Source organism: Phasianus colchicus, chromosome 6, assembly GCF_987193195.1.
Source record: "Phasianus colchicus chromosome 6, bPhaCol1.hap1.1, whole genome shotgun sequence".
In the NCBI taxonomy this organism is placed as follows: Eukaryota; Metazoa; Chordata; class Aves; order Galliformes; family Phasianidae; genus Phasianus; species Phasianus colchicus.
In genome coordinates this window covers 27,472,455-27,760,812 of record NC_143441.1, presented here as the reverse complement: position 1 = coordinate 27,760,812, position 288,358 = coordinate 27,472,455, and the positions used below count along the sequence as shown (strand labels likewise).

Genomic DNA, 288,358 nt, shown 5'->3' with positions numbered 1-288,358 from the left:
AAGACTGATGGTTAATGAGAGTAAGAGAGAGAATACAAAAATAATAAGAATAATAAAAGGTGAATCTGAGTTCAGAGAAAACATAGGTAGCTCTTTGTAGTATTTTTGAGGAGACTCATTCAGAGGCTTAACAGGAGTAGCTTGCTAACAAAAGCCACTATTTTAGTGCAGTACACTTTTGTGAGATATTCTCAGAACCAGCACTTCAGGTGCTATAGTTGATGACCTGTTCCTGAATACATAGAAGTATTCTTGCTCTGGTCTCTCTCACAGGAATGACCCACAGCCTCTTTATAGTTACAATTTTAACTTCTGAAATTATTGCACAATTTGAATTTAGACAAAAATATTGTAAGCATGCCATCCAAATAGTCTTTCATAGGCTTTGTGGATGCTATGTGGCGCATGCACACAAGAATTGAATGTTATTTCCAGAAAAAGGCTAGGCGGAAAGGAAGAATTGAGCAAGTAGGTGACACTGGGTAGGCAGAAAATGAAGAATTCTTTAGCTAGAAATAATAACTTCTGTATTTTTCCTTTATCTGTTTATTCATAATCTTGTATCTATAAGCAAGTATATAAATGCATATATCTATATTTTTTCTCCTTTAGTTCATAATCACTGAACTACTATATGGAGTAGTGTCTTCTATTCCAATGCCTTCTTTTCCTTTGTTTCTAACTTTAGATCCTTCGAGTGGGTATACAATTTCCTTTGCTATATTAAAACCATCTTTTTTTTTTCCCTTTAGTGCAGCACAACTAAACAAAGGACAGTAAAGGACATAGAAACCATCAGAAAATGTCTTTTATTTCACAGCTCCTTTCATCTGCTCAACAAATAACAGAAAACATGGTTGATCATTGCATACTTCTGGTTCCCTGGGCACTAGTGGAGCTGTCCATATAGTCTGTTCAAAATGGAGGCACTGGCACACATCAGATCTAAATTACACAAAGAAATATGATCATGTAGTGCAACAGAGCAATAATAGAAGTGATACCTGCTCAACAAAAACAGTAACCTAGCTAATAATCATTCCACATTTCCAACTCCCAGAGTAGAAGAATATTGTAATAAATACATAAATCTCCATTCTGACATTAATTTCATAATCTCTAGAACATATTCATTCCTGAGATTTAAGTATTGTTCCTTCATGCAAGAAATCCAATAGCACAATAAATAATTATTCTTTTCTTCATTATTCTCATTTTTATCATTATTTTCACTTTGCTCTTAACATGACCAGGCTCTTCCAAATCCTTTTCTTGACTGTTCATTATGTTTCCCATTCATCTTATTATTTTCTTCATCCTCAACTATTTTACTGCTTTTACTAATTTAATTAGCAACCCCTCTGTTAAGTTTCTAAGTAAATATAGAATATGATCATTTTCTACATAAAACAGATTAAAAAAAAAAAACAACATTTATTCAGCTATTATAAGTATCACATTGAGCTTCCTGTGGAGGAGGTTACAGGTACATGTTGTGAGCAAGTAGCAGAGGAACATGGGCAAAAGTGTTTTTGATTAAATTATTGTTTCAGAGGGTTTTGAGATGGTACATTAGTATGATGAACCAGGGGTACTATTAAGCAAAGGAAGGCCAGAGTAAATAAATCTGTCCATTCCTAATTAGTAGTAGTGGGCCAGATTCTTAGCTGGTGTAAATTGGCATCAGTAAAGTGATATCAAATCACTCTCTATGCAAATATGCACCTGGGAACCAGGTATTGTTATCAAAAGCAGCTAATAATGCAACAGCTGCAGCAGATCAGTCCATTCATATGGAAGGATACTGTTCAAAAGGAAGTTATAATAAAGATAAAAGAATATTCAGACTGCAAATTCAGGAATCAAAAAATGCCAAAGATAAGTTTCCCTGTTAATTCAGCCCCTACATATTCTAAGCTTATTAGACTTATTAGTCTCAGCATCTACCTCAGGTGGAAGGCACTTAGCAGGCTAAGATGTGCAGAAAAGCTATATGTACCTAAGTTTGAAAAGCAGAATCCATGGTATTTTGTGTCTCTCAAAGAGTAAATAAGGAAATGAACAGTAAGCTTTCTCTCTCTTACTTAGGTTCAGAGTTTGATAGTTGCCACTTGTAACTGGCACATTAGTCACATATTTGTACACTTAAGTTAAACAGATCAGATGAAAAATACTGGAAAGAAAACTTGGAATGATGACCTAATTAGCAATAAGCACTTTGGGTAACTATGGGAGAAGAATAGATTATTACAAAAATTCATGTACAATCAAAGAGAGTATTTGGAACACAGCAAGAGATCCCTGATCAGCCACCCAATTATCATTTAAGTAATAAATTTGATAGATCTCTCTTCTCTACTAAAGTTTTTCTGTGACAATAATGCTGAAGTATAGCATTTCTCAAAGTCAAATGCATTTTTCTATATAGTTTAGAGGTAGGAAAGAACTGAGAAACTATAGGAAACATTGTTTCCCATGGGATTTAAATATTACTCAGCACATAAGATAGGCAGTTACCTGCACACAAACCAGAGCTGTGCAGTAAGAAGAAGAAAAAGTAAATGAAAACAGCTAAGCCCTGGTCCAACTCCAGCAGGTCAGATGGTGCTTAGAGGTTTAAAGGTGTAGAACAAGCATAGAGAAAAATAGTAGTAGTGTAACTACATACTTTACAGTTCAATAGCTACTTTACACCAATAAAGTGAATGCTGCCAATGTTATATCTTCTGACACTTTTTGAAGATTTTGAATACAATTTTCAGGAGGGTAGAAACTGCTATTATACCTGAATCACCAAGGTTAGCCCAAGCCACCTTCATTAGTGGGTTAGGCCAGCTTTGTACAACAGCAGACAAGGAGTACCTGTTGCTAAGTTCCTGCTGTGCAATAATAATACTTTATACTGCTCTACTCAATTCCTAGGAAGCATCTGAGACATCTCCTAATTTGTTTTAATGCTGCTTTAATGGAAAAATATAATATTACATACATTTTTGAAACATTCATAAAGTTGCTTTTGTTTTAATATCTGTATGTTTAAGAGGTAGGTATAAGTTTTTTAAAAACCTGGTTTCAGACTTGAAGTTCTAAATAATAGTGCAAATTTATTTTTAACCAAGACATTTTTCTTCTCATTAATGGAAAATATCAACTACCACACTTTGGGTTATGTACTTTTAAATATGCAGAAGATCTGAGCCCTTATTTCAACACCATTCAGCTTTTTTTTTTTTTTTTTTTTTTTTTTTGAAACAGCTCTACAACTATTCTTGGCATTGCCAGATAAAAAAATTGCCTAATTTTATGCTTAAACGTATTGGACCATATACTGATGGGGACTGGTGATCTCCAAAGAGATAGACTCAGTTCTAAGACCTTACCCTCACACTATTCCCTTTTCTACTAGGGAATGAACGCCAGATCCATCCTTCTTCTGTTTTGAAAACATATTGTAGTTCAGGATGTTACTCAAAAACTGTACAGCCTTGAAATGCAGATTCAAAGAAAAAGCCCATCTACTTGTACTTCTAGTTCTACTAATTATACAATTAGGAGAGTTTTGTGAAGGCAGTTATTTCTCTAGAACAATGCACTGTCATTTAGCTTAGTCCTTTGCATTAAGAAATGCCTAATTCAACAGTATTTGGTGGTTTGGCAGTTTTTATGCCCTTCCATTTTACTTATGTATAACTAGCGCTGTTTGGTCAGCAGACATAGGGACTATGTTCACATGGATGTGCACACACACTTTATAATACCAGTAAGAATTTACAAAAAGTGGGTGATCATGCTACTCCACAGTCCTTCCTCACCTTCTGTTGCTGATTAGAGCTGCAGCCCTCTTCCAACTTCGTCATTCTCCTCATCTTCTTCTTTCCCGCCTGCAGTCCCACCTGTAAGTGCCTAATTGCTTCTCTGCCATTTTAGGAAATTTCGATATTTTATTCAAAAACTTCCTACATTAAGTTAGTTTATACCTTTTTTTAAATGTCTTTCTGCCCTGTTGTGATTAACAAGTGTACATTGTCTTCCACATGCTTTTAAGCTCATAACTCTTTTAGAGCACCAACTGTTTCTTTGCATGAAAATAGTCACAGGAGCTTGCTGACTTCTTAGTTTTTCTGTGTATTTTATTTCAAAAATAATTCTGGACTGGACACGGCAATACTCAAGAATCCTCATGGAGTGGAATTTATTAGAGATATGCTGATGTACGCTAACTCAGACTGCAAATTACTGCAAAATGACTGAGCGTGTACTTTTACCACAAATTTATTTAGACAGTATTTTAATGAAGATCATTTTTAATAGCACATAGAAGAGAAGTCTATAGTCCTCAGAATTTAAAATATGAGTTTTAAGAAAGGCTAAGTGTAGATTGGTAGAAAATACAAAGAACCAATTCAAGATGAAAAAACTCTGGTTATGTGGACACATATGTAGGATGGCCTAGACAAGAACAAGAGAAAAATTTGAAGCAATTAGTTGTGAAGCTTTGGGAGGAAAGCATAGATGTTAATTTATGAATGTTTCTTGCCTAGGGTCTCTATTTGGATTCTGTTTATCCCTTATCCCCTTCTCTTCTTAGTTGTTTTAGTAGTGCAGAATAATAAAAGAAATAAATCTTCCTACTCTTTTTCTAGTTTGAATAGGAATTAATCAAATCAGTTGGTTGTTCTGCATAATACATTTTTTTGTGTCTGTATTTTTGCCAACACATGCAAATTTGATGCACTGTTTGATTACTATTTCTGCAAGCCTCAGATATCTAATCATTTCTTTTTTAAAAGTATATTGAGAACAGACAAGACTCAAGAAGATTCCAAAGAGAAGTGTGTGAACTTATGTATATTTGGCACAATAAGCATACACATCCATCATATATATACATATTGAATTACTTCACTAAAAAAAGGAACCTGACACTTCTTATACTGTTAATTCGTATCAGTGAAAGTTTTGGTTGAGCTGAATTTGCATGAAATGTCAAAACTTGCCTACAGATTACCAAAACACTGTACTGGAATTACTGTATGACTGAAGGAGATTGCAATTTTTTCTGTTGGCTTAACAAACCCAACATTGACTGAAAAGAAGAAAATCTATGCAGATTTGCACTGCATCCAATCAGTTTGGATTCCTGATTTTCAAAACTTCCATCAGAGTTTTGACAGGCTCTGAATTTATCCATAACAAAAGCCAGGAGAAAGAAAGTATAATAGTGAGAAGAACATTACAAGTTGAATTTCCAGGTGGTCTATATGTCACACAAAATTATACAGTATTTGCTTGATCAGTCCTCTGCTAGCACAGGCAGTTCTGTCATACAATGCCTCTGGCAGACTAGGTAATAATTTCTTCTTGTAATATTACCTTTTTATAAATCTGAATAGCAACACCTACAAACATATTAAAAGGTTTTAAAAGTATTTTAAAATGTTCTGAGATCCACAGATTACAAATGCTTAGGAATTCCAGAACATTTAGTGGTTGTAATAGTGTTGTATTTATCAGTTTTTCTCTTGTTCTTTGGTCTTCAGAGTCACTTTTCATTTCAAAGCAATAAAATACTGAACAATTCCCTCAGATGTGGTTTTTGCATAAGAATTCACAGTTCTTTTTGAATTGCCTGTCATGACAGTATTGCAATAACAAATAGGATATGACTGAAATATGAATAATCAGAATGTTATAAATTCAATTAAAAATATGATATGTGATTTTCCTATTTGGTCTGGATAAAAGTTACAAATAAGAAAATAGCTCACATCTCTGCTTATCCAAAACGTGATTTGACCAGGGGCGTAAAGCTTAACTGCTTAGCTAATCAATGCTTATGTCCATACCACATAAAAACAGTACAGCTGTATGACAATATGCCTCCATTTTCCCTTGTATTTGTTAGCTATCATATGAACTTGCAACCGCAGGAATTGACTGAAAGACCAGTTGTGGCTTGCAGTTAATACCTGTGGCTTCATTCATTTGAAAAGTCCATTTACATATGTGAGGTGAAAAGCATTTGAACAGCAAAAAGCATACCTTTAATCATATAACTTCCTAATTTTTCAGGAGTGGCTTCACTAACCCTCAAAAAAAAAAAAAAAAAAAAAGAATGACTGTATTCAGATCTAGTGATCACATGGCAGGTCATGTATTTGGATATGCTCATTCATAACTACATAGATAGCAAGAAAAAAAAAAAAGATGCATGTTGTTATAACAGAGCAAGTATTGGGATGCTTCTCCAGCCCTCTCCAACATCTATATTAAAATGCAGAGGAGAAATGTCATAAGTACACTTCTTGAAATAGAATAACACATCAGTAACAGTGTTTAAAGAGACTCTGTTCCAGAAATGAAGTATTCATTTCATTTATACTGAGCCTGTTTTCCCTTCTTTTTTTTTTTTTTTCTAGGGGTTGTGGGGAGGGGTGAAAGAGGGAACGTTGCCAAGAGAGCAAAGATGGAGATGGTTGCAAAGAAACATTTAGTCAGTAAAACACCATGCTTTCTCATAATGTCATGCATCTCACTCACAATAATTCTTTCTTATTAACTGCTTGGAAACAATTTATTTTCCTCTCAGGCTAGGAAGGCAAGTGCAAGTGTAGCAGACTCTGGTTGGAGCTGATAAGGCATCCTATAGAAGCAACACTGCTGGCACGATGAGATTTGTTAAGAAGACAATATCCCATTGGCTCAGACAAACCATGTTGTATATCAAACCTATCAACAATAATATCTGCAAAATAATGCCTTTATGTATCTGCCAACTGCCACAGACAGCTCTCTGGCGTTCCTTTGGAAATGTGGTTTGATTTTTTTCTTTTTTTTTCTTGGACTGACATATACAACAGTTGAAGGCTCACCTAGTCTCACTTTTATTCAACAGTCTTTTAAAACCCAGTTTCCAAAAGCACTAAGCAGTAAATTGTGCACTAAATAGAAGATGAGCTGATAAGTCATTGCTATAAGTGAAAAATCATCCTTTTCATAATAAAGAAATTATACACAAAATTAACACATTTGCATTGCTAAATTGTTGCTGTATCATTGTTTATAATTTATCAACTGAGCTGTATTATCTTAAAAAAGCATAAATAAAGTAAAAAATCTCCATCTCATGATTAAAATTGCATTTTCTTCACCCTCCTCATTACTTTTTGACATACTATTTCTTTCTTTTCAAGAAGTGATGTGGTCTACCGTTTATAAAAATATTTCAGATGTCATACACTCAAACACCAAGGGACAAATCCTGCTTAGTTTTTTTACACTCAGTTGTCTCTAATAAAAATTTATGTTGTCAAGGTCAGCAGAGTTTGATTTATTTTAGGAAAACTAGTTTAAAAAAATGATCATAGGAAGTAAATTTACATCTCAAAGAGTTATAAAAGACAAAAAGAATAAATGTGAAAGTTATTTAAATCTTCAGGCTGGAGCTTACATTTGTGTATTTAATATTCACATTCTGGCAGGAAGAATGAAAATCTCATAAAATTTCAGGGCAAGTATTTCCCGTCAAATGTTTTGGTAAGTCTCAAGTTGAACAGTTCAATAATAGTTTGAGTGAAAATATCACAGACAATTTAGACAGAAATTCCATTTCTCTCTGAACTCATTTCATTACAAGTATTTCTGGGAAATCAGTACTTATTTAAGTGGACTGCTCAACTTAGATCATGTTCTGCACTCCCTGCAGAGGGAATTTGTTTAAAAATAATTTTCTTGCCTCATATTATCCCTTCTGCTTGTCTTACTGCACAGTTTTCATATCTATAAAATGAAAACACAAGTACTGCTGCATTAGAGATTGGGAGGCTGGACATAAGAATTCACAAATTGAACGTAGGAAGCATTTGTCTCACCATTCACTGAATTAATATAAGAACAATGCATACAGAAAAGGACAAGCAGACAGACACCTCCTATTCCAGTGAAAAATAACACAATATTTTATTCTTCTACAGACTAAGTTTTCCTGGGATGGGCTAAAAGTGTCCGTCCTGTTCATTAACTCCTGTATGTCACTTCTGCTGCAATCTTGACAATACTTATGCACTTACTACTGTACCACGGCTCCTCTGCAATACGCACAGCCTATCTGCCAAATTTAATGGAACAGAGTGAAGTTGTAATCACTTGAATGTGATCAGGAGGCTGGGATTAATGAAGAAGGAGGATTAAAACCACTACCCAGCTGAAACACTACATTGCTGCTGCAACACTGCATGTCACCATTGCCATATGAAAACATCTCTACCGCTGTTGCTCATGACCTCACATGAACGTCTGTCACACTGACACTGGCTTAATAGCACAAGGGCCAAAAGAGTGTAGATGCAATGTATTCCCGTGCCTGATTTGAAGAATGCACACTCGCACAAAGGCAAAGTTGAATTATCCCTATTTTCCTAAATGAGAAACCTACTTTTTTTTTTAATATTTATTACCAACTTGAAAACTGGTAATTATTTTCATAGTTACAGTTTGCTATCAGTATTATACTTCCAGGATTTTGGTATAGAACCATTCAAACCACCAGAAGTGGTGACATCAGGTATTTTCTCCTTACTTTTCCTCCAACTCCACATATGCAGGGCTGTTTTACACATGGGAGACTAACGATACATATTCCTTTGCATCAGTCTCATAGAGCATGAAGATAGCTGCTTCTACAAAGCTCTGCAGACACATCCATGGACTAAAACAAAATGAAAGTCTATTCTTGTATATAGAATCAGACAACAAACTGAGCATGGACTCAGACATGATCCATTTAATCATGATGGACAAGGCCTGAGGCTTTCAGCTGTAGCCCCATGGTGTAAAAAATAAAAACTATTGAGGAAACAATGGTCCATAAAGTTCAACAGTTCATTATGCTGCTGATTTAAATTCTGTTTTACCCTGTGTCAGAACGTCTATTTCAACACCCAACACCTAATGGAACATCAAGCAGCTCTACCTGCACCTCGTGACATCTAGTTGTTGGAAACAATTGACAGTGGACTTTTAGCTCCCCTCAGAACTCAGGCTGTGATCTGGCATCCTTTTTACATGGGCCACTCAAAGTGAAGAGGTATTTTATTTTGACTTAACACTTGAATGCAGTCTCATCCAAAATGAAGCTTATTAACTAATTAGCACTTTTAGATTAATACAAAAAACTTATGAAGATTATACTCACAGGTTTCAGTTCAGCAAAGCAGTTAAGCTCCTACCAGACTTTAAATTCATCTCTAGTAAAACATATTAAGAATATAATTTCCTTAGTGTCACAGAGCCCATACCAAGAAGCAAAAAAAAACCTTCTGTTAAGGGACGCTTCACACTTCTACAACATTATTGATAAGTGAGCAAACAGTTCATGAGCAGGTTGAAATTTATCAATATAAAGAGATAACAAGAAAGCTGACTAGTAAAATAAATTTTTAACAATCACAGCTCAATACAACTCATTGCATTGCAGCTTAATTTCTCAGCTGCATAAAATGGCACTGAGAGTTAGTCTAGAATATTTGTAGCTGAAATTGTGTCCTGAATTTCCATACAAATGTATATCCTTTAATTCAGCTTCTGAAGAACCTGTCTGTTGTAGTTCTGGACCTCTGTCTCACTCCGATTTATAGGAGAGAGAGGAGGTTCTTTTAATATCTGTATACCCAGCATGAGATTAAGAAACAACAGTTCAAATTTTGGTCCAACTAGTTTATTACAGATCTTAATTAGGGAAATGGGGAAGGGGTGGACGGACGCTATTATGAATTAGGGTAATAGGAAAGGGAAGGAGGGCGATAGAAAAGATAGGAAAGAAGAAGCAAGGAATCTTTATAGGAAGCAAGAGGGAGATAGTCACCACCATGGATCCAGCAGGGATGCCCATCTGCATCCTGTTTTTCACAGGACACGATGGTATCATTCTCCAGTTTTCCCATACCAAGCTGGAGGTATTTAGTTACAGGCCAGATCTTCCACCAGTAAACACTCCTGAGCACTCTCTTCCGGAGGTAAGCAACTCTGGAGGAAGGGGCTTTCAAATGCCCCCAGAGGGATGTCAACTGTCACATGGTAGCACCCATCACTTGCCTCCTCAACAAATCAATCAGAGTCTTATCACAAAAAATACCTCAGGAAGCAAGCTTTGAGCCAAAAAAAAACAAAGAAGGATTCTCACAACCTCAAACACTATGTTTTACAGGTTTGCAGTCTTAGAGATTCTTTCACACTGTCCACAAAGTACAGACTGTCCTGGTGTCTACATGTTCTCATAAACTTTCTCTCTCTTTGTCTATCATGTCTTTGGCCTTTATGCCAAAGGTAAAATTATAAGAAGGGGCAGGCATCAGCATCTTGGTGTCATCATCCAAGCAAGTGGCTCCTGCAGGAGAAATGCTTTAGCGTCATATTCATGAGTTCCATATAAACACATCTCCAGTTTATCATAAGACCTGAAAAAAAACAATAGATAACATTGTTAACAGGCATAATGCTATAGGGACAGATGGGCATGGGTTTAAGCCAGAGACAGAATATGATATCTAAAGTGTATTTCAATTGTTGCTTTTCCAGCCAGGAATGACACATCTGCAGCTTGTTCCCAATGCTTATGCCTATGGCTAAAGAGAAATACCATCATTAGATCAGCTCTGAGGTACATTTATTTAGAGATCTTATGTCTGTTGTCCCTGGCAAGAGGCATCGTTTCAGATATTTAGGATTCCTTCTCTGTCTAGAGAGGAGTCCCCTTTTCTTTATCTCTTTACCAACAATTTCAATTGAATTGGCTAATAAGATCTACACTTGTTTTCCAAGTCATTAATGAGGATGGCAGACACCAATGTTCCTAATATTTCCTGAGCTACACCACTAGTGACAGTCTTTCAAATGGACTTCATGCTGCTGATCAAAACCTGCTGGGCCCAGCCACCCTTCCATTTTTCATGACTAACATTTTCTTATTTCCAATTAAGGTTTTCAAAAGACAGTTTCTACTCTGCATAGAAAGATATTGGGCTTTTTTTTGTTGTTTGTTTTTCTGACTATATTCTATACATCCCTAGAAATCTGCCAATACTACTGAGTCCAAGTAATGCAAAGCAGTATTAAAGCATCTGGATGTATCATTCCAGAGAAAATTTAATTCATTCTTAGCTGGCATCTATGCTAACTCTAGTCTTTCTGTACAGAAGTATTCCATGGACAATTGTGCCAAAGTGGGTGGCAGTTGTGTGTAATTTAACTTTCTATCCACATTAGATTAATTCAGAGCAACCAAAAGTAATTTAACAACAGAGAACTTGGATTCAGCTGCCAAACATGAGCAAAAAATTGTGAAATGTGATTTGTTAAAAAAATTCCCATGAAAAAAAAAAGGGTAATAACATGCAAAATTGAAGGTCCGATGGCTTCCACTAATTAAGTCTCAAGCAAAGTGTTACTGTAGCTCCCATTAGCTTGTCATCTTTCTCTTTCAAAGTTAAACTGAAGTAAATAATTTGTGTGAATTTTAACAAAACTATATATATTTCTTTTCTAGGTAAAATGCAGTTTAATAATAATATGCTCTCAGGTTTTTTGCTGCCACTCATATCACTAATTTTAAAGTGACCCATCAAAATATAATATTTGATGTTGCTACTTTATCCTTTGGCCAGGAGTAGTTATACATATATACATATATATATGTGTGTTTGTGTGTGTGTGGTTTTTTTTTTTTTCCCTGTAGATGAATTCATGTATGCTCTCTGAATCTGTGCTGTTTGTTTTCGACTCTGCAACTCTGGATCACTAGTTTGATACTCTGCTCTGCTTTAAATGGAATCCATATCAAAGTGGTAATCTTCCTTCTGCTTCATGAGACAGTAGAATTGCTAAAGGATAACAATGCCCTCTGGGAAGAAATTGAAAACATATTTCCAAACTTTTGTGAGTCAGACCAAAAATGTAACATTTTCTGGTTTTGGAGGCAGAATATCATTGAGAAAAACTAAGGGGACTGCCAGATACCAAATGCAAAGTGCAGTTTATCAGGATCAGAAAAAGGCTTATTTTTACCTGTTACAATTCCAAAATAAAAAGCTGCATAGGAATAAAAACAGATAAACTTTACCAGATACTTGTATCTGGTAAATGAGCATATTTCTTTCTTGTAAATGTATACTCTTTAAATGTATAACACATCTGTATATGGGGAACTGTTAACATATCTATTTGTCAAACTGTATGCATCAAAGTAGTCAAAATATACCTCCACATAACTTTACAATGTAATGGTACATCTTATTTATTGATTATACCTAGTTACTTCTGTGCACTTTTTATGCTATACTTCATAGTGAATGATCGCCTTTTAATATTAACTGGAAAACTGTAGAGAAGACAAAGCTGCAAGAGGAGACATAGATTCAAATAATCTTTTGTCCATTTCTAAGCTTTCAAACCTGTATTTCTTTTATTTCTCAGATGAAATGAAATGCATCAAACCCAGTTCAGTTTCTGCCCTTTAAGATATTGAAGGTGAAAAACAGGGATAATGTGGTAAGCAAAAATGTGAGAAGAGAATCTTTGTTCTGTATCAGCCATTGTCAGAGAGAAAAGCATCTGTTCAAAAAAAAAGGTTAGAGACTATATTTTCTTTTTAAATATCGGGGATAATAAATTCTACAAAAGTATATTTGTGATATGTTGATTTACACTGAAAATACAGTATAGCAGATGTGCTGAATAAGAGTAATGGTGATTATAGTAATTGAACAACGGAAGAAATATTACACAAGAATACACATATGAGTGTCAGTTAATTAGATAGTATCAAAAATATATCCAAATAGTACCTGGGGACAGAAGATCATAGATATTACTAAGCAAATGCCAGTATTTAAACCAATGGCTAGATTTTTCCTAATATTAGCTTTTAAGCCTGTTTCCTAATATTAGCTTTTAAGCTTGTTTTTAGCCACTACATTCATACTTATTTGTTGTTTCAGTAAAGTTTTCTTACCATATAAATGAGGGAACTTCTCACATGTTTCAAGGCATTTGTTGCAGATTCTCCAACACCTAGTGTAAGAGGCATACAAAGAGAATATGTGTTTACCACTCCCGAGGCCTGTTGAAATTCGCTTCTATCTTAGGACTGCCTCTGTAGGCAAGACCAATCTCACCGTCTGACCATATCTTCTGGAATATATCATGATTACCTCTCATTGATAATCATTACTCTTAACTAGTATCTTGCCAATGGACACAGTATCAAAAACCATCATAACAGCCTTCCTAAATGATCTAACGTGTCTTCCTTATTTCATCTGATCTAGGTTCTGCTGTTTGGACTGTGTTCATGTATAAGACTTCTTGTCTCTTTGTATTAGAACTTTGTCAAATGAAACAAATGCCTTGCTTCAACTTGGCCTGTATATTTTTTAACCCAAGGATACACAAACAATGCAATGTAATCTCTTCATTAAGATTTCTAAATCATTTTATGTATCTCACAAGTCATTGCATGGGACCTTATTTCCTGTTTCTGAAAATGATGTAAAAATAAGTGCGTATTCTTGTTTCATTTCTGACTTTTCTCAAATAGTAGCTAATTTGAACATCTTCTGCTGGAATTCATATTGAATTTCCTATGATTTAACTTTTTTTTCATTTCTAGGATGAATCAGTCAAAGTAAGAACATCTCAGAAATAGGCTGTTAACAGGCATAAGTAGCAAGAAATTTCCTTCATGCTACTTCCATTTTATCTTCCCTTTCCAAAACTGTGGGTATGACCACCTCTTTTTTAAAAAAGTCCTCTGACTTCCTTTCAAACCTCCAAACAAATTAAACTGATGTCTAGAGTTCTCCCTGAGTGCTCTAGATAAACCCACTTCAGTGGAATCAGTGTGCTGATGCCAGAAACTGTTGTTTGAACGATCCCATCTGCCTAGAACTTGTCAAGATTTGATTCTTCAACAATGCACTTACAAAATGGTTACTCATCTTTACTTATCTATTTATTAAAGCATTAATCAAGATATCTCACCATCTATCTGTAATTCCATTCTGTGTAAGTATATATTCTGTTCATGTGGTATTTCTCTCCTCTATCTAGCTTTGTTGTTGAAAACATTCCTGCCTCCATAGGTTGACACCCTTGTTGAGTGACCTCACCTTATTAGTATTTCTATCCTGTTCCATCTGCTCTACCAAGTTATGCAAGTATTGTCATTTGCATTGCTTTATCAGTCTCCTGGCATTTGTTTTATCTTGATCATATTCCTCAGCAGGAGCCCAACTCCTGTTCTGAATACATGCTGTTCTTACACTGCTGGCAGGCAGTGTAAATAATTAACCTTTTTACCATTCACTTTTGCCTACAAAAACTGCTTCAGAAGGCATTTACTCTATGTTCCTTTACACTTGCCCAAATCACAGCCCAAGTCTTTGACCCTACAGCGCAGTGGTATCATCCACCATGGAATAAACCAGTTTCAACCATGAGCCTGATCACAGATTAGAAATTACAAGGTTTTAATCACAAGATAGAGGATACAGGCAACACCAAATGTGAATTTTGGTCCTACTTTCATATTTTAAACATTGTAAACCAGCTGGGTTATTTTTTTGGCAAACTATACCTTTTACAACTATTCTTCTGTTTAACTAGAGTGCACTCCAGAGCACTAATCACAGGCAATAAGCCTCTCCTATGCTCAAACAGAGAGCTATTAAGAAAAACACTTTTCTGTTCTTCTCCTGCACTTACAGGTAATTATATTCTGAAACCAAGGATGCAACATGGCCTTAATATCCCAGATGATCTTCACCTGGCATAATAAGCAGTACAGCTCTGCTGACATTACTTTATATCAGTTGAGGATCTGCTCCATTTATTCTTTATTAAAACATGACCACAATCAGTACCATTAATATCTTGCCAATAGACACTAATACTTTTTTTTATGTCTTATTATTTTTTGTGTTTTTTTCTGCTGTCTTTCATGTTGATTGAAAGAGGATGCTTGCATTACCGATTTCAATGAGGCTTAGAGGAATGAGAATGCAAAAAAAAAAAAAAAAAAAAAAAGTCTTGTTTGTGAAGGCACTTTTGAATTTATTGCATATTTGTTGTTTCATCTAGACTATATTTGGAAGGGTGAATTGTTGCATAATTTCTGGCAATCTATAAATTGTTTTGTGCCAAGCACAATTTTACCAGTGCCACATGCTCTCCTCCACTGGTCTCATTTAACAGGCAAAATAGGCAAGCAGTTAAAAAAATATAAGTGGAATAGTGGTTCTGGAAAAAAATAAAAATAAAAAAATAAAAAATCCAAACAACACAAACAGTGTATTATTCAATAAACAAGCTAACAGATTCACTTTGTCCAAGTGAAAGCATTGTACAGCAATAGAAAGATGCTGCTGAATCAAAAGTAATTGTTTTACAGGGACAGAGTTGTTTTCTTTGTTCTGCATTCCTCTCTTGATAATTTTCTCTTTTTCATCTTTCAGTACAGGTTGGCTAAGCCCCATCATGGCTTTATTTTTTTTCTTTCCTTTATTATTTTATTTTCCTTTTCTTCCAGCTACCACTGGGTTTATCTTGATTAAATGATAAGTTTTCATCTGTAAGCACATTTTTAAACACCTACTTTTGTTCAGTAAAGGGGCATTTCTTGTTTCAAACTAATATAGTCGTTGTTGCACTACATGGCAATGGTATGAAGTGGAAGGAAACCGAACATGACAAGTCCTAAGGGTGAGTTCAGAAAAAAAAAAAAAAAAAAACATGCTCAAAAAGCCAGTTGCCTCAGAAAAGGTGAAATAGCTGAATGTACTGAGTCAGTCTAAAATGAGATCTCTGAGAAGACATCTTTCCCTTCCTGTATTTTACTGCACCTATGCTCAGAAAACACGGGATGGATTTTTAATGCAGTGGTAAGTATGGCTCCCCCTAACAGGGCCCACTTCATTCTCCAGGCTGAGACTTTCCTAGACTTGGGAAGACACAGGAATAGTTTTCTTTCCAATCAGTGAAGTTTTAAGCGTGTGCAAATCTAAAATTATAGATATTGTACATCACCCTATGGTATGGCTGAATTTTATTTCCAGCAGCACCCTGGCAGTGGGACATTGTATAAGCATTGTCAAAACAGGTTATCATAGAGATGCAGTGATACTCAGGAGAAAAAAAATTATGGTTGCATGTTATCACTTGAGTTCTACTGAAAAAGTAACCAGCATGGACACAAGCCAAAGCAAAAAAATAAACAATGTATGAAATATCTAACCTTTTGATAGCCAAACTTGAAATGAGAAAAACAGTCAAAAGCAGAATTTAAGCTTCCCCTTCATCCTGAATCTATACTTTTATACTAGTCTGGGTGTCTTTCACTAGAAACTTACAGAATACAAGAGCAAAAGCAATAAGCTAATGATGGGGCATGCAGCTAAGACCAGCATTTTCTCAGGGAAAGAAACATGCAGCATTTAGCAAAAGTAGGTAATCAAACCTGATGTGTGTACTTCATTGCTTCCTTTATCAGTGTATAACCAAGTTATACAATTAAGACAGTATTTACTGATTGAAGGGTATTTTAATGAGTTATTGGGATTGCTGGGGGGGTTACTTAAGTTGTGAGTGATAAGATCTTTAATTCATTTTCAATGTCATTATAAATGATGTGAGAGCGAGTTGCTGATTTATCTCAGATATTTATGGTGTAAAACTGTGGAAATTTTTTTCTGATATAATATACACAAATAAATATATATATAATACAGTAATTGATGTCCACCTATTACATTTTCCAAGTACTCCACCAGGAACACTGTCCTTTTCTCTTCTGATTTAATGGAAATGTGTTTCTTTCAGCAACAGACAGTGAAGTGAAGACACCAAGATCTTTTTTAAATGTGGGAAAATATGAGCCCCTTTACCTTTACACTTTATGAGTTGCTTGCTCTTTAGTGTTTGGCAAGACAAATAGAATTACATACTGTGAGTGACTCAGAACAGAACTTTACTATCAATCATCTGCCTGACTCTGCACAAATTCTGTAGGGCATTCAGGACATTTTGCTGCCTATGAATATTTCAGACAAGATGAATCTCTGAAAGCTTCCTGATGGATTAATACTGGAAAGTAGGACTTTTTCTTGTTTTATAGCTGTTTGTGAAAATAGTATTGCCACTATAGCTCTGTAGTAGAAGCATGTCTCTTTAAAGGAAGGAATTGACACAGGAATACTTCTGATTCCTTTTATCACAAATAATTTGAAACTAATGATATTTGATATATTAATAATGTATGAACAACAGCAGCAGAAAATGGGGTGTAGTATTATCTTCTAAACCTTTAACATGGTGCTAATGAAAGCAAACTACAATAGATGCTTTAATAAAGCCACATCAATAGCCAGAATCATCCGAAGATCTGAGCCTGGGCTATTTGGAAATCTCCAAAGATTTCTCAGCTATTTCTTTTGGAACAGAGTCTCTCACAGTATGGGTAGATAAAACTGTGTGGCTGTTACCTGTCCTTTCACAATGACTAGCCACTGTTCTCAAGATCTTGTTGCCTCACTGCCAGAAACTGGAAATGACTCTTGAAACTGCAACACACGTGTTAGTCACTGCTAACATGCACGTGATAGAGAATTGCTCATAAAAATATTTAGTTGCCCAAGGACCTCCAGTCATCACTACAGCTAGGGGTTCCAAAATCCTCAGGATATCATTACCAATAGTATCTTAGAATAGAAAATTCACTTATTTTATTTTTATATTGTCATTTTGTCATTCAGTAACTAAAATGACAGCTTCATTTTAAATAAATATTACTACAGTTCCTACACGTATGCTCCAGAAATTGTTTCAAAACTGATAGAATAGATTTGCTCTGATAGATAATGCTTTTATCACAATGGAGAAATCAAAGGTTTCCTGCTTGTCCCATCATTTTTTTTTCAAAATATAATTTTATTTGCATCTGATTTCTTTAATTAATTTTCTGTCTAAGTACATAAAAGGCTTTCATTAGTAAAGTATCTTTTTCTCTAATCAATCTACTACAAACTACAGCTATTATAAGTCAGGCATATGGGATCATGATGTAATCAACAGAGCATTAGCCATAATGCCCACCCTTCAACCAACCTTGGAAGCCACACTTTTACTACCAAAATTTCCTCTTGTTTTTTGTTCATCTCCAGTCTTAAATTGTGCTTCCACCTCCTGTTAAACAGCTGCCACACACCGGTCCAAGGACAGCTGCATTTCAATTCATGTGAAAGAATTCCTTTATCTCCCATGACTACCTCTCCAGGTTGTTATAAGTATTAATTAAATTTTGCAGAAGGCTTAGAGACATTTGGATGCCTGCAAAGTATTATTAATTACGACCTCATGCTAAAAGTAGATACCTTCAGACTTACACAAGTGCAAAACAAAGTCATATGCACCTAACCATTCTTGAACTTTGCAGCAGTTTTCATAAAAGATGTGAAATTTGTAGGTCAGACAGAATGTGAACCTTTGCAGAACAGAGAAGAATATACCAACTTTTCTCATTTCAGAGTTTGTCAAATGACAGAATATTTTTCTTTATTAGCACAAATATTAAACATGATCTGACTAGTATCACTGCAGTACATCTGTTGTAGTAATGGATATGAATTTGCCAAGCTATTCTCTCATTTTGTTGTAGTAAGAATAAAAAGCCCAGCCCATTAACAAGAACAGGGTAAATGATCTCACTTCATCATTTTCAAAGGGACTGATGGAATATGAAATGAGTTTCATGGCAGTAAAGCAACATGGTAATACAGAAATTGTTTGAAATTAGATAAATGGATAGACAGACAGCTGCAAACAAGTCTTTTGCGTCTGTGTAGAGGCATATTTATATATGCCTTTTGTATGCATCTATATACATATATTTATGTACAGTTTTTAATACAAAAGCAGGAGAATATTATTTAAGTTTTATTTTTTATACATGTGACATTGTATATGTCCTTACCAGCCACATAGTCATCCTGTGAGAAATCAGGCTGGTATAAGCCTGAAAAATGACTATTTTTTCTGTCTGCTGAGAATCTGTCACTGCACAAGTGTGTGCATGTATGCGAATGTAAGTATGTTTGTGGATAGATAGATAGATAGATAGATAGATGTATCAATATATATCATAAGGAAACTTGAAGTGAGAGCAGCCTAAGGCTTTCTTTTTTCCTTTATAAAATATTCTATGATGTCCTTTTTTGTGCCTTCTAGCTTCTTTGATACAACAGACAAAAGTCAAGATAACAAGAAAATCCATGACAAAAAGATGTGGCTTTGAAATTTCATTCAAGTTTGATTTATTTTATTTATTCATTTATTAAGTAGTTTAAATCATGGTTTGTCCTTCAGTGTCTGTATTCCACAAGCACATTTTGGCTGTCTGCCCCAAAAATGTTCAAGAATTGGTTGCCTTCTAGCCCAACAATATAATAAACTATACCATAGATGTCACAAACTACTGGACAATGTTTCTGTATACAAACCCAAGTTTGCTATTTTTCCAAAAAAACATATTTTTATTTAAAGTGTTAAAAGGGTCCTATTAGGATTCTGGCTATCCTGACATGCTTCTTCCTAAATACAGCAAAATACCAACTTTCCCTGGGCACATGGTTAAAATGTTGTAACCTAGCACAAAGCAGTTGAAAGTTTAAAGCTCACAAACAAATGAAGGTAGTTCTATTCTAAATCTTTCCTTTAAGAAAACTAAGAAATAGAACTTTAAGATCTGTAAACAAAATGTAGTTTGTATTCAAAACCAGAGTTTAATGTCTAAGAAGTTGTAAATATGCATGTTCACTTTTTTATGTAAAAATCTTATTCTGGCTCAACTTATTCCCATTACTGGTGCTGTGTGCAGATGAAAGCCAAGTATTGTATAAAAATAGCATGAGACAAGCACAAATCTACTGCATCCTAATTTCTGCAAACATGACTTTGCCATTTAAATAATGTTTTTTATTTCCCTCCATAATCTTATATTTCCCACAACATAAATGCCCATTAAGTCACAACTTCTTCCAGGTCCCAGTACTTGGGAAGCGGTTGGCCCTCATTGCGACTGCTGCAAGGCAGGGATGCCTGCCCCTGCTAAAAACTACATGGGTTATGAAGGTCATAAATAAAGAATTATTTGCTTATGAAACAAGAATACTTTACATTTTAAGCAATAAAATTATTTTACAGGCAAATCTGTTATCTTTGTTCACCCTCGATTCCCATGGAATTCAATAAATATATGGAGATGCTCAAGCAATACTGTAAAAATAAATGTGTGATTTGGATGAAAATGATTATACAAACATAAAAATACAAAGGTGAGAAATTTACCAAACAGCTTCAGAAAAACAGATGACAATATTAGTATTTTAAACATGTAAGCACCAATTTTCAAGGTGCGGACTGCCATCTACTAGGTGTAAATTAGAAATGGTCCCTTACTTCCTAAGAATCCTAGCTGTTTATTTCATGCCAAATAATTATTTTAAAATATTTTACAAATAAAATTTATCAATACATGTTCTAAGTTTAAATGTAGAAGGTGTGAAATTAGTTTTGTACTCACACGCACTTTCAATTGTAAGGGATTTAGAATACCCAGGAGCTCAGTAGGGAAAAGATTGTTTCAGTTCCATTAGATTAAAGTAAGTTAAAGAAATCCATACAGAACCCGAAGAAGATCAGAATAGATTTTTTTTGTTGTTGTTACAGAATCTACTGTGTTAAATTAAACAGTGATTTTTTTAATGCTTTTTGGGGCATTCAATGGATTTCAAATAAATCCTTGTTTTATATACAGAACATGGTAATGTGCCTCATTTCTCATACCTTCTGAGGTTCCTTGACATTGCAGTTATCACAAATTCTCTATAATAACAAGATCATTTTGTTTTCAAAACCATAATGTTGCAGAACATTTACATCATTAATGTAATTAAGTACTTGTGCACATATTAATGTATTCTACCTAATCTTAGGGTTGCAAATTCTCAATTCTGTGCAAAAGACAATTAGAATATTTCCTTTTGGTAAATGCTTCAGGGCGTAGTGACAAAAATTGACTGAACAGAATTAGTATATTAGTATAGAGACAAAGAAATCCACGCTGCAGTAAAGTATCCTGCCACAAACACACAGAAAAAAATTTTCCATGTAAATTCTACAAGACTAATGCTAAGTATGTGCTAAGATGGAACTCTGTTTTAAACATTCTTATATTAGGTCCTCCGTGTTAAAGCAAACTGCTTTTAGGTATCTGTTTTACACAGATACGTTCTGAAGTGGAATATCTGGTCATTATTATATCAGAAACTCATGATTCCTTTTCATGAATTACTGCCAAAGAAAACAATTGGCCCAAGACAGAGAAAATGCAGAATAATTACCACTGTTAAAGTGCTCGGTCTCCTGTAGGATTGCAACCTCCATTTGACTGTGTAATATACTGCTAATGAGGCTCCAGTAGAAAGCCTCTCAGTCTATAATTTATGTATTCACATTTATTAAAGCACACAAAAAAAATGGCTTATTTGGTTTTGTAAGTAAGCTCTCTTCAGATTTTTACCTACATAATTCCTATTTCTGCTCATTTATCTCTTCACATTAACCTACTCGTAGTAGTCAAAATAGTCAGTTATGGTATTTACCACAGAGTCAATAAGAAGAAAATCGTTATTAGACTGTATCTTCTCTGTCTTTGTGATGCAGGAGTATCTAAGCTGAGGACAGAAGTCATATAAATAAAGCACAATAAAGCAGCAAAATAGCAGAGAGGAAGTATCTCAATACTTCCTGTACGGTGTTGCTGTAATCCAGGCAAGGAGTAAAGAAATAGGACTTCAAGGACAATAAGCACAACTTTAAGCCATTTCCTATTAAGTGGCTTAATCAGAAATATGCCCAGCTAGACTCCTTCCCCAGTGCTTAGCACAGCTGTTCTGAAGACCAAACAAATGGGTTTATGTCTGCTTTTATTTCCTCAGAATGCTCGTAGCATTTGAGTAGCCAGAAGGTAAAACAGAAATCCTCTCTCTTCATGCACCTAAGGCTGTTTATTCATGTATTTGATGTGGTTTCACCCTGATGGGCAGTGAAACTTCACCAGACTGATATCTCGTTCTCCTTCTTCCTTTGGAGAAGGGCAGAAAATAATGTGAAAAAGGACTCAGGGGCTGAAATAAGGACAGGGGGATCACTCATCAATTAGTCAGAGGCAAAAGAGATACAATGTAGGGAGATTAATGTAATTTATTGCCTATTGCTAGCAGACTAGAGTAGGTATAAACTGAAAGCTACTACCACCTTCTTCCCATTCACACTTTTCTACCACCTCCTCCTGAGTGGTCTGGGTAAATGGAGAAATGGTGACTAAGATCAGTCCCTAATGCTTCCTCTCTGTTGTTCCTTCATGACAACTCTGCCTCTGCTCCAGTGTGGGGTCCCTCTCACAGGACACTGTCCTTCCAAAACTGATCCTATGTTGGCTTGAAGTCTGCAGCTCTCCATTCAAATGAACTAGGTTTATTAATGAATGAATACTTACCACTAGAATAGATTTTCTTCCTTCTCCTGTTCCTAATTCAGGAGAAAACGCACTCTCACATAACCTGAGTGATCGAAGAACAAATATGAACGGAGGGCATGACTCAAATAAAGCTATATTCAGTTTATGACTAATTATTTTTACTACCAGAGACTGCACAAGCAATAGGTCACAATGTCATTGCCCACAGAAGGACACACTTGTGTTGGAAAAGGGGACTACTTGATCACTTAATAAATGACTATCAGCAGAAGTGGTGCTAAATTCTATTGGAATACTTTTACTTAGAAATACTTGGCTTTATAACCTTAGCAATGTTGTCTTAACATCCTTTCTTTTTTTTTCCTTTAGAGTTTTGTAATGAAATGCTTACTGACTATTTATTTTGTCATATTCACTCAGAGTATACTGATATATAGTTCAAGCTACACTAAAGCTATGTTCACTACACCATAAAAGTGGAAGACAAATACTACACATTGATACAAGGAAAAATATTTTGTAAAACTGCAACTTTTATGAAGTAGATATTAAATAAAAAGATTGGGTCCAATTCCCCATATAGTGAAGTTAATAAAGAGTATATCTATGTTCATGTACTGAAGTTCCATGTTTCTTTGATTTCTTTGATGCATGTAGTTAACAAACGGTATCATATTAAAATAAGCTTGAAACCCTTCAGTTCTAAATCTTGATTCCAGGACGCCAAAATTTCTTTAATCTCACTGCTTCATATTTTATTTTTTTCTATCAGACTGATCATTTTTACTGCTTTTCACTACCTGCTTCATTTGTTATTTGTATTTTCACAAAAGTCACATCAGAAAAAAGAAATAATGGAAAATTTACCTTTCCAAAATGAGACTCCAGTACCCAAATTCATAGCTGCTCTCATCCCTGCTGCTATTTCTCCTTTATTCCCTTCCCTCTCACCAAAAGCTTTTGCTACTCAGGCAATGTGAGTTCATTCTCCTGTTTTCTACCACATTCTTGGGAGAAGCTTTCATCCTCCTATATAAACTATCTAACTACAAGAGACAGAACAAACTGGCCGGTTCATACTGGATTTTGGGTAAGAAAAATGGCACATATGTATGTAAAGCACACATATGTAAAGCTGAGCATCACAGAGCTTGCAGAAAAGCATCACAGAAGTTACTGTTCACAAAGCATGGCTGCTGAGTGCTGACTTCAGCACTAACCTGGATTCTGTTTGAACTATGCATTAAATAACAACAATAGGTGGAAAAACATGATGAATTTCATTTAGTGTAGTTGCCTTGTATATTCTTTGAGAGCAGAAGTGTTTTTAAGATACTCACATTACTAGGTTTACACCTTGTCTCTTCTGCATGTTTTCCATTTTTCACTACAGTCTGCAGCCTCCATATCATCTCTTTTTGGTCTTTTCTTTTAAAAAAAAGAAGCAGCAGCAATACAAGTTGCAAAAACCTTGGTTATTCAGGCATGCATGCAAAAGTTGATTTACTTTTAACAGAACTGCAGTACTTCAGGTTTAAATCACACTAACATAAAAGTATGTTTCCTAGCCCATTAAAGCTTAAATTGTGCAGATTAATATACTTCTACTGCTACTGCTCTGTTTTGGAAAGTAATGAAATTGAAAATTGAGTTCAGTTTGAAACAAACATATTTTTATTTTTACCATTGATAAAACTGGTCTTGTTACTAACAATATGTATTGCCAGTGTAATTTGAGGCAATTGAAACAAATGAGGGAATAGTTATGAGAGATAAAATATAAGACCTTTTCATTTCCTCTGTGAAATGTCAAAGTTTATAATTCTGGTGTCTAGAATAGAATAGAATTGAGATAACCACAACCCACACACCAGTTTCATTTGTGGATTATAGACATTTCTTGATCTGTGCCAATAGATTACAGCAGTGTATTTTTAAAGAGAGCATCATTTATATAAAAAGACAAGAGTTGAAATGAAAATGTGTAGTGGAAAACAGTTCTCATAAAGTGAAAGAGCCTGAGATAGCCGAAAGGTGACATAACATCTATCAGTAAAATGAAACAGCTGTCTCAGGAAAGGCAGATAAAAAGCAAATGACTCCAAAGCAGAGAAAGTCAGGTCTAACCCTGGGTTCCTCTGTCCTGAAGAATTTTTGCAATGAAGAAAGGCTCTTTAACAATGAACATAAGATTTAAAAATCTTCCCTATATCTAGCAGGTATTGGAGTAGATATGGCTTTTATAGATTCAGTAATTTTTGTCTTTATTTGTGTTCTTGGTATCCATAAGACATTTTTAGTGATGAGTTAGTAGTACTACAAAGTGATATTTCTAATGTTTCTGAAATCTTTTTTTTTTTTTTCCATAAAAAGGATTTGTCAATTACAAAGCAATGATTAAAAAAAAAAAAAAAAAAAAAAAAAAGTATCTGTCTTACACATACAAATTCATTATAAAAAGTTGAAAAGTTGAAAGCTGAAGTTGAAGTACTTTTGAGTTGAAAATATTGACATTCCAATTAAATGAGAAGTAGTGCTTTTTTCCTTAAAGTTTCCTTGAAGTTAAGCAAGTGAACAAGAAGTAACATAGCCTGGTTCTGAAAGGAAATATAATTTTTAATGCTCTGCAGCAGATCAAGGAAAATAATCCTATTTCAAACACTATGTCATTAGAGTTGATCGGGATGATTAGTTTCGACTGGGCAAAAAATAGCTTGACACCAAAGTAGATTACATATTCAGATGGAATAACGGAGAGAGCTTTAAAGTTGTTGTTAGGTGCTGGGTATTATTTTTATGCAAAATTAAAATCATGCACTCATAATTTAGCTGTATCTTACATTTCTCGTTATCAGAAGTCTTACTTCCCTCTTTTCACATGTGAACTTAAATTTCTTGCATAATTTTGAACACCTAGTGGCATACATGTTCATTATAGCCTGTATAAATAAAAAATGGGGTTCTTGAACTCTGCATAAAGTGAAGAAATATTTTTTTATTCTGTTCTTTTCTTGTGTTTGTCTTGGTGGTGTCTTTTTCCAGTTAGATAGATCCAAAAAACTTTCCATAAATACAAATATAATTTGCAAAATTTAAGAAGTGTGATATATTCACATGTAGAGCCAGATCTTACAGACTGCCATACTATATATGTACCCACACTATCTGTCACATGACCAATGAAGTCCTTAGTTCAGCACCCTGAGAGCCTAGATTTAATTCAGGCCAGGGAACAGTACCAAGCAGTAGTGTGGATGTAGCCAAACTGTTCTGAAATTTTAGATTAGCTACAAGGATGTGACTCAAACCACACAGATGCCTTGACGTCAGTGTGCTGTCTATAGTCTACTTTATTTATGGGTATGTTTTGCTATGTATAATGAAAGCATCCCTGAAAAATTCAAGTTAGGAACACACTGCCCCCAAAAGCAAACTCTCCACAGCCCTCACACCAAACAACAACCCCTTTTCTCCAGTCTCCATCCTTGGTTGTCTTGAAGGTGATGATGATGATTACAATGTAACTGTTCAAAAAGAGTTACCAAGAAGGCACGCTGTAAAAGCTTTACATTAGGCAACTGTTTCACAAACCAAGCAGCAGCTTTGCTCCACAGCCAGCTTCCAAAAAAAAGCCAATTGACAATCCTCCAGCCTTTCAGTGCTCTGTGAGGCATACTGTCCCTATGTGTTTAAACTGAATATTTAGGAAGTCCTGGCATGCACCATCAGTACATTAATCCTTAGAGGGAAAACTGCACCCCTGCTTGTCACTCAGCTGCTTCATCAGCATATCTGGGGCAGTCAGAAGAACTGGACATTAAATGAGCTTTGATGAACTCTGAAGCAACAGATAAAGGAGGAACATAGAGCAGGTAGGTCAGCTGTAGCAAAGCAGTAGTAGAACAGGTGGTGCTGACTGACACAGTAGGCAACCTAGGATAAATACACTCAAAACGTAACTATGGTTAGTTTTTTATGTGCGTATCATGGCAAATGAGAGAGTTGAGGAAGATTCTGAAGATCAGTTTTAAGAGCACTGACAGAAATCACTCCTCACGTTTGGAGGGAAATCTTGCCCTGGTTCAATGAATCTAGACTTCTGTGTCTTCCCTGAAAGATGATCACAACAGACATCAACAAATTTATTAGTAAGTACACTCCACTAAAATATTAAACATGAATTTTATATGTAGACACAGGGTCACTTCTTTCAGATTACTTCATGCCTATATAAAATGATGCATCAAAATGATACAAGGTTACTAGGGACCCAAAACTGAGTTACTGAGTATAACTGGGGATCCAGATATATACTTCTTTTTCAGTTTAAAAAAAAAAAAAAAAAAAAAAATCAGTGAGGCTTTTGCCATAAAAATACTAGAACTGAACCCAAAAATACTAGAACTGAACCCAATTTTAATGATAACAACTTTATTACAGGCAGTAGGTATCCTGTCATTCATGCTCCTTGAAACATAGAAAATAGCCTTCAAATTGTTACTGAATTTCAAGATTCTTCCATCAGATAAAAGACTGTTTATTTACCATCATGTTGTTTGCTAATGTCTTTCATATCCTGAAGGACAATTCATTGTTTTAATGCATGATATAGTGTAATTCATCATGTAGGAAGAGCAATACTAATCACCCTGTTTGCATCAGCCATCACTCTTCAGCTCCTCTTGTATCTGAATCAATCTGAGCTCGTTTATATTAATCACAAATTGTTTATATAGAGAAAAGCCAGTTGCCCAGGTAGCATACTGCAAAGAAATACAGAGTTGAGAATTAGAAAAGATAAAAAGAGGGAATGAAAAGCATGTCTTCTTTTCTTAGGTTTATAAAGCAAATAAACAGATTAAACAAAAAGCACATAATCAAATGTTACAGAGGAAAAATATTCAGAAAACTCTAATGTGAAAACACAGATAAGCTCATTTACAAGAAATTGAAACACTATCAAACTATCAGAACAGACTTAAAAACTCCCTTCTGATTTTCATTCTTGCAGTACAAGCACTATGAATTGTTATAAATACTTTTTCACTGGTCTCTAACATATAGCTCTGTACAGAGTTAGATGCATTTGCAATGAGATTTATGAACTTTCTCTCCCACGAAGGCAAGCTAGACATTTATTTATTATCATTTCCATCATTAATGGCTTCTTTCCTTAAACCTCAGCTGCTGGGATGAATGGGATATTCTATTGTTTATATATATATATATATATATATATATATATATATATATATATATATATATATAACTTTGTCTATTTAGTTTACAATTAAACCTAAATTCTTCTAGTGTTTACTTATTACAAAAAACATATGCTTAATTTTAAAGAAAAAATAATAATGTTGCACTCAAAACAGTAACACTGAAATTGTGTGCTATATCAGAAATGAACTGTATACTTAAACAGTTTTCTGACTCATGGCTGCTATAGTTTTTTGTGGACATAAATGACAGAATATGCCACTGTGTTTTAAAGGTGACACACAACATAATCCTACATAATATAAAACCAGAGTGAAATAAGTTCTATATCACTTAGAATTCACTGCATAAATAACTCTTTTTTGTTGTTCTGGTGCTTAAATTTTTATATTTATTCAGCTGTCAAATTAGATGCAAGCCAAGATCCACATTTCTGCTAATGCTAAGAAATTTTATTTATTAGTCTTAAGCCTTATAATGAAAGAGCTGATAGCAGTTTCATACAACAGTAGGAGTAATCTAAAAGTAGAGTTCAGTTACAATCATACCTTTTCCTGAAAAATCCCATTTCAAAGAGTCAGTTCCCTTATATATTCAGAATTTCCATCTAAGGCTAGTGTCTGTTAGACATTTTGAAACCAAGAGGAGACTACAAGAAATCTCAATTTAAACACAATATTTATGCACAAGCTATTGTAATGCATAACAGAATATTAGCGTAAAAATAATTGCATGGAACACAAGCGAGAAAATGCAGTATTTTGGCTGACATTTGGGTAATTAACTCTGGTAATAGGACATTAAGCAGCTTGAAGATATTTTAATTTTATTCACTTTTTGTTCACCAAATGCTTATAAGATTTGGTTCTTTCAAAGAATATATTTAATAGAATCATAGAATTGTTTGGGTTGGAAGAGATCCTTAAAGGCCATCTAATCCAACTCTCCTGCAATGAACAGGGGCATTACAGCTGGATCAGGCTGCTCAGAGCCTGGTCCAGCCTGATCTTGGATGTCTCCAGGAATGGGTCATCCACCACCTCTCTAGGCAATCTGTTTCTGTACCTCACTACCCTTATCGTAAAAAACTTTCTCTTTATATCCAAACTAAATCTCCTCTCTTTTAGTCTGAAACCATTTCCCCTTGTTCTGTCACAACAGATCCTGCTAAAAGTCAGTTATCTTCTTTTTTTGTAGCCTCCCAGCCTATTAATGTGCAAATATTTGATGCAGCTAAGATAAGAATTCAAACTGGGGAAACTATCAGAAACTGTTTACATTGAAAAATTCCTAGTGCTACAAGTCTCATAATTTTATGTTAAATATTCTATACATTTTTATGTTCTTTTGTTTTTAGTAATCTTCAACACAGGAAAAAAAAGATTACTCAAGTTTGTACAAAGCTGAAAAATACTAGCAGCTGCCCTGAAAATGGGGTAAATGTGCTCAAGAAGCATTTAGATATTGTACTAAAGGGCATGGATTAGTGAGGAAATATTGGTAACATATGAATTGTTGGACTGGATAATCTTTGAGGTCTTTTCCAACTGCACAGATTCTATAATTCTATGTTTCTAAATGCACCAGACTTGGATTTTAAGGTGAAAGTTTAGGAAAGCAAAATGCAAAAGCATTTTAGACACTGTGATAGTGTCAACTATGGGTTTCTGGACATTAATTACAGTTATTTTTCAAGCTCTTGAGAGCACTATTTTCTTTTAGGAACAGTAAAAACAGACTTTCTTCAAGTGAAAAAAGGCATTTGAAAATACGAATTATTGAACAAATAGGTGAATCATTAGATTGTTGCAAGACCCTAAAATTTCTTTAAAGAGTTCATCCGTCTGAAACAGAATTGGAAAAATATTACTCAAGACATTCTTCTTGCGCTGAAAATATGTTCTGCAGTGTGATTTATGAAACAGGAATTCCATCATACTCTTTATTTTTCTGCTAGCTAAAAAAAAGTCTGTGAAATGGCAGTTTTCTTCTAAAATTAAGATTTATTGAAGAGATAATCAGAAAGATTAGACTTGTCAATGTCTGCTGGATGTATTGTCTGGGTAACTCGTTTTTCATTTTGCCAAACAATTCTTTTAGCTCGTAATAAGTTTTCTAAAACACATCCCTCTTTGCATGAAGACTTTCTTTTTCCTTTTTTTTTTCCCAAGAGTTACAATTCTAAGACATCAGAGTTAACCCAAGATTTCAAATTGTCCTATTTCTTTCAGGATTATAAAGTGAAAAATCACAACCTAATTCAGTTATTTTTCTATTTATTGTTTTGTTCAAATGATTTATATACATATATATCACAGAATCACAGAATCAGAGAATCACAGAGTCATAGGGGTTGGAAGGGACCTCCAGAGATCATCGAGTCCCCCCCTGCCAAACCCCCCCTGCCAAACCCCCCCTGCCAAAGCAGGATCCCTACACCAGGTCGCACAGGTAGGCGTCCAGGCGGGTCTTGAATATCTCCAGAGAAGGAGACTCCACAACCTCCCTGGGCAGCCTGTTCCAGTGCTCTGTATATATATATAAAGCCTTTATGAAAAGCACATACTGTATTATTCAACTGGTAGGAAATTCTACTGTTAGCCCTATTATCTGATTTGTTGTATAAATTACTAAGTCTAGTCACACAGCAGAAACCCTGAAATATGACAGAGAAGTAAATCTCTCTATATTGTAGGTGATAGGGTATTTACATATTTGTCTAATTTTTCCTCCCATCTACAAACATATTAGTGCTTTATATGAATTTTTTCTGCTTTACAAGTTGCACATAATGTTTCTGCCTACACATCAGATAAAAGATTATAGGAAGGTTTGGTGTTTTAAAAGAAAACTTTTCTTATGTAGCAGCAATTCATAATCCAAGCCTAAGGCCTCCTGAAAGCAGCTGCAAAGAAAGTGGATACTCTTTCTTTTCACTTGTTTTCTAGCTGTCATTTATTTTATTAGCAGCACTACAGGGGGGGAATTTTAACAAGAATAAACAAGATACCTATTGTTTGGTTTTTTTTTTTTTTTCCTTCTTTATTTGAATGTTGCAGCTCCTTTTCCTCAGTTTGAGTTTTTCAGCTGAAAACACCCCATGGTTTTGCCTACAAACAGGATTTTGAGAGCATACTAAGGGTGATAGTATTCAATGGTGCAGAATAAACTCAATCATAATGTTAAAATGGGTTTGTGTCTGCACAACTGCAAGACTCAGTGAACTGAATTCTGGACACAAGTTACACTACCTTTAAAAGAGTAATTGCAGTGTTGCCCTGTTTTGAAGACTTTGCCAGAAAAGAACAGCTTTAGTCAGTGGTCCCCTATAGAACTCTCATGGCATGTACTTGAAATAAATAATGGCTGTGTCCATGTGTCTAGGTCCATTTTGTCAAATTTACACCCTCTGTCAAAGGCAAGGCCAAGGCTTTTCTTTTCTTGAACCATATGAGACTTATCTTGAATACCCTTACAGCATTTGTCCTACTATAAAAGATTGGTGAAGAAGAAAAGCATCTGGTACAAACGGGAAATTTTGTACCATGCTACTGTCATTTAGAATTTATTCCTTAATATTTAAGACTTACACCAATTGGTTCATTTGAGTCGACGACAAATGATCTTCAAGGGTTTTTAAAAAAAACATAAAGATGTTGTACCTAGCTTGCAAGAGAAATGGAGTTATATCAGGTGAAACCACAGGCTAGTGTTTGGGCATGAAAGTTTGGTGAAAAACCATAGGAATGAATTGAAGATATTAATGCATTTGATACTCAAAACACAACCCTAAGATTTGTCAGAATCACTCCTTGTGGTTATGATTCAAGCCATTATTTTCTACTAAGCCCAAATATGCAACATTATATTAGGTGAGCTGAGAATCTGGGAAATTATTCATACATCTATTCATAATATTTAACACTCTAAAGGATCTGTTAGAGTCCTATCTTTGTCCAGAACTTCATATTTCTACTTGCATCTTTGTTTTTATTTTGTATGAAGTTTTCCTGCCTTTAATGCTTACATTCCCCACGGTAATGTGCCACAGCTGCCTTACATTTCTGTAAAAATGAAATATCTTTCTATTTCTTGTAAAATGCCAGTGTACCTTTCATCTGAGTATCAAAAAACAATAAGTAATAAGATGAGTTTTTGTCCTTTTTAAGTGGTATCTCTTTTCCCTTTTCTCTGGAGGTATTCAAAGACAGGTTGCATGGGGCCTTTGGTAACATAACCCAGTGGATTGCAACCCTGCCCATGGCAGGGGTTTTGGAACTAGATGACATTTAAGGTCCCTTCCAATCAAAGACATGCTATGATTCCAGGATTCTATAATTTTATATGTATTTTATATAGATTATATGCCTTCTGGGCAATAATCCTTTCTCAGCCTGAAAAACAATGAACAGCACTATAAGTACTGTTGAATATGGTTTTGAATCAAAACTTGGCAGGGATAAAAGTACAGATGGCATCATGGGTGTGGTCTACACATCACTGCTTTGAGTATAATCTGATGGCTGCCCTTTTTCTGATGGTGTGTATGTTAGTATGTTAGCACACACAATTAACAATGTAGGCTGACAGATTCTGTGATGAAAATTGTATATAGAAAGATGATAGCCTTGAGTATTTTAGCATATTCAGCTGTTAGTGAATTTGGCACTTGCTTGAAAATGTCTGATTCTTTTCAATTTATTATAGTCATAAAAATATACTTTTTTCCTACAAACTTCAGTACAAACAAGTGTTTCTATGTTAGTTATTTTTAAGTAGAATTCACATCTGTATTACACAGGTAGTACCTCTTCACTTTCCAAAAACTAGAAAAGAGTACAGTGTTTCAAATGGTAGTAATGCAACTTTACTTCCCTAGAGAATGAAGTACAAGGAAATTGATGACCTGCACTCCAAGTTCAGAAAAAAATAAGGGAAAGAACTTCACATGGTGAATTTATCAGATCCTTGATGATTAATTGTAGCTGAAGTTCTAGCACACAGTGTTGGAAAATACACCATTTGGATTTCAGTTCATCTTTAGATTTCACCTAGTATCAGTTAGTCTAAGAGTGAGGTTAGGCAGCTAAATCTATACAATTGTGATACCATGATGTCTCTGTGAAGCCCTATTCTTCATGAAAAAAAAAAAAGTAAAGCTAATGGAGAACCATGGGATTCTTTTTGATGAAAGTGATACTTTTTTTTTTTTTTTCCTTTTTTCCCCCTCTCAAGGAAATAAGATTCCAGCCTCATTTAAACAAGCAGATTTTTTTGCTTAATAAGTCTTCTTCATATATTAGCAATCTCACCAGCTGTTATCCCTTCGTGAACTTGGCAAGAGCATAGAAATGTAGTCACAAGGTCCACTTTCAGCTGTATTTTTATTGCACATATTTATGTTGTTTGTCTGAATCTTAGGTAGTAATTTTATAAAAGACTCAAATGATTAAATATATTTATGCCTCATAACTTATTATAAGTAAGAATGAAGAGATATCTGAGGAAATCTATGCAAGCTGTACTGTTGACTATAATCAATCCACTACAGGACTTTACAGAAGTAAATAGAAAGGCTCATTAATGAGTTCATTCATCATTCCCCAAAAGGCCCTGAGGTTAATACTGAGGAACTGCTTTTCACTATCTGGGTCTGCATGTGCGGTGCCCTGTGTAAGTCCATCTTCTCCCTCAGTACAAAGACAAATCCAGATAGAGAAATAGGAAATCTTCCATGTACCTTACAAAGAGAATGAGCTAGATAAAAATGGCTATGCTTTTTAACAAAACATGGAAATGTAATTTAATACAAAAATACATATTATACCCTGTGAATAACATAATGACTGTAGTTGAAATTTATTGGACCTATTACAAAAAGTGAATTCATACTAAGTTAAATACTAGGTGACAACCCAGGAGGCAATGTCTGTCTAATAAATACCTCTCAGTGGTCTTCTACGCCTCTGTCACCCAGAAACTTATCACTGAAATGATCAGAGAATTTTGGAATTGTCCTTCCTGTTTATATTTGCTTTTATACATCTGGCTATGCTCTTTTAAACCGTAAAGTTTCAAGGAAAGTACTTCTCACATTTATTTCATAAAGAACAGTAGAACATTTAATTTGGTGTGGATGACTCCATGCGTTGCTTTCTACAGCAGATTTTAGCATTCCTTGGCTGATTTTGTTACTCTTTTATCTGAAACCTCTAATCTCCAAATTCTAGAAGTCTGTCACACCTTAATATATGTAGTCTCAGGCTTGATGCAAAATATTTATTTCGTTTAGCATGTAATGCTTTTATTTCTGTCATTTCCATACTTCCCATTTTTATACTTGACAACAATTGCTACAGAAAATGCAATTTTCTGGTTTGATCACAATAATCCTTGAGGCTTGCCATTTGCAACTTAGGGCAACTCAACTAACCAAAGCTTCTTTACAGCCTGTATTTGAAAGCTCTTCACCCTCAGTACAAGGCTTTAGTCAGATAATAATTAAATGAGAAAAATGTATTCGGTTTTTAGTTCATCTTTGGCCAGTTTTTGTCAATATTGTTTTATATAGAAGAGAAAGGATTAGTTCTACAAAGGACATAAAAGCCAAAGACAGCAAAGGCTGTAATACGCTGGCAGAAATCCAGAAAGCAAAAAATAATAATCTAAAGAAATGGGTCAGTGAAAACTAATTAATTAGTGTAGATTAGTTCAGACCATAACTTTATCAAGTTATCTTTATCTTTGTCTTGCTTTTGCCCAGCTTCCTTAGACCACAGTATTCTCCTGTCATTCTGGTACTGAGTTCACAGTGGCCTTTTCTGAGCATAATTAAAGTAGGAGTACTACTAAAGTCACCCTTATTTTATCTTATCCTAACTTAATGGCTAGGAAGCAAGATTCACATGGTTCATATGATAAATCTAAAATACTACAGATCTAAATTACATTTTTCCCATTTTCCTTTCAGTATTTCTTGAAAGAGGAGGAGGTTTGGAGGATTAAAAGCTCTGTACTGTCATGAGAATGAGATTTTGCAGTTTTTCATCCTTGAAGACTTCACAATAGATATTTTTAACATTGTGTTCTTTAAAAAAGAAAAGAATAAAGAAGTTATCTGAACATTAAAAAAAGCCTCTATTTGTAGTGTGGGCACAGGGTAAACAGAGATGCAGGGAATTAAAATAAACAAATGGACTTGGCAGTGTAAAAATGATAGGGAGTTATTCATTTAAATATGAACGTTTATTGCTATCATATAACACACAAACAAATTGCTCCTGGAATAAGTGAGCTTTAATGGGGTACTTTCAGAATCACAAAAAAAGTCATTTCTAACAGTGAATGGGGAATTGCATTAAAGTAAAAAAAGGTGTTATTTTCCCAGAAACTAATTCTTTGTCTCTTCGTCTCACTGCTGAGGTTCTGGCTGCAACCTTTGCCACACCTCCTTCTCCCTAGATTCTTGCAGCAGTCATAACACAGAGATATTCTGACTAAACTTGTTGTTTGACATGTACATCTTCTAGGAAAAATAATATATTTGAGAGAAAAAGGATAATTTTTTTTTAGTATGTTTGGGTACTATTGCTACTATTGTTATTACCATTATGACTGCTTCATTTATAATTTATAATATTTTATAATATAATAATATTATAATATAATATTATATATTATATTTATATAAATATTAAATAATATTATAATGTTATATATTACTATAATATTATAATATTATGATAATATTTATATATATAATATATATTATTTTATTATGATTTTTAATAAATAGTAAAATAACGTCTAGGGAAAGGGAATAGCTGGAAAATTACCAGAAAAGTATTTAGTCTTGCTTACTAAATATTTTAGTTTTTTCAAATGATTATATAATTTCTTATGGGATTTTTATGTCAGTACATATAGAATATCTATTTACTTGTGTTGAGACCTGAAATTCTTCTGTATGTTGTGATTCTTACTTTTCTCTTTCTTCTTTCCAAATGCTAAGATTTTTTATGAAGCTACTCTCATCTTCCTAACATATTCCAATACAATATCATCTTCATTAACAAAAACTGGGGATTTCTGGCATAATGACTAAACTTCCAAAGAGTTACTTGGGATTTAGAAATACTGCTTTCTTTGACTTTAACAAGATTAGTGAGACTTTACTGCGTGCAAAGCTTTGAAAATTTAGGTGGAACAGTTAAGAATTAATGACTATAATGGTTTGACTTGAATAAATTAAAACAATTGAGCTAATAACACCATAATGCCTCAGTAGAATTTTATGATAGATTTTTATTTAAAAAAAGAATAACTCATCAAGGATTTTTTTTTGTTGTTCCTTCCATCCAATCTTTCTTTTTGATGTTTCCTGTCAGCCATGACAAATGATTCCCACAGTAGTGCTGCTTACCGTATCGGTGCTGTAGGGCTGGGTAAGCAGCTTTTTATTTTCTGTTGCTTATAGATAATTACAGGGCTTTTCAAGCTCTTACAAGTTATTTGCCATTGTGGTATTATAGTCAGTTCCAGAATATACATACACAATTCATATATGCATACGTACATCTTGAACTCTGAGGAGATAAAAGCAAAAAGCAAAGGAAACATGAAAACTGTTAAATTTTTTCTGATAATACAGTATTTGTCCTAATGTTGCAAAGTATTTTATTGATGGGAAAAGAGGTAAAGAAAGGGTACTAATATTCAGGAAAAAAAATGAAATAATAACAGAACAAACCAGTTCTGATACACAAAAAATAATGAAAAGACTTCAATAGCTGAGAAAAGAAAAGTCCTTAAGTGATAACATCTGGAATAAGAGTTTTCTTGTGCAGAGATACACACATCTCCCTGCATCATGAAAGGGTCTAAGGCAGACTCCAACAAAGCTAGTGAGGTGAGTGTAAAAACCATGTTAATTCTCTTTTCTCCTTATCTCTGCCTACTCGAACTCCTAACACTCCTCTTTCACAGCCCATCTGGGGGTATCTCCAGAGAAACTACAACTATCTGCTGGAAGGATCCACAGCAGAGAGCAGGAAGGCTCTTGTGATTTCTACTGTTGTGGAAGAACATGTATATCAAGTAGTCTTCAGTAAATGGAGTTCAAGCAAAAGGAAGGAGACCATGACTGCTGTGCTGGTGTTTGCTCAGATCTCCATTCTCTGCTGAAAGTATCACAAGCCCCAAATTGCTGCTCCTCCAGAAAGCTTTACATACACCAGGACTAGTCCTGGTGTCTCAGGTGAGTGTGAGCAAACAGCTTCATGTGATGCTGACCAATGGAACTGTGAATTACTGTGAAGGGTATAGAGAGTAGAGTCAAAGGAAATTTTCTTGGTGACTGTCAAAAAACTTGGAATGGAAAAGTCTAAACACTGTATTGTCACACAAATCAATCATATACCCTCTGTTTTCTAAACTTTCCTGAAAAGGTGTCTTAGCATCAGCTTTTGAAATAACCATAGAATGTTATGGTGATAAAGTGCTTACAGGCTGTGTCTTCTGCAGTACACAGTGGCAGACAGTTTGCAAAGAGAATTTGGGGTAAATAGTAAGACTGAGTTCCACACCATTTCCAAGTTTCCACATTAAATGATCAGCTTTCTTAGCCTGTAATTCACAGCAAACCTCTATGAATACTTGTGATGGAATTCATTTGTGATCTACAGAGTGACTGATGAGATTCATGGTGCTTCACATTAAAACAGACTTTTTTTTTTTTTTTTTTTAACAGACTTTTTTATTCACAGTCTTCCTAATTTTGGATTGGACTCAATGATCTCTGGAGGTCCCTTCCAACCCCTAAATTCTGTGATTCTGTGATTTTAAAGTTTCTAACTTCCCCTCTCTTCTTCAGTTATTGTCCTTTAAATAAATAAACAAACTAACAAACAAAGAGCTTTGCTTTTGGACTGAATTTTTCTGTCATTTTTTGTCTTGAGACACATTTTTTTTTTAAATGAGTTAAATTCTTCTCAAAAAATCTTCTGACAGACATGCTGATGCAGTTGTAACTGCAGCTTTGGTAAAGAGGCTCTAATTGGTGGAGATGGATGGCTGCAAAACTGTCATTTTAGCTCTATGGCATTCACTAAGCAGACAAAGGAGTTCATATGTAAACTATAGTACAAAGCAGTTTATATGTCAATTATTTCTTTTCTGGTTAGTTTCACGCTGACATTTATTTCCATTTGTACTCATTTTGTTTCTCACTGATTAAATTATTTCCCAAATCACTTTGGTTTTTTTCCATCCTTCCTTATAGTTAAGCATCACTACCAAGTTCTTTTTTGCTCAATTTACGTACTAAATGCAGTAAAATGTGTTATCGCACAAGAAGTGCATGCCTCTGAATGTGACAACCTGAAAACGTGTTATTTTCCATGTTAAAGTGGATTTAACAACTGTGAAATATGTCTCATTTTGTTTCTTGCTAGGCAGATAAATTCACTCTATTTCTAGTCTGCCCTGGTCAGTTTTTAAAGCAATTTCTTAGCATTTAGCTCACAGCAGGATAAATGCTTTATTTTACAAAAAGTATATGTATATGAAAATCCCTCAGTCCAAAGAAGTTCAATCTTATACAGATTAGGTGTTTATTCAAAATATTCTAGCAAGTCTAATCTATTCTAATAGCAGTGGTGAAATTGCACTGACAACAAAGCAGCAATGCTTTAATTTGGTTAGAAGCTGAAGTGAAAACTGTGATTTTCCTATAGATGTTAATGCAAGCTCTGACCTCCAAGTAGAACTCTCAATATTTCAGCTCATGTTAGCTAATTTGAGTCAAGCAAAGGAATTTAAAATGGATAAAGATTACAGTCCCTTTTGTCTTGTATAGGCATCCCAAGCAAGCTGCACTGAGACAGAGCTGATATGCACAAGGATGGAGTGTGATGGATCTGCAAGGGTCTGTGTATGGAAAGAAGGAAACATACCGTAGCAAAGGTACTGTGCATTTGGCCTGTTCTTCCATATGTTCTTCCATGCTTTCTGTATTCTCCAATGTTAATCAAAATACCTAAGTTAGAGAAGAAAAATGGCATTTTGTACTGAATAGGCAGTAACTTTAATGTAGAGATGCTTTCCCTTTAAACAATATGCTTCTTTATGCATTTGTAGAACTGAGGCCAACCTGAACTTCAGCTCCCTCTCCTTATCCAGGATCCCAAATACTGTATTCACCCTGTTCTTTAATAGAAATATGACCTCGCATAGTTCCTATAGTGGTAGTCAGAGTTTAAATTGAAAGTTAACAGAATATATTTACCATTTTCATAAATGCTATTTCTAATAACAAAATGGATATTAATAATGTTAACTCCTTTCACTGATTACACTAACCTTGGAGGTATGCAGTAGATCAGCAAGTTTTAATATAGCAAACCAAGAAATATTTTATTGAGTCACACAGAACGACAAGCATTTGCTGAATTGATGTATATATGGAAAACCCGCTCCAGGTAGACCCTGATCACAGAATACACATATATTCAAGTAATAAATATCAATAAGTACTAAAACCCAAAAAGAAACAAGATTGCTGAGTTTCTGAATAAAATGATTTATAAAGATTAGCTTTATGGTAGTCCAACCGCTATTTAGAAAGAAAATTTAAATACGTTACTTTTAGCATGGAATTATTTTGAGTTTAATCACATTCAAAATACTTAAAATGCCTCAGACAATTTAGTAAGCTTTCATACTAACGTTGTATTAGGAATATAGTTCCTGCTTGGTCTTCTGTATGAGATAAAAAAAATCTTTAAAATAACAAAATAAATTCTTGAAAGTTTTAATGTTACTTTCCTTTAAACCAGCATTCTTATCAGGAAGAAGTATACCTAGAAGCATTGCTTAATTAAAATTCAGTGTAGGATTCCTTGGGGTATCACTCAAAGGAATGAAAATTCACCAAGCACCTTTCAGTTTTTTCCATTTCTCTCACAAAAAGAGTCACTGAAATACAGTTTATCTGTTTCTTCCTTCACACCTTGGTAGCCATAGGAGATGGAAGAAAGCTCCCGAGCCCGGTTGGATGTCCAATAACATTTCTTACTCTGCAGTTTTCTTCTTTATTCTCTCCTTCTAGCAGCAGATAAGAGTAAAGACTATCCTCAGCATTTAGCATGTTTGGGGATTTCTTGTAGTGACTCTAGTTTTGTGCACCTTTGGTAAGGTACTTTAGGCTTCCTATTTCTACTGAATGCTTGAAAAATTGTCCTCCATTTATTAACTTCTCCAGTTCAGGGCCAGCAGATAGCATGGATGCTAGAAGAAATTTTTTTCATAGCTGGAAGACTTTCACAAAACTCCATGTTCAATAACCATATTCCCTAATTTTTTTGCACTGATAACTGCATTGCTCTGTAATGTAACGAGGCTTAGAAGGAAAACAAATTGCACTTTAGTGCTTGTACATTTTGTGCTGGACAACATATGTTTTCATTTTCCTCACAGGAGGACTTATTGTGGATGGGAAATAATGCAACAGAGGAAAAGCAAGTCTATACAAATATTTGCGGCAGAAATTTGTAAAGTCCTTTGTATGGGATTGTGGTTGTATGCTCAGATATCTCTGGTTAAAATATGGTTGCTCTCATTTGACCTTCCATTTACTAGGTCAATTAATTTAATTTATTTTATAAACTATTCAATTTTTGGTTTCTTCACTAGTACCACTGTCAGTACTTAATTCCACTTAATGAAGCAGAGAAAAAATTTTGACTGCATACAAACCTTTCTCTTGAATTGCACTGTTAAGCTTGAGAGACATCCTCACAGAGTGAGATGCCTTTGTTTCCTTCTATTGCCTCCAGTATTTCCAGAGGAATGGCCTTTTTCAGTGTTAGTAAATTGATAAAGAAATACAATTAGTTGTTCTAACCTGAAAATCTATTATGTTTTGTGAAATCAGAAGAAAGACAGAGTCACATCTGGACTATTCTCAGAACATGTTAATTTACTCTGCATTAGTGACTAAGCCATAGAACACGTGGGTCTTATGGAGATGTATGTATAGGGCACAGAGTTTGGCAACACTTAACACTGGGTAAAGTTTGTGTTCCATCTAACCTTCACCTCAACGGGCTCTACACAGTCCCAGTTTCTTAAATAGCATCCCTTCTTATTCCTCCACAAGTCTAGAAACCTTGTTTAACATCTGTGTTTTTAGCTGGATGATGTTGTCTGATGATTCTGAAACAGCTTGTCTGATGATTCTGAAACAGCTTAAAATCAAGTTCAGAATAATAAAATAGTTACTGGTTTCTTCTTTATTTCTTTTTCCCTTTGCCAAATTGGTCTGCATATAACCCATCCCAATGTATCATTCCAACTTTTTTCATCCATAATGCAAACATCATTTAGGGTTAAGGCTATTTTACAAACACTTATCAGTTCCAAAGTTGAAAATAAATTGGAAAAACTTGATGTTTTCAACTTCTCGAGTTCAAAAGTGAGAATTATAACCAGCTCTGCTGGGGACCAGAGATTCAGTGAACTCTAAGCTTTTCTTCGGCTAGGAGAAGCTACACTCGTGCTTGTCAAGGAGATTAACGAGAAATCTGATTGAGTCTGGAAGACTATTGCTGCAGTGGATTACAAGTTTGATTTTCTTTTTTTCAGGGATAAACTGCCTCAAGGGCTAGGACACGGGTACAGCAAAGCAGATAATATCACTGGCTGTGAAGAAAAAGTGTGGCCATATGGCTGGTGAAGCAATCCATTCGATGAAAGTATGGTTATGTTCTGTTATACAAAATTGTTACTTGTATTTTTGCATTTACAGATTAACATGTACCCTTTCTCCAACTTCTTTCTATCTTATTTATTCGGACTGCATATTCCTTGGGAAAGGACAATCTACTATTAGGAGTATGTATTGAATTCTGGAGCTATTGTACTGCAAATGTTTAAAATCGACTCTTTGAATAATCAGATTAGAGTAAACATAGGGATAAAGATTTGTACTGCTGGTGGAGTGTGGAACTTCTAAAACTGGATAGTATACTACATAATAGGGAGGGAAACTCAGCTGGCAAAGACATGTATCCTCTAACTCTTTGATCTCAAGGACCACAAGAGTATTCAGAGAATACCAAACCAAAAATTTATTTAAAAAATAGAGGTTCTCGCAAGCAGTCATTCTCCTTTAGGCTGCATATAATATTGTTTCTTATACAGGCCAAATATGCAGGATTTCAAAGTTTACCTTTATAATATTTTGTCATATTCAAGAACTATAGAAAGACACATCACCCTTATATAAACATATTCACATATATATTATAGTCAATCTATCTACCTATCCTAGAATAACAGCCCAAAAGTAGATTACAAACTCAAAAACATCAATTTCAGTGATAGCACATCTGCACTAAATGCAGCTTTCTCACTTTGCAGTGAATGCTTTCTGAGAAAGATCAAGAGAAGGATTCTGATGGTTTTAACTCTGTCCTAAAGCAAGATGATCACTGAATCAGATAAACTATTAATCTGTTTAAAGCTTGTTTCTTTTATTTTGCCAAGACTGAGATTCTTTGCAGCAAAAAGCAGCCAAGGTGTTTCCTGCCAAGAAGCAGACATCTCATGCATGTTTCATAAATATTTTTCTCTGCTGAAAATAAAAGGATTAAGCAAACACCAGTTCAGTCTGCAGAAGTTTCCCCTAATGATTTTTAAATGACTCTGGAAGAAATCTTGTCCCTATTTAAATCAACAAGAAATTCTTATTGTTTTCAACACATCCAAGATTTTACCTCTAATTTCTAGTCATAGTGCAAACCCTTTCAATTTCAAAAGAGAATAGTAATACAAGTACACCGAATATGGTGTGGCAATTTTTATTACAGTTTTTAAGCTTCTGAACAGCCAAACAGATGTCTTTTTACTTTTAAGTTAAATTTTATTAATATTTTCATAGATAGATTAAGCAAAGCTTATGCCTGCATTGCATTCATTGTAAATGTTAGAGAAAATAATATTTCCTAACTAAGCTGTATTATTTATAATATCACATCAACACATCAAAATTTTGTGTGGAACAGATCAGTTCTGAAGGAGGCTCCTTTCAATGCAAGATTAAAGAGGTTTCAACAAGCTAGCAATGTATCTACATGGCTGTTGATACAGAGTCCTTCTTTGCTTAGAAAAACAAACATTATGCTAGAACAGAATCCAGCACTCAGCCCTCTGTGTCCTGCCTGCTGCGGGCCTGGTATGTCAGCCTTTCCCTGCAGGACCCTCAGCTGTACAGGTTCAGTTGTGGGACACACCATGCTCCCTAGGAGAAGAGCAGAGGCCATTAAATGTCACTGGAGATGAGCACTCTGCACTGGCTGCTCACACTGCAATGTGTGTGAGTATATCTGTAACATAGCGCCTGAATTGCAAATATTCAGAAGTATTTCATGTCTATATATTATACGTGCATATAGGGCATGCACTGTGTGGACACGTATGTACATACTTCACTAGAAAGCATTTGTATAGCTGTACAAAAAATCACTTCTTATTCATAATGCCCATACTTCCACCTCTGTATTTTGCAGTGTGCAAGCACAACAAAGATATCCCCAGCCTTTTATTTTCTTCCAATCAAAAAATACCATATAAACAGTCTAAATCCTTTAGTCATGTCTTTTAAAATCTTTAAGTGTGTTCTAGTCCTTCTGCAGTGATGAGACAGAGGGCAGTGCTGAACAGAAATAGCCATCCCAGGGACAGACAGCCGTCCTAGCAGCATGTAGCTGCTGCTGGCCAGGGAGTTGCACTGCACTGTGTTCTCATGGCTATGCTGCTGGGTGTGAAAAATAGATCGGCTTGCCCTAAGTTGTACTACTGCAGAGCACAGCACTGTGTTGAACGGTTTTTCTTAAGGCTGAGGACATACTTGAAAACAAACCGTATGTTCTGACATGAGCCAGAAGATCCAAGCACACCTCTCTTCAGAAATCAGAAATTAATTTTTGTTCTCTGTTGGAAGTTGCACGCACTAATTAGCGCTAAGAAAATGAACATAGCAAAGATTGCTTATAAAGAGCAATGTTTATTTGACTTTGGACACAGCATATAGACATGCTTTAAAATCAAATATGTTTTTATTATAGTCTGTGTGTAATGTGCTAGCATTTTTTTTGTTTGTTTGTTTTGTTTTGTTTAAATATCATATACTCAAATAATTTTCGTTTTTCAATACTCAAACAACTCATCTTTTTCATATTTACTGCAGACTGAATTCCTAGTTTTTATTATTGTATTGGCCAGCATGTGATACAGAATCATGGAATTATTTGAGTTGAAGAGATCCTTAAAGACAACCAAGTCCAACTCCCTGCAATGAACAGGGACATCTACAGCTAGATCAGTTTGCTCAGAACCCCATCCAGCCTGACCTTGAGTGTGTCCAGATGCAGGGTATCCACCACCTCTCTGAACAACATGTTCCAGTGCTTCACCATCCTTACTGTAAAATAAAACAAAACAAAAACGAAAGCATACAGACAGAGAAAAAAACCCTTCTTCTTTATGTCCCCTGCTTTCTTGTGGATATTTATATGACTCCTTTTCCAGAGACATCACAACAGACCTGTTGGTAGGAATTTTTTAAGCAAAACAGTTTCCTATGGCAAAATGTACAAAGTTTTACTTTGGTCACATAACTATCCTGCTTACTCAGAAAGCTGGTGTCACACTTGTAACAAGATGTTGATGGGAAAAGGCACTATTTCTTTTGAACACAAAAGCAGCTGATGACTGTAGCATGTCAGGAAATAGCAGAGCCTAGCAGAAGGAAGGCTTCTGACAGGCAGAAGATATATGATGGAAGAGGATTTCTCAGGCTAGTAAGCAGAAACCTGGCTATCTAGCTGTGGAAAGCATGAGAGAATAAAGACTGAAGACAAGAAAAATGAAGACCATACACAACATATCTATACAGATTTATATACTGCTGTCACTGAGCTTTTTTCATTTTCAATAAATGCATCACACAAACAAACAAAAATCCATCCAATTTTCTATGTCAAAATTCATGTACAAAAACATTTTCCTGTGACAATAATTTGTAATGGAGGAATTCATTACGCTTCCTCTGTATATTTTACATCCTCTACTTTCCTATGCCTGACTGAGCTCACCACTTGTTTCTGTCTCTTCATTCTCCCTGCTTCCGATGTAACAAATCTTTTTTTCCAGGGTCTCAGAAACCCAATTCTTCTCTCGCATAGAAGTTCTCTGTAATGGCTGAGAAATGCAAAACACATCCAAGAAGAATTTCAGATGCACTATTTATTTTGCGTTTCATGTGCTCACAGGTAGATAATAGAATGTTAAGCTTAATATAGGATGGCTCTATTGCTTCTGAAGTACAACCATTAAAGCTCCATGTGCGTGTGAATGCAACTGCATAACTCATTTGACTGCTGGGGCAAGTCTATTGCTATGTAGTGTACTCCACAAATCAGATCTTCCTGTCTGATCCTTGCATGTTATGCTCCTTGGAGGAAATATTCCTTTTGCAAGATAGTCTGATTTTGAGGATCACATTTTAATTACATTTTCCTCTATTCATTATCAGCTCAAGCTCAGGTTATTAAACAGTAGAACTTTAAAAACTTGATCATTCTTTACTCATCTACCAGAACAGCTTTGAAATATTTGATGTGATGGAGGAAGCAGCTGAAACTTGAGTCATCTTTTTGACCTCCCATGCAAGGCAGTCTAGATCACCTTTAAACACAGCCACTTACCCAGGGCCATTTGTTGCTCGCTGATCATATTCCCCTCCACTAATGGCTGATAGAGCAGACAATGGCAGGGCTTGGATTTAGAGCAGTTGGTTCTTCACTCCTAGCATCCATCCATCCAGAATAACTTTCCTATTTTGACACTGTCACCAACATGAAACAGCTCTCAAAAATTTAGGTCCTTAGTTTGAGGAGAGAGACACTCAGCTTTTTATTTCATTACATTCCATTACAGAAGAATGAACAAGTTTACTTCTTCAGTACCAAATAATAGTTCACTGATAAACCCTTTCAGTTATGCAGGCATCTAATTTTTATACATGACAAGAATAAAATGAGATTTAAGATTGAAGATTTTGTGAAATCCTGTCACTGTTTGAAGGTTTAAGATTATCTGCATTCAGGTACAGTGATGAAAGCTGAGGCACAAAATCTTAAGATTTTAAACAAGTAATATCAAATTAAAAAACATGCAGCTGACCCACGATTCATGTATATATTTTATATTATTGAAACCCTTTGGAATGCTTTTGTTTTTATTCTGCCTCAACCTAATTCTCACTGCATCCTAATAAGCCAAATATGAATATCACCTGTATCTAGTCACAGTATAGGAAAAGAACAACTTTCGCATTTGTCAAATACTTGTAGAAATGGCTGGGCACAAGCAGAAAAAGCTCCTGCAGTAAAATCAAGATCTTGCTGTAAGTGTTTAAGTACTGACATTCCTCCTACCTGTATCATCACATTCTTTTTTTTCTGGAATAATTCTTGAACTGATCTGGACTGCTGTAAGTGGGAGGAAGAGGTGTGATTTGCACATACAGAAATTCTGACAATTATCTTCAGTTGTTTTAAGCACAGTGCCTCAACTGCTGAGATTAATTTTCTTCCCACGAGCCTACAAAATTCTAGTTAGTTAAATGTTTGACACATTATAAAGAATATCATCTGAAGAAAATTATCCCCTTAAGATTCCATCAAAATCCTGTACACTGTCATGAGATGTAAGTAGTAATAGAGTAAGAAGCTTGAATGTGGGACAAAATTCAGTTTATTTCCTGCTGAGTTCTGCCATAGGCAAAGGGAAATGGAAAGAGAAAGGGAAAGGGGAAGGGGAAGAGGAAAGGAAAAGGAGAAAGGGAAAAGGGAAAAGGAAAAAGGGAAAAGGTGAAAGGAAAGGCAAAACAAAAGGAAGAAAATATGAGTATGGAGGAAATCTTAATAGATTCAACCCATTTTTAAATGGCTAGGACAAAAATCTTCATTCAGACACATTGGTGCCACCCCATTAAATTCCAGCAGTGGCACCACTGGTAGAGAAAGAATGGCACACAGATTTTTCACCATTAAGTAATCTGTTTTCATTACCTTCTCAGCAGTTTGTTTCATTTGCCTGCAGAAAGGAAACTAAAATTAGAAAACATTTCATGATCATAGTTAGTTTGCTTTCAATATGAAAAAAACACAAGTCTATAAATTTTTATACTCGGTTATGTCTTTTGCAGTTCTACTAAAAAGTTGTCTTTACATTATAGTGATGAACTGTGAATGGCGCAGTGCATTATTCTGTCTAAAGTAATTCAAATTAATGACCCTAGAAATATTATTTGAGGTGTCTAAGTTACAAAGCATTTCCAGTGAACATTATCAGTAGAATTTTTTATTTTTCTTTCTAATGTGTGCAGTGCTATGTGTTAATAAACTATTTCCTGATCATTTTCAGAACTTGCTATCTATTGCAGGAATTCCACATACCAACTTTGTATCAATTTCAGTAGGAGAGGAATGTCAGGTAAATGCTGGCAGCAAACTAACAAGAGATTGAATGCATAATTCTTGTATACTTTAGTTCTCATTTCATATTACCTAAAGTGATACTGGTTTTGACTGAACTGAAAAGAGAGTAGACAAAAAATGGAGTAAGTCAGAGTGATGATCTCATAGGATCTTCTGTAAGTATGATAATAACATCAGTTTATAAAGCAGGCTATTGTCCTGTCTGGGAATTTCGACCACTCTAACATCGTCTGGACAAGTAGCAGAGTGAGCTGTGGACAATCCAGGAGGCTCCTGGAATGCACTGATGGTTACATCTTGAGCCAAGTAATAGCTCCACTGGAGGGGATACAGCACTGGACCTGTTACTCACCAACCCAGGTGAACTGGCTGGTAATATCAGAATTGAAAGCTGCAGGGGCTGTCAGGACCATGCAATGGTGGAGTTCACACTACCAAGGGATGTGGAACAGACAAGGAGTAACGTCAGGACGCTAAATTTTGGAAAGTCAATTTTCAGCTCTTCAGGAAGTTAGTCAACAAAACCCCCTGGGAAACTGTCCTCAATGACAACGGAGCAGAGCAGAGCTGGCAGATTGTCACGGAGTTAACTAGATCAGTCTATGCCCGTGACAGGGAAAAATGGAAAAAATGGGAAGGGAAAGGGAAAAGGGATAGGGAGACGGGAGCTGGGCTCAAGGAAGGAAAAAAAAAAACAGCAGCAATGATCTGTGGAGGAAAACTTATTTTACTAACTTAACAAGATAACACAACATAATACAATCTAATTGAAATTGAGACTAATAAATCAAATAAGATAGGAGAGAGTTCCTGAGATCGAGTCAAACTTGAAAAGCTTAGAATGGCTAGGAAAGCACCCTCCAGCACCCAATGCAAGGCAGTAAGAGACCATCCCATCTGGAAGGACCAGATCCCATGACTTCCGTAATGTATAGGAATAGGTACCTGGAATTGGAGCATTAACACTTTAACTCCCAGTGCACTACATGACATTATGATGTGGAATACTGAAAACCAAAAAACACAAAACTGTAACACAGATCTTAAAGGAAGCTTTCCTTTGGGCACAAGAGCTCTCCGTATGCAGATGTAGCAAGTCAGTAAGGCAAAGGACCAGCACTGCTGAACTGGGAACAACTGGTCAAATTAGAAGAAGAAAATGCACAGGCAGTAGAAGCAGGGACAGGTGCTCTGGGAATAGCATAGGGATGCTGCTAGGCTGTGTAGGGATGGGGTCAGAAAGGCCAAGGACCAATTGGAATTAGACTTGGCAAGGGGGGCAAAGAATAAAATAGGCTTCTACAGATACATAAAACAGAGAAGGAAAGTGCAGGAGAACATGCTCTCCCTAGTGAACAATACAAGCAGGCTAGTAACAAAGGACAAGGAGAAAACAGACGTATTCAACTGTTTTTGCCTCAGTCTTCACTAGTAACTGCTTTTCACACACCTTTCAAGTGCATAGGTTGGAAGGTGGGGACTGGCTAAGTAATTTCTCTCCTGGTGTAAGCCAAGATCAAGTTCATGATCATGTGAGGAATCCGAACATCCATAAGTCTATAGGTCTCAAGGAGGCTCACTCCAGAGTCCTGAGGGAACTGGCTGTTACAATTGCCAAGCCACTCCCAATGATACTTGAAAAGTCGGACAGTCAGGTGAAGTCCTTGGTGACTGGAAAAAAAGGCAATTTTGCATACATTTAAGAGTACAGACTTAAGATAGGACAAGGGGCAACTACTTCGAAGTAAAACAGTGAAGATTTAGACAGGATATGAAGAAAGAGCTTTTTACAATATAGTTAATGAGGCACTGAAACAGGCTGCCTAGAGAAATGGTGGATGCCCCATTCCTGGAGAAATTCAAGGTAATTCTGGACAAGGTTCTGAGCAACTTGATCTAGCTGTAGATAGATGTTCCTGTTCAATGCAGGGGAGTTAGACTAGATGGCCTTTAAGGGTCCCTTCCAACTCAAATGATTCTATGATACTATGGAAGTTTAAAAATTACTTTTTAGTTTACTTTTAGTTTTTAAAGTTTACATGGAAATTTTAAAAATGTGAAGGAAGCAGAGAACTAGAAAATTCACATAAGAACTTTTTTTTGTCATTGAACACATACATCCCTTTTCAAAAAGTGGCAGCATTTCAGAACACTTATTCATCCTCTAACTCCCACGAGGAACAAACTAAAGATAATGTTCAAACTCTGAACTTCTAATTTGTAGATCATAACATAGATTATTGGAGTTTTTTTAATTTATACTGTTGTAGTAGAAAGAAAAGGTCTTCATTTTTCTTGACATACAATTCATTCATCCTCAGATATATAAGCAGAAGCCTGTGTAGAGATAATGTTATCAAGAAAAATGTGAGATTTATATGAATATTAGGCTGAATGCTAAAGAATGTTTCTCAAGAATGGCAGAGGCTGTTTTCCTCCACTGACCAGCTGATGATGTACTTCCTAAGAAAGTAGTAACACTTACAAATCACAGATACAATATTCCAAAAAGATTTATAATAAATAAATAAATGAAAATTGAAGTCCATCCAAGAATGATGGCACTAAGCAGCAATAGAATTAATACTTGTTTGGGAGACATGCCATGATAGTGGTATCCAGAGACACGAACTCATAAGAAGCTTAGAGATCAGAGGAGATTAAACTGTTTGGACTTCACAGGAACTTCTTATGACTAAACTCCAATCCCAAGACCACTTCTAAGTAAAAGCATGAAATCAACCAGCTTCCGGATTTCAAGAAAGTGGACTGAAGAACAAACTTTTCTACAAAATAATAATAATAACAATAACAATAACAATAATAATAATAATAATAATAATAATAATAATAATAATAATAACAATAATAAACAAAACAAAACAACAACAAAAAACCTATTACCTGTGGTAAAGATAAAATCAAACACCTTTGTGGGTTTTTTTTTTTTGTCTTATTTCTCTGAGTTCTTATACGTCTTCTGTACTTCACTTTCATTAGTCCTGCAGGAAGAATTTCCAAATTCATACAGCTGTTGCCATAGTATGGCTGGTCTTATCACCAGTGAGTAGAAACAATAACTGTGAGTACTTTCAAATCTGATTTTTTTTTTTCCCCCAATAACTTTTTCTTTCAAATTACCTTTTTAAAAGTCCTGAAATAAGTTTTCAGCCTTTCTTTCTGACACAGTATTATAGTCCAGTCAAAATTAAACATATTTGCTTAGGTCATTCAATAGCCATGCACCAAACTATCTTTAAAGGTAAAGCAGATCTAAAATACATTTTCTCACATGACATTTGGGTAGAAATCCTATGCAAATTTTAAATTCTTTTAATATCAGATACACTATTCTAATTTCTTACCATTGGTTATTTTAAGCTAATTAAGAACTACAACATGAATTGTATTTATTGTCTATACTAAAAATATTATAAAAGGAAACAAATTATGCTGTATGGAATACACGTCCACATGGAAAGAATATGGAAATCTGTAATTCTTTCTATCCTAGGTGGGCAGAATTAATTTCAGATTTGATCACCTTGTTTCTTATCAGGATCATTGATGAGGAGGTGCAGAATTACTGCATTAACAGAAATCTGACAGCTGGATTCTAAGAATAATGGACAAAACTCCTGCATGTGTCTCATCAAGAAGACACAGAGGCCGAGTTTACAGTGATCACTGAAAAAATCTACTTGAAGAGAAGAACAATAGCTGTATCAATCTTAGCTGAAATGTCTGACAGCAGAATATCAGTCTCTTTCATAAAACGTGGTATCTGCCCAAGTGAAATTACATACCATGACATTAGTGAAAGACCTCAGTTTTCCTACCAATGATGGGATGTAATTATTTCATAAAAGTTAGTAGCTAAAGACAAACACCAGTAACTAGAATCCTAAAAAACAACAGAGTACAGAAATCCAAACTGCAGTTTCTTCATGCTGCCTTCAGGGAATACCATCTCTGCCTTTACGAAGAGGAAAGAGGAGCTTTAAAGAAGATAGTTCAAAATTTTAATAAAGAAAGAGTATTGTCGAGCTGTGAAAAATGGTTCTCTTCTAACAAAATAGAAAGAAATGCACTGGCTACTGATAGGCCTCTAGCAAGCAGCAACAAGGCAAAGCATGTGCTTTGGTTTTATCTGGAATAAGCGTTTCTCCTGTGCCCATGGGAAACTCAGTGGGTAGAGGTAAGCACACGTTTAAGCCTTTGAACAAATGGAATTTTAACAGTAAAATCAATACATGTGAAATTAGAATAAAAGGGAATAACAAAGTATGTTTTTATGATTTAAAATAAAATGTGGAAGTAATAGTAATTTAATAGAACTGAATTACTGATAGATCCATTAATGAATAAATAAATTAGAAAATATTAAAAATTGTGGAACTTTATTTGAACAAAGATTTCACATTCTAATAACACCAGTAAGGTTTGTGGATTTTAATGCTTCTTTGTTCCAATGCTGAAGACTTAAGTGCTTAACTTCTGTCAACAAAAAAATTGAACGCAGACTTATAATTGGTAGTGCAGCCTGAAGTTTATGTAAGGGTGAGAGTTCAACTCTAAAACACCTGCAAAATTTAGTCCCATAGATCTATAAAACAGCATAGAATGTTTGTATGACAGCAACGTATTAGTGGTTGAGCTGGTTAAGTCGCACAAAGTAAACAGAATTATTCATTTCTTTCTGAAAACTACCTAGTACTTTCCAATTAATGAGCAGTTTAAGCATTAGAGTGGAGAAAAAAAATCTTATGTTTATTAATTATAATTTTGGCAGGCAATTACAGCTACTGTCTGATACTATTTAAAGTATGATGGAAGCATGCTCCCAAGTGCTCCAGAAAAGAGCAAATGCTTCTTTACTGGCCTTCAGAACAATGTTTTCAGTTTCAGCAGTAAGTATGCAGCCATTAAGAAACAGAGGAAGTAGCACTGAATTAATGGCCCTTTTGTTTTCTAGTAAATTCATGTTTAAAGCTTTAAAGAGCTTAAATATTTCTCTTAAATATATCTTAAAGTGTGTCAAGGGCAGACAAGGGCACTTTTTCTTAGGTGTCTCTATTAGGAAAAACAGGAACACATTCTTTTCAGCTGTGATGAAGAAGACCCTTGTCTCATCTTACAAAGAAAGTGGTTTATTTCCCATATATTGGTCTTTCTGAATATCCACAGAAATTATCTGTATTTGGTGAATACAGTAATATTAGTAAAAACCTAAAGAACTATCAACTAGTGAGTTACTAAAACATTTCCCATTTTTACATAACATACTTTTAAAATAGAGAAAAAAAGCGTTGCAACAAAATATTCTAATTCCCAACAGTACTTAAATATCTACCTTAGTCTCTAAGGACACTCATACTTTGCCCATCACCGTATTAATCTCTGTCACAACGCTCATTCACACACCATGAAAGCCTTTCGAATAAGCAAATGAAAACAGCAACTGAATCCAACAAAAAGGTACACCAACAAAAAGGAAAATATCTTAAAGCACTGCCAAATTAACCACATCCAATTGACTTGCAAGATTTACTGTACAAAACATGAAATCTTTGCAGATATTTGGTATTTTGTAATTGCCACAAAATAATTTTTCTTCTCCACTGAACATTCTTGCTGCTCAGGTTGAGTCTGCCCCTATTATATATTTACACTAATGGCTAAGGTTATCTGGTTAACTCCATTGTCAGTAGTTCATCTACTTCAAGAACTAGAAACACACCAAAATAAGGACAGCTGTACTAAGTTCAGATCCCTGATCCAGGGAAATAGCAACTGTCTACAGAAAACAACCCAGCATAAATTACAGACATGCAAATACATTTTTTTCCTGCCTCTCCATAACAAGGCTCAGCCAAGTAACAAAACAAGGACATGCTCTATCTGGAACTTTTTTGTACAAATACAAAAAAACTAATTATTTCTTATAATCTGTGCCAAAAAACTAATTATTTCTGAATCCTGTGCCTTTTTCTGCTGATTGTGTGCTTTATGACCTTTAAAAGTATGATCCATTGGAAATTTTAATTATGTTCCTAGAATTTTATTTTTTAGGTATTTAAGATCAGCTTCTTTCTTATTAACAAACTATGAATTAAACAAACAACAACTTGGCTTTTTTATTTTCAGGAACATATGGCAACATCTGTTGCTTCCCTGTTGGGCAATGACTTATTAGCAATGACTTGTCTGCTATATAAAGTAGGAACTGGAAAAATTTAAGTGCAATTAGAAATATATATAGACACACATTTAAGTATTTGCTCTCAAGTTATTATTTTAAGTCAAAAGACTAAGTATTATGCCCATCGAGACAACTTTCAGTTCTTGTAGTGCAAATACGAATTGGTGTTTGTTAATGTCAGGATGTTCTTACTTAGTGAAATTAAAGCAACAGAAGACACTTCAAGTTTCAGACATTTATTAAACCCCATCAAAACACTTTCAAACACATAACCAAGTGCAGCGTGAGGCATGTTTGAATATTTCCTGGATGATTAAGCATGTTAATTGTGCGGACAGCTTCCGGAAGACCTTTCTGTGCAGCTCGTGAAGATGTGTGTGTTCAGAAGTCAGGACGGTCCTTTTTGAGCTTACTGTAGTCTACATTAACTGAGTAGAACTAGGCAAGAGAGATAAATATATATATATATTGATCAGAATAAGAAACTCAATGATATGATATATACCATTAAAAACATCTATCACTTGAACGTGTTAGAAAGCTGAAATAATTGAGTCTCTACAATAAACAAGTATATACAAAAGAACAATTAAAAAAAATCTAGCTTGCCAAGTAGCATAAACGATTGTAAGTGTGAAAAAGCAGCATCACAAGGGAACATTTAGAGCAGTGCTGCTAAAACCTAGATTGGTTTAAGTAAACTTAAGTACTTCAGGTAAACTTAAACTACAACTGCAAGAAATAGCAAAGAAGAAAATAAGAACAGGTATAAATACTCATTTTATACTAATAAAGTTGGACCCTATTACAGACCATTTAAAACAGTCCAAATAGTTACTGAACACAGTGAATTTACAGAGTAAAGGTATATTTTGGCCTCCAAGCCTGAATTAACATCAAACACATGACTGTAAAAAAAAGCCCAGAACTGAAAAAGAAATTAAGATTCTTTTAATACATTTAAATTGCATTTTTTCTCTGCAACTCACAAAATAATCACCAAGTTTTCAACTCTTTTCTTTATAATATTGACTTCCTCAGTCTTTCCAAAAAGAGTTTTACTAAGAAAAGAAAAAGCAATTTCATCAAAAGCTAAAGCTCACTATTTTAACGGAGCTTTTTACTGAACTTTTGCTTCTCCATTTCCCACAGTACAGCCTTGGGAAAAAAATCCACAACGATACACAAACCCAAATATGGTAAATTCTGTGGTTGTATTTGTATGTTAAGGCAGATGGGAATGCTAAGGCACGCACTTCTTAAAAGAATTCATGCTGCGCCCTGCATTGAATTTGCCTCTTTTAGATATATAGGAAGCAGCTACATTCCAGAAATGATAATAAAAATAATGTATTACATTCTTTTTAGAATTTTAGGGGAATCACAACATATTTTATTCTCAAATGTTTTTTCACTTATCTGAATGACTGGCATACTAAGATACAGTGCTGAGTAAACACTAACAGAAAACATAGTATGTTTGCTTTCTTAGCAGTCTGAGGATAATTTTAGAACTGTCCTTAACAGAAGTCTTTAGTATATAGAGTGCCACTTCTGTTAAGTACAAAAAGCTTTACACATCCTCATCTGTTTCCTCATTAGTACCCTGAAATAGGTTGAATATCATTTAAAGAAGCATCTTATTGCATCCAATACTAACAAACAGTTTTCAAAAAATTACTTTCAAATTGTACAATTGCCAATTAGAGTTTATATTAAAATTATTAATTAGAGTTAATATTGAAATTATAGTTTATATTTAAAACTGACATTATCCTACTTTGCTTCCCATGAGTAAAGGCCAACAGTCTAGAATTCTAAAAGCTTTTGTTCAGAACTCCAGAGATTTTGTCCTCCTCCCTGCCATCTTTTTCTCCACGCATTATGGCACTTGTTTATTCTCCCTCTGTTATACAATTCCTCTTTCTTACACTGCAGCATATATATGACTAATTCTTTGCTTGCTCCACTATCAACCGATTTGAAGACAAGGTTATGAAGCTCAAACAACTCCATCTGTTATAACTGCAAAAGACAAATTGTAAGTTGCACAGCAGAAGAAATGTATCACTAATTCAGCTGCTTTCTAATAAACTCAAATGTCCTAACGCAGTAAGCTACATTTTTGGTACTATGTTTCCTACAAGTCTGTGATTTTCACTTTACCTTGTACTGGTCATTGGGAGCCAGTTTATTCCAAGGTTCTGGATTATTTTTCTTGTCCCAGCTATTGAGAGAAATACAGAACATGAGAACATACTCAGAAAATCACACTACCTTCAAAAGAAATAAAATTTATCTGCATACCATGGTTATTAGCCATGGACAGTCATCTATCTAAATAAAATTTCTGTACAACAAGCTGCAGTTCTTTGTGAGCAACCTCTAAATATTGCAAGGTAAAGTCATAAGCAAACCTCCAAAGCAAGGAAATCTTCTTGCAATCCATGGCAGTAATACTGGACCTAGTATACTAAGGCCTCCAGAAACAAAGACCAACATTCTGAAGTTTACTTTCACATAAGCAGCAAGATGACTGAGCACCGTAAGTAACTGTTTACATACCAGACATCAGGGTTGAACACTGCCAAACGCATGACGTACAGAGCTGCGCCAACACCTCCTGAGCCAATGATCAGAAACAGAGGGATCAACTAGAACGAGAAAGACTTCAGATGATGGACTGCAATGTAACAAGACAGTATTATTATGAGATTATCTGATAGCAATGACAAATCAAACAGCCAGCTTCCGTGTTCTCAGCTGTAACACTGGCCCTCTAAAACACTGCAGAAGGGCTCTGCGTGGTGTGTAGAAACTGACACGGAAAGACTGCTGCTATATCAGTCACCAAACATACTGTAACAACGCATTTCTCAGAAACATTTGTTCGCTAGGGAGAGAGAGAGACGAAACCAAGAAAGGAAGAGGTATCTCGCGTCGTACTGGTTCAGACCCACACACAGCAAAGGCAGAAAAAGGCGACCGGGCCGCGTCCCGCCGATCAGCGGAGGTGGCACCCCGAGGCCGCGGCACGGCGAGAAAGGAGAGGGCGCGGAGGGCAGCGGCCCGGAGGGGCACAGGCCGCGCCGAGCTGCCTCAGCGACCGCGGGTACTCACACTGGGATGCTTCCTGGCGTGGCTGACGATAACACGAAACATAGCTGCAGAGGGCGATGGTCTCCCTCCCTACCCGGCTCCAGAAACCGTCCTGCCCCTTGTGCGCCCGAGCCCCAATGTCACAGGAGGCCCCCGGGGCGGCAGGTGCCCGCTGCCCGGATGTAGCAGCTCCGGCGGTTGCCTGTTCGCCTGCCGCTCAGCCCAGCCCGGCCGGCGCCCCGCCGCAGCACCCGCGCTAAGATCGCCCCTCGTGCCCTGCTTTCATAGAGCCCCCGACCGGCAGGCAAGCAAGCAGCGCCCCGCCGGGCGAGCAGGCACCTCCCGGGGCACCCCGCGGAGCCCAAAGCTGAGGGGAGCCGAGCAGGCGCCAACACGGCCCCGCCCCGCTTCGCTGCCGGAGAGGTGTGAGCAGCGCCTGCGCCGGGGCCGAGAGGGCATGGCGGGAGGCGCCGCGGAGGGCCCTTGGGGGCCGCCCTGGGCCTGACCCGTGCTGGGCCTCCTGAGGCGAGCGCCGCGTCGGGTGGGGGAAGCGGCCGCCTGGGGAGAGTGTTTGTGAGGCTGCACGGTTTTGCTCGTGTAACTGTCTCCCCAGTTAGGAGGTTCGGAGGAGGTTAAAGGATGGAACAGGACGGGGTTTCAGCGCCTCGAAGAAAAACGAGAAATTCGGCATAAAACGGCCATGTTCGTGATTCTGCTGGAGACGCCGTGGTGAAAACCAGAAACCAGCTGTGTACGCAGCTTTGATGGAGAGCTTTAACACTGAATGTACACGATACGCTCTGGCAGGGATGTTTATAGCGAAATGATACATATATTGGCCGAGGTTAGGCAGGATTTTGTTCTTTGTTCCTTTGTTAGGTAAACAATTCCAAATAAGCAGTGGGGCTGCTTGCACCATAGCAGTAAGCGTTCCTACCTTGGCCTTGTGCTGTATTATGTTACAGAGAATCAGGACCCAAATGCCTATCATTGGGTGAGATCACCAGTCCCTCTGACATGTGGTTTCTTTCATAAAAGATATATCCAAAAGATAAATTTCTTTATGCATACGTGTTAAGAACTTTTGGTTTTGATTTTTTTTTTTTTTTTTTAGTTAGCGGGACCATTGACATTTCTGGAACATAAGAGAAGGGAACACATTTTCCATGTTAGAAGCAGAGTAACTTCAGGTGAATGCTAATGGTTTGTGTGAATGTGTACCAAAGTAGAATTCTGAAGTTAAATATGAATGAAATGATGGAGAACAAATATACTTAAGCAAACATCTTTTATTTCACTTACTAGTTCCAGTTACTCAGTTAGCACCTTACCAAGAATCATCTTGGATTGTCCCAGTCACAACAAATGCTAAAAAATGCCAGGGTTCTTCGTCCATCATGCTACAGTCCAACCTTTTCCAGTTTGCTAGAGTCCATTTAATCTAGCTAACAAACAACCATGCACAAAAACTGATGCTGGCTGTTAGCCATGTTCAGTGCCTTATACACTGGACAGGTCACTGAGCGACTGCAGATCATGCTGTCTGTACAGTTTAACTGTTTTCCTTGGTGCAGTACATTACTCATCTGCCTCATTTGTTTAAGAACTGATAAAATAGGAAGGACCATAATTAGTGTGCATCAAGATTTTTTTAACTACTTCATTGCATAGTGGGGACAGAATAATTTGTGTCAGAAATAGTGTACTTGGCAGGACTAGGAAGGTCTCTCTCTGTACTTGGCACTGGTGAGGCCACACCTCAAGTACTGTGTTCAGGTTTGGCCCATGATTACAAGAAAGACGTTGAGACCCTGGAGTGTGTCCAGAGAAGAGCATTGAAGCTGTGAAGGGCCTGGGGCACAGGTCTTACGGAAGGAGCAGCTGAGGGAGTGGGGATTGTTTTGTCTGGGGGAGAAGAGGCTCAGGGGACACCATATCACTCTCAACAACTACCTGAAAGGAGGTTGTAATGAGGTGGGGGTCAGCGTCTTCTCTCACATAACTAGTGATGAGAGAGAATGGCCTTAAGTTGTGCCAGGGAAGGAAAAAAACTCATCTCAGGAAGAGTGAAGAGGAATTGGAACAGTCTACTCAGAGGTGATTGCTATCCATGGATGTGATCAAGGAAAGGGTTGTAGTGGTACTGGTTCAGTGGACATGGTAATGATGGATTGATAGAGCAGATGATCTTACAGGTCTTTTCCAACTTTAATGATTATATCCTCTATGATTTTCAGGTTTTCCCAATGAAAATATCAGTTTATCCATGCAGTTAAAAGTATTGAAAAGAAATTGTACTGCTATTTCTTGTATGTCACAGAAATGCCTGAAACCTTAAGGGTTAGCCTGGAAGGTTATGCAGCCCACCCTTTAGTACAGTAGTTCAATTTTGCACAAGAAAAATACCATTTACCTAAGCAGCTGCAGAACAACCACGGAGAGACCAGGTAGGTGCTGGGTAGACAGTCATTAGCCACATGGGGCTACTGAGCAAAACTTTCCTCACATTACAACAGGCTGCGTGTCTGATGTATGGCTAAGCAGCCAAAGCTCAGAAACTTTGAGAAGTGTTTTTATGACCTGCTAAGATCAGGGCTACATTATTCCCACTAGGCAGGCATGTCTCAGGCAACTATTTTTAGGAAGTACATATGGATTTTACGTGCTTCTCAGGATTTTTTTTTTTTAAGGATTTATACTTTTTGAGCTTTTATGAATTTAAAACCAATGTGCAAAATGTGTCATGCTTTTTATCTTTTTTTAAATAGATTTTAAGCATTGTATATGTCAGCCTTTAATGCCTGGGCCTGTGCAACTCAGCGTGTTCATTGTTCATATACCTTGCTATTCATGTTATGTAGATTATTGTATGTCATAATTAATTGTACAGACAAAGAAATAAATTGTGAAAGCAAGCAGAAAACAATTTTTCAGTATCATTTTAGAAGCAATGAGGTTATTCTGAAAGTACAGCCAGACTAAGCATTGCTGAAAATGCAATTTCACTATTTCTTGGTTTGGTGAATTCTGAGTATAAACACAAGCAACCTCAGACTGCCTTGGTGCAGGATCTGTCGTTCATAGAAATACTTGCCTAGCTGTCAGATTTGTGTGCCTGGGCTGTGCTGTCAGCATTTATATGCTTATATGGGTACATACAATGCAGCATGAGTCTACGTATGTGTTAATTTATAGTAATGATGTCATTATATTTGTCTTAGTTGAAGTCTAACAGTTTTCTATTGTACGTAAAGAATCCACCCATTCCCTTAAAGAGAGTATATGATAAATAGAAATTCGTACCACCCTTTCATCTGTTCATAGAATCATAGAATTGCTATGGTAGCTAATCTGTTGCTTACCTTCTCAGTCAGAAAGTAAATACATTTATTTCTTAAAGTTTAATCTTTTTCTCTTCATAGCTGTCAGTCAATTTTATGATGCTTTAGTTAGACTAGTTACCTCCTTTATTCTGACTGAAGTTACTATGTGTAGGTTTCTGCTGTTTAAATAAGTGAATCCATAAATCCTCAGGTGTTTCAACAAGTCACTGTGATGAACCAGTCCATTAAGTTCAGCAATGCTGAGAATCAAGTCCTTGGGTTATTTTGGTGTTTTATCATTTATTTTTTCTTCTGTACAGCCTCACTCATGCTTTCTGTCTACTTTGCTTGCTCTATCCTTAGGCTTAGGCTCACTTCAGCTTTTGGTTTCAGGACTTTTTCTAGATGCTTTTTCTATTCTGTGGCCTTCCTGTTTCTAAAGGCTTTATTTCCTAAACATTATCTGTTATTATAATCATAATAGACCATAAGAGGTTCCTCAAATTCCTGCTGTATTCCATTAGTTCTGGCTTTATTGTTATTACTATTTTTACATTAAAAGTGATCAGTTTTAGCCACATCTAATCTCCTGAAGAATAGGAATATGAAGTCATAATAAAATCAAAGACTATCTGAAGAATTGCACCCTTGAAGTTTGACAGAATCAGTTGAAAAAAATCAACAAAGGCACAATTACAGTCATGTTTGAAGTTACATATTTTAATTGGAGGAAAATAGGAAGGAAAGACTATTACATATGGTCACAGGTCAATTAATTATGAATTATTCTGTATCATCAAGGATATTTCTCTGTTAATCAAAACAATGAATAGACTGAAGATTTTCTGTGGGAGATAACAGTTCTGGTAAAAAGTCAAAAGCTTTTTGAAAACAATTCTTAGACAAAACAAATTTTAACTGTTGTAGTTTCCATGGAAATAAATAGGAGGCATTACTTTTGGAGCAGTCTACATATATGGTAAAGAAATGTTCTGTTTCTTCTTTCATTTAGTCCTGTGAGCAGTACAAGACGATAAAGTTTCTTGTCTCTATACATTCATTAAAAGTACACAATAATCCTGGTATTTTATAAAAGGTTACAAGGAATTTACTTATGTTATATAGCATAACCTACTAGCAACCATAGAAGTAAAATGTCTGTGAAATAGAGTGCTAGAGATATGGCAAAGAAAACAATTAATGACTGGTTGTATGTTCAGTTACTAATGGAAGAATAGTTTTAAAGAATTTGTAATCTTGTCAATAAGTCAAAGAATAATATTAACACTGAGAACAGAAAAGCATTTTTTTAGTTCACTTGCTTTTATGTTTATAACTTATAATCATTAATTTATATTTACAAAATACAAACTTTTTCCTGGATTTTTACAGTGCTATTTGTAAACTTAAAGTTATTAACCTTAATTTACAGAACTTTCACATTGATACTCTTACTATTAAATAATAATGAAAGTTTAATAAAAGAAGCTATATAGACTGCTTTAGCATTAATGTAGTTATAATTACTTTAAAGCAAGTAAATCTTCTCTTTAAAATAAGGACTTTCATTTTAAAGTGAGAGTACATTTTTACATTTTACATTTTAAAGTGAAAATACATAACTTTTTAATACAAAGAGTGAATAAGTGAATATGTGCTACTTAGCAAAAGTAAATTATCAGCAATAAAATGAAGTGAGTATTTCTTTCCTTTCCCTTTCTTGAAGTTAACCATTTTCTGATGGGGAATACGTTTACAAATATTTAAAATTCTGAAATTGTACCTGAACAGAATTTGTATAAAATCACATTTCCTTGCTGTCATAAATAGGTATCAGTGAAACTGCATTAAAAATCTAGAGGGAAGCTCTTTGTTTATCCATGTGAAATATAAAAAGAATCAGTGGGCAGGACATTTCTTAGAATAGAAAAGCTATTAAAGTGTATATTTCACAGGGAACCATGGGGCTATCTAGGTTGTTCATTATGGAATATTGAGCTGTTTTGCTTGTCAGCAAATAGATTCAAATCTGGCTCAATCCAGTAATAAATGGAAGTTGTTTCCTTCTCTGTAGAGAGAGATGGAGCAATGTGGGCTGAGGCAGCAGCTCGGGTGACAGATCCCTTAGGAGCAACTGAGTTAAAACACCTGTCACCAGTAAGGGTTATGCTCAGGGAAAAAAAATTACTTGAAAGAATTCCATAGTTATGAGATGAGAGAAAAACAGAAAACAGGAATAGAGATGTATAGGGCTAATGGGACATTTCAGAATGGATGAAAATATTCAGGTTTAAAATACCAGCATTCATAAAATGTATGGTTTGTACATTTGTTTAAAATGTAAAATCCCCTGACTGTAAAGAAAAATTGCAAAGCAAGAACAGGAATGTCATAGCAAAAGCATAACAGCTGAGAATCAAACATGTAAAAGAAATAAATCCTGGTCTCTGCTCACTCTCTAGAGAGCAAATCTCAAAAATAGCAGATCTTTCAAATGTATTGTAAATTTTTGACTTGACAAAACTTAGGATGCAGAAGCACAAATTCCACACAGCTTGCACCCTATCTGACCTACGACCCCAGGAAGTCATTAGAACAATTCCCCTATGTTTTGCTAATTGATGGGGTCAGAAGGAAGGGCACAGACACCAACAAAAATGATAGGCTTATTTTAGTGTCTATTTCAAAATAATATGAAAATAAAGCTGTACCTATAGTAAAAGGATAATCTTAACAGTAAAGAAAGTAAGCAAGGTAATGCATCTAATCATTACTGTGTGAGGTTAGCAATAATGATTAAGAAAGACATCACCAATTGCCTTACTGCTTTACCATCATACAGATTCACAGTTGCTGGTGAGCTCTGGTTGCAGCGAGGATCTGGAGAACACGTTCTAGCAATTGGGAAGTCCTGCGGCAGCGTGTCCACCCTGTAGATGAGGTCTCCAAAGTTGCTGCAAACAGGTCCAGCCTTTTTACCACTGAATGACCAGATCTATGTATCAGTCAGGTGAAACATCTGGTTTCCTCTTTCTCGTATTGGTTTTCCCCAAAAAACAAGGCCAGTGTTCAAGGAGGAACGAAGGGAATTGTGCTATCTTTTTTGATGTACCATAGGCCTTTCTGGCCATAGAAATGTTTGCCCAGGGCCCATGCAACATGTTTAATTGAGTAACAAACATTACAGCAGAGTTGCCTTATGATCAAGAAAGATACAACATCAATACCGCATAATTAGCATCATAACAGAGCTTCTGTAGATAAACACCAGAATATACATTCTCATACTTGCATGGCAAAATGTGGATAAATGGCATCTTATATGTGCAGTTAATACTGTACATTAGGTACGCTGTGAGGTTGTGTGGTTCATCTATAGGTCAACTTTCATTCAGGGCCTATCTCAGGCCCCAGAATTTCTCTCTTAAATTATGCTGAATCACTGTTCTTTTACAGATAATTTTATACATAGAATTGCATGCATAGGTAGTATTGCCCTTTAAGCAGCTGTTGTTTGATTTCAAAAACTAGCAGACTTTTATAAATAAAAGTTCAATTTATCAATTCCTAAAGCAAAAATCGTTACTAAAAAAAGTTAACAGGACTGGTACCTCAAAGTGTTAAATAGCTGCTACATCAACTATTTAACAATATTTTAGACAAATTGAAAGTGTTTCTAGTACCTGTAAATGTCTTGACACTTGTTCCATCATCTTAATCCAGGGGGTTAAAGGATTCTTTTTAATTTCTGCTGTGGAGTATGGGGGATTAATGCTTCCTGGGCCATTCTGTGCTGTTTCTTCTACATATGCTTGTAAAGAAATAGTCCTTACAAGTCCTCTCCTCTGGTGTTCCAAATTCAAGCTAGCCTTCGGTTAATCTTTTGTTTGCTTAGAGTTTTACTCAAATCTGATTTTTATGCAGGGAATCCATGCTGACTGGGATAACAGAGATGACAGATTTTCAGGGCTGGCCAGACAGTCAGGTTCAGTCTACCAAAAACTACTGTGTGTCATCTGCAGTTGCTACTTACAAAAAGCTAGTTTGAGTTTTTCTTTTTTTTCTTTTCTTTTTTTCCCCTTTAAAAAAAAAAAAAAAAAAAAAGCTATTATTCTTCACTGGAAAGAAATAATGTGGTATTGACAGCCTTTTCCAGGACATATTGCTGCTTAGGAGAAACTGATGCAGCTGGAGTGACTTAAGCAGATAGTCTGGGAGCAGCACAAGCAGCTTATAAGCAGCTTCTAAAATGTGACAGTACAAAGAAAATGCATAATGTCTGTGCAACAGCTGTAGGAAATGATATGTGAGATTCCATGTTCACTATGTATCCCAAACATTAAAGAGAACAATTTAATGCTAACAAAGAACATGAAAGCAGCACGCTTACAAAGTATAGTCTTGCTGCTGTGGCATTAACTGCACAAGCTGTGTCAACAAAGGATTGCACAGTTAGAACAGTATAAATAGATTTTGTACTGTAATTTATTTTTCTGTATTTTTTTTTTTCTTTAACGGAGAATGTCAGTATTTTAATAGAAATACAATTTACAGAAAGAATAAGGCTCCCAAATCTAACAGTTTCAGTAAGCCAAAGCTTGTTCTCATTTAAGACAGTGATAGAACCCTTAGCAGACAGGATTAGACATCATTCTGAGCAAGCTATTTTCTACAAACCTGTATTGGAGAAAATATCATCTGTCTTCCACTAACATGAGTCATATGCTTTTGTTTCCTTTATGGAAAGGGTAGACAGGGATTTTTCATATTTATGATCAGGAGGGCAGATACTGCTGTTTCAGAGGTAACTGTCATTTGTGTAAATTCCAGAGAAAATGTTATTTCCCTATGTTTTCTGCTGTACTTTTTAGAGGAGAGTTGATGTTTGCAAAGTAGAAATGTTTACTGAGTACAAATTGGAAAAAAATGTTTTGCAACTGTTTATTCATTTTATGCACTGCAGCAAGGAAACTGCAATCCAGCTGCTAATACTAAATGACAGAATTATTATTGATTACTTTAATAGTAAAAGGATGGAAGTGGAGCATGTTTTGCTGTGTTTCAGTGAATGCGAGTACCGTGGGGGAAATGTATTTCACAAAATGTTTGACATCCAAATGTAGGGTTTAGTTTTAGCAAGTATACCCTTTGAAATCAGTAGAAAGATACAGGCAGCTCCCAGAATGCAATCTAAAACAGAGCTAGAAAAATTGTTCTTTTAGGATGTCATCTGCAGCCTTTGCCAAATCACTTGAGATGCAAGCTGATACACAGGGATAGACTTCCCTTGTATTTCAGAAAATGGTTAAAATTCAGGCTGTCTTTACTCCTCAGAACAAAACTAGGCTACCTGTGGTATCCTGGTGTGAACCTGGTAAGACGAGGCCAACTTGTGTGGATCTAATGGTATCTGTTTCTTGATATTCTTACATGGTTCACGCTGCTCAAAAACAGTCTTGGGGTTTCTCCTACAAGGGCTATGATCTCAGACCCTGCAAGAGGCGATCATTTTTGTAAGCAGCGTAATGTTGCAGGCAGCTGCGTTTATAAATTATGGACATCTTGGCAATGGCTTAAACCCTTTTCCTGGCTTTGCTATCTGAACTACAATTTAGACATAAGCAAAATCTCTATGGAGGGACATAGTGCCAGGTTCTTGTAAAGAGGCATGTAGTGCATCTCCAAGGCATCACTTTTTTAACACTTACACTGTCTCCAATTATCACATTCACTTGAATCATTAATACTTTCTGCAGGTAATTTCCAACAAAGCAAAATGTGAAATCCAGTCCCAGCTTGTCTCCTTTCTGGAATCTGGACACTAAAGGAATATATTGTATTCACTCCAGTCGGGAGAAAGAGGATGGAACATGTTTTAGTCTGGAAGCAGATTGGAGTGCTGCATTTTATGCTAACACATCTGCCACAAACTTTGAGAAATAATATTTTTGTCTTTATCATCATTTATCTAGAAAATATAAAAGGTAACTGATGAAAAGATATATTAATTGCTTTGCCTACTCTTGTGCTTTACTTGGGTACTTTTTGGAACCTCATGCTCTGTTAAAAACTATGAACTACTGCTTTACAACAGGTAGTATTCCCACATTATCTTTTCTCTAAATGCAGTTTCTCTTATTGTAGAGAATTATATTACTATACTTAAGAGAGAAGGATAATAGCGTATTTTGATGTGTGACTAAGTCCATCATCCTTCTTTGAAGGATATATACAGTATATCTCTTAAATTCCCGTCACATGATGGCATGAAATGTATATCTATAATAAGACTTCTGGGAAGGAATTTCTTATGTTGTTTGGATAGCAGTCTAGTCTGAACTGAAAATTATGTGAAGGGAAAGCTACAGAATATTTTGATATTATTTTTTACATGCATTAAGACAACAAAAATGTTCTTTGAGAGCAGGCAGAACACAAAGATTTAGCAGATTTGATTAAAAAGAAGTTTCATAGGGTACTTTTTTTTCTGTGAATGGTTGTTTTCATCTCATATTGCACAAGAAATCAGATTAAAGACAACAGTGTTATATTTGTTTAATTGCTTAGTCTAAAAATATTTACTCCTGTCTTTCACTAACTTACATGTCTGACTAACTTATAAACTTGTATAATTTGTGATACTATTCCAATGTTGCCTCTGCTCATCTGTTTTTCTTCTTTGGGACTTGTCCTTTAAGAAACACCTCCTTCAGGCTGCAATCCTTAACTTCTAAGACATGATCAAAACACCAGTATATGTGAAAGAGCTCTCCAATAAGCACATGTAGTATTACTAGTGTATTCAGGCACCCAACAGTCTTACCTTTTCTTCATGGAATGCAGAACAGCTGTGGATAAAATTAATATATTTTAAAATCACTATGCACTGCAAGCATGCTTTTAAATGCTGAAGCTCTGAAAAGCAATGCCTTTGGCAAAAATAAATCATATGAGATACATTTTGCACAGCCCTGTCCACAGCAGAATCATAGCAAATAAAAATAATAATAAAAGATCATGTAAGGAAGCCAGTCTAGAGATTAACTGTTTGCTGAAGTAAAATAAATAAGTCCTTAAGAGAACTATGTCTTCTCAAACTTGGATTCATTATGTTTGTTAATAAGTTAGAATGAGCTTAAATTAAAAGTTGGCCAAACTGAAATGATTCATGTGATTTTAATTAAGAAAATTCCAGTTCAATGAAAAGAAGTAACCTTTACCTACGTAGATTGCTCTGAAAGTAATATCTCTGATTTATTTTTGTGAAAACTACAACATAACGCTATTTGATAGAGCAAATTCTCAGCTACTATTTTTTCAACATAATCACAACCATTTTTGCCAGCGATGAAAAGTAGCCCTCGTAGCTGCATCTTCTAAAGAAACAAATCAGGACAGCAGGATTTTTTGCTCCCTGTCCCTCCTTCTCCTCTTGGATCAGAAGGGAAGAAGCATGACTTTGAAAGTGATAGGTCTTTTAAATCTACTTTCGGGTGTACTATTTCATGACTGGAAATTCGGAAGAGAAATGAAGGTCATTTGAGGGACAACGCAAAAGACTGTATAATGTGGATTCCAAAAATCTTTTTTTTTTGCTTTAGAGTCACCTTAAGTCACAGAATACAAATAGTGAGAATTCAGACAGGTATGGTATTATTACATGCAACAGCAAAGGACGTACTGAATCACAAAAGCCAAGGTTACACAGCCATTTTAATCCACAATAAGCTACTCAAAGAGGCAGTTTCATCCATCCTTTGGATACGCATATGCCAGCACCAGTTTACATTAGGCTGTACAAAAGAGACTAAAAGGTTTCATCTGGATCAACTCCAGCTCATTGCTAATGCTGCTAGTACACAATGTACAATACTACTGGTGTAAAGGATATGATTGTTAAAATAATCCAGGAAAAGGAAATGGGAGAGGGGCAGTGGGGCTCTGCCTTCTCACTGTGGCAAGACTGAAGTTCAGTGTGGGTTCCACCTGCATAGGTCCCACCTGATCTAACGTGAACTGCTACAGCAACAGGAATGTGCATTGGATATACAGGTCTTGGACTCACAGGACTTCTTCATAGGGTAGCTTTCTGTCATGTAAAAAAGTAATCTGACTCACTGTGTGGTTGGGTAATAATAAATTTGATACTGGTATTGAGACTAGAAGATGACAGGTCTCATGTGAAATTGCACACTGCTATGAATGGGATTAGGGAGACATCATCATGGTAGTTCTGTAATTCTCACAGTCTGTACTTACTCTGTGTAAGCATAGAAATTAACGTTGCTATCGGAGGATATTTAGCATACACTTTTTTTCATGGAAAGTAGAGTAGAATCTTTTCACTAGAAGCCTTGATCATGTTTGGAACTAGATTGTTCAAGTCTTGAGAATTTACTTAATAGACTCAACCCCAACTCAATACCACCAAAACCACCAAAGTTCTGCATTTGCCTAATGCCAAGCTATGTTTTGAATAATGTACAATAAAATAATAATAATAATAATAATAACACCTCTGCGTTTTCCTGACGGAACAGGTCAACACTAACTGTCTGGCTCCACAATAAAGCAGTATAGAAGGAAATCTGCTTCTTCTGCAGAACTTCATCTGCAGGATTTCATAGTCCTTGAAACATACTTGAAATTGATCCATTAATATTAAATTAGCAACTATTATTTCTCAAATGTTTTTGCACTGAAATACTCATTTCAGAGTAGTATATAAAACAATTACACAGAGTCTTCTGAAGGCCCAGCTGTAATGGACTGTTCTTGGGGGCTCTGCCATCTAACAGCAAAGAAGAATCTCTTTCCAAAACATGCAAAATCAGTTCCCAAATCTGCTTCAAGGAAGTTGTGCTTCTTGCCAAGCAGTTGATGGTCATGGCCATATGACTGGCCTTCACTGTGGTCTATTTTCTCCCCAACTACAGAATGAGATGGAATCTACCAGCTCTTGCTGCACTTCCCATGCAAAGTGCCAGTATTTTTGCCATATGCTGACAGTACCTTAACAAAGAAATGTCTTAAGAAACTTTTTCTTTTTTAGAACACAAAGAAAACTGTATAAATGTCATGATGAAGTGAGACTTTAGCATAACTGAATGACTTTTCTTTTTTAATAAATTGGATCTTAAATCAGCTCAAATTCTCAAAAACATATTTTTCAAGAAAAACTTCCATAATTTGACAAAAATAGATTAGTTCCTATAAATTCTGTGATGATAAAAGATGTTTTCTGTATTTTTGTCTCACATTCTGCTAATCAGTGAAACAATTAATATTAGAGAAAGAAGCAAATGGATTCCTAAATGTCACAATTACATTTAACAGAGGACATTAAAAGCAGTTATTTCCTTTCTTTATTGCTTACTGGTTTTATTATTTCATTATAATTTTTCATACAAATCCAAACCAGGCCAGCTCAGCTTCTTTTGTTTACAGATAATAACTAAATAGAATTAAAAAGGAAGCTACAGAACCCCCTTCAGGAGAATTTATAGCAATTCATAAAGATTTTTGTCAGTGCAGCTGAAGCATCTTTTGTCCTCGGTGAGACTAAAATAGGATTGTATTGGAAAAGCTTTATGTGAGAAGGGTCATTGACACGTGCAATCAAAGCAATTATTCTTCAAAAATTAATTAACTTTTTTTCTAAATCCAAGCCCTTAGAATATTTCCCATTAGTAACAGCAGGTCTGTGTTTTTTATGTTTGTTATAGCAGATGTTCTTTACATCCCAGGTTTTTTCAGAACAACATCACAATGACATGGTGGATGAAAGACTGGGTCTGCAAAAAGTGTATCAGGCAGTGTCATTGAAAGAGCCCTCTGAAGTCACTGGGAATTGCTGGCTTATGCTCACATTTTTCATAGTTTGTTAAGAGGGAGTGAATCTTGATTATTAAAAAAGAATAGAATGCATTCTTTATTTGTATTGCATGTAACTTTTTTCCCAACAGGAAAAAGATATTGGTGGAATAATCTATCATTGCACATACAGATGCCTGGGTCTGTGACCCCGAGAGGCTTGCAGGCTTCTATAGTGACTACCAGGCAGAAAATCCACTTAGTAAATAGGCTTCTAAGGAATGCTGGGAAAGTGTAACTGGCTGTGGTGCACCAGAATGATAAAGGAAAGAACATTTAGGCAAATGAGAAGGAAATTGAAGACTAAGGTATGACAGTATTCTGTAAAGTGATTCCTTGCCCCTCATGGAACTATGGGAAGAGGCAGAAAGACAGATTTCCATTATCTTGACTGGATGGTACAAGGAGGATGAATACAAGTCCATTATGAATTGAGGATAATTTCAGTATGAAGGGAGTACTTTATCCGAAATTCAGCTGAATGAGGTGTTAGGGAGCTGCAAGAGGGAGTTGCTGTGTAAGGGAAGGTGAACCAGGAGCTGATGGTGACAGCAAAGAAGGGATGACACGGTGCCAGCAGAAGAAAAGCACACGATGGTCACAAGGGTCAGCCAGATGTCTGACGATTCCAGCCAAGTACATAGCAACAGGCAGAGAGTCAGTGGTATAAGACCAATGAGGAACAGGATCAGGCACAGGCAGGCAGTCATTGTTCAGACAAGATCCATGACTAAGCGCTGAGCTTAATGCTGCTTCAGAGCCAAGGGCTCACTCTCCAGCAAGGATTCTCCTGAGTGTCTCTCACAGCTTTTCTCCGGAGTCTGATCCAAGGTTGCAAGGCTGCACCACATTGCTGCTGGGCTTGAGCGCATGTGGCTGAACTCCTCCAGGAAGAGCTTGTATGTGCAGGCAATAACAAGGTGAATACTGTGTGATGTTTAGTTTGGGACTGTATATCTAGAAAGTGATAACTGAGAGTTTAAAACAGAAACAGTGAAAGAGACAAAAATGCACAAGAAGATACTGTTATGCAACAATGCTGCTTTGAAAATGAAGTCTTCTAAGCTCTGTATTTTACAGTACTGGATGAGTTAAAGGATGTAATTATTACATGTGTATTACATAAATGACTTCCCGACGTGGGAACAACAGATAGACATATATAAATGCCAGAAGATTCAAAAATAAGATGGGGAAACAGGAATATCCTCCCTTGCACGCGCACACACACACACACACACACACATACACACACACACAAAAAAAAGGCATAACAGACTTTTGGGAAGAGAACAGTCAGTGGAGCACTGTAATATTAAGACATAAAATATGCATGAAATAAAATAAATTGTGCCTAGTGCAAAATATCAGTGTATTTTCAAGAAATCAGAATAAAATGAAATGAACAAATTAACCACCTCTGAGTATTTTAGATAATATGAGAAAGCTTATTATGGCACATCTGAGCAGGATAGTTTAAGGAAAGAGGCATGTAAACTGCTGGAGAATACTGTACTGGAATCACAGCATTACTGCTTAACACATATGGAAATGACAGTGAAAATGTAAAAGGAAGCTGAAATCACTCTAGCAAGGTAAAGGAGACTGTTATATAAAGGAAGAAATCTGTCAAGTGACTGAAACTGTATTTAAAACTAAACAATGCAAAGCATCATAAGCTCTAGTAGATTAAATAAAAATATAATTTATTAGGTGGAATGGAAAAATGATTTCAGGATCCATTAGATGAGAGAACCCAAGTTGTTATTAACTCATATTTCAAAGGCACATGCAAGCATCCATCGGGACAACTGATGGTTATTGGAAGCGTGTACTTAGATAGGGAAATGAATTCTTCCCACCAGTGTTCTCTGTGAAAAAAAAGATGCTCTTCTCTAGTGAGAGAAGGCTCAGCAGAAAATCTATCTGAATTTGAAGTTACTGTGGAAGCAGTTACTAATAAAATATTAAGAAAAAAGATAAAATACTGAGATAAGATACTAAGAAACCACCACTACTGCAAGAATTCTGAAATAACTCATACGTGGAACAGCTGAAATACTCTTCTATAGGACTGGGCGATAAATAAAATACCAGATGAAATTCAATCAAGATAAATGCAAAGGAAACAAAATGTAGGGTAGATAAATGTAAAGAAATTGATGATCCTGGGGAAAAGCAATCCTAACTTCACAAATGAAATGATAGACCCTGAGCCAACTGGTCTCATTTGAAGTACAGGATCTTAGATTTTTTTTCATGAAAGCGCTGGTTCAGTGCTGTGTAGCAGTCAGTGCCCACTCCATATCTCAAAGGTAAAAAAAATCTTAAAAGTTACTAGGATAGAAATAGAGAACAAAACAGAAAATGTCCTTAGACAACTGAATAAATGTATAATTTGTCTGCATTTCAGTGCTGTTCTTCCTTTACAGAAGGGATGTACAAGTGCTGATCTGAAAGTAATGCCTTCTATTTCACTATGTTGGCCCATTACATCAGATAAGGGTATTGGTGGTACGCCAGTAGAGATTGAACCTTCCTGCCGGTATTGCGTTATATTTTGTTCCTGTGTGACAGATGGTAGCAGAGGGGCAGTCTGACAGAATGGCAACCGACATGGAAGTGTGTATGAAGTAAAGATGTGTTATTGAATTCCTCGATGCAGAAAAAATTGCCTTCACTGACATTCATCAACACTTGCTGAATGCTTATGGAGACCAAACAGTGGATATGAACACAGTGAGGCAGTGGCTAGTAAAACATTGTGAAACAGCAGGTCGCTTCCAGTGGCACAGGAACTTGTTCATGGCTGGTGAAAATGTGTGGAGACAGGACAAGGGAAACGGCCAGAAACTGCAGCTTAGGAAGTTCCACACAATGTGAGCAAGAACTTCTTTACGGTGAGGGTGACGGAGCACTGGAACAGGCTGCCCAGGGAGGTTGTGGAGTCTCCTCTGGAGATATTCAAGACCCGCCTGGACACCTACTTGTGTGACCTGGTGTAGGAAACCTGCTTTGGCAGGGGAGTTGGACTCAATGATCTCTGGAGGTCCCTACGATTCTGTGACTATGTGATTCTGTGATTCTGTGATTCTGTGAAAATGTTTAGCTAAGCATGGTGCCTATGTTGAAACATAGTGTTTTGTAGCTGATAATTTGTTCTATTGATGTTATTGTGCTCTTTGTAGCTATTGTAGTTTCCACAGAAATAAATCAGAGGCATTACTTTTGGAGTAACCTGCATATTAAGTTTGGAAAAAACTCAAAGAAGGAAAACAAGAATTACCAAAGAAATGAAACAGCTTTCCTGTCAGCAGTGACGGAGGGGCTGGGATTCCTCAGCCTGGAAAAGGGAGGAACTGACAGATGGAACAGAACAGCATAAAAGCCAGATTCTAAACATGCAAAACAATACTGTTGCCATACACAGGATGGTAGATTCATAGACAATTTTATGGAATTCTGTGCCAAATTATGTCATAAAAAAGATTCTTATGAGAAAGATTCTCAGAAGAAAGGTTCATTACAGGCCACTAAATGGACAATGCACACCTGGATCAAGAGTCTCAAAGCTGAAAATAATTGGAAGTTGGGAAATCAGTAGAAAGTATCATACATACTTGTTCTGTACCTGCTTTTCCCTGTCTTTCTCTGAATCCGAACCAGTACAACACCTCTATGGTCGAATGCTTTAATATTTATGTATTATTATTAACTGTTATTCTTTATTATATGGCTAAATTATATACACTTAATAGACAAAGAAAATATCGCTTATTTGATGAGCTTGCTGTCTGAAAATCAAATAAAATTATATTAAAATGAAAATTTTAAATAAAAATTCTTACTATTCCTTTTATAACTTTTATGTCTACAGGCTTTAGTCCTGACTCAAAGTTCTACTACACCACATAAGTCATAGAGAGAAAAACAGTGCAAAAATGGAAATACTGAGTAATAAATAAATAATAGTAAACAATACTATTCCAAACAGATTTTGGAATGTAAGCACAGGACAAAAAGCAGAAAGGAACAGCGATCACAGAACAGTAAAAGTAAACTGTGAGACAATAGGAGAGACAGTATCCATTAAACCTTACAACATATTTGGGAAGCATGGTGGTAGAAGGGTGTTTTGAGAGGAAACACAAACTGAGTTTGCAGGTATTTACATGGAACACATTCTGAGTATGAAGGATGCCTGGAAAAAAATGGTTGTCTTAAAATGTAACAGAACAGAAGGCAATACACTGTGCAAAACAAATATGTATGTCAAATGTCATCTGCCATAAATAAATAGCAGACAAAAGAAAGAGTAATCTGTGAAGTGTATTGAAATCAGACCCAAGTAATTTATGACAGAAGCAGCAGAGGAGGGGAAATCACTGGAGGGATAAAATGGAAAAAGAACATGGTAGAAACTGAGAAAAAATCATTGCAGTAGATACAGCAACATCAGAATTGCATTTTCAAAAATCAGACAAAGGAATATTGATGTAAATGAGAAGGGAGATGAGCCTAGACATGATTTTTTGCTAATAGGGAGATAGGAAAGCTGCACGCTAGATGTGTTTTGCACTGGATCCTTAAGACGTGCCTTTAGTGGCAGGATCTGCAGCAAGGTCTAAGTTGAGGATAATGTCCTCTGTGTGCACATGAGTGACAGGGGTGGTGTCACTGTGACTGCAAAAGGAGATAAGTGACCCAGAGGAAAGGAGGAAGGTCTCTGCTTTAGCTTTGTCAAGCTTGAGATGACGAAGATCTACAAAATGGCATTTTTATTAAGTTAAAATAAGCATTTGGTGAAGGATCTGCAGGACTAGGACTCCACACAGAGGCTTGCTGAGGTCTGCATTTCAGCAATGGGAATAGAGAGTAGAAGTTGAGTGCCTGTGAGCCTCTATTTGAGCATGGGCAACTTACATGAGACCTGCCTGCAGCAAAAATAGACAAATCCATCTTTGCCAATCCTTGGGTTTAACACCTGCACCCCATACCAGCAAGTAAAAGGGAGAATGGGGCAAAGCTCTATTTAAAAATGAAAGAAGACACACATTACTCTGTTTGACAGTGCCTACAGAACTAAAGGTATAAGTAGCCGTATTTCTAATATTTCTTAATGCTTGCAATCTTAATGCTTTATTTATTTATTTATTTATTTATTTATTTATTTATTTATTTATTTATCAGAAAGTTTTCTATTGCAAATATGTATGACCAATTTTTACTTTTCTCAGATCTTTTACAACATGAGTACCATATAATCAACAAAATCCATAATTAATCAAATGAGGCTAGGACTGGCTTTGGGAGTGAATGTAATATTGGTGTACATGAAGGGAACATTGCCAGCAGTATTTGACTGCAGTAAACCTTGTAGAAATGTGTAGTTTATTCTTTCAAAGTCTTATTGTTCATAGACTATTGATGCTGATTTTCTTCTTTTTGTGATTTAAAATAGCAAATATATCTGATTCAGTCTTTTTCTCTTTATATTTTGCTGTAAAATATGAGATAAAAGATCAGAGATCACAGAGAGGTGCTTGCTGTAATGGTGCAGTTAAAAAGTGAAAGCTGGAACAATTCGCTTTGGGAAGGTACTTGAAAAGGTCAGCCTCCCTACTACAGATGGTGATGTTTTGAAGGATAAAAAAAGAGTTTGCTGTTTGGATTTAGACAGGTAGGTCATGGCTTTAACTGTCTGTTCACTGACAGGAAAAAAAAAATAGATACAGTTCCTCATAATATTATTTCTCCATTCACAGTTGATGGATGAGTTAAAAACATACCTTTTCTTCAGTTTATTCTCTAGGTGAGGAAATGTTGTATTATTATATTTCTTTCTTTGAAAACATGACACTTTCATTAAACTAAAGATGATATTTTAAAGTCAATTTATGTGAATACAACCATATTCTCTCCTGATTTGCTATTGTATAACTCCCTCTAAAATTGTCTTTACAGAATCGTGACAAAGATTCTTTTTTCTAGGGCAAAAGTGCAGTTAGAAGATATTATTTTCGCTCTTTCTGTAGCAGTTGAAGAGTGGCACTGAAATGGAGATTCAGACACCTGCTTTTGCAGCTGACTGTGCACTGAAGTACAGACCTGGAGAGAACCATTGGAATGTGGAGATAATTGAAAGAACTGATGTATTTGACACGACCTGATATACTGAAGAATTTCTAGAAATTTTTTAGATGTTGTGCTAGTGATGGAATTGCCATGACATTTTCATGGATGTGCTATTTCAGCTCCTTATAACTTTGCTCTAAAAATTACCTTTTTAGATAAATTTTTGTGTGTTTACAAGAGGAGTATTCAAAGGTGCTAAACTGACAACACCATCTATTTAATGGGCATTTACAGTGCCCAGCTCCCAGCAGTGTGCCATTAACACCTTATTTCTTGAATCAGGAAGGCAGCTGCACATTTTAATATACTTGGCTATCTGCTGAGATTGACAGGCTTTGCAAGAACACAAAGATCAGACATTTCCTCTGAAGGCTTCTTTCATTTGGAGCATGAACTCTCCTTTCTTTTCCCTTTACGTGAAACAATCTGAATCAACTAAAGGAGGTTAAAATCCATGAAGGGGTACTTAACATTCAGTAGCCACTTTAATAGCCAGAAGCTTCCAACAGAATAATATCACAGACTGTGGGTTGTTTTTGTTTTTCAAAAAAGCTGTTTCCTATGCTATGCATTTTATATACTTATAATTACTGAATTAGAAGGACTTGCTGCTAAGTCCTATCTTTGTAGTGCTCAGAAGCTTGAGGAAACAGCAAATAAATATTAAGTATATTATGCTTCTTGTAACTTTTATTGATGTGTTTTTTTTTTTTTTTCTGTTGATGAATGAGGATGAAGCATGAAAGCTGACTGCAGAAGACAAGAAAGAACGTGTATGAGACTTTCAGAAATAAAAATAAGTGTGAATATTCCTTTAAAGGAGGAAAAATGGAGAAAGGAGAAAGAGAGATTTGAGAAAGGAAAGAGTAATTGTGGCTAGGTGCTGAGATAAAGCAGATAGGCTGAGAGGGCTTGAGTCATAGGAAGGAGCATGAGTAGAGAAGGAATGCGTGGCTGGGCACAGTGAGGCTGATGAAGAGGGGAGCAGGCAACCACATCAGCTTCTTCTGTGTCACCTAGACTTGCCAGGCCTGCACAGGTAAGAACTGGAATAGTACTAGCATGACAAGCTAGTGCTGAATCAAGCTGAATCAAAACCTGGAAGATCCATACTCTCTGATGTACATCTACTTCAACTTTATGTTTAGAGGAATTGAAAGATCTTCCACCACTCTACAGTTGTCTTTCTCCACCTTTACCTGTAATCTCTTTGAGTTATCCTGCCACTTGTGGCTACATGTGCCAGTATGGGCCCACAGATGAAGTCCCTCTACTTGTCATATTAGGGTTGAAATTATATGTGATGTGGGATGGGGATACCAATTAACAGGAAAAAAAAAAGAAACAAAACAAAACAAAACAAAACAACAGTCCAGGTGTGAAAAGCTAAGACATGTGCAATCCCTAAGGAAACAGGAAGGTGATCAGAGTTTTGAAGAGTTTTTGAAGAGTTTTGAAGGGAACACTAGACTGCCTGGATAGGGAGTGTATTTGGGTAGCCGTGATAGAACCAAAGTCAGGAATGGTGTATTCAGAGCAAGAAGGCTAACCACGTAAACTCTCCGCGTATTTAGCACCACTGTTTAATAAAAGCAATCTTCCACACGGGGGAACCGAGGGACACCCTGGTGATTTTTGTTGAGATGCTCTTCCCAAATCAACAGGATTTCTAAAGTCACGCCGTAAACGCGTACGGCACCCTGCCGCTCCACACGGACGGACGGCTCAGCTCGCATCCAGCCCGGCGGAGCCCCCGCCCCCCCGACGCGGAGATGAGCCTCCTGGCTGCAACCGGGCGAACTACGGGCAGCACCCGCCTCCTCCTCGCCTTCACCTCGCTACGCGCAGGCGCAGCGCTTTCGCACATGCGCTATTGGGCCGGCGACGGGCGGGCGAGGGTCTGCATCCGGGTCGCCGCCGTGCCCATTGTCTGGGGAGGGGGTCCGGGGCTCAGCGGTCCGCGCCCGAGGGGCTGAGGCGGCGCCGCGCTGCCGCCGCCTGGACGCATTCCCACTCGCCGCCGCTCACCTGCGTAGCCTTTAGTAAGTGCTTCTCAGCGGCTCCTCCCGCCCCTTCCCCGGGGAGAGCGCGGAGGCGCTCGGCGGGACGGGGGCAGCCCAGCATCTCTCCGGGATGTCGGGCGGGTCGGGTCCTCGTCCTCCCTCTGCCGTGCCCTATCTCCGGCGCTGGATGGCGGAACGCCTGGAGGTGCTGCAGGGAAGCGGCTCCCTCCGCCAGCCCGGGCCCGGGGTGGTGCCGGTGCCGGCTGCCCGCGGTGCCGTGCCCGGGGTGTGAGTGGTTCCCCTGTCCCTGGCACGGTGAAGCCGGTGCCGGCAGTACTCGTGTGCGGGCTGCCCCGTCGGGTTAACGCCGCACGTCTAACCACGCTGCGTGTTCATTGTGCTATCTAATAGGAGTACTGTGCTTCTTTCTGCAGTGGACCGCAGCTCGAAGAGGAGACAAGTGAAGCCTCTGGCGGCTTCCCTGCTGGAAGCTTTAGATTATGATAGCTCTGATGACAGTGATTTTAAAGTTGGAGATGCTTCAGGTAAATATGTTTCCTCATCGCCTCTGTTAAGAATTACCTTATTTTTGTTTTACGGTTGCTCGTTTAATGTCATGCAGGAGATAGAGTGGTATTAGCGAGCTGCTGGAAGGGCTTAGTTGGATAACTGGAGATTCCATGCTGCAGATAGGAAACAACTGATCAAGTAAAACATACGGTGCTGCAGTTGAAAAGAAATTTTTCACACTGGAAAACTGTGTTATCAATAAGTTTTCGCAGAAGCATTTCAGCAGTTTCTGTGCTGACTGCCATGGCTATTTCTGTTGCTTTCTATTTCCTCAGTCTAAAGACTACTTTGGAAACTTTAACTTCTTTTGGTATTGGAGTAATTGCTATAAAACCATTTTGTTTTGAATAAGTCTGGATAGTAATTTGTTGAAGACTGAGGAACCTGCCTGACTTCTCAAGGGTAATTCCACTCTGAGTAAACATATGAACATCTTAAACAGAAAGATAATCTCTTCAAGTTTTTAATCTATATTATTATTGTTAATTTTTTTTACAACAGACTTCCTAAATCTGTTGTAAAAAAAAGTGTCCTCTGTGATAGTTGTGCAGAAAGATGTAAGCATGTCATACCAGAAGTCCTTGCTTTGGGAAGTTTTGATTCAGTGCTCTTCTCTGTGCATTCCTCAGTCTGAATGAACATCCACAGAAACTGAAAGTAGAGAAGATGCTGAATAAATTGAGCTCTCCTGGAGAGAGAGAGGAGGGGGAGTAAAGGGGCAGGACCGTGTTTGTTTTAAAAAGCTGGATGTTTTACGTCATGCTCAAGGAAACAGGCAAAGAAAAGCAGTGTGTTTAAGCTGCAAGGGAAGCATTATGACACCTTGCCAAAGAACTGCACTTTCTTCCTTCTGCGCTGAAGACGTTAACCTATGTTTTCACCTGACTTTATCTTGCAAAAATATTTCCCATCTCCTTGTAATTACTTTTTTTTTTTTTTTTTTTTAATATCATCTATGAAGATCTTGTGTATTAATGAACTTAAGAAAAGCTTAGTGGTCATTTCACCAGTACCAGTTCTGTGTGAAGTTTTGAAAGCTTTTCTTGTTTGCTTCTATAATGCTGCTTTGGGATATTTTTTTTTTAATCCATCCTTTAGGTCTCAAATAAAATATCTCTATGTTGCATTGGAAATGTAGGCTGCATTTAAAGGAAATAGAGAAGTAGAAATAGAATATGGAACATGGACATGTAATCCAGAACAATGTATTATTTGATAAGAAAGCAGTCATTCATTACTTAAAAGTAATGAAAGCTTTCTGTCTCAACTTTGGATGAATGGAGAGGACTATTTTGTTGATGTTGATTTTTCAACTTTCAGAATATGTATGTGCAAGGGGGAAAAGTGTCCACCTCTGAGAGTGGTTCAACTTCAGTTGCATTTTGAGGAAGTTGAATCTTTTTTAAAGCCACACTGAATGGACTCAACTGTATAATGGGAAAAACCCAATGGGTTACTCTTTTGTGTTTGGATATCTTGTATAGCTTCTTTTTGCATAATCAAACGGGACATTAAGTGAAAATGTTTTTGAAACAGCAGTATTGGATGTTTTTCACTTTTTTCTTTTTGAGACATTGTCTTTAGTGTAGAAGGAAAACTTTGTGAGGGTTTGGAGGAGTTGGGATGTAGGAAGTTATTAAATGTATAGAGTCTTAAACTGAATGAAAAATTGTTCTTGTACAGTTCATTTGGAGAGCTGTAGGATATTTGAAGTAGGGCATCTGATGATTTCAAAAGAGGCTGGTATAAAATACCCTTAAATTTGTTTGTACTTAATCCATTTGGAGTAAATGGAAGATGTATTGACAGAAAGGCACTTAGATAAATAAAATTGATCACTTCAAAGTTTGTATGTATGTATACTATATGTGTAGGGGAAAAAGAAATGGTGCATACAGGAACACATATACCAGACAAATTCTGGATTGCTGTTGATAGGATACTGATAGACAATGTATTTTCCTTTTGCTCTCTGCAGGATTTAGTCTTCAAATCATAGTATGTAGTTTTCCATTAGAGTCAGGGTTGCTGCTCTTTTCCTTCTTTCAGTGGGCTCCATGTGCAGCCTGTGGCAAATCAGGTTCTGTATACATACAGTATTCAGTGGTTCTTTGGGTTCAGAATTTCATTGCACAATTTGCTTACAGAGGGGAATAAATAAATAGAGGCACAGGTGATCTTTCTACATTGTAAATGACCACCAAGTCTACTTATGGTTCTAAGGTTCCTTATCTATGTTAATTCTACTGCTCTGCATTGTGTGTTTTATTTGAGTCATAAATGCAGCTATAAGTAGCAATTTTTAAATTAAAAAAGAAGTGAATTTGACAGCTAAAGGTTCAAGGACTATCTAAACACTGAATTAAAATAGTTCTGAAGTTGTTTACTCCCTGCTGATTTTGTTGCATCCATATGTATGAGCTTAAGGATTTTAAGTGATATGTGGGAGTAGATGATAGCGTGGAAGTCTAGGAGGACTGAACCCTGAACATTAAAATTTCTATGCATGTTCTATCAGATTTCAGGGAATATGTGATGCAGTAAAGATTTGATAAGTTGATGTTTGGTATTTATAGGAAGGAATTATAATTGCTGAATTTTTGTATTCAGAATCCTGATGTCTCAGTGACTTTTTCATTACAGGAAGTATATTTAATAGCCTAGCATCCATTTTCACTGCAAAATTTTCAGTAGGAAATATGCCCTTTACTTACTGTGTTATTTTCTTATGGGTTTATGTTACACCAACAGGCAATTATTGACTTTTCTATTCTAAAGAAAAATTATAACATCTGTTCAAGAGAATTGATTTTAGCACTGTTATGTTATTGTCAAGTTATTTAATGGAAATAATTTCAGGCCTATTGGCTATGTATTATTTTAATGCTAAGTAATTTTTTTTTCTAGCTCCTCTTTCATTGTTTCATCACTAACCGTTTCTAAAGTTGTTCCTTGAACAAGCATAATACGTGAATTTAAGGACTGAACCTCTTTCTCAGTGTAACTAAGAAAGGGTATAGTTGAATTCAGCCTTAAAGAGCTGATTTCTATCACTATTTCTACTGAAAGTCCCCTGGACCTTCATTTTTAGGGGCATCTATAAATGTTTGGGATTTTTTCTTTGGTGTTGAGCGTAAAGTCTGACTTGCAGAAATACTATGTACTGTTACTCTCATTGAGGTCGATAGGAGCTCTGTTTAAATCATGTGATGATTTATATAAATGCATCTATTAGGTGTTCTGAAAGACTTGCATTTGCAACTTTTGATTTCTCCGTCTTTCTATAATTTGTTTCCTCTTCCACTGTTTCTTTGCTGTGCAGGATGTTGTCATATAAAAAGGTTTGCAAAGCATCAAATTGCAGTTGTGATAAACACAACTGAAATATTGATGAAGAAACTAAAGAGTTTTGTTTTTGAGAATGGACTTGTAGAATGTTTTCACAGAGAGAGGACAAGATAATTTACTTAGTGATTAGCTCTGCTGTATTTTTTTTTTTTCCAAGTAATTGCACAATATTAATTATTGTAATTGAATTTGAAGAGTTATCTTTGCAGCCTTGGTGTGTGTTAGCTTTATATTACAGCTATATATTATACTACATATAGCTGTCTACCAATCAGGGGTATTTTGGAGGGACTGACTGGTGTTTTGTACTGGTGTTTTCTTTGGAAGTGCTGAGAGTTGTGTTCTTCCTTGTGTGTCTAGACAGTCGTCATGGCTTTCATTCTCTTAACTTAGCTGTTTTATGATGAAGTAACATTGTTTTTCTTTGTTTCCTCCTGCTGTGACTTTTGTATCTTATCTTTGCAGTAATAGTTACAAAACTGGTTCACTGCCTTGTACTTGCTCATTAAGACAGAATGCAAATTTGAATTCAGGGTCTCCTACTTAGCTACTTAACACTTCTACTTTACTTGCATCTCCCCTTTTTGTGTGTGTGTGTATGCCTGTCTTGCATGTTTTGTGCTGCTTAGCTTCTGAACTTCATTAACTCAGTGGGATGGCCTGTTTACAATGTGTCCACTTCTCAGGGAAGACACAATGTTTCAATTGTCAGCCATGTACTTGTCGCAGTGCCTCAGAGACTTAGTCTCCATTTATCACGTCCCTCTTTTAAGAGGTGAAACTCCTAGGAATCCAACTGTATGGAATATTTAGCAGTGGAAGTTTGCTGAGGGAAGTCATGGGGCATATAATCTTCATCCAAATGAGTAAAGTTTAACTTCAAAGGACAGTTCAAAGACCATGCCTGAAACTAGGAAATGTCAAACAAATTCAAGAAGTTGGGTAACTGATTCCATCTGTCTTGCAGCAGTGTGAGGCAGCTGGGGCAGTGCCTATGGACTCAATACAAAGATAGCAGCTTACAGTTTTGAGCACTTTTAAGATTTGGGTAGGTATCTGTAAAGATGATATCAATGCTGCTAGTGTAGAAGTGAGAAAACTGCTTATTAAAAACCTTTGTTTCATCTTTTTTTTTTTTTTTTTTTTTTTTTTTTTTTTTTTTCCCTATTAAATAAATACGTCTTCTGAAATGATTGTAATAGTGGGTAATTGGTTTCATTTCCTGGTCTCGCAGCCTCCATGTGTGGTTAGAGACATTTTTCATCTCTTGTTTCAGAAATAAACTTCCCACCTCAGAACAGTAGTATCTTAATTGGTTGTGATTTTTATTCTTTATGTTTACTATGTTTGTTCAGATGGTTCCAATTTTTTAATTGCCAGCATTGCAATATTGAATTGCCAGTAGCCTACCTGGGTTTAAGTATTTAACGTAACTCTACCTTCATCTTTTGCAAAATAATTTAGGAAAGCCAGTGTCATAACTTCAAAAAAGAGAATCTAGGTTTATGTTCAAAATGAAGTGTTAAGTCACTTCCATTCCTGCTTTCACTATAGCTCTGGGTTATCAATTTGAGCATAGTGAAGCTGAATGATTTAATGCTAATAGATAACTGTGGTCAAGAGTTTACCAGTTACATAACACCGTCTATGGCAATAAAAAGTTCACTTAAATTTTCATGTATGGTCTGGTTTTCCCTGACTTCTTACATTCTGTTATTAATATTAGAGCTTTGTCACTAGTTTAAAAGTTTCTTTAAGGTATTTTGGAATCTTCAATATTAATTTTATTTTCTAGTTTGTATATTTTGAAAATACAGCTGCTTTTACCCATGTCTGATATAGCACATGTGAGCAGCTTGACTGTGGGCTTGTAGGTGTTGTAAAGTGTGATTCTAGCAGAGATATCTAGGTAATTTCTCAACTTCATGTAAAGGATTTGTTGTTCACCTTGTGACTGGGAGAAAAAGTCTACTAGGCTACTGATTATAGTTATGATAATTCAACTGCTTTTTACCTTCAAAAGAATGAACCTCTCTTGTACCCTTTTGTTGTTTTTGTTGCTGTTTTGTTACTGTCCTCATAAAGAGGATGGTCTGAAGCATACTGCTAGATATGCTAGATGACAAAAAAAGAAAAAAAAAAAAGCCAGATGCTTCTCTTCTACTATCTGAAATTGGTTAGGCTTTGCCAGTGTAAGAGGCAAGACCAAAATTGATCTCTGATGTCTTTTAGCTAGCTTATCCTTCAAAATGCTTTTTACAGAGCTGTTTGGTAAGCTTAACACTACACTGAAAATCAACCTGTCTTCTCTGACTGAGTAGCCTTGTATTTCAGTAGTGTAGCACACACTCACAAGTATGTATGGATTTTCTTATAATGGGTAATGTTCAGTTGCCTGCAAAATGGACCTACAAAAATCCTGGTGTTTGTTTTTAAACTGCTGTAGTATCTTTCCTCTGAAGTCTTGAGCACAGCATGCACTTGAAAACTGCTGATGTGGAGTTGCTTTTGTTTACCTTTGTTTACCTTCATTACACTTCTTTTGATGTTAATTCTGGAGCATAATGGAGATTTTATACTGGAGAATTTCTCAGTTACTGCTTCAGGGTGTGAGTGCCACCTGCTCCTGTGCTCAGCATTTAAAGCTACAATTTGTACAGAAATAAATATGCCTTTCTCCCAGCCGTTATCTCTAATATTTGTTCTCAGTGGAACTCTGTATTCTTCACTATTTGACAGTGTATCTGGCCCAACCTTTTACTGAGAGTAGCTTGACTCTTCCATAGGAGATGACATAATGTGGTTGCCAATTTGAAAGAGCCATTCTTTAAGAATTTCTTTCAAGGAGAAAATTGTATGCTACAGCCTCTTTCTAACTGAAAGTGCATCTGACAGAAGAACAGCTACAAAAATAGCTGTTATCACAGAACAGTTCTTTCTAGAGAAATACCTATCACAGTGGATGCATTCAAATAGAGATATCCTTTAGTGTAGGTATCTCTGGTATGTGCATGCATGCAGATAGAAAATACAAAATGTAACATGCAGGCAAAAGAGAGAATTTGAAGGTGTAAAGTAAATGAAACTTAGGTTTATTTGTTCTCTGCTTTATACTGTTTGTAAGGCATAGAGCAGTTAGAGAGTATTCTTAGTGCAGCAGTATGGATGTACAAAATTCACTGTTGATTAATTGGGTGCTGTTACAAAGGAAATAATCCTCAGACCAAAATTTCACCCAAAAATGAAGTGGGAGGTTAAATTCACAAGAAAGCTAAGCTGGACACAAAGTGTCCAGAAATCTTAAATTATTGTTTTGGTACAATACTGATACAATATATATACATATGTATTATAAGGTAATAAAAACTTGTGAAAATAAATGTAACATTGCAAGCTCCATACTACTTTAGCACGTTGGCAGTAGGAGCCTGTAATACAAAAATTTGGTATCAAGCATCCATCTAGCATTTAATCTGTAGCATAAATGCCTAGTGGAATAGTCTAACTTTGACTTACCTTTAGAGTGATCATCAGATCTGGCAAATAGGAATCCGAAGAAAGCTACTACAATGTAAGAATTATTTTCCACATTGCATTTCAGTTAAAATTGCTTTTCTTTCCTAGAAAGTATTCCACTATTTCAAAATTTGAGTTAGTTATGCTTGTACTTCAGTTGCCATTATTAAGGCTGGTAGGGGTGGAGCATTACTAAATTACTCTTTATAGTAAAAGACTTTAATAAAACTTCCTTTTTTATCAGCTTGTAAGGGGCCTGTTGTTCACCTAGGAGCAGTAGTCTTCTGATCAGCAGTGGTAGCACTGATGTACTTTCTCATGTTGATAATTATATGATCCCCTTATCAGATTCTTTCTGCTTCCACATATGGGTACACCTGTAAAACCAAAATTGACCAATATGTTCATGTAACAGCTGAATTACTGGTCAGTCATATTCTGTGGGTGGGAATATGTGGCATGTGTGCAGCATGTTCTCAAAATGTGCCTTAAAAAGTATGTTGGCCCCACTGTTTCTTTATTTGGCTCTATAAAGAGGTGGTTATGCACAGAAATTCTCTCTTTGTAAGGTGATAAAATCACTGTCATGTTTGTGTGTGGTAAGTAAAGTGAATAAATATATATATTTGTTTAATTCATGTACCAAAATGTTTCTTCTCTCCATCTATTTAATAAAATCTGACAGTGCAACAAGGAGTTGATGAAGGCTCTGAACAAACTGAAAAAATGTAGCTGTTGTGCAGTTGATCCATACATTGGATCAAGCAACTTTATACTTATTTTTTAAAAAAATCTTGGGTTTTTCTTCATTAAAACAAATACTGTAAGTGAAAAGCAGTGGGAACATATAAGATGAAAGACAGTCAAGGAGGCTGATTTTTGTAAAATTTAACAAGTTTGCTTGTCATCTTTTTCAATAATTCTTGTGTAATTTGTATTACAGATGCCTTTATTTTTGTGTTTTTTTTTTTAACATATGAATCTTTTTTTGTTCCTTGATCATGCACAGACTGGCTTGTGTTAATTAATGCACTCAAAAATATCATGTGGTTGTCTAAAGCTAGAATTTAGTGCTATTGTGCAGACTTAACGCTGAATGAAGCATAGTTCATATATAGTTTGTAACTAATATTGAAGGAAACCCCAAACCATAAAAATAAACCCATAACAGAAATGAATTTATAGGATTAGCCACATTCTTCTTTTTTTAAATACAGATTTTTTCTAAACTTAGAAAACATGTCCAAAAATTAAAAACTGAATACTCTTTTATTAAAATGATCCTTCACTTATTGTTAATATTAATAATAGCTGCAGTTCAAATGAACATTTAATGTTCATTTAATAAATTTTACCATCTTTTTTTTGCCATTTTAAAATGCACTGATGTTTAACAGATTCTCAACATAGTACTTGAAATAGCAGTATTTGGAGACCAATTGGAAAAAAAAAAAAAGGTGGATTTCCTTATTAGGGAGGAACATGCATCATTCTTTTGTTTAACAACTTGCTTCAACAGATTTTATTTTTGGGGGTACATTTGTTTCGGAACTTCTTTTTAAATTTTCATATACTCAACAGATTCTGAAGGAAGTGGTCATGGAAGTGAAGATGCATCAAAGGACAGTGGAGAAGGTTCCTGTACTGAATCAGAAGAAAATATCTTGGAGGAGGAACCAGCAGAAGAGAAAGTAGAAGAGCAACAGCCAAAGAGCTCTGCTGAAGAAGTGCCAACAGCAGAGAAAGAGATAATTAAAACTGAAAAGAAGGAGCAAGAAGATGAAGAAGAGAAGCCAAAAAAGAAGAAAGAAAAAGAGAAAGCAGCTGAAACTGATCCTGTGGCTGATGAACAAGCAAGTGAACCAAAAAAATGGAATTTGCGCAGGAACCGACCGTTACTGGATTTTGTGTCAATGGAAGAACTAAATGATATGGATGATTATGATAGTGAAGATGACAATGACTGGCGGCCTACTCCTGAGAAGAAAAAAGGGAAAAATGCACTGCGAAAAGAAGGGAGTGATGGAGATAATGAGGATGATGAAGATGATGGGAGTGGAAGTGATGAGGATGACAATGATGAGGAAGGTAACGAAGAAGATAATAGCAGCACAGCTAGTGATGGAGGATCGAAGAAGAAGAAGAGTAAAGTTCTTAACAGAAATAATGCAGATGATGAGGAACTGACAAATGATAGCCTGGCTCTTTCACAAAGCAAGAGTAATGAGGTAGTGCAACCAACTTTCTATAATATATCTCTTGAGAAATGGAAACTACTCCCCAGTGCTGTTCTGTTAATTTGAAAAGTTAAACTGATTGGCTGGCATTGTGTTTAGAGGAATAAACAAAGCAGCAAAATTGGGCTAAATAAGCACTCACTGCTTATTAAATAAACTTGCTCGGACCATTTGGCCAATCAGTTGCCACTAAAGTCAATAGACAGACTTCTCTTGGCTTTAATGGGGAAGGGTGATTGAATTAACTCTGAAGCAAATACAAGGTCTGCAAATCAGCATGTAATAACAGAATATTTAGGTTAGTTGTAGGTAGATGTAACACATCTATAGTGTTATAAAAATTAGAAACATCGCATTCTCATAATAGCTAAATAATAGGTTATTCTTTATACCAGTCCTTCTTTGTCACAAGCATAAAAATCTGAATGCTAGAATTCTAAGTGAATAAATATACACAGTTGGGTTTAAAATCAAAGGACAATTATGACAATTTATGTTGGTTTTACATATAATGCATACAAGTGAAGTAATTCCCTACAGTGCTAAGAAGTATTTGTACACTTAATCATTACAGTAACTATTTTCTATTTGTAGAATCTGAAAATATTATGGTAAGTGTCTAATAATGAAACTTTCCAGTACAGTTACAGTTGCCTTAGAGGGTGTGACCATGGAAAAATTAAAAGATAGTAGGCTGTCAGGATGGCTGACTTCTCCTCCAGAAGCAAAATCCTAAACAGAGTAAAAAAAGTTATTGTAAAATCTAAATTCTATTTTTAGGAAGCAATTGCAGTGTAAATGAGACATTTGCTAAATTATAGGGTATAATAATTTGAAGTCTTGCTGCTTCATTTAGACTTTATTTTAATGAAGATTAAGCAAAAAATTGGAGGAATCAGTGGTCTCTGTTCCAGATTTTGATGTATATATTTATATATGTATGTATAATTGCAAACCAGATGTGCAGTTTTAATAACAAGAAATAATCAAATAATTGTTTAAAAATGCATAGTTCTAGGGTTTTTTTTTTGTTTGTTCTTTTTTTTTTCTTTAATTTTCTGTAGCTATCTACTGATAAATGAATGGTGATGCTTAGAAATGTTGTTTACTATATTAGATGCTGCTTGGAGTAGTAAGAGTAATAAGTAATAGTAATAAAAGAGTATTCTTATTTTTTAAGCTTGTATGCCATTTACAGTCTACAGACTGTTTCTCTTTGTTACACATCTTAAGCTGGCCTGTGAAATGGTTTCATTTTGGCAGATATGAAGATCTATCCTGATCAGGCTACTGTTTATCTTTCATTATCAAGCTCTGTGCAACACAGTTCTTGTGTTGTTACCTGTACTGTCTTTGCTCAGGAGCTTAAAGGGCTTTGCCATTATCAATGACGAGAACCAGGTCATCACTGGGAGACGGGTTATTTCCTTCCAGTGTTGTTTCCCATATCAGAATGGAAATGTAATCTTAGATTGTGAGGGATATATTCTTCAAGATGTCCTAAATTTCCATTGACTTGGAAAATTAAGCCTACTTCAGAGACTCAGAGCAGTCTTAAAATGCATCTTTTGGGAACCTTCTTAATATGCATATATCCTTGAATTTAAGACATTAATCAAAAGATAAAAATCAAAATTTGAAATTCTGCAGTTCGTGTTAGAATTCTGTAACTGTGAAGCTGAATGCTGTTTGTGAACAGATCTTCTAGCTAAGAGTCTTGTAACAGTATCTATACAATGGATTCTAGACTCATTTTTAGATTAATATTCAACTGTATTTTTAACAGCCAATACTGTGGGGGAAAAAAAAAGCTGTCTTGCAAAATATCATAACATTGCAGAAGCTAAGTTCTTAGAAAAACAGATGTCTTAAGGCATAATTACTGGATGAAATATTGTTTAGATAGTTAACTCTGAATATTGTAGTATATATTGTATATATTCTAGTCCTTAGTATGCATTCTTCAATTCTTAGCTGCCCAGTTCCTTTTTTTGATTGGTGTGCAGTTTTTTTTTTTTCATTTTTCTGCACTTAGAATATTTTGAGAGTCTTCTAACCTGTGCTGTAATGAAATGCTATGTGCTTATGTACTGTATTGAGCAGAGGCAGACAAACATAGCTTTCTTTTGCAAGGTCAAGCATCATTAGCGAAATGATACTTTTGTGTTTTTATAAGTTGATACCACTTCATGGGATTCTCTTATTCCTAGTGAGGTGACTATGATAATGACTGCTTTTTAAGATTTCATTAAGTTTATAAATAGGTAGGTATATAGCTTGAATGAAGTCCTTATTGTCACTTGGATAGGGAACAGGAGTTGTTTGAGAGGTTCCTGCTTTTTTCTCCAAGTCTGCGTCTGTCTGCATGGAAAACAAAGTTATTTTGGTTTACATTTGACTTGTTGGCTTTCTTCATGTAATGTAAATCAAGATAGCTGTGAATCTTAACTCTAGATTTGACCTTCCATCACTTTTTTTTTTGCTCATGTTTGCATATGTGTTTTTTTTTACAGTGAAGTTCTGTGCATTTACTGTAATGTGTGGTATTTTTTTTTTAGTTACCAGACTTTGACAGTAGAGATTGCAAATTTATTTTAAGTTTATGGTAATGAAGCCAAGTAATAGTTTAAGTTGAAAGTATAGTTAGAAGAAACTGGTTTCTGTAGGTATGTGAGATGCTTCCGACAAGCTGATGGTACTGAACAGTTAATCTGCCAAAGCTAGGAAGTATCTCCTATTTGAATTCTGTGTATATTACGAGTAATGGTGTGATGCAGTATTTTTGACAAACACATGCAAGTTTCTTGCTTGACTCAAAGTACTTCATAGTTTCCTCCTAAAAGGAAGATGGAAGAAACGCTTGGTAAGCCTGTATTCTTTAGGGGAAGAGCATGATCTTATGAAAAATTATGTTGTCTTCCTTTTTTTATTTTTTTTTATTTTTTACCTCTGGGTGAGGTGGAATTTTTTGGTTTGTATTTTGTAGGCCATCTTTCTTTTCTTTAGAGAATATAGATGGGAGATTTCAAAACTAGAAGTATCTTTGCAGTTTTCTACATCAATAACTTTCTAACAAGCTATTTCTATTTGGAATAAGCCAGTTGAGATCAGCTAGAAAAAGCAAAGGTATCCCTCTCACCCTTCAAATACCTGCTCTGGATAAACCTGAAGTACAAAAAGGCTTTATTAATGATCCATCGAAAACTTTGAGCAGAGCAGAGACTGTATTGGATTGACAGACTACCATAGAATAATAATTGCATAGACTGGTGAAAGAATTTAAGATCTTTGAGAAAGAATATCCATTTCACTTACCATTCATAATAATTTTTATCTGCTTTGGATATGGAAGCGCTGTATTGGTACTGTGTTTTTTTTATTCATAAATGGGAGGAATGGAGTGGAAAGAGAAAAAGAAGTTTGAAAGGAAACTTTCCACCATAACTTTTTCCCCTATTTAATACACTGCAGCACTCTTGTAATACTCTCAGGCCTTTATTATGTTGAATGGATGCCATTTAGCCCTGAAGTATCAGCCTCTGCTCTAAAAGTCTTACTTTCTTCTTTTTCCATTTTTTTTTCTTCCAGCGGTGTGTCTAGTCTTTGTAAGCCTTCATATCACCAATGAAGGTAGTCCAAACTCTGTTTGCTTTTAGTATAGGAAAAAAGAAAATTCACATAAGTCATGAAACTTTTGTGTAAGAGACAGTATACCTTGAAAGAATAAGAAGCTGAGGCAGTGGTGTTTATGGAAAAAATGGAAATTCACATCCAACTTTATTTGGTTTGTGAGGTACTGCTTTGTTTCCTTAAAGAAACTCCTTTTAAAAAGGGAAATCTTTGAGTATTGTAATACATACTGAAGGTTGCAAAAATGAGCATTGAGCTTCCTTTGCTTATCCTATGAGAAGAAAATAAGTTGTTTTAATATATCATACAGTTTTGCATAGAGGCATATACATTTGCATGTAACAAAATAAAACAACTGAGTCAATAAATTGTTGTACTTTATTTATGTGAAGACTTGGCAGGCTTTTGTTAGCTCTTTATTTCCAGGTTTTAATGCAACAATACAAGAAGGTTGTTGGTTTTTTATCTGTTTTTTTTTTTGTTTGTTTGTTTTGTTTTTTTTCCAACAAAGGGAATCTTCTTTTCTAAATATTAGGATATTGAAGGTCACTTTTTTTTTGGTGGTCCTCTTTTCCTTTTTAGATGGCTTTCTGTTGTGTTCCTTTTTAAAGTCAAATGTATGATTTCAGTACTAACAGAACTACAAACTTAGCAGATCCATCCTAGCTGTTAATTTTGTGGGTGAAGAGTTTGAATGTTTTGACAACAACAAAGAAGTATATGAGGCTTTTTGTTGTTCTTTTTTTTTTCACAAAATTGAACAAATAACAGATCTTCTGTTCTAAATAAAATTGAAGTTCCTGTTGTAATTCATGTATTCATTTTTTGATATTAGGACTCCTTGATCCTTGAGAAGTCCCAAAATTGGAGTTCCCAGAAAATGGACCATATTTTGATTTGTTGCGTTTGTCTTGGAGATAACAGTGAAGATGCTGATGAAATAATCCAGTGTGACAACTGTGGAATAACAGTGCATGAAGGTAATACAATTCCTTCATTGTTAATGCATGAGGAAAGCATAAGCTTTACTTCTATTAAAATTTTTACTTGCTTCAAAAAAAAAATTAAGCCTTTGAACTCTAGTGAGTAATTTTTTGTAGTGCCACATGGATTCTTTGTAGTATTGCATTCATCTATTTTAGGAAAGCTGATACAAGCAAGTACATGGTCTACATATACCTGTGAAATTGATGACGTTTTGCTAATGCTTCTGACTGTAGATTGTATTTTCGAGACTTCAGGATTTAATATCAGATGAAATTTTGTCTTGTCTATTTCAGCATGCAAATTTGATTGCATGATTGAGTAGAAGATAGTGAGAATAGGAGAGTTCTAGGAGAAAGGGACTTTTGCATATATTTTTGCTGTACTAAAAATGCAGAGAGATGAGAAAAGTATTGAATGTGGCATTTAACAGCTAGCCTTGGCCTCTAATTTTTAATGGCAATTTTAAAGTTAAAACATACTTAAATTGTTGGTTTGCTAGTTGCTTTGACATCTAGTAGATGTTAAATTAAGCGTAGGAGGTCTTTCCTACAGTGTACAGGGGGAGGATTCAAGAGAAATGATCTGATATTTTCTGTGAATACTGTTCTGACGTATTAACTTGGTTTCAGTTTTCTGTGATTTGTCGATATATTGGTAAGTTAAAAGATGATCTCAAAAGATGAGAAAAATAGGTTTCCATAGTCAAGTTTTCACTGATTTTTTTTTTTAAAGGAGCACTTCCTGGGTGATCATGAGATGAGCATGTAGAACTTTAATGGCCCTTACAGGAAAGATGAGACTGTATTGTTTTTGCTCTTTCTCTTGAAGATGGAGGATAAAGTACATAAAAATATAGATAGGCATACATATTTCGTTGAAATTTAAATTCAATATTCTTGACAACTTAGTTTAATTCTTAATGAAAACTTTTTATTATTTCTGCTACCCTGTACTATTCTCTTCTTAAATAAGACAGGCTACTTTAATCCTTGAAGTTAAAAGAAGGTAGACTTTCATTCTTTAAAGGCATGAATGATATTTGTATAATCTATGTAGTATACGCCCTTTTAAAATTGGTTGGAGTTGTTCATTGGTGCATGATTTTTCATGTAGGAAATGCTTTTTCTTATCTGCTGCTCCACTTTTGTTTTCACACATTTAAAAATGGTTTCAAAGCGATATTTTTCATGTACTCATCTATGGTTCAGTTCCTTGCTTAATTCCAATCAGGAAAGGGCAGATGGAATTCCATTCTCATTTTTAGATGTCTATTGCTCAGTGTTGAGATGTACTGTAACTCCTAAATTCTTACCACAGTCCAGATCTCCCTTCACTCTTGCTCCATGTAGTTTGGCTTTTCTAGCACAGCTAGCTTTCCTCTGTGCATACTGCTCATTACGTGTGCACCTGAGTAATTGGTACAAGTACCTTAACCACTACATATAGTATTTGCCTACTTAGTAATGATTTGCATTCCTTTGCTCTCTTGTGTTAATTGCATGATGTCTTCCATAGGAAGGAAGAGTGATAACTCATCTTAAAGTAACTTTGTCAGAGCTCTGGAGAAACATTATTATTTGGCCAAGATGTATAGGGGGATTCTAGTTTGGACATAAAATTGTGGGTGCCTTACTGACAGATGTTGAGATTGCTAGGAATTTATTTCCTTTTAGGGCAACCCTTTGTGTGGTGTTCATATCGTATATGTGGCCTGCGTGACTCATACTAAAACTGCCTTTCTGGTGCAGGCAGTTTGTAAAATCTGTCACCTTTGAAGAGCAAATAACATTTTTTTCTAGTCAGGAGTCTGTAACTACCCCATGACCTACACAAGCAGCATACATGTGTATACTAATACCCAGTCTGTAAATTAATGCGTTCATCAGCTACATTTGTTCTCAATTCACATATTAATCCTTTTTTCTTAAGGGGAAAAAAAAAGTGCTTATATTGCTGGAAAAAAAAAAAAAACAACAAACTTGTACAGTTGCTTGTGTATTTACTTCAGCATGCAAATAATTCTCATTTCTTAAAAAAAAAAAAAAAATCATCTTGAGGCAGTAATCTGTCACTTTGAATAAATGCTTTTGTGGTAAGATCCTGTAATAGCAGGAGACCCCCAACTGTGATGTCAGTTGTCATGACATAGTGATTGTGATGTGATTGAAGAGAATGTGTGGTGCATATCATAAGATATGACATAGCTGTAGGTAGTATGCTTGCCAGCTATTGCCTTCTGTTATTTGCTGGGAGTTAAATAAGAAAGAGAAGTTCTGCTTTTTTCTAGCTGTTACTTTTCCATCCCCTCTGTTTTTGGTTTTGTTTTGTTTTTTTTTTACTTTTGCATGCTGGGTATGGTGGAAAATAAAGCTTAACTTGCTAAAAGCAGTAGTGTAGTCTACATGTGCTTTAATTTTGATGCTTACCTTGGTCTGCTTATGTCTGGTGTAAACATTCATTTTTGTCTTGTTATGTATTCTAGTACTTTCCCTTAACTAAATAAAAATAGTCTTTTAGATTATTGTGCATGGTTGATGTCTTTATTCTAAACTCCTGATCCAGTTAAGGATTGAATGTAATATATTTCAAATATTGTTATCTCACAGCATTTATTTTTGAAAACCTACAGTTTACCTAAGTTCATGCTTTCATGAGCTTTATAATTAGATCAGGATTTGAAATATATGTGGCTGTTGTTAGCATATGCAGACATTCAGTTCGGCAAAAAATTATCCTTGGAGAGAATTAGTTCTCTCTTCCGTTTTCCCTCAGTGGCATACATTTCAGAACACTTGTTTTAATGCTAGCATTTTAAAGTGTTTGTAATTTCATTTTAATGATAATGCATAAAAATAAGCTAATGGCAGTATACGGTGGACTTAAGTTCAGGAAATAAAGTTAGTTTTCTGTATGAAATTACATTCAGTAGACAACTGCAGTTACAATACGTAGATTTAGTTTGTGGAAGAGTAAATGCTAGGAGAATTTCAACTTCTTGACTTTCATATTTTTTAATTCATGGGCTTTGCTCTCATATAGCTTTATTGTTTAGTGCAAGAAGCATTCAAGGAAATGGCAAACATAGAGTGACAGGATAATAAGGAATACATAAACATGGGCACTTCATGAGCACTGATTGAGAAAAGGCTCTCATAGTCCAAAGATTCAAAATTCAGTAAGGAAAAACAGCATGCATTTTCAGTTAAGTGTTTAAAATGTTGGGAGTTTTATTACATAGTTTCAGGTGAAAGGGGTAGATGGTGCACTTACTGCATCTGGAATCTAGTCAGCATTAACTCCAATAACTGAAACCTATTGTTTTCATTACAAGAATTGTCGTCTTCTTGTTAGCCTTTCAATCCTAAGGTAGTCACACCACCTAAACAACTGTGCTGCGTTGAGAAAGAAGCTGGAAGATTACCTCCTAATGTAGCTTGTGAGATAGAGTGGTAGTGAGCTGTTACATTGCTTTCTGTTTCAAAAACTACAATCCCCAACAGTTAGTACAAGAGGGTCAGCTAGAACAGCTTTGTCATGCTTATCATAGTAATTGTTTTAAAAAAGTTTGGAAAGATTTGTCCAGCAGCTGTTTCATATCTGTGTGCCTATGCATTTTAAAGAGACATAAAAGTGGCACTGAAAATCTTCATTAAAAGGACAGTTTTTTGTTTTTTTTTTCAGGCACTGGAGAGGAAGGCACATGATAATAACTTGAGCCACTGTGTACCGCAAAGTTTTAAGGATCCTAAAATGAGATAGCTAAAGAATTAATTGTCTGAAGTAGAAGGATAGTACTTTGATAAAATAAGAAAATGCTTCTGTTTTTAAAGACTGAACTTATGACCTCTGTATTATAACAGAAAAAACTGCATTTAGTTTTTTTAATCAAATGCTTTCTGTACTGTTTGATTTAATATACAAACTGTGTTATAGCTCTGCAGTAAAAAACACTTCTTTTATTTTTCAACTTAAAAAATGATGTATGTCTTTTAGGCTGGTTGTTAAACTGTTATTTGAAATTAATTGACAGCCATTAAAAGTGTGGTTTAGTTTAAGACTACAAATCCATCTTTTTCATCAGCGTTAATTGATGAATCCCATTTAATATATTTGCTTTTTTGTATGTACTTGATAAATTGTACACAGTTTATGTGTGCATATAACATTCCATTAACTGTTTTGAAAAAGTAATGTTAATCTGATCAATTTAGGCTTTCAGTTCACAGTTACTATTACAGCTAATGATAGCAAGAGGAAAATATGAACTCAATATATTGAGAAAATTTGAGAAGTATTTTTTTAAATGTTGTTGGTAGTCAGCAACTTTCTTTACTCTTGACAGAGTTTGCAGCTGTTGGGCTTTTACTTAGGCTGAAATTGAGAGTTTTAGCCCAGTCCATACATTTCTACAGTAGGGTTTTGTGCTTTTGTCTTCTTACGTCAACTGTAGTAAAACTAAGGGGATTTGTTGTTTCTTGTTTAAAAAATAAAAAATTGTTACAGCTCTTCCTGTATATTTGACATCTTGATGTCAAATAACATCGTTACTTTTTTGTGTAGTATTTTGGTTCTCCAGCTTTATTTACCAGCCAGTAGCATTCTTGCTGGATTTCCTTTCCTTCAGCTCTTTTAGACAAGATTGTTTTAGTGTGTTTGTTGCATGTTGTGATTTAACTTAGGCAGCTTAGGACCACATAGCTGTTTGCTCATTCCACCTCTCTTTCCTGAAGGAATGATTTAGAGAATTAGGAAATAAATGAATAGAAAGTTAAAACATGTGGGTTGTGGTAAAGATGATTTAGTAGGATAGAAAAGGTGGGGAAAATAATACTGATAAAAGAATATAGAAAAGAGTAATGCACAGCGCAGTTTCTTGCCACCAACTGATGATGCCCAGCCAGCCTCTAAGCAGCAGCAGCAGCCCACCCTGGCCATTCCTTCCTCCAGTTTTATTGCTGAGTATGATGTTATATGGTATAGGACATCCCTTTGGTCAGTCTGGTCAGCAGTACTGGGTCTGTCCCCTCCCAACTCCTTGTGCAGCCCCACAGCATGATTAAGTGAAAAGTCCTTGGCTATGTGTAAGCATTGCTCTCTAACAATAAAAACATTGGTGTAATATCAATGTTATTCTGATCTTCAATCCAAAATACAGCACTATCCCAGATAATGGGGAGAAAATTAACTCTGTCCCAGCTGAAACAAGGACGTCAGCCCTTACTGGAAATCTAGTGTATTTTCTCTGGCTAATGGCCATCCCTTTTGCTGCTTGTAACAGTATATTTAGTTTTTGCTGAATGACAGGGAAAAGACTAAATGCCTCCTTGTCTGTTAGAGATCTTGAAGTCTTTAAAGCTGTCACTAAGACAGTTGTATGAATTAGGAAAAAATACTTGAGTTATAAATCCTCATGAGAAAATGACCTAGATTTGTGGTGTTACAGAAAAAAACAATTTTGATGTCAACATACATGATAAGGGTGGAAATAATTACAGCTAATGCGTGCAGAAGTTTTCTAGGCAAAGGGAAGAAAATATTAGCTATAAATGAATGATAAGTGTAACTAGCAAATCCTTCAGAGTGTAGATCTGACACCATTGTAATTTTAGTAGACTGATGATGCTTTGTTTAGAAAAGCAAATCTAATTACACTTGATTGTAGAAGAGTCAGTGTTTGTAAGAAACTAATCTTATTTTGCTGTATTGACTGATGATAGTATTTCTCCTCCTGTAGTGTTATGTAATTTTTAATAAATTTATTTAGGGAAATGTTTTCTTTTTTAAGTCCTACAGATTGTTCTTAAGAAGTCTAAATTTTTCATCAGCTGTATGATATGCATTTGTACATTAATGTAATTGTTTAAAAGGTGTTTTGCTGGCAGTTATTCAACATTATGGCATTACAACTTTAAAAAAAAAAAAAAGGCTATCTACAATGTTCCTTAAAGCTACTGGAACGCTAAAGAAATTCAAATCAGTTTATAAGTGAGCTAGATGGTATTTGGTATACCTAATGCATCTTGTCTGTGGATGCACTTCTGAGCATTATTTATCTCTTGATTCTGGAATAGTTCTTCTTATTAAAACAAAACAAAACAAAAAAAAACAAAAAAACAAAAAAACACAGAACATACTGTTGTCTTAGTTTAATATTTATTGATGAACTCCATGCTGTAATGGAGGACTGTATTTCTTAAATGGTACCTTCAGTGTTTCTGAATATAATCTCTCTCAAATTATTATCTCTCTTGCTGTCATAAAGAGAGTTAGAGCACTGTTGCTGCTTTCCTACAGTCAGTAGAGAACCAAACAGATGAATTACATTTCTATTTAATTATAAAATTAAAGGATTTAATTGCTCTGCAAGCAAACTTGCTACTTGATCACTCTTATCTGGCAAACAACTGAATTTAATCTTTCGGTAAGATCTCTGCTTTAATGTTGGCACTGAATTTTTTTTTTCACACTGAGCAGCAGATAAATATTCTGTGTGGCATATGCAGAAGTATAGTTTTTTGGTGATAAGCTTTGAGTTTTCTTTTCTTTGTCATTTACAGCAGTAGTAATACCACTTACTGTTGTTTGAATTTGTCCAAAATTGAAGTAACAAGCTTCTAAATCATTTTGAAGAAAAATTTTCCTGACCTTATGATGATTAAGCATGCAGTGACACTTTAAAAACATAAAAATACTCTGACTATACCAAAAAAACAATTGAGACACAATGAATTTAATCATAATTTAAAACCAACTAAAAATGGTGATGATGATTGATGAATATATAAAAATGTTTTTAAGTGAAGTGGTCTGTCAAAACTCAATCTGTGCTTGTCAAATAATAATTTGATTTTAAAGTTACAAAAGGTCTTAGATCTATGCTTCAGGGGTTTTAAGAATACATTTGGTTTTTCTTAATGTGTATGTTCTATTGCTGAATTGGTTATTGAATGTGAAGCGGAAAAGTGGAATGGATATTTGTTGTCTGCATACTGCCGGCATGATCAACTCGTTTTAAAAAAAGACAACAAAAACTTTTAGTTGAGGGTAGTGAGAGGGAGAAAATAAGGATGTCTTGAACCTTGGACATGCTCTCAAACCTTTATCTCAATGATACACATGGATTCATCACCTGTTGCTAGTACTGGAGAATTTTAGAAACTATGTTATAGTTTGGTAAGACTGTTAATTCAACTGAAAGTAAACTTTCCAGGCTGCACAAGAAGACATGTAGATAAGCAGAAGCTCTAGAGTTGCCGCAGTGGAGGAAAGATGTGTAAAAGATTCTACAGGGCAATAAATAAACTGAGAATTGTCTAAAGACACTAAGAAATAGCATATTTCAGTATTTTATAGAATTTCTTAAATTTTTCCTCAGATGTTATATTTAATCTGAAATATGTATTTAATTGAAAAAAAATGCTTTGCTTCTTGCTCAGTGTTTGTGCGTTCCATTAGTCTTAGTTTTTTACTTCATAATGAATAGGCTGAAAGAACAGAGTAAAATAAACCTTTTCCTTTTATTTTTGATCGCAATCTAAGACATTCCCATATAATATATCATGTTTTAGAATTAGAGCCTCTATAAAAATAGAAGTTTTGAATTAAAGTTACTCTTGCAAAAATATTGGATGCTTTCTTGGGATTTTCACTGTCATTAAACTGCGTATATTTCCTGCTGAAAATCATAACTAAGAACTGTATGCCTACTTGTCTTTCCTTATGTTTTCTTCCATTTTTTTTATGTGTGAAGGGTGTTATGGTGTTGATGGAGAGAGTGATTCTATCATGAGCTCAGCTTCAGAAAATTCTACTGAACCCTGGTTTTGTGATGCATGCAAATGTGGAGTCACACCTAGTTGTGAACTGTGTCCTAACCAAGATGGGATCTTCAAGGAGACAGATGCGGGCAGGTAAGGCTGAAGAAGTGCCATTTTAAATTTAAACTGATAACCAATTTAAAGATGGGATTTTGTCCTAGTCTGTTCCTATAGGCAATAGGGTCCTAAATTAAATTCTTATTATTCTTTTTCTCAGTTCATTTTAGAGTGGGGTGCTCACTGGATAGGCGGTCACCCAATCTTTTTTTTTTCCACACCTAATATTCTTCATATTCTTCATATCAGTTCGGAAGATGTTGTCTTAACCTGAATTTGAGCATGATGGTTTATTGGTGTATGAGCAACAGATGTTTCTAAGTAAAGCAATAAATCATCACTTCAGGAAGTGATAATACTTGTTACAAGATGAAATCACCATGTATTGTATGTGTAGAGATGTTCTTACTGGATAGAGTAGATCTTTCTCATGCAATATCTTCCATTTCTTTATATTTTAAAAATAATACATGAGTGTTAATGGTAACTTATATTCTGCAATAAAGAAGAGAGCTGAGTTATCAATTATGTCTGTTTTTTGGCTAATGTTAATGAATATATTATTATTTAGATCACAGCAGTTAAGTTATTTTTCCATACGTTTTACAATTGTGTAAATTGCAGGTTTGCAGTGACGTATAAAACTTCCAGCTGCTTGATATGTAGGGTTGCAAAAATCTGCAGATATCTGACTGACGATTGTGGATGAATTGGAAAGAATTCAGTTATTCAGTATTAGTACAAATGTTTTAAAATTCAGACCTTTCATGTTATTCAGTGTGAATCAACTAATGCGTGACCATTTACGTGAAGCTATTATGGTAATGGTACATTATGGTATATGGTACAACATATTTGGTAGTAGCAAATAGCGAAGTATAGCCATATCCTTGGTCTTTTTCCATCTACTGGCTTGTAATGGCCCTCACAGTTTACTGGTTTTTGTACTTAAATACATGGAGTCATGTTTAGATGACTGTAACTGTCTTGTAATGTAAGCCAAAACTTTTTTTTCCCCATTCATGTCTTACACAAACTTGTACTATTGCTGATACTGTAATGGACAAATCCTCTCCTCATTAAAAGATCAGCAGAGCTCTGGATGGTATTTTGGAAAGCTTTGTTTGACATCATTTTTGGAGAGCAGCTACCTTCCTCCACTGGATATATATTAAGCTCAGCTTCTCAATTTGTAGCTGAGATGTGTTTTATCTTTTCCTCAATCCATGTCTTCTACATACATCTTATGAGGGGGAGCACTGAAAATACAAGAAAATAACGTAGTGTTAGTGGGGGAATTTATATAAATGAGTCAAGATTTGCAGTGAATAATTTTGACAGTGTATTTGAAGTTGTGCTAGTTTTAAAATATTTTGGGGGTTCCAGTCCTCAATTTCTGATTGGTCCATCTTTCTTATATGTAGGTTGCTCCAGAAGTAATGTCTCCTATTGATTTTCATGGAAATTACAACAGAAAGAACACAGTAACACTATTTGATAGTGAAAACTCTCAGCTACAAAACAGTATTTTTTTAGTGTATTCATCACCTTAAGCTATGCATTTTGTCCAGCAACGAAGACCAGCCTGCACACTGTACTTGTAAAATTCTCTACCAGTGGAGGTGGCCCACTGTTGCCACTGCTGAAACACCACCACCGCCTCACTGTGCTAGTATCCACTGTATGGTCTCCACAAACGTTAAGCAGGCATTGATGTACAATGGGTGCCATTTCTTCCAGCAGGCATTGATATATAATGGGTGCCATTTCTTCTGCGTGGAGAAATTCAGTAATGCACCTTAGCCTCCAATGCGTGTCAGATTCCCCTCTACTGCCATCTGTTGCACGACATAAAATGTAACAGTGTATTCACCAAAAGATTCAGGTTCTACTGTCTTACTGAGAACATCCACCTCTGATATTGTGGGCCAACATAATAAAATAGGAAGTATTACTTTTGGAGCAGCTCTAGTGTAACTGTAACAATAGTTTAAATAATTTTTACTTCTCTGTTCTTTCATAATGTTACTGTGTGGACAAAATGTTACTAGAGACTGAAATCAGTTGTCTAACAACTTGGTAGTACTAGAATTAGTATCACTTGGCAATATACGTTTCAGTTTTTTTCTCCTGCGTTTTTTAAGGTAGCTTAATTGCTATCTATGTAATTTTTTATATAATTGTAATATAAATTACACAACATTTTAAACATTATTGCTTGAAATTTCTTATAAAATGGTAGCATGTTTTTGATTGACATAGAAGTGTTTTATCTGTGATTCTCATACTTTGTGCAAAAGCACATGCCTGCTTAGTTGACTGTGGACAGTAAAGTGTCAATTTATTATCCCTGCTACTGTATTTTTGTGTTTGGATAACATAATACAGTGTCATGAGTAAGTAGAGGTTTACTCTCCCAGGTGGGTAGGTTCATGTACTAGAAAAAAAAAAACAAATGCTAGCCAATGTAAATAATACCATTCTCTCTCTTTTTTCTATTGCTTATTAATAAATTTGAAATCTTTAGAGAATGGGACAATGCAAGCTATGGATGTATGCTATCTTCATTGCCGTGTTTCTTTATATGCATCATTGGCTGGAAATTGCAGTAAAGTGCAACCAAACTATTCAGTTTCCCTTCATAATCAAGTTAGAATTATTTTTTTTTTGTCCCTACATGAATCATTAGAATAATTAGGTGCTTAGTTTCTCACAGAAGCCTTTTCACATTAACCTCTCAGTTTCATGAGCATAAATGTGAATTTATGAAATTTTATTTCTCAAAATGCTATTAACCAAGAATATGAATTCTGTCCTTGTTATGGTGTAGAGTTTTTCTTCTTCCCTAATCAACATCTGTCATCATTGCTCCAAGCAAAATGGATGGTAAAATAACAAGGAAGATTATTCTTCTTTGATTACCCAATTTGTCTTAATTACGATCTTCTAAAACATGTGCAGCTAAACAAATGAGCAGGAAAATATTTAGAACTGGTATTAAAAGCAGCTGAAATTGCTTCAGCTGAGAACTTGACTGATTTCTGTACGTTTTTTAGTAAAGATTCAGGTCTGAGTTCTCATAAAGGTGACTAAAGAAATGAGGCACTTGTGTTCCAATCACACCAAAATGGCAGTTTACATTTGTAATACTTGGGTGACATGTACTAAAACATTTTGAGAAGGTCAATATGAAGTAAGTAGCCAGTTATTGGATTTACTACAGACAAACTCCTACCGAGTGCAGCAGCATCACCACTGGAGCATATGCAAGTTAAGTTGAGAAGTAGTTGCTTGTAGAAGATGTGTATCTTTATACTGAACTTTGGAGGGTAAGTTTTAAGGCAACCAGTATCCTAAGCTTACTATCAAAATCTTCAACCAGAGCCTTGTGTGTTTTTTTTTTTTAAAGAATAGTAATTGTGAGTATGTGTAACTTCCTTTTATGCAAATTAACTTGAAGTATCTTAAATCAATGAAGGTATGTAGAAAAGAAGCCTGACAGAGTTTACAAGACTTCTATTAATATCTGAGTGATCTCTGTATTTCAAGGTTACGGATCTTATTCTGCATATGGCATTTTTGGAGGGCAAAATTGAAAAGTAGTATCTTGATTTCTTTGTGAAAAGAATAGGTTGTGGGTTCGTGTAGATATTTCTTTTTGTAATATTTATTTGAATACAAAATTATGCATGTGCACTCTTTGTAAAGTATATCAAGTGACTGTAGTGGTTTAGGCCAAGCTATACCCAGTTTGGGATAAGTTAAGGAAGGAGAGAGTGAGAATCATGGTCTATACTTCTTGAACTTCCATAGGCTTGGGGCCATGAGCACTGTCCTGGACAGCCTGTTTCCAGGGCCCAACCATCCTAATACCCAAGCTGATGCTTCCCTGACGTAGCTCCATGCCATTCTTTGGGTCCTGTCTCTAGAGAGAAGAGATAAGTACCTGTACCTCTGTTCTGCTTGCGTGGATGCTGTAGGGTGCATGAGGTTTTCCCTCAGTCTGCTTTAGGATGAACAAACCAAGTCACCTCAGCCGCTCCTTATGGGGCTTTCCCTGTAGACCCTTCACTATCTTTGTAGCCCTCATTTGGATACTTTCAAATTTTATATCCTTGTGGCACCCAAACCTGAACACAGTTGCTCAAGCTGTGGCTGCTCAGAGCGGACAGGTATAATCCTTTCTTTTTATTGGCTAGCAGGGCCAGGCCTGATGCACCCTAGGGTATAGTTGATCCTTTTGACTGCCAGATGGTACCAGGTGCTCTGTTGCTTTCCAGATGGGATCCACTTGAGGGTGCTGAGGGAGCTGGCAGAGTTGATTGACAAGCCACTTTTCACCATCCATCATTGGTTCTGGTCAATTGGAGAGGTCCCAGAGGATCTGAGGTTTGCCAGTGTGACTTCCATCTACAAGAAGGGTCATAAGGAGGACCCAGAGAACTACAGGCCTGTCAACCTGATCTTGGTGCCAGGGAATGTTATGAAATAGACCATCTTTAGTGAGATCACTTGGCATGTGCAGGACAGTGGGAGGAGTCAAAGACAAAGTAATGCAGCTACTGCTTCTAAATTTATATTTCATTCCATTCATCCCCTTCATCAGAAGAGAGGTGGGCAGCAGGGACAGGGAGGTGATTGCCCCCCTCTACTCTGCTCTTGTGAGGCCCCATCTGGAGTACTGTGTCCAGGTCTTGAGTCCCCAGTACAAGAAAGACAGGGAGCTGTTGGAGAGGTTCCAGAGGAGAGCCACGAAGATGATCAAGGGACTGGAGTACCTCCCCTATGAAGACAGGCTGAGGGAGCTGGGCTTGTTCAGCCTGGAGAAAAGAAGGCTGCGGGGTGACCTCATTGCAGCTTTTCAGTACCTAAAGGGAGCCCACAAACAGGAGGGAATCAACTCTTTACAAGGGTAGATAACTGTAGGACAAGGGGAAATGGTTTTAAGTTCAGGAAGGGAGGATTTAGGTTGGATGTCAGGGGGAAGTTCTTTACTATGAGAGTGGTGAGGTGCTGGAACAGGCTGCCCAGAGAGGTTGTAGATGCCTCATGCCTGTAGGTGTTCAAGGCCAGGTTGGATGGGACCCTGGGCAGTCTGGTCTAGTATTAAATGTGGAGGTTGGTGGCCCTGCGTGTGGCAGGGGGGTTGGAGATTCATGATCCTTGAGGTCCCTTCCAACTGTGTCCATTCTATCATTCTGTGATGCTTTTTCGGAGTCTTATTCTGTGTAATACAACAGAATGAACTGATTAGTGCTAGGGCTTTGATTAGATTTACTAAGCAGTTCCTTATAATGAAGTGAGTTAATGACTTGTAGGTAGTTTTTACTGTTACAGGATTTTTTCTCTTACTACCTGTATAAATTTGTACCTCCAACTTCACTTCCACCATCTCACCCTGTTGGTCTGTCTAGGCTTTGTAGGTAATGTCAAAATCTTAATATACTTCTCCTGCAGCATAAACAGTGATGTGAAACACTGCTTAAGAACCATCAGAACAGAATGTGATGGTAACCTTGTTGTTGATCCAGACAAGCAAAGCAATCACAGTTGTACCAAAAACTGTTGCTGCTATCCATTTTTAGCTTTTAAATTCCAATTTAAAAGCACATTTCCTCCCTGCTTCTAATGTATTTTCATTTAGATGCTCTTTTTCTAGCATCTGTATCGTTTACACAGTACTTACAAATCTGCAAATGGTGAGCATAATGTGGGAACAAAATATTGATAACAGTAACCTAAATTTATTTGCTCTTTTAGGTGGGTCCATATTGTTTGTGCCCTCTACGTTCCAGGAGTGGCATTTGGAGATATTGACAAATTGCGGCCAGTAACACTTACAGAAATGAATTATTCAAAGTATGGTGCTAAGGTAAGTTAAGAAGATTCATATTCCCTACCAGTAGCTTTATTTCACATTTTTACGTAGAAATAACGTGTCTTTCCAATCTTCTTTTGTGTTTATAGCAGTGAGATTTAGGAAGGAAAATGTGATAAAATTCATGTTTCTTGAAATTTTGCTCATCCCTCCTTTTTGTTCTTATAGCTGTTTTTTTTCCTTATTGCTATTCTCTGTAATTTCTGTCACTCTTTGTCTCTCAGTTTCCCTTATTTTTTTTTACACAGGTGTCAGTTACCTTCTTTTAAAGTCAGTTAGTGGCAGATTGCCAAAATGTGAATGGAGAGAGAAGAGGATTTATGGGATGTGAAATGAAGGAAAGGAAATTGAGGTGGAGGATTTGAGGATTAAGAAAGATACAGATGTATATTCAGTAAGAACTACTTTAAGTTCTTTGTAATCATAAACTAGAATGCATAGTGTTGCTAGAAAGCAATATTAACATCCTTCCACCACCAGCACGAAAATAACATAAGAGTATGGGACTCTTAACCTGAATGGAAAATTATCTCTAATATTAAAATGCTTTTTCAATATGTAGATATGCTCAGTTGTGGTCGAAGATGGTCATACACAAAACATACAGAAAATCATTGTGAAGGGCTAAGACCAACACTAATTTGCTTAATATTGTTGCTATAGCCCGGGAGACATTGCAGAGAATCTATATCTGCTGGGCTAATGTAAGGAAAGATAGCTGTGCTACTACTTCTCTAATGCTTAATTTATGCATTGTAAATTTCCTAGGGTGTCAGTTTGTCAAGCTGAATACTAAGTTAAAATATGTAATAACTGTTTAAAAATATAGAAACTTTAAAAGATAAATTAAAGCACTTTGGCCCATGTTGTACTTCTTTGTATTAGGAGCACAGTCAACGTGAGTCCACTGCAGTATTTAGCATTGCTCAGAAATGTTTGCTAGCTTGTTAGCCCCCCCCTTTTTTTTTTCCCCTTACAAAGTCTTACAGCCTTATTGTTGCAATGAATCGTACATTTTCTTTTTATTGGCATTATAGGAGCAAGGTTTACTCTGAGTAAGATGAGTGAACTGCGCTTATGAGAATTCATTATTCTCACAGAGCTGTAAACTCTCCCTGTTTGCCAAATCAAGTATGGAAGTTATAGCTTACTTAGCTAAATTTCCCCCTGGAGTATCAGTTTAAAATAATAATCTATGATTCAATTAGTTTCTTTTCTGTTATGTGTTATTTTACAGATAGAGTGCCTTTTTAAGGAAGTGTATGCAGTGTCTCGAGAATCTTCTGTCACTGAATTTGATTTGCAGTTCCTCTCTGTTGTTGTTTAAGTATCTGCATGGAGATAATTTCTGTAGGTGATACACAGCTTTGCTTCATACTCAGCGTGTGAGAGATTAAGAAAGACATGGCTGTATAATTTTAGGTCATCTTTACGCACTGGGTAGCAGTATTGCTCCCATTTGCCAATTCCTGCTTAGACACTCATTGCTTTAGTTTGCTGGAACAGCTGTTCAGTATGAATTTGTGGTGACTCAGACCAAGGAACTAATCTGGCTGAAAAACAAGTTTATATTTTTCCAGGCCACATTAGTGGATAACAATTTGCTGTGTTGAAAACAGCTATGCTTAGAATGCATGTAGCCAAAGCCTTAATACTGTGCTTATGTGAATTGTAAACTTATCTTTGATATTTACATTTCTGTGTTACTTTTTCATCCATTGTCACACACTGACTCCTCATTCATAGCTTATCAAAAGAAAGTTATGTAGTTATCTATGGCTTTCAGTCATCCAGAGGATATAAGTTCATCCGATATGTTCTTCAGATTGTTTAAGCATTTTTCCATTGCTTGTTTAGAATGAGGTCAGTTGTTGGGGTTTGGTATTGGTGAAACTGTAAATATTGTCGTATGTTAGCAAAGCACTTGGTTCCTGTATGGCACTGGAGTAAATTATAACCTGTTTGATATTTCTATGTAAGAAGTAAACAATGAAATATTAAGCAAAATGTACCTGCAGTACTTACTGTGACATTTTTCTACCCTTTCTTATTCAGGAATGCAGTTTTTGTGAAGATCCTCGTTTTGCCAGAACTGGAGTTTGCATCAGTTGTGATGCTGGGATGTGCAGAGCTTATTTCCATGTGACCTGTGCTCAGAAGGAGGGCCTACTCTCAGAAGCAGCAGCAGAAGAGGTAGTTCTGGTATACCTATGGAAAAGATACAGTCAAAGGGTTGCATGAAAAGCCTGTGAGGAAAACCTGAAATGCTGCCCTTTTTATTCTCTATTTCAGAGTCAAGTGGTAGGCCAAGCAAAATAACTGTCCGGAGAGGGCTCTTTGTTCGTGAAATTCTCCAACTCTGAGCATCTTTTGAAATGACACAGGAAAAGGAATAGAGAATGTTATTCAAAAGTTAGTTAATATTGTGTAGATAAATGAGAGATGAACTCTAAATCTATTTATTGAACTTCACCTGCATTGACACTTCACAGTGTAGTATAATATTCTCTGTGTTTCATAGACTGTACAACAGTCTCAAGTGTCTTAAGACACTTAACTGCATTGCTATTTTTTGTGCATTTCTTCCAGTTTCTTTCAAGTTGTGTATGACTCTCCTTGTAGAAAGGAATTGAATTCATTGCAAACATTTATAACTTACTGATAAATTTTTAATCCATGCTCTTATCAGTCATTCTCCTTTTAATATAATTAAAACAATCCTGATTGCTAAACTTCATTCTGATTTTTATCATTTTGACTAAGCCTGTTATGTTCACATTTGCACAGTTTAACAATTTATTGCTGAGGTATGACAGGCAACGCACTTATAAGCACTACCTGCACTATTGACTCTAAAGCTTTTGCTTATGAAAAAACAAATGACCTAATTGTGACTCTTAAAGGGATCACAAAATTGTGTGTATCTGTGAGATTGATAAATACGAAGATTGCAGTTACCCCAGTGTTCCTTTCCCTAATAAATTATATGAAACACTGATTCTTCAAAAGCTATGTGAATTTTTTCTAGGCATATATATTTTCTTGTCTTTTCACCATTAAATTTTTTGACGCATTTTCTGTAACTAAAATATTTTTAATCAAGTCCTCAAAAAATCTCATTTGAGGGAGCTGCTAATTTTTTCGAGTAAATTGTTCTCACTCTGAGAATCTAAATCAAAATAAACATTTGTAAGGAAAACCTGTACAGACTTTATTATTCTGCGTGTTGTAGGTGGAGTGAAGGAAAGTTTGATAGACTGATTATTTTGTAAGATTTTTATTACCTAATGTAGGAAGACTGCTTCAAGTTTATCTTAATCTTTGTATTTATTATGATGTTCCAGCGGTTTTGAAAATATGCTGGCAATGAAATGCACTTCTCAAAGTGAATATCCTCTTGTTTGCATATGCTAAAAGTTGCTATAAACTTTCAGCCATGATAATGTGCAAATCTGGTGGAACTAAGTACTAGAAATTGGAAAAAAAATAACTTGAGAGATTAATAATCGGACAAAAGTCACTGAAAAATCAGTCGAGGAAATGAAATATATTGACTTTCATATTATTCAGTTGTCAGTCCCTTGCAGGATTTGCAAAAGATGACACAGTGAAGCAGTGAGAAGTTAGCTGTAAATGTTATATGCAAAATGCATTTCCATTTTTTTCTGCAATTTTTTTTTTCTGGGATGAGAAAATAGTGCAGAAATGAAACAGCACTGAGCTAACTGCTTAACTTAATGTATTTAAAAGTGTTCAGGGTCATGCAGCGAAAAAGATGGAAAGCCCCTTTATATGGTAAATTATATCAACATGACAAAATTGATTTAGAAATGTACATACTTGGAAAAAAAAGTCTATTTGACTTGATCTGTTGGCGCAATATCTGTGCTTTTTAGAGCCTTTTGACATTGTGTATCTTAACTTGTATTTTTGTTCCTTCTCCTTTGTTTTCTCTGAAACAGGATATAGCTGACCCTTTTTTTGCTTATTGTAAACAGCATGCGGACAGGTTAGACAGAAAATGGAAACGGAAAAACTACTTGGCATTACAGTCTTACTGTAAAATGTCCTTGCAGGAAAGAGAAAAACAGCTCTCGCCAGAAGCTCAGGTATTATATTTCTTACACAAACGTATCTGCATCAATCATCCATGCTAAACAAGAAAGAAAGGAAGAGAATGGGTAATTGCTATTGTTGTAGGGGAATTAAATGTGAAATGTATTGATGGCACATAGTTCACATATCAGTGAATTATATACAGGTTTGGGCTTCTGAGAACCATTCTCAATCAACTTATCATCAGTTAGGAATCTAACTGAATTGAAAAATCGTATTTGTTTGCGCAAAGATGGTGATTACATTTTCATTGTGATTCATAGATTTTCTTTTTAAATATTTTTTTCTAGACCTAGACAAGAAAAAGATAAATTTCTGTATCATTATTCAGTGAAAATCTACTTTTGTTTTCTGTCCTAATATTTTGAAATTAGCTGAAGAGTTTAGCCTGGAAATTTTCTTTGCTAGATCACTTTTTCACTTATTGTAGGGCTTACTGGAATTTTATGTGCAGGTATTTTGTTTTGTTTTATATGTATTAAGTATTTCATCCCTACTACTGAGTAGGAGATACCTGAAAGGCAGTATCTGTATCCTTGTCTACTGACTGAAGCATACAGAACTGTTATTCCGTAAGTTTAGCTGATATATGTTGATATAAAAATTTCAGTATTCCCAAGGGAATCTGTGTACCCGAGTTTGTTTAAATGTGTGTAGCTAACTTTTTCTTTTATCTGAGAAATTTGTGGGCTACTTGACTTTCACTACTAAGGCTGCACTGAATACTGTGGACAAATAGTAGCTATGTAGAAAAGCAGCTTGTCATCTGAAGGAATTGCGCCTAATTTGTTGTTGGCCTTGGCATATGCTTTGTAAATAATGGAAGAGTGAAATCATGGAGAGAAAAAACTTTTTCTGAACATAGAACTGTGGTATAGTAACCAGAAAATACACTTTCATATGATCAAAATCTTTATTAAAAAGAATTTATTTATTTATTTATTTATTTATTTATTTATTTCTAGTTTTTCAAGGATATTTAAATAGGTAAAAAAACCCTTAAATTTAAAATGATCCATGCACTTGAGAATGAATATGAGCAAACAGTCACAGAAGAATTTTGAATAAAATATTTCTGTGAGGCATTGAGCCTTAGTGTGACATGATTGAAAACAAGTTACATAAATGTGTAGTGGTCTCAGATCCCAATTATGTGAAATGTCTCTACTGCATGGTGATATCATTATGCTTCATATCACTGTGGTAGGTATTGTTTGTGCAAAATTAGTGTGGGTCCAAGCAGGGCTCACACTTGCTCTATTTTTTTTAGGCTTTTGGTTAGAGCTCTGCATTTGTTATATGGTGCTACTAATAACAGTAAGTTCCCTGCATTTTCTTCTCTTCCTGCTCTTTCCTCCAGAGCAAGACTCCATGAGTATGGAATTTTTATGAAATAATAGTTTGAGTGGTTCCTACGCATTTTTAAAACTCCAAAGATTTCTTAATACATACCAGAAATGTTTGATTGGGGAGTTGACGCATATAAATATAGTATAGTATACTGTAGTATAGTTTATATGAGTACATACAAAATCATATCTTGCATGTGAATACATATGTATATACACACATAATAAAAACTTACTTCCATGGGAGTTTTAAAGCTTAAGTAAGGTTTCCAAATACTGATAAATGAATATACAGTTGTACAAATAAGTTGTATGTTGCTGTGAAAGTGTATTTTTGAGATGCATTTCAAGAAGAGAAGAAGGTGGTGCTTGATGCTTTTTAACCCTGACAGGAGTAGCTGAGCTAACAGTTTGGCAAGTCCTGTGTCCCAAAAGAAGGAAAATCCTTAGAAAAATTATAAGTTATATAACTGTCTAGGACCACTGTTGATTGGAAAATATTATATGTTGAAATACTTCCTTTATATCAATAAAGGAAGAGTACATTACTTGTGTAAAGTATGTAATTCAAAATTACCTAAATCCATTCTTACAGTTAAGAATTTAGTTTAAACTAGTCAGTCTGGTCTGCCAGCTATTTCTGAAATCGGGCTCTGATAATACAGTTGTATTGTCAGAATACATTAAATGACCTCAAGACTTTCCAAACTGAGCACATCATCAAGTAAAGAAGCATCAAGACCAAGCCATCCTTGTTCTGGTGAAGAATAAAGCAAGGTGGTAAATGCTTGCTCCTTTATGCTTATGTTAAGATAAAAGCCTTTGGGCTTAAAACTGGCCTGCAAGGCATGTTTCTCATGTTTCTTGGTCATTAATGTTTGAGACCTAGTAAGGTAATGTATTAAGCTGCATCTTTAACAATACTTTAAGCAACGCTGTTTATAATCAAAGATGTTCCTTACCCATGGCATAAGATAATGAGTTTGCATTTATATATATAACTCATATCTTATCTCAGGAGTATTTCATACCATACGGTGGGGTAGTAAGATTGGGTTAGCTGCTTCTTTATGCTGGCAAATGAACAACTTCTAAGTCATAGTCAGCTGAAGTTTTGCCTCTGAAGGTTTGTATATTGATGTCACTTTCTGCCAGACTTGCTGCTGCATAGAGTTCCCACAAGACAATTTTTTCCAACTGTCAGCAACAACTTGATTGATCTGGGTCTAATCTCCCAGATGGTCACAAATATACAGATGTCATCAACATGTATTGTGAGCTTCTGCTGATTTCAGTTCCCTTTGGGCTAAGATTTTGGCATGTTATAATAAGCTAGTTTAACATTGTAAAGAGAGAGGGCATTGAAAAAGGAATTTCTATAAAAGAATGTCATATAGCAAAAATACTGTTCACCAAATTTTACTGGTCACATAGATATCAGAGTCATAGAGATTGGAAGGGACCTCTGGAGATCATCTAGTTCAGCTAACCTGCTAAAGCAGGTTCCTTACAGTAGGTTGCATAGAAAAGCATCCAGGTGGGTTTTGAATACTTTAAGACATGGACAGTCCACAGCCTCCCTGGGCATCTTGTTCTATTGTTGTCACTCTCAAAGTAAATAAATTCATTCTTATGCTCATGTGGAGCTTCCTGTGTTCCAGTTTATGCCCATTGCCTTTTGTTCTGTTTCTGGGCACTGCTGAGAAGAGGCTGGCTCCATCTTCTTGGCACCCATCTAGTAGATATTTGTAAGTATTGGTAAGATCTCCCCTCCATCTTCTCCGTACTGAACAGTCGGAGGTCTCTCAGCCTTTCCTCATAAGGGAGATGCTTCAGACGTCTAATCATCCTTCTCATCCTCTGTTGAGCTCTCTGGAAGTTTCCTGCCTTTCTTGAAGTGAGGATCCAAGAAACATACACAAGTCTTCATATGTGGCTTCACTACAGCAGAGTAGAGAGGGAGGATCAACTCCCTCGACCTGATGTCCATGCTTAATGTATTTTTGATATGTCAGCCAAGGTTTTTCCCAATGAGTTTTCATGGTTCCATCAGATTATCATTTTTGGAAAGGACTGTCTGAAAGCCAGCAGTAATTCATGTTAATGAAGTAACCTCATCAAGGAATCAGTATAATCCTCTAAAACCTCATGAAAGGGTAATGCTATTGAAATATGCTTTTTGAAGTAAAATCAAATGTATGTTAGTGTATTTCTTGAGTCAAAATGTTGTAATTAAAACAGTATTTACTAGATTCTTCAGGTTTTAAATTGAAAATAAGACGCAGTTTCTTTCAGAAACTTTGGAGCTCAAAAATGATTTTGAATTGTCCCCTTAAATTCTTAATTCATGGAAGTTTTTGTTGTAGGCTCGAATCAATGCCAGACTACAGCAGTATCGTGCCAAGGCAGAGCTGGCTCGTACCACCAGGCCACAGGCCTGGGTTCCCAGAGAGAAGCTACCACGACCACTCACTAGCAGTGCTTCAGCCATTCGCAAGCTTATGCGCAAAGCTGAATTAATGGGAATTAGTACAGACATTTTTCCAGTTGATACTTCAGATACTAGTTCCAGTGTTGATGGAAGAAGAAAACATAAACAACCAGCCCTCACTGCTGATTTTGTCAATTACTACCTTGGTAAGGATCAAAATTGCATATTCTTCTCAGAGAAAAATAATCATTTCACTGTATTTGTACTTTTTTTTTCTTGTATTTCTTTGTTAATAGGCAAATAGGATTTTTTTTTTTCATTTTTGGTCGGAAACTTTATTGCCCAATATACAGGATGTTAATGAGTTTTCTTTTTAAAGAATTTTGGGAAAAGAAAAACATCTTTCAAACACAAACAGGCAGTAGCATCTATTTTAAGAAGGGATTGGAAGCTTAGGTGCCTTTATCTTTTTTATACTTATTGTAGAATAGTATGTTTTTGATGTTGACTGTCCTGTAGATAAGCAAATTAACTATACTAGGTTATTGTATGCAGCGAAAGGTAAATGTTAGGAATGTTCATTCTGCTAAGGCTGTGTAATAAACCTATAACTGTGTGCTTTTTTTTAAATGGTTTTATGCTCCTTGTTGCTCCACTTTTACAGTGTAGAACTTGAAAATATAGCCAAGGCTAGAAAATAAAGAAATTTTCTTTTAAATAGAGAGAAATATGCGCATGATTCAAATCCAGGAGAATATGGCTGAGCAGAGGAATATCAAGGACAAATTAGAAAATGAGCAAGAAAAGCTTCATGTGGAGTATAATAAGGTGAGGAAAAAGGATAATAAACCATTGTACTGTTTAATATTGCTACTATTAACTTTGATAGCATTTCACTTTTCAAACAAAATGACTTAGAAAGAAAAATAGATAATATTCTGTCTTTAAAGAAAAGTAATATTTTAAAATATTACTTTTTAAAATTTTCTGTAGTTATTGGTCCCCCATCTCAGTATACCAGCAGAGTCAAATTGCCTTTGCACTGATTCTTTAACTGTCCCCACAGATAGTTCCAGCAACAAATCTCAGACAGAGCCCTTTCCTATGAGTAGTCTTAAAGCTGTTCATGTTTTTGTTCTTCATATGCATTTCTTTTGAGACTTTGAGACAACAGGTTTACAGTCCTTTTCCCCCCCGAATTTCTAATGTAGCAGTTGTGCATTTAAAAAAAAAAAAAAAAGTTTTAATTACATGTTTTACTCAATTATTATTTCTGTAACATTTAAATATTTTAAATAGATCACAGGAATGCTTTTGTAACAGATGGCATTACAATTCTTGCTCTATTCAGTATCATACCAACTGGTGATTACTGGTAACAAAAGATAGTGTTGTCATTAACTCTTAAACTGATAGCTACGTGTTTTAAATAAGAACATATGTAAATGAAGCAGCAGGTTCATATGAATTGCTGAGTTTGAAGGGAAAGGGAGACTGGAAGAGGGAGGCTTTAATCCACATGAATAGGTTGTATAGGCTGTGGGGTTACTTCCTGAAAAAAATCCCTTTTTTTCTCTTTGCATCCTTTTAATAAATTGTTTCTCCAGTAGAGTGAGTGAAAGTTCTTTGGTATGGCAATTTAGAACTTTAATTCATTTTGATGGTCACTTGCTATAATTTTGCTGCGTAAGTGGTAGAGGCAGCACATATGAGACATTGCTGCATTTTAAACTTTTCTTTCTAATTTTATTTATGGAATCTCCTTTTTATGCTAAAATGCTTCAGATCGTCTTAAAACAGATGGCTGCCCACGTTTTCATTTTAAATTGCTGAAGGATCACAGTGATCTCAGCTATTTTGACATGCATTCCATTTTTTTTTTAATCTTCCAATAAGGTAATGCACCTTTGATAGGTAAGAAGTTAAAGAAATTTTATAAAATATACCTTAATGATTGCTTTCCTGTTGTTTTTTCCTTTAACCTCTCAGCTTTGTGAATCTCTGGAAGAGCTACAAAATATGAATGGAAAACTACGAAATGAAGGGCAAGGCATTTGGGCTTTGTTGGGTAGAATCATTGGACAGGTTGGTTTCATTTTGTTTTTATAGTTTGTAGATGGACCCAGTTTTCCAAGAATGAACTTTTTTGGTTCTGCATGTCACTTTTGTGGCCAAAAATTGATTTGATCAGACCTAGGCTTCACTCTGTGGATAATGTTTCCTGATTGAAATGTATAGACTTCTGCAAACCACCTACTGGGAATCTGTAGTTTAATTATGTTGTAATAGCAATCTTGTTTACAAAATTCTTGTGTTTGTTAGAACTGACCTATCATCTTTGAGAAACTGAACGTGAAACAAGTTAATCCTACCATTTTTGTCTTAATGTTGTCTTTATTTACTGCAGGCTTCAAGTGTTTGAGAATTTGATGGCTTATATAAGATGCACTATGTACATGATGTTTTTCAAAGTGGACAGAGTAGAGTATTTGGTAAAATGAATATAAAAAGTAGGAGAACAGAAAATTTGAATTACTTTGTGTTGCCAATAGTTCTCTTTTTTCAAAGGGAAAAAAAGATGAAACTATGGAAAAAAAAAGAGAACTGTAGATTCTTACACTATTTATGTGTTTGATATAAAAAATATTAAATGACAGTAGACATTTTAGCTTTCAGAGGTAGGTTGAAATGATTTCCTCTTACAATTTTAAAAAAAGAGTAAATTATTCATTGTGAAAATGCAGACGTACGTAATTTTGTGATAATTTTTGCTACTGCTTAGTTTGTGGTGCTGTTCAGGGAATAAAACGTAGCCTTTGTTTGCAGTGCTATAGTTCATACTATGTTGGATGTTCTTTTTTTCTTGTTCTTTTTGGTCAGCTTATTGCTCCTACTTGTGAAAAAAATACTTCAAGCAATACATTGCATTGCATCTTTTAGATAAGGATTTTTTATCTCCTTTTTAGATGGGTTTGAAAAAAGTATTCACAAATATATTTCCTGGTGCAAATGTTACAAAAAAAAAAAAAGAAAAAGTAGAACTCTTTTGCACAGCTTGCATGACTTTTTTTCCAGTTGGTTGAACAGATGCAGACCCACGGGGCTGCTGAGAAATGACTTTGATAGATGGCTGCTGTCTGGGAAGCCAGCATACTGCAGATTACTAGAAATCCGATGAGAATCTTGTCTGCTTTGTGGAAGGCTTGGTCCAATAAGATAATTTTTCTAATTAACCTATCGAGCATCAATGTAGTAGGAATGTTGGGTGAAAAGCAAACTGTCTTACCCTTATTCTGTCAGTTTTGTGAATTTTGCTTTTCCTTACTTTTTAGGAAAGTATGTATTAGTAGACCTATACATACTTATCCTTCCTTCTGTCTTAAAGCTTGAAATGATTTTTTAAGTGCTAGTAGTTCATTGTGCTTACTGAATTGAAAAATGAGTATAATATTACTTTACCCCAATATGAATTTGTATTGTAAACATCCGTAGTTGCTTTTGTTTGTAGAATAGCTGGCTAAGCCATTTTCCATTCAGTTTGTGTCTTGTTCTTCATGCATTGAGATTGGAATGAAATTCTTTAAAAGTCCCAAGACTCATTGTACTGTGTTTGTTCAAATCCAATAGAAATTGAACATACCTGCAATTTTACGTGCTCCTAAGGAAAGAAAACCAAGTAAAAAGGAAGGAGGAACACAAAAGACATCTACACTCCCAGCTGTACTTTATAGGCAAGTAATGAAGTCTTGACAGAATAGATACATCTTTTGTTAAGTTGCAGTTTCAAAAAATTAGTAAGAGAAAATAGTTTGTTTAAATTTTGATTAGCAAAATGCTTCAGAATTGTCTTAAATGCGTTACTTCTGTAGGCTGTGTTGAGGAAATAATCATTTATTCCCCTTCGCATACAGCAGTGAGCTTTTTCTTTGCTAACATGATAGCAGTGCTTTGAGAACAAAGGTAACCTTACAACTGATAATGTCTTTTTTTAATGCGTGATACAAAATTTTTTAACTGGTTGTCTTGTTTTTTTTTCAATGTAATCATCCGTATTGATGATTTTGTGAACAGTGCTGCTACTGTTTAGTCACTGGCTGGATGCATAATGTACCTATCATATAAGAATATTTACTTTTTATTTATTTTTTATTTGGATTGTCAAATTCTTTGGGATATCTTGTTTTTCAAATTTCCCTACTTATGCTTTCTTTTTTCAGTTTTTCCTAAGAAAATATTCACTTATTTTGTTACTGTAAACTTTATTTCACCTGCTGTTTGTTACAAAGCTACTGATGAGATTTTAAGTAACCTTAAAGGTGGTATATATACTAGGGTATCTCAGAACATGACTGTACTCTTAACCATATTTATCTTGCTGCCAGCTGAGAAGTGGCAGTCTGGCTTATGGAGAGGGCATCCGTCATTCCTCTAACCACAGAATATAAACAGTATCTTGCCCAGCTATTAGGATAAACAAAGAAGATGTAAAAGTTAGTTCTAGTACTGTGGGAGGCTGAAATCTTGAGAACATGTGAGACCGGTGAGGGTTTCACAGTTTTACACATGTAGACAAACAATGGAAGTTACATTCTGTTTCATTCACAGTCTAGTCATTTAGCTCCTCCTATAAGGAAACAAATAAACATCTGATCCTTTGGAAATAATTGAATGAAAATATTAATTCCATTAAAATAATAATAATGAAATGTAATTTCCTATTAGCTGGTATATTGCCTAGCGCAGTAGCAGCACAGACCTGTTTTGAAGTCTTTGCATTATTGAAATGTCTGATTACTAAGACTGATAGTCGCAGTATAATTTCTCTGTTTAAGTATTTAGATAGCAAAGGTAGTATTCTTTTCCATTTGCCATTGATATGTTTTGTCTGATTATCAAGCAATTACTTACTGGTTAAAAGTCCTTAACAATTAGATTGAAGATCTCTTTATTGTTAACTATATTAGGTGCCTTTTATTCTTTACTGTATATAGATAGAAGTTCCATAAAAATAGTTATGCACTTACAAGAAAATAGTTGCCACATGCTGATACTGAAACTGTCATTTGCTCTTTGTAATTTCAAATGTAATTATAATGTTTTTCTACTGCCTGCATTAAAAAGTTGTGGAATTTGCAAGAAGAATCATGATCAGCACCTACTGTTACTGTGTGACACTTGTAAACTCCATTATCATCTTGGTTGTCTGGATCCACCTCTTACAAGGATGCCCAGGAAGACCAAGAACAGTTACTGGTAAGAATGCAATTGGTGCTTTATCTTACATTACATCTATACTTAAAGTATGACATAAACATGAACTAGCTAGCAAATTGTTTTTTTTTTTTTTTTAATTTTGCTATCTTAGGTGGGTTATTTTATTTTCAGCAGTGATGACTGAAGGTAAAATGTAATGTGGCAAAGATTGCTCATTAGTATCCTCATACAAATAGGTTACAGCTTTACTTTTCTTAGCTTTTGTGTTCTGTGATTATTGACAATGATATGTAATAATAGTAGAAAACCACAGGAAATGAACGACTTGGTTTTGTTTGTCTCAGGGCACAGATACATAGCTCTTCTGTCTAGATCTTTAAGAAAATACTTGTAAGTTATTAAAAGTAAACTTGTTAGTGGTAGATCATTTTATTGCAATATAGGAAAGCACTGAGGTTAACTCTGTCTTCTGCAGTGGCAAAAGCACATGTATAAATGTACTTACTACAGTTACATTTCCATGGATTAAAATTATTTTTATGGGAGTGGAGCAGAACAAAAGCTAAGTGTTATAATAGAGAACTGCTAAAGTGTAGAGGTGCTGATTTCTAATTACACTAAAATTAGTGTACTACTCTGTTCTGCATGTTTCTAAAGTGCTCTGAAGCGTGTCAGAAACAATTTTTATCCTGAAAGAATTTAGTGTACAGCATCTCTAGGAATTAACATCACCTAGTCTGAATGTTAAGATACCAGATGAGTATATACTAAGAATTCCTTCTGAAAGTACAGTTTAGTGATTATAATCAAGAAAACTCTGCTTCTGTTTTTCTTAATATGTCACTTACATTTTTCTTTAGACTTCCGAAGAACATCTAAATAATCTTTTTTGCGTTATTTTGATGATATATTGTGTGCAGATCAAGGTGGCTGATACCTGAAATGGGAGGTCTCTTTTTCTCTTTTTCTCTTTGTTTTATCATAAGACGATACAGCCTGAATTTATACTAGTAAACTTAGTAATTTGAGATTTACTTGAAAAGCTGAAAAGCTTAGATTCACTCACTAAATTTTTTCTGAACATAGTTTCCCTTAAATTATTCAACACAGTCTATGATTTTGAACTTCTGGCTATTTTGAAGAAATTCTAATCATATATTTGGTCAAATTTATGAAGCAGTTACATGGAAATTTTTTTACAGGATGTTCTTGATTTTTTTTTTTTTTTTTTTTCCTGCTTTTTAACTTGAGTTGAAAAGACTCGCTCACAGCCATTGGTCAAAGATGTAAAACTATAATTCTCAATAGTTGTTAAAGACAGAATAGGACAGGTAGCACATGCTGTTATTTCAAAGTTCTGACTTATCTTTGTTGTTAATTTGTGCTTCAGTTATACCTCAGATCACAGAGTTTGCTTTTACTTCTAATTAGCTAAGACTTATTCTAGAGAGTGAGATTATAGCAGACAAATTGATCTGTATTGATTACATTCTTTTCATCATTTACATGCCTTTATGTATTCTTTTCAGGATCAGTAGAGAGTATATTGAACGAACCCTTAATCTAAGTTGGAGTTCAGCAGGTTTTTCCCTCCTGCTGTTGTGAATAAATTTTTAATCTTTTGATTAAGCAGTGAATAAAAATGCAGATTTTTTTGATGTACTTTTCAGATATTTCTGTAGAATATAATGTGAATTTAAGCAAAGGGGTTAAGTAAGAAAATGGCTGTTATGAGAAATTCCTTGAAATGTTAGTCAGGTTGAAATATTTTATTTAAAGTGATTAAAAGTATTGACTTTAATCCACATTGAAAACAGAAAATAGTTGAAAATAATTTTCTTGATTTTTGTTTTCCATTTCATTATCACTGGTAATAATTTACCTTATAATTACTAAATTAAGCCTTTATAAGAGGTTTGGCAACAAATTACCTGTCATATAATTTATACCTACATATTTATTTAATCTTTGGTCCATGTACTTAGTTACTTAGCCTTTTTTTTTTTTTTGAGAATACCAAATGATTCAGCTTATGTGTGTGCCACTATGTGGATTGGTTAATTGTTCTTTATTTTTGACCATTTCATGCTCACTGTTTTTTAGGAATTTACATTGCTGCTTAAAAAAAGGATTTTGGAATCGTTGAAATAAATCCACTATTAAATGTAAGAAAAAGATTAAAACTGTGGCAATTTTTAAGGGCAGATTCATTAAACAAAGCCCAAATTATAATTTCAAAGTATTTCTAGATGTCCCCACTCCACAAAGATAATTTCAGAGTGTTCCTTCTACTTGTATTATTGGTCATGTAGGCCTTAAGTTCTTCATTTTTATCTATTTCTAGGTTGAAATATATATTCATGCTCTTATTTTCTAAAACTTTGTGAGAAGAAAGAACTCTTTGGTCTTAAGGTGCTTGCCCTAAAATGTTTTCATGAGACTTAAAATGTTTTGTAGTATGAAAAACAACAACTTGTATCTGCATCATGGATTTATGGCAGTTGTAATAACACCGTCGTAGTGTTATCTTTCTTGATGAAGGGAAATGTTTTTTGTATGACCAATACATAACCAGATGTCTGAAGATTTGAATAATGCCATTTTTCATGGGAATAAGATCTTGCAGTACCTTCATTTAACTTTTGTTTAAATTTGACGTTTGTTTTTGCCTTTGAAAAAATGTAGAAGGCTTTTTTTTTTTTAGTTATTTTCACATAAAAGGAAGCAAGAAAGCAGCATTATATCAGTCAACATGAAAGCTCTCAGAATTATGTCTTTAATGGTCATTTAAGGAAAATGTAAGTCATACTTCTGTTGAGTAGGCTTTTGTGTTGAAAATGTCTTTTTGGCTGTCAAGTCTCTTGTCAGGATTAGTTGATGTCCAATAATGTAATGGATTTTACCTTACTCATACTACCGGGGTTTTTACAGTAAGTTTAAAAAAGAACAAAAAATCACATCTGAATTATAGGAAACTTCTGTTAAGCCATGCTGTGGTGCTTTGGTGTAAGACATGGATAATATGCCCAGAACATTATGTTCAGTTGTGGTCTCCTGTTTTCTACAGGGGGCAAATCTATTTCATCATTTTAATGTGCAGCTTGGAGTAAATCACTTGCTGCTTTGCAGTTAACATTGTGGACCATGGAACGTGGTTACTGCATTCTTTTCAGATGAGACCAGAAGATTATTACATTCAACTACTGATTTTCCCTGAGGCTAAATTAAGCAAATCCAGAGTAAAAGCAAAACAAAAGCCATGTACAGAAATAGAATCTTCAGCACTGTTTTTCCTATCGAGTTACTTGTGCTGCATAGCAATACTTGCTAATTAAGACATAGTCAGAACAGATGGAAAGATGACCTGTTGTGATAGGTTCTCAATTCACTGATTGTCATTGAAGAGACAAAATAAAATGAACATGACTTAAGCATTGCCGGAGAAGGAATGGGAGTTCTGTGCTTTCTATGAATATATTGGAATTAAATAGCAGAATGGAAAAAAGGAGTACTTTAAATTCAAAACAATGTTGAAATAAACCATAATAGGAACTGAAAGTTAAGAAGATTGTTTCCAACATAGAAGACTGGATTTCTGTAATAGCTTTTCTGTGGATCCTTTGGGAGCTAACAACAAAACAACTTTATAGCTTGACTGTTTTATAAAAGGGTTGATAAGATGTAGTTACCAGTGACAGTAGAGACTATTTCAGTAAATTGAGAGTTTCCTTGGAAGTTCGTGTTTGTAACTTTTTTTTCCCTTCATCTTTGGTGTATTAGCAAGGTTTTGTTCTGTGTGTTTATCCCCTGCCTCCCAACATGCTGTGGTTTTGCAGCTTTCTTTTTGTATAGCTTCCTTTTTTCTTTGATTGCTGTGAGACTTTTACCACCTGTTTCAGAGTAAGCTTTGTTGTAAAAATGGAATTTCAGAAACCTGCAGGTAGTATCGTAGCTCTTGGATTAAATGCTTATTATCTTCTCCATCAGAATTACAGTAACATATTTGTGTTCAAATAGGGCCCTAGTGAAATTAGAGTACTTTACAGGGCTGCATAGTTTGTTTTCTGTGCAATTGCCTGAGCTTATGGAGGGAAGAGTAAAATGTCTTTCCCTTTTAGCAGTTTACAGCTAAACAATGGGAATGTTAATGATTCAGAGTGTCAGATTCAACAGACTAGGTTCCCAGCTCCAGACATTTTCATAAGATCCTATCACTGTTTTTTTTTTTACAAAGCATTTTTAATGCAGCTCTTTAATTGTTTTGCGGTTTTTTTAATTTACATACAGTACATGCTTTTACCATAACATAGGGGATTTTTTTTTTGTGAGAATTGCTCAGATTAGCACGTTAGGAACAGTTTCACATCTACTGCATACGTCAGCGTAAGCAGATCATAACAAATGATTTTAGTTGTGCTTTCCATATAAATGTGACTGGTGTTGCAGTGTTAACGAAGGGCTGACTTTCTTGTGTTTTGTTAATGAAATCTTCATATAGTGATAACTTTCCTGCAGTCTGCTTTGTAGTACTTCTGTTTTTCTAGATCAGTAAACGCCACTAGCACTATCATGTGCCCTGTTTTTAGTGAACTGAAGTGCATTAACAATAAGAAAGATGAATCTTCATAACATTATAATGCAGAAGCAATTATCTTAAATAATTGAAAAATTAAAGCAGAAATGTGTTGATTTCACCAAGGCCACACTAGTAATGACTCCTCAGTCCAGGATTAGACCCTCTGCAGTATACCTTGTCAACCACAGGTTTGTCTAGCAGACTGCAACCACTGCCTGTAGCTGTAGGTGTAGCCAGATGTTTAATTTGACTTGATTCCTATTGGAATAGACTGTAAGACCATCAGTGGGATGGACTTCTTTTTTGTGGTTTTTTTTTTCAGTTGGTATGTTTAAAAAAAAAAAAAGTTATGGAAGCATGCATCAGAAGCAACCTTTTTAAAAAATGCAGTATAAAGGCATTTTGTATGTAGTATTTGTGGTACTCTTCTGTTGAGTTAAACAGGAATTGGAATTTGGAGTAAAAGCAATATACCGTTAGTCAGCAATGGCATTTCAAAATAAAGGCAAGATTGTTAGCTTCTTATGATTAAATGAATTGATATTACAGGAGCAAAACTCTTTCTGTTGAACATTGAACATTCATAGATGAAGAAATCAGTACATACACAACATTTGTTCTTTTAGTTTGTTGTGTGATGGGCATGACTTCTCTCAAGTCATTTATTAACATTTAACTACAAATAATGAAGTACGTTTGTTTTGGTTTGTCTCCTTGCAGAGCAAATTTGCAACTTCATTTTGATAACGTATGTATCTCTTTAAATGCCAATTAATAACATTTTTATTTTCTAGTTGTTACAACTAAAGGAATTTTTTGAATATACAAAAACAGTGATGAATTAGAATTTGCTTGAAAAGACTTATAGTTTGCTGAGTTGAAAAAATATATGTGAGGAAAAATGCAAATCCTTTATCATCAGTTTACTCATCCTCCATCAGTATATCATTTTTAAAATTTTCATTTAACATATTTTTTTAGTTACCATCTGCATTTATATCTTTACGTAAAATGAGTCATTTCTGCAAATGAGAACAAAACTTGATGACTTCCCATCTTGTTATTCCTGTCCTGGAGCTTGTCAATAGCATTTCCTCAGACAAGGTACACTTTGAAGTTCAGACTGTGATTAGGTACTTCCTCAGAAATTCAACAGGCATATTTTTTCAACTTATTGTTCAAAGATTGTTATTGCGTAACTTTTTCTTAGATTTAAAATCTTCTCCATTAGGAAATAGATTTTACAATTGATGTTCAAAATAGATATTTTTTTCTAAATCCCTGCTGCTAAAGACCACTCTCGACAGGATGCTGTCATCAGTGTATCGTTGTAGAGATTAAACTACAGCAGAGTTTTCAATAATTGATAGATTACAGACCAGCAAACACCATTAAAAATGGGGATATGGTAGAATACGAATACTGAAACAAGACCTTCTACTTCTAAAATCTTGGTTTTCAAAATACGAGTACTGTCAAAATACAAGCACAGCAGCAGAGCGTTTTGCTGTTTTTATGTGCAGATGACCAAGTTATCATATATTTGAGAGATTCTTTTAGTTGCTATTGGCTTTACTGACTTCTTTAAAACCCAAACACTTTTTCTTTTTTTTTTTTTTTTTTACCTCAAAACATTTGTTTTTGTGCTTTTGTGACTGCAGTTTTAAATAAAAAAAAAAAAAAACCTTTCACTTTGCAGGCAGTGCTCAGAGTGTGACCAGGCAGGTAGCAGTGACATGGAAGCTGATATTGCCATGGAAACCTTACCAGATGGGACCAAAAGATCACGGAGGCAGATTAAGGAACCAGTGAAATTTGTTCCTCAGGATGTGCCACCAGAACCGAAGAAAATTCCAATCAGAAATACGGTAAATAATAGCTGAGTTATTGTTATGCAGCTTTATATTTGTAATAGTTTTGTTTAAAATAACTTATCTTTCAGGCATCTTGAATATTATATTATGATTTTAAATATAAAAATATGGATATAATAATTTTTATTACTTAAGTTGAATAAGGCTTTGTTACATGTGTTGAAAATGCAATTTTGCTAAAGTAAATAATCATGTGTGATACAGAATTCTGAACTGAAGAGTTGTGGAAGCTTTTCCAGTCAGCTTGGTCTCTAAGGCCCTTGTTGATTACAGAAAAACAGAAGGTTATGTTTGCACTTAAGCTTATCCTTTACGAGTGTTTTTTTGCTTTAATAGTGCAGTCACTTTGTTCTCATATGCTCAGGTAGATATACATTACAATTGAAAAGTAATTTATTTTTTGTATGTGTGAATAACCTGCAAACTCACTGCATAGACCTTGTATGTCACTTCCTTGCCACTATGTTTGCTGTTAACTTTCCTGTTGGATGGTGCTGAGAGTTTTTTCATTCATTTTTGTTTGGTGATGGGTTTTATTTTTTTCTTTTTTTTTTGCTTGCTTTTGTTTATTTTTTTTAGAAGAACTGTTGCTTCTTAGGTTCAAGAAATACTTAACTTTTTTTTTACTTGAGAGTAGACCTTAGCATTAATCTCTGTATTCCATTGTGTTTTTCTAGTGTTCTACTGCTTAAAATTTTGTTTTACTCATACAACAACGTTTTTTGTGTGATATGTCACATCACTTACGAAATGTACATAAATGTTATCAAAGGACTTTTTGGTCCACTTTAGGGAAGAACTCTTGTTCAAATGACCCTTTTGTCATTTGTAGTTATTCACAGGTAAACTGTGGTACTTCCAAAATACTGCCAGTCTTAGGACGTACCTAAATCCACTCAATTTAGGGTTAGATACACTTCCTCTAACGTGTAGTGGGTTACACTGGTTAGAACTTCATTTTCCTCAGAGGCATTTTCTAACTTCTGACATTTGTACTAATCGATACACCACACTTAACTCCTCTGTGTATACCTTAATGGGATTAAGTAGGTATTTTTCTTCTAAATGTTTGGTTTAAATAAATTTCAACATATCTGGAATGTTTGGGCTGCAGGTTTGTTTTACACAATAGTTTCCTTTTCCTAATCTGTGACTAAGAACAACTTTAAGAATAGAAGAATAGAATCATAGAATAACCCAAATTGGAAAGGACCCATAAGAATCATTGAGTCCAACTCCTTACTCAAGCCAAAACAATTAATTTAGCTGTAACTATTTAGACTCTTCACAAAATTAAAAATTTATGAATAACTGAACACCTACAGAGCAGAAACTTTTTGTTCGCTTTCTTCTCACTGACTGAAATTCCTTTTTTTCTTACATGTGAGAATCAGTAGGTTCCTAACAGTTGTCTGGATGAGTTAAACTGACTGTGGTCATGTTTGTACAGAAGAGAGACAATCTGGTCCTCCTGTTTACTGAACTCTTAATATCTCTCATTTTTCTTCTTTCCCATGTCTAAACCTAATATAGTGGTAGGGGTTAGAGATTCATGATTATGGGAAATAAAACTAAAAGTACTGCAGGACAGGCATTCCAACTAGTAATAGAAGGGTGATGTAAGGTATAGTATGCGTATCTATAGGAAAGCAATATTGCTTTATATTGTGATTTTATGATTTGTGTTATTGGTATTCCATGTAGTACACTGGAAGTTAGAGCTAATGCTGTTGTACTGTGGATTGACAGTAGTTCCGTGTACCTTTCTCAGAAGAGTAGGAACAAACTACTCAGTTCTCAGAAGACTTCATTATTCCATTTCCATTTTCCATTCAGAGGGAAAGATTAAAAAATGAGAGTCACAAGACTGTTTCTTTTTTTGCTTGTCTCTGCGGTGAGTGCTTCCCTAGCTGTCTTGCCTGTAGCATTAGAGTAAGGCCTTCAGTTTTGGACACAGTCTCTCATTATATTAGTCATGGAACTAGGCCAGACCAGGCTGGAGCCATGAGAGTTTATTACTCTGCTTATGTGATACTGGCCATGTTTCTTCTGTGCTAAGTGCAGAGAAGTTTGTGTAGTTGTTCTTGAGTGCTTCCTTCTCTGTGATGATCTGTCACTGTTGCTGCATGGAGATCTAGTACCTCCCCTATTAACGCACGTGATATTATATAACACACAGCTAAAATTTACTTTGAATGGGCTAATATGTTGGAAAAGTACAACATTCCACTGCGGAGGAATTATGGCTACCTGTCTGATAAATACTTTGTTCCTCTGATTGACTTTTTAGGGTATCTTTCAGTTCTCTCCAGTCTTTTCTACAAAACACAAATTTGAAAGATATGGTATCCTATGATAAAGTTATCTCTGATTAAACTCTTCAGCTCTGATTGCTTGGCTTTCATGTATCGGCTTTTTTTTTGTGTGTGTGTCATTAGCATTGCCTTTTGCTTAACTGTGGAAGAGGAACTTTACACTCTTGATACCTTGCTTGTTTCTTTTTCTGAACTCTGCTGAATTCTTTAATGAGACTGGTACATTGAGGTGATGTAACAAAATGAGAAGTGTTGATCTTGGAAGACATTGTAGACACCTCCAAGTTGTATGAGATTCCCAGCTACCTTCTTTGTTAGAAAGGAAAGATTTTTATCTGATTATGGAGAGAACTTCTCTGTGGTATGGTTTAACAGTGATGACCGGGTACTTGGTGTCTCTTTTGTGTATTTCTTTGTATATTTACTTGGTGTAAATATTTTAAAATACAGAGGGAAAAAAAGTGAATAATTTGAAAATATGTTCACAGTTCTCTCATCTTAATATCTCTGAACATTTTATTCAATTTAATTTTGTTTTGCAAATTTGTTTGCAAATTGGCAAACCCACTTACCTAGCAGTGTGTAATCATCTTTGTTTATAGTTATAATCAACAAGTGCAATTAGAGACTGCTGAATTGTATGTTGCTCTTAAGGGAATTTCCATGTGTTTTGCATAAACTTATTTTCAGTTGATTCAATTGTGAGAAGGCTTTTGTTTTGGTGTTACTACATACCCAAGAAAAGAGAATGCATCTTACCTGTTTGGATTTAATTACAGCTGTTTATTGCATTTGACTCTTTGTTTTTTGTTTGCACAAATCGTGGATAAGCTCTACTATCTTTATTTTGATAAATTTGGATTAGGTAGTATTAGCTGATATCTGTGACAATTTTACATGCATTGTAGGGATAAGTGATTAACTAATTCTATATGCTAAGTATATGTAACGCTATACTATATTAGACTGTCTTCTTTCTAAATTTTATTATTAATTTGTCTTGCAACTCATATTTGGTAGACATAATAAAATACAGGCTTTTAGTGAATAATTGTAACAGCTTTTTTTTCCACATTTCCATCTGGCTATGAAGAATAAGATGACATTTGAGGAATATTAAGAATTATACTATTGTTTCTCATCTGATCTACTTATGTGTATTTAAGTTCTGCAAATATATATGCATATGTACGTGTGTATATATATATTTTATTTTTTTTCCATCAAACCTCCTGACTTCAGTTTTATTGGGGATTTTATTTTCCCCAGGGAAATTCTTTTTAAAAGAAAAAATAAATTTGTTTTTCCATTATTTTTTTGGTCTACTTTCCAGTGTTTTTGTTTTGCATTATTCTTAACAATGACTAGTATATCTATTTACCTTCTGTAACCCATATCATCTCTTCTACTTTTTGCTTTGTCTGAACTTAGAAGTATTTTCAGGGTATTCTTGTTTCAAGTGTCTTAACTGCTTAGCCTTAAGTCTGTCTCAAGATGCTTCTAAGCAGTTTTAGAATGGGATGCTTTGTGTTATTTTTAATGAGGTGCCATTTCTTTCTTTCTTCAGTCTGCTTGTGCAGAAACTTGGCTCATAACTAATTGCTGGGCTGGGAAGAGCTGTGAGTTATACTTATTTTCCAACTGGTTGAGAGGGAGGTGGAGACTCTAATGAAAATTTATGTTTTCTACTAGGACTACACTGTTCAGCCTAATTTTAAATCTGAACCGAGAGGACCACAGACCAGGGGCAATTGGGAATACACTGGTATTCACAGCTTCTGTATAACACTGAGGACTCAATATCCCTCTAGAATTTGGAAGTGAGAGAGAAGTATGACTGGAGAAGGGTATTCAGAGTCAGGATCACGCTTCTCGCTTGTGCAGTTCTCTAAATTTTGTCAGGATAGTATTTTGCATGTACCGTACAAATTACTTAATGCTGTGTAAATTTTTAAAAACAACTCTGTAAATGTACTCTAATATTTCAGTCTCTTAGGTTTCACATTGTTTGGGGTATTTGTATTAAAGAACATTTATGTCAGGAGAAACCATTTCAAAGTAAATGAGACAACAGTGGGAATGTGCAGTCCTTTGGGCTATATTGTTTTGGAGAGGGTGCCTAGCATGTTGTACATGAAAGAGGAAGTTATGAGAACGCATTTCTTACTTTAAACTTGCCTTAAAAGGTCATGTAAGATCATTCATAAATGCTCAAAGGTAAATTTAAAAATCAAAGTTCTCTGAATCTGAGTCTAAACAAGTATTATTGAGTGTGAACAGACTAGATCTTAGGTCTTTAGTCTATTGTACAAGAGCTGAATTTGCAGACAGAATATAAGCAGTGTTTTTGCTTATACAATTCAAGCCTTATTCAGTAATCTTAGTAATTGTTTAAGCAATTTCCTGGATTTCAATAGATAACTTTTCAAACTAGTTCTATTTAAATCCATAATCCTTGTAATTCCAATTTCATACTTGTATAAGCTTCATAAATCATTATTGCTGTTGCTAGTGAATAGCTAATTTGCATAAACTGAGCTATCTAAACATTGTTTTTTTTTTGTAAAAAAGCTGAAGATGTGTTTTAATGTTTGCTCTCAGAACCTACAGTTTTTTCATGTTGGATATTTTTGTTACAAAGATTAAAAGAAAAGACTGTCTAATAGTGTATGTTTCTAAGAGGTACAGCTAGTGCTTTAGAGCAGTAAGCTGAGGGATTAATGCTGTTCTTCTATACAATTATGTATGTTCAGTTTATGAGAGCCCTCATAAGATTATCCTTATTAACACAAATCAGCTTTTTATAACTTGCAACTTCCTTTGATATCCTCGAATGAAAAAGAAAACACAGGTGATTGTTCACCCAACTTGTCATCAGTTAAATAATTTTGGTAGTCTGGTATTGTACTTCTTTTCAAAATGAATATGCCGCTTTTGTCCCTTGAAAAAAATATCTCTAAGTGTAATTTCAGTAGTTCTTTTACTTGAAAGTATCCGGTTTATCTAGTATGCGTGCTGCCTTCTGGCAGTATAAAGAAGTTTCTGTAAGAAAGGTCACATCTTTTAAAGCAAAACTATGCATCTGGGGCTGGCTGTGTGCTGTAAGAGGTGGTAAGGAATGCTTTTCCTTGTAATTCTGGGGTACTTCTAATGAGCATATTAGTGTGTGTGTGTATAGATTCCATTTTTAGTTCCTTTTAAATGCAAACATTTGCCCACTGTTGAAATGGAGAAGTTGTCTTTTTGTAAAGGATTTAGAACATCGAATAGTTTCTCAAGGGATTTAAAAATGATTCCATCTTCTGATTTTCTTATTTTCATTACTTGAAAACTGAAAATCTGATAACTTTTTTTTTTCTGTAATCACTCTGTATAAAATCCAGTGAGCAGACAGTGGCTTTTCTGTTAAGCAGTAAAAACTAAAGTAAAAAGAATTATTTTATTTGCCAGCAGTATGCTGTTCGTTGTTTGGAACATGAAAGAAAACAAATCTGTGCCTGAGGGGCTATGCTTTTAAGTAGATTAGTTTTTAAAAGGAAATAAAAATACTGACAGAGCACCTACAAACTGTTCAGCTTAGGGAATTGTGTACTTTGCTTTTGTTTTACAAATAAATAGTATAATTTAGAATAAGTTAATATTTCTTGCTTTTGTTTGAAATACAAAATGAGGAATAATTATATTCTTTTTCTTACCGCATGTATTAAAAGATAAACAATTGTTATTTAGTGTTTAACTGAAGTATTTCAAGCAAGTTCTTTCCAAACATGTATTGTGTAATTTAATTACATGATGTCATAGATACAAGCTTTGAATAAGGGATGGTTACAGAAAGAAAATAGGAAAAACATTTCCAGTTTGAGTGTTCAGGGCTTCATAGAGTCAGCAAACAATATTACAACTCTTATCTGTCATGTTAGTTGACATTGTCAATGATTGATCAGCTCATTGAAGTTTGAGTAGAATTCCAAATGAAGCAACTATCATCAGGTAGCTGTGCCTTTGCAGTATTCACCTTGGAAGTTGCTGTTAATTGAACATGAGAAAAAACTAAAACAGGAGTTGCTCAGTTTTCTGAAACTAAAGGTGTTTATAAGAAAGAATGTTGTAAATTACCTTTATTTTTTACCCCTCTAATACTAAAGTTCAAACCCATCTATGGCATATCAATTCAAACATGCAGAAACTAGATCTATCAGCCTGCCAAATACATGAATGCTTGACAGTTATTGAGATAGTTATGAACTACTTGTTTGGGCTTGAAAGACAGAAAGAAAAGTGAAGTAATGCAGCTCTTCAACGAAGTTTGAAGTGAATGGACAATATAAGATTACTTGGGGTTGGGGAAGGACGAGTTGTTTGTTTGTTTTTAATCTTTTGATTTGTATTTTTAAGAAACGAAATTCATGGATAAGTTACTTTTACTAGGAAAGACATAAAAAGATGGACATACTCTAAATGATATTTGGATGATATAACTATAGACATATGGCAATTTTTCAACTAAGACCTTGTCAAAGTAGGCATTTAAGTTAACTTTTACAGAAAATAATTTCTTTCGCATCAGCAAACTGAATTGTTTTTTCAGGTTTTTTGGTTTCTTTTTTTGTTTTGTTTTGCCTTTTTGCCTATTGGATGTGAAGTAGCCCTTCTAATTCTCAAACTCTTATACTGAGTTCTTAGAAACAGTAGCTCAGTGTTAATTGCCAATGATTGTAAATCTTCACAGCATGGAGACAGGAATGTTAGAAAAATTTCCTACAAAATTTCTTACAAGAAAGGAAACTAAAAAGAGCCTCCCCCTTTTTTAGAGGAAATTGGAAGTCTTTGTAATTAAGCTTCGTGGTTGACTTATTTGTTGTTTTAATCATATATTGATTTACTGCCATTTTTTTTTTTGTTGTTGTTTGGCAGTTCCCTTTTTATTACTGCCAGCTTTATAGAAAATTAAATAATTATTCCAGAGATACATTTTGATGAATACCAAAATTTACCATTCAAGGTATTCGCTTTGATCTGTGTTGAGCGAGTGTGCCATCTGGTGTCTAAATTAACTGTCCTTACCTTTATTTAAAGTCATTTTATGCTTCTGTGATTCCATCAGTCGCTTTTTTTTTTCCATTAAAGAAAACAAAGTCAAAAGCGTTTTTCTGCAACTGTCTCTATTATAACTTTTCCATTGGCAAAGGATATTGGCAACATTGAACTCTTAATGAAGATTGGGGGACATGGATTAAAAATTATCATCTTTGTAAAATGTGGAAGATCACATTAGCTGTGCAGCTTCAACTTTTTTTTCCCTCAAGCTTTTGAAAACCTGTAGTTTGCTTTATGTGTGTTCTTATTATTTCATTAAGTTACTCTTCTCTGAAAGTGTTAGAAGTTTTCCTAGTTCTTCGTTCAGAAAACCTACTCATAATTTATAAAACTCAGCATTCCTTTTTTACTTGCTGTAATGAAAGTGTATTTGATAGTATTATTGAAGATTCATCAGTGATCAATGGTTCTTTGTGTTTATAAGCAGCCTTTTATTCATACCTTGATACATTTGTTTTATGTAGACTTTGGATGTTTATATATATAGACTTCCACAGAGGATGTCTCCAGACTTTAGGCAACAAAGAAATTGTCATTGTACCAATAGTGTTAGAGGCAGGTATGTGTTTAGTAATATAATCTATTTTGTAATGCGAACTCTGTGACTAGTTTTGAATTACTTATATGAAATTCTCAGACAGAAATGCATACCTTCCTAATGGTGCCATTATGTGATACGGTGTGCCTCAAAACTCCAGGAGCACTTGGAGTAAGTACTGAATGAATTTCCTGTGCTCACCTTTATAGAGAAAAGTATTATTTTGTGGTGCCATCACTATCAGTTATATTAGCAACTGAGAGACAAAAGGGAGCCCTATGAATACAGCAGTGTTACTTTGACAGCCCAGAGGTACAGAAGCACCAGCATAGTAAAGAGCATCAATCCTGTCTACTAGCAGATGCAGTGAATGCAAATGTAGTGAAACGTAGGAATTTGCACAGATATAACTGCATAAGCAGATGTACTGGGCCTCTTTGCAGTGCTTATGTGCAAACATTAAGAGAAATTCTAACCAATTAATGTAGTAAGCAAAAGTGAAACTGAAAGCAGAGCTTTCTTAAGTGCTTTTAAATGTCAGTGCTCTCACCCCTCATGTTTAAATACATCTTTTCAAACAACTTTCTGGAATTGTCGTTCAGAAATTGTCATTGATTTACTAAAACATAAAAAATAAAAAATGATCTGATCAAAGCCAGAACCATACTATTTTGCTTTCACGTTGTGTATACTTGAACTGTTGCTCACCACAACTGCTGACCACAGATGATCCCAATGTTTCATTTATTTTCAATTTTTTTATAATGCTGAGAGATCCTTTGTATAGAAAAAGTGACAGTATAAGCTTTTATCCTCCTGTTAAATTTCAGTAAATGCTTAGCATTTAACAGGAGTGCATAGTTGTGATTTTTAGGGACTGCCATTTCCTTTTGAACAGTTCTGAATCCTGTTGATTTTCCTTTTCTTCACGGGAGAGCAAAACTGCTCCAAGAGAGCATTCTTCTTTCTGCTGCTCTCTTTGGATAAGCAGGTTTAAAGCATGCATCTTGCAGACAAAGGAGTGAGGGGTAATGATGACCGTAGTGGTCAGAGGTCATGTATGCGCCAGGTCTGTCACATTCAACGTTCTGCTTTCACATTTGCAAACTAACATACCAGCTTGCTGTGTCTATGACTGATGGCAGTCTATTTCCTTTGCTGCTGTGCTTTGCTGCTTTGTTTTCTTTACTGCTTTGCAAACAGATTATCTCCTTTCAGTGTCTGGAACTGATCCCAGGTGTGGGGTCCTGTAAGAATCCTAGACCTTAACAAAAGTATTTCATTTGTCTCATGTATCAAATTCATTTTTTTTAATGAGAATTTTCAAAATTGTCCAGTCAGTGTATTTCTTAATGTTCTTTATGTTTCATATTGTTGTCAAGTTGTTACTGAGTTGCTTTTAAATGAAGTGCTTATTTGAAAGTGAAATTTAGCCAAATTCTAGCTTTCCCAACTTGATAATAGAAACTTCCACATCAGTTTTCGCTGAAGACTTCAGAGAACTTTCTCCCCTTTTTGGTTGACAAACTGATCCTGTTCTTGGCCAAATTTCCTTTGAACATTTGTTGTTTCATTTTGGACAGATTTATTAACTGTCTGATTTTGTAAGGAAGTGTTTTCAGTACAATACTTCCTTCTTTGGGTTGGAATCCACATTATCTACTGATTTCTTGTTGATTTTAATACCTTCTTAACATGCACCCCCTAGTTCTGAATCTTTCACACATTTGTTTATGCACTGTACATTATTCATTCTGTATGCCAGTATCCTGCTTTTTCCGTAATATGTCTTGATATTTCGAATTCCCTAAGCTGATGTGTGTTTCCAAAGCATGACAGTAGGCTGCTGCATACAACAGATGGACACAATGCACAATGATGACTGAAAGAAGTCTTTTTTTTTTCCTGGGTCTTTACCTATGATAGCATATAAAGAATGTAATTTGTACTTTTAAATTTTTTAATCTAATTTTTTACATGGTAATTATAGTATTTTCCTCTTGGTTAAAAAATATTTTATCATTACTGAATTTGTAATCTATGTTTTAGTTTTCAATATGACATTATTCTAATTGTATATATCATGAATTATTGTCTTGCCTGCTTAAACATCTAAAATGAGGGCATTGTATACTGGCATGCAATTTTATACCTACTTTTTATTTTTTACACAGCTGCATTCAATGGGACCTACATGGCTTGAAATTATTGGAGTTATAAATGTTCATAGAGCTCACGACAGAGGATAGAAGTAGTAATGCTGGTAGTTAGTTTGATGGGAGGAAAACTTTCGGTTTAATTATAATTTACAGTGACTTTAGGTATTTGTATATAGATGATGCAGATGCCTTGTTTAAACATATAAGGTAGAAAATATTTTTATTGCAGTACTAGATTTTATATGCCCTGTTATATCAATATTTCTAATGCTACATTAATTCAGATACCTGTAATGAATTGATTCTTTCAGATTTAGACTGATAGTTATCTGCTGTGAGACAATTGCACTGATTGTTCACTGATAATTTTCTCCTTTAAATTCTTATTTTCTATGCTGTCCCCTTGGTTCAACCTGGAAGACTGTGAAATCTAGTGAAAAATGCATCATTTGGAGATTAAGGCGATTTGAACTGTGATTGTGCCCTTTTGTGTTGGAAGAATTTTCAGTAATAAGCTTGGAAAAGTTGGTGTAGGTGTGTCTGAGATATGAGAATAATCCAGTAACAGTGATCTAAGAAAACAACTGCTTTTTAATAGTACATTTTTAACTCCTTTGTTGTCTTCTGCTTAGATTTTTCATCCCAACATTTAATTTTAACAGACTTTAGAAGGGAAAAAGAACAGTTTGTCACGAAATCAAGTTACAAGCGTAGAATAACTCAGTTATGGAAAGCAATACATGTCAATTGTGACTGTATTATTAAATGTGTTTTAAATAGTAATTCAATATAATTTAATTAAAAATATATTAAATAACAAGGACTGTTTCAATAATGCCTCCAATTTTATTATATTGGCCCACAATGTCAGAGAGAGATGTTGGTGGTATGACAGTAGAGGTTGAACCTTGCCACCAGTATTCTGTTACATTTTGTTGTTGTGTGACAGATGGCAGCAGAATGTTTATGGAGACTATAGTGAGCTCCCCGAGGAGGTGTATGCTGTGGTTCATCAGTGGTGATAACCTCTTCTGGTGGATCACCTCTTCTGGTGCAAATGTAATTTTACGAGTGTGGCATGTTCATTGCTGACAAAAATGCTTAGCTAATGGTAGTGCCTATGTTGAAAAAGTGTGTTTTGTAGCAGAGAATTTGCTCTATTGAATAGTGTTATTGTACTCTTTGTATCAGTTGTAGTTTTCATGGAAATAAGAGTTATTACTTGCAGAGTTACCTATGTGTATTTATGTGTTGAGTAAATAGGCTGTTACTTTGAAATACCTAAAAAATGACTTGGTCTCATGTTGTTATTGTGTTCTTAAGTTTTTCTGATGGAATTTCTTGATGGAATTAAACACAATACATATGGCTGCAAGCTTAGAATATGAGAGCGTTCCAGTTTATGGACCTTCATTTATTTGTGGAAAATAATATTTCTTACAGGGCATTCAGCTCTTACTGTCCTACAATTTTTAACAATTGTCCTTAGGGAAATGTGAAAGAAAATCCTAACAGTAGTTAGTCTTCTAGGGAGACACAAAACAAATCAATTGTACATTTGTTTGAAGTTCCTTTTACTACAGAATTAATTCTTATTCAAAAGCAGAAAAAAGCTTTTCAAACACTGTGTAACTAATTTAAGCAGGTACAGTCTGCTGAAGTGGCAGTTTTATTTACACTACAGCTATGTTTAAATGTCTATGATAATGTAAAGTACTGAACAATCTTACCGTGAAACTAGGAAAAATCCCCTCCAAGGAAGGCTAAACAGGAAAAGCATTATATTATTAGCTTGTTGGATTTTGTTTTACTGTCCACCTGCTTCTTAACCTGTTCTAAGATTTTGTTCACTAGCTTTTTCTGTGTTGACATCAAAAGTAGCTTTGTTTAAAAATAACTGAAATGAAAAATTAGACAGTGTGCATTTTTTTGCCACATGGCAAATGACTTCGTAGATGACTGTTTTCTCCAAGAAAAACAAGCATTTTGAAGTTCTTTTTAGAACTAATTTTGAAGTACAAGACGATGTTAAGTAGAATTGTATCTGCTTTCTACATCCTACTGCATCTGTTCTCATTTTCTTTCCTTCTTAAATAAGGGAAAAGTGTGATACTACCAACTTAACAGCAGTTTATATTGTTGCTGCTTCAGGGATAAAGTACTAAGTGAAACTAGATTTGCTTGTGAGTTGCATGTAGTTACTTACAGTTCTTTTTAAACCTTTGATTGCTGATACAGTTTATGGATATGTTACTTTTTAGAATGACTTCTTTAACACTGTAGGCATTTAATTCTTTTGGCCAAATGCAATACTGAAATTAGTTCTGCCTGTCATATTACTCATCTGATCTATTTTGTACCATTTTTAATGTTGGCATATAGTTAATGCTGTAGATTTATAGAGTCATAGAACACCAGAGCTGGAAAAGTTCTTCAAGATTGTCTAGTCCAACTGTCTATCTACCACCAATATTTCCCCACTAAATCATGTCTCTTAGTATAGAATCGTAGAATTGCCTGGATTGAAAAATGATTTGCCACATAGCTGTTTTCATCTCTCCTACTGTATACCTCAGCATATATGAAACTAAAGCTGATAAAATGTTTTTCAGAATTTAATTGTCCTAGTTAATATTGAAAACATTGTGCAAAAGTGTATCACAGAATCACAGATATATATAAATATCCTGTACTGTATTTATATAATATATAAATATCCTGTACTGAAATATAAATTAGATTACAAAAGGCCAATTTAATAGAGTCATAATTTTAAAGGACCAATTTTGAATATATGTTAAATTTAAAAAAAAGTGATATGTAATATTCCATTGTAACAGCAACAAAAAAAAGCTTATGGTATATGAAGTCTTGTGATCACAGAAAACAGTAAGGTGAATTTCTGTGTACTCTGACATCATGTATTAATTTACTGTAGTAAAGTTCATATTAAATTTAATCTCATGCATTTTGTAGTTGGATAGTTCATGAAACGTTGCCATGAAACTATTCTGAAGATGGTGTTCTTTAGAATTAGACTCTGCATGCACAACACAACAAAATAATTTATATTTTCTTTTTGGCCAGTGCTGTACATTTCCCTAACATCTGATATTGTAGTTTTCCCTCAGTAATTCTGTAGTTATTTCTTTAAATGATTTCATGAGGCATATTTTTGTTGATGTTTTGAGTAGTAAATAGCAGAAACATTCTGTGTTACTTTATATTGAAATCTAAATATATTTTCTTCTAGAGAACTAGAGGACGAAAACGAAGCTTTGTGCCAGATGAAGAAAAGCCTGAGGTTGGAATATAGCGTTTTGATTTGTTTGTTTGTTTGTTTTAAACACTTTCACAAAAAAAAAAAAAAAAACTTTGGGTTGAAATGTTACTTTCAGTACTGTAATTGAAAATATTTGCTTTCTTCTCCTTCTTTCCCCCCATTCCTTTCTTTTGTCTACTATTATGACAGGAACGGATTCCCAGAGAAAGAAGACAGCGGCAATCTGTTCTGCAAAAGAAGCCCAAGTCAGAGGACTTAAGGACTGAATGTGCTACGTGCAAAGGGACTGGAGACAATGAAAATCTAGTCAGGTAGGTTTGATGTTCTGACCTTACGAGGGATTACAGTTCCATCTTCATCACTTCGTTTTCATTATTTTATTGAAGAAAATATGCTTATAAAAAATATCTAAGAGAAACATTAGTTCAGAAACATTGACTTGATTCACTTATTGACCTGCCAAACATGTTTGCACTGTGGATTAAGATGTAAATAACCAAGGTAATCTGTTTTTCTAACACAAAGGAATTAATTTCTCCTGTCAGGGTGAATTGTCAATGTTTTATAGCAGGTCAGAAAGATAAACCAGCAATTTAATGATAGTAAAGCAACAGGACTATTTTAAGACTAATTAAATTAGTATTATCAACAATTTTATGAATTAAAGTTTGGATTATGAGTAGTTCATGTTTTAAACATTATTAATGCTACCTCCATTAATACAGATCATAAAAGGGTTTGATAAATCATATTCCTTATCTGAAATAGAGCTGAAAAAAAACCCTCTTGAGTGATGTTTTAGTAGGTGCAGGAATCTAATTAAAGCGTAGAATAGCTATTCAGTGGCAGCTACTATTGACCACAAGTTTTGCTGATTTAAACCTTATATCTGGCTTCCTGACCTCTTTGTGAAGCTATGGAAACTGCTCATAACTGTTGAAAGAAGAATAGTGGAGCTTAGCAACCACAAAACAAATTCTAATTGAATCTACTGAACTTTCATTAAAATGATCTCATAATAAATTCAGATAAAGGACCTAAGTATAACACTATTTTTTATGATTCAGATAGATTCTTATGGAAAAGACCTCCCCTTTCAGGACAAATATAATTGGTATTTTTAACTGTAGGGTTTATTCTAAAATGTATGTTTTCGTTTCATTCAAGGAATCAGTTATAGTGAAAGTCAGAATCAGTGATAAATGCAGGCTTTAGATTTAGGATATATCCCAGATACAGATGTCTTCTGCTGAGGTAGCTTATTTTATATCATGATAATAGCATATCTTGTATTGTAAAAGTGATGCAATTTTACAGATTCACAGAATCGTAGGGTTTGAAAGGGGCCTCTAGAGATCATCAAGTCCAACACTTTTGCTAAAGCAGGTTTGCTTCAGTAGGTTGCATGGGGAAGTGTCCAGGTGGGTTTTGAATATCTCCAGAGAAGGAGACTCCATAGCCTCCCTTAGCAACTTGTTCCAGTGCTCTATCACCCTCTAAGTAAAGTTCTTTCTTATGTTCGTATGGAATTACCTGTATTCCAGTTTGTGCTCATTAACCCTTGTCCTTTTACTGGGCCCCACTGAAAAGAGGCTGGCCACATCCTCTTGACACTCATCCTTTAGATATTTGTAAGTAGTGATATGATCCCCACTCAATCTTCTCTTCTCCAGGCTGAACAGTTCCAGGTTTTTCAGCCTTTCCTCATAAGGGAGCTGTTCTACGCTCCTAACTGTCTTTGTGGAGTCTCTTCAGGAGCTCTCTGTCTGTCTTGAACAGAAGAGCCCTGAACTGGACACAGTTCTCTAGATGTGAATTCACCAGGCAGAGTAATGAGGGTGGGATAACCTTCCTCAGTCTTCTGGCCACTCTTTAACGCACACCAGGATACCATTGGCCTTCCTGGCCACAAGGGTACGCTGCTGGCTCATGACCTTCTCTGCAGAACTCCTTGCCACCTGATCAGGCCCTAACCTGTTCCAATGCACACAGTTATTTCTTCTAGGGGTAGGATTCTTTTGAATTGGAGTACTTCTAGAACATCAGTAACTGTTGTGAAGGTACTGTACAGCTCGGTTGGCTTCCTAGGTCCTTCCCTGGACCAGACTGAAACAGAAGCAGGATATCCCAACATCTGTTAACACAGAAACGCGGTAATTGGTGGCAACAGTTTTTAACTCTCTGCAACAGGAAAATGGCTTTCTTTGGTCCTGCTCTCATAACAGTTGGCAAGAAATCAGCAGTGCAAGAAAGCTGTTTGGTTATGGGAACAAATCCTGGAAATGTATACCATGCCTTACTGCAAAAAGGGTAGTGAGTTAATTTTCTTCATCAGGCTTATTCTGTAAGTCAGTACCAGAAGTGAAAATATAAGGGAGATGAAGAAGTGCTTTCCAGAACCATATATTTAGGCTGAAAATTAAAAACAGAAAACTATTATTATTTTTTTTTTCTATCATCTGTCTCTCACTCAGCAAATATTTTGTCTTTACTGCATTTTGTTTTTGGCTTGTCTTCCACGAAGAAAAGGGAGGTTAGGGAGGATGTTATACAAGAGTTGTTGTTTTTTTTTTTTGAATGTGCAATTTGATCAGTAAGTTAAATGAAAATACGCAACTGCTGAAACTGCAGATTTGAGGGATAATCTTCATGGGGCCTTCCAGGTTTTCTATCTTATGTTACCAGAGACAGAGCTAGTTACATGATTCATGAACAATCCATTTTTCAGAAATGTTGTTCTAAAAATCACATAATTGTCTCACTTTTGGCTGCTAACTAAGCAGAGATTAGAGGAAGATAAGCAATTATTTATCTTATTTCAAACATTGCAATGCTGCACTTTCCCTCTCCCATGCTCAAAATGTAAATTGCTTTGTTTGTCGTTTGTGAGGTAATTCAGACCTGAGGCCCCTTGCTTGTATACCATTTGCAATTTGGCAAATGTTTTTGAGTTGAAGACATCATGAAACAGAAAGCCTGCTTATAATTAAGTGGTTTCTGAACTGCAGTTAAATGCTTATTGGCTGCTAATTTGCCAGCACAGTCTTTCAGCCACGGTTGAATGAGTTTTGTAAAATACACGTTTTGTGAGCAAAGATGAATATTTATTATGAAATCTGGAATAAAAAGTATTAAATTGTTCGACCAGCTATTACTGTTTGACAAATGGAGATTCAGGTTTTTTAATCTCAATTTTAGATGCTTATTTGCAGCATGGAATGGCTGCAGGATTATTCATTATCTATGTCTTTACTTAACCTGTTGTTCATATGGATACAGAATCTTTAAATAATTATCTGTAAAATGGTTTGAAACTATTCCTGAAAAAGGCAGGTTTCATTTGCGTAAATCATAAGTTCATTAATTGGCTTAAGTTTACCTTATTGACTTCAGTTTTTGTACTAAAAAATTGATTAAAATTAGAATATTCATATTTATTAGCTTTTTTTTTAAAGCCATATTGATACAGTACTTCTGTGTATGTGAGTAGTTGCCGTATAATTTATAGAAAAGTGAAGACTGTATTTTTAATCACTACTGTCAGATTTCATACGTTTCCGATATGAATATGCACTATATTAAAAGTGAACAAAACCAAAAAACACGAACAAGATGGGTGAATCAATCTTGAAATCCTTTTGCAACACCTTTTTTTTAAAATAGATTTATTACATTCATTTTTATGTGTATTATTTTTATTGAATAAAATACTTGTACAGTTTTTTTGCACAAGTATTTGTTATGAAATTAATGGAACAGTTACTATTTAAAAGATTAGTTGGACAGCAAAGAGTTAATCAAAGCAATTCACTCAGATAAGTGTAGTCTATCATAATAACGAGGGACAACTCATTGTGGCCTTCCACTGTTTAAAGGAAGTTCATAAACATGAAAAAATTCAACTTTTTACAAGGGTAGGTAGTGATAGGAAAAGGGGAATTGATTTTAAACTAAAGGAGGGGAGATGTAGAATAGATGTTGGGGAAGTTTTTCACTGAGGGTAGTGAGGTGCTGGAACAAGTTACCCTGAGAGTTGTGGATGCCGCATCCATGGAGGTGTGTAAGGCCAGGTTGGATCAGGCCTTGGGTAGTCTGATCTAGTACTTATCTAGCAATTGGCAGCCCTGCCTGTGGCAGAGGGGTTGGGAGCTGATGATCCTTGAGGTCCCTACGAATCCAAGTCATTCCATGATTGAGTGATAAGTGACCATAAGAAGAAGCCATATCATTGACTAGAGAATTGTGAATTTTGAATATCCTTTTATTGAAATGAACTGAGTTTTGAGAAGAATAGTAAAATGTAGTGTTTTCTAGATATTTAGTACGAGGTGCAGATAGATTTGATGCGAAGCATATGTTTTGTCATTGAGAATTTGGTAGAGGAATTTACAATAGGCACTTTAAACTAAAGCTCTGGGAAACCAGAGTCTACTTACAACCATATACTGCTCAGTCGTAAGGAGTAATCAAATACTGAAAATATTTACTTGGAATGGAAGACACATTTTGAGATAGGAGAGTTTCTAAAGCTTGATATGAAATGTAAAAATTTATCTCTTACACATTCATAAAGCAATTTAAAAGGCTATATTTGTTTTCAGATGTGACCACTACTGTTTGTTTTAGAAAGCGTTTATGTAATGATGTTCTTTTGTTTCATTTTTCGAATCTTTGAAAGTTGTCTGCAGTGGAGAAGTTTAATGGGTTTCCTTGATGATTTATTACAGCCACTGAATCACAGAACTTACAAAGCAGTTTCTTGCTATTTAAGCATAATCTCTCTTTTTTTATAAATTAGTGTGTTTGGGAAGTGTTTGGGAATATAGTACGTTAAAAAAAAAAAAACACAACACAAAACTGACATTCAAATACTTAATATGTGAAAAGAAGAACAAAATTAAAATGTGGTTTATGTATGAGACCAAATCATAGTTACATTGGCCAGTTTAAATATCTGATAAAGGATTGGATTTCTTTATATTACAACTTAGAGCAAGTGTACTTCTGACATCTTATGTATTGACTTTTTACACTTCACTGTCAGTCAAGTTAGATTTTCTTATTTCTTGTGATAGCATAACAGAATCTAACTACAGTTCTATTTGAAAAAAATATTAAACCAAATTTTTAGCAAACAGATTTTAATACTGATCATTGTATTCAAAGCTGTATAAAATTGATAAGTGAGCTCCTAAGTATGCATACAGTATTTATTTTTAATGCAAATGCTTACTTGAAAGTAAGTAAATCTGAAAGTATTCATTTCCACGTGTTTCAAGTAAAATCTGATATTCTAAATGTGCAGTCACTGTATCAAGGCAGGTCTTTATAAGGGAAGGTGAGTAGTAGAAAGATGAAAACATACAGTGACAAATTTACTGAAAGAAAAAAACATATCTGATGCATTTAACTATAAAATTTGTCATATCTCAGAGTCACCAAGTCACAAAATAACTGAAAATCTTGAAAAACTATACAACATCTATAATAGTGGGGCTACAAATGTGCGTGTTATATTTAGGATAATTGGCACTCTATAAGAAACTGAGTCCTTAGCTGCACAAAGTTATATCCCTTAATTCTATTTTTTTTAACAGGAAGTATATTTTAAGTTCTTCTGAGTCCTCTGAAGGTTTTTACTCTGAAACTGTTGCTCACCATATTTCCTTAATTGCATTTGTCTTGCATAAGTATGTCTTTACATCATTTGTTTCTCTCCTTTCCATGTGAGGTGCCTGTCAGCCCTCAAGTTAAAGATTTGTTCCTTAGATGTTAATCAGTTGCCAGTTTTGAAGCTCTGCATGAGCTGAAGTTTTTCAGAACAAGCACATTAATAATGAATTACTTTAAATGCACTGCAACAAAATTAACAATCTATCACAGTAATTGAAATAGTATGATTTACAATGGTTAAAGGCTGTTAATGTAGAGATTAATTACAAGGAAAATATTAGTTAATTTATCCACAATTTGCAACAGTCTTAGGTTTTACAAAGGATTATAAATGCATTATCTTACTGGAATGAAGTACTTGAATGAAGGGAAACTTCATGTTTAGTAGTGTAGTTTATTTCTGCTACATAATTTATGGGGATTGCATGTTAACTCCATGTTGACTTTTCTAATTGCATAAGTTACCTGCCATATCATAATTTTTTTTTCCTCTCTCATTCATTTTACTGCCTTCTCAAAGGTATTTCTTTTGATGCTAGATAGCAAGTGAACACACACACACACACACACACACACACACACACACACACACACACACACACACACACACACACTCTTGTATTTCTGTTACTCAGTCCTCTAAAGCTGCATATACCTGGAACATTCAAAGTCTTATTGCAAGTAATTCATAGCAGACTCTTGAATGTTGAATTAATTAGAAACCAGTCTATTTAACTGTGGTAACTAAATGGTTTCTTTAATATGCATGTCTGTTGTTTTATGAAAATGAGAAAGCAAAACCTGGACTGAAACCTGAATTATTTCTTTGCCCTGACATTGTCTAACCAGTTAGGTCTTGGGGAAATTCAACCCACTTAAAAATCTAAACTCAGATTTTCAGATAACTAATTTCATTTTTCAGCTGTAGTTTAATTCTTGACACCATATGATCTTGATCTTAAAGACAGCCTGCCCAGAAATGACCCGAAACAGAAACTTTAGAAGTACTGTCTAGATTAAGAGACTTGTTTCCATTCAATTATTTGTTATTATAAAACAGGAAAGCCAGGTTATGCAGTATGTGCATATCTATAATGCTGTTTTTTCTAAATCATGCTATTAAATCATGCTTTTGTAAGACAGCAAAAATTTAATAGAAGGTTATTCTACTTACTTGTGATCAAGTGAAGATACAGAAAATAATCATCTTTGTACTTTTCAGGAAAAAGATGATTTCTGTGAATTTCTTTTTTAAATAGTATTTATGTTTTTATGATATTTCCTGTTAAAATACTGTGAAGAAATTAAGTTTTCTTTTTAAAATATGTAGAGTAGAAGAATGTATGCTTGTATTCTCTCACTGTTGCAGAAGTTTTCAAACCTTATTGGAGTATTATTGTAATGTTTCACAAGATTTTTCAGTGCTCCCATTACCAAGTGATTTTTTATTTTTTTATTTCCCGAAGTTATTTGTTTGTTTTACTTTTCTCTCCTGAAATCAATCAAGGATTAATTTTTCCATGGCTACTTGTTTTTCTTCCAGTTATTTCCCAGTCTGTTTAGTGATCAATCCCCCTTGAAGTTTAGTGCAGGACTTATTGATCTCTTTATATGTCTGTCTGTCTACCTATCTATTTAAAAGTTGTAGGCCAGTGACTCTCAATTACTTGTATACTGGGCTTTAATCTCTCTGTTGGGCTTTAAACTTCCACTGTGCAGTGGAAGTTTCTACACTCTTCAGATGCAAGTTTGATTCAGTTGTTTAATTATCAGAAGATCTTGGTACTGGTGTTTAGTCTCTTGATCCTAAATGTTTGTGGACTTGTATAATGAACTTTTGAAGTAGTACATTTTTCAAGTAACTGCTTGTAAATAGAAATTCAGGCAGATCTTTCTGTGAAATTACTTTCTGTTCTACTAATAATATTTTACTTTTCTTGATGAGTGAGTTTTCAGAAGTAGTTATCTTTTTCTCTGGTTGCAGCTGCTTGATTAAGTCTGTGCTGCTATCATGGATTTGTACATTAGAGCTTTACACTGTATTTAGCAGTTGTCATCTGATCACAAAACTGCTCAATATTTCAGGATTTATACCTTATTTTTCTGGTTGCCTTAAGAAATACAGGGATCAGAGGCCTCCATACCTTTTTCTTACTCCTGAGTTGCAAAAGAATTAAAAAGCATAATACTCAGGCTCTGCTGATTATCTTTTCTCTAAGTAGTGAGTTCTTTAGAGGAAAAAAAAAAAGTCCATGAGTGAGGTGCCTCTGCAGAAGATTCAAATTACAAAACAGTATGCAGAGAATGTGGAATTACATTATCTGTAACAGCAGAAGCTGATGACCTAGTGAAATATTTCCCAGCCTAGTTCCTAGTAATACATTATAGTTACAAAAGATTTAAATATTTATCTTGATAGGGTCCATAGCATTTATTTTTGTGGGTATTCTTAAGAATTTTTTCTTAAGGCATCAGACATGTATCAAATAATCCAATTCAGTTGGCATTTGTATGTGTCAGATATTCCATTGTTCTGGCCAAACAGCTTCAGTAACTTTCAGTGCAGCAAGGTTATCACATCAGAGCATTTCATAGAACAGAGTGTTCAAAAAAACAAATGTCAAATTTTTTATCAGTTCACTTGTTCCGCATTGTTAAATGGAGCCATAGCTACAGAAACCGTGAAACTGAAACACTTAAGAAATTTATAACTTGAGTATGTTTGTGCTCAGATATTGAAAGAACATGGTAGAAGACAGTGGCAGGAAGCAATAACCTCTTAAACACTGTATTGCAGCTTTAGTTTCGGCTTGACACAATTAGCATCAATTGAGAATCTGTAAGTCAATTTTCTACAGTAACTATCTGCCCACAGAAATGTAATGTTAATTATGAATTATTTGAGTATGCTAAATGATAATAATTCGTCCTAATATGCAGTCAGTTCTGTTTCTTACTCTTGTTACTGCTGCCCACTACTACTGTTCCTCTTTGATCTGTAGCTAGGGAACCTGTGTGGGGCTTTAATAGTAGGAGGCTTGAGTTATTAGTGCAAAAATCAACTGCAGTATTCAAAATTTGATGTGAAATCAGAGAGAACACGTTTTGCATTACTGAAGAAATGCATGAGAAGTAGGTTAGAGTACTGGGTGCTTAACTCCTTTTGAATCTTTTTTTCTAAGCATTAGCCACAGTTTTTAATGACATGAGTAAAATGGCATATAGCACAAATTTTCATTAATAAATTAATGGAGCAAAAGTGTGCAATTTCTTGTTAATTTGGGACTAAATTGAGAATTTTCTATATGGTGGAAAATGATGATCTCTGGATAGCTGTGGATAGTCTACTTATATATGCAGTATTATTCTTTAAGTTAATAATTCTGTAAGCTATTTCAGAGCTGGGTCCTGGAGAACATACTTTTAGAACCAAGGCAAGGAAACAAAAAAAACTCCCCTTACAATGCCTCTTTAGCACCATGATGTACTGGGTAAAGAAGGCCGTTTTGCAGCATATGTTAGAGAAGAAATTTATTTTTTGTAGTAAAATTTTAATATACCTGAAGTGATTTACACATAAAATTTTCTAAATGGAAGTTTGACAATTTTACAAGTTAATATTAATCTTTTAATAGAGTATCTTTTTCTGAAAAAAGAATATAGTTCTTGGTTTTAGTTGTTCCTATATTTTGGCTTAATATTACTATTTGCTCCAATTTTGTCTATTGTGGATGATCTTACTGTTGTTCCCTGTCCTTGCACCCATTGAAATTACCGACTGGAGAATCTAGACTAGAGTAATTATTCACGTGTTTGTTTCCTTTTACCTGCATTTTGCAAGTGGATTTTTTTTTAAGTCACCAAGGCTGGATTCAGATTTTGTTTTGCTTTACAATTAATAAAACTGACTTCTCTGGAGCAAGTGTGATTATTACCATAACCTATATGTGACGACTTTGCATTCTCATATCAATAAAAACTACTAATTCATATCTGCCATTCAAAAAGCCACAGATCTGGTTCCATAATAAGAATTCAGTATCTCTGCATTTAGCACGTCACTGCTTTATAACGATCTCCTTCTTCTTCATGTTTTTCCTAGGCACTTACCTTTTGAAGTGATTTTTTTTAATACTTAATCTTTGTCATGAAATGTCTTTTTTTATCTTATTTGAACAAATATTTTTTGGATGTTGCTGTCATATGAAGCCCAGAAAAAAAGAACAGTTTGAGAACTTTGACGTGCTATTTTGAATAAGGTAGCAGCTAAATTTCAAACCTTTCTTTGACTTCATGTTGAAGAACACATGGTAACTTCTCTTGGCTTTTAAGAGAAAAACTGTGGAAAGGAAACGGGGAAAAGAAAAGAAAAAAAACACGTTTGTTCCCTTTTTCATATCAGTTATTGTAATAATGTCAAGATCAAGCTAATTAATTTTCAGTTCTCTGATTAACTGGGTGAAACTGTCTTTTTCTTGTTTCATTTTTATTTTTCTCATAATTGTCAGTTAAACTAAGTATAACACCGCTCATGTCTTCCGTATGTATTTTGCTGTTGAGGAACATGAACAATAAATTACTGTAATTCTGACTTTGAGATCTTGATGTGTTGCCATATTAGGGAAATACACAGTAAAATATAAGCTGACGCTGGAATTTGATGTCATAACTGACTTTTACCATTGCATGTAAACAGAGTAATTATTCTAAATCATACCATCGCTTTCAGCCAGATAACCACTAAAATCACTGCAGAGTGGTTTCCTGAAAATGCCACAATCCTTCAACTGCCAAATTAAACCTAGGGAGAACAACTATCAGTAGTGCCTGCACAGTTATGTAGAGAGATACGCCCTGAACCAACAGAAAAGATATTCTGGAAGAACAGTAACCTTTCCCATGATGTGTGGATTTTCCATTACATTTCTGACACAAAATGCTGTGAAATGATTTAATGGTGACATTTTGTTTTGCTGACTTTCCCTTTTCTCATTAAAAGGAAACAAAAGTTAGGTTAGGAAGGTAGAGGAAGGGTGGCCAAGCATTTGAATTCTATTACATTCTATTACACTGTTCTCTTCTGAAGACAAAAACAAAGCCATTCTATGTGCATTGTTTCTCATATAGAATTTTACTGATTATCGGGGAAGGGAAATATATGCATCTCCAGCAACAATATTGAATGCCTTTTTCTGTAAATTTAATTTATGTTGTTGCTCTGCAGTAATTGCATGCAAGGTATGATAATTCAGGAAAGCATTCTTTCTAATTAGCAATCACAGAGACTTTACACATGAGCTATACAGCACAGTACACATTTTTCTACATGTCATTTTTGATATATATTATAAATTGTTGGAGAAGAGAGCAAAGTATCAGCAACTATAGTACACTGAAAGGTCAGCATTGTCACTTGGAAATGGATAAGGTTGTATGGAGTGAGAAAGCTTCTGCCCATCGATATCATACAGGAGCTTGTATGCATCTAAGCTAATAAATGTAAGCGTGGTTGAACAGGAAATGTTATTTGTCTGAAGTGTTGTTCTTGCATTCTTTGTCAGCTTTTGGAACTAATGAAAAATCATGCTTCTGCCTATCACAGTATACACTTTCATCCTTGAAAAATACAGTTTGGGTTTTCTTTTCTTAAGAACGTATAAAGTTTTCTTGGCATGTCATTTTTTTTTTTTCCTTCTCCCATCCAGTTTTAATGTATTGAATGATTATTACTGCCATTGTATGTGATTAGGTTTCCCTCTGGGGAGTCGCACTTCACAGGTGCGATTGTCCAGTGACTTGCAAGAAAAAAACATTGGTTTTGGAGCACATTTGCTGTCGCATTATTTATTGACTAGTCAAGAAAACATGCTGTGTTTGACAAAAAGTCAGAATATTCTTCAGTCATTTCTGATTTGAGAGCCTCAGTTCTTTAATTGAAATCTAAAATGAAAATAATTCATTCAATTTAACTATTTGTAGTTAAAAGCAAACAGAGACAACTAACCCTGCACTCTTCCTAGAAGCTAGTGTGTATAGTTGGGTTTTACTGATGGAACGCGTGTCATGAAAGCTGTAGCAATTGAGAGCATTTTCAGGACTTTATGAAAGCTTCAGCATTCTACATATGGTGAAATATGTTTGAAAGGTGATTGTATTTTTCAGAGGGAATTTCAATGATAATGACAGCTAAGTGGGTATTGATGCTTGATATGTTGCTCAGTTTTAGCTGAAGTTGATAGAAGTAAATGCAAGTATAATTCAGTGATACCCATGGACTAATAGCTAACTTAGGATATATTAGAACATTATTTTATAGAATTTCCTCAGTTAATTGCAAAAATCCATATGTATGTAACCTAATTGATAAAAATTTGTTGCCCTTTATTTGACAATAATACCTAAACAATAATTTCAGATCTAATTCTTACGAAAGGCAATTACAAATGAAATAGGTGTAATAAAGTTGTTTTGTCAGGCTTTAGCTGTTTGCAGTTTCATACAGCAATAAAAGCTAGCAATAGCAGTATCAAAACTGCATAGCAGAAACTTGATTATAATTTGGTAAGAAAATACTGTATGAATAAAAGTGTATACTTCAGTCTAAACTGCAACTAAGTTTTATTCTTGGATTTAAAAATCTCATAATTTTGAAGACTTTTCTGAAGCATGCTTGTTACTGAAATTCAGCGACAAATTATACCTGATCCTGATGTTGTTACCTAGGGAAATAAAGGGAGAGGAATAAATCTTCAGTTTTGATACTGTGTTGGTATTATGCCATCCCAGGCATCAAAATGGATGTCTCTTTGGATCTTATGATATGGACGACTTATTTCATATCCTGTCTCTGCTTAGCAATTAAGGCAAATAGAATATAAAAGAGAATGGATGAGATTCTTGTGCATTTTTTCCATCTAATGCAGAGTGCATGCTGATTAGTATAACCACCAGGGAGCACTGGCTTGTTGTTTGTGCTTGGTAAAAGGCAATTAAAATAAAGTTTAAATTCTGTCTTTATGACCTTGACGTCGTTTTAGATTTCAGTGTACTACTTGTTTCTGGTCTAGCGACTGTTCTGGACATGACTTCCTAAGGGGGTATATTTTTGCATTACTATTCAACGATGCTGAGTTTTGGAGAACCAAGGATGAACATGTTCTTAAGTTACAGTGTAAGTTAAGAATCCACACCAAAATGGAATAAATGAGTTTTGAAGATATTAAAAAACAAATTACATTCGGTAACAGCATGAAAAATTTTGGTGAGGATAACCCTACTTAATAAGTTTTGAAGACTATTTAATAATAAATGACAGATAAAGAGAGCAATTTGTAGATTTTTCTGGCTTGATGGAAACTAAGTAATTGTAACTGCCAAGCATGTGAACCTGTAGAGGGATGTTAAGAAATGCGTTTGAGGAAAAGGTGCTTAATGTTCATTTTAAAAGAAAAGTTGCATCTGTTGAGATTTTAGGTTTTGCATGACTAAAATCAGTATTGCCAGTTTTAGCAGTCAGAGCAGTGCTCATCAGTCTAGTATTTAATTGACATTTTTTGCATTTTTGAGAGTTTATGCTATTACTGGTATATAAAAAGCAGCAGTTTAATATCTTAAGATGCAAAGCAGATGAAATGGAAAAAAAAAGTGTTATTTTGTAACCAGTCATAGTAAAATTATTTAAATTTACATAAAAACAGCCTTTCGTCTGCTGGTACCTACTGACAGTTCTTTTAATAACACTGGCTGTGAAAAAGAGATAAGAAAACCAGCGGGCTTTTAAAACTCCAGTGGTAATCTTAGTTTTTCACATTAAAGAACAATAAGTAAACTGTAGGACTTTAATTTTCTTCAGTTCTGAAAGGCTTGTCTAAACCATTTTTGCTTGTATGAAGAGCTGAATCACAGAGCAGCTGTGATTGGAAGAGACCTCTAGAGCTTAATCCCCAGCCCCTTGCTCAGAGCAAGGTCAGCTGGAGCAACACACTCCAGGCAGGGGCTGGCTGGGTTTTCAGTACCTCCATGGATGGGGTTTCTGCAGCCTCTCTTGTTCTGTTTGACCTTCCTCACAGTAGAGCAAACAAATGACCAAAAAAAAAAAAAAAAAAAAAAAAAAAAAAAAAAAAATGCTGCTGCTTATGCTAAAATGTGCACTGTTTCAATTTGTGTCTGGTTCCTCTTGCCCTTTCATTCATCACCACCAGGAAGTATGTCCCTCCCCACTTCACACAAACACAGGTCAGGTAAACTGGCTTTCTGTGGAGGGTCTTAAGAGTACTGATACTCTGTTAGGGATCATAGTTCTTTGAAGACTTGATCTGAACAGTTTCTGTGAGTTAGCCATTATTTTCTGAGTCAAAACTGTTGTGACCACTTTTTCACCTCGTACGTAGCTACACACGCATGTAGGTTTGTATAGATTGTATGTGTGTATGCATCTAGTGGTCAGCAAGGGCAATTACAAATTGTGAGACCTGTCCCACGCTCCTGTGTGCTGTCATTTCATCTGGATTCTCCTCTTAAAGAAAGCGACACTTTAGTTTGTGCTGACCCGCTTCATTGCTGTATGTTTATAACAATGTTCTGCATCTTTGTGGGAAAGGAATTTTATAACACTTGGTACCTAATGTTTTTTTGCAGTTGGTCCTGCTTAGCGTAGAAATCACAAAAGATTAAATTTCTAAAAAACTGGAGTCCTTTATTCTGAAATTTGAATTAGTAACTTATCTGCTTAGTTCTACTTAAATATTTCAGTCTCATTTTAATTATGAAAATAATATCTTACTATTTCGTTCAAGGTTAGTTTTACTGTTTTGTGAGATGCTTAAAAAAAATTTCAATTCTAATGATTTCTGCATCTAAGTTTAATATTAACCTATGAGTACAAAATGATTAATTATTTAGTAATGAAGATTGATAAAATTCTGAAATTAAGCAGCATGGTATTTTCAGTGTAGATTAATTTATATTGAAACTATCTGAAGTACTTTTTCTTAGTCTACTACATATGAAATTGTTTACTTGAAGATAATAGACTTTATAAGTTAAAGTGATACTGTTCAAAACATTATTATTGTCATTATTATTGTCAACTTAAGGAAAGTGATACACGAAGAAAAGGGAAACTTGTGTTTCTGGTTAAATATTTCTGCTATTGCCTTTTTCAGCATTTTGCATGTGTTCAGTATTCTGTCAGCCCCAGAAGTGCAAATGTTTCCAGATTGCTATTTTTGTTTTTGCCATTTCTTAAGATGTATATAATGTTTTTGTTCAAACAGCTAACAGCACTTGGCACCAGAGCTTTGGGAAGATAGTACTTCAGCCTCCCTTGATCATTGTATTTGAGACTTTTTATCTCTGTTGCTGTCACAGAATGTTTTCTGCAATTCACTGGAGAAGTCATTGCTGAATGTTTTTTGGAAAATTTTTGGAAACATTTTTAAATTAAAGTTTTCAGTGGTTCTTTTAGAATGATAGTTTCAATTCACTTCTTTCAAATTCATATTACTGTTTATGCTTCTGAAATTGTGCAACCTACCCACTCTGTTTCTCCAGAGTCATGAATAATGTATAGTATATTTCTGTACAGTGACTGAATTATAAAGTGCTTCCTTACAGGCAGTGAAAAGTGAAATGGTGAAATGCTCAAATGAAATGTCTGTGATTGAAACATATCAAAACTTACTCTGAAGGTTTGTAGCTGGCCTTGGAAGAGATGAAAATTAGATATGCTAAGCACTAGTGATAATAGCAGTACTGGACCCTATCTTCTGTTCCACTCTATTATACTATATTCAAACTAAAAGTTTCTTGTATCTCTAGTGCACCTTCATTACACTGGATGTTTTTAGGCAAAATTGCTAATTGTTGATCTGTTTCTGAGATTTGGGCAAGTCTATTATCTTATATGCACACACGCTTTTAAGTGAATTGATGAATTTGATTGAAGGCTTCCCTTTCTTTCCCAAGAACAGAAAAGAAGTATGTCTGTGTCAGTTTGATGGAAGCTGGACTATTGGAAGGAAATTAAGAGTATTGTAAGGAGAACAGATTCCTTGGAACTATGAGAGACTTGTTACATCTGGTTTTTAGGTCTGTTGTCACCTGTACATATAGTATACTGCTTGTCCCTGCAGTTGCAATACAGTTTGCTACAGGGCATGCAGAGAAATGAAAAGTGGGAACAAATAACTTACCACTGATGTACCACTGATGTCAGTGATTGGTAATTGAAGTCTATTTGATTCACATGCAAAATGGACATGTGTACAGGATAAAAGGGGGCAGTGAACTTGACCAGTGTGCGTCTCTCTACCTTCTGCATCATTTTGAACATATTTTGTCATTGAGAGATGCATGCTTGATATACATGACATAGGTGATTACATATGATGAAGATTAGTACAATGCTGGACTAACCTTGGTTTGAATATCTGATGAATCTTTGAATACAAGCAGTCATCAGTAAGGTGAAGATGTTTCAGTCCTTGTTGCTCCTTGAAATAAGCTGATCCTGATCTTAGTGAATTGCTGTTTTTATTTATTTTTCTTGTGTCAGTACCTTTTATTATTTCAAATCAACGGATGCAGTTAAATGCTTTAATTACCAAGCAGTTTGAATTCTTACATCTTAACCTTGTTTACTTAGTAAAGCCAACCCAAGCTCATGCAGATGTGCTGTACGAAACATGGTCTGGAGTCCCAGGTGAATCCTTGAGCTGTGGTTGTATAGGTAGAAGGACACTGACTCATTGCCAAACTCAGAGATCATGGTGGAAATGTGATAAGTGGGCTGGAGAAAGATCTGAGTTTGGATGGTAAGTGTGGAAAAATGGAATTGAGGCAGAGCTGTGGAAAGGCAGCAAAATGCTAATTTTTCAAGCTGCAGGACTTGAGAGAAGTTAGTCTGCTTAGAGAAAGAAAACTGTGGATGGTGGTTGAAAGAGACAGAGATACTGAGACTTTTTAAAGACCCTGCGAGCCAGAGTTGTGGATAGGAACCTGTACTGAAAACATCATTTTGCTGTGTTAGAGTCACTAGAGCTGAGATGTGAGTCTCAGTGTTTTCCAGTGAGTGACTAGAAAATTACATCATATTACATTTTCAGATACTTTGTGTTGCAGAGGATATGTAGTATGCTTATAAAATTTCTCTTTGATACTGGTCCTTTATTTTGAAAATACTGAAGATACTTGGAGATAAGAAATTAGCTTTTTGGCTGAACTTCTAGTCTCCATTTTTTTTTTTTTTACATCTTTGATGTTAATGTGGTACCTTTCATCTATCTTGAGCAACTAATTCAAAAATAGTCTAGGCCTCATTTGGAGTGTTTTCATTTTCCTCTTTTCCTGTAAGGAGAAATTTCAGAAATCAGTTTATCACAATTACAGATTTCACAGATTCCAGCGTTTGGCAATTTTCTTGAGATAAGTTCTTTAACTTTTGTATCCCCTCCTCCCCCCCTTTTCTTTCTTTTTTTTTTTTTTTAAAGCTTTTGTATATGTGCCATTCCAGTGCATCATTTGATGTCTATGTTGGTTGCTTCTTGAGAGGAAACAAAACCTGTGATAAGGAAGAGAAGCCTTACAGAATAACAATGAGCATTAATAAGGAAAAAGGCTACATCTTCTCTTTGTAGTTCTGATGTTATGCAGAATGGCATCCAATCTTCTCTTATTTAATACTTTTGTCCCCATATTCATGCTTTGAAGACAGAATTTTATATAGATGTATCATTAGAAAGACATTTGAGCCTTTTACTATTTACTTTAAAAAGCAGTTTCATTTCTACCTTAAGTGAATATTGAGGGATTTTTTTTTTTTTTTTTTTTTTTTGCATATTTCAAAGGGAACTGTAATGTGAAAGAGATCTGGCTGAGGGTGCCACAGAGGTAACAAAAGCTTAGGGAGCTGCTGAAATGGAATTTTTGCACCCAGCATAGCATACGGAGAGCCATCAGTTCAGTCTACTGGTTTGTTGTGCTTTAGATTTGTTTCATGCAGACTTTGCTGAAAAGGTAATGTAATGAAAATATATATTAAAAATATTTTTTACTGTCTGAAGAAGTTACCACATTTAAATTCAATTGAAACAAACCATGTTTCAATTCAGCTATGCTGTCTTGTTGATGCACTCTTACTACAAGTAACATTCAGTTGCAAAAAACAGTGCTAAAACTCTCTTCCTTGTTTCTCATAACATTTTTTTTTTTTCAAAAGTCCCATTTTATATTGTTTGAGGAAAAAAATAGTGGTAAATGTGTTATAGTGTTCATCATGGTTTGATTTCACTGATTTTAAGTTTCCTTAGAAATGATTTTATAATACCTTGCATACAGTTGCACTAATAGAGCATTTTCTTAGTACACTTTTGTTGATTGTCTTAAATACTAATAATTAACAAATTTCTATTTACAATGCAGATAGTCTTCATTGCTTGTAAGTTTATGGATGATGTTTGAATCTTGTTTTTTGTGCGCTCTTAACTATGATAAAGAGCACCATATGACATATTTGAACAATTGCTGTCCTAAATACTTTTCTGAATAGTCCTTGTGATGTATGATTTTTGTACATAGCTGTTTTCTGATGTAAGTGTATACTTATTTGTTAATTTGTGATTTAATTTGAAAAACTATCACTAATTATTGCATGCTCAGAAATGTTTAGAAACAGATTTGTAATTCCTGTGGCTTTAGTGCATTTAATTTTTGTGTATTCCATTTGTTTTTAGAAAGTTGTAAAACTGAAGACTGAAAATGAATTAACAAATTCCTGTGAAATATATGGAATGTTTGCATTGTAAGTTAAGGAAATGTGCTTTGAAACACTTCTTGGCCTTTCTATATCAGTTAGTAAGCCAATTCTTTATCTATCTGAGCAATAAAAAAAAAAATATTCTGCCCTTTTGAGAAAAGAAGAGTCCCAGCATTAAATACATGTATGTTTGTGGGTGTTTTACAAATGAATACACTGCTTTCTTCACTGTTTTCTAGCTTACTCTGTATTTTATTTATACATACATCTAGGGAATTTCAAAGATAAAGTGTATTATGCTAGATTTGTAAATATTTGTGGATAATAGTAGTTTTCTGAGGCTTGTTTGTTTTTGGATGGCTACAAATATGCATTATGTTTGGTCATAGTTATAAAACAAATTTTTAAAGCTTTAACATGCAATCTTTTGGCTTTTAGTAGACAAAATGCTTTTAATAGAATACAAAATAACTTTTCAGTCAAAGAGAACGGCCTTCATTTATAAGTACCTTTGCATTTTGAGATGTCATTTTACTACTTTTGCAAAATGAGATTGATTATATATCACTCTTGGACAACTCTTAAAAATCAAGTATTGGCATGTGGACGGTCAGATGCTTTCTTCAAGAGGTTTGCAAAAAAAGATTTCATGCTATTTGTTGCAACTGAAAGAAATTCACATACTGAGCATTACAGGTTTTTTTTTCAGTGTAGCTGCTTGCCATCCTGATCTCACAGGAGTCAGCAATACTTGGAAGTAATGGCTGATGCAGAGATTAGTCTGCTAACACTTGAAATGAAAGTGCTTAGAATATCGAGCACAAATTATCATAATTTCTTGCTTGACTACTTCCTATATAGTAGCTTGTAGATCTGCAGGCTTTTTTCTGACCCCTTGATGTTGCTGTGAAACTGAGGTCACTACTGTACTGGCATTTCAGGGGACTGATGATGAATTTCCTTTGAAAGCATTGACCAAATGTCTCAAACTGAGCATGTGAAAACTAAAGCTGCATTGCCTAATGATTATCAAAACTGTTATATTATTCAGAATTTAACTTCACAAGAGGAGAAAGGTCGCCATATAACAGTTGTTTGAGAAGAACCTCAGGAGGTCATACAGCTTTGTCTCTCTTTCAGAGAGGAAGTGTTTTTCCCAGTGAAAGAGGTAGTTTGTGGCTGTGATAAGCTGAATCTTAAGTAACGCCCGAGCTCACTGCATAAGCTGTCCCAGTGCTGCACTACTTAGAATGGAGAAGCTTTTTCTAATGTTCACTTTGAACTTGTGTCTGTCACGTTGTCAGTCATGATGGGAAAAGTTTGGCTATGCTGTCATTGTAAATGCTCTTGGATTCCTCTGCCTCATGCTATAGCATCCCCTTTCCAAGACTAAATAAGGTCAGATCCTGCAGCCTTTGATGCCATCTTGGTGAATGTTACGTGAACTCTGTTTTACCATCATCACTCTTGAGTTGTGTTGACTGAAACTGATTTGGTTATGGCATTTTAAGCTATCTTTTATTAGCATTGGGAAGATAGAAATAATAGCCTCCCTAGATTTGCTGGTTCCACTTCTGTTGAATCATACAGAGTTTGGTATTTACTTTAACTTCCTTTTCCTTTTTGCAGAGCTGCTTCTTAGCCAGTTGGTTCTCAGTCTCTATGATGTGTGTAGTTAACCTTCTTTGATGCAGAATTTCACCGTTCTGGATGAACTTCATAATTTTCTGTTGGTATAGACCTCAAGTAGATTTTAGATTGAAGCTTTACTGTTCAGTGTATCAACAACGCTTCCTAAGTTAGTGCCTTTCGCGTATTTGCAGGGGGTGAATTCATGATCATCTTTGATGAAGACAGTGATCTGTATTAGCCTCCAAATCAACCTCTATGGTTCTTTATCTGTTAACGAACACCATCCAGATCCCAAGCTGTTATCTTCTGCTCTTTGGGCCCAGCAGTCTAGCTGGCTTTCAGCTTATGCATTCAGTCTTGTACTTAACTAAGTATTGCAGATGCACAGGAGATTAAAATGCCTTAGCGTATGTTTTCACTATGTCACCACCACTTCTCTTTCCCCATTCATGTAGCCAATCGTTTCATAATTGAAAGCAGTAAAAATAAGGTTAATTGAACAAGACTAACCTATATATGCTTGGTAAGTCTTTTATAAGTGCTGTGGGTTTGTTTCTTGTCCTTCATGTGTTTGAAAAGAACATTATTCTTGGTCTTTCTTGATACGGAAGTGAGGCTGAGCAGCCTATGACTTTTTCGGTCCTATTTGCTAACGTTCTTTAAAGAGCATGTCTTAACTCTTTAAGGTGAACGTGTCATAGCATTTTTTGTATTGCTTGTCATGATGATGTTTAGATTTTACACAGGAGCCTGGTAGAGATATCAGGCACCCCTTTCAGAATCACTATATTGAAGTCTCCATACATTGGAATATATCCAACCTAAGCCGGACTTGTTTTCTTGCAATTTACTGTCCTTCTTTTTTCTGTATCTTGCTGGTGTACATGGAAGTCTGGGAGCTGATTTTCACTGAGCAAATGGAAGCTTTGAGCTCCATAACACCAAAGTGTTAGGACAGGTCCGTCTGTATTATCGACTGAATTGCAATCCATATTTTCTCTAAACTTCTTTTCATTGCTAACTTTCTTGTAGAATTCTTTTTTGTTTCTCATTGGGTTCATCTGAGACTATGCCTTCTGAATTTTGTCGTTTAAGTACTCTAACAACCTCTTAATACTCCTCCTATGTGATTTGCACTTATTTTGATTTCTTATGTTATCATCGCTCATTTTGCGTATTTAGTTGAGTAAAAAGCTTCTTGCTTATCCAAGCAGACCTTCTGCTGGATTTCCTCATCTCCTGCAGAGTGGAATGGGCAATCCTGAGCTCTGAGTAGATTTTATTTTAAAAATCAACCCTTTGTCATCTGGTGAGAGCCACCTGCAGGATTCTGCCTCGCACTTCCTTTAAAAAGTCAAGCTTTCTTCTTCAAAAGCCATGATGCATCTCTTTATAGTGTTTATGGTGAAATAATAAATCTCTGTAATTTTTAAACTGTAACAGTGATAAAAGACTATTACACTTTCTTTGTTCTCTGAATGCAGTATTCCAATAAAGTTTTAGTAGTGTTGTTAAACCTTCTCAAGCTATATAAGCAAAAAGTAAAACCTGGTCTTGATTTCTGCTTTTCACAGTCATTGGAGTAAGCGTAGGACAGATTTAGAACTCTGCTATACTGTACAGCACTTTGTCAAAAAAGTGATACTTTAGAGACTAGAGAGGCTTACATCAGTGTATTGCATGACACCTGCTGCATACAGTGGGGCTGCTCTCTTTGATAGAGCACTTGAGCTGGAAACTGAAATCCAACTTTGGCTTATCTTGTGACACTCTTATGGTCATGTTTGGATTTTAATATTTTGAAGTCATAGAGAAGGATGTAAATGCTTCTTTGTTACCACTAGCCACTGACAACTGATGTCTAGAATAGTAGTTTAAGCCTTCATTTTCATCAACAGTGGTGTTAAAACAATACAACCCAATAGCTCAGCAGCTCCTTTAGACCATGGTAGTGACTGTTCATTGTTAAACTTAAATGCTGCAATGAAATTTAGATTTTTGTTGTCTGAATTCATCTCTCCCCACTAATAAAACGGCAACTTGCAAGAATGACTTTATCTACTTGCCCATTAAAACAACAGAAAAATTCTTTAGACTTCATTTAACGTACTGAATTGGAAAATATATACTTTTCACACTTTTTCTCATTCAGCCTGTTTTTGAATAATAAAAAAAGACTCCTCTGTTCATTCTTTATAGTAAATATTTGTAGGCTATGCTGTTAACTTTACTGATAGATGAAGACTTAATTTCACAGTTTTTATGCAAGACATAATTTTATTTAGGAGATACCCTTTAGTTATTATCATCAGCAGAAACTGAAGCCAGCTTAGCCTACTTTGGGATCAGGAAGACAAAGTGCTTAATGCTGAATGTTGTATTTTAGATTCTGCATGAAAATGTTTCTACAGATGCATTTGGAGCATGCTGCTTCAGGACAGCCTGAATGTTCCTGCTGCTATAGGGCCTCTAAATTCTTAGAACTTTAAAATATATAGATTAAGCATAAAAACTGAACTGCAGCAGAACTCATATTGTTCTCTGAGACATAAAAATTGGAAAGGTATGGAAGGACTGTCAGAACTCGATTTTTAGCTCCATTTTCATTGTTAGATTATCAGAGGGAAGCTCACAAATTTTGTCTTTAAGCTAGCTAGTCATGTTTAATTAGTGAAGCATGTTTTATGTGCACAGGCAGTCAAAGAAAATAAGGAAATTGGTTAGTGAAAGCCAAGTTAATTCGTCAGTGAAAATGTTTTCCTAATCTTTTGTTTCATTTCATCCCATTTTCCTGAAATTAGAAACAAAAGCAAGGGGAAAAAGAGTAGCAAGTCTGTGAGAAGAAATAACAAATAGCTTTCTTGTAAGGCAAAGTTTTACTTGTTTACTTATGTGGGGGGTGAGAATTACCTTGAAAAAGATGTTTTGATTATTTAAGAAGTACAGAGTTATGATATAAAAGAGCAATTTTCATACAGTCGGAATTAAAATATTCTGTCCTTAAATCAAATTGGTATGTACTTTCTTAGATGAAATAGTGTTTTGAATTTGTGTGCTTAAATTGCCTTTGCCTTTACTTTTGTTGATTTGGCATTTTTGCATATTTAATCTATCTACTTGGTTGAAATAATTGAACATACTGTGTAGCTTTACTGTCAGGATGGATACACGTTTAATAAGAATTGAATCTGTTTACTTTCAAAACCAAGACAGCATATGAGCTGAGAAAATTGAGCACTGGGTAAAGAAGATACTTTGGAGAAGGTACTATTTCAGGAGAATTTTAGTTGTATCTCACTGACATGTTTTTAACATGGTTATTTTGACTACTTATACTAATGTTCTATTGACAAATGTGTTGTGTATCACATTATAATAAGGAAAACTAATATTAATCATTTAAACAGGAGATTGAAAGGCATTTTAGAATATACAAATATTCTTAAATATAAAATTGTTTATCATAGAATCATAGAATGGTCTGGATTCAAAGGGGCCACGGTAATCATCTAGTTTCAACCCCCCTGCTATGTGCAGGGTTGTCAACCACTAGACCAGGCTTCCCAGAGATGCATCCAGCCTGGCCTTGAATGCCTTAAGGGATGGGGCATCCACAACCTCCTTGGGCAACCTATTGCAGTGTGTCACCAGAAAACAAAGCAAAATTTAGGACTAACACTTTTATTATCGTTTAATGATTGTTATTCATCAGAATTCAGTTATTCAGGTTATTCTGAAAAAGTGAATGAGAGACAGAATTACTGAAGTTAAATTCTGATTTGAAAGAAGTTATAGTGTTTGAAAGAAGTATAGTGTATAGTGAAGAACAGTTTGATCCTATAGTGTAACATTCGAGGGTAAAATTATGATGTAAGACTTTAAATATTTTATTATTACTATGGGAACTCCAATAGAGACATTATCTCACTCACTGGATATTTGGAAACAAGCAGAAGATTGTAACCAGGTCATGTGAGGAGTTTAGTCACAGTTATTTCAGATTGATTTAAGATGAGTATTTGCATGCAGTTTGAAAGTAATGGTGTTCTGTCTTCTAGATATAATTCTTCTTTCCTTACCAGCATTCTTAATGTTTTATAGTGCATAAGGAAGTGAACATATTCAAATTAACTTTAAAAAAAAAAAAGTTGAAAAAATTGTACTGAATTTTAGAGAAAATGCCGTCATAGGAGAATACACGTACATTCAAACCACTCTGATTTTGAGGTTCGTATTAGAGTCTGTCTGTTTTCCCTTTAATTCTGATGAAACATTACCAAGGTATCTGGTGTTTCTCAGTACACCATACTGCACACACAGGATCTATAGTGACTCACACATTTCTCCTATAGGCTTTAACTCTGCATTTATGCCACCTTTTTTTCCCCTAAGGTTAATACTGTTTAATCTTAACTTCAGTGAGAAGTTTCTCCTAATATGTCTTCTTTAAATGTTGTAAATCAGACTTGTGTGGGAAGATTTGATTTCATGAATATCTGTGTTTATAAATTCATGTACATTGCATACAAAGTAGTTTTTTCTTTGGAAGGCATCTGAAGTGAAAATATGCACAATCTGATAAAGATTTTAGATTACATGGTACTGTACTGAGACTGGCGTTAATACTGGACTGAGAATTAATGTGGTACTATGATATGACTGCATGTTTTACAAACCCTAACTCAGTATTTCAGTAAATAATAAAAAATAAGTTTTTCTAACTACTTGCATATGCTGACAGTCACAAGACTCAGTTAAATTTGTGGTGTAGTGTTCAAATGAATATTTTTTTCTTACAGAGTGTACAGAGATTAAGCTTGAAAGTGCTTTCCTTGGGTGCTCGTTCTAAATAATAGCAGGAGGAAGGAAGAGTTTTGCTTGAAGTGGAAAGAGGTAGTCACTCCTTGCACTTGCACACTAAATCAGATAGAGACAGCTGCAGAGGGAAGATATGCATTGCAAAAAACAAATCAATTGGATTCAGTCACATCCAAATGAAATTACATCAGTCAATAACCTTCCTTTCAAGTTACTGAAATCTTCCTGGCCCAAATTTCTCTTGTCAGGTTACTGAATTTTGCCAGTGATTAAAGTATCTTGAAAATTACTTCGATAACATCAAGGACCTTGTTGTGACAAGGTCTGTAAATGCAGTCTCTTAAAAGAGAAAGCTAGGTTTCATGTAGAGTATTGAGTGTATTGACTGAATTTTTTTTTTTTCATGCATTCTCAGAAGCTTGTATTCACAAAGGCATTGAAGAATGAAGGAAAATGACATTTTTCCTACCAAATGAAATAATTCCAGATATGTGATACTGATACTCAATCTTTTGGATAGGATATGTGGTGTGTTCTGAAATAAATTGAAATAGTGTGCTTCGCTTGTTTTCAAGTGGAGGACTAGTGCTACTCTTGTTTACCTCGGTCAACAGTTTTATAAAGTGACCACTTCTAAATGTCACTGTTTATACTCCAGTGTGCTAGTTATGAGGATGAAGCAAATCTTTTCTGTTCCGGATTCTTTGGTGTTTTACCCTGCTGATAACTTTTTTTGCAGGTTAGCAACTGGGTATTAGAGCAAGTAGAAATGTGTAAACATTTATGAAACATTCATATTTATAACTTGATCAGTACTGAGAAGAATCTAAGAAATTGATATTGTCTAGCAGACACTTTGCATATTATTTTTTGGGAACCTTTCTCATCTTCATTTTCTATTTCCCTCAACAAAGAGCTCTGTAACTCTCACGTACTTGATAGAGCTGTGGGTTCATATTAATACCTGATATCAAGAGATGTATGTTGAACAGACCAGTTCTAAAAATTCATACTACTTGTTTCACCTTCAGATGGTTTGATGTTTACTGCAGACACGGTTCCTTGTTTTCTAAAATTAGTCTTGTCAGCATTTCCTCTGGATAAATAGCTCCATTTTTCTACCTCTTTCATTACCATCGTATTTCATTAGAGAAAAGTTTTCATCTGTACCAGGACTACTGTCCCAAATACCGCTAAGCTTGATGGAATTTCAAGGTGGGAACACCTTAATGGTTCAGAATTCATATGGCATGCTGAAACAGTTATTTACCTTCAAGTTTTTGAAAATAACTGAAGATAGATTGAACCTGCATGGTGATTGCAGATATGTTATACTTGTGCCCACTTAACAGTGAAAAATGCTGTTCTCAGAACAGGCATTTAAATTGATGAAAGCAAGTATGAAGAAGGCTAAAAAAAATCCCAAAACAACAAAGATCATCAAATCTTACTAGCATAAGCATTTGATTGCAATGTATACTTTTCAGTAACTTTGACATAAACAAACAACAGCCTTTGGCAACTCTATTAAAAAGTATTAAAATAATTTCTTGTGTTTCTTGTGCTTTAAATTCCTTTTAAAAGGAAATCTTCACATACGTGTAGACTCCCTACTACATAGTATTTGCTTAATTAAGAAAAAGAGAGGAGACTGGCTATGTGTAGTTTAGGAGAAAAATGAGAGTTACTGATATAGTTTACTCTCTCTAGAGCTTGATGGAAAGTGCTCCCGTAGTTCTCTGTGTCCTGAAGCAAAGGACAGCTTTACAGTAAAGAACAAATTTTCTAAGAGACCAGACAACACAATTGAGTATCTTCTTGTTGAAAACAGCTGTTACTGTTGTGTGGGGTGCTTTTTTCTATCAGATATTTGTTGCATCTACTGTTCAGAAAGACAGGAAGACTGTTAGTTTTGCAGGTTGTCCTCTTTTCAGATTTTTATGTTCATAAATCCTTTTCTTAAAAAAAGTGTGAAAATGCGAGCACCTCTGGGTGCTGCCACCAGAAGTGACAACAGATGTGTACAAAGCTCAGTTCAGTGCAGAACCTTTACAGTGTATTTAATCATAACTGATTGAGTGCTGGCAGTTTGTTAAGAATGTAGGAATAAGATGAATTCTTTGCATCTGTAAGGGTCAGAAAGTGGAAGGTAGGGACAAGAAAAAAGCAAAAGATGAGAATGGAACAAAAGTGAAATGTGAGAAGTCCCAGGAAAACGTTTTAGTAAGTAGTTCTACAAAATCAATAGTTTTATCAGCTGAGTTGTGGGTTACAAGCTAAAGAAAATGATTGTATTTATCCACTTATATTCCTTTGTCTTTTAGTAATCTGTTGCTGGTTTGAAATGTAGTTGGTACTGTTTCCCTACCTAAATAATAATCAGAAGTGAGAGGGATTAAGATAATCCTAAATCACAGACACTAAATGATGTTGTTTAATTTTAAAAGCGTGTAAATGGTAACATCTAGTTAAAAAGGAAAACTCCTTTTAATATTATGATAGCCATTAAAATATCTCAGCACACTGGACTCTGAGCAACCTGCAGGGGACTTGGGACCCTTAAAGGTCTTCTAGCCCTTCCAACTCAAACGGGTCTGTGATTCTATGTTGCTCTCAATAAAAATGAAACATAAGGAAATAACACAGGAATCACTAGTGTTGGTACAGTCTGTTTATACTTGCTAAGTGCAACCACCTTATGCTTATCTTGAATTGTGTAGTGAGGCTGTGCTTCATTTTTCTGCCTACTCCCATCAACTTCATTCGCTCTGAGATGATTCAGAACAAAGATGGTTACCCTAGCTAAGGAAAGGGGATTGCAAAAAAATTGATTATAAAGCTATTTCTCTTTTGCAGCTCAACTTTTAAAAAGTTCAGAATTGGAATATATGTAGCAGTGCAGCTCAGTACATCTGATTTAAAAAACAAAACAAAAAAAACAAACAACAACAAAAAAAAACACAAATACTGATCGTGACCCAGTAAGAAATGAAGTAAGAATTGAAATGGATTTACATATACTGCTTACTTACTGTCCCTTTAATTCTTACTCTGAAAATCCTTACACTCAAATGTATTTTACAAAGAACTGTTGTAGGAATGTATGGCAACTCTGTACCTGCTGTTCTTCAGATCATTACTTTTTTATTTCATATCAGTATGACAGTACTTCAGAATTACTTTAACTTACAATTCTATTCTAATTAATTTCGAAGTAGGGAAAAAAATCAGTGGAGGCATCATGTAGATCTTTCTTTAAAAACTCATGTATTTGATATGCCAGCACAGCTCAAAGATGATATTGACATTTTTTTTTTCTGAAAATTTTAGTCATATTAATTTATTATATTACTTATAGTTTTATGAAGCTTAAAAGTAAAATATCACTTCAAAATTGAAATTACTTAAAAAAACAAAACTAAGCAGAAAAAACTTGCATCTTTTAAAAAAAAGTACATGTCATGAGTGTCAAAAGGCAAGAAGTACAAGCAGGAGAAAAAGCTTTGGACATCTTCAAATTATTACCTCAAAAACATTGTTTTTGAGGTAATAATAAAAGTATTCTGTGTATTGGATTAGTAAGTTGAATTTTGAAACTTCATAAATCTTTAGCTTTAGTTTTTTTCAAAAGCTTTTCTGTGTAATAAGCTTTTTTTTTTTTTTTTGAAGTCCTCACATAGTAGCAGTGCTGACTGTGTTGCCATGTCATCAATCCCAAAATACTTCTATATGGCTTTCAAATATGAGGAAAATGCTAGTTTACGCAGTGAGGCCTACTTCTATTCATTTGTTGCTATTATAATTAAAAAAGAAAAAATTTAAAAAAAAATCAGTCTTGCATTGGACTGCATTTATGCTTTGAGCTGTATTGAGCAAAAAATGAAAACAATGTTATACTTACTTTAATGTTCTGACTCTTACAAACTCTTGATAGTTTGCTATGAGAGTCTTATACTATTTGAATCTGAGCATACACATTGCTTGAATCTAGTTTGATGTTAAAATGTTTCATAAGACAGCAGAGCTGCTATGATCTTTAAATGTTAATATTTTTTTCTTATCACTTTACTGTGTAGATACCCTTCATGAGACACAACTCTGCCACAACTCATCCTCGGAGGCAATCCTGGAAACCTCTTTTATAAATATGATTTTTAAATGTGGATTAAGCAGTCGATAGAGTACCTAAAGTAAAGGAGAACAGCTATCTTGTCTCTACTATAAGCTTATTATGGGAAAAAGTTGAGTTTGCTTGTAAGGCTTGGATAGAATGTAATTGATTGGTTTGTTATTTGGACTGACAAGGTAGTTAATTTGCCTGCTTTTTTTTTTTTTTTTTTGCACTAATCAGGAACATTTTGTGTGTGCTTTGTTAAAAGATCACGGATAAATGTCTTGTCAGAATTGTCCTATTAAATAATGTCTTTCTCCCCTGTGCTTCCTTGATAAATGATGTTATACAATGCTTGAATTCACTGAAGAGTGACAGAAGCCTGTGGGACTTAAATATTGTGTGTTCCTCTGTGGTAATACTGAATGAAACAAGGTTCGCCATCAGCCTGCTGCTCTGCTCATATACAGTTTGAAGAGAACATTTCTATATAGAACATCATGTTGTACATAGACCCTACTGTAAAAAGGATTGTTTCCTTAAAAAAAAAAAAAAAGAAAAAAGAAAAAAAATGTTCAGTGATAATGAGACCTGTAAAACACTTGAGACTTACTATTCTCAAGGAATAGATTTGCCACGGAAAGATGGACTAATCGTTATACTTGAATGAATAGAACTATACCTATATTGCATTATGGAACGTTTTTAAGAAAGAAAACATATTAAGGATTTAAACAGACATTGTTTTATTTGGCTCACTTCCCTGGCAGTGTTCAGAACAAGCTTATTTCCTCAAAATCCAAATCTGAAATTCTTGTGTAAGTTGGGCAAGGAATGAAGAACTAATCACACAGCGTGACTGCTGAGATCTTCGTCTTCGTCCATATATATCCTGCTAGATGCAGACATAGTATTTTCATCTTCAAATGGTACTGATCCAGTTCTAAAATCTACAGTAGCAATGTATTGACAACCTCATTGATTTCATCTTGAACTTGCTTGGAAAAATTCTGCTTAAATGCAATCAAACTTGTAACTTGATGGCATATGATCTTTGAATTTCTTGATATATGGTGATTTTTGTCATCTCTGAAGGCAGGTTTTCATCTGAAAATATTTTTTAAACATAAGAAAAAAATTAAATGCTGTAATAAGTAATAGGAGAAATATACAAACCTGTGTATACTTACTTAGTCACCTCTTGCTAGGGCATTTCATGTTTGAATATTATATTGAATAAAATTAACCTGATGTCTAACACGTCGTTTTGTTTTAAAAGGGGAGGGTTGATATCAGAGTAAGACTTTGGTCGAACCATTGCTTACTATTTTGTATTAGCAAGTTACACAAAGACACCTTTAAAGTAAATTGGCACTAGAAAATAGAGATTCATTCAGGAAATATTTATATATATATTTTTTAGGGACTGCTTGTCCAGGATTTTGAAGCACAGTCTAAAGTTTCATCACCACACTGTGCAAACAAGCTGGGGAAGAATATGGATGTTTGCCTGTTTGATTTACTGTTTAGGAAGAAAAAAAATTAAAGTATATAGTGTGACTTATGGTCAGTTATTAAAGTAATTTATTTACAAGCATTGTGAAAGGAGAGAATGATAAATGCAGCATAGCTTGGCTTTAGTAAGACTTGGAAAATAATTTTTGTGTGGTCTGGTAAGTAAGCAAGGGAAATATCCTGTTAATTAAGCTACAGTGAAATATGTAGCTTATCAGGAAAGCAGACTAGTAACTGTGGATTCGCTGTCAAATTAGAGCTGTGTTCCACTCGCTGAATTCCACTAAGTCCTGTCCCGAATTCAATGTTGCTATATTTTTAATAAGTTTTGCTTTAATCTGTTAGGTGTTGGAATAAAGAGTTTGGTTACGTTTGCAAGTGATGCCAATATGATGAAAGGAACAATGTGGCTAGAATTTAAAATGAAGCTTTAAGAAAGCATCTAGAAAAATATACCACGGAGAAAACAAAAGGGCAAATCACTATTTGTGCAGTTATCTTACAAAAATAAATATTTAGGAGGTGTGCCTCCAAAAATGAAGGATGATTTTGGATCACAAACTGATTCTATGAATCACTTTGATTGTACTTGAGTATGAAGAGTGATGTTTTAACATGTTGAATGCATGGAAGTACTCCCCATTGCTCAGATTGGTATCTCAGCCTTGAAAAAGCCTCAGCTAGTATGTGCTGTTCAGCTCAGCAAAAGAAGTACAGAAAGTCCCAGGAAAGCAGAATGAATGATGAGCAGACTACAAGAAGCCTAAATGAAGAGGAAGGCTTAAAATGTTTGGATTTCTTTAATTTAGTGAGACTGGGGAATCCGTTTTCAAAAGTCTAAGTTCTTAGAGAGATGAAGACAGAAGTGCTGCAAACAAGGGAAAGATAAAGTTGTTCTTCAAATCTGGTTAGATATTTTAGCAAGATGACTTAGAAAAGCAATAGAAAGGATTTACATTAGTTGCATCTAATTGCATTAGGGAAGTGAAGGAAGTTGAATAAATTCTGCTATCAAAAGTTTTTAAGGCCAGACTTAGGTATGTTAAAAACTATTGATATTGTTGTTATTTTGGGGCATGTTTATTAACCCCAAGTGGATTTCCAGCTGTATTTTATATGTTTGTCCCCCAGTACAATCTCTGTATAGGATAGTTTGCTTTCTTTAGCACTTTTTTTCTGACATTAGGTTAGTTTTTAATCTTTCTATAATCATCTTCTGATTCATTGCGTCATTCGCCTCTCCTTTTCTGGAAAGCCAGATGTTAATAATATTTCAGTTTTTGAAAGAAGTGTTGGCAGTCTTCATATCTCTAATGAGGTTTCTGTTGCAGTTCACAAACAATGCACCATTCAGTTTAACTAAGTGGTAGCCTGAACACATGGGAGTGGCACCATAACAGCAGTCGTATATTATTTGTCAGTGGAGGTAATTCTGGTCCCACCAGAATTTTTATTCTTTTCAAGAAAGAAAGTATTTTGCACTTTTGGGAAGGCTGTAATTTGACTAACATTGTCTTAATGTGTGTTGAAGGAATTGTCTTCACAGGAAGACTTAATTAGAGCTTAAAAGTACTGTAAGTATAAATTCTATACAGTAGTTCTAGGATATTAACAAAAATAAAAAGGTCTCTAATGTAGTGTTTTATATAGTGTTTCCTCTTGTTTAAGTGAGTCCTTAGTGAATTTTGCAAAATAATTTAATGAAGCCTTGTGTTTTGTAGTATTGAAGTGCTATGATTGAGAGAGAAGTGAACACTTCATGCTGAAAGGAAGCTGTTCACTTACAGGTATAGTAAATGAAGTTTCTTTATAGCATTCGTGTAAATCATTGTTTGTCTGCGAACTAAGTTTCATAACACAGATGAATTGCTGACAATTCAGAAAATATCCAGATTTACATAGAAGTGTCTCATAGGCAGCTAGTTCAGAGTCTAACCTTACCCATAAGTAGTCATTGTTTTTGGATCTTGCATTGTTTATTTTGGTTTGGTCTGGTTTGTTTCTGTTCATTTTAATATTAAAAAGCAAGTAGGAGAGGTGGCAGTTTTGGGTTTAGTATAATAAATTTTGCTATAGAAATCTGTGCCAGATAATCCTTACTTTCTTTCACTCTTTTATAAATAGTTAACACTTTCTCAATACTGCTAAAATAAAATATTCAGTGCTTAGGTTATCTAATGATAAGCATCTTGGGCAGAAGGGGGGAGTGGAAGCAACATGAAGTGCTATTTTTTCTTTCTGAATTCATAGATAAAATGTTTCAGTTAGCTTTTTGCTTTCAAGTAGAACTTTCTCCTAACTTTCAGAGTCATAGAAATTTGTGCTGTTATATATTACAACTAGCAATAAATACAGGATTTGCTTAAAAACTCATTTAATGTAGGCGGTACCGAAAAGTATAGCACAGATCCTCCAAGTGTATGAGGGTTTTGCAGCAAGATTATTGTGTGTTAAGGAAAAAGAATACTCATTAATGTGCTCGAGGGTATGGGCAAAAGATTAAGTAAACTAGAGATTAGCATGCAGTTTCCCACATCCAAAACCATCTGGGTACTTCATCCTGAAATTACTATCAGCTGAGAGTTAGAAAACACGTCCTGCGGTGTGAAGACATTTTGTCCAAATTCTGTCTTCAGTAGGAGACATAGGTATTATATTCTGTGTGTTTTATATATCTATATTGTATACATAAATATATGTATCTTATAGATATATATACATAAATATATGTATCTTATAGATATATAAATATAAATATATATGACTTGCCTGCTCACAGCAAGACTGACTACTGAGGTTAGTCCTTAGAATTACATCCAGTTGAATCTGCAGCATCTTTGGAGACTCGCAGCTGTTCAAAATCACCAGTTCCTATGTTGCATGTGGTTGTATCGCTGAGCTATGTCCTGTTATATATTCAGCATTCAGTGCATGTACATTCATTTCAGTGCTGGAATCTGCCACACACCAGATGCTAAAGTCACCTAAAGCTTTATCAGTCTATGTGAGAGCACGGTTCTAAATTGCTCTGATGCTAATTATTTCTTATAACTGTTGGCTAGACCATCTATTTTAAGCTTTTATGCCATTGGTAGGCAAGGGATTTTTTTAGTTTTATTTTTCTTAAACTTGACTTACCTGTTCAGTCTGAAAGCAAGAGTTGTGAAGGATCTAGACCTTATATTTGAAGTAAGAGTATAAATGAGAGTACAGCATCTCTTCCCCTTCATGTTTGACCTGTACTGGTCATCTATCATCTATGCTGTGACATATATTTGTTACAGCAAAGTAAAAGCAATTTCTGTCAGAATCCATGAAGCTGAATTGAAGAGTTGGAGTAGAATGGCAGGGTAAGATACGAAGTCTTGAAATAGCTTCTCTTTGTTTTAAGAGGTGTCAGAAGAGAAAACTAAAAGGGAGAATGCCTTTTTTTACATATTTCGTAATACAGAAATGTTTTGAGGGCCTTCCCTCAGTGAGGAAACAGAAGGATGTACTTTCCAGGCAGTGTTAATAGCTGCAGCAAATGTACAGCTGTAGAGTTATATTACCATTAGATTTGTTTTTTGTTTTTTGTTTTTTTTTTCTTTAAATAAGGGTCCTGTAAAGTGACTTCTTTGACATCACATGTAGGATTTGCTATTACAACCTCTTTGATAGTACTCACTCCTGCCACTCTGAATTTGTCTGTTGTTCCCATTACAGTTAAGGTGTAATGGGAGCACTGCTTACCCACTTCAGTCTGAAGTCCTCATCTTGGATTTAGTGGTTTGAATTCACTTGAACTTACTTTGGTCTTTTTTGTAATGCTTACATACTCAGAATCACAAAATGTTTTAGATTGGAAGGAACATCCTTGCCATCAGGTTTATCATACAGCCACTAAAAAGAAACAGTGCCTTAAACTGTCATGGATGTTTTTAAGATGTTTGTATGAACACGGGAATGTGCTACAATCTGAAGTGAACTCTTAGTGCATGTCTCCAGCTGTCTGCAATCTCAGTGGCCTAACACTTGGGCACTGAGGAATTAAAGAGCCCAAAAGACCAGTGCCTGAGAGGGAGCATCTGCTCCTCAGGTCTTCAGAACCTTCAGTCAGAAATGAAGTCAATCACAAGCCAACAGGGCAGGATGCATAGCAGTAGATTATGTCAAATGCAGCCATATCTGGATTAGCCATTACGTTGCATCTGCCCCGCTAACAGGAGGTTTAATGCACATCCAACCCACTGTAGTTCTGAGAGTTTAAAAATTCTGCATGAGATCATTTCTAATTGTGGTCTAATTATTTCTTATTTTGCCAGAGTAACTTTTAAATGACAAGTTCTCTAATGGTGATGATGGTTTGTCAGTAATATATGTTTCTGATGAATAGGAGTTAGTTCATCTGTTTTGTGTTTTGATCAGCACAGTATCTTTTAGCATGACACTACAGACAATGTGCAGTGATGTGTACATACGTGAAAGATTTTCTGTAGTCTCTGAAGCATATTTGTGAAGTTGTATTTAAAGATTAGCTTGTTAATGCTGTGTTTCAGGGACGTGTAGGTAATTACTTTTACAGCTATAGATGGGTGATGCTGTCTTGTGAATGCAAAATAAGTTTCTTCACTCTAGCTGAGTCAGCTCTTTATGTTTTTTTTATATTAACTAGTGACTTAGACGCATGCCAGTGATGGGCAGGTTTTCCATTTGCTGTTCCTCTGTAAAAGCACAGTGCTCCCATGAAGATTTCTGCAGGCCAGCTGATAAGACTTGCTCCTGTGTAGGTAGATGCAATGTAATGAAATTGGATGTGTGTGTTGAGCTTTGTAAATAAAATGAGATTGACTCCAGCCATTATCTCATTTATCTCATTTACATTGTAAAATCAGCATCTACAGTATTGATTAGAGGATAATTAGTTAATTATGAACAGGAAAACAGAGTTATGTCGGGCTTGAGCACAGCCAGCTGTACTGCCTAAAATAATAAAAAAATCCAAGGACATGAACAGATGGAGATCACTTTATTAAAGAACAAAGCAGACATATTTCAGGTATAGAAACGCCTAATCAGGCTTTCTTGCTGTGAAGATGTAGCTGACCTGCATTTTGTATTTTATAAGTGAAAAATATTTTCCTTTATTATTATTTAATTTGTTAACTTAATGCACCAGAATTCACCTTTCTTCTTCAGACTCCATTTTCTTGTCATGTAGTGGGCATATATCTATCCTAACTAATTGCTGGAATGAGGAACACAACAATTTCTAATTTTGATGCATGAAGTGATTTCAGGGTTGTTAAAACATTGATAGTAAGCAATTATCTGTCAGTTAAAGATAATTTAGAACGTTTGTTTAGTTTGTATTTGTGCGGAGCTCTGATTTTCATAAAGTTTTAGGTCCTTTTGCTAGCCAGACCACTGAAAATGACTGGGCGCTTAATTGCAGTTATAGATTATAGACTTAACAATGACAAAGAAAAGAATATACACAAATAACATTTCCTATTTTAAGGGCAGTTTTGGAAATGTGACCTTGAATCTTCAAAGGTAACAATTTTAGCTTGATTTTTTTAAAGTGGAAGAAGGTGAAGAATTTCTTTGTTTTGTATCTTTTTCCCCTCAGCCTGAAAGTTAAAACTGACTGTTAAACTATCCTCAGGATGGAAGTGGGTGGTATTTGTAAATGACAATGCAGTGTAGCTCCTTTGCTCTGTAAGTGTCTGAGTTATGACTGATCTATGAGCACATCTACTGAAGACTGTGAGGCTGTCAGCGTGATGCTTTTCATGATCCAGCAATTTCAATCTCTTATTTAGTTTGAAAGTGCTCTTTATTTTCTTATTTTCTGAATCTTACAGTGGATTTTCTGTCATTTTATATTTCTAGACAAAAGAACACAGTTGTATTTTCTTCAAGGCTTAGTCTTAGTTTACTACTGCCATTTTTTAACATGGGCATAAGGTTTTCTTCTGGAATTATGGATCATGAATACCGGTTTTGTTCTCTGTACTAAGATATGTTTAAGGTTCACTTTTTGTCCCAATTCAGTGTCAGCAAACAGCAGGCTCGCCAGACAGCTAGCACACCATCTTTAAACACAGTACAGTCTGTATTCATCCAATTTTCCCAGCATCATGCTCTAGGAACATCAGATTTTGTGAAGCTGTATTCATCAATACATAATTGATATTCCAATAAAAAGCAATATAAAGAAACTCTTTCAAAATATTTGACATAGTCTCATTTTTAGCTATGCAACTTTTTATATTTTGAGAATGCTTTGTTGTTTGCATTTTCTCAGCTGTGCAAATGCAGACAGCAGCTATCTAATATCTGAAAGCTGTTTTGTATCTGTGCATTTTCATAAGTGTTAACTTATTCTAGGAAAATGCATTTTTGTCCTGTAAATTACCCAGCTTTGAAGTAATGAAAGTAACGATATAAATTGAAAACACTCAGTTTTAATGGGGCTTTTGCATTTACTTTCACCACATTCTGGTTATTTCAGCCCAGCCTTTGCTGTCTTCCTCAGCATACTTCTGAAATGTGGCTGAAGGTAAAGTTGGGAAATACCACTTTCTAGGTACCAAATTTTATACATATGATGAAATGCGGCAAAGTGTAATTCTGAAGGGGAAACAGCTTCTGTTGAACATCATATGTAATAGTTCTGTGTATAGGCGGTTGCTTCAGAAAAAAAATGCAATCTGAATTGCTGCTGTTTGAAACCAGATGTAGGTTTTTAGGATTAAGCACTAAAATACTCCATGCTCATTAAGAATAGCATAGAGTCTTTATTTTATGTTACTTAGAGGATCCCAAACAGCTTACTAGAAGGGAAACTTGAGAGCTCCGGTGAGCACTGCTCAAATGAAGTACTTAAGTGGACAGGATTATAGGTATGAAATAGGTTAGTAAAACATTGAAGCTGAAAGGAGGTTTGGTCTTTTGAAGATCACATATGCCATTAAAATACAGGAATATAATTGCATCTCCAACCTTTTTGTCACTTTAACAAGAAATAAAACTATTTATATATTTAAATAGTTTAATTCTACATTAGAACTGAACAGAATGATTTTCTTGTATAAGTTTTCAGTATGTTGTTTGTCCTGGAATTAGAATTATATTATTACTAAATAATCCAAAGGCCTTATGAGGAGCAGCTGAAGGAGCTGGGATTGTTCAATCTGGAGAAGAGGAGGTTCAGGGGAGACCTTATTGCTCCCTATAACTCCCTGAAGGGAGGTTGTAGTGAGCTGGGTGTCAGCCTCTTCTCTCATGTAACTGGTGATAGGACTAGAGGGAATGGCTTCAAGCTGCGCCAGGGGAGATTCAGGCTGGACTAGTAAAAACAGTACAAACAGGACCTTTAACAGTGCTCATGTCTTATGTACAATGTGTGAAAACAGAGTGCTTCCCAAGCAACACAGATTTGGCAACAAGGACAAATGTGACTACTTAGATAAAGTAATTGTCATCATAAAATAGTTACTTCTCTTTATGTGGAGACTAATTCCTGGAGAAGAGTCACTTGTGTATTTTCTTCTTTTAATACAGCAAGGTGTTCTGTTACTTCAGTCCTTCTGTGATGCAGTGCGTGTTCTCTTTGTTGATAATTATAACACCTTTGTCTTCTATCTAATGGTGATCATGCCATACTCTTACTGAAGTTTTCAGAGATTTTGCATGTTTTTGTAGTGGAGAAATTGGTAGCAAGGGAAGCAGAGAAAGAAAGTGCAAGGAAATTCTTAGACATTCTAATTTTTAAATCTTTATTTCTTATTTTTTTTATTATTTGCATTGGCTTTTATTCAGAATCTATTTCAGAAAGAGAATATTGCAAAGTAAATTTGAAAAAAGCTTTATTTTTCATATGAAAGGCTGTAGGGGATATGCAAATAAAGTGAAGTTCTTTAAGATATATGAAAATACTATCTGCTTTTAAAATATTTTTCTCCTTTTGAACATATTATCCATTTGAGCACTTTCCTTTCATAAAGGACTTCCTATTCTGTAGCATTTTTCAATTCTGGTGCATTAAGAATAGGTGAGCAAGGAAATTACGTTTTGAGCTTCACATCTAGACTAAACAGTACAAAACAGTAACAGAAAGCTTCATTTAAAAAAAAAAACAAAAGACTGTTATTTATACATAGGGCAGTTTTATAAATGAAAGATCACAGTGAAATATCACAGTCTTTTTAAATAGTCATCCCTTTCCAGCATATTGAAAGAGAATCAGAAAATGTTTTATGCCTTTATTTATGAACTACATAGTTACAGTTTAAAATACCTAATTTATAGCTGTAAATTATACTTGAATTATTGAATGTGGGAGCGTTTCGCTGTTTGCCTTGTAAAAATAGCTAAGTGAAATGACTATGAAAAATCAATATTGCCATTGTTTAATAAAAAATACCTGAATAAATAACAAAAATGAACTGGCTATATTCTTTTCTTTGATTAGCAACTCTCTTAAATACTATCCTTTATATGAGATAGTGATGAAAGTGATGCATGAGTGTCTGCATTGGAATATTCAAAATTTGGCAGAACATACTTGGCACTTGAAAATTACTGTTGTAGAAAATGTACTTTTTGTACCACGACAATGGATCAAAGAATCTTGTGCTGAGAATTGCAGGAAAGCTCAGTGTAAAATAATACAGGAATACGATTTATGTATACATAGATTTTTTTTTTTTTCTTTCACAGATGCGATGAATGCAGACTCTGTTACCATTTTGGCTGTTTAGACCCTCCCTTGAAAAAGTCTCCGAAGCAAACTGGCTACGGATGGATCTGTCAGGAATGTGACTCTACATCTTCCAAAGTAAGTTAATTCATCCTGTGAAGTATTTGGAGTTTTTGCCATCTCACAGCTCTTGTTGAAATGCTAAATTGGTCTGCTCTGAAAAGCAGGAGACCATAAAATAATGATTTCAGATTCTCTGTAAAACAGGTTAAAAAAAAAAACAATGTATGCAAAACGAAAATAATCAATAAAGAGAATTTTATTATCTGAGTTACATGTTTTCTCTTCATATTATAGTGTTCTCTCTGAGAAAAGAGTGAATAAGTGTACTCTATCAGAATTGGTAATATTACAGAGAAGTGAAAGTATTTTTGGATCAGTATAGGACAAAAACCTCTAAGAACAGAGACAGAAAATATATCTTTGTCAAAATTAATGAAGATGGTTTGATTGAATAAATCTGTTGATTTTAGTGGGTTTTGTTTGTTTGTTTTTTCTACTACTGGTAAAAATTGTGAAAGTTCTTAATAGTTTATATTGATGAGTATGCCTTAATCAAATATATAACATTTTAAAGTCAGAATTAAAATTCTGACATAGATTTAGATTTTACCTCTTAGTATTATAGGTAGAAATAGTACTCTTCCGCAGTACTAACTTACTAAAAAATAAAGATGTGCTTCTTTGCTTTTCTGTACAGAAGTTTCCATAGTACTGGCATTCTCTTCTGTCATCACCTTAACCTGGCACTAAATACTGTTTAATTTTTAAAATTGGTTTTACAAATTAATCCGGTACATCAATGTTTTGTTGTTTTTTTTTATTTGTTTGTTTGTTTGTTAAAAAAACATTTTTAAAATCTGGAATTTTAGTTTGTTCTGCTACTTTCTTGGTGTTTGCAGAATATTTTCAACTAAAAAGGACACAGCTATGCAGAGGTGCTGTCATAAGTTATGTGTTGGCATATGTGGATGTTGCTCTAAAGAAGCAGATACCAAATGTACAAGTATAGTTTTTGACTTGCGACTAGGAAGAAATGGTTCTCAGTTTCATGTGGTGGGGGAGTTAATTTAATTCTTCTGTAAGGAAATATGAAGACAACCATCGGAAATTAGCTGTCCACTACATTTTGGACATCAAGCAGTCTTTCTTGAGTACTACTTACATGGAATGGACGTTCCAAGAGTGAATTGAAATTATTGAAGTTTTGTCACCTGCTTAAACCAAAACGGGTCCTTGATAATGTTAGAATTTCCGTCTCCAATTTGCTTGATTTCTTCTGCGTAAACAAACTCAAAAAAGCAGAGTTTGTAACTTCTAAATGTTTTTTTCTTCTTCAGGAGATTAGAATGTTATGTACCAGATAAAAAATATATAATACTTTATTGTGTAAATTAAGTATGATTGACATCATTTTAGTGCAGGGCATGCGTTAATTTTAAATTGAAAACCACAGTGTTTTGAAGAGTAAATGAAATTTACTGTTAGATTGACAATGTATTTTGTATTATGTTAGTGATACAAATTAAAAAAAAAATGCTTGTTATTGTATCTGATTTTCTTTTTCATTCCATACAGACTTCTAAATGAGTATATTCAAATAATAAAGTCATTTGCACTTTCAAATTTAAGCAATTTGAATGGTATTTGAATGAAAATGTATATGAAAGGTGCTGAAAAATTGTCTTATGAGGACTCCTTGTGGTTTTGGGTAGCCACTTTCACATCGCTTTTTCACAAAGCTGTACAGAGAAATTCTCTGAAAAAGCTGCATTTTTCTCTCTGTTTTAAAGTGTTTTTTTTAGAACATTTGCATGATTTTACTCTATAATGTGTTACAAGTTCAACACTTTATTATTGAGTTACACTCATTGCAAACCTTCCTTAAAGTGAACATGGTTTTAGGAGGTTAGGGCTTTCTTTGTGTCATCATTTCTTCATCATTTTTGCATTCAGTTTTCTATGCAGTTTTACTATTGTGTTATCTATCACAATTTGATGAGACTTTTTCTGCCCCTTGCTAGAGGGAGTAGTCCCTCAGCTGTGTACTTAGAGATAGGGGGAGGAAAGCTGTAGAGAAGTTTGTTTGTTTGCTGCACTCTGCCTGACCTATGGATGAATTGCAAGCTTGAGCTCCCAGCAATTTCAATCTCTCAGTCACTTACTAAATCCAATTTTTGTTATGTCACAGTGAAGTTTCTAGTACAGATTATAGCAGCAAAATAGGATTGAATTTCCAGCTTTTGCAAGGAGACTATTGTTTAGTTTTCATTCTTCAATGTTTTTCATCTGTTATGATCTAATTTAAATTACTGTTAGTGTGTATGTTTTAAAATACTGCAGTGATGTCTTCTGCAGCAGTCTTGGCCCTTGGAAACAATTGGTAAGTAAGTTACGCTAATTCAGTGAAGGGAGGCAATAGTGCATTGCATGTAATGTTTAATGGGTCTTTACTTATAATTACAATTTTTAATTTTTTGTATGTTTGGGAAGATCTACATAGCACTGCCAGCAAATAATGTGTTTTTATTTTCAGTTTTTAGTAAACACTTGTTGATGACCATGGTGTAAGAGATGTAATGTAGTGATAATAAATGTACACTTTACATTGCCATCTATTACAAGTGTGGACGTTCTCCTTCTGTTTTGCTCATACGAGTCACAGGACTCTCCAACAGTTGTGTCAGTTCTTCCACCAGGATGGAGGAAGAATTCCCATATTAACCTCCCTGTCAAACAACAGACAGGCAGAGACTGCTGTAGGGCATGAGGGCAACAGCTTCTCTGCTGGTAATACTCACTGTCACTTTATGGAATGGGTGAAACTCACTACTAAAGTCTGACAAGCTCTATCATCTCAAAAGCCTTGTAGATTTTGTTGCATCACATGAAAGCTGAAATGAACCTATAGGCTCTCCATTTCTGTAACACCATCCATCTGCCTGGTGTGTTATAGTGTGTTTTAAGTATTGTCAAACAGCACTCTAAATCCTAAATGTCATGATAGTTTCAAACAGTGATATTCAGAAGAAAAATAGAACGTTTAAAAGTATAATTTAATAAAAACCAACAACACAAATTTAATTATTTATTATTTTGATGTATCATTCAGTAGGAATTAATGTGGCCTGCCCATGTGTTTATGATGTGATTTAAGGGCTCATTATGGGGTCTCATTATTACTAAATGTGGCAATTCAGGTATTCTTTCTTTGCCTTCCTTTAAAAAAGTCCTGTTTGAAGCATCACTTTCAATTTCAAAATTTTATACCAAGGCAGCAAAAACTTTAAAAATGTATCATGCTAGTTACAATGACTGTAGTCATTGACTTCTTTGGTTTCTATCTGTTCATTTTTGTGTACAATCAATTTTGCAAAAAGCTGCAGAGTGTACATGTCAGGTCATTATTTGAGTGCTGCAAGATCAGCTGCCTTGCCTGTAGACTTCTGTTTAGTTTGCTTTTATTTCATCTTCTTACAGCATTGCGTTTTTTCACTGGAAATAAATTGTCAGAGTATGTGCATAGAATTTTCATCTAAACCCCTCAGTAAATATTTTCTGGAATTACAAATCCATGACATACCAGCCCTGGCAAGTAATATTTTTTGTACACTTTTCATTTTGGAAAGTAATTGTGGACACTTTTACTTAGTAGCAAAGCAGCAGCACTTCTTTTGGTGTATCTGGCTTTCAAATCTTAATTTGGTCAGAAAAAAAAAAAAGAATTCTTTTTTGTCTATGGAATTTTATGCTAATAAAATGATGTGAATTTTTAAGAAGTTCTCTGAGATGAGAAGTTGCTCATCTGTTTTTGTGTTGTCAATTTCATAATGTCTTTAATTTTTAATTTTTAAAATTATTCCTTTATCTCAGAGTGTATGTTCTCACCTTTGTATGTGGCTGTGTTCATAAATAAAAGTAACAGCAGAACTAAGAAATCCCAATGTCAAACTCTCAGAATGTAGGGAATGCCCAAATTAAGATTGCATGCAGCACTGTATTCTTCTTGTGGCTGTGCATGAATTTATAGCCTTTAGTAAGTTCACACTGCTTTTTTTTTATATATACAGAACCTATGCCTTCTCCCATTTAGCTTTTGGAGGTCACTGAAAGACAATGATTTGGGTTGAGTGTTAAAAGAAAATATTGTCTTCAGGTTCTGCAAGACACAGAAGCAAAAATAATCATTTCAGGGACAGAAAAGAAAAGGTTGCCTTTATGTTTGAAGTAGGCTGTGACTGGAAGATTGCATTTTACCCTTCTCTCACCCCAAGCTCCTGTACATGCTAGACAAAATAAGTATTTTTAGATGCTTAGTATCTTTTTTTCCTCATTTGCTCATGCCTAGCTTGGATCCTTTGGCCTAACATGCAAAAATGCTGAATTCTGAGAGCTGCAGCTGGTGATGGTGTAAACTGGTGTAAGCTGAAAGTCATCACAATGATGTGGTCTGAATTATTGCAACTGAGTAATACATTTATTGGAATTTTTAATTCTTTAATCCCTGTGTCTTAACTTCCTGTTTGTAAAATGCCATTACTGTGCCCTTATTTTAGACATTTTCCTTAAATTTTGATGGATTGTTCTCTGGAACTGCCTTTTCCTATCCGTGGTCTATAGGGGATAAACAATTTAGATTAGCGAAGGGATTAGTCTGAGTGGGATTCTGTTTGCTTGAGTACTCGTAGAAGATGATGGAATCAGCATTACATGTACAGACTTTATCCAAGCATTTACTAACATTCAGAACTATACATTTCCAAGAAAACGGAAATGTTTTTAAAGTGGAAAAGTTTTTAGAGATCTATATATACGAGAAAACACTATTTTAATATAAAATGTGAGCTTGACATAGACTGGTAATGTTATATTTGTGCTTAATCATGTCTTATATATGTTTTATAGTACTTTTGTAGGTATCACTCAGTGCAAAAGTAGTTATATTTAAAATACATCTTTCCAAAAATACGCATAAGAATTTCTATTATTTCTATTATTAAAGTTTGTCTGTATTAATTGAAACTTTTTTTTAATTGCGTATTCTGACAAAGGATGACTGCAGTGCTTGTAAAGAAACTGTGACCCTAATTTAGTCAGTGCAGTTTCTTTTGAGAACACAACATACAAGTAAATGTTCTGCCACCAAGGCAAACATCACTGTACCTGGAAAATGACAAATGAGTACTGCTAACAAGTCTGCTAGCTGATGGCAGGCAAACATAAATTGAATTTTCTTCCATTATGCTTTATGCAACAGTTTTCAGGCTTAACTCAGTATTACAGAATAGTGAATTGCATACTGTTACTGACCACATTTGAAAAGATGGAATCTATTTTCATTTCTAATGGGTGTGGATATAATGACTTATTTTCTTGTGGGTTGATAAAGAACAGTACAGTCAAACATTTTTGTATTTGTTCAAATATTTTAAAAATTTCTGAATAGAGTTGAGTGATGCTACATAAATCACCTTGGGGCATGTTCTGTCATACAATAAAAGCTTTACAAACATGTATATTTGTGTATGTATAGATATATATGCTGGAAAATACACATTGAAGTCTTTGTCTTCATAAATTTGTGAGGAGCCATAAAGCTTTGGACACTATTGAATGACTGTCTTGAAATTAAACAAGAAAAAATTATCCAAATGTTAAGACTGTATGAAACTTTAGCAGTGCTGTTTTATGAACTTTGGTAATGCCAAACCTTGTCACAGGAAGAGTTTTGTCTGTCCAGACAGTCCAAGAAAAAAAAAGTCACATTACAGTGTAGATTAGTTCTTATCAGTTGGCCAGTTAATACTGCCAAGTGTGTTCTAGCATTTGCTCCCCATATTTAGAAAAATTAATTGGCACAGCCTCTGCTATTTTCTGGCAAATAAATGTAAAAGATCTATCTATTGAATAATTTATACCATAAAATGTTACAAAAATAATCAACCTTGAAATTAACTTAAGATGAAGCTTGATTTATATAGAGAGGATAAGTTCAGGATAGAGTTACTTGGTATTAAATCCACAAATGAATCCAAATAATCAGATACACTCAGTTGCCAGAAGATTCCCATAGTGTATGCAGGAAGCTTAGGTTTTAGAGAGGAAAAAAAAAAAAAGGTTAAGCACTGTAAAATATGTTTGGAATGGATATTTATTTGAATTCTTCTCCACAACAAAATCAATTCTACCAGTTCCAAACACCCCATGTCACTGGATGCCATATCCTCGTCTTGGACTAATAGTGTTTGTGCTTCCTACTAGGTTCAGTTTAACTGTAACCAAAAGGTATTGTGAAAAATGGGCAATATGCTACAGCGTTCTCTTTTTCATAACCTTCTCTGAACAAATCTCTTTTTGACTGTTTACTCAGAGGGCAGTAGTTATAATGCCAGCCAGAAATTAATGATGTACAGTTGTTCCAAATGCAAAAAAGATTTCTAGTTTTGAAGCATGACATTGGAATAGATGAATGAGTAATAATTAAAGTGTTTAAAAGATACAGTGCCAATTAGGAATGCAAAGTGGAATATATAATCTGTTCTTATATTAGATTTTGAAAAACAAACAGAAAAACAGTTATAATAAGCTTGGTAAGAGCCTGTTGTCCCAGATTTACGCTGCGCAGCAGTTTTAAATAGGTATTTTTGTTACTAAAACTCTAATAGTATTTGGTCCAAAAATTGTTCCATTTTCAAGATTCATTTTTCTTAGCTGGGAGACTGAAGAAGTCCCTTGCTGCTTCGCTTCATTCATATTCTTTCATAACCCAACAATTCAAAGTCTTTTCAAAACTGAAATTTTGCATATCATTACAACTTCTTTTTCTTAGTGGGGGATCAGTAGTATAATCCAATGCCTCCTATTATGTTGAATGTTTTATAACAAAAGCAGAAAAAAAATATGATGTTTCAAATAGTACTGAAAAGAGTGATGTTTCTTGATGTCTTATACTACCTTTAAATTGAAGCAATTTAATTTTATGAGGCCTTGTGTCTCATAAATCAAAGTATTACTTTTTTGCTTTAATGTAACTAAAAAAATAATTAAATAAGCAAGGGTGAAAATAAACAAGGGTGACTGTGTTTAGAATCAAGTTTGGTTATTAATTTTCACTGTTGATAGAATACCCTTGCTAAATATTGTGACCAGGCCTGGGGCCCCCAGTGCAGGAATAATGCAGAGCTGTTACACCAGGTCCAGAGGAGGGCCACAAAGATGATTGGAGGTCTGGAGCACCTCTCTTGTGAAGACAGGCTAAGGGAGCTGGGTTTGTTTAGCCTGAGGAAAAGAAGGCTCCAGGGAGAGCTCATTGCAGCCTTCCAGTACTTAAAGGGAGCTTATAAACAGGAGGGAGACTGACTTCTTGCATGATCCAATAGTGATAGGACAAGGGGGAATGGTTTTAAAGTAAAAGAGGTGAGATTTAGGTTACATGTTCAAGGAATAAATTTTTTAATCAGAGGGTGTTGAGGCACTGGCACAGGCTCCTCAAAGAAACTGTGGGTGCCCCATCCCTGGAAGTGTTCAAGGCCAGGTTGGATGGGACCCTGGGTAGCCTGAGCTGGTGGGTGGCAGCCCTACCCATGGCAGGGGAGTTGCCTCTAGATGATCTTTAAGGCCCCTTCCAACCCAAGCCTTTCTATGATACTTATTCATATCTAATTTAAGAGGTTCCTGATACTAGTGAAGTGCCAGGTTTACTGATTTGAACCACACAGTATAGTGAGGATACATTTTTAATGCATCTAATCTGAATAAACACAATCTAGTGTTTAAGCATTTAAAACTGTAGATGTGGTTTAGTTTTGATAGAATAACTATTATCTAGCATAAAGTAAGATTGAGGAAAGAAAATCTCTTCACTGGGCAGCAGTTAGAAACACCACTGCTCCTTCTTACCTTCTTTAGGTTATGCTTCTAACAAAATCTGCTTACAATTATGGTTTATCTGGGAAATAGCTTTGCTACTGAATTATGGCTTACACTTCCTAAGCCATGACAAAATGAATTTACAGCCTAAGTCGCTCACTACCACTCTACTGCGTGGCAAGGAGTCTAAGCTGGGACCTATCTGCAATTGGTAAAATCCAAAAAGAAGTTAGCATTGTGTCTATAAAGCCACTACACCTAGTTTTAAGCTAACTCATCATAAGAGAATAAAAAAAAAAGGAGAGTACATTTTCAACACTGAGCAGCACCCCAGCATAAGAAGGTTTTGTAACTCCTCTCTGGTGCGCATGCTTTCAGAGTACATGAGAAGGCTGTGGAAGAGTACTGCCTGAGAAGGACAGGAGGAATGCTTCTTGTAACTGGAAATTTTATCATTTGTGCTTTTGAAAATTAATCTCTAGATATCTACAGCTGTTGAATAGCATTGTGATTGTAATTGAAGGTAATACACAGAAATATAAACAGCATGGAGATAGCAGTTTTAAACCAGGTTTGCTCAATTTTACATTCCTTTCTAAATGAAGTAGGAGAAGGAAAATACAAGCATCTGAAAGTCATCAAATTTTAGCTGCCAAAGTATTATAATTTACCCTACTGGAGAATTCCAAAAATAATGACTGAGCCTTTAAAATATTTATAGGGGCTTTTTACTGACAATGGCGTCATCAACAAATTTACCAATGAATCGTAATTGACCAATGCTATTTTCTGTTAACATGCCAGTTGAAGATTGTGATTGTTATCTATTTCTTAGTGGAACTCACATTGATTCTGAAAACATATGGAAATGAATAGAATGATCTGTAACTGACTTCCTTTTTTTTTTTTTTTTTTTTTTTTTTAACTTTTCAAGCCTTGATTAAATTTTTGGCTTTGATGACAAGATGCCAGGAGGGCTGTAGTAAAAGCATATGTAGTGTACATAATCTTTTATAACTTGAATATTCATTCAAGAATTGAAGATTGTCAACAGAAAGTAGCAAGAGTGTGTACTTTACAATTACAAAACAAACAAAAGGAATCCTGAGAAGTGCAGGTTTTATCTGAATTCTGGTGACATCCTCATCCACTCTAATTTTGCAAAGTAGAGTTCTGTTGCTGCTGAAAGCCTATTATGTATATTTCTTGCCTTATGTCTTACACAGAACTAGAAAGTATGTAATTAAAGAAGAATTATGTATCTTGATTCCTCACAACTAGTCTCAACTTTATTACTCTGAAAATTAACTTAGCACCTGTAATCAAATCCTGTATGTTAGAGGAAGAATTAGGTCTTTAATTGTTAGTCTCTGGATAGGATCTGAACATTGTATTGTAGTTTCCTAATTGCCTACTCATGTTTACTCTCAAGACTGATTTTATTTTAAAGGCTTTCAAAGAAGTGCTGCCGTATATGCCACTTTAAGTAACATGTCACTCATCAATATAAATTACTAATGCTGCCTACACAAAATCCAGTCATTTTGAATCAGGAGAGAGAAAGGAGATGGGAGGGAAGGGAAAAAATAAAAAAACACACCACCAAAAAAATGCCATTTTATGAAGTGCTAAGCAAGTAATGAATTTTAGCAGAGTCAAGATTTGCTTTTTGTGGTAGTGTTAGATAGTGGTTGTGAGGTTGTTGCCATTCCCAAATAGAGATTCTTGTAGTGCCAGCCACATTTAATCACATTTTGCAGAAGACAGCTGGGCATTGCAGATTTGTGCTGTGTCAGCCACTTTCTGTGCAAAGGAGTACCTCACCACTTGAATTTTAGCATTCTGTAGCAGAAAAGTTCCTTCTTCTTAAAATTGGCTCAGCAAATAGCTTGTGTGGGAACATAAGAGCATTATAATTAGCTCTACCAAGAAAGTGCACAAATACTATGTGGGATTTTAAGGTGGCTTTTCAAAAGCTTTTCACAAAACCTTTAAAATGCATATTGCATTGATAAATTCTGGCAGCAATTAAGTTTATCTCAGATTTTTGTAAATGTGTCTTTGGTAACAGTTGAAAATTATTATCTGGTTCAGTGGTTTGAAACACCTTTGAGCATGTTTGAGAAGTCTTAAGTGTATTTAAACTGCACTGAACTATACCAGAAAGAAAAAAAAATAAAATTACGTATGGAAAGCCTTGGAATCTGCAGATATCAAGGTTTCTTCCAGCTTCTGGTCTTGTGAAGACTGACGGGCAGATGGTATCATTCCAAATGTGGTATAAATATCCACAGAAGAGAAGTGTCAAAAAGGAAATAAGAAGATAACTCAGTATTTATGAAAGGCTCAGAAGTGTGCTTAGAGTGAGTTAATCGCATTGCAGGTTTATTTTTGGAAATAGAAGGGCATCAGCAGATTGATACAGTAATTGACATAATGGATGCTAAATATGTAACCAGTCCTGTGCAATAAGGGTACATATCAGATGTTAATGTTTGCAAGTATATTATGAATTGAGTGAGTATTCAACTTGCCCTCTTGTTTTCTTCTAATACTTAATATCAGTGTCTCCATCGCTTGCTTAGATTGAAATTTTTGCAAAACCCAGAGCAACTTCAGAGCAAAAAGATATTCTAAATACTTCTCTTTATTAGCTGTGGCAAGGAATATTTTGAAGGTTATTACAAAAATCTTAAGTATCACCCACATTTATAAGCTAGTTATGAGAAAATTAAAACAAAACAAAAAGGACATTTGAGATGTGGGAGATGTGATTTACCAATCTGTCATCATCTCTCACTGGAGTGACGTGTAGGCCTATTGTTGTTTGTGCTTTCAGGGTATAGGAAAGATAGAACCTGTGAAAAGCTCCTTGATACAAAACAGTATTCTGGATACAATTTGTCTCTTTCCTCGGTTAATACAATTAATATATCCTGAGCCATTTTACCAGTGAATCTTTTTTTTTCCATGCAAAGCAATCTGTCTCAGGTAAAGAACAGTGAATTAAGTTACCTCTAGATAAATATGGTTTTGAGCTCTCTTAAGCAGAAGAGAAAAGTGGTCCACACTGTGATTGTTGAATGAATGACTAGTGAATTTAGGGAAGCAATCAAGCCTTTTCTACAAGTAAGATATTAAATGTATTAATGTCTGTCTATTAAAAAAAAAAAGGGTTTAGACCCCACAGGGCTTTCAGTTCAGCGAATCTCAGGAGAAGGAAGGAAACCTGATAATCCAGGGTTAACAAGATTAAAGATGGCATTTAAGATAGATAAACTATTTTTCTGAACATTTCCTATTAGTCAGTAGATTCAGAAATGGTTCTGCGTGCTGGTGTGCTCATTTCAGGATCTTAATCAGAGGTATCTTAGTTTGCATTTATCTTAGCTTTTTGGTTAAGATCAGGAGTGCATTTTTGAAGCAAATCACTCAGTTGCCACTAGTTGCAACACTTTCGTTTGCATTACAGCACAATCTCAAAGAGCGTGCAAACTGGGCTCTTTTCAAGGGACACTAAAACTGGAGATGGTTATGCAGTCTGTATGGCCAATCTAGAGATGTTCTGAAACATGTACAACACATTTGGCTGATCCTCATGCATGACAGTAGCTGCCAGTGATGGCACATCTTGGCTGTCCCTGTGTGTTGTAGTGGAACTTGCTTGTGTAATTCAATCTTCAGTCTTTTTTGATCTTTTGATGAGGCTTATCAATACTTTAACTTCAAAATATATTAACTTCAGAATGTTGTTTGAAAATGCATTGTTTGAATATTCTAGTGACAGTTTGTGCCTTCAACTTGCTTGCTTACTTGGAAAGGAGGATTGGGAAAGGAGGATTGGGAAAGCTCTGTTCTTTCATTCAGTCAGGGCTTGTTGTTCATTATTTCTGACAGTTGTATTGTATTTCGTTGGTTGTTGAAAGTGGACTATAACGAAGCCCAAAATTTGTTTCATGGAACATAGCTTTGTTGTGAATTCATCAGCTCCGTAATTCTAGTCAGGAATTTCTTCCATGCTCCACTGCCCACAGTAATGCACGTCTGGCATATTTGATTTGTTTCATCACATGCTTTCCATGGTCTTGTTTATATTCATCTGGGCGGTGTGTGCCACCTTCCCCATGTTATGCTGATGCCAGCCGTGTAGAACATTCTCTTCTCTCACACAAAACTTGGGATCTGGCTGATGTTTATCCTTGGAGTGGAAGGATAAATACTTTTATGTTTAATATATATGTTTCATGGAGATGTGAAGAAGCAACATCAAAAGAGAGTAATTTAGGCATGAAATGACTATTAAAATCACTCTTACATTTGCTGTATCAAAGGTATTTGCGTTTTAGTTTCATTGACTACAAAAGCTATTCCATTCCCATTTTAATAAGAGATTTTGTGGAGCTGCATATCAGTAGTCTCAAGGTAGAAACTCTAAAATTTAATACACAGATATATTCAGTTCACTTATTGCATTTTATAATTTGCATGTTTGTGTAAGCACTGTGTGCATAGTGTTTTTAGTAAAATAACTTAATCTTCAATGTTATTTAAGGATTTATATTGAAGAAGGTCTTGGTGTGTGTTTTTTAATACAGATTAGAAACAAAAAAGATTTTTGTTTTAAAAAGATAAAAAGAGGAAAATAGGCCCCCTAAAAATAGAGAGTAAGATCTATATTTTGAGCTAATTTAGCCTCATCATTCCATGTATCATTCTTGGTGTTCTTAATTAGAGAAGAATGAGGAATTTCCAGGCCTTTTTGAGGATGCCTTCAAGCAGCAGCAGTGGGTTTGACCTTTCAATTCCTGCAGGCTCAGCAAAAGATGGCTGATTAATGTCACCTCTGAAACTGTGTCAGCTGGGCTGGGTAAACAGCCCGTTGTCAGTGTGGCTCAATCTGACAGAACAAAACATCTCTATGTTTCAGCTGGCTATTTTGCATTAATAAGAGTATGTATTTCCATTAGTAGCTTAAACTTACTTGGAAGTATTCTTGAGTTACTGCACTCTGCTGACCAGCATGAATGAATAAATCAGGGGCATTTGCAAAATAAGATTCATAACATAATTGGTTGAAGTTTGTTGAAGGATATCTAGGATTTTTTTTTTCTTTTTTTAGCTTAGCACATTTTACAAAGAGATCTTAAAAGGAGGACGTAAGAAATATTTTTATATACATGCTGAAACATAGATGGATTAATTTCTTTTAAAATATTTCATAGCCTTGAAGAAACGTTTTTGATCTCTGCCTTATCAGTTGTAAGTAAAAGATGATACCTTTTGGGATGGGGTCCAGAAAGAGTGAGAGAGAGAATCAAAATGGGGGAAATTAATGAGACTGCAGGAGGAGCCCTTGGCATAGAAGGGGAAATGTGAACAAAACATTCTTAGGAATGTGAAAGCTCTGCATGGAGGAATACAAAAAAGCCTCTCAGGGGAGAGCAGAACTAGTTAAAAATTTGGACTGTGGTAAAGAAGAGGGCACATAGAGCCTTCTCCCAGAGCAGGATAGAGCAGTTACAAAGAGCTGAACCACAGGCAGATAAGTGGGTGCCATATGAGGAAAGTTCAGGGAGCTATAAAACGTACATTATAAACTCAGAGTGCAAATGATGTACTATGCAGGCTCTTTATTTCCTATTATTACTGGGGAAAAATATCTGAAAGTGGGGAGATATGAAAACTGATTCTGATTTGATAACTAGCCTTTGACAATTTTGTGATGCTTCTGGCAATTGAGCATTTTAACATTGCTCTGTTTTGCATTATGTTGGGAAAATCTGGACTTCAAGGAGTTGAAAAGCAAGAATCAGTGCTGATGAAGATTTAAGAAGTTAAATAAATATTACTTTAAGGCCATCTCAAAGGAAAAAAAAGCCCTGTGAATGTGCTGACCCTATCTTGAGAATTAAGTTAGATGGTACAATTTAAAGCTTTGTTCCGACATCTGACAGACATGCTCTGCATGCTGATGCATGGTATTGAAGATTGTGTGCTTGAAAGAAAGTCTTTTCTGAGCTACATTCTATTTTTGTTCAAATAAAGCAGCTGTTTTTTTGAGCAGAAATCTTCTCAAGTGCTCAGTCTTGTGGTTTGAGCAGAGTGTGAGCTGAGCATTGTGAGCGAACTTCATTTCTGTTTTTCCTCTGACTGATGGAGTGGTGTAAAGAAAACTGTTTGGGCCAGAAATCGTGTGGGTGAGCAGCTTGGCCCAAAGGGTAGGAGTAAATTTGCTGCTGTACCTTACTGCACAGCTAACAGCGCTGTGTTGGGCAGTAGTACGTGCTTGTATCCTGAATCACAGTGAGAAAAAATTACAGAAAAATAGCTAGGAGGAAAGTGGTGTTGAGAAAAAAGGCGAAGTACTGAGTTACTCTTATATGTAATGATAATAGTGTTGTACAGCAGTCTGACCAGTATATTAATAGTCTGCAAAAAGGTATTAATGTAAAATCTGTTACGCCAGATAACTACCACGTTATACAAGATGTAGGGGATATAGCACAGGAAAGATAGATGTTGGCTTTTTCCTTTTATTGAAGAAATTCTAAAACTGATCATGCAAAAAGATGCTTATATCGTTACTTTTGCCAGCAGTTTGAGCCACAGTGTATCTGTGATCAGTGGCTTTAAACCATGACAGTAACATGAAAGGTGTACTCCTTTGTGTCGTATACAAGAGATGAGGTTAGTGTCACAAACCTATACTTCAATGGTTAATCCTAGTTTTTACGTATTTTTAAAAATTACAGCACTTTAACAGCTGATTTCTTTAAGACTGCTCAGAGAGTTCAGGGTCATAAAAAGCAGGCGTTGAAAGACAGCTTTCGATTGATGGGAGAGTAAAAGGGAAATATAAAAATGTGGGAGAGTTTGATTTTAAAAGGGAAGGATTCATTCCACAGAGAGGTAGGATTACCACACTGACTTAATGCAAATGTGGAAAATGTGTTGATTAAAAAGGGAATGTAAATTCAGATTCCAGAGGTGGGTGGTGATACTTTCAGACGGTAAGATGTTCTGCTGTTTGCTGTTTCTATTTGCATAAGATAAAGTTGGAAGAGTAAATATGAAAAACATTATTTTGAGAGTGCTGTTTCTACCTTTAAATATATGTAGATTGTTGTTTTTTTTGTTGGTGGTGGTGGGTTTTTTTTTTTTGTTTTTTTTTTTTTCATTCGAAGAATGCATCCTGAGCAAACATGGTCTTGTTTCCTGTCATAATTTGTTCAGTTTTAATAAAATTCTAGTAATAGTAACATCTTTATTTTAAACAGCTGTGAAGGGGAGTCACCATTTGACAGCTGGAAATGTAGGCAGATTTTGAAGATACAAACTTGCTTTTGTCAATGCTGTAGTTTACTGAAAGTTAGAAGGATTATAAATTGAAGCTGATTGGTATTTAGTGCGAACATCTTGTAGCTTTATTAAGTCTTCTGTATGCACACTTTGATAAAAAATAGCGTGAGGCTAAAGTATGTAATGAAGGTCCTATATTTGGAAAATTGAGAAATAAAAAAGATTTCTCTTTTGTCTCTGCCTTTAAAGAGGGCAGCAGTTCTAGATCCAAATTGAGGTTTGTTACCTGAAGTGTAGCAGTTGCTCAGCCATCTGCTGAGAGCCTGTTGTCTTATCAGTGTGCAGACAAAGGAGTCATCATCCCTTCTCAAGAGAGGGATGAAGCAGTGGAGAACAAGCACGAGAGTGCACCCGGGGTTAGCAGCCTGTGTAAAGGCTGCAGCTGTAATTTTGTATCTTTGGAGAGGGCAGAGGAAGAGAGGAAATGGTCAGATGTGAAACAAAATCAGCACGAGGAGAATGTCAAAAGGAGTATAGGAGGAGGAAGGGAAATTTTACAGATACAGAGCGTGGGTTTTGAAGCTCTTATTCTTACCTCATTAACCATTGCTGGGTAGAATGCAGGCGGTGACAAAGTGATTGATCTTGCATGTGTAAGGAGATTGAGATAAGCTCTGTTCCTGCTGGGGCTTTGCTTTGTCCATGAACTGTGGAGAATTACATATACCTTGCATTCACTATATTTTACCATATCCTGCCTAAGATATCAGAAAAACGGTCAAAGTGAGCACATGGTGAGTAAGAGAGAGCAGGGAATGGTGGGAGCAGCTGGGATCATCTGCTGCATCCTGGGCTTCTCAGGGGCCCTACTCTGACCCAGCCAGGCATTTCCCATGTCTCAATGAATGTGGTGCTTTATGAGCCTCACAGCACTGTGGCATTTGAACAAAGTTATACTCATTTCTTCCCATAGTCCTTCAGCCTTAAGAAGCTGGCTTCATGTTTTGGAAAGAGCTTTTTTTTCCTTCTTCTTCTTTTTTCTTTTGTAAGCTTAAAGAGGGGCAAATATTTCTACTTTGCTACTATTAAAAGTCTTTGTTAGTAACTTTAGCTTCCAATTCATTACTGCAGTCATGTCCTCAGAGCCTGGTGTAAGAGATAAACCCTTTGCAAATGAAGACAGCATCCATTTTCTTTCAACCTCAGGCCACACAGAATTGATTGGGGTAATAAAATGACAGTACCATGTAATATACTGACGGCTCTTTAATTTGAAAACTGGTTCCAGGCTGATTCAAAGCTTGTTTAAAGCTAATTTATGGCTTGTGTAATTTTCAACTGGACCAAGGTAAAGAATGATACATGAAAACTGATGCAGAGTTAACATAATATATTCAAACCTGACAGCTTGAAATTATCTATAAAAGGTTTGGGGGCTTGTGAGTTGGTTTGTTTGGATTCTTTTTTTGTTTTTGTTTTGTTTTAAAGTAATAGTAGACTAGCTGATGCTCAGCTGCTATAAATACCATCTTAAAATGCTGGGTTTTTTTATCATCTTATTTCAAATACAACTTCTCATGCTTTCTAGCAGTCTTTTAGGAATGCTTTTTTATACATCAGTTATTTTCTTCAAAATCAGAAGCTGCATAGAGCTTCTGTTTTATACAAGTTGACATCTGTTGTGTCTCTAACATAAATGGGTAAACAGTTACAATATTTCATTTTCATAATATTCATAATAAATATAGCCTTGGCAATGTACATGTCTGTAAATATGTATTTATATATATGGAAAATCATATACAATACATATATGTATTTATGTATGTATTGTGCATTTAAGACTTGTTCTTTTAAAGAAAAAAAAAAAAAAAAAAAAAGTCCTCGAACTAGAACTTGAAAAACAAACAAACAGAAAATTCAACAACATCAGCATGGCATAAATGTAAATATTATCCTCTGAAATATATCACTTTTATGTAGCTCACAAATGAAATCCCCATCTGTTCTGTATGCACTATTGATTTTTCAGTGTATTATATCACTGCTAATTCTGCACAGCAAAGAACAGAGACTAAGATAACTATGTTTACTTCCATTTCATTGGATGCAAATAGCATACACTCCAAACAGGATGAAAAAGAGGGAAAAAAAATGGCATACTTTGAGGAAATTTCATTAGAGTTGGATAAACCTTTGATTTTTCACCTCCTACCTTTGATCTCTGCTGACCTGAGTTAAAAAAAAAAAATTAAAAATAAAGTGCTGAAGATCCAAGGTGTATCTTAAATTATATGAATATTTAGGTTGTATGAAAGCAGACATACGTCAAGCAGATTTGCCTTTCTTGCATAAACAGTAGAATGTCTGCACATGTGCTGCTTCCTCTTGTGCTGTTTATGCATTTCTGAACAGTCACATCATTCCTGGCTATATTTGAGGCTTACAAATAAACAAGAGGTGCTGTTGACATCTTTTTCAAGGTACAAGACCTTGAAAAAAGAAAGGTGGCATTTTTGCAAAGTCAATCTATATATTGTGGTATAAATAATAGGAAGAAGACCAGAAAATTATTTTATTTTTTAAGCACCTTTTTCCACTTTATACAGTAAAATAATTGTTTGGGGTCAGTGAAACAGACGATATTCCTTTCCTTTACAAAAGTTAACAGTGCTTATTTCAGGTGGCTTCATTTATCCAAGTGTAAGTCATAGTACTAGAAGTGGTTAGTAGAAGTATTGCTTATTTGGCTGTGTATTCACAACACAATGAGAAAACGCTTATGAAAGTTCTCACTTGCACTTCGTGGCATTTTTGTCATTGTACTTTACACAAATGGATCATGCTTCACTTACTGAACATGTTTCTTTCCAAAACCTATATTTCCTGTGTTGCTTAAGTACTTCATAACAACATAGATTGCCTTTCATACAGATGTTTAGGCTTTGAATATTTTTCCCAAGAAGTTACAAAAGAGATGGCAAAACTGATGTAACTGGACAAGGAGAAGCATTTTCTCTGATTGCTTTTTATGGAACAAAGTAAATTTGATTTCTATCCCTCACCTTAAAAATGGGCTGCTACGTTGGCCAGCTTGTCCTTTAGACAACTAAGGAGAAGAGGCATGGCTTAGGGGAAGAAGATATTGAGACTTGATCAGGGGAGAACATCTGTGACATGCTGGTCCTGCTGAGGAAAAAGGAGTGAAATAGGAATACACACTTATCAAATTACTGCTGCACTGATGAGTTTTGAAACCCATTTTTTATTACTTTCAAAAAATATAAGTAAGAAACAAGTGTTGCCACCAATATTTGCCCACAGGTATAATACCACAACATTTCTTAGGCACAAAAGACAGAATTCAAGGAGACAAATCACTGAACCAAAGAATTTAGAGAAGTACGCCATTTTCTCCAAGCATATGTGGTTGTTACTTTTGTATTTGTAAGCAGCACAGGAGAGCTCTTGGAAGCACACCAAGCTGATAAATTACATAGCAGTGATTTAACTTTCTGGTCCTCACAGAGTAAACAAAATAGCATGGTTCAGTACTCTGAATCAGTTCATGGATAATTGGGCCAGCAGCAAGAAGAGATAGTCTTGTTGTCGTTGTTATCCAGGAACCAAAATGAGGAGGCCACTGAGCGTGGGGACGTTTCCTGTGCAAGTCCAGATCTACTAAGGCAAAAGCGGGAAATGCAAGTGTGAACACAGTGCAGAAGTTTTACGTGGCAAGATAGCAGTGAGCTTTCATATGGTGGATAGGGAAGAATCAAATGTTTACTGTCAGAATGTAATTCACCATATTAAGCCAGTATGTTGATATTCTTGTGAGTAATTGAGAAAACTGAGCAAAATAGTATCTTACTGTTCTTGTCATAAAATTGGGATGGTAGCTTTACCAAAATGTCTCATTTTGCATTTGCTAATGCCTGTAAAACTCGATGAGACTTTGTTATTAACACTGATGGAATTCTTTATTCACCATTGAAAGCTGATTTTGCCTTTTAAGTCCTCCTGGCATTCAGCTTTCAACTTAAGCTGATACACCACAAAGTGCGGCAGAATATTTTGAGTCACAAAGAGGCAGTGCAACAAAAAAGTTGTGAATAGTTTTATTGGAAAAATTTAAGCTTAGGAGTTTTTTTTCTTTTTAACAGGGACTAACCTGAAAAGTTATATCAATTAGAGATATTGCATAACTCTCTCTTCAGACCCAAAGAGATTTTTCCCACTTTCTAGTCTCCAGCAACCTCATCTATGTATTTTACATCTGCCCTCTGATTCTCAGTGTGGTTTTCAGTAATGAGTTGGACTACAGCATTCATTTTTCTTCTTCCAACAGTCCAAATGTATTCATTTGGCTAAACTACAAATGCTGAATATTATTAGTATGAAGCTTCAGTTTACATTCTAGAAGTTGTTATGTCAAAAAACTTAATAATGAGCTTTGCAGCTTGCAGTTTCTGAAAGTGCAATCTTGATTTCCTTGCAATTAATGACTATAGGGAGAAAGTGGTACATCAAAAGCATATATTCTGCTTGCTAAGCGATGACATCTAAAATATCTTATTCCATAATGAGCATTACAAGCACAGTAGAGATAGTACCGGTTAATGGATTTTTTCCTCCGTAGCAAAATATCTCAATCTATGCAGATATCAAAACCACTGTGTGAAGCAGTGGAGGTATTAAAGTGATTTTTGTTTTGACTGATCTATTTTAGTAGCATTGCATCACAAATTCACTGTAAAGGTAATTTAGAAAATACAATATAAGCTACCTACTTGTTTTTATTTTACTTATTTGACGGTAGTGTTAACATTGACAATCAACTACTACCTTTTCTAGCTTTAATATTTTTATGCACTATATCAGTTTACAGCAGTTGATAAAATCTATTTGTGTTGGGTTGTTTTAACATAGTCCCAGCTGTTTTGTAGAAACCTCCATCATAAATAAGGGGATGAAATGCAGGGGTAGGTATGGGCTAAACAAGCATGCTTATTCAGAACTTGACAATTCTGAAACACTATATAGCTATTTGCTCAGCCTTAAAATGGTCTTGTGAAGAAAGTATTAGCATTTTAAGAAAGTAAATGGCAGATATTTTTGTCTCTGGGGTAAAGGTTAACCCAGATTAAAACAAGGTTTTAGATTTCAAGTATTCTTTGTTTCTCTGTGCTTAGAGCACGCTTCCTCTGAGAAGTCTCTCCCTTTTGGGGTACCACACCAACACGCTGCTGAGGGGTCTATTTGTCTCTGTTGCCCTCAGGACTCCGAGCCGTCAAATGAGGTGGTCTCAGAGGCCCCAGGTAATATGGTACCCTCTACCTCAAGAAGTAGCTCTGAAGAGCTGATATCGGTGGCACAGAAACATCCAGAAGAGGTAGGACCTTCTGTGTCTATTCTGTTCCAAGGTTAACTGTTGGGGAATACACATTTGCCTCTGTTTTTCATGCTTAGTGTTGTTTTACATGTAGCAGAGACTTTTTTAAAGCTAAAGTTCAATTTTATGCTCCCATACCACTGACACACAAAACAAAGGTAAATTTTCAGGCCTTTGTTATGTAAGTCAAATGGTCTCCAACTACTGCATTTTAATACTGTTTCTTATTATCAGTGATTGGGAAAATATTTTTTTCATTATTCCTATCTTTCACACACCCTTGACAGTATCAGGAAATCTTTTAGGTTTGAGCAAATGAAGCTTTATAAGACTAAAGAAACAGTAGCAGCATGTGTATATAGTTGCATAAGTAGATGTAAAGCATTTGTCATCCTTCATTAAACCTAAATGTGGCTAACTGCTGGGTTTTGCAAAGGAAAGGCCCTTGGTCATATTATTGTGACCTTTTATTTTGACCTTTGTGTTCCAAAAAAATGATGCTAGATGATAATGATGTAGTGTGGGCATAAGGCCAGCTCCCTGTTGTTATAAGAAAAGGTGCCGACTTGTAAGGTAGTTCCATAATGTAGCCTGTGACTGACGTCTTCAGACCCTGGAGTGCATGCTTGTCTCAGTACATGATTTCTGGAGAGAGGGTTGTCTGCTGAATTCAGACTTTAAACTTAATTTTATTATGAGATTTATCCTTTCAGGGAAAGGTTATTATATTTAATGAGATAAGTCTTTTGTTTGGAGTAACCTTAATACTCCTAATCTTGGCTTCCTCAAGCAGTTCAGTTACTGTTGTTAAGTTGTATGTTGTACGCCACATACAAGGTGATATTAAGACTTCTTTTTTCGTCAGATTTTCTTTCTCTACAATCTTCCCTTTAAAAGAGAATACGAAATATTAGCAGGAGGAAATACATCCATTACAGTGCCAATCACTATTTCTCCTGTGCAGCCTATAGATAATTATCAAATACCTTCACAGATTTCTCCTTTCCTCTGATGATCTTCTCACTTTGTTTGACGAAGAGGCAAGTCCTCTGTGCAGGGCTGGGAGAATTAATTCTTAAGAGTATCTTGTGTCTTCAGACTATATATAGTTACTTTGTACTCAGGTGATCACATCTAAACAGTCCAGTGGAAAGAAAAATGTAAACTTTTAGTAATGTTTCTGTCTACTTTCTTGAGTAGCAAAGGGATTGTAGACTACAGAGGGCCATGGATTCTGGCTCCTAAGTCTCAGCTTTTCCAATTTATCTGTTTCTTCTCTGGAGAAATTCAGAAGCAGAGCAGAAGTGATATTTAGAAAGAAAAAGAAAAGAAAACTAATGCAGAAAGAAGGATGAAGCATGGTTAGTAAAAGCAAAGAAGATGTCTATACAATTTTTGCCTATGAAGAGTACAGCTATGCTGTGGGGGATAATAAAATTGAGGAAACATGAAAGAAGTGAAAGATGGAAATACACCTTTTGAATTTTAGTAAATATCTCAGTTTGTGGTGAAGCTGTTTTGCTGAACATGGGGCCATGAAGTATTATATATGTTTAATAACAGAATGAGACTTCTCAAAATGTAATTAATGCAGTTTATATCAAAACAGAGTGAGGTGAGTCAGAAAGAGTTTTGTGGTTGGATTTACAGGAAACCTTGAGAGGGGAGAACCAGTACGCTGAATTCCCAAATTCAGAACTCACTGTGAAACAACCCATCTAAGTTACGTGTGGGTAAGTCAGCACAGTAAGCAAATGTTTGTGAATTACACATTAATTAATTAATATACAGAATTAACTATAGTTGTTAACTGATGCACTGTAATAATGCATTCTCATCTGAATTTGACCCAAAAGACAGTGCTGGGGAAAAGGTCATGGTTGTTAATGAAATGATAAAATGCAGCCATGTATGGGGAAACAGGAAAGAAATGTAAAGGGGAAAAAGCTAGAGTAAGGATTGCAGGAGAATGGAATAGATGAGCAAAGAAATAGATGGGAGGTAGTGTTAAAGAAGTGAAATCAGATTTGAAAATTTGAGAACAATTTATAGTAGGAGAAAGTCAGGAAAATCCCATGAATTGTTATTGTTATTTATATAATCCATGTTTTTTTCCTGATTATAATTTATTTTCCTCTTAGATAGTCCCATCTGACTCAAACACTCAATAACTTTGTGTGATGCCATTTGATCACTTAGATGAGGCTCTTTGCCTGTCCAGATGTTCTGCTGGTCAAGATGATGGCTGAGTGCTGAGTTCTCTTTCTCTGTGGATGCCGGAGGGCAGCAGGGGATATGCTCCTGGTACTACCTCCTTCTTACCATCCTCCTTTCATGTTTTGAAATCAGATGTAACTGTGAGATACATGGACAGTGGCCAACGATGTAGCATATGGCAAAACTTGCTGCATAAGTAATTAGCATGTCGAAAGTTCAGCTTTCATATCTGTGAATTTTTTGTGCCTGTGAAGGATTCAGGAAAATGTGGGTACTTCAGATTCCAAAATACTTGGAACTGTAAAATAACCAAGCTGTGTTTGAAGTTAGGGTTATATACTTTAACCCATGTTTTCAAAAACTGTGCAAGCCCTTGTGAAAAAATAATTTGTACAGATTTGAATGCTTGAATGAACTGGTGTCCATACTGTAAGAAAGAAGTTACCTGTGTGCTTGATGAGTTAATTCTGTTTATTTTTATTGTCATTTTTAATAAGTAGCGTGTAACAGTGAAAATGAAAGAAAAGCTCAATGCATGTGAGAAGGAACAAACATTTCCCATCTGAATTTCATTGTCATCTCATTAGACCTTCTTTGCAGCTTACTGGGAAAACATGAAATAACTGCCTTTAGTAAAATGTTATACTAATTTACATAGTCTTTAAAATTATGTTAAAATCTTTAAATATGTAAATATTTTGTCCCTACAACGATTTCAAAATTCTGCACCTCCCTATTGTTAGTATTCCCTGACTCGATATATTATTGTATCTTTGATACCACACATTCTTTGCCATTAGCTAATGAAAGAAAAATCTCTGGACATGTTGATTAATCAAGTTTCAGAGCTTTTAAAATGTTTTGAAAGTACAAATGCACTTGCTTGAATAATACTGTAATTATAAAGGCTGAGAAGTTACATTTCCTTAGTCTCACTCAATGAGTGTCCAACCTTTTAGTTTTCCTGAGCCTCAGTAATTGAAGAAAAATTGTCATGGGCCACATGGGTAGCTCCAAAAGTAGCCTGTTATTTATTTCCTTGGAGACTACAATAGATAGAATGAGCTCAGTAACTTGATAGAGCAAATTCTCAGTTACAAAACAGTGTTTTTCAACATAGTCACCCCCATTAGCTGTACATTTTCACCAGTGATGAACAAGATGTCGCACACCGTGCATGTCAAAACTTGCACCAGTGGAAGTGACCTTCTGGTGCTGTTACTCCTACCAAAATGCACCATCATGCTCTCATCTGCTGTTTGGTCTCCATAAATGTTTAGCAAGCAAGTCAATGAATGTCAGTGAGTGCAAATTTTTTCTTCATGGAGGAATTCAGTGGCATGCCTTTGCTTCTTACACATTTTCATGTCAGATGCCATTCTGACAGACTGCCCCTCTGCTGCCGTGGCAACAAAATATAATGGAATATTGACAGGAAGGTTCAGCTTCTACTGTTATACCACTGCCATCCACCTCTGAAGTGATAACAGGCATTACTTTCAGATCAGTCCTAATAATATACCATAGAATTTGAAATACCATAGAAGCAGCAAAACCATAAAACTAATGGGATATTTCAGCCCATTTTGTTTCTGAAACAAATGTATCAGGCTGGTTCGATGGCAGTGGTTACAATTTTTAGTGAGTCCTTAAGGTGCTCATCAGAGATTTTTTATGAAACTTTACTCTTCCTGTGCTTCATCCTTGACAATGGTTGCTCATAGATGTGCGTACTGCCAAAAGCGATGATGGCATGAATAAGATGTGACTGTGAAGCGATGGATATTTTTTTTCTCCAATAACAGAGAGCTTATAAAACTCTGATAAAGAGACATGAACAAATTTCTGAGTTGGATATCTGATTGTAGGTCTTTACATTCCATTTGAAAATTTGCAGGTAATGTATTTATGTCCACTGAAAATGGAATTACAAATATAAGTTAATTTTTTTTTTTTTTTTTTTTTTTTTTTTTTGTGCATTCTTGAAATGTATTCTTAAATTCCTGTACCAAAACTGAAAGCAAGGCTTTGTATTCTATACTGTTCACAGGACTATGTTTAGCCAATATATCAAAATACATACAATTATTTGCCAAAACTTGACTTAGCACTGCACTGCGCCTTCCCCCTGGCCTGGTTTGGACATGGGGGTTGGACTCGATGATCTCTGGAGGTCCCTTCCAACCCCTACAATTCTGTGATTCTGGCAGTCCCAATAGCACACTGTTGTTTAGTTGGTGTGTGTGATGGGTGTGCACCTGGCCACTCAATAGGGAAGAGCTGCCACCAGGGGATGGGCCACACTATGAGGCCTGCAGGCCACGGGTTGGACATGTCTACTTGGTCTGTTTTCTGGAGTCACTTGCACTTTTCATCTGGTAGTTGGCAGTCACGGTGTATTTAGTAAATATATTACTTTACAGATGCATATGCAACCACATTGGATAAAGTGAAGTGAAAGTTTATTGTTAAAGTAGTTGAGCAAGATTGGTGGTCCGTATTTTGATACCATTTACCATAAGCAGCGCTTGAGTCTGCTGAGAGTGACAACATCAGGTGCTGATTGTGTAAGGAAGAAGAGACAAGTTTTGACAGTTCCCTTAAACCTGAGTCTCAGGAGAGGCGTATTCTCTTATTTACTTAGAAGTAAAACAGAAATGCATGAGTTATGTGTATCAATTTCTTTGCTGATCCGGTGGCAAATCAATTAATCATGTTTTAATAGAGTAAACCTTGAGGCTAACAGAGCTGGACTTTCTGGATGGCTGCATTGCTGGAGCAGTGCAGGTACAGATGAAATGCTGTGCCACTCTTTCTATGACATTTAGTTCTGCTCGGTAAAACAAATAATAACCAACCAATCCTTTTTCTGCATGGCCCCTCTCTTCCCCCTGAAAGTGTATATGTATAGAGCATTTTAGGTAAAATACTGATGACTTCATTGTAGCACACGAATATGAACAGCCCATGTATCTGTGTTGCTTTCTAAAAGTTCAGAAGTTGTACAAAAAAGCTGTAGGATTCTGAACTAAAGAAAGATTAATTTGCTTCTGAGCTATTACGCATTTAGTGCTTGTCCTATATCTGAAGAGAGCACAGATTTTTCTTCCATTAGTAATGCACAGCTGCATCATGGTTTTGTTTTGTAGGAAAAGATGTGTCCTATACTTAAGACATCTTAGTCATAAGTATGATTCGAGCAATTTAAAATCATTACATTATTCTCAGAAAGTCTGGGAGAGACATCTGCATTATTTCATCTATGGGCAAAGGGAGCATTTGTTAATTTTTATGAACACAATTTGCATCTGATTAAATATTTATTTATTAATTTGTGAGTTATCTTTCTTCCTTGATCTCCAGGTAAAACATTTTTTCTAGCAAGTCCCATTGACATACTAAATAGATTAAGAAAAAAAGAAAGAAAGAAAGAAAGAAAGAAAGAAAGAAAGAAAGAAAGAAAGAAAGAAAGAAAGAAAGAAAGAAAGAAAGAAAGAGAAATCATAAACTTCATTAGCAGTCCATTCTTTTGCAGCTTTATTACTCTGAGGTGTTTGCTTTATAAGGAAAGCATGATGTGACATGCTTTGAAAGAATTGAATAAAAGATAATTCCATGGCATAGCATGTAATAATGCTCAAGTGATATTTTCTCCATTTACTGTTATTAGAAGGCTGTTAAATAACTGAATTCCCAACTTTCACTTTTCCTTTGAGAAAATATCTCAGTCATTGTCTACAATAAACACTGGGAAGAAGTAGGATGAGAATTAGCAGTTTTATTAGAGAAAACACATATATTCGCATATCTTTATATATAAATACAAATCTGTCATGCTTGTAAAAACAAACAAACAAACAAACAAACGCCTGTTCATCTGTTCATTCCTTACTAAACTTCATAGGCTTAACAGTACTTTCCCTCTGTTCTGTGTAGCTGCAAGTTTGAACTCATTTGACAGAACTGTGGCAGACTGTTGTTGCTATAAATATGTTGTTCTTCCCGACACACTGTTAAATGAGAAAAAATAGTTACCTGAAATGAATGAGTGGAATACAGATTAAATCTTGAATACTAATTTTTCTTTTAACGTAGTGCTCAGAAAAGTAATCACAAATTTCTATGCTGTATGGACCTAGGAAACTCTTGATTTCTGATTAAAAGAGCAAATGCTGATTTACTAGTTACTTGCAATAGGCTGGAATCTCTGTAAGTTTAGAATATTTTGTGGGCTTAAGTCAGACACATTCTAAAGAAGATTGAAATTTGGTTACTTGACTGAAATTTGGTTATTTGGCCTGTATTCCTCGTGTTATATGAATTCCAACCATCAAACTCATTTATTTAACAGAGTTCAGTCACCTATTCAGATGATTTGGCACTCAGGAGATTTGTTTGATTTTACCTTTTATGCTTCTACAAGTAATTATTATGATTACTGTAGTTTCCATTAATATTTCATAGCAAAAGTGCTAAGCCATATGCCTAAAAAGCCTTAGAGTCCAACTGTGTTAAAAGTGAATTAATAATGAGCAGAGAAGAGAGTGTAATACCTTTGGCTACTGAAGTGATTCCTTTGTAAAATAAACTGGGAAATAGAATAAGCATGCAAATGCTCTGAAGTTAAGAATTCGTATTTTCTGCCTAGTCTCTTCACATGACTGTTTTATGTAATCTTCTTAATAACGAAACATAAAGGTTGTAAGATGGATGGAAAATATTGTCATGCAGTTCTGCTTTTGAAGTTAAAATTTATTTATGTATATTTAAGCTCTAAATGGTCTTATGGAATGAGGCTTTCTCTTGGAAGAACATCATTAATGTAAAAAATTAATTAGATCTGTTTAAAATTTCCACAAATCCAAGACATTTTTCTTTATTTAACCTTTTCACAGTCTCTGCCCTTCTTTAAAGTACATTTAGTCCTATATCATCTGTTACTCAGGAAGGTATTTAATACATGACTTGGCATCATTTGCATTATACAAGAAGATTAACTTTACAAGCTCTGCTATTAATCTGAGTAGCTCTACATATTGACCTATGAAAAAAGATAATTAAGTTAGCTTAATTAAGTTAATTAATTGTTACACTCTGATGAACTTACTATTGAGAGAAAATTAAAGGCAAATAGAAAATGGCATTCATTGGTTTGAAATCATATTTTAAAGGATTTTACAAAGATACATTATATTTAGATGACAAAACTATCTATTGTGTAATAACCAAAGCAGAAGCAATTAAAAATGTCAAAAGCTAAGAATGCCTGCAATATTCTCTTTTATTGCTTGACATTCAGCTATATTTCTAAAAGAAATAAAAAATCTGTGCTAGAAATGTGAAAAATAACCTTTATTTCCTACTGAAATAATTGAATTCAGAAATTGGCACCACAGTCTACAGACAGGATGCAGAGAAAAGCACTCTATACAAGTTAGATAAATTAAATAATCTGCAGTCATACTCTCCTTTGGGGATGAAAAAGAAGGGAGGATTGAAAAATATCACCAGGCAAAATATCACTCAGGCAAAAGTGCATACTTGCCTGTCACCGTAAGAAAGTCAGATGTTAATAAGTTGAAGGGGAAGCTTGTGTCTACTCCACTTCTTTGGTAATTTTACTGCAGGAAAACATTCAGGATTACATAAAAAGTTTTCTCTGTAGCCCATCCACATGGCTTGAACATCTGTGACACGTTCACCATTGTTGGTATGGCACGATGAATCCACTGGATATCATCAATTCAAAGTACCCGCAGTTAATCAAGAGTTACAGAAAAGGGGTGAAACATGCAAAAAATGCTGGACAATATATGCTGCCAAATGAACATTCATCTATGAGATTCATTCATTCTACTGTGGCTTTAGTTTGAAATTAATGTGTGAAAAATTACTAGTTCTGTATGACTGTTTTTTCCCTCTCAGATATATAGATACTCTGGATGGCATCTTCAGTGATTTGGGGATTTCTGGCTTTCTTTCTGTTGTAAAAATAATTATTTTAAGTCAAGTGAAAACAGTATTCTCCCTGGGGTATTATTCTTTGGCATTTCCAGATCTTATGAATGGGTCATTGATCTGTGGATACATTCTTTAGAAAAATAGCAGCATTGAAAGTGGGAAGCCAATGGCATTTAGAATTACTTGTGTACAGACTTATATTCATATTCTGAATACAGATGAGTTGGAAATAGTTTCCTTTAAAGAAAAAAAAAGTCTTTTCTTGGATGTTACCAGCTTCATTGTTATTTGAAAAACTAATCTAAAATAATCTGAAAAATTAATAAGAACAGAAGAAACAATTAATTTAGAGCTGATATATATTTAATGACTTATCATTTTTCTTTAATATGTTGCCCACCAAAATTATTTGTTTTAATTTTTGTAAATTCAATTTGAAGTTAACATGTTATATTTTGTGTCTTTAGCATGCTAATCAATTGCTTGTATTTTAAGAAAAAAGGAAAGAAAAAGAACGAACAGTAATTTTTTTAAGCTTAAACTACATAATGAAATCATGAAAAAATGTTTTTAACCGGAGGAAGACAGTGAGAAACATAGTGAAAAATTCTAATGAAGTAAACTTTAGGTATTTTTAATGAGCACACTTTTAACTAACACATTTTAACTAAAAATTGAAAAAGAAATTGCAAATTTAACAGTTGAAGACTGTTTCCCTATAGCTGTATATTTTGGTAGTTGTACTAATGTCAATGGACCTGAAAGTACACATATATGCTATCTGGTTGGCTGTAACTGGGTGTTTTGAGGCATTTGTGTAGTGTTATGATGCCAGGTTGTGTATGTTACTGTTGTCATTTGCTGAGTAGCATGTGTGATGTACCATTGGAAATCTTTCCTGGAAGGAAGTAAATTTAACTCCTTTCTTCAGTATCTGTTTGTAAACAATCTTCTATTTTTAATTTATTTCTTTTCTGAATGTTTGTTCTCTAATCTGTAACATTTGAATGAAAAACTAAATGAATATGTTAAGTAGTCATTTTTATGTAGTGTAAATATTATACCTTTCATCATGCTGTGAAAAGAAAGCAGTGACCATTTTTATAGATCATATATAATCTCAGAAAAAAATCTATTTTATTTTAATATGACAGATTAAAAATATTAGAATATTCTTTAAGTCTAGATTTCAGATGATGAACCTTGGGTACTGTTGGAAATTTCAATGTCATCTTTAAGGTAGTGAAGATAAACTGAGGTCACTCAGAAGTCATTAATAATGTAGGTTATATGGATTTTTCCCTACCCAGTTGTTTCAGGTTTATCTCTGAATTGCAGTGCAATCCCAGTAGTGGTGCAGTGCTGCTTTATCAAAGTATTGTTTCTTTAAATTACTCTCACTTTTAAGCAGAATACTTAGCAGGCATTGAGGAGTTCATATTACCTAAATATTTTAGCACAGTAGGATCAGTAATGTGTTATTTATTAGACTCACTCTTTTTGTTATAAATCTATATTTTTGTGATAGCTATACATACTTTATCTTCCTTAATTAACAACAAATTAAAACTGATTTTATGTAAACACCAAATGGCTATTTTCTGAAGACTAGATTAGCAAATGACATAATCTTTCATAGCCTTCATTGACCTGCTAAATCCTTCTTATTTGAACAGTTTTCCTACGGTTAATCTTTTTTTTTTTTTTTTTTTTTTTTTTTTAATGCATACTTAGCTGTCATAGTTTTTCTAAACCTCTGGATCACAGAGGATACCCAGAAGGGTATAGTCTATGCTCTAGTCCCTAGTTACGAACTTTCTTCTACATAGAAACAGTTAGAATTTTACTGAAAGTACAGTTAAACTCAGAGAGACTTTGAATATGAGTAACATCACTGAGAAATTAGTTTTCCAATATTCAGCCCTGTTTTGTTGTTTTTTGGTTTGGTTTGGTTTGGTTTGTTTTTTTTGCTCTGTTAAGATTATTGTTTAAATTGGTTTTAGCCAGTAACAGAAATCAGCACACAAATTCTGCCTGTAAGGATATATTTGCATCTTCTTGTAAGGTACTACTTTGGTAATATTCTGTATTGTGTGTATAAAGAAAAGAATTTGGGATATGCATATTGCAAAATTTAGCTGGCTGAAATTACTTGTCTAAACCTCTGTCAAGCATGTCACTATCCACTGAGAAAGGTGCTGGCAGAAGATGTTTCAGAGCATTCAAATGAGGCTTAAACTGGAGAGATGTGTTTTGATGCTGGTTCACTTGGGGGCCTGGAGATGCTCTGTGGTTCTGTGGCAGCAGAGCCAAATCTAGGGCCCTAGCCTGAACATTCTCTCTCTGAAAACAGAGTAAGTAGTGGGTTCTGATTAATGATTCATCTTAATTTACAGCAGAAATTCCAAACTGAGCAGCCACAGTAGAAAGCTGCATTAAATCTGTATATGTGAATAACAATAGAAATGTTCTCTATATTCTTGTTTTGTAGTTGTTGTTTTTAAGTGTATTAAATATTAACAATTTCAAATTTATAACTCAGTAGCCAGTGTTTGTTGTGTATGATTTGTAGATTAGAAAGCCAGGAATGATCATGACCATCCATTCTAATTTATTAAGTAGGATATACCGTAGTAATTTTGAGCCTGCTTTCAAAAAAAAATAAAAAAAGTATTTATATTAATTTAAAACACTTCAAACAAAGCAGAGTGAACCCAAGATTCCATGCTGAAGACTTCCAGTGATAAATCTTGATATATGTTTTCAAAACCTTCGGTTGTACTTGACTGCAGTTTTCTCCAAATTTTCAGTAGGCTTTCTGCATGTAGGCACTCACTGTAGGTAAACTCAGTTAATCCAATATTGGTCACATGAGGTAGGTATTACAAAGATAAAAATCCATAATTTAGGAGGCTAAAGATGGGCCTTTAGATATTATCTTCTTAGATAAATATAGGAAATTAAGCATATAGTCAAGAACAAGGGTATTTTTATTCAGATGTAGTTTTGATTCTGGGGGTTATAATACCCAAAAGAAATGACAGAATATGAAGAAGTGGGAAGCATAATGAAAAGAGCACAGTATTTTTTTTCAATGCATTTTAAGTACTTACTTTTGCTATCAGCTTTTACAGTCTTTATTTTTATAGGTAACTATGCAAAAATATCTCAGTAACTCACCATTTAAAAATTGAGTCACTCATAGAATATAATTTGTGTGTGTGTATGCTGTGCAGAATTTTAGATGTTGGTATCTGCAAAGTGTTGCTTGTTCTAGTAGAGTCTTTGTGGTTGAAAGAGTGGTACTTGAAATGGGAATTGAGGCAAAAATTATGCGCTGTCATTCTGAATTTACAGATAATCCAGAAGTCACCATTGTTCTTATTTTAGCCAGATAAGCAGCAGAGTACAAAAAAAAAAAAAAAAAAAAAAAAAAAAGCCTAATTTTGAACTCATGTTATTGTTTGAGAAAGCTTTCAATATCTGCAGAGGCACTAAGTTATTCAAAAACGAAAGCACGCAAAATTGCAAGAAACAAGCCCAACAGTAGAAAGCAGAAAGAGAAGATGGAATTTCTTTCTTCACCACAAATTTGAGATCCTGAAAAATCTCTCTGTATACCGTGGAGATAAATTCATTTTCTCCCTCCACTCGTCCTTCAAGATGTGTAGGAACATTCACAGAATCACAGAGAAACATACTAATGATTAAGCACAAAAAAACAATTTAATAAACTTTTATTTGAACTATGAGTATTTTACCTGTGATTGGAAAGTAGAAGAATTTGTAGTGTTAAAATAATATTATTTCTTGTAAAATCTAGATTTTCTAAATTCCTTCAGTAATGCTAATTTGGATGAAATCTCTTTATCTCAATATAATTGAGGTAAAAGCTATTGTAGTTCGTAATAACATTTCATTTGGGAAATTAGCAAGGACAGATTTGATTTGCATCTGCCTTCACCTTGCAGTATTTCCTATCTCCCTGTGCCCATTGGAGGAGACAGGAAACTGTAGTTCATAGCCACTGCAGCTTCCTACTTGTTTATGCCAAATATTCACCTGCCAATCGATGAAGAAATGAAGCAAAAAACAGTGTCAAAAAGTAATACTTTTCAAATGCAATATTGCATATATGGTGTGATTTCTGTTTTTTCTTCCAATTTAGCATGTATGAATTGCAGCATATATTGTTCACTTTTTTAATACAAGGAAGTGCTCACACAAGTTGGCTTAGCCATTTCTTTTTCAGAGTATTAGACCTTCCAGATTATTATTTACTGAGTTAATGCTAGTTTATTTTCACTTAATTTATATACATTTTAATTTGAACTTAATAAATGTATGCATTATATCCTTCTTGTGATGACCATACCCCAAGAGTTTGTCATTTTGATTTAATTTGAACTCCAAAATTTGTATTGTCAATTTGTTTAGATTTTGCATTCAAGGCTATATGGTTAAAAATATTCAATCAAAAAGAAAAGCTTTTTTTTTTTTTTTTTTTTTTTACATCAGAGAACTTCCATTTCTAGCAAAAAAAAACAGACTTTTGGGCTAGAAATATAACAAAAGAACCCATTGCTGCTTTTTGACTTGCACTTAGTTGTTTTGGTTGTTTTTATGGTTGTTTTTTTTTCTCCTTTTTAAAAGGAAAGACTGATAATAAGGTTGATAATATTTGATAATATTGTTTCAAATATTAGGAAATTTTACTTTTTTTTCCCCTTCTGTCCCCATCCAACAGGAAAAAATATAGAATCACTTGAATATATATAGGTAATGGGAACAAGATGAAAGAGGGTGAACAGATCACTTAATTGAACAAATGAATTCCTGTCCTTATTGATTGCTGAACTTAAGCTGGGGAAATGTTGTACTTAGAAGCCAGGGAAATGATAAGCTGTTTCCATAAATATTTTTCCACTGTTAAAGCATGTCATTAATAGACTCTATCAAATCGGACCAAGGGTCTGCATCAAACAGACTCATCATCCATGTAGTCATGAAGTGAATGTCATCAGAAATCACTGGGCTTGAACACTTATCAGCTCAGTGTGATAAAAGGACTGTATTTTTGTTTATATAATAACCTGAAATCCTCATATTAAAAAGTGGCAAATTTTTTTGCCCTTTTCTGTTCTAAGTGTGACACATGTAACAATTATTCATCATTCCATAATGGATCATTTTTATCAGAGTTCTTTGTCTCTTCTATATATATGGAATAAATATTTATGTTTTCTCATTTTTCTGAACTAGGAGATACTGATAGAATAGGTTTGGAGTGTCAACTATAATTCATTGCTTGCAAAGAAAGGCTTTATACTGATACTGTGTGAAAGGAAAAGAATATCTAAATCATTTCAGCAGCAAGCTTATAACCAAGATAATATCAGCATTTTCCTTCTTGAAAATATATCTGCCATAAATTAAAGGAGGTCTTTGGTATTTTATTAAAATGCTTGTGACAAGTTTAACCCCATCTTCAACAAGAATGGATGTATGAATACAAAAATCTCTTTCTGAAAAAAATTGAAGGTCAAGTGAAAGTTAAAACAAGCTTGCAGTAAACTTCATACTAATTCTGCAAATACTTTAACAGAACACTAAGAAATTTTGATGCTTATTTAGTATCAGTCTGAAGGTACACATTCTCTCTGGAGTAAGGTACATATGTAATATAGGGAGCATATATAAAAAATGTGATTTTATGGGATATACTCAGAATTTAGGTTTGGAATGCTGCCTAGAAATTTGATAACTGTTTTATTTACAAAATCAGATATTAGAAGACAATTTGAGGATGAATCTTTCTTTGTCATAACTAAGACACATGGAAACAGTCCTTCATGTTGGAATTAATTAGTATGTTAGGAAGATCAACAGTGTAAAGATATGTATTTGTGCTTTCTAGTGACATGAATAAGCTAAGTGATCTTATAGTATTTGGTGCTGTTAAATTCTGTTTGCATCATAGGAATGATAAGAATGTCATTAATGTGAAACAAAAATTAATTACTGTGATAAAGCAATAAGGCTTGTTTAATAGTGCATGATCAGTAGCTTGAAAGTTAGTTTTAATTTCAGTTTTAAAACCTGTAAATATTTTCCGTTTCTACAAGTAATGAATTTATGATTAATAACAGTCTGAGTGGAATTTACTCTAAACTGGTCCCTTTGCAGAAACAAAGTGTTAAGGCTGACTCAATTGGCTTGCCACCTGTTCTTGCTTTAATGTTGCACCATCCCATTCTGAAATCAATGTGTATTATAAGGGTGATGGACATTCACTCTACTGTCCATGGAGTGCATTTGTATAAGTAAATGTCTGACTTGGAGAGCTCAAACACAAGTATGAGGAATCCAAGTCACAGCAGCTGAAATTGGCGGCTTTTCTGTGTCAAACAGGTAAATGAATTGCTTAGCACTCTTCACATTTTATTTGGGTTTTTAGGCTTTTTTATTTCAAGGTTATGTTGTTCATGTGTACTGAATTTTTGTCAGTGTCCCCATAGATAACACAGTACTTCAACACTAACAGCTGCCAACAGGTGGGTTGAGAACCTTCTTTAGCTGATACATTCAGCTGCTTATAAGAGAAAAGCAATGGCATCAACAGCATCTGTATATATACATTCTACACGTTTCATTTATAAACACATAACAATAGAGACATTGTTGAAGTCTGGACGCCATACAAGTTGCATTTGTCCTTGTTTTGCAGATTCACTGCATCCTCTTATCTTATGAAGAATATTAGTAAATTAATAGTAATAAAGTATAGTAGTCAATTGAATTGACTACTATTTTCCAGCTATTCTAAGTAAGATTGTAAACTGTTTTTAGAGTAAAATCTTTTCTCTCAGTTTTCTTTTCCTAGTCCAAAGGAAGACATCTAATCTTGAAAATAAACCTTAACTAGATGGAGAAAAAGCAATTCTGAATCATAAAGCTGAAAAACTGATGTCTGCATCTATATAGGTAACTTTTGGTCACTTGCACAAAATTAAATGCAAACTACAGCTTAGAATTCATAGTGTTTTTTCAAAGTGTTTTTTTCTTTGAATAATAAAGCAAAAACAGATAGAGTGATACTATATGAGGATATGTCTACTTTGAGCTATGAACTCATACCTGTTGGAAGTCAGGCTTTTGCATGTCATCAGTTTAGACTGTTATATGTATTTGGCTATGAAGATGCATTCTAGTGTCTTAGTATCCACAGTGCATCTTTTCAGAGCATTAGCTTACTGATGTGTATAGCTGCATATTCTTGCTCTGGAAAAGCCTCAGTATCCTTTGTTCCAAGAATGCAGGTACACTAGATGAATGGATTTCAATACAAGTTGGTTGTTTTTCTTTGAAATTGAAGTATTAAGAAATGCTTGGTTGTCTTCATCCCTTTCTGGGGCATATCTGATGCTTGTTAACAAGTATGATGCTTTCAGAGCAGACTGATAGGCACACATAAATGCTGCTCCCTTCATAATTTTCAGGTCTGCCATGACACTTCTGAAGCAAGTATACTACAGGATCATGTAGTCTTGTAGATTCTGAATGACTGGTGTTGACTTCTGAATTTCTTCATGAGCATTCATATCTTCAGAATGCTCTGTGAGGAGCAGAAAGCCCACCATTGATCAGAAATGCAAGCATGTTACTCTTTTTCATGTGTTCCAAAAAGCTGTAAGCATGTGGCTTAGAAATTTCAGCAAGTCAGCCAGCAAATCTTGTGTTTGAAAGTGTTATTTGAAGCCCAATGGAGCAATGGGCTTTCTGAAGTGTTAATTTTTGTTAGACTGTATATGTCTGAGTGTGCCTTTCTAAGAGCATGAAAAATGTTGGCTGCAGAATATCTACTTTTTGATTTTGAAGGCCTCAATAGATAAGTGGTTCGTAAACATTAATGTAAAAAGCAGAATGATGTGCAAGCCAAGCTACTGAAGAGATATGGCATTTCAAATGTTTGGACAGGCATAACATTTTGTTGTCGGTTGACTCTTATTCTTTCCTGCCATGGGCTATAAAATAATATGCCTTAAGGAAAGGAAATTAAATTATGTATTTAACATTTTTGATTACTGGGAATATGTAGGTGTTGTGGTAAAAGCAGAGTGAGTTAATCTATAGAAATTACTTACAAAATTATCTCAGCTGCTACAAATGTGATCACAACCTGCTGTATTTCTCAGTAACAGCTGAGACAAAGACTTCTGTTGTCACTGTTAGTATCTGAGTCTTTTTTCAGACTGATGAAATATTAATGTGATGGGTGTTCTAAAATATTTAAAAGTTTGGGTTATGAAACTGGTGTCCAACGGCAGACATAGCATTATCAGCAATTAGTCCACTACAACGAGACTTGAGTTCTCTTCTCCAATCCATCCCAGCTGCACTAAAATTTTTGGCAATTCCTTCAGCTTGAAAAGACTGGAAATTTAAATACAAAATACAAATAAAGATAAAAAACTGGGATGGGCAGTGATTAGATGCTTGTAAGCAAGCATTTGCTTTGATTTGTGATTTAGTCATGGATAAATTCTCTACCAAAGGAGAGAATAAGAACTGACTTCTGACAAATGCTGTTATAGGCTACAGGATGGAGAGGTCAGGTGTTTAAAAGAAAACAAAACAAAACAAAAACAAAAAAGACTGAATGCAAAGTTGGAGAATTATTTCTGTATTTTATCCCTGCATCTGAAATGTTTAATTTTAAGATTCATAGTCATTCATGGTCAGCTGTATAAACTATCTTGCTGAACAGAATCAACCTGACGATAAATACGATTTTGTGCATTCAGAAAACAGGACTTCTGGCTTAGAAGGCCTTAATAGTGGATGAATGAGCTAAAAATAATATCAATGAAATATTCAATGCATATGTCAACTGTCAAAGTGGACACCAAAGGTATTGTTTTTCTGGTTAGAATACATCACAATAGTCTCTCTTTTAGAGCAGGCAACTGGAGGCCGTCTTTCTTTTTCCCCATGATTTCAATGCTGTTTTGGTTTCCAAGCCTTTTAATGTCAGATTTAAAGAAAAAAAATAAAAAGGTGTTGTTTTTTTTGGGGGGGTTGGTTTTTTGTTGTTGTTGTTGTTGGGTTTTTTTTTGTAAGAAACCAAACTAGCTGTCAGATATTTCCTTCTAGGAACATCTCCTCAGACACTCACTTTGACAGTATCTATAAATGGTATGCTGTTAGTTCTACCTTGTCCGTGTAAAAGAGATGTTCTCTTAAAAAAGGAAATGGAGCAGAAACAAAGAGAGAAGAACTGTGTCTTAACAGAATGGACAGCAAAATTTTCAGTTGTCCTAAGAATCTTCAGAAATCTTCCCAGTTAAAGAGATGAGAATTTTGCGAAGTAGACTGTGAAAGCTGGATGGAAACCAGCCTGGAGATGGTGAAATGTTTGCCAAAGAGTGAATGTCTGCATGTGATGCCAAGGCAGCAAAGCTTCTGGGAGAGAGTGCAACCTTCAGACATGTTTTGGGCACCTACTTTTGTCTAAAGCTATCAGTTCTAAACAACCAGGCTGTGTTGCATTTAATGAAACCATCCAGACAAAATAAAAATGTTAGCCTTCACCTCAATCACTCAGAGAAACAGCAAGAAAAAGACAATCACAAGTATAGCCTGTATTTTTAGATAGACTAACAATGTGAATCCTTTCCATTAAGTGAGCACTACTAGTTTATTGCTGAAGACCAATGCAGATCTTCTTCATCTTCTCACAACTTAACTTTGAAAAGTTCTACAAGGGCAGCTCTGAATTAATGCCTGTTATTTTATTATGTTGGCCCATGTTATCAATGCCAGCTGCTGACGATATGACAGTAAAGGTTGAATCTTCCCAGCAATATTCCATTCCATTTTGTTGCCATACGAGAGATGGCAGAAGAGGGGCATTCTGACAGAATGGTGTCTGATATTGGAGGGCATATGAAGTAAAGGTGCGTCACTGGATTCCTCCACGTGGAAAAAAATGGCACCCACTGACACTGATCAATGCTTGCTGAATGTTTATGGAGACCAAACAGTAGCTGTGGGAAAAAATGGCACCCGCTGACACTGATCAGTTCTTGCTGAATGTTTATGGAGACCAAACAGTAGCTGTGAGCACAGTGAGGTGGTGGGTGATGTGTTTCAGCAGTGGCTGCAGCACCAGTGGGTCACCTCTGCCGGTGCAGATTTATACAAGCACAGCATGCAGGCCATTCATTACTAGTGAAAATGCATAGCTACAGGTGGCACCCATGTTGAAAAATAATGTTTTGTAACTGAGATTTTGCTCTATCAAATAGTGTTACTGTGCTCTTTCTATTTGTTGTAGTTTCCATGGAAGTAAATAGCAGGCATTACTTTTGGAGTGACCTACATATATAAGCAAAATCCTTATATCTTGTGAGAAATTGTGGAACTTACTAAGAAGCAATTCAGCTTTCTGTGGAGTGTAAAACTGACAATTATGGCTATGCAAAATAAACTGCATTATAAAAATACTTCACAAATGGTACAAAATACTCTATGCTTCCTTTTTCCCAGTGACATCCAGTTGAGAATTTAGCACGCATCCCCTATGATAGAATTAATTTATCTGCTGTTGGCTTTTATTTGTCGTGTTTTCCCACTGTGAAGGCAAGTAGGAGAGACACAGTTTAGTGCTGACGGTTGTTGCAATGAGCTGCCAGTGAGCTCTGGCAGTCAGTTCACTTACTTTGTGCTTATTGAAGATTCTGATTTGCAAGACTATAATCCATTAGTTTATTGAAATCTACTTTTGGTTCGGGTCTGTATCCTGATTCTACCCAAGGCATGACTTAGACATGGATCTGTATGAAGAGATAAAAGTTTGGCTAGGATTAAAAGGTATGGGACACTGAATGTTGTGATGGTAGAATCTGCATGCTGTACTTTCATTGTACTTAAGTTGCTTGAAAATTGTTGGGTTTTTATTTTTAATTAAATAGCCTCTGGTGAATCTGATAATGTTATGATGCTTTTTGAGTCAGCACTGGATCTGCAGAACTTCTGCAAGGGAGACACTGTGTTGCTGTTTTTCTGGCCCTTCTTTGCCAGGATGCACAGTTGGCAAGCCCCTGGAATCCACAGTTATCTATTGTTTTCATCAAATTCTTATCTGTGGTAAAGCAGTCTAAGAGGACAAAGCAAAAACAGCAGTTAATTTACTAGGAAATCACTGTTTTATGCAACTGTAAGGTATGTATAAGGCTTTCCTTAAATGGGCTCCTAGCTGCTGTGGTGGGCTATTTAAGATGTGTATAAATGGTTTGATCTACAAAAAATAAGGAGATGATACCTGCTAATAAGGAAGCTATTGCTGAATAGGGTAGTTTATACTCTTAAAGGCTGTTACAATATACAAATCTGAGCCAAGCAATTGGAATAAGGATTACAATCAATTATTCTGACTTTCAGCTGTCTCTTCCTTTTCTTTTTGTCAGACTTAACCTCTTACTTGCCCTTTTGAGTCATATCTGTGTGATAATTGTATGCACTCATAGCTAGTTTTGAAAGCCAGTTTGTATAGAGTATGTGTAGGATAGATTTCTGTTAATGAGGAACTGACTGTGGGATTGGATTACTGCCTTCCAACACAAAACGTTTCCTCTTTCAGTATTTTCACTACATTTTAGTCTATATTAAGGTGGAAATTGGATTAAAAGGACAAAGCATGAAGTCATTTGCTGAAGCAAACAGTGTTAGTGCCAAAATTTGTATAAAAAGATGCTACTGAAAGGACTGCAGGGCTCCCTTCTAATCCACAGAGAATCCCTCTGCCTCTGAGTTTAAGGACTTCATTTTCAAATACAATGCACAAGGGGTACGTAAAGCCCTGTTAAACAGTTCATTTTGTGCATTCATCTCTTGTTTGTTTACAGTATTAAAAATGTTGTTTCAGCCTGGAACAATCCCATCCATGCAGAAATCACTTTGTAAATGTAAATACTGTATTAGTGACAGCTCTGTTCATAGCAAGTATTTTAACCTCTCAGGAAGTGCCAATTATTCTCTTCCTGTAAAGTTTTAAATATATGAAAGAAAATTCTTCATTTTATTTTTCTCAGTGAAAAAAAAAATACAGGAAAAAAAATGGTTATATTGGTACTGTATATAACAGTGAGCAATTCTCAATATTTCTGAAAATGATGTGTTGGTAGAGCAGTGAATTATGTCTGCTCTTGAGTGGAGGGACTGTTATACATAAAACTTCTGCTGTCCGTTCTGAATAATAGCAAAGTTTGAAATGCAAGCAGAAGATGGGACAAAAATGGTAGTTTTAAAATTCCCAAATCAGAAACTTAATATCTAAAAGTTTGTGCACACAAATATATAATCTTGGGTCGCAACCTTAAAAATTGCTATCACTTGATGCAAAATAACCATAAGTGATATAATTCAGGTTGACCACTGTATCATTCACAGGGGAGATACTGACTACTGCTTAAATGTTGTTAGGATATTAGTCTTCCTTGTAAAGCAGGTACTTGTCCTCCTGAAAAAGAATAGACATTATCAAATACATTTGATCCCATTGGCTGATTAACTAGCACCCAATAGAGTTACTTCCCTATGTATTATGCTTTAAAAATTGGCTTTATTCTCTTTTCATCATTCCATACCAGGCACTTTTTTTTTTTTTTTTTCTTGCATTGCCTTCTGAGTGATCTCAAAGCATATTTCCAATTAAGTAATTCTCTGGTCAAGAACAAGTTTATGAGGAGTAGCTTTTCATTTACTTTATAGCATGCTGCATACTTTACTGAGTTTTATATCATAAAATTTGTGCTATTGATGGTTGTTTACTTTTCCCGGAGATAAAAAAAAAGCATGAGAATTTAGAACAAGTTTCTTGCAATAAGTACTCTCGTTTTATATTTTCTATCCTGGTTTCAAAAGGAACACACGATGTTCTGCAGTAGAAAAGTTAATGCTTTTAAAGCCTTCTGTACTTTCTAAATGTAAAAACAATGGCAGCACTTAGCACTTACATAAATATTTTCTTGCATAAGACTCCATGCTGACATGGGAAGCATTATTATTCACATTTTACCAGTAGGTTCTTTAATGAAGCAGTGAGTTCAGTTTCCATGCCTTCTCCTCCTTCCCCAGGCCAAAGAGATGATGGATCAGGATGACAAATATCAGAGTTTAGCTTGTAGCTGAAGATGTCCTTGTCTGAATCTCAGACCTTGCTTTACTGTAGACGCACATTTAACTTTATCTCAGTTTCTGTTAGTGACACGCCCATAGATTATAAATCCTATTATGCAGCTCTCTCCCATTTCCTCCTCCCTCTCCAGTGACATCTTCCGGCTAGCCGTACAGTTTTCTGAGCTTCACATAGGGATTTCACACCTTGATCTGAACTTGGTTCTCTGCACAAAAGAGCAGCTCCACTGACTTACTCCTCGAGTCCCAGTGCTATTTTCCTAAAACACCTGCAAGAACTAACAGATTTTGTATGTCTGTTATGTACAGTTAGTTATTTTATAAGGAAATGTAAAATTATGTAGTAGCTCACTTACATTTTGGTGATGTCTCTTTATCACTCAAAATGTGTCAGCCATATTCAGCAAAAAAATAAATAAAAAATGTGAGATACATGCCCATTATCCTGATTCACTTAGCTTCTGTAATGTTTTATTTCTTATCCTTCTTTCTAAGTGCTTTTTGACTCTACAAGATCAGACTGTCCAGATGTGTTTGTACAATATGTGGCATGACTTAGATTATTAATTGATGTTAAAATTAATTACTATGCCAACATATTACACTTCATCAAAATAAACTGCAAAATCTTGAAAAGAGGTAGAGTACCTTTCAACTGTAGCTATTCTATGATTCTATGATCAGTTTAAGGGTTTTGAAAGGATAAAGGAAGCAACAGATAACACTTCTCAGGTTAGAGAACCTCTCTCTTGAAAGATTTCATTGAAATTAAATGAATTAAAGATACTTCAGTTCAGTTCCAGTGAATACCACTGACATTAATGAAAGTTCTGACAAAGGGAAATATCAATTAATAGAGGAAGAACAAGATTCTTGATTTATTGTCTATCAAAATAGACAGCACTTACTGTATTTTCTTAACATTCTTATCATTTTTAAATTACACTGATATTTGAAGTAGTAGTTACATGTCTGTTTATAAATTTAAATGCTGATTTAAATGGCAGTGCTACCAGCTTTTGGAGTTTCAATATTTTACATTACCTAGGGTACATCTAGTTAAGACAAAGCATGCAAAAGGAATCGTATCAATTGCTAGGTAATATTTATTGGTAATATATTACTACAGGAGAGCATGAGCCTGTTTTTTACTACAAATATTTATTTTCTACTACCTATTCTGCAGTTGCAACTAAGTAAAATGAACATATATATAAGTATTTTCTACACAGACATCCTATAGGTAATATCTGTAGGTACAGCATTATTATGAGAGCAGCTGTTGCACAAAGAACAGAGCAGTAACTGCTGAGCATTGGGTGGGAACCTTTCAGAGACAGCGGACTGGAAGCACTAGGACTTCCGGATAAAACAGACATCTTAAAATAGCCTCTTCTTCTTCTTAAATACTCATAATTTAAATGCCTTGCTTTGTCTATTTAAATTCAGTATTCCATTCATAGAGGCCTTGTTCTACAGTGTATTTCATACATAACTCCAGTAAACAGTATTGTTCAGTTCAATGATCAGATGACTTGAATGTAATGATGCATGTGTATGTGTTTGCATGTTGAGGCTCTTAATGTTGAGAACAATATTATGTCTTGGAAGCACCATGATACAACATAATAGCAGAATGGGGAAAAAAAAAAACAAAAAACACCGCTTCCTGAATGAATAGTCCTCTGAGGAGTGAAGTTTAGTATGCTTCAGCAGTTTCAACAAATTATATTGTGGCTTCAATATATTAAGGAAATATAGATAAATAATGATTTGTAATGTGAGCTCTGTTGTGAGCACTTTTACCATAAGTACACAAAACACTAATTATTTATAGCCAAACTATCCTAGTTTTGGGAATCTTTTAGAATATAGCTTTTCAGTAATTAAATTACAACAAAATATTTTTTCTCCCAGTCTTCTAACAGAGTTACTTGTGGTGTGGTGGAGGGCAGGAAGAAAAGGGAAAGCAAACTGTTGTCAAGTGTCAAGAGGGCTCTGATGTAGTGAACTGAAACAATACTAGATCTATCAGAAGAAAATGTACAATGAACCAGTAAGGGATCCTTTTTACAGTGGCTGCCCAGACAACAGTAGTAAGATCTGTCAGTTAATTTGATTCTAAACTCCTGAAAAGCAACTGGGCTTTATTTGTTTGGGTTTGTTTGTTTCTTTCTTTGTTTGTTTGTATTTTTTTTGCATTCAAAATACAGAAATATTGCTAGAGGAAAGGTTTTGGAAAGATTTCAGAGGATGTTTGAAGGCAGGTCCTCTCAGAGCAGATTTTTCAAGGTTCATTTTGATTATGGTATTACCTTAAATGGTTGGACATTGCATTACTTCCAGTAGGAGGAGTTTCATCAGATTGTGGCTTCACAAAAGTGCAGTGAAACATCATTATTATCATGACAAATCACCAAAAAATCCCTCAGTGTATCCACTGAATTAAATAGCATTTGGCTTTAGAACCAGTGGTGGTTTAACAACCGATGGACAACTCAGCCTTACCATACTGCTCTCCCACTACTCCTCGTTGGAAGAATGGGGAGAAAATGTGATGAAAAAAGGAAAACTCAGAATCAAGATAAGCACAGTTGAATTTAGGGAAAAGAAAACAACAATGACAACAACAAAGTTATCACAGAAGCAAAAGAAGAAAACAATTATTCTCTACTTCCCATCAAGCAAACAATGTTTAGCTTCTTGAGAAACAGGACCTCAATTGCTGGGGAAGACCAGTGCTTCCATAATGAGAGCTCCCCCTCTTCTCCTTCACATCCCTTTTTCCCTTTCCCCACTTTTATTTCTGAGCATGACTCCATATAGCAAGGATCATCCCCCTGGTCAGTTTGGATTAGCTGCTCCCACTGTGTGACCTCCCCAGCTCTTGCCCATGCCCAGGCTGACTCATGATGCCTAATGGCTCAGATTGAGGAACCAGCCTTGGTGCTGTGCCAGCACTGCTCAGCAGCAGGCATAATATTAGTGCTGCTCTAGCTACACATGCAGAGCACAGCGCTATAAGGTCTGCTGTGGGGAAAGTCAGTTCCATCGCACCAAACCCCACCTGGAAATGCAAAGTGGAGTTTGAAGAGAATTCATTCTACTGTTAAACATAATACATTAATCTTTCATTTAGAAGCTGACCAGCTTGCAACTATTGAAACATCGGTTTATTATGTTACAGTTTTGATTCAACTTTTACTATGTGTTTATTACCAATACACCTTTGATGCTTCAGATATAGCTTAGCTGCTCCTCTGTATGAAACAGGACTATATATGCATAATTACAGAATCAGAATAGTTAAGTGCTACCTTCAATACAGAAATAAAGTCAAAATATAACAATAAATTTACAAATCTGTCTTTGCTGTCAAACGAACTGAATCCCAATTTCTGAACCATAGATTTCTTGTCCCATTTGATGTAAGGTCCATAGCATTAATGTTTGAGTCTTAGTGTGTAATTAAAGGAATGAATGTACATCTCATAAAGGAATGATTTTGACTCTTATGAAAGTCTGTAGTGCCAATGTTAATTTAGATTAAATTAATTATAACGGTAGGGAAAGTGTAGGTCTTCCATGAGGGACTGTACCTCCACTGATAGTGTGAAGATGTGGATCTGATCCTGGACTAGAGTGCTCTTTGGGGGAATTATATTTATTGGATGCTGAAATCATTGAAAAATTTGTCTTATTATAATTGTTAAATTCTGAATTTAATCCTTTTATAGATATTGTGGTAGAATGTGCAGTTCCTTTTTACTAGGCACCGTATGTGTAGGGGCCATAAGAACAGTAAAAAGAAGCAGTTTCTGCTTTTTTCATGCAGAATTTATTCTGTCAAGTAATTTGACTATAAAACTAAAGACTGTTGTGTGAACAATACACAACAAGTAAATAAATAATGTAATACTGTTAATCTATTAAAGTGTTTGATAAAACTGGGAGTAATTAACATAACTGGCATGTTGTGTTCATGTAATTAGAGGTTTGAATGTCCCTTTGTTTTTGGGGGACCTATGAAAAGGAATTGCGTTTAAAAACTGAAAAGTAAAAATTCTCTTCCAGGTCTGATTTCTTTGTCAGTAGCATAAGTATTATTTGTTGCCATAGCTAATCCTGCTGTTTACTTACAAAGCTTTTTCCTTTTCTATAAGTTATTATTGGCAATTTAATGTCATTAAAAGTAGCCATTATAACAAATACAAAGGTATTCTCACAACATTTTTCTAAAGTGCTTTTTGTAAAATGGATGACTAAGATACAGGTATTTGCTCTGTTGTCCAATTGGCCATGTTATCGTATTAACTCCATTGAAAGATCCATCTTTAATGCCTTGAGTCTGAACAAAATATCATGGCTGTATTCAGGTGAAGTGCTCTGATGAAATATAAAATAAAAAAGAGAAAGGTTTCTGAATTGTTAGTTATCACATTATAGAAGTGTTTTTATGAATTCCCAATTTATAATACTGCAGCATTTTTAATAATAATAATACTTTTAAAAATAAATTTCCTTTAGTCATAAGGAAAAAACTTTTGTTGTGCTATTTACAGTAATTTAATTAAGCATTTCCTGTAAGTTCATTTCAGTATCTATCATGCTCGCTAAAGTTAGAATTCAGAATAGAATGGTAGATTAATTGCCCTTTGTCATAGATGAAATAAGAATCCTAAATTTGCAGAGTCATGAAATTTGTGTTCCTCAATTGCTTATTCAATGCTTTGGAAATCTGAATCAAGAAAGACTGAAAAAGAGGGCCAAAGGTTGTTAAATGTAGCGAGTAACACAGATTTTGAACTTTACTTAATGAACCGAGTGTTTATTACTATGAAATAAATGCACCATTTAAAGAATTATGGTGAAAATGTAAAACATTAAAACTCTAATTAATTTTGATCAGAAGCATGCAATGCACTCATCTTTCCTAAAACATTTTCATTAAGGTTGAGATTTTCTTTGTTATTGAGATAAATGTATTTCTTTCACACAACAGTTCTCTTTTTCTCTTCAAACCATGTACATCATGGATATTTAGTGTGGTGTATTTGACTCTAGGCTGTAGTTTGCAAAAGCATTTTTGTGGAAGTCATGTGTGCCTAGTTTTCTGTTATATGTTTTATATCACTTTGGGAACAAATAATGTTCAGAACCCTTGATCAAAGGCTGCGTGCACCCAAATTTATTTGTGAAAAAATAGTCAAAGCATGGGGAAAAATCTTCAAATATCAGTCAGTAATTCATGTGTAGAGCCTAACAATTTAACAGCAAAGAACAAACAAAACAAAACAAAACAACAACAAAAAAAAACCCACTACATTTATTTCTTTGCTTATTATTGCATTGCACTTAGCAATAGAAATGTATAAAAGAACTGCTCATTCCTCATTGCTGAGAACCTTTTGTTCTCTTGTTGTTGTAAGAAAATGCTATTTTATTTCTTAGCGTCAAAAAGTTTTGCTTCCTATAATTTGGTAAATGTATACTGTAAATATGGCAGGAATATAATGGTAAATATTGAAAATAATCCTGACTTCATTAGAACAGGCATTTCCTGGGCACGGAATTTTCTGTAGTCATATTGTGAGTGTATATATATATAGTCGAACTTTTTTAATTCATAATTAATGAAAATAATGATTACATTATGAAAATGTTATTGTGATTACCGTATGTATGTTTATTTATGCACAGATGCAAGTGGTATAATTGAGCAGCAAATCTGCCTTAGAAAGGATCTTAATCACAATGAGGTCAGACAGGAATAAGAGACGAGCATGCATCCTGAGACAGGAGTGGAGATTAAGGAAACCTATCCTTTCAGGTACAGACACAGTACAATCAATCTCCTTGAAGTAGCTTTCCAGCTATTTCATTGTTGATATTTCAGGCTTGTAATATTTAGTTTTTGTAGATACATTGTAAAGTACATAAACCAAAATCTTTAAAGACTCAATTTGTTTAAAAAGGAGGCATTTTCCTGTACTTTCTTCAAGGAGAACCAGCTGAACTTGTCAAACAATGGTTTGGTTTCAAGCACCACCTGCCCTGAAGAGCATCCCAACTGGAGTGGCAGGCGGCCAAAAGGCCCACTCAGTGGAATGGTTGCCTCCTAAAAAGGAGGGAAACAGATGGAGGACTGAAAATTTGGCATAAAATTCCACTTCTGTGCTAAACGTTAACTGCAATTCTGCTGTAAGGACTCTTGCGGTGATACATTTTTCTGTATAATCAGAATTAGAAACAAGGAAATAGAAAATACAAAACAGTGACAACCATTTCCAAAAACCTTCGAGTTCTTGTACCAGTACAAGTTAAAGGAAAGAGGCTGTGATAAGCATGCAGCTGCTTGCATCTTCTGAAGGGAAGCTGGAGTGTTGGAGTGTCAGAGTGGTTCTCCTGATCTTGCATTGCCACCTAGAGTGCAGAGCCCTGCACTGCTTCGTGAAAGGACCACCCCGCCCCAACCCTCCTCCCCCCCCCGCAGTTCCAGTCGCTGTATTTACAACAAAACGGGTTGGGGAACTGCTTCCAGTTTATTGATGTCATGTTTACTTACATTATAATGCTTAGCTCGTTGATAGCCTCCATTTTTAATGTTAGCAGATCAGCAGAGATTTCGTTGTAGGAACTTGGTGGGGTTTAGCAGTAACAATTAATGGAGATAGCACATTAAAAGGTATGACTGTCAACTTGCTAGTGGTCCCAGAGGGTGCGTTTTCTTGATGGCTGCTTCAGAATACTTCATGAAGCAAATGTCAAACTTGTCGAGGCTGTCAGTATGAAAATGATCCATGCAGCAAGGGTCTCCTTTTCCTGGGAAACAAACAGCTGCCTTATCACTGCAGGGCTTCAGTGACAGAAAACTGTCATCCACCATGAGAAATTTATATTTGCTCCTAATATCCTTTTGTAAAGAACTGTTCCAGTTGTACTCTGTATTTTTGCACCACTCTTCTTTGTAAGGCTTGTCAGCAATACGTTTGAAGCACATAGCACGGGCTTTGGAAGAAAAATAACTTCTGATTTAGTGATGGTTGCTCACCTTTTGCTGATTTAACACAGAGGCTGACTTAAGACTCAGTTTATAGTCCCGCAAACTCTTTTTTCCTCCAAGTTTGGCCTATTGCATTGGAAAGCAAGAGCTTAACTCACACAAAGAATAGCTGTTATAGTTTCTAAAGTCCCTTTTTCCTGACGTATTTTTAAGAGTTAAGAATTTTTACCTGTTTCCAGTTAGTGTTTTGCTTGCTAGAATCTGTGAGGTAGGTGATGAACCTACCTCCTGTCTGGGCTGGCCAGTATGCAAACATCCTCTCAATGACATATGACCTGCAATATCTATGAACTGTCACATTTTGACTGTACATAGTGATTTTTCTTGTATTCATGAATTAGCCAATATTTAGAGTGATAGTTAGCAAGTATTTAGGGTGATTGCTTTCTACCTACCTGAGTGTGGAAAACTGGTTCCTTGAGAAGAGTCTAGTTTTCTTTCTGCTGGCAGCAAGGACCTTCCTGTTGGCATCTCAGGCACTGAGGCAATTTGGAATTTGCATGAGGTTTGTGATGCGACCAAACAAAGTGTACAGACTGCAATTTGGAGGAACTGTCCATATAGAGAGTCTCACAGGTCTTCTGACCATGTTCCCTCTGAAGAACATTCTTTGTTCTTCTGGAGTGTACAGGATAATTATTTTCATTTTGCTTGTACACAACAAACTCTTTTTCTAGTCATTATTTGCTGACAAGTGTTTCAAGACTTCATTTTTAGAGTTTGAAGTACTTGATGTTTCTTGTTACCAACTGCAACACCCTCACTGAAGCTTAATATATTGGTCATGTTACAGCTCTTCTGGGTTAAGTTAATATGAAAAGTAGTAGTGTCTGAACTTGATTGTGAGTATTTTTGAGATGGTATTTCTAGTTTATGTGGTAGCATGGAGAACTCTTCAGTCATTTCTTGATGTAGTAGCATACTTTTTATATTGGTCATTTTTTAACTTATTCAGATGTTTGTTTACATCATACTGCATGTATTAAATTTATAACACGGCTTAAATTTCACACACAACAAAAACAGCAACTTTTTTTTATTAAATATACCTTTATAGTAGAACTTTAGAAATTGCAGGTGTGATGTGATGCACAGATCTGTGAAATTGTGCGTTTCCTAGCGCAATTAATTGATGTGTGATCTGTTCTGTATACAGAATACTGTCAGATTCCCTGTAGAGTTAAGAATTGTCGCGTTCACTGTTATCTTCCAGAATTCATTTAAGTAACTAATGAAATAAAAAGAAATTCTCAGATGTTTCAGATGAAGTTGGATGGAAGGGAGAGAAAGAAGAGAAAGGGATACTCAAGACCCTATTTCTAGGAGGGAGGAGTTGTTTGTTTTTATGTCAGGATTTGTCTACATGGGAATATTCTGAAATTACTATAAAAATAACTTTCCAAGTGGGTCTTCTTGTTCTCTGGTTGGAGCATCATTTGTAGTTGACCTTAAACATGTTTACAAAGGGGATGAATTAATACAATGAAATTGTACTCTCTCAACTGTCAAATCAAAATTTTCAGAAATTGGAACATAAAAGTCAGTCACATCCCTCTAGTTTTTGCCACCTAAACACATCTAAATTTCAAAATATTCCAATTAATTTTAGCGGAGATACTAAATGCTCAATACTCTCATAATTCAAAGTGTTTATTTAGGTGGCATACTGTGGGCTCTAAGTTTTAAATTCTTGGCCCTGTTCTGGTTCTGTGACCCACTAATGCTCGACTACCAGGTGTAGACTAAGTAGCGTGAACCAACAGATGCTCACAGGGCATTTGAAATCATCTGTAGGACATCCAAAGGATCTTGTTTCCACCCTGATAAAGATCATATAGAAATCGGCTGGTAGGGAAGGTCTCCTCTCATGAGATGTCCAGCAGCAATTACTTAAAAGCTTCTATACTGGTGTTTCATACAGAATGCTGAATTTAACAGTGCTTGTTAAAGCCATTAGTTCTTCTCCTTGTTACTGTTATTTTTGTAAATCTGAAAGAACAATTCCAGACTAGTAATCTTAATGCATTTCTACATGAAAATATTCTTTGGGCTCTTGAATTCACTTTTTCAGTGAGAGTAGTGATAGTCTCCGTAATACCATCTTGAGGGATTCACTTCTTTTTACTACCCTTACAAATCTCCAGATCTGTGTTGGTGTATAATTTGTGTGAGCGTATTCAAAATCCACTTAATGTTTGAATTGACAGTTGGCTGTAGTTAGAAAAGATACCGAGAGGAGTTTGATTTGTGACATCTGCTAGCAAAATCTACTTTGATGGTTTAACATTTTAACAACAAAAGAACTGTTCTGTTTCAGGATTCTTAGGGCAGAAAGCACTAGTCAGTAGAGTCATAGGGTGACCAGAAGCAAAGTAAATAATAATGTAAAATAGAGATGTGATATACTAACAGGAAAAATGTGAACTGAATTTTCTGAAACAGAAACTGGAGTTCGATACTTCACCTGCATATTCAGTAATATGTAAACCAGTAATAGCAACTTTACACACTGCTATCACCAGTCATTATTTTATCATTATTTTTAACTTACAACTAAAATAACTAAAAGATTGTTCTTCACATTCCTTCAGAATTTAAAGCTTTGTAATGGTAAATGGTAATTAGTAAAACAATTATATTAAATATGTTTAATCTTCAGTCAGCTACCATATCTTTATAATTTGACTACATAGGTTAGCTAGCTGAAAACTCAAACATTTTTAATGACACTAGTAACTTCAGTTTAGCATTGTATATGCAATCATTGGGATTCCTTGAGTTATTAACAAAAAGAATAAAAATTACTTAGAAATTTTGCATTGTCAGCAAACTGAAGGAATAGTGAAACTTTGCACCTTGAATTATGGTCAGTGTATACTCTATATTGCCAGTGCAAATCTTTCCCAAGTTTACTACTGGTGGTGATGTTGCTTTTCTTGTATGTCATAGGAGATCATGTCTCAAAATCTTCTGATAATTTTCAGTAATGAGTGAGTTGGTGGCTTTCAGGCCACTACCATCATTTTTTTATTTTTTTTTTCCCTGGCAGAAAACAGAATGGGTGTCAGAATTGTTAGCTCATAATTTCCAATGTCCCCGAACAAGTCTCTTTTGTCCTGACACCGTTGTTCATGTGGTAATGTACAGCTCAGGGAACTGATCTGGATGAAGATTTATGTACCAAAGAAAATATTTTCTCCCTTTGTTAATGCATACTGTAAGAAAGATGAACCATCTTTCATTTTGCACAAATTACCCATCTTTGGAGATTCTAGGCTCTGATTTCCATTTCAAAATAATACATGATGCTTTCTGTTCATGGAAAATGGAGATGGGGTAAAAGTGCCTCTACAAAAAGCTAAGATATCCGATGCAAAGCATGTTCAGAAAGCTTTTCTAGCTTTCTTTTTTCAGAAAGTGTCAAAATAACAAAAAACAAGATAACAGACAGTGCCCTTGATGACTTGCATGTAGAAGTCTGCACACATAAATCCAATTTATACTTGCCTACATTTTACTGGTTTGAATACATTTTACCTGGTTGAAGCAGCAGAAAATGAACAAAAGAAAGAACACTGATACTACAAAATAACCCAAGGCAGATGCTTCTTTCTTTAGTATTCATGCAGAGCAAATCCTAGACTTCCTTTAACCAGTCAACCATTGTTTCTGCTTCTCAGAAAACAGTGCGCACCGCAGCTGCTACTGTAAACTAGGAAATCTGCCAGATAGCAAGCATGACCTTATGAGCAGAAAATTAAAACATTTCAAGTCTGCACAAAGCTAGTTTCTATTATAAAATCTTTCTCAATGGATAAAACCTTCTTTTTCCAATAAGTAGGCCCAGGAAGTCAATGTTCAACCTCATATCCCTTTGCGCTCCCGTAGTGAAGATAAGGCACAGGTTCTTTTCTCTGTAGTCTGAAGTTTCTGCATGCTTCCTTTACAACTGGAACCCCTAAACACTGGGAAAGAATTACCATGTAGGGTTTACATTGCCTGTATGAAGGAGGAGGACACAGACACTGGAATAACAGCAGGTTATATGCTAGAGAGGTGAATTGGTTGGCAATGAGGTCAGAAGAAATACAACTTCTATAGGTAATGACCTTCGGAAACATACAGACTTGCTGTTCCTTTGTTAACAAGCCTGACCTGAAGGAACCTAGCTGTTTTTCTGCTCTTTTTTTGCTTTTTTATTCAACATTTGCTGTATTCTGTATTTGGTGTAAGCAGACATCTGAGCTTAGCTACACATTTCTTCTTAGTTGTTTCCATGGGTGTGCTATATACATCACGCTCTCTTGAATATATGCTACACTTGTAATTCCAACAAATCAATAACCCTAGGTTTCACACACATGCATAGACATGTTTTCACGCCCAAAACAGAAGAACAGAGGTCACTATATGTTTTAAAGATAATTGAAAAGATGGCAATCCAGGAAGTTAAGAAAGCATTCAGCCTTTAGTAATCAGTCATAAAAATATTTCTCAGTGCCTACTCTATCCTGGAAGGGAAGAAAATTTGGAACTAAAGTGATTTGGAGTATACCCTTCTTTAATAGAACAATGAACTATTCAATTTTACTCTAATACTGTGTGACATATTATTAGACAATGTTTTTTAATAAGATTTTCTGGTCCTTTTCTATTTTGTGATGTTCATGTGATCTTCCTATATGTTTTGTATCTCTGAATCTTTATTATAATTATCCGTATAAAACACTTTGATGTAGAGAAAGGAAGACTAGAGTGCAAGCAGATTTGCATAGAAGAATGAAGTTGCTGATTTAAAGCAGGAAACTACACCCTTGGTTCCTGGGTCCTGCTCAGCATCCCTAACATTTCTCTTTCTAACATATTGATTATTGAAGAGTGGTTTTATAGCAACCCCAAAACTCCCAAACATCTATTTGTTTGCTTTCCTTTAAGTTTCCAAAGTGAGGAAAATTCTCTGTATTTTATTGTTAATTAAAATACATGCAGGAAAACTGGACATACTTTGAATGTGTGACAATGGCTGTTCTTGATGTGATGATGGGTTGCAAGTTGCCTTATGAAACAATTTTCTCAGACTTCTATAATTTATATTTTGGAAGTCACAATTTTGTACTGGACACAAAATAATATGAGTTCCTATGGAAATGGGCTTTATGATGTCACACTTCATTTTTTCAGTGTTATCCAGCTAAACCCATCATGAATTATGAGCCCAACTCTTGGAGTTGAAGCTGTAGAATATTGTAAGCATGCAGCTGCCTGACATGCTCATGTTTCCTATTTTAGACCTGACTGATCTTCAGATAACATATGGTGGTACAAGTAATTGGAAAATTGGCAGACCTGTCAAGAAAATATGCTAGATGGGACAAAAATACGATGCTGCAGCACATAAAGTGTCGCTGAAGTGAAATTTACTGTCTTTTATCAAAGGGTGAACTAAACGTATCTGGTCTCAAAAAAATGAAACATTTTTCAATGGCAGATGCTTTTCAAAAGTAATTTTTAGAACAATGATGAAAGTTCTTGCATTTGAAAATAATTTAGTGGAAACCTATGGTCAGGAACAAAGGAAAGGTGTGAAGTACTGTCTGCTGCAGACTGTCTGTGTAGGGTTTAGTAATTTCTTTATGTAACCAACCTGCAGATTGGTCATGGCTATAACTGAGACTTTTACTTAAATTATTTTTCTACTATGAATGTAGATGATTAGCCTTATTTAAATTTTGAGTGTTTTTATTTTTATTTCAGCTATTGAGCAGAAGCAAATGCTTGAATATGTGATGTTATTTGCTTATTTTTATACTTGTTGGTGAAAAGAAGGATGGCAAAAGTATGTGCAGAACTCTATGCATATGCAAAAGTATAAAAAGTGTACTTCAGTAAATTGATTAATGTTTGGGTTTTCATTTTCTTTTACAGGAAGATGAAAATGAAACTGAGGCTGAAAATCCATCTCAGGAACTGAATTTGGAACAGAAAAAATCAAAAAAATAGGGGATTGCTGTTCTTGTTTTAAATATTTGCAAGTTGTGTAACAGTGATTATAGTTTCTCATTGTAAAATTAACAACAAAATTCTCAATAAAGTCATTGAAATTTAAATTCATTCTACACTGGGAAATTAATTATAGCTCCTGGTGATATTTGTGATTATATTAAAAGCTGAATTATCAAAACTGAGCACCAGACCAGTGAATTCTAAAAGCTTTTTGAACATGGTATAGAAAGCTGATGGATTATTTATCACTAAAAACACTTCGTAAGCAAACAGTACATTATTATTATTATTTTTAATTCTACCAAGCAATGTTATCCTTAAAGGATAGTTATAAGTCAGACACATTTTGGTATTTCTGAGCAAGAGCTTTGATACTGAAAAGTGAGATATATGTTATGTTCTGAAGTTCTGAAATTTCTTCTGAACAGTGGTTAAAATAAGTGTTCTGGGGATTGGGTGAAGGCAAAGATTTTGTTGTTTATACAGTGTGTTTTCATGTACAATTAGTTTTACAAGTTTATGCCTTCCATTATTTCAAAGTTATTTCATATTGTATCATCATTTTCCTCCATGTAAAACCTTTCCATCTTCACATGATCACTGTCTTTTAATGAATGCCACATTTTTGTCTTGATTGGGCCATCCCACCCAGTTCTAATTCCTTTGTAACAATCTTTGCATTTAAACAGCATAAAATAACTTCTTGCATCATCAGATCTTAAGTGAATACTGAAAGTCTAAAATAATAAAAAAAATTCTTCCTAAAAAAATCTTTTTTATTTACTTCTGCTTTTAACTCTGTATGGATCACTTAAGTGGGAATGTTAGCACAAGAAATTCAGATATAGGTTTATAACTTGATACTTTCACTTGTTGTAATGTAGAAAACAAGAATATTATTCTGTTTCAGAATTGAAGCTGCATTTGCTCAAATCCCTTGAGGGAGTTTTATCTTGCTCTAGGAGAATTACATCTTCTTCTGAAGAAGAAGTTTATGTCTTTTTCCCAGTCTTCCATATTATTACTGTTGTTTCTGTATATTTACTGGTAAATCAGATTGGAAATAGTATCAATTTCAATTTTCTTGCTTCTATATAAATTATAGTTTTATAGTTAAAAGGAACATACCTGTGCTCAAGCAATATCTTTTATAAATTCTTTTCTGATTCATGAGCTTCAATTACATGTCTCTTCAGCAAATTTCAAATTTGGGTATATCCATCCAAATTATCATACAAAATTAGCAAATTTGGTCTCAATCATGCAAAATGGTCTATTTTTATTCATTTCATGGCAGCAGTTTTCTCTAGACTATATGGCAGCCTGAGACTGTATGGAAGGTTAAGATGAAAAATTTTCAATATTTTTATGAAAATACACTACTTGATCCTCTAACACCTGAATGAGAAAGACAGTACAGATATTGAGAAATAGAGAAAAGTTCCATTTGTTGTATAATACTGAAGAGCTTACAATAATTATTACTGTATCGTTCCTACATTCTTAAACATTTACATGAAAGAGCAATCACCTAAATCATACTTCTACAAAAATCCAGCATATGTCACCAAAAGTCTACATTCAGGGCTGATAAATAGAAATTTGTCCTAAGGCTAAGTTATTTAATTCAGACAGCTGTAAAATGCCAGAAATCAGAGTTTTCAACTGTAAAATAATAATAATTAGCACTGTTATCATAATCAGTTGGATTTGAGATTAAACAAAACAATGACTGAGTCAAAATGCTGACCTAAATTTGTCCCTTCTAGAAAAATTGAGATTTGCTGACTTGTCTATAGCCAATTTTTCTAAGCAGAACTTTTTCTTTTTTTTTTCCTTTTTTTTTTTTTGACTGACAGAGGTCCAATAAAGACTATACATAACAGGTGAGTTTATTTCCCTTGATTCAGAGCAAATTAAAATCTGCTGCCAAACTGATTTTTTCTACAGTCGTGCATTTTTAGACTGATGGTATGAATTCCATCATGCATTTTTTTACTCAGTATCTCAGTTGTGTTTTGGACACAGTGCACTGGTTAAAGTAGATGGCTGCAGCCATCCTACACTGTTACCACATGACGACAATCAGTTTTGTGCCTCAGGAGATCTAAGTTGAAAAACTGGTGCAGAATATTGTGCCTTTTATTAAAGGTATGTCCATGCTGTGTTCAGAAGCCAACTTGGACACCGAAAGCAGTCTTATCTCCTGTAGAATGAAGCATATCAGAATATGTTCAAAGGCTTAGAGAAATAAGATGAGCAAAAGTTTACACAGCTTTAATTAAACTGATGACAGACATTTTTACAGAGCAGTACGTTCCTTAAATATAAACATACACTGACATACATATGTACTTGTGCCCGAGTAGTCAGCTTTAATATATATATTTTTTTATTTTATTCTTACTCCTCCATTGCAGTCCTTGAATAATAAAAGCTTCTCTGAAAGTCTAGATTAAGAGCTATTTTTTCCCACTCCATCCCTGTCAAGAACGGCAGTGATGATGGTCCCCAGTTGGGAATCTCAGTTTTCTCGTTTACCCCAGTAATAGCTATTTTAGGGTGGCTTAGGGGATAATCATGTTTTTCATGCTTGAGGAGAAACTGTCATTTTCCTCATATTAAAGCCAATTTACTACTTTTTGTACAGTTCATGATGGATTGCTGTTGGTTTTTTATTCATTGCTCCATGTTTGCTTTTTCTCTCCTGCGGAATGCCAGTGGCCTATCTGGGATTTCGTGAGACTCCAACGCAGTTTTGTTCTATTACACACAATCACTTCACTCTCAGACATGAGCAAATTTGTTTATTACTACAATTTTTGTTTTTGGAAAGGATTTCTGACCTTTCAGCTTCCCGGCAGGCCTGCCCCTCCCCCATTCCAGAGCAAGCACTGTAGGTGTGGGAGCTCGTGGCAGTCACACACAAAACAACCTTTCTAATTTGTAAGAGTATGTGTTAGATTGTGTCATGGATACACATGCAGTAGGTTGCTAGTATTTAAAATGGATTTCCTTAATATAATACTCCATTGCTCTTGTCACACAAGCAGGATTTTCATTCCAAATGCTACACATTTGGCATTAGCTACAAAAGCAAAGCTGCTTTTGACACAGATGCTATTCATCTGAAATAGCAGAATCTTAAATGTTGTGCAGTTATAAGGATACTCCACAAAAGTAATATATTTCTCCTATATGTGTGTCTTCCTACTGGTTAAAATGAGGATTCACAGTATTATTGGTATTTTGTTAATGAAATATTGAAATGTATTACTACGCTGGATTTGTGGTGTTCATTTATGGTTTTTCTCTTGAACAGAGCTGATCATAGTGCATTACAGGCATGAAATGTGATATACAAGAGCTAATCCAAGCACAATATTTGTTTTCTGCTCATTAGAGAGCATTGTCATACTTCTATGTTAAGAAAATGATTTAAATATGATTACTCATTCTCTGGAGAATCAGTGTTTATGCAGTGAGAATTTTTAAAGCAAAATAGAATACACTGAAAGAGAATTATATCACTTTACTACTTCTTACTTATTGCAGTCCCATAAGCCTTCTACCTCTGGGTTGGTTGCTCTGCATCACACTGCAGAAACTAACTCTCCCTGACATTAGGCTAGATAGGTTTTACTCTCTGGAAAGTGAACACTGATTAGAAACTGTCTCTATTTCACATGACCTAAAGAAAACAAATTTTACATAGCAATGAATAGACAACTTCTTACACCTATCTAAGACTGTAGTGTGAAATCATAGCAACTTATAAATGTTTCCCCACAGTGCATTCAATGCGGATTCTACAGTGATGCTATCTGGAAAAGGAAGTGAAATGCTGAAGGCAACAGCATGAAAATGCATGCAGCTATGGCATAATTCTGATTTGTTTTAGAAGAACTATTAATTTCCTTGTTACAAAGCCAAGTAAGAGCAACCCTTTAAAACTGTTGAACCATGAAAGCCATTTCCTTATGGGTTTAAATTTGGGAACAGACTCATGAAATTTATAGCTTTGATGAGATATTCTTTGCCTGCAGTCAAAATGAGAGCCAGATCATTGGTTTCCCAGCATGACACCTATGTATTCTTGTGTGCGCTAGATATCATTAAACTCATAATAACACAGCTATCACCACGTTAATGTCTAAAAGGTTCGGTGTTGATGTTTGGTTTAAGTCTTTCACTTATACCTACAGCATACTAAATAGCTGAATAAAAACAAAAGCTATACCATACCTATATTGTGCTACCATTCTGCACTTTAAACAAAAATGCAGTCATTTTATGCCTGATCAAATTTTTATTAATTTTGTTCTTGCCAAGCCATGTAGTTTTGAAAGAGCTGTAACAGTGAACTAGTAGCACACCACAAATGCAGTCACAAATAATGGTACAGTGAGAATATTTTTTTCTTGTTCATGCTGTAAAAAGAGTAGCGAACAGTGTATATGTATTGATTTAATAATTTTAAGTTTTAGTATATTATTGAAAGTTTATGTACTATATCTGCTATATTGTGATAGAAGAGAACTGTATTGTAACAAGCCAATAGCACTTCACTACCTATATTCTTCAGGTAAGGTAATGCAGTCTGTAGCATTCTAGCAAAGCACATGGGGTTAGAAGTTATACAAAGAAGAAATTACAGCTGAAAGCAATTAGTGTCACCAATCTGCTGCATGCTTCTGCTGGTTTCTTCTGGAAATATGAAATATATCCCTTTTACAATATAACATTACCACCAGATTTTACTATGAATATCTTACTGTTTGTACCAAACAAGCTTTTCAAAGAGAGCTACTGATAGAAATCAGTTTTCATTCTGCTATATAACTGAGCAGGTAGATAGGGTTTCAGAGAAACAACCTCATTCTAATAATGGAGCAAAAAAGCTTGAAGAAGCACCACTATATAAAGGGTAGTAATTTGTGGCTTATAGACAAATTCCTTATTACTGTGATCTGAAAAGCTTTTGCCTGATCAGTGTTAGAGCTTTTATTTCTATATATGGGAGTTGTTACCCATAGGAATTCTGACTAGAGGTAGTTTGTGAGTTGGGGCTGCAGTGTAAATTGACTCAAAACCAGCCAATTTCAGTGATCTGGAAGGAAAAATATAGAGAGACAACTTCAATCTTTAATCGTCAGTCTGTTGTGAAGATTTTACAGGCTACGTGATACAATCATTAGCTAGTGCTTAAAACCCTTGGGGAATATGAAACACTAATTAGCTGCTGAGGAAAAAGGATTTATAAATCCTAGATCATAACAGTTATATTACAGGAAAGACTTCGGGATGTTTTTCTTTCAATTGTTTGAACTGTACGTCCAGTTTCAATACTTAGTATTTATTTTAAGGATCATTGTTTCAGTCACAAATGTCTGATTTTTCTTTACTCAGCACTGGATGTTTTATTTTTGGTATATTGCTATGAAGTATAGTTTATTAAATAATTAATTAAATCTTTCCATAAATATTTTAATAGTTAACTTTTTCATATCTTTATATATTCAGATAGTATGCTATCTACTAAAATGCCTATAATCCAGCTATCAGCTCGGTACTTTCAACAGAGCTTGACGTAGGTGGAAGCATGAGCAAGAATGATTTCTCTGTACTGTGACACGACAGAAATGATGATGATGTAAAGGCTTGGGATCAATGTATGAATTAGCAGAAGTAGCAATAGTTCTTTAGACTTAGCAAGTAAGTTTTTCCATTAACAATTTTAATTGACAATTAGATCTTTAGACTCATGTTTTCTAGTTATTGTTGATAATCTGGTCAGATTTTGCTATTCATACCTGGGTATGACCCAGACATCTCAGGCCTGTTATCTTTTTATCCTGAAGACTGGAGTTCTGTGTAGTCCCTGAAGCTCTCTAGAGTCTCAACTAAAGATAGTGTATGAATGTATCCCAGGTTTTATTTCAAAAATGTAAACGTGCACATATTTTTAAATTTTACATTTTATTTAGAAAAAGTAGCCTCTCGTTTATATCACATATGGAAAAAAGGAAGGATAATGCTTGAGGTGCCTCAAGGTTTTGAGTTTTGGCTGTAATATTGATAGGAAAATCAGTCATGCCTTTACCTTGTTGCAAGTATATGCATTTGTACAGATATCTTAATACAGTCTAGAAATTTAGTTCAGTAGACAGAAATTTTTTTTTTTCAAATACTAAATTACATTCAGTTCATGTATTACATAGAATTATAAGAGCATGGTTTTCTAATACCACACTGCAGCTTTGCTGTTTTGAAATCTCACAGGAGAAGACCAAAAAGACTAAGCAGTTGAACATACCGCCAGAAATACCACTGTGCCTCATGATCTCAGCCCCTGAAAATGGAATAGCCTATTTGCCTTGTCTGTCAAAGCTGATAGTGAACATTTAAACAAAGACAACACTTAAATAGCAGATTTGGTAGCACTGCCTTTGAACTTGTATTACTATATTTCAAAGACTTTGATTTTTAGGTAAATTTATTGTCTTATCAGGAGCATAATGTCATCAGAAAGTCAAATTAATATACCACACTTTCACTTATGAATTGAATTTCAGTTACTTTTAGTAACAATGTTTTATCTATGGTATGAGGAAACAAAACTGACCTTTATTTATTTATTCTACAAACAATTCTGTGAGTGCTACTACAAAATAATGCTTCTTATTTCATTAGGTTGACCCAAAGCAACAAAATGTAATGGAATATTGGCAGGAAAATTCAACATCTACTGCCATAGCACCAACATCTGCCTCTGTTGTCATGCAACAACATAATGAAATACTGGCAGCACAGGGGCAGTCTGACAAAATGGCGGACATGGAAGTGCATATGAAGCAAAGGTGTGGAACTGAATTCCTCCATGCAGAAAAAATTGCACCCAAAGACATTCATTAATGCTTGCTGAACGTCTGTGGAGACCAAACAGTGGATGTGAACACATTAGGGCCACAAAGATAAATAGAGGCTGGAGCATCTCCTGTTCAGGGAAAAGCTGAGGCTGGGACTCTTCAGTCTGTAAAAGAGAAGGCTGAGAAGAGATCTCATAGTTGTTTATAAGTATGCAAAATGCAGGAGTCAAGTCGTTAAGGGCAGACTCTTTTTGGTGGCATGCAGCAATAGAACAAGGAGAAACAGGAAGAAACTGGAACACAGGAAGTTCTGTACTAACACAAGGAAGAATTAGTTACTGTGCGAATGACATGGCACTGAAACAGGCTGCCCAGAGATGTTGTAGAGTCTCCTATTCTGGAGAAATTCAAGACCCATCTGGACGCCTTCCTGTACAATCTATTGCAGGGAACCTGCTTCAGCGGAGGAGTTGGACTTGATCTTGAAAGATCCCTCCCAACCCCCTACAATTCTGTGAGTTTGTGAGGTCGTGGGTGGTGTGTTTCAGCAACAACGCTGTCCCAGCTGCTGTGACATGCAAGCTTTTATTCATCGCTTGCAAAATTGCACAGCTAATGGTGCTGCCTGTATTGAAAAAATAGTGTTTTGTAACTGAGAATTTGCTCTATCAAATAGTGCCACTGTGCTCTTCTATCTGTTGTAGTTTCCATAGAAATAAATAGGAAGCTACTTTGGAGTAACTACAGAGTTTTAGATCACAGACCCAATATCTGTCTTTTAATACTTGATACCAAATCTGTTTGAACAAGCTGCTTTTCTAACTCTCTATATCAATGAAATATAGTATTAATATATTTATATAAATCTTCTTTTGTTTCTTTTGCTTTCATAGATACATATTTTATGCAGACTCCATTCTTATAAGAGAAAAACTTCAGCAACCTGGTCTGATCTCAGTCTGACCTTTCTTTGAGCAGGAGGCTCAACTACAGGCCTTTTGAGCTGCCTTTCAAACTGCATTATTATACAGTTCTGAAATAATCATTTCATGTTTATATTCTTAACAACTTGTGCGTACAAACAGAAAGGGGAAAAAAAATGCTTTGCTTATAAACTCCAAATATATCTTTTTTCCCCTTGAGAATATGAGGGAAATGTCATTTTCCACTGCGTAATGGTAAGCTTCATGCTGCATTCAATTTCCCAATTTTGAGCAGAATCCAGGCATTGCCTTGGTGTCTGGATGTCGAGGAAAGTTCTTGGGATTCACATTGACACTACATTTTAAAATAAAACTCTGTGTAGCTGCTGTTCATTCTCTAAAAATGATTAGCGGATTTTATTACTCTCTTTTGTGCTTCAGCAATTAGGGTATTTTGATTATTTTTTTATTCCTTCAGGAATATATGTCACTAGGAACAGGCTGTTTTTTTGTTTATTTTAAATATATATAAATATATATGTTCTTTCTTTGTAAATTTTCAACAACTCAAATATATACAGACTTAGTTGATATGATGAAGCATCTGTGTAGCATTTCCTCAAAACCATTTGTTTTCTCATTAGAGTGTTCCTCAGGAATTCAATTCTAGTCATTTAAAATTTCAGCTTCTATTTGAGGACCACTTTTCTCATGGATTTTCTCCTGAAACAAGGAATATTCTCACTCTCTTTTTATTTCAACTGGGGCTTCTGTCACTAAAGTTACTGTCAGAAGTGTAGTGTTTCTTGTAATGTACTCCTTACCCAGGCCACATTTCTGAGTGTCGCTATGAAATCTCCATTACTTTTTCGCAAGGGAGGATAAGCCACTTATACAAATTAGGTATTACAATTTTGTGTTGCTCTTGTTTCCTCTTTATTATATCCCTTGTCTTGCTCAAGCTGACACAATTTAATGTCACTAAGTTCTGGCAGTGACAAGAAACTTAAGGACATTTTTATTCTTATTCTTATGAATAAAACTGTGCTCTTCTGTGCAGAATTGCTGCTCCACTGACACCAGTTCTAAATCTCTGGAAAGTGACTTACCTCTGGACTTTATCACAAACCACACAAGTTTGAACTTGCAAGATGAAACATACATGGTATTTCTAAAAAATGGTGAAGAAATCTCCTAAATATACACCGGAAAGAATTTGTGGTTTTGAGTTTATGGCCAGAGAACACTGATAAGGGTATACTTTTCTTGTGTTTATCTTTTGTTGTACTTTCATGAAGATAATTATTTTTTCATGTCTTTATATCTCAGCATAGATGAAACATTTGATAATTGCCAATAAAAAGAATTTCAGATAGAAAATAATGTTTTAATCAGTGTTTTACTCTGATAAATAGCATTGGCTGAAGAATTTCCTGTGTATCCTTTTCTTCAGAAGAATGAATGTAAGCTTTTGTTCTGTTAAGAACTGCCTGTCTCACCCTGTGCTGTGCTGAAACTGCTGGCTGCAGAGCCCTTCTAGTAGCTGTCACTATTCTCTGCTTTTGTGGAGGTTCCTGCTTAGTGTTCATTAAATCCATTTAAGGCAAATACTTTGTTAGAAATATAACCATCCCAAAATGTAATCTACGGTGTTTCTGTGAAGACTTGTGAGCTAATTTTATCTAGGAAGGAAGGAAGAAAAAGAATAACTGACATTATAAAATTGTATGTGCTGCTTTAGGGTACATCCTATATAGTCTCCTTTTAAACTAAGATGTGTTCATCTTTTGACAATCATTCATTTGAGAGTTCATGTGTATAACATCTTAATGAAGCCTAAGGTTTTAGTGTTTGTTAAAGAACAGCAGTAAGACATAAGGTGGTAATTCTCCAGTGAAGCTGTAGCCTCAGAAACTCTGATTCAGCTGAGGCTTCCTGACATCTTTCCCTTGGGTCAGGTCAAGTGAGACTAAAAGCATTGCACATGTCACATATGGAGGGCTTTTGAAGACAGAAGTGACATTTATTTACAACCCTTTGGTGCCTGGCTTATCTTTGAAACACTATTGAGTACCTCACGAGGAAGAAGCTGTATATTCTTCCCCTCCTGCCAATGCAAGGTAAGTTATGTGAGCACAAGTAATGGAAGCAATGAATTTGGGGGAAAACAGAGCCATGGGTGAAGACACTGATGTCAAGAAAGGCGGAGTGATTAAAAAAAAAAAAAAACAGGGAACAATCAAAGCTGCCTCTTTGCAGTTAAACCTATGCTAACATGGCAAGCAGTGGAACCTTTCATATGACAGATTATTATATAAACTGTCTTGTTTTGCCATCCTAAATTATTCTATACCATGTCCTATGAGACAGATAATTTGCTGTGGCATTGTTAGTACATCACCATAGCAGAATGGTTCTGGAGAGCTGTCGGTTGTCATTTTACAGGCTTTACTTAGCAATCCACTGCTTTATCACAACATGCTGAGCAACAACATCATTAGGAAACCAGGCATCCTGCCCCCACTCACCTTTCTTACTATGTAAATATCATATTCATGAGTAATCTTTCTTACCCTAACAATGAGACTCCACTCACATGGTAGAGTTTTCATCTCCAACGCATTAGCTATTACCCATGTCTCATGCTTGCTCCTACTGTATTTTTATCTGCTCCTGCTATATTTTAGCAGCATAGTGTTTATGCTAGACAGTTATATGAGGCATGCTGAAGCATTTGGGGTTGGGATAGAGCATCGCCAATATCCATCTCCTCTGATCTTCACTCACCATTCTTCTCCCTGCACTTGGTGAGTCTGTTTTTGGCAGAGCCCACTATTTCTTCCAAAACAAAATACCAGTTTTGTTATCATTTGAAAGAGTACTGAGCTGACAGTTAAGGGCAACATTTTTCATCTCTAGTCAATTTATTGCTAATTTGTTAACTTATGTTAAGTAACGTTGGTTAGATATAATGCAGCAAAGGCTGCATTTCTTAGTGTAATGGAAATATGAAGTCATGGCCTGAACCTGTGATTGAGCACCTGGTGGGAAGGAAGGGCAAACCTAGGAGAGCTCAGGTGCATACCATGCACCTGAGCGACTGGAAAGGGTGCAACCAGGATCCACCCATTCCCAGACCTCACTTAAGGGTTGGCAATGGAGGGAATGGCAACTTGCTGGAGATCCCTGACTATTGGAGGCGTTCTGAAGGTGAACAGTTTGTGTTTTGTTTGTTTGTTTGTCTGTTTTTTCTCCTTTGTTTTTGTGTCTGCAGCTGCTGCATTTGCAATCTCCTCTGCTGCAGCTTGAGATTGTTCCATTCTGCTGTTATTGTTGTACTTTCCATCACATTGTAGCATTACTCTTCCCTAAATATTTTGCATATTTAAAGAAATCAGTTCTGTCAATAGAGCATACATGTATAGTTATACATTTTTTTTTTATCCATTGGCAGCCTTTTAATTTAGATCAGTACAGTGAAACCCACAGTTCTGCTCTTGCTTCTGAATTTGAACCTGCAAAACATTTTCTGCCATGAACTACCCTGAAGTAGAGACAAAGATTTCATTCTGAATTTCCATAAACTGTAAGTGGTTTGCAGTGCTAAAAGTGTCTACACAGAATTAGGTGATCTCAGATTCATAGTAACGAGAGCGTGCATGGGATTACACAAAAATGTGTGCATGTGACCATTTATTTGATTTCTATTTATGCCACAAAATGTGTTAGACTGTTGTATTTTTAAAGCATGTTACAGGGTGATTTAATTTGTAGGAGCTAAGAGTAGGAGCTAGAATTTCAATTTCCACTATAAAAACTTCTTAATTTACTGATATGGTTGTCTTCATGAGGAAACAGGAGCTAACAGAAAAGTTCTGCTTTTGTAGAAATGCTAATGCAGTGCTTCAGTAGTAATATAAACAAACATACTTCATAACATCCCAGACAGTGAATGTTCATTTTAAAAAATATTTAAGAATATGGGCAAACTACATTTATGTCGTAAAATGAAGTTTTTCATGAAGAACTCTAATAAAATCACAATATCCATTTGGCATAAAAGGTAATTTAAAAATTTTACTGTTTGTCATCTTAACTTCACTAATTGAAGGAAATGGTTTGTATGTCCTTTATGGGATATGCAGAGGTTTCCATTATCAAATCAACTTTTTCAAGGCAGTTACAAGGAAGATTGTAGTGGTTACTGAAGGATTAATGTCAAAGTAATTCTTCTGCATTTGAAGACTAGTTCTTCTATGTATTTTCTTGTGTAAATCCTAATCTAACCTGTTGATCCAGTTTATATTTATGGCAAAGCAAAGATTAAAAAAACTGACAAAGTTATTTTTGTATGCTAATCATGCACTATGACCAAACAGCTGCATGTAAGAACAGAACATGCTGGCTCTCTGGCTAATTTACTTATATTTATTAAACATGTCCATAGCAACTGTATGAAATAATAGGTCCACAACTATGAGAAATGGCATATTACAAATATTCAGTTTGTTTAGCATATTAGCTCACAAACAGAAATAAAGATGTGATAACTTTGCTTGCATAAGGTGTTGAGGAAATAGCGTGTTTCTTAGTGCAATTCTATTTTCTGCAAAGTTCTCACTTAAAAAAATTTCTTGAATCTTCTATTTTGGCATTAGGCATTTCTTAATTGTTTTGGCCACTACACAAAATATTTTTTGTCTCCATAAAAAGACTTCAGCATGTAAAGTTAATAGCATCAAGTGCTAAACCAAAACATTTTCATTTCCATACTGCCACTATATAACTCAGCAGGAAAGCTCTTATTTCTGAGTTCCCATTGGAACTAGCTTTTATACTTGCTAATTGCTATACCACTTCCCTGAAGCTCATCTTGACTAAGATCTAAGTTACTAGCAGAGAGGCTGACTCTGAGTGAATCCCAAATAAAGGATATTTTTCACCGAAACTTGATAAAGTGTAGTTCACAATCTGAAGATGCCTGTTATGTTGCAGGTACTTAACTATGTGCATGCATACTGTAATTACACCTGAAAAGACATTCTAGCGATACTTACTCACTTATCAACTACTTGGAATGGCACTAACAGCCACACTAAAGAGCATATAGAAAGTATGCAGTCAGGTCTTGCGTATCAAATGATGAAATATATGCCTTTATTTGAGCACGTGATAGGGCAATCTATGTTTCTATCACTTACATATGAGGAATTCAAACAAGCGTAAAGTTTAACTGTGAAGATTATTAATATGTAAAGTTCTTTATGTCATACAAAATCATAGAATCACCAAGGTCATCCAGTCCAACTGTCTAACTATGACCAGCATTTCCCATTAGAATGTGTAAATATTTCTTGAACACTTCCAGGAACAGTGAACTGCCACCCCATTGGGCAGCCTGTTCCAGCTCATGACCACTTTTTTGGAGAAGCAGTATTTCCTAACATCCAACTTCAATTTCTCCTGGCGCAACTTGAGGCCTTTCTCTCTAGTCCTATTGCTACTGCCACCTTGCCACAACCTCCCTTCAGGTAGTTGTAGAGAGAAGGTCTTCCCTGACCCTCCTCTTCTCCAGTCTAAATAATTTCAGTTCCCACAACTGCTTCTCATAAGGCTTATGCTCTGGTCCCCTCACCAGCTTTGCTGCCCTTCTCTGAAAATGGTATAGGGCCTCCATTTCTTTCTTGTATGGAGGGGCCCCAAACTGAACACAGCATTCAAGGTTGTAGGCAGTCTATTTTCTTTGCTCTGTTCTCGGTGCAAGTCAAATCCTGCACAAAGCACAGTTCAGGACCAGGATGTTTCTGAAGCATGTACCGATTCAGCTGTATACTGTCACATTCCTGCACAGTAGATACAATATCATATAAAGACATGATTAGGGGAGGATGTCCGCTGGCACTGTTTCTTCAAGTGATTCTGATGGGTTTTCCTTGCTCTCCTCACCATTTCACTATGTTTCTCCTATTACTTATTGATGATCGCCTGCAACCTTCCCCATTTTGCTTTGGCTTCTAAGGTGCTTTCCTCAGAGAAAATAAAATTACATATTCCCCGTAATTTCATAGTGTCTTGGCACTTAGGCTTACCTGAAGCGTTGCTTAGTTTACTAAGTGAGATTTTCTCACTTGGATTATTCTTGTTTCGGAGAACTTCTACTTTATTCTAAATGGAGAGTTCAGGTAGAAAATTAGGGACATTTCTGTGGTCAAGTTACATCTGGGGGCTAGTCAATACCAGCTATCAAGATATGACTTCTGCACTCTTCTTTCAATATGTAATGAAATGCACAAGACCTGTACTCTGGGAAAGGTGTTTTGGATGGAGAGCTTTCTTCAGCTGCTTAGCATCAGAGCCCCAGCCACATCATCTCAAAGGCTGGAGAGAGTGGTTGATGTGCCCTTAATTACTGATAATAGGAGAAATCTTTTGATATCTCTCTTTGGAGTACTGCCTGATAGATAACAGTATATTATGTTTTAATGGTTAAGATAATTTTTCTGTCAGGTAGAATTTTCATTTTCTGCCTGTTGTTTAATCTTGGCAATAAATTATTCTTTATTTTAAAAAATAAATAGAATATTAGTACCTAATTCCTCCTCTGACTAGAACATTACCATTACCTTTCCACTTGTTTCACTGGTCCTTAAATGACCATTTTAATGTGTTAAAGGGTTGTATAGGAGAGTTTATGTATACACTACTTATATTTTGTTTAATCAGTAAGCATTTTCTACTTTGAAGGCTGGACTTTCTGCACTACTGATGTGATCAAAAAGATGGTTAATGTGCAGTTTCATGAGCAGCTAGAGAAATCTTACTCAGATTTCATTCTTTGGATTTGGTCACCTTGTACGCAAACCACTGAATTGTGAAGGTATTTTTTGATGTGTTTTGAGCATGGACATCTGTCAGTGCAGTCACATCAACTCTTTCCTCTGCTGCTAACACTGCACTGACCCATGCTGATTTTTTTTTTTTATCCCAACTTTGTAGCTTTGAATGGGTTCATCTGGTACTGTTTAAGCTTGTATGTTGTTTGTTGCTGTGTTTCAGGGTGGCTTTGAAGAACTGATGAATGTGTATCAAATAGATAGATGCTTTAATAAATGCTTAGAACAGGCTGTACTTTCATCCTCAGTTAGCAAGCTTCACTGGATGACATCTAATTCACAGTATAAAACACCATTCCATGTGCTGGGGAATCTTGCATAGGTATGGATTTGTCTTTTCTTCCCTCAGAGAATAAATTGTAAGACAGATATTTATCAGAGATATTTTGAGGCTATTTCAATTTGTTTCATTTGACATCTTTTTTTTTTTTTTTTTTTTTTAATCCAACTCTTGGGTATGACTGCAGGTACAAATCAGTTAAATTCCTCCCCTCATGTATACAAAAAATCATCCTATTACCACAGATTTTCAGTCCAGACACAGGCATGAGGTTTGTCTTACCAACATAAATTTAACATTGGGTTTCATTGGATAACTGAACCTCCAAAGTGGTTTCTGACATTTGAGGATATGACTAGGGCTCAGAGAAACAGTATTTAGGTAACGTATGGTGTGTTTTGCCATTTGCAGGTTCCTAGCCTTTCAAGGATTTAAATGATAAATTTAAATAGGCAGCTCGCTAACTTAATTGCATTTTAAAAAATTATATTAGTTTTTACAGGGCATTGATTTTACACACTATCTGAAGCATTGGAGGATTGCAGTTTAAGTGATCATTTGCACAGCCTTCCTAGGCACAAGTCTTTTGAGATAACAAACCTAGAAGCAAGGAGAGCCGTGTTTCAAAACAACATTGGCACAAAGGGGTGAGGGATTTCTGTGAGTGATATTGCCAAGATCATTTCAACAGCATGAAAACAGCTGATAAACACTGTGGAAAAAACTGCGGTCCCCAGTTCACGGCGGCCTGCTTGTCCAGATAGGCTTGAACAGCTGCCAGTTGGTGAATCAGATGTCACTTGGGTTTGCGCATGAGGAGGAGACAATCTGTTCCAGCAGTGCAGGAGCCTGAAAAGAGGGAATGAATCAACAGGAAGAGACTCAACACACAATGTCCTTTTCATGTTACCAGGAAAACCAGTTTTATGCCAAATTACCCTGGGATCAGGATTGTGTCATTTACCTTATTGGAAAGCAATAGCTCCCCTTTATCAGTCTGTACAGTACTCATTTTTATTCTCATCTTTCCTTAAAAGAAAAGGATGTGGTTTCTTTGAGAATAACATTGAATTGGGTTTCATTCTATGAGAGCATGTAACTGTTGACAAATAATTCCATTTGCAGGTACATAAATCACTGTTGTTTTCATGTTTTCATGATAAGGAGAATTTAGATTTTTCTTCTGAGTTATTGGAAATTTTATGGGTTGCAGGCTCTGTTCTGCCCCTGGGGCACTGTCTGCCCCTCTTATAAAATGCCAAATTAAATGAGAGAAAGCATATTAATCTCAATTCTGTGGTCTGAAGCTTTTTTCCTCCACAGAAACATGCACACGAACACGCACAAACAGGCACTGCCACTCTGAAAGTGTGGTTTTGGTCATTTGAAGGGCTACAAATGGCTTGAATTATTCAAAATATCTGCTGAGGGATCCAGTAAGCTTTTGTGTTCAACAGTGGACTTTACTGTGTTCATTCCTTAGCTTTAACACTCCATCTTTTCTGTAAAGGTTTGCTTAAAATGATTTTCAGGTCTCTTGAACATATTCATTAATTTTCTCCAAAAGTGACCTTTAAATAATGGCCAGTTTCTCTTAATCTCTGTAAAATTTGTATGTTGGGTCGAGTTACAAAAGAAGTACTTTGAATAATCTATCCTGCTAGTCAGTGTAAAGCCATCCCTGGGTTTAAGTTTCTGAGGGGAATGATTATTGCTGGGTGAAAACTTTGCACTTGATATTAAGCAAGAGCTTTTTGTAAGAAAGCAGCCAGGATGGAAGATAGTGGTTCCTGAACAGGCAGACATGACACAACAAGAATCTCTTGTCTCACTGCAGTTCTCTCTTATCTATTCCCAACATACATCTTTCTAAACAAATTTGTTGTTCCAGGTAGCCTGTTTGCCACTCAGAAAAACTGCTATCAGGGCAGAATTGAATGTTATGTAAAATAAAGGAAAGCTTATTATTTTATTACACCAAATTAATCCCTTTATGTTGTTTACAAAATACTTTTTTTTTTCCCCACACACACTGAGATGGCTTTCATAGCATCATCTCTTGTCACTCCTAACAATTGCACCTCACCCCATGTGAGCACTTCTCAAATGTGTTGTGTCCCCTGTGCTATCCTTTCTATGCATATTTTGCCTCTGTTAATTTGAGCCATAAATGTTTGAAAACCCATAGTTTAAAAGAAACAATCATAGATGGTGTTTGCTGTCTTCATAATATTTAAAGACACTGGTCTGAAATGGCCATGGGAAAGTTCTAGAGAAGTAATAATCATTATATTTATTACAGAACTATTTCCTTTATAGTTGTTGTTGGTATTGCTCTGACCATTGTATTATTGCACCCTTATTCTTTTAGATGGAAGCCTGTCTTAAACATGCAGGAAATTTTCAATTTTTTTTGCTAGAGTGCCTAAAATACTGAGATGTATTAGGGCTTGGCTGCACAGAGATATTCCTGTGTCTTCCAAATTATTGTTTTGCCCAAAGGTTGTAGCTTCACTTTTGGACAAATGCAACAGAGCTCTTCTGTAGCACTGAGCTGTGGGTGTGTTCTGCCCTGAATGTGGAGAGTGGGACATATACATGAAAACGCTGAGGCAGTGACCACATTGCTCTCGTGACTATAGGCACGAGCGAGTACAGCAATAGCAGTCTTATGCCCCCATGGCCTCCAGCTATGAGTCTCCAAGGCGTGTGGGTGGCACACAAGAGATAGTAAGCAATTGCTATTCTACCTCTTTCTTGATGCTATTTCTGGCTTCAGGCTTTCTGTGTCACACTCTTGACTTCAAACGCTACCATGAAAACCTGAATTTCCTTTAGAGTTGCATCTTCATACTGTTATTCCATTTTAGGAAATGATTATGAATTTGGAACATCTGCATAAAGGGATATTGTTGGCATGTTAAAAATGCACATTCCTTTGTTGTTACAGCTTTTTTAAAATTTTCTTAGAAGTAAGCTCCCAGAGAATACATTGGAGTTCAGAATTTAATACTCATTAATTTTATGCCTCAAAATTAGGTTTACTTGTTCCAATTTTTAGGCTTCACAATACAGATGCTGTGAGACATCAGCTGCCCAGACCTCAAGAGCAATTCTGCCTCAGCTGGCTCAGTGCAGTCTGTGTGGGCTGTCTACTAGCTTGGAGCCAAACGCACTAAGTTATATGTAGCTCTGCTAGCTCTAACTGTTCTTAGCTGGATAACAGCAGTAATAATAATAACAGTAATAATGTGAATTTTATTGCTCTGTGGCAGGGGGACCAGACTGATTATGAATCCTGGAAGGTTTCTCTGGATTTCCCCCAGCATGCTCTTCATTGCCAGCAGTGAAGACTGCAGCTCAGACTGTGCACTGTCCTGTTGGTGGCAGGTTATATCCAGAGAGACTTTTGTGTAAAGCTGTCCCTAGAACTGTGGACCTTAAGGTCAGAGATGGCTTAAGCCTCAGAAGTACCAGGAATGCTTCCAAGCTCAACACTTAAAAAAGTTAGCAATTTATTCAGATTTGCTAGCTAGAGATATTTAAGATCATAATCAGTGAGTTGTTGTAGATATAAAGCCTCACAATTTTCTGTAGGTCTGTTTGGAAGTTTATGTAGAAGGAAGTATCCAAGAAAGGGATTATACATAGTATTCTGACCCACAGAAAGGTCAGTGCTGATTTTTTTGTGACTGTTCTTGCACACCAATGCATTCACCTGTTAGCAGAGCTGACCAAACGTCATTTTCTTTTCATAAAATGATGAGATTGGGTAATCTGTTGTACTTTCTCAATTAGTTGTAATGAGAGACATTTAACTATGTTATTGGGAAGTTAATATAATTATTGGATACTATGTTGGAAAATTCATAATGATTTGAAGCTGATGGCAACATTTAATGAGATTTCCTGTTTTGCTTTCATTCATTCAAGTACGTCCTTTAGCAGTCAGATTTTTGAAGGTTGAAATATATTGGCATGGAACAGTTCCTTTAAAGTAAAATTCATATATAGTGGGATCTGTTTATATCCCAAATCTAATATGAACCTAATTATTATGGAAATCTTCTTTGGCTTCCTTTTGTGTATCTTTTTCCTCCTAATTTTTCTGATAAATGATGACAAAATGGCATTTTTCCTGATATCAGATTGTTGTTTAATTTGCAAATACATTTTTGAAAGAAAAAGCATAATGCTCAACTGGGGGGTTTTCATACTTAAAATCTGTTACTGAATGGGGAAAAAAAAAAAAAGGCATATTTAAACAAAAAAAAAAGATTCCACAATATTTGTTGGATGCACTCTTTGCTTTAGGGTTCAAGTACGGCTAGGAACTGTATAATTCTATAAGGCAAAAATTTCAAAACAACATTTAAACAGAATAGTAACTCAAAACAAAAATATATTTATCCTACTCTGTTAGGAAAATGACTTGTGAAGAATAAAAGCTGTCTGTAGTTTTAAGCTTTGTCTTTTAGTGTAACTCTGAAATAATTATTTTTATGTTGTATAATATGACCCAAATATTGTATTTTTGTCAGCATGTCTAATAGGTTGCTCAATACCCTTGTTCTGTACAGGTCATTGAGCCCATTCATGTTCAATGATATACAGCATGAGTGTTCATGGGCAGTTTGATACATCTTTAATAGTAGGTGAAGGAAATGGCGTAGGTTTATTTTTTGACCTTCTAGAAGTGTTTTCCCAGCTGAGTGAATTGCACTCCTGGTCTGATCTATGGAAAAAGAAATTCTGGAGAAGAAAATGTTTAATTACTGCAGATAAACCTCTAGGAGCTGCCCAGTCTTTTCCTGTGATTATCATTATAAAGCAAATTAAAGGAACATTTGTTTTAGATAAATTATTGTACAATGTGAAAGGTCACTGTGAGCATTTTCCTCTCACTTCTGAGTTCTTGGATTAGTTTATGCTGCTTTAATGATCTCATCTCTGCCCTCAATGCAAAATACTCTGGAAAAGTCATTCTGGTCAGGGCCCTTTTCTTGATCCTAAATGAAAGCACTGTGAATACTAGATCAGAAGTAATATATACTAAAAAATTATTCCACTGGATATTAAGATTTTTAAAATTGACAATTTACTTCTTAGAATGTAGTAATGTAACTTATGAAATTGTGATAAGAATTAATATGAAGATAAATGTCTAGCCAGCAAGGTGCATGTTGAATAGATAAATACAAGAAGAATCCTGAATGTCTAATTGAAGATGATAAAGATTCACTTTGTTAATATAAAATGAATATTATCTGTGGGCATTCTGGCCCATTTTAGAATACCAAGTTGCTCAAAATCAAATTAATGAGTGCCAGGACAGGCAGTCCAGGTATGTTCTCCATCTTTGATAGAGTACCAGCACTAACCAGGGAAAGGCTAATGGTCATTACCCAAAGAATGAAAATACTTGTGCTCTTTGGCTTGTCACCAACTGATGAGAGATGGAATTAATTGGAGCAACCTGGTGATGTTTCAGTCAAACAAACTGGGAGCTCTGTCAATCTCTCGATTGAGGTGCAGAGGTGATGACTCTGACCTCATGCGCAATAACAGGGAAGACAAATAGATGCTTCTTCACAGGAGCTCTTGAACACAAGGAAGCACTTCTGTGGTGTGCAGAAACTGAAGAACTGGCATAGGCTGCTCACAGAATGTGGAGATACCTCTTTAGGAATCTTCAGAAGGTGCCTTAACATGAGCCTAGACACTCTGCTCTGAGTGGCTCTGATGGCCAGATGGGCTCTGAATATTCTGTGGTTCCATGATCTTACCTTTCCTAATTTTGCATTGCTATAGTAGTTAAGGATGTTGGCTGTAGGTACACCAAATGAACAACTTTCTGGACTATATGTTTCACATGTCCACTCTCATCAGATATGTGTGGTGCATGATCCATGGGACTGAAGTTAATTCTTTTGCCTTGCCTTTACCAGCCAAGTTATTGATTTCGTTAGGGGTTTGAACCAAAAGACCGATTTATGGCCCCAGGGAGTTAACATGTATCTAACTTCATGATCATTAAATATGTCACAAATGTTTTCTGTTTCTCATTCTCTAGCTATTTTTTCTTACTTTATTTCATAATGCAGTTTTGTTGGCCACATGCTGAGTTTCTCACTCATTGCAGCATTTAGCAAGAACACTCTGGCAGATAGACTTGGTTTATGAATTCATTTTCATAATGTTCCAACATTCACATCATGGCTTTTTGCTTTGACAAGTGGGAAATTTAAAAAATAATAATGAAATATAAGCACATTATAACACAGCAGGAATTATTTTTGCAAAGTTAATGCAAGAACTGCGTAGTGGGAGAGTTTTTAGGTCAATGTAATTGAGCTCTTGGTTTGGGTTTTTTTTTTTTTTTTTTCTGCTATCATTTGATAAGATATGCCATTTCGTACTGTTTCACAAAGACATCATAAAGAGTTATCAGATGCAGACGATGTACAATGGTGGCTAACAGAACAGTGTGTATGTTTTGTCTGAATGCAATGACTCTCCAGGAAGAGTCAAACATTCAAAGAAATTACTGTGTAAGATCACTTTTCTGTCTGTATTTTAGAAAAGCTTGCTGCTGCTGTGTGAGGGAGTTAATAGAGATCATATTAAACAGAAGGACCTGTGGTGCCCAGGCTGGAGAGATGCTGCAAGTTTATATAATGTACAGGAGAAAACGACGCCATTATCCTCACAGGCAGTCTCCTAATATATGTGGCACTCATTTTTCTTCTAGGGAATGAAGCCACATAGAATGGGGCTAATTAAAGTTTTACAGTGTTTAAGGAGATTTGCAAAGGCTTTCACTGATTTACAGGCTTTTTCTCTTACTCAGCAAATCATCAGAGACTTCCCTTCAAACCTGCAAAGCATGAGAACCTACCAGCACAATCTGTGCTGTTAGCTATCCCTGCCACAGCCTAAGAACTGCTGAATGGCACATTTCTACAAATCGGCAGCTGGATTTCTCCCTTCTCAATAAACTCACTAGAATCTGACTGGTATAATAGACAACCTGTCTCCCTTTCAGTGCCTCTGGCAGGATAAGCTACCCAGAAACATGTTTGCCAGGCGATTATCACACTGTCAGGAGACATTACAAAAGCCTAACCAACTTCAGAGCCCATTATGCAGGGCAGCACATGTGCACAAAGTCAGCAGTTGCGTCTAGATCCACTCAAAATTTGAAAGACACATTTGAGAAGGAGGTGCTTGCAGAATTGTCTTTATTTTAATAATGTCACATTCTCTTTAATTTTATATGTGCAAAATGCACTGTATGGAGTCCATACATGTAGTTTTAAATTATTCAGTGTCCTGTTCAAATAAGTGACTCATAGTATAGTGTCATATTTATTTTGAAGGTATCTATTCTCTGTTATAGAATGACTGTCACAAGTGGTTATAAGTAATGAGTTATGACCTCCACTGGGACAACTTTGATAAAAATTGTAAACAGCGTGTTTCAAGAGACAGATAACTTTGCATTTTTACTAAAATAAGTATGTTCAGATTTGTTTTAATGGCAATTGAGGTTGGCGATACAAGCCATGCTAAAAACTTCATTTGGTTGAAAGGATATTCTTCCAGCCTTTTTATCAAGAAAAAAACTTTGGACTGCGAAGAAAGTATGAAAAAATTCACAGAAATGTTGACAGAGTAAAGCGTAGAATAAGTTTATGAAATATGTTGGAAGTAATAAGGGTTTGTACACTGTCTTCATTACAGATACTGTAATTCTTGAAATATTTAGACATGTTTTCATTTCCTCATCACTAACTCTCTTAATTTTAGAGGTGAAATAAAAAGTAGTCTAAACTGCCTTATAGACAGTACCAGCAAATAGGCCTTTCAAGTCTGAGATCTGAAAGGCTTTCCATTTCTACCCTTTCCAAACCTTGATTGGACTATACAGGAAATAAATATAGGGAATTTGGTGGAATTAAAAGCTCCATAACAGAGGAAACATTTTAAGTACGCATATGCAGCAAAATCATCCCTTATCCTTTGGGTTTCATGTTGGCATACAGTGAAAGAAGCAAGAGAAAAAAGAGAGGATGTTCTTGTTTATTCAAAATTATGTATTTTTCTAACAGAAATGCTTCAGCTAACCTATAATATTGTTTTTCTGCTTTGTGGATTAAAAACAAAAAATACAATTATAGACAATAAGGGAAATTCCAATTTATAAAGTAATAACTGGGAGGAGTGTCACTGCTTTCCATTTTGTAGCAACAAAGATGACGCTCTCAAATGGCATACTCTTAAAACAGAGCTTTTATGCACACAGGGCTTCCTTTATAGCACTCCAGCTCCCACTAAAAATAGAAACTGAGAAATTAGGCATGTAGTCTTCTTTTTGAAACAAACTCCTGTCACATGAATAATTCATGAATCTTTCTACACAGATGGAAGTAGAAAACAAAAACTTTCTTTGGCTCCATAAAATGAGCTTTGGAATGCGAGTTACTGGGCTGTTTTCTAGAAACCTCACAAAGAAAGTCCTGTGCATATTTCTGGAGAACAGAAGACCAAGCATTGAGCATGCACCCCCAGTAGCTAAAAGAAAATTACCATTCCTTAATAATAGGAATAATCATAACAGCTTGAAAATAGGAGTTTCACCTTACATGTGTACTCAGTTGTAATTATTATGTGCTTCATTATTTTATTCTATTCCACAATAATTAAAGCTGCTTGTATTTCAAGTGCTGGTAGAGCAATTTTACCCATAGTTCAGAGATGATAATAACAGAACTAAACTATCTGAATATTCACTGGAGTTGTAAAAGATTGAAATCTCTGCTAATTCAGAAACAAAATATGAGAATTTTAAAGATCCCAAATTTACTTCATCTTTATGTCACCAGAAAATCTGTGTTCACCTGAGCAAATCCCCTATATAGTCTTTGTCAGAATCAGTGTATTTTCTTTTGTCTAATTAACTGACATTTTCAACCTGAGATAAAAACTACCCCCAAAAAATTTCCCAGTTACAAGAAGTATATCTTTAATGTAGGAAAAAAAACCCACATGTAATGACACAAGTCATATCTAAGTAATTCATACTACCTTGATAAGGAATGTATTTTTCTTGTAGCGACAAAAATAAGCAGCTGAGATGCTACTGAAAGTGGAAGAATAGTTATGTAGAAGCGTATATGTATTGTAGAGGAAGCATATGCAAAATAGAGGCTTGATAGCAGAAACTGTAGAAATAATTTAATTGTTAAAATAATTTAAATGTTGAAACAGTTCTCTTAGCATTTTGGAAGATCAAGAAAATTTCTAGTTAAGATTAATTAAACACATAAAATTCTGCTTTGTGCCCAACCCCATCCAACTGGGAAACATCTGGCTTTGAGATATTAGAGACCATAACTGTGCTAATGGAGAGAAGATTCTGAAAGCAGTGAGGATTATTTAACATTTGTCTCTACAAAGAATGTGAATTGTCTTTTCTTAATGATATTTCTGCTTCAACAATTCACAAAAAAAAAGTTTGAATAGATAAGAGACAAGAAAGTCCAGTACATATACAGAACTTCTTTGTAGTTCTTTAGCTACCAAGGACAAATTTTGCCATTAAGCTATGAGCACAAAAAAAAAAAAAAAAAAGAAATTAAACAGCCAATCAAAATATCTTTTGCAGCTAAAGACTAGAAAGCTTCTAAATGTTGCAGTCTGCTGAGGCCATCTCAGGGCAATAATAAAAATTTCATAGCATTTAAGTCCAAAGTAGGACATAGTGAAATTAATCTCAGGAAGTCTTGAGACTCTTGAAGGTTTCAGAAATTGTTGTCTGTTAACGTTTACCTGCAGCCTTTACAGACATTTTTTATCCATGTTTCAGCACAGTCACCCTGTTATGATCTGTCTTAGGACTAATATGAACTTATCTTTTGGTGCAAATGTTCTTTATGTAAATTGTACAATGGAGAACTGAGAAGTTTTATATTCTTTTATTGCTTGATGCTTCATAATATGGAACAAAGGTTTTATACTGCATCTAAGAGACGCTGATACAAAGAAAAGGGTAAGGAAGCAAATGAATACATCTTTAACAGTTACAGTAATTTACAAAAGGACAAAGGATTGATGTTTGTTTCATTGGCTTTTGGTAACTAACAAGGTTTTGTAAAATGATTTTATGTTTCCTGTTAAGAGTCAAGTATACTCTCATACTGTTTTTTGCTGTATTGGTGCTGCAAATTCTTTACAAGAAAAATGTCATTTTTCTTCCACAACTTTTTCAAAATTTAGAATTTAAATAATTTTTAAGGTAAAAATTAATCAGGTTTTCATAGTTTCAAAGTATTCTGTAATATACTATAATTTTCCAAATGCTTCTGCCAGTATCTGCTGAAGCTTAATCCAATCAGTGTTATAGACTAAGACAAAGAATACTTTAGATCTTGGCACCCATCTTGAATGGTTTGAGTAGCACATTCTCAGCTGCTGCCACTATTTAATGCAAGAGTTATGCCATTATTAAGAAGTTGTTGTTATACGTTGTTATAACTTTTTGAGAACTAATACCTGGATAAAGAAAGTATACATTTCCAGATCAGTCTGAAATGGTTTTGTCTGTTTCTATTCTTCTGCTTGATTCTTTTGTTGAATGTATTGTCAAAATTGTTGTATTGAACCTCAGTAGTTCTCAAACTAATGATTAGGTCTGTAATTTTCTGCAACTATTTCATTGTTGTTTTTGTTGTTTTCTAAATAACTGGTGCTTTAGAGTCAATAGCTGATGGGATAATAGTACTGCATACTAGGCTAATATTACAACCTGCTAAAACCATGTTTGCTTTCCATGACGCAATATTTATTGCCAATGGGCATGCATTTCAAGTGCCTTCATTAAGTTAATAAAAGTGGCAGTAAGTTGGTCCCACAGAGCTTGCTACCTAGTGCCCTGATCTCAACATGATAGTGTCTTCTCAGGGTCAACACTTGGATCAAGAATGGAACTGAGAAAAAAACTCTGCAAGATTGTTTGATACAAAGGAGAATAAAGATAAAAAGTTAACTGAAATCCATAATGGATAGGACTGCCATTTTAATAGAAGAATGTTTTCAAAAGCTCCTCTTTGTTACATTGCCACTTCGTATACTGAGAGTAATTAATCTTGATGTAGGCTAATATTTTTGTGCTTAGGAGAGTCTTCAGATGGTAACGGAACATACTGTGTCGATTACAAGGACTGCATGGAGGACTGTATATAAGATGCATAGGAAAAAGTTTAAGAAGAACATTAAAGGATAATAGTGTGGCATGGTTAATCTTTAATATTTCTGACCATATGTGTATCAGTACTGAATTAACATTATTGTAACATTATAATGACAAATACGTTGACGTTATCATGACAAATTTTTGTTGTTAATCCCAAATAGATAATTACAGACTTTTTGTTGTTCATACTCTGTTTTAGATGTATTGTTCACAAGAATGTTGTTCAAACCCCTCACTGTTCTACTGTTCTTCCTTTGAAGTTTATGGAACGAAAAAAAATTATACCTCTAAATCTTTAGATTTATTATACCCATATGAAGCTTGCACCCAGGGGAATTTTCTATCAGACTTCTCAAAGGAGTTCTATTTGTTCTGCCTAGTTTAGCTTTTTTCCTACTTTGTGGATAAAATGAAAGACTTTTCTATTAAAAGCAATTTTCTGAAATCCTCTACAGAAGTCAAAATCAGTGGGTTTAATGATTCCTTTGGCAAATGGCTCCTTAGGCAACAATGTAGCAATTACAAATAATACCAATATGTTCATCTGATGGCTTCTGATAACAAGTCAATTCACCATTCCTTTTTTTCTTTTTATACTATTAGGCACTGGTTGTTCAGAAAGGCAGAAATATTTGTATGAGAATATGTGTGAGAAAGAAGAGTTGATTTGCATACCAAGCTACAATATGTAAAATATTGTACAGTATGAAAAAACAAGATTGGAAATTTGTTTTTAAAAGACTTATAGAGATATTATGCCCATCATCTCCAAAAGCAAGTAACACCAAGGAACTAAATCTAATTAAAATGATTTGGTGTCCTCTAAACAGCTTGTTTGAAAATCTAATTAATTATATAATATAAACTGGGAAAGTGTCATAGCTAAGGTTTTAAGAATTAGAATAGAATTGAATACTTCTATACTTTTTATTTTTTTTTAATCCATCTGGAATTATCTTCAAAAGCCTTGATCATTTGCTAAGGAGGCAGTCATACATTCTTGGCTATTGTTTCCCAAATCTGACTGACATATGAGTAACTGCTAAAAAACTTCATAAAAGAGGGAGAAGAGGAGAAAAACTTGACATCTATGTTCATGAACCTGTGATTGTATCATGTTTACTGCTGGAGAAGTGATATAGATATGCATAGCAGATAACAGCATACAGAATATCGTATGTAGGTTGCTCTGAAAGTAATGCAGCCTTTTTAATTCCTTGGGACCTACAATATATACAAAGAGCAAAATAACGCTATTTATTAAAGCAAATTCTCAGCTACAAAACATTATTTTTTAATGCAGGTGCCACCATTCGCTATGTATTTTTGCCAGTGCAAGAGCCTGCATGCCATGGTCATAAAAATCTGTTCCGGTGGAGGTGACCCACTGTTGTTGTTGCCACTGCTGAAATACATTATCCAGTGCCTCACTTTGCTCGCATCCATTGTTTGGTCTCCATAAATATTCAGCAAGCTGAACATGATGAATGTCAGTAGGTGCAATTTTTTCTGCATGAAAATATGATACACCTTTCCTTAATCCTCGTTTCCATGAAGGATGCCATTTTGTCAGACTGCCACTCTGCTGTCATCTGTCATATGGCAACAAAATCTAATGGAATATTGGTGGGAAGGTTCAGTCTCTACTACCATAAAACCAGTGTACACCTCTGACATCATGGGCCATTAAAATAAAATTGGAGGAAGCCATTACATACAGAGAAGCCCTTCTGCAAAGGCCTGGTATTCTAGAACACCTGTGCATCCAAGAACTCTTATTTGAATTACAACTAACTTACTTGCATTCTTGCAGTATTGTGTAGAAGATTATCCTGAATTGCAGAAGTACATAGAAATCTCGTTTCAAATAGTGCTTCAGTAATTACAACTCTTAGAGTAAATACATCTATGCAGAATGAATATAATTTTTACTTTACAAACAGTACTTCTATTATTAGACTTGAAAGTATATTACGTAACAAAATGCTGATATTAAAATGCTTTCTCATCTTTCTTCTTTAAGCTGTATACAATAATGTCTTTATCAAAATATTGTTGTGTAGACTAGTAGGGAGAATTTTCCTTCACAAAAATTAAGGTGATTTTATTGAATTCAAAGGTTTTATGAAGAATTATGAAGTTTTATCTCTTGCTTAGACCTTTCATGGACTCAAAGAGGTGATTGGCTGAATCTGTAAGTCAGTAATGGCTGTTCATCTAAATGACCTTCACTGTTGTTTCCCAGCCACTCTTTTTTCTCATCTTCAGCCTCAATAAGCAGTGATTTTCAATGTCTTCTAGTTAATTGCCTGTAGTTATTTAGTACTTCCTAGCCAAAAATCAAGCCTTTCAGAATGCAACTAGATAAAGATTTCAAATTAATAGTTAATTTATTATTACAGTAAGAATTAGCTATATTGCTCATTTATTTTCTTTAAGTTTGTTTATCTTGTAATTCACAAGTTACAAAATCGGGAAATATCAAATCAGATACCTGACAGAAGACCAAGAAAACCTAAAACAGAATAAGTTCATTAAGAAACATTGAATGATGCCCCCAAAAATATATAATGCAAGTATTTTTAAAAGACAACCATTTACCTAAGCCTTGCCTGATGCTCTAGATGTAAATCATTTAAGTAGAACACAGATGATCTGTGTACATTTCCAGAGAGAATGCCTTGTAAGAAAAATAGTTAACGTAATTGTAAAGTCTTGTTTCTACATTAGAGTCCATGTATAAAGAGACTAACTGACAAAAATCTATGGCATGTCAGTAAATACCTGAATTAAATTTGACCAGTGCAGTGGTACTAAACCTGCAAAAGTGCTCTCAATAGTAGATGTTGAGCATTCTAAAGCACCTTCACAAATTTCATCATACTGTCAAGCCTAGAAGGCACATCTATTCTGTAGGAAATTTCTACAGGAATAGGCTTTTCAGTTCTTCAAAAAAGTCGTAATACATTGGAACAGGTTGTCCAGGAAAGTGGTGGAGTCATTGTCCTTGAAGTGTTCTAGAAACATGTAGATGTGGGACTGAGGGACATGTTTTAGTGGGCATGGTAGTGATGGATTGACTATTGGATTAGATGATTTTCCGACCTTAGTGATTCTATGACTCGCTAATATAAAGGCTTTCTTTGTTTTTGTTTTTCTTTTTAAAAAATAAAAAGATGATGTTTCACATCATTATTTGAATGCCACTGTTTACTAGATGACTCCTTGATTAAATTGGGGACCATGTTAGCTCTCCCCATGACCCGTCAGAAATAAAGAATTTGTTTACTGTAAATTGCTCACCACTCACTCCTATGCACCATCTGCCGCACTTATTCACAAAGAGCTGCACTTCTAATAATAGCTCTTTTAGAAAAAATAATACAAAATGTCTCATGTACTTGCATGGGATACAACTACGATTTTAATCTTCCTTCCTTTACCCTTCCACATTAAAAATAATGATTTAGTTTCAAGAAATTTCTTTTTATATATGCAAACTTTTGTATATTAGTCAAAGTTTTGTATCATCAAAGCAAGTAAGGAGATGGGTATTAATTTGCCCCCTAAATTTGCCTTAACTGAAATGATGCATGTATTTAGATTTCATTAGCAAAATAATGCTTTTTAGCCAATATTAAGAATTTTTTCACACAATATCTATAAGGTTGTATTTTAGGAATAAGGGGACAGATATGAAGAGATAAGTGCTAGATGTAGTAGTATACCAAATGAATGCCTACAACTTATTTGCATAATGAGTGGATACCTGGTCCTGCAGCAGGATCCAGGCTGATTTAAATGCTGGTTGTGTTTAGAAATAGGAGCTGAGTTGGAATCTCAGAAAAGAATCTTCCAAAATGACAGACAGTTCAAAATCACTTTACTGTAAAGGCCACGGAATAGTTCTGTGCTTGAGTCCTTTTTTCGAAATGTGCTCACTACCTATGAAGTACTTTTGAAGCCAAGAATATACTATTTTTTATGTGTTTGAGAACTTTAAGAAAATAGTTAGTGAACATGAAAGGTAAATCTAGAAGTCCTGCCGTTGCTAGTGTTGATAATTCATGATAGCTGTTTATCAACTAGGCTGGTTTTTTTTTGTTTGTTTGTTTTGTATGAACAAATTCACAAAATAATTTATTTTTAATAATTTGTCATTTTTGAAAATTTCCTGTTGTAGAGAAGACTATTCCCCAAGAAGAATGAGTGTCTGCAATTATTTAAAGCCATTTCTGTTCCAAATGTGGTAGTACTCAGAATAGAGTTTGCATGAGACCTGAGGCCCATCACAGAGGTAAGTTGGCTCAATTAGTTATCCCAGTAGTTGCTTTGCAGTCTGTTCCTCCATTATTCCCAAATTCATGAGTTTTTTCCTTGGAGTTTAACTAGAGAGGTTGCATACATGGTGAAAAAACAAGCATGTAGCTTGTTTTATTTCTTAGAATATTTTTCTAAAATTATGTAGAATTAAATGTATATTTCTTGATGTGCTAGAATTTGTATAAAATATTGTTGAGAGTGGTTGGTTTGCCTCTGTGATTTTTACTTTGTGTGATGGAATGAATTAAAATGATTAAGTGTTTATTCATATAATGAATAAACAAGTTTTCCTTCTGTGTTAAATAATTTCAAAATTATGAATCTTTCAGGTCTGAACTCAAAACATAAAAGGTAAAAGATTTAAGTTACCTTATTATATTCCTAAGCAAGTAAACAAAAATCTACTAGCTGAAGGCTACACCTGTACAGACCAAGAACCAACTCTGTAATTTTCAAATGAACTCAGACAAGTTCCTGTCTTGCTGTGTTGATTGAATTCATTCCTACCACATTATTTTTGAATTCTTACCTTCCTTTATTACCCTTTCTAATTGACTTGGTTGCTATGGATTAGAAAAAGTAGTTCTTAATGAGTTAAAATGTAATTAATCAAGATCTGATAGTAAAAGAGAAAAGCATAAAGAAATAAAATTGTCTATTAAACCTAGCTTATGAAAATAATTCTGAATTTAATAGCAAGTGAAAATGCATGGACTGTGATCTGGTCCAATATGCCTGTGAATTCTCATTTTTAAAGTTAATGCAATTAAAAATCAATATTAAAATATACTTTTATTTCTTTTTTACTACTCTAATACTTAATCTATGTCATTTCTTACTTCTGTTGCAAACCTTGTTTGTAGATGGCATTGGTGATCTGCGAAGTCTTTTTATTTTACTACTGTAGATCTACTGATAAGTAACAGCCTGTGGGATTTATTTTTAAGGCATTTGTCATCCAAGTTTCAGTATACATGTAATACAAAGAACAACCTATTCAATAACAGTTAGTGAAGTTTTACAGGAAACTACTCATTTGTATTTATATTTCTTTGCCTCGGTCTTCATGCCCCATCAGGCATCTTAGGCTGTTCATGTCCCTGAATTTTGAACTGGGGGTTAGGGGAGCAAAATCCCTCCCAGAGTAAGAGTGGAGCAAGTTGAGACCACATCATGAGGCTAAACGTATACAAGTATATGGGGCCAGACAGCATGCATCCCAGTTGACACAATAGGGATGGGAGAGGACACCATCCAGAGAGATCTGGACACACTCAAAAAGTGGACACACAAAAATCTAATGAAGTTTAACAAGACTAAATGCAAGGTGTGTACTGGGGTTGAGGAAATCTCAGTTGTAAGAACAGGATGGGAGAAGAACTTGAGAGCAATCCTGTGAAGAAGGACTTAGGGGTCCTAATGGATAAAAAAGCTGGACGTGAGCCAACAGTGTGAGTTTGCAGCCCAGAAGGCAAACAGTATGCTCGGCTGCATCAAAAAAAAGGGGTGGCCAGCAGGGCGAGTGAGGTCTCTGGGGAGACCTCACCGTGGCCTTCCAGTGCTTGAGGGAAGCTTACAAGCAGGGGGGAGACCTTATTTTTACACAGTGTGATAACAGTAGAAGAAAGGGGAATAGCTCTAAAATAAAAGACTGCAGATTAAGTTTAGATGTTAGGAATAATTTTTTTTACTCAAGAGAGTGGTGTGTTGCTGGAACAAGTTCCTCAGGGGGACTGTGAATGCCCTGATACTGGAGGCATTCAAGGCCAGACATTCAAGGCCAGGTTGGATGGGGCCCTGAGCAGCCTGATCTAGTGGCTGGCAACTTTTCCCATGGCAGGGGAGTTGGAATTAAAGATCTTTAATTAAGACATTCTATGATAATTCTATGGTTCTGTGTGTAGAATGGTATAATTCAATGACAAAAAAATGAAACAAAGCAATTCAAGAACAGAAGGATATATATATGAAATACTAATTATTTTTCTAACTCCCGTGTTGCATCCTCGTGAAGATTTTCAAGGGAACAAATCTTAGGATATGTTCCTTCAGTGGATTGACAATGCATTCTTTCTTTGAATGACAGAAAGTTCTGAAATATGAGGTTTGTGCTATAGCCTGACAGCACAAACTACAGAAAACCTGATAAGTATTTGACAAATCTCTTGGCACAGATTTTTCAGAGGAAAGAGAATGAGGAATAACCTGTCCTCCCTAAAGATGTTATCATAATTTATAGTGGAAAAAGTGGCTAAAACCATGAAACGTGATACTGCATAACTTTTCCAGTTATTTTTTCTTACCATTAAGTTATTTTTATGTCTATATGATCTATCATGATTACTGTATGTTGATCTTTCCCATAGTTAATATCAGCAACCGGTTGACCACAACTAATAGGTCATCTACACACTATGTAGAGAGAAAATAATCTTACTTAGATTTGACTACATTGTTATTTAATTATTTTTTTTAATAGTCTTCCACCACTGCGTTAGTGAGGGTCTGCCATCTTCTCTTCTTGTTGTTGTCTTGTCTGCCCTGATGGCTCAGGACTTTCTGGAAGCTGCTGGATTTCTCAGCTCTCTGGTAGATACTGGAGGATGGGCCAATTTTATGTTTGCAGTGCACTTGTTCTTGATCATCATGCTCAATCTCTAAGTTCTTCGTTTGCAATTAAGAAGGAAAATCTGTAGAGTTCATGTTATTTCACAGGTGGCTTTAGACAACCCAACTGTATGAAACACTGAAACTTTGCAGATGTCAGCCTTAACCTCACTATCATCTCCAACACCAGCTAGACCTAATAATGAAGAAAAAAAAAAGATGTATGTGGCTAAAAGTATAATTATCAGTTATAAGTTTGGAAACAGAAGGCTATCAGAAAGCAAACAGAAAACAATTCCAACCGTCTGGATACTTGGCCTCTTGTAAACCCCTCTAGAGTTTTGCCCCTGCCCACTCTGCCCACTTTCTACCAGCCTGGTTTCTTTCTCAGATGTAGACTATGTTGATGAATTACATCATGTTTACACTGATTTTTCTGCTCTTGGAGACAGATTAATTGGGTATTTATGGGTGACTTCCTAGCTCTGTTACACAGCTAATGAAACAAACAACTTACACTTTCTCACTCATTTTGATTTTTTTTTTCTTTTTCTTGTTGGGCTGCTTGCATCTCTTTATAAATATGGCATGGAACATCAGTTACAAATAAGCTTTTTCACCATTTTGATTTCATTTATCTACTAGGTTCCTATAGAAATCATGCATGATGTTTCACTAATACAGATGTCAACTTTAGCAACAAACTGTTCTTCCATGTCAACGTAATAAAGTTTATGCCTTTTCCTTTCCTATTCCTATTCCAGCATGATAGCGCTCTTTCTTCATTTCTGTTATAAGCAGTCAAGGCTTTCTGTTGCATTTATGTGACATTTTCCATGTTTCTAGTTGTTTTCTTCTATATTCTTTGTACAGTGCTTGAACACCCTTCACACATCGGCATTGGGTAGGACAAATCTTCTAGCATTTGGCTGTTTGGGGCAATAAGATGCAAAGTTTGTTCCAAATTGTGTTCAAATTTCTCTTAGCAATCCTAAGTCAGTATTTTAAAACACAAGACAGCCCCTAGATGCAATCTAGGTGGTGGGGTACTCGAACAGGCTGCCCAGAGAGGTTGTGGATGCCCCATCTCTGGAGAGGATGTTCAAGGGCCAGGCTGGATGGAGCCCTGGGCAGCCTGGTCTGATACTAAATGGGGAGGTTGGTGGCCCTGCCTGTGGCAGGGGGTTTGGAGATTCATGATCCTCGAGGTCCCTTCGAACCCAGGCCATTCTGTGACTCTGTGACTGTAACACCCTCCATACAGCACTCATGAACAGAGCTCCTGTATTTAGAAAAAGAAATCTCATACAGCTTTTCAGTTCTGAATGGTACAGATGTGGGGTAAAACAATCAAACAAAGAAAAACAAAACAAAATAAAATAATAATAATAAAAAAACAACCTGATCCATCAGGTACTAGACTTTTAATTTTGGGTGTAATTCAATCAAGATGTCCAGATGTTGAAGGATGGTTTTTAGTATTCCAGATCTTACTTTAAAAATTTCCAGCTCTAGTATATTTAGCTAATGCATCAATTTTAAATGTTTCTAATGTTTTTAATATGAAATTGATACAATTTTTAAGTATATACGAGAATAATATTACAGCATAAGTATGTATTATATATATAATTTTTAAATCTAAATTTATATGTGTACATATGTATATGTGTATTTATTTTTGTGAAGCCTCTCCTTTTCAATTTTGATTTTAACATCTGGATTACTTTTTTTTTTTTTTTTTTTACCTTTCTTCTACAGTAGGAGAATGCTGTGCTAAAAATATACTTTTGTCCTTTCTCAAGAAAAATATCTAGGAGATCTCTGCTAGTCTTTTAATTATACTTTAACAACAATTTTAAAAAAACAGTTGTGTATAGTTATTGTCTTTGTGATTACGGCAAAATGTTCTTTCTCATTCTGCTGTTTTCTCATTTTGCTGCAGGTTGCTTATCTGCAGACTCGTTCTAAGAAAATAAGCTGCTTTTCATTAAATGATTTCCAGCAATCAAATATGAAAATTAAAACAAGTAGGCTAAAAATATAGGAGATAGGGAGAATTATTAGCTATTTTTCTTTATTTCACCAGGTTCAAAATGGGGAAACTAATTTTTCTTTCAGAGAAAATGCAGTATACACATTCTTCCAAAGGAATTGTAATTTTTGTTATGCTATTCACTTGATTTATTATTCACAAAGAACCTTTGAACAGAAGCTGGCCAATGCATAAGCCAAACTACTAACTTTAAAGAAGTTCTTTGGCTCTAGTTCTTACTGCGTTGTGCAAATCTGTAGGGAATATTGAAAGCATGTTACATTTTGTATCTGAAAGTTAAATCAGATAAGTATAAACCTAACAAAATATATTTTATAAAATGAAATCAAACACTTCGCTGATATTATGTGTTCTTTTTGTCCCAAGTGAAGCATGAAATGTGTACTACTCATTCTCTCCTATATTTTTCATTGTTAATATTTTACTTGCTCTTTTTGTAGCTTGGAAAATAAGTAAGAAAATTGTTCAGTTCAATTTAACTTAATTTTAATATGGCTTCATATAATGATTGCCAAAGGATGTTGATTACACTTACTAAAATAGATGCAATATCAAGAGGGAAAATGACCTGATATAAAAATCTGAGGTAAGTCACTTACTCCTTACTACCTCAGTATTATAACCCTTAAGTAAGAAATGTTTGCTGTGTGTTTTGGAGACTGTGAAATACATGCTTACAAACTCTTGGAGGCCCTTGGATGGAGTATGTTTCAGTTGAACAATGCTCTCTTTTGTCATTGGTTGATGACAATTACATCATCAGAGAGACTAATGGCATATGTGCTAAATTTTCAATGATATAATTTGTAAGGTTTTTTTTTTACAATGTTCTTGTAAAAAGAGAAAGATCTGATATCCAGACTTACTTTCTTCCAAAACCACTCTTATGGTAGCTTTTTTTAAAAAACAATTATTTTTTCTTCTTCCAGAAACTCCCACTAACCTATCAGTGATGAGGAGGTAAAGTGGCTCCTCTGGAGGACACAAATTCTACCAAAGCCAGCAAAATTGCCATCAGGAAGGTGCAGCCTTACAGCTAGTTACTCCGGTCACTAGGGATGTGACTTTCTGTGGTCAGTCTTGCTTCAAGCCAGTCTTTATAAGTACTGAGGAGAGAGTTGTTTTCTTCATTATGCATTTTTTTCTATACCTGCTCCCAACAGTAGGAGGTATTAAATTGCCAGAATTAATAAGGAAGCAGTAATAATTACTTATTACATTTCTGGAAAGTGAAAGTGCACGTGATTAGGCAATTACACTATGATTTTGAAAATAAGAGTTTTTATTGTGTTGTTGTTGTTGTTGCTTGTTTCTGAAAAAAAAGAAATTATACTTGCATTTAGCTGAAATGAGTCTGTGTGACTGGTTAGGTATTTGATTATTTCAACATCTGTCTTTAACAGCTGAGAGTGCTGTTGCCTTGAGCAGAAGTCAGTGAGGTGAGAACAGATAGTGGAAAATAGACAAAAATTGCTCTCAGGCTACTTGTCACACTAACAAGAAGTCTAGTTGGAAAGGACAGAAGGTGTTGGACTCAAATGGTGGATGTAATGGTAAAATCAGAGAGATCCACTGCAAAAACTACTTTTGCAAGTAGAAATAATTCCAACTATTAGCCATTTGGGGTGAATTTTTCCCTCCATAAGAATCATGAAGGTAAAGAAAAACACTGATAAAGAATAGTTGAGACTTCATCAAGCATCTTATGTTTTTCCTCCTTGCAATAGTCTCCCATGTATGTTAATGTATATTTTCTTTAAGCAGAGCCCTTTAAGTACAATTTATTCGATCTAATTTCCCTTAACATTTTCAGGACACAAGACCCCTGACACCAGTATCCTAAGAGATAGGTAAGATAACAAACTTCAACACTCAGAGGAGAAAAATGATTTACTGTTGCATTAAAATGTTTTTAAAAGTCTGTGTTTTAACAATACTTTTCAGGATTATTTTTTAGGGAACACCATGATTTTTCTATTCACAGAGCAAATGATGATTCTGCCTGTAACATCCCCTCCTTCCTTCCAGAATTGATCACTCATCAATTAAGCATTTGTCTTTTTTTTTTTTTTTTTTTTTTTTTTCCTCATGTCCCACTCCTGCAAAACTAAATAGGGCAAGGAAACTGAGAAGTGTGCTCAGGCAGCCTCTCATAATAACTTGAGCCCAGAGCTCTACTGTTAATCCAGTCTCTCACAGATATACCCTTATTTGCCCCCAGCTAGGATTAGGCTGGATACATAGATCACAAATGTGGCATGGGAGGTAAGGACACAGGTAAATTAGTGGTGTGTTAAATCAGATGGCGGAATGCTTTGATATCTTAGAAAAATGAAGTAAAGAACATAGAACATTGCTGTTGCTATTTCTCATACAGAACAAAAACAAAACTATAGTAGATGATTGGCATATGATCCCAAACCTCCTCAGTGTGGTAAGAAGTGAAAAAAAGACAAGGTAAAACTTTGTTGCACTTTGTTATTCAAAAGATTTTCTTTCCAGAAGTAGTGAAGGACAACACCTCCATGACTGAAAGTATATGCCGTCTGCCAGCCCAGCACCTGCCTTCTGGCAGAATCCCCAGGACCTTAACCTTCAGAAGCCAAAATATCTGACAGAGAGAACATTCTCCTCTTAGTAAGACAGCAAGCGTATTTGAATGATAACTACAGTTTCCTTTTACACTTCATATAACATAGATATCCTGCATCAAGAGAAAGGACAGACTTTCTCACAATAAAGCAAATGATGCATGAACAGCAAGTAAAATATGCCATGTCATTTCTCTGCAAACCTAAAAGTGCACCATGCTTTGTTACACAGCGTGGTCCATTTCTTTCATCTCCTCTTCAAGAATGGTTAAAATACATAAAATACAAAAGAAGCAAAATTAGTGTCCCCAAATCCTCATCTTTCAAAAGTGCCACAAAAAATAAATGGCTCAAATGAGACCCATTTGGAAAAAGTTTGAAGAAGTATCTCTCTGTTATACGAAGAAATAGTATTTCTATTATTTGAAAAGCTATTATTTCAATGTCATTGTAAGTTAGAACTAATAGAATCTAATATGCAGCCAGTGGTCAATGACTAGAGCTGTCCAGATGGCTTCTTCTTCACTGATGAAACCCTTCTGTACCACAGTTCCTCTACTGGTTTAGAAAAAAAGGTCAGAAATGCCTGTTTTATTTCCTCTGTGGTTCTACCTTAACTGTTCATTGGATTGTTCTGGAAGTTAATATCGAAGAGAGAATCTGAAAGACATATAACAGAAGGTTTATCTCTGCAGGTATAGAGGCCAGGGGGGATGCCTGTGCAAGTGTTATGCCCAAGTAGTGATAAATACCATGATTTCTAAAAGCATTGAAGGGAATGGAGAGCCCATGTGTCATCTGCAGATGTTTTACAGCTGGTCTGATGTTAATTGACATCCTTGATAGCTAACTTTAAATCACTTTCAAAATCTCCTCATTCACCAGGCACTCTAAGTATTTAAATATTTACTTGAGGGATTTTTTTTTCTTGCTGCCTCCGAGCATATTTCTAAATCTCTGTTGAACTGGGCCTGTCTTATCGCAGAACACGGTAGTAGTGAAAAACAATGTTCAGCAAGCAGTTCATTAGCAATAAAATGCTAACAGTCAGACACATCATCTGCTTCAGTGTATATCAAAAGAATATCAGCCATGCTTGACGTGGCCCCTTACACAGGCTCAGCCAAATCAAAGCATCAGTGTTAGACATGGACTGTTCTTCTACGTGCCAGGGATTTACTTAATGTTTAATCTGACTTCTTACCCTAAAGATAGAGCAAACCCCCAAACACCTGAGTTTTTCTTGTTGTTGCAACCACTAATGTGTGGGTATGTTGTTTTTTCAGGTGTGTAAGGAAGATTCTCTTCTCCGTTGTTGCAGGATGACACAGCAGAACTTCTCAGGTAATTCTGCTTTGCTTGAGTACTGGTGATGTCATGGTGCAGACCTGTGAAGTTCTCACATGAAATACAGGCTTTATAGAAGCGCAGAATGCAGGCAGCTAAGGGCATTTGTAAAACTCTGTACAAGCCTATGGATATACCCATCTTTTTGGGATAGTTAATGTAAAACTTGTCATACAGTAAAACTGTAAAACCGATTTTATGCATGAACTGATAATGCCTTTTAAAAAAATTCTTTCCCCACAAGTGCTTAATTTTTTACAGTGCTCTTGAAATAATTACTGAACTATTCTACCTAAAAGTATGTTCTCATATTCATTGCCTAAGTATGCATTTAAGTGTTCCTCAGAATATCTGTGATACCAGTAATAAAAAAGCCACTCCTTTCCTACGAGTGAATACATCTCTAAGTAGCTGCATGGTGAACCATATTTCACAATTTTTTATATAGCCTTCCCTAGTAGTTACCCTGTGCTTCATGTAGCTGCTTTCTACATTGTTAGCTTGGAGCAGCATAGCAGCCCGGGCTTCCTGGAGCTGCTCTTTTACCCACTGCCTGGGCTTGTTTGCATTCATTACCTTTCTGGAGCGAAATAATAAGAAAAGAAGAGGGAAAAGGATGGCACATGTGCAGGTCCCTGTCATTTCTTTCCCAAAGCCAGGTGCATACTGCCCTCTTGTGGAACGTTTTGGGTAGTTACCAGCACTTGATAAAGGCTTTCTGACTGTTTCATTTTGCTCCACTGAATAAGGGGTATATAGTTCAAATGACATAGCATTTCCAACTCCCTGATATTAATGCCAATCTTTCCTATTAACATAATGTGTGTATATATATATATAATTTATTATTATTTTTATTTTTATTTTTATTTGCCAGTCAGCACCTATTGTTGGCATAGCTCCATGAGATGCTTTTGGAATTAGGACAGGTTAATGCTGCTTTGCAAAACCAAACACCAACAAAAACCCCACAGGTATTAGTATTAGAAAATTTCCTTGTCTATTGGTGACATTAAAATACATCTCTAGTTATTTCTTTTTCAGTCTTTTAACTCAGCAAGAAAACAAGTGATTTAAAAAGGAATGAAAACATAGGTGTTTGTCTTTATGATATTAGTACATAGGTATGTTGTCCTCATTTTGGACTCTGAAATATGTTAGGAAACCAATCAAAGAATGCTATTTATAGAAGAACACTGCAAAATGCATTGACATCCATTCAATGAACAGAAGAACTCTGGTCACAGAGCTGTACCACCGACCCCTCTGGACTGCAAGGAGCTCCACAGGCAGAGAAACTGATGCCTGCTTACCTGAAATCTTCTCCATGAGGAGAGCCTCCTCATACTTTGCCATTCATTTCAGACATGTAGTTGAGGTCACCCTTCAGTTAAGTGTGGTCAAAAATGTTATTTGTGATTGAGGAATGAGGTGGCAAAGCAGTTTTATTACCTTGTTTACAGACAAAATTTGAGATGGATGTACTTGGGCATGAACATCCTCTACATCTTATATATCGTACAACACGTTTTATCCTAGAGGAGTATACTGGCTAAGGACTAAACATCCTTCTGGCTCCTCCTGAGAATCTCTATTGCAAACTTTATCCCCGATCTGTTTCTGGAAAGGCTGCTTAAATTCACCAGTATAACACACTCATCCCCCTCTGCTGAGAAAATAATTCAGCTTAGCCAGAACACTTATCCCTGTGAGCACCAATGATTTTGGGGGTGAGTTATGTAAGAGCATCACAGTCCTTAAAAACAGTTTTAAGCAGACTGAGTTTCCTCTTGCAAATTAAGTCCTGCTTAAAAAATTGGATAGGAACTGGGCATTTTCTCCACTCCTACCCATATCAAGAGCAAAGTATATAAGGCCTTAGAGGTATCTTCAGTGCGAACTCTGCTCCCAGGAACCACTGCATAGCAAACAAACTGCACAAACAGAAATGCAGGCCCCAGCCCCTGCACACCAGCCTCTCTGTGTAGACAAGCCTTGTGCTCTCTTGCTTGTTGACAGGGTATTCTCGGGTGAAAAGAGGGGATCTGAAGAATCAAGTCATAATCAGCACGCTTTTGTGAGCCCCATGAAATAGAGTGAGGGTTACAAAGGAAAAGCAAGTGGATTTTGAGTGTACAATATTTCAAGAGAGATTGGAAGAGGGCGTTTTTACGATATTCTATTATGTCTCCTCTTTAGAGAGAGGCAAAGTCAGTGCCAAAGGAATAGTTTCCCGAGGAGCTATTTGTTCACAGGATGGATAGGAGCTGACAAGCCGACTGTCAGAACGGCTTCTTTGTCCTTGGAGCACCAGGTGGTTTAACAGTGTAGAGAAGTTACGTGTTTTTACCAAAATGACTGCTCATTCCTTTTTAGATGGCTTTTCAGCACATTTCAGTGTATTTTCAAGGGCTTTTAAAGGAAAAAAAAACAAAGTAGTGAGGGGAGGGTGAAGAAAAGAAAGGCAAGGTAAGATTGGGTATGTGTGGTACAGGGAGGATGGCTTTTGCCATGTCCAGAAGAATGCTCAGAGGAAGAACTAGTATAAATATTCAGAATACTGATAAGAATTGTGGTAGAATCATGGTTATAAACAGCTTTCCTAGCAGCAGTATTAACAAAGCTGTGCACTTTCTGAAAGCATATTTAAGGATGTAAATAGCAATATTATGTTCCAGAGATTTACAGGATATTTTAATATAAATATAATATTATATTGTTTATTTGTTTAATAAAATGTTTGAAATCTCAGCCCTTCATAGCAGGTAAAGCTATCAGGCTGGAACTTTTCTGAACTTTTGTCCTTCACACATCCAGAAAATTTTGGCTGTATCTTCTTTAGAACCCTTTTTTTTTGCGTAGAAGAGTACTGCAATTAGATTCCTTGTCAGTCTTCTTCTCCCCAGGCTCAATAATCCATCTCCTCAAACCCTCCTTGAAGCCTTGTCGTTTTGCTTTGTCTTGTTTTTCATTGAATTCCTCTGAATTCAATATGAGAAAGTAAATTACTGACTGCATTTATTCTGGGGACAGAAAAATACATTTCTTCAACCTGAGAAGGTTATGGCAAGTGGGGGAGTACTTTCTTCTTATGGGATGGATGGATAGATGAAAGGGTGGGTGGGTGGATGAACAGCTAACTAATTTGGGTTTATAAGCAAATAAATAAGATCTATTTAAGGCCACGTAAACTTGAATCTGCTGGGGAAAGAGATGTTCGCTAATTCTTTTTTTCTTTTTTCTTTTTTTCTTTTTTTTTTTTTTCTCCTTAATTTGAGGGCATATAACTAGAAAATGAGCTGGAGAACAAATGGTGACGTTGAAATATAAGATGTGCAGCTGGAAATGCTGAAGTGTAGCAATAAAGATGGACAACAACAAAAAACAAAGGAGGTGTGCTTAACTCTGATGCTTCTTGTGCCAGGAAAGAGCAGTGCACTGATGTGGAGTGAGGTTTCAGCAGGATGACATGGTGAGCATGCTTGTGGTCCTTTCTCCCTTCTTCCATTTATTTATGGAAAATAGTAATTCATACGATTATTCCTGCTTTTAAGTGGTGTGAGCTCTGCTGTGCTGTGCTTTGTACTATTCCGTCAGAAAATTCCATTCTGTTTCCTTCCATCTTAAGACTTCCAGTTTTTTGAAGTATATTACTGCAGCCTTTCCTTGAAATTGCTGTGTGCTAAGTAGGCTTTCACCACGTGTGCTGATCTGATTTCAGAAAGGAGATGACTGCACACTGGTGAGTTACAAGCAACGTCTCTAGGCGTTGCTGAATCGGCAACAGAGGAGCAGAAGGGCTGGGGTGGTGTCAGTGGCGATAGCTACAGCCACAACAGCGACAGAAGCACTGAGGCGGAGTGACAGTGACGGGGCTGCACTGAGGTAGCGGCGGGGTAGCAGCGCCACCTCGCGGCATAACGCCGCTACTGCCGCCCGCCCGCTGTTGGCTGTGCTGGCAGCAGCTTAGGGATGTTTGCAGGCGCTTTTCCTTCAGGCATTGAGACGGTGGGTGGGATGAAGCTTGACAACATTCAAACATGCAAACAACGTGTAGTATTTTTATTGTGTGTTTATTTAAGTTCTCGGTTTTTTAATGTTTGTTCCTTCTCTAAGCACTATAGCCTACACTTCCCGGAGTCTGAGCTCCATCTCTTTATTACTTTGTTACTGCCCAGTACTCTTCTTCCTAGCTAAGTCCAACATATAGTTCAGTGTCAGTGCTGCAATAGCCTGACTAGCTTGGCAAAATTCATTTTAGCAGATCCTTACTGTAATTTGTTGGGGAGATTGGAAAGTATTCTGTTGTTCAAAAATGGCTTTGCAATCTAGCAAAAGCGGAGACATAATTTAATTCCTGTGCCCTCTCTAGAGAAATATAAAGCAGGAATAACATGGGCAACAGGATGAAGGATGAAGGGGAGGGCAGGACAGCCTCGTCAGCTCTATTGTTTCCATCCGAATGTGTGTCTCATTCATTATTCACACAGCCACTGTGGGAGGGCTCAGACCTGTTACTGAGAAAACTGGAAATAGCTTTATTCTTTGCAGTAATGCTGGCATAAAGAAAGGGTTAAAACTCTGGAAATAAAGTTAGTATCTGTAGAGTTCATATACCGTAGGAACATATGTTTTTAAAGAGGGTGTCAAAGTTATTGTCTCATATGTTTCTCTTTTGTGGACCACTGTGAACCTTCCTAGGTCTAACCTCCAGCAAAAGGCAGCTGTATCCTGTCTGGGCACAACAGTGACTGTCCCACCTCACCTTGCTCCAAGGGAGGTCATTTCTTGGTCTTAACTTTAATCCTGTACATGTCAGACTTCTGAATAATCCCAGTTTAATCACTGTGGCTTTTCACTCTGAATTGTACAGCCTTAATACTGGCAGTAAAAAGAGATGTTATTTTGCTTGCTAGTGATTGTGGTTTTATTTCTGAGGGATTATTTGATTTGTGAGATAAGAGAAAGGTGCCTGTAAATGCAGGCAGAGCTCCTCACTGGTAATGTGAAGCTTAAAAATGAAAAATAATCTTCCTGCCGCTTCAGCAAATGACCAGAAGCTTGTCCTGTGGACATGACTATTTTTCAGGCCCATAAAAAAGCTAGTCAGAGTCAAGACTGCCACTGGATGCTATGCCTAGACACTGGCTGCTTTCTTTTACTGTAAGTATGAAAATGTGGCTATTGTTACTATTCAGCATTCAAAGAAAAAGCAAGCATCTTTGAAAATGTGTTATTATTAAGGAGGTTGTGAATGCCCCATCCCTGCAGGCATTCAAGGCCAGGCTGGATATGGCTCTGGGCAGCCTGGTCTAGTTACTGACAACCCTGCACATAGCAGGGCGGTTGAAACTATGTGATCATTATTGTTATTTTCAACCCAGGCCATTCTATGATTCTGTGATTCTATATTTCAACACCTTCCCGATGTTTTGTGCTTGGAATTGTGCCTTGGGTCTCTGAGACCAACTCACTAGCTCTGATACCTGGTGGTACTGTTTGCATTTGCTCATATAGCTATTTATTAATTGTATTATTAGTATAGTTTCCAAAGCTAGTCCCCTAGAAAAAGATGTTGGACATGCACAGACTAAAACCAATTTACATATGTAGAAATATTTCTGATAAAACACTTTCTTCTTCCTCCATGGCCTTGTACCAAGACATTATAACACAGTGATAGTTCCAGTAGCCTAAAACATAGATCAGATCAGTTCTAAATTTTCAGCAACAAAATAATTGCTATAATTAACACTTGGAAAATTCTGCAAAGTTATCTACAATTCATGTTTTGCTGCATAAAGCCTGATGTTTATACTAAAAACTCTGCTAGAGTCGCACTGCTTTCCTTTGCACCTCTGCTTGATTGATCAGTTTTCTTGGACCATTACTTTATTAATTACGGTCCTTTGCTCTTAATTTAATGTCTTTGATGTCCCACTTTGATTCAAATAAATGAAAGTTGGATGGTAATTTTTGAGAAGATGCTGTTCCTGTTAAATTATGAAGTCATTCTGGTTCAGTTTGTTCAGTGATATTTCCCCTTTTGGATAATTGGCCTGATGAAACGTAAAAATGGCTAATATACATCAGAAAAGTGACAGATAAAATGTACCCTTAATTCGTTCTAGTGTTCTGGTAAACTTTTCTGAAGTTTCTCCTTTCTTCTTCTTCTTCTTTTTTTTTTTTTTTTTTTTTTTTTTTTTTTTTTTTTTTTTTATTGAGCTGAAAACATCAGAAGGAAGCTTTATTAAATTGCTTCTACCTCAAACTACAGGGGGCTTTAATGGAAAAAGGAAAAATGTTTGAAACTGTTGAGTCTTTGTTCTTTTTATAGGGCGAGAACATAGATAGTCCACACAACAGGATTTTAATAACTGGGCTTATTGCCTTCACAGCAGTAAAAAAGGCCTGGGTAGTGGGGTTTACTGAACTGCATAAAAGGATATTGAGCAATTCCATACATTATATGTTTGAAAAAACACAATGAAGTCTAAATATGTTATTGTCAAAAGGTTAATCAGTACTATAGAATGTACATATGAAGTCTGAGAGAACATTCACGGATTTTCTCTATGGAATATTTTGCAGACTTGTCAGTACTACAGTGACATCTGGAAAAGCACCTGCATTTCTGAGAGTGCCTGAGTCACTAATGCACTCTCTAGGGACTTGTGGGTCCTTCTGAGCTGCTGACAAACCATGACTAGAGTATCTTCTCTAGGATTGAGAATATGGCACATTTTGTATTCAGAATGCTGCTTTTTCTCCATTGTCTCTGTTAATCACCACCAAAAATGCCCTCAGGGCTCAGACAGGCTTTGTACTTACTGCCCTGTAAAGGCTGTGCTGTGCCTCCCTGCATGCCTAGGTGTGGCACAGGGAAATCCAGGCTGCCTCAAGGTCCTTGACAGTCAGTGCATGACCTCTGCCTGCAGTTACAAGGTGGAGTGTGAATCCCTTTTGTACGCAGCCAGAGTACCTTGTTCGCAAGAATGAACAAGAGAGCAAGGATATTTACATTATATAATTTCTATAGTCAAGAGTGGTACATTCTTTAGAAAAATTCTTTTTAAAATTACAATTAGTTCTCTTATAAAATCAGGCAAAGAAGATTCTCTATGGCCTTGATTTTTTTCCCTTGTAATTGGAGTAAATGCTTCATTTATTCCTGTCTAAATTAAGCAGTTGTCAAGATTCCACAGTACTCTCTGCAGATTCTGTGTTGCAATCACAGATAATGAATCTGAAATTCTCTGACATTGCCTCTAGGGGGAGATAGCTGTAGATTTTGCACCAGTCTGTTCTTGTTCTTACTACTTCTCACTGTTTCTTTTCTAGCAATCATTAGTGTTGGACAAGACAAACATGCAGTCATAAGAGTTTTTTTCTGTTACATTTTCTGCCCAATTGGCTTTTCCCACTGGTGCTTCAGGATCTCATAATGCTGTTGTATCTTCAGAGCACAATGCTCATTGGAACTGCTATTTCTAGTGCCTGCTGTAAGATAAAAAGAAGAGATTGTAAAAAATTTGATTGTCAGTTGTTTCTTTTCTCATGTCACCCGTCATCTTGTTTCCTGAGTCACTTAATGTCTTCCCAGCCTTGTACTGCTTTAGCAAATTCTGATGTTTTGCCATGTAACCAGGCATTCTCATTCATTACTCTTTTTTTTTTTTTAATGAACAAGAAGCAATCTGCAACAGTTACTGAGTTTTATGCTAGAAGGGTTTGTAAAGTTTCTGTGGTTACCTAAGTGTTTTATTCTTTAGCTTAGTAGGAGTCAGGGTAAACCGTGAGTTTTGTTCCTCCTGAACATCTGCTGACATCTCTTTCATCCTTTGAGATTTCAGCTATTATATGCTTTTCCAGATTGTTTTTACTTTTTTCCTGACTATATGATAACTTATAAATTGTTCCAGCATTTTGGCTGTAGCTTTACCCTCTGTAGGCTTGCACTGATGTACTTTTTTACACTGTACACCTGGACATGTTTTTGGTGCCCAACCACTTTGTCATTGCCCTATGCTCACCAGACCATAGGGAAGTTGGTCTGAGAAACCAAGTTGTGTGGATCTATTCTGCAACTTTATTTTGCCTCAATTTACTGAGAGAAAAACACATGAGAATCTGGAGTGTTAAAGAGGACTTTATTACAGGTGGTCTGAGGGTGAAACCAAGCTAGAAATTTAACATCTGACCTTGCAGCATTAAAGTGAATAACTGAAAAAACAGAAATGGGCTTCTGAGTAGTTGCTATTGAAAGATCTTGACATAGGATTGTTTTTTTGTCTGTAGCAGAAGTGCTAAGTCATGGCTTGAACCAATGATTGGGCATCTGGTGGGAAGGGTCACCCCAGGGGAGCACAGATGCATTGTATGCACCTGAGTGACCAGAATGGATGGAGCCAGGACCCACCCCTTCCCAGACCTCATTTCATAGAATCATAGAATCACAAGGTTGGAAAGACCTACAAGGTCATCTAGTCCAACTATCCTGCTATCACCATTACTACCACTAAGATACCAAACCAGATCTTGTAGCACTTCATCCAAACACTTCTTGAACACCACCAGGGACAGTGACTCCACCACCTGCCTGAACACTCAGAGAGAAAATTTTTCCTTATGTCTAATCTAAATCTTCCCTGGTGCAACTTGTGGCCATTTGCTTGGGTCCTGTTTGTTGCCTAGGAGAAGAGGCCAAACTCCTCCTCATCACAACCTCCCTTCAGGAAGTTGTAGAGTGCAAAGAGGTCTCCCCTGAGCCTCCTCTTCTCCAGACTGAACAATCCCAGCTCTCTCAGCTGCTCCTCATAAGACTTGTGCTCCAGACCCCTCACCAGCTTTGTTGCCCTTCTCTGCACATGTCCCAGAGCCTCAACATCTTTCTTGTAGTGATGGACCCAAAACTGAACACAATACTTGAGTTGTGGCCTCACCAGAGCTATGTACAGGAGGATGATTATCTCCCTGCTAATGCTGGCCCCACTTTTTCTAATGCAGACCAGGATGGCATTGGCTCTCTTGGCTACCTTGGCATACTGTCAGCTTACGTTCAGCTGAGCATCAACCAAATTTAAGAGTTGGCAGTGTAGGCAATGGTATCTTACTGGAGATCCCTATCTACCTGAGGCCTTCTAAGAGTAAGCAGATTTTTTCCTTTGTTTTTGCATCTATAGCTGCTGCATTTGGGCTTATCCTCACTTGCTGCAGCCCAAGACATTGCTACTCTGATAGCGTTGCTGGACTTTCCATCACATTATAGCATGTCATTCAGATATAGATTCTTCTACTGAAGTCTCCAGGAAAATTTATGTTGTCCTCTTAGATAAAGGCCAAGACTGGAAAACTAACAACACATTGGCTGAATTTGTTACTTATTTACTAATGCATCAGATTTCCCATCCCAGAAGTCTCACATATGTTTGTTATAAAACCAGTGTACAATGCGTGAAATAGCCTGCTCTAATTATAGTCTAAACAATGCCAGGAAAATTAAGCTAATTCAGACAAGCTACTATTAAGTCATTGTAACATGGCAGTATATGCCATGAGGTAAAATTGCTTGGATGTAGACTGGCAACAAGGGAAATATTATGTGGCAGATCATGCCATTTTCTTTTCTTCTTTCAGCCAACAAATTAGAAGCTCATTTAGAAAGTCAGTTTAATTTGATATACTGATGTGACAATGCCAACTTGGATAGCATTTATCTTGCAGGAAGCAAATCTTGTACAAAGGAATCTCAGTGGTGGAATGTAGTTATTTTTCAATCTTATTTCATTTCAACACCTAAAAATCTACAGCCGATGTAATAACATCATCAGCTTGTACTTTCACTATGTTTTAGGTCTGTCTTACATACTGAAGAATGATGCTTTCATTAGAAGAATAGCATATGATAGAAATTGATCTCTTTAGTCATTTGAGAATCTGGCAATTGCTTAGATATAAAACTGTCTAGAATTATGCACTAAATGATATCAATAATTGATTATTACAACTCTCTTCTACAGGCATTTTGTTGTGGATGATTCACCGGATGAGACTTGCACTACTTTCCTGGGAAGAGCCTGCTTTAGTCTTAGAAATCAAAGATATTTATACAGAACCTTTCTTGTCCTGGTGTTTTTTTAAAGGCTGTATGTCTCACCCATATATCAAAGTCTTTTTTTGTTTTCATGCACTTCTGTTGCATGTTTTTGCTTGCCTTGTTCTCAATATAGACCGAATATTTGAATGTGCTGGAATTTACTTCTGTTCTTATTTCTCATTCCTTCAGATCCTTCTTTCAAAAGACTGCTGTTCAGCTGTCTTCAGTGCAGAAGATTCTTTCCACCATGCTGCTGGTGGGCAGGCACATTTCATCTGCATGCTAAGCTACCCTTGATGCCCAAAGAAAAGCCACACTATGAGGAAGGCAAAGGCAGGAGCTGCTGCTTCTCATCTTTTATAAACATACAGCAAACATGTCCTCTGTAGACATATCTTGGTTCATACTCACACACGCTGGAACCATTAGAAAGCAATGGATGCTAGGAGATGACAATTTCAAAAGCAAGTTGATCTACATGCAAGAAAAAAAAGTCACCTATATCTGCTAGATACAGAGGCTGACATACAGCTGCTTGCTGAGGAAGTCCTGCATAGAATACTTGGCTTGACTGAATGCATGAGCAATCCTTCTGGATGTTATAAAAACTAGCATTTTTAGTTGTTCTTCAAACAGCTGTTTCAAGTTTCTTACTTTTTAGCTATTCAGTAAGAGGTTCTATATCACTACTAAGTCATTCCTTGCTTATGATGTTCTTATCTTCACCAGTTCTTTAGCTCTGTTTAACTATTTACCATTGCAGTTGTAAGTTATCTTGAAATAATCCTGCTTTGCTCTTAGGAGAGGGAAGTTTCACAGCAATTGCTTTATGTCTTTTATCATATCAGATCTTGCTATGGCTCACTGCTTTATGACATTTTTTCTTACTCTTATTTGTCCCCCACTGCTATCTTGCAGTATTACAGTGACTCTTTAGTTTACTCCAGGCACTTTTTGTTCCAGCTGTTCATAACTAGCTCATAGCTTTCTTTTCCACATCTGCTTAGGTGTTTCTTTTTGTTTCTTTTGTGTTTTTTTTTGTTTTTTTTTAAATAGCATTAGCAAATTCTTCATCCTTAGTGATTATTTTTCTGGATTATTAGTGTATTAGTTGTGATACACTGCAAGAACTGTTCTTTGTTTTCTGTCTCCAAGCTTGCTTCCTGAGGCATTTCTTGTGATAAGACTCACTTATCTAGGAGATGGAAGGTGGGTGTTGCCATGTGGCAATCAGCTTCACTGTCTGAACAATTTTACATTTGAAAGCATTTCTTTGGAGCTGTTTGCCTTTGGAAGGGAGTGCTCAGGACTGTTTACTGGTGGAAGATCTATCCTGTGACCAAATTCCTGTTTGCCATGGGAGATTAGAGGATGATATCATTGTATCCCGTGAAGGCAATATACAAGTTGACGCTTCCATACTCCCTCTTATGTACTGGCAAGGCCAGGGAGATGGGAACAAAAGGAGTTCCTGATGAGATCCAAAAGCTAGAAGCTGTCACTCCAAGAAGAGTTGACTTAACCACTTTGGACTTGTTTATAAGTTTGTACTGCCATTGAAAATCATCACCATTGTCACCATGATCACTGTTGTCATCAACAGAACACCACCACCCGATGACCCACCACTACTGAAGATCAATGACTGAACTAGGAACCACGCTGGATCCACAGTGGCGACTATCTCGCTCTTGCTTCCTATAAAGTCTCCTTGCTTCATTCCTATCTTTTCTATCATCCTTCTTCCCTTCCCCATCACCCTAATTCATAACAGTGTCTGTCCTCCCTTTCCCCATCTCCCTGATCAAGATTTGTAATAAACTGGTCGGACCAAGAACTGTTGCTTCTTAACCTCACGCTGGGTATACATATATCAAAGAACTTCCTTTCCCTCCAATAAATTGGAGCGAGACACACATCATCTGCTATCTCAAAACAGATAAAAGCTTTGCTTATGACAGTGCACATTCCAAGTATTTCCAACATCACATTTCAGCCTTATCAACTTTTTATTCTATTTTTCTTACACATTTGGTAATTTCTAAATTTTTTTGCTTCTATTCCAAATTAAACTATCTTGAATTTTTCCATTAAAAATAGCAAGATGTGTCCCTCAGGTAATCTTCCTTTCCTTTTACATTTTTCCTCTAATGACTTGAAGCCAGAACATTTCTGTTTCTCATTGTGTTTCTTATTTAAATTTGATATGCCAAGAAAGCATATTGATGTATATTAACTTAATGTTTGAAGCCTTAACATATTCTTTTCTCTCATCCTTCTGCCTGAGAAATCTATTTGCTGCTGCAGCTGAGTTACACTCAAAACTTCCTCGTGGGAAAAGAAGATGCACACCTTTTAACTAAGTAAAGCCAAAATCTTATTGTTAAGATAACTGAATTTGAAGCAGCTTGACTCTTAGTACTCCAGATCTAACCATTTAATAATGTTATACAGACTTATTGACTCCTGCTCCCTTCTCTAGTGTTATGCCCATTTCCTCACTGCTGAGCTTGGTGGTTTCATGCTGGTGTCAATAGGTGCACGTGGAAGGGAGAGGGGAGTGGTAATGGGGAGTTTATATTAGTGGTAATGATAGCATCCAGAGCCATTTGTTATGAAGGATATGATGTTCGTGTTGATAGCATTTCTTTATTTCACTGTAGCCTTGCCTCGGGGTCAATTTTATGTCTGCCAATGCACTTTCATGCCTTTGCTTATTACACCTTGATTTTCTATATACAGTGTCTTTTACACAAGTTATTACTTATTTGTTCTCTATTTTACCCCTAAAACCAATTCTGTTCAGCTCCAGGTCTCCATTTCTTTAATTGCTTGTACTGAGTTTCTTACAGATGCGAGGCTTCTAATGCCAACGCTGTGCCCCTTTATTTCAGCATCTCCCACTCATAAACCATTGTCTGCATCATGTCTTCACCATTCAGGGGCTGTGCTATTCTACCAGGCCTGTCTTTCTCTCTACTACATTATCACATTAGAGTCATAAAACTTTTTACTTCTATTTATGTAAAATTATGGCTGTTCTAGAAAAAGACAATTAAAACCAATTAACTTTATACATATGATTCTGTGCCTGCTAATTCAACTTATGCTCCTCTTTTAATGCTCTTCTTAATGAGTGGTTCAGCTGGGATGAAAGACTGGTCCAGGACATGAGAGTTAGAAACATAGGTATGGACATGAGTCTGAGGACCTAGCTTGTACTGCATTGGCAGCAAGACAAAAGGAGAAAGTTGTCTTCATTTTTTTGTTGTTTGCTTTTATTTTTTAGAAGGGCTAAGGAAATATGAAGAAATGCAATCATCTGTGCAAAGATTTCACTGAGCAACGGAATGTAGAGTGAACAAATTCCCCTTGCTGACCTTAGGGACTGTGTGGTGAATTGAAGTTGTTTCCTTGGAAAAGCAGTGAGAATGGAAAGATTTAGATGTGCACACAGTGAGTCAGGGTTTTTTTAATTAAAAAAATAACATTTTTTCCCCTTTTTGATAACAATTTAGTGTACAGTTAAAGTACAGAAAATCTGCTGGAGAAATTATCAGTCTTATTGATGATGTTTTTTATGCACTTAGTTTAATATCATTCATGTAGATCTTTTGCATGGTAAATAGCAGCTACTAATGTAAAACTTAAAAACTGTAAACAATGGAAATAAGATGTTTTTATCAATCACATATTTTCTTATCTCTGTAGTATTACTATAGCTACATAAAACCTTAAGTAATAGCAGAAATCTTTATATGCTGTATCAAGTTGTTAAATATAAATACAGCTTTTTTATGAGGCCATGAAATATTCTAGAGAAACAAACTGCATTGCCATTTCATTAATGTAAGGTGGCAGATGGAAGTTTGTACTGAAAATGACCACTTCATTTTGAGAAAGCATTAACAGGCGTGATGCAGAATTATTTGTAATGGAGGTAATATTTTCCCTTTCTGAAAAGGCCCATTCACAATTTTGAGGAATTAGAGTTTTGCCCCAGCTTCTTTGGCACTATTATTGAGTGGAGAGCAAGCTAGAGACTAGCAAGTAACTTTTTGCTATTGCTGGCAGAGCTTCCTTTTATGTTTCAGTAAAATCAAACAAAAGACTGCTACTAATGTTTTGCTCATCAACTAGTAAGTGGAGGCCATTTAAAGCAGACATGTAAAGCTTAGCTCCAGCTGCTGTTCTAATGTTGCAGAGAGCTTTTGCTGCAGTTCATTAAATTCAACTTCAGGCAGTCACAAAACTGCCAGCTAATTATTTTTTTTTCCTTTCCTTTACTGAGCGAAACCTTGCATCACAAATTTCCACTCTTAAAACTAAGCTGCAGAACTCTTCATACTTGCAGGCTGAAAAAACAGAGCACTGAGAAGGCAGCAATATAGTCCTTAAAATAACAGGTACTCTTAAGCCAGAGAAACTGTTTTCTCTCAAGTTTGAACCAACTTAGAAGTCACGTTTTTATGGGTGTATAATCAATGAATATTAAGATGCTATAATTATGAAATAAAGAAGAGAGTTAGGCAAAGCAGATTATAATAACAAAAAGAGAATAGATAAGATGCTTACCCATATCCTGGGCTCAGCCAAGAAATTCCAGCAGAGTAGATCTTCAGAAGAGATCCTTCCCCAGTGGTAGTCAGCTCTTAAATGGGTCTAGGAGAGGTGGAGCCAGGCCTTCACCTGTGCTCCTGTGGCTGACTCATTGCTTGCCTCAGGTGATCAATCAGAGGTTCAGGCCGTGATTCAGCAGTTCCCATACAATGGGACATTGGTTCTTTGTTAGTAGCTCACAGGGACAGTATTAATAATGAGTACTTCATGGTTTGGGGCTAAGAACTAGTCTTATTATCTCTGTACCCCTCAGAGGCTGTTTGAAGATACTGATTTTTGCAAGAGCTGGTCCTTTCAGAAGAAGCCAATGAAAAGGAGAGGGGTGCACGTCTTCCTCAGCCTCTCCTGAAGATGCAAGTTCAGCTCTCTAGTTTAAACAGAGAAAATCTATGACTCAGAATTACTATTCTTCAACGATGAGTAGCTGAACCGTTTTAGACTTTATCTTCTTTCAAATCAGATTAAATGATGAAAGTATTTTACCTTTTGTGGTATATTAGTGCTATAGAATCATAAAATTGCTGAGGCTGGAAAAGACCTTAAAGATCATTGAGTTCAACCAAGACCTAACCATACAACCCTAACAACCCTTTGCTAAATCATGTCCCTGAGCACCACATCCAAAAGATTTTTAAACACATCAAGGGATGGTAACGCAACACCTCCCTGGAAGCCTATTCCAGTGCTTAGCAACTCTTTCTGTAAAGAAATGTTTCCTGACATCCAATCTAAACTTACTCTGGCGCAACTTGAGGCCATTTCCCCTCGTCCTGTCACCAGTGAGAAGAGACCAACCCCCTCTCGCTGTAAGCACCTGTCAGATATTGGAAGAGAGCAATAAGGTCTCCCCTCAGCCTCCTTTTCCCCAGACTGAACAGTCCCAGTTCCTTTAGTCACTCCTTGTAGGGCATATTCTCCAAACCCTTCACAAACCTTGTTGCCCTTCTTTGGACCCGCTCCAGCACCTCAATGTCCCTTCTGTACCAAGGTGACCAAGACTAAACACAGTACTCAAGGTGAGACCTCACCATTGCCAAGTACAGGGACAGGATTACTTCCCTAGTCCTGCTCACCACACCATTCCTGATAGAAGCCAGGATGCCACTGGCCTTCCTGGCCACCTGGGCACACTGCTGGCTCATGTTCAGCTGACTGTCCATCTGTACGCCAAAGTCCCTTACCATCAGGCTTTCAAGGCACTCCTCAGGATCTAGCATTCATAAATCCATGCTGACTGGGCCTGATCTCCTGG

At 35.4% G+C, this 288,358-nt stretch overlaps 2 protein-coding genes and 2 long non-coding RNA genes across 6 annotated transcripts; 3 read left to right on the top strand and 1 right to left on the bottom strand.

The window, feature by feature from the left end:
* Positions 1-53,792: 53,792 nt before the first annotated feature.
* COXFA4 (cytochrome c oxidase associated subunit FA4) lies at positions 53,793-57,030 on the bottom strand. The gene is made up of 4 exons (XM_031614416.2): positions 56,693-57,030; positions 56,138-56,226; positions 55,739-55,799; positions 53,793-54,010 (listed from the first exon to the last, which is right to left on the bottom strand). Exons 1-4 carry the CDS (start codon positions 56,732-56,734, stop codon positions 53,954-53,956), a joined length of 249 nt encoding a protein of 82 aa, XP_031470276.1. The 5' UTR covers positions 56,735-57,030; the 3' UTR covers positions 53,793-53,953.
* Positions 57,004-65,913, top strand: LOC149917512 (uncharacterized). Its single transcript, XR_016467787.1, has 4 exons — positions 57,004-57,094; positions 57,786-57,861; positions 62,837-63,004; positions 65,751-65,913. It is a non-coding gene; the product is annotated as an uncharacterized LOC149917512 (long non-coding RNA).
* A 4,548-nt stretch (positions 65,914-70,461) lies between these two features.
* Positions 70,462-233,996, top strand: PHF14 (PHD finger protein 14). Its single transcript, XM_090142134.1, has 20 exons — positions 70,462-70,531; positions 77,667-78,044; positions 78,440-78,550; positions 87,021-87,667; positions 92,142-92,286; positions 100,044-100,203; positions 105,928-106,039; positions 108,101-108,238; positions 110,008-110,154; positions 113,877-114,147; positions 114,663-114,769; positions 115,931-116,026; positions 117,569-117,672; positions 119,063-119,194; positions 125,431-125,599; positions 138,968-139,018; positions 139,187-139,308; positions 178,207-178,324; positions 198,693-198,806; positions 233,170-233,996. The coding sequence occupies exons 1-20, from the start codon at positions 70,462-70,464 to the stop codon at positions 233,242-233,244; spliced, it is 3,267 nt and encodes a 1,088-aa protein (XP_089998260.1). The 3' UTR covers positions 233,245-233,996.
* Positions 233,997-244,046: 10,050 nt separating this feature from the next.
* On the top strand, positions 244,047-277,640 carry LOC149917511 (uncharacterized). 3 transcript variants are annotated; one of them, XR_016467784.1, is made up of 8 exons: positions 244,047-244,249; positions 244,494-244,625; positions 263,650-263,763; positions 269,382-269,525; positions 270,266-270,302; positions 272,330-272,387; positions 275,669-275,862; positions 277,480-277,640. It is a non-coding gene; the product is annotated as an uncharacterized LOC149917511 (long non-coding RNA). The 3 variants fall into 3 exon arrangements; XR_016467786.1 differs by lacking the exon at positions 277,480-277,640 and adding an exon at positions 276,112-276,195; XR_016467785.1 differs by lacking the exon at positions 244,494-244,625.
* Positions 277,641-288,358: the final 10,718 nt, after the last annotated feature.

What these genes read in the sequence shown, in the direction of transcription:
- COXFA4 (XM_031614416.2), bottom strand. Translation starts at nt 56,734, where the DNA reads ATGTTTCGTGTTATCGTCAGCCACGCCAGGAAGCATCCCAGT. An exon ending in ACGCCAGGAAGCATCCCAGT is followed by an intron (nt 56,227 to 56,692) that starts GTGAGTACCCGC and finishes TTCTCGTTCTAG; the next exon opens with TTGATCCCTCTGTTTCTGAT. An exon ending in CTCCCAATGACCAGTACAAG is followed by an intron (nt 54,011 to 55,738) that starts GTAAAGTGAAAA and finishes TCTCTTGCCTAG; the next exon opens with TTCTACTCAGTTAATGTAGA.
- PHF14 (XM_090142134.1), top strand. Translation starts at nt 70,462, where the DNA reads ATGGTCACAAGGGTCAGCCAGATGTCTGACGATTCCAGCCAAGTACAT. An exon ending in AAATTCCAATCAGAAATACG is followed by an intron (nt 125,600 to 138,967) that starts GTAAATAATAGC and finishes ATTTTCTTCTAG; the next exon opens with AGAACTAGAGGACGAAAACG. An exon ending in GTGACTCTACATCTTCCAAA is followed by an intron (nt 178,325 to 198,692) that starts GTAAGTTAATTC and finishes TGTTGCCCTCAG; the next exon opens with GACTCCGAGCCGTCAAATGA.